Source organism: Adelges cooleyi, unplaced genomic scaffold (assembly GCF_023614345.1).
Source record: "Adelges cooleyi isolate 19-005CV unplaced genomic scaffold, UGA_ACOO_1.1 ACOO_flye_CR_arks_rails_tigmint_CR_PRNA_9, whole genome shotgun sequence".
NCBI classification, from domain to species: domain Eukaryota; kingdom Metazoa; phylum Arthropoda; class Insecta; order Hemiptera; family Adelgidae; genus Adelges; species Adelges cooleyi.
In genome coordinates, this window is record NW_026096579.1 from 1,410,227 (window position 1) to 1,696,875 (window position 286,649).

Here is a 286,649-nt window from a genome sequence, read left to right on the forward strand (position 1 = left end):
TATGATAATAATCGGATTTGCTCTTAGCCCGTTTATATTTTTAACCCTAAGCTTGGCAGAAATAAAAAATTCAAATGAAATTCCAAACCATGTTTTTTTTTTTACAAATTAAGACCCGTAGAATTCATTTTTGATGTTTTTTTAACGAACAGTTTTTTAACTATAGCGTGTATTTTTAAAGATACACGACCTCATAGACCTATTATGATAAAAAAACAAAAAAATAATTATAAATAGTATTTTATGATTTACGTAGATTAGGTATAATTCTTTGGACTATGTATATAAGTATGTTTATTTGTATTAATTGAAAAAAAACTATTTTTAGGAAATTTCTTAAAAAGAAAATAAGTCAAAAATGCACCTGCAATTAAAAAATAGGTATTTTATTTACCGTGATGTATCTTTTTGGATACAAACAATAATTTTGGTGTACGAAGCACAGTATCTTTTAGGATACATGAGATTTCATGCCTAAATAACTAAATAAGTGATTGGCTTTATTTGGATTTTTTTAAGGAGATCGGTCTCAGGTCCACAGGAATTATTAAAACTAAAAGTGATGAGATCACTATCAAACAAACGCCGCTTCGATGCAGATCAATCAAAAGTCTCTACGTCTATATTCTAGGGAAAAGCGTTTTTCTTACTCTACTAGTTTATTATTGTAATAATTTTTTACAATATTATTTTACCATCCAATTCGTTGTTGTCGCAATGTTTTCCTCTCGCCGTGCGTCGTCGATAGCTGCAGGGGCCTGGACTCGTGCCCTTTATAGGGTAAAGATTATCTAGAAAAGATGGGGAATCGGCTGCGCTTTTTCGTTGTAAGAGTTAGGTAATGCAAAAAAAAAAAAATCAAATTAAAACGAAATATCATCCTGCGCGTTAAAACATAATATAATAGCAATCCGGGGCACTTTTAAGTAGCCGATAATAATTGCTGAGCGATCGGCGCCGGCGCCCAATCTCCTCCGGCTCCACGACCACAACGACGACGACGACGACGACGCTATCCTCGGCGGCCTCCACCCTCAGCAGCTCGCCGGCGTCCGTTCCGAGTTGCCGTCGTGTGCCGTCCCCGCCGTACGGTCACTGTTGTTGTTTGAAATTTTCGAAAATCGAATACTAAAAAAAAAAAAAAAAAATTTTTAAAAAATACACCCAGGGAGAAAATTAAATCTCAAACATCGTAAGCCGCCGTATCGCCACAAAACCGCAATACCGTTGCGCGCGCGTGCGTGTGTATTGGATTAATTGGACACATAATTTATACATAATATTATATTGTACATTAGAATCTGTGAAACAATCGTTTTACCGCGGCAAACGTGCGAGTGGTGCGCGCAAAAATGTCGGTGAAAAAAATCCGTTTTAAATCCCGCCGTCGTCGTTGAGTAGAGTTCGCCGGTGTTTATTTTTTCTTTTTCTTTTTGTCGCTTTCGATAAATTAAAAAAACAAAAAAAAAACTAAATAGTAATAAGCAAACCGTGCGCTCTGTCGTCGTTGTGTACCGCCGCCGGAAAACGGCCGGAACCGAGGATACCTAATTGGACCGCACAACCTTATACTGGTATGTAAAACAAATATATTATCATACACGGTCAGCGTTCGATAGTTTCCGATAAAAAAAGAAGGGGTCTTTATTTATTTTTTTTTTTTAATTTCACCGCCAATCTATTGGGGGATTTTCTGCTAAGCGACTGTCTCGGCAAACGATTACGGCTTACGGATCATACTACACTATGGCGTGCCCTTGGAAAAGTTATATTGTTGTTAAATATGAAAAGAATGTTTGTGACTAGACCGAGTCTCGGTTTTCAAGAAAAAATAATGTTTAAATGTCGACAAAGGATCTACAAAAGTATAGTTTTACGTACAAATTAACTGTACACGTTATAGAGACTGAGAAATTAAAGTCCAAACCGACGATTTCAACGGGTACAACAAATTTAAAATGAAATAAATTGTTCTTGCGTCACTAACACAATGTAGTATCGCGCTACTTAAGCGTAATGTGATTTAGTTAAGTAGGGCAACATTCAGTAGTTCTATTGGTCTAGATTTCCTGAAATTATTAAGTTTTAGAAGTCTTTAATGAGTTTCACAAACTCCCTAGCCCGCATAAACTCTACTTTCAGGTCGCATTTGGTTTTCATTGAAATTAGTTATATCTTACATTTAGCTTGACGTTTTCTATTCCCTTTCTAAAAGGAGCTAAAAGTTTATGCATCCGAAACTACATTATTTCTTTTAAATAAAGTTTATAAATAATAAAAGTTTCCGACAACATTATGATTACTTTTGTTTTTTTTTTTTTTTTTTTACAGAGTTTTCAATTTTGCATTTTGCACAACTTTTTATTATTGTCAATTCACACTTTAAGAAGGTTTTTTTAGTATAATTTGTTTAAAGTAATGTCGCATTGTGTCTAATTTATATGGACAATTTAAAAAACTCTAACGTATTATTTTAAAGTATATTTTTCTCTATCATTAAATGAAACACCCGGTGGGTGTAAAAAATTATTTTTTTTTGTTAACTTTGCTTACTTAAAAACTTATTAACAATAATTACTACCTAATATATGTATACATTGTAAGAAGTTACCAAAAAATCATTTATTCAACACAAAACAACCCTGAGGTCACGAGGCTCTGATATAAAATTAAGCTGTATATTTTGTACGTACACTCCAAGAGTTACCCTAATAATTTCATAGGCCGTTGCATTAATAGTGCGCAAATTAAGTAAGGTAAAATGCTTAACGCCGTCTTCCCAACGATACAACTACTCAATTCTCATACCATGTAACCATATTTCATTGTGCTTTCTAGAAAACGACACGATATGAAATTAAACATTATTTTTCGAAGGTCAAAACAAAAACAATACATAAACACACTCATGCAAATACATGCATCAAGTTTTACTACAAAAATAACTTTTTATTGATATTACTTTATTAGATTACTTATTGCATTAATTTCATGTTTTTGTAAATTTATACTCGCTCGAGATTTTTTTAATGGAAACATAAAATATGAATTGGAAACAATGAAATGCATTATGCATATCATATGCATAATACATAAACACTTTATTAAAACTATAGTTTCTGTGGGAAATTACTGTGGATCTACATAAATTCTCATGTAGAATGTATAATAAGACAAACTCAAAATTTACATGTTTTTGACGTGAAAACGGAATTTATTCGTTTAGCAAATACAGGTATATACGAATGAATAAACAGCAAGCAGACTTTATGGTATGAAATTATTTTTTTTTTTTACCATTAAATTATTTTTATTAAATTTATGTTTAATAAAAATCAATATGTATTCGCAGAGTTCAAATAGAAACGTACGGTTGCAAGCTAAGGACTAAACATGTAAACCCAAAATTGAAATCGGACCACCCTAAATATGCGTAATTGACAATTGTGTCAGGTTCTCAGATGTGAATTGGTTTCTTGTACCAACAAAATGACTTAAATTGTATACGTTAAAACTTAAATATTCTGAAGCTTATACAAACTAACGTGAAAATAAATTGATAGGGTCAAAATTGATTAAAACTACCGTTTTCTTAAATATTGCCTATATTATAAAACTCATTAAACTCCGCCCGGTTTCAATCCCTTTAAGAAGGGTGTAGTTTTTACCCGTTGAATCTACAATATTATATGTTATGCTACTGGAAAAAACTAGTCGGTTAATAAATTATGCACGGAAGGTTTACAATGTTCGGTCTTTAGTTAGCGACCGTACGTTTCTATTTGAACTGCGTTTAGTAAATAATTCAACGAATTCTATGGGATATCATTTATATATATATACACAGAGTGAATATTTAAATATTTTAATACGGTCAGCGCTTAGGTTTAACTCTACTAAAACTTTTCGTTCGTATACCCTGCGCAATGACACTACGGCGCCAACTATACGCGGAACCGTGTGTACGCTTTTTCGATTGTCTTCTGGTTCTTTTTGTTCTTTATGTTATTATTATGGCACTCTATACGGGCTACGGCGGTGCAGGCGACGCCATAGGGTGGCGATCGTTATTTTATTCGGCTTCGATCATTTAAACTGCGATTTCTGGACGGACGTCACGCAGTTATCTCTCGTTCGGTCGGCCGTGTACCGCCCCCGGGTCTCGTGCCCGGTATTTTTTTTTGCCCCGTGCCTTCCCCCCGGGGGTAATCGCTGATATCGAAGTCGGTTGCGTGAAAACGTTCTTTGAACACCCTTCTTCTTAATGATGATCGATTAACGGTTTAGCAACCGTTGACAGTTCGACGACGACCACGGTGGCGGTGGCCGTGCCCGTGACAGTGCTCGTTGTCTTTTTAGTCAACAACCGGCATTGATGTGACGGTAAACGGCGCCGGACGTGCCGGGGTAGGCACCGGAAGTATGCAAATTGTAAAACGCAACTTTCACGATTCAATAACTGCGGCTCCAAACGGACCTTTTCCATATTTCCCATTCGCCCCCGATCAGCCCCCTAAAGTACTCACTACGCGACGCGCGACCCTCGGAGCGAATTTTTAATTTAAAGCCCACCACCACCTCACATGGTGCCCGTCGTCACAAGACCCACTTCGAGTATTTTGTAACAAAAAAAAAAAATAGGTCGCACGCCTCTAAGTTCTACCTACCGAATTTCCGAATGGCCGATTTAACGATATTTAAACAACCGAATAAACAACTGTGCTTGGAATTCAAGTATAGCACAGACTTCATGGAAACAGATGGCTCACTCGACATGTAAACAAAAACTATGACGTCGCATTGTTCAAAATGAATCACAGCGTGAGCATAAAATGTCATAATAATATCACAGATTAGATAAAAAAAAAAAAAAATGATCTAATCTGTGATAATATTATAGCCAGTTATCGTTTAAATCGTGTGATTGATAAGGAGTTTGTACGATAATATTACAAAATATCTGCACAATAATTAATAGTAATTCGCAATGCGCCTACACTCATTTCTTCTCAAGTCCCTAATTAGTTATTTTAAAAATGTCCAAAAATTAAGTGCTAATAAAAACAATTTTGGGATGTGAATGGAAACCCCCTTATTTCCATAAAAACATGTTTACATCCCCTTATGTAGACATGTTTTTATTTCATTTTAAAATAATTGTATTCAGAATATTCTAATTTCTTCGGTTGAATTAAACGAGAACATTTTTCAAAGTCGATTTGACTTTTATTTTGAATAAATGTTAAAGTGTCATGACCTCGACTGGTACATTGAACTCAGAAATACATGACTTAATGTGAATAATCTGCGGTCTGTTTGCTTCTGGCGTTTGTTATTCTTTTCGCAACTACGCTAAAAAGGGATATAATGAGAAAAATTATATCATGAGATACTTAATACTAAGTCCATTGACTTTTCACACTATCAAATTCATCAGTTATACTATTTATATTGCAAGAAACTCTACTTTGATCGGTACATTTTATATACCTATATGTAACAAATGTTATTTATAACTATCAAAATTAATTATAATATTTATGGTAAAATATCGTTTAAGGGATAAGTTTAAAGAAAGACTTGTAAAATAAAATAGTCAACCGCAGAAAAAGTGATGAATCGGTAGAAAACCATTAGATAATTACTTCTCGAGCTACTAGCATTTAAGGTATTGGTGCGAGGACCCAAGTTATGTTGTTTTTTTTTATAAATTAATCTAGTAAGTAAGTAAGTATGTATACTTCCTAGATGCTAAAACTACCCTTGGACCTTACATGCGCACAATCACCGGATCGCTCTTTCTGATTTCTAACATAAACCATTCAGCACAGTCGACTTTTTCGGCAGAACGCTCCATGTCTAAACACTGTTTTCCAATCGATATTTTATTATCCCATAACGTCATCAATAGATCAGCGAAATGACAATTCATGAATTGGTAGGCATGTTGAACTTTTAGGTTTTCGAAATTAAAATACACACTGTCTTTCCGTGTAGAAATATCAAAATTAATAATCCAAAACTATCGGAATTAATGTACTTTGAATGACTTCCACTGTACAAGTCTGACTGTTGAACCGCCCAACTGTTTAACTGATCAAGTTATGACCAATTTACATACACGTCAAGTCACGAATACGAAAACTTTCCAAAAATAAACTAACAAATGTTTTCTACAACACCGTGTTATTTAACGATAAAGTGGGAAAATGGATAGCACACATTGGCCTCGACGCTTTTGTCCAATATTGTATTTGTTTAGGTTTGTTTAAAACGGAATACATACAGAAACGCCTCATAGTAAACTGTACGTACCTTTACTGTAACAAGTAAATACCATAGAACGATGTTAGTAGAATTTATAAATGATAGGTATGATATTCCTATTTATTATATGCTAGACAGTAAAAAAAATTGTAGATAAAACTAAAAGTTAAAATATTAAATTAAGTTTGGGTTTTAAGTATTAGTCAATAGGTCTAAAGTTGTCATTAAACGTACTATCGATTTAATAATAAAAAAAGGATGCCCGGTAAACTAGATTTATACCTTAACATTTTGCAAGACTGTAGATGATAAAAAGTATTAAATATAAATCAGTTTATCGACAACAAATGTGTTTATAATTGGATTGTTGTATATTATGGATAATAACAATTAGGTAAAGAACAATTAACCGAACATTTAAACTAGAAGGTTGAGAAGTTCATAATACACATTTAAAAATCTATTCAACATCATGAAAATTTTGTATTCATAGTCATAGGGTAGAAATTATTCGGGTTGACTGTAGTGGAAATATTTTTCAAATACCTGTGGTGTGTTAATTTAAACATGTGTAGCAACCTGGAAAAGAATACGGCGCATGTAGTTTTTCATTTTCATTTTATTTTTATTTTTTATTAATATAAAAAAAGTTGCCTAACCATCATTGAGGAAATTGTATATGTTATTAGTCTAATTTTCAGACTTTCAGCACTAAAACTACACCTAAAAACGAGAAACAAAAGTAAAGTTGTTTCAACCTCTTTGGTGGAGATACGGGTTATAATATTTTATTTGGTTTATCAATGTTTATACATAGTACTATGTATAAAAACAAAAATCCCGGAGAAGTTAAGAAGTAATTCGACCACTTTTAAAAAAGTTATAGCTTGGTGTATTTTTTAAGGGATTGCATGCGGTCTGTTTTTAAGGAGTTTTGAACAGGCAATATTTAATTTTAAAAAAGAGGTTTTAATAAATGTCGATAATGTTAATATTTATTAATTTACTATTATTATGTAAATTGTAATTTTGTATAAGCTTCAATGTATGAATTTTAATTTAAATAATTTTTTCTACGAGTAAAAGGCTTTTCGGTTTATTTTTGACCAAATTTCGACCACATAGGATGGTCCAATTTCAATTCTGCAAAGAGATTTTAGTTATTTGACAACTTTAGGAAGCCGTTTTTTATTTAAAGATTTCAGTTTTTTGTAATAAATAAATGAAATTTGCAATTTTTTCAATATTAAAGCCTAATTTTTGTCTAAAAAAAGCAAAAAATCAAAAATCTGTTTTTACATAACCTAGAAAAAGATACTAAAGAACTCGTATATCTTTACAGAATTAAAATCCTACCATCCTAAGTAGTCTGGTTTTTTGGTGTAAAATATCAAAAAAAACAGATCGTATGCACCAATTGAGTAAGTTTCGGATATATCCACGTCACATGTTTTAGGCCGACTTTTCAGACTCTTTGCAGAGTCCATCTTCAGGGCAATAGTGGTCTTGACTGTTCAAATGCCGTAGGCCAAGTCACATTTGAAAATTTTGCAGGTTGTACGACACTTCTTACACAGAAAAAATATTCAGTAACAATAATAGTCACGATAAATAAATATGAACAAGTTGCCAAATCTCCCCTTCCATTACCTTTCGTCCTTGGTTCCATAATTTAAATATTCCCAGAAATGTGATATACTCTTGATTTATTAAACATTCGTTCCGTTCCTGTCGTTTTTGCAATTCTTTCCGTTATAAAGAGCTCTCACTTTCTTAATTAATTTAAGTTGATATTAATTTCATTTAGTTTTACGCGCTCTCTGGTATTTTTTTTTGTGTCTCTTGTTTTCCATCATTTTATATTTATCGATTAAAATTATGTTATTACTTTTTAATTGTTGAGCCAAATATTTTTTATTAATATATTTAAAAAAAAAAAAAAAAGTTGCCAAACCCTTGGTTTTTATGGTTTCACGACATCAAGTCGTGTTTTGATTTACCCTGAACTGATCGTATAAAATAAAATTGTTGATAGTTAAATTGAAAATCAGTAAATATTTCAGAGCTACATAATATATTATACTACACTAAGTAGTTTTTATCAATAAATTTATATTATTTAATATTCTATAAGTTATTTCCTATAAAATGGAAAAATATTACTTTTATATGTAATATAAAATTGCAATGAATTATCTCGTTCAGTGCTCTTTTAAACCTTTTTTTATTTTGTGTAGTGTGTAAGCTGTATATATTTTATTGAAAAACTGATCCATCAATAAAGTATCTATTTTTTTTCAAATCTAAAAATGCCCTCATAATTTTAAAGATATTTACAGCCTATGACTTTTTCCAGACGTTTTTATTCCACCTATATAATATAATATTATATATTAATATACTAGCTGATCTGTTTGTTTAAATTAAAATTCAATAACATTTTTACTATGCTATCAATTTTTCAAATATAGCGTTATCTATTGACTTTATCATAAATCTGAGCCCACCAGTCGATTAGGATTACAAATGAAATATTAGGTGTTGCACCTTAGACGTCGATATGTTGGACTTTTTGTTTTAAGGCCTGTGGTAAAAACAATCTTGTAAATTATTGCTGTTAAAATATATCAGTTTTTACATTAGCGGGGTTACATTTAAGTATAATTATAGTTGATATCGTTCTAGCTGTCAGCCCGAAGTTGTACAACCTTTACAAAATTATGTATGTAATAATTGCATAATGGACGTACATTTAAGGGTTGTAAATAAAATTACATAATAATAAAAATGTCTCATTTATTTTAATAGCTCTATTGTGTCTATTTGTGTCTTAAATCGTATTAAGTTAACTTCTCTCTTAAAGTTAATAATTTAAAAATATGTTTAAAATTAATTTTAGAAAAGTCTACATTACTGAAATGTAAAGATCTAAACACACAATTGGTTACAAATTACAATTGTTTACAGAAAAAATGTATTTAATAAAATAAGTATTAACGATTAGGTTATATTTTACTTATGCAGTTTTTAGAACATAGCATATGCGGTGTATATAATTTCTATTTACCTAATCACTGTAAGCAAAACATGTATTTTATAAGTAAAAAAAAAAACAAACACAAGGTTTGTCTAAACTACCTTAGGAAAAACATTTACCAATAACAATTAACATATTGTCTTCGTAAACATCAGTCGGGCACTGTGCTAATGCCACATTTAGCTAATTTAGATGTTACCATCGCTACTGCCACATCATGGCCACCTACAATATGCGGGTCCTACTTTGTTTAGGGTGGATCACGTCTGTTGTTTTTAATCCTGACACGGCGGCGTGGCACATCCCCACCGAACACGGTGTTTTGTTAACTAAAACGCACTCACCGTTCTAGGTACCTTGTCTGCTAAAGCTTTACTTTTATAGTTTGTACCAAAGTAGCTCACAATTCAAGTAAAATGCCCCTCCCCCCCCCCATTATTGTTTTTAGAAATAAATGCATTCACTCACAAGTGGTGCTTGCATTCGCGAGCTTTTTATTGTTGAATATTTTCAGTAAAATCTTATGAAAAAAAATGATAGAGAATTTTAGACTGGTTTTACAAATAGGAAGATATACAATCGGCCATAACTACATAAATATTCCTGGGACAGACAACGGAGTAAAACAAGTTGGATAAGGATCTTTACACGACATTTGTTAATTACAAACCAGCTTATAACAGTGTAAATAGACAGTAAAAGTAATAGTATGCATAGAGAAATAAACGAATGATTATCTAATGGAAACAAGACAAAATGAAGAATCGTATCACTTGTATGGAAAACTCGACATCTCTAACTTTTATAAAATGCAAAAACGACTGGTAATGGTTGTGTAGGGTGCAAACGGGCATGCATTAAAGCATGTTATGACAAAACAAATAAATAAGAGTCGACCACTTAGTAGACTAAGGATTAGATGGAAAGACATTGTGTGAACAAATATATGCGACTCGTGGACGGAAACACAACAATCGACTGGACATTGGATAGAGACATATATGGAGAGGCTTACTACTGGCGGCACAAGTCCTTAATGGACCGCTAAGTCGTTGAAGATAAAATAGTTTGACAATATAAAAAAATTACGTATAAACATTAGCATTACTAATAATTATTCCATTGTTAGCGCTGATTTTTCTGCGCCGTTCAATAGAGTATTATGTTTTTGCTACAGTTGTTGCAATTTTGATGAAACCTTATTTTATCATTTCTTCTTCATTAGGCCTTATTCTACATTCTTGGTAATTCTAATTGCCGCATTCGACGTTGGTTTTTCTGTACGTTCCACTATTTTATAAACAAGGACAAAAATAAAAAACAATTTTATAGAAAAATATTTTATGATTGCAATTTTGTCAACGGTCTTTGAGGAAAACGGGTTTATTTGCCACCCGCCGACTTCTTTGTAATGTCTTTCAGGTACGACGGAAGATTCATTTTTTGTGTCGCACAAAATGTATTTCCTCCATTCCGCGCTCGCCCATCAAAATGACATGTGCTCAGACATAGTGTGTGTATTGAAGAAATAAAAAATTATAACATCAAAAAAAATATTTGCAAGGTAAACATATTATTTACCTGTCGTCCTACAAGAGCTGCGTGCGCCATCGTGTAAAAAAAAAATATATAATATAAATGGTACAAGTGTCGAATGAGGTAAACATCAAAGGACGAGACATTGTTAAAACGTACTTTGGTTACTTGCTATACATGCCTGCTTTTGATATTTTAGAAATAACCTAAGGTTTACCGCTGGTGTGTACACATACCCACTACAGGGCACGCCATTAATTTTACAACGTCCGTGTAGTTAACAAGCATTTTATTCTCAGGAAATATCAGTATAAATAAAAAAAAAAATACTTACCGTCACTTTTTGAGTCTTCTTGCATATAAAAAAATAAATGATTAACAATCATGTGGAAGCTACTTCAGCTATAGTCTTACTAATTGTTTTTAAATAAATAATATCGACAATTTAAAATTTGCAAGCCTATTGTCGACATTTGTTTTATGTTACAATACTTCTTAACTCTTAAGTATGATTTTGTGGCTTTACAAAATATCAATTCGTCAGTCTGAACAAAAAATATTTATTTATAAAGATCTTAAACTAAGATATAGTACTTTTAAAATATGTATACAGTTAGGATTTTATATGAAAATAAAAGTAATTCGGTTTGTCGAAATACTTGTATTATGAATTATGATAAAAAATTAATTAACTAAAAACTATTGACTAGACAATAAATAAAACGATGATGAATTCTCATTCCCTCTACACGATTTCGTTCGCTGAAGAAATCATAGAAAGTTGCCATTTCAAAAATTATGTCTCAACGAAAATTAAAATATTACATTAGACTTAAAGTTGAACTTTGCTAATTTTGCAACAACAATAACAATTTTGTTCAAAGATATTTTACATATACTTAGTTATTATCGAATCGTAATGATATTGGTATGCTAATGACATGATAAAATGGGTAGAAAGATAATAAATGTTGTTGATTTTATTATAACAGACACAGTACAGGAGAGTAAATAATCAGATAGAAAAATACAGCGTAAATATTTTAACTTGTTTTTGGTAGAACATTTGGCTGCGCTAACACATAAATATTAAAACACAGTAGATATTGAAACTTAGTATATACAAAAAAAAGTCATATATTAGAAAATATATTTTACCACCTCGTTGGTATCGAAACCTTCAAGCGAGAGTCTCTAATAGCCTGCTATAAATTTGAACCATGTGTATATAATAGACCCTATAAATATTAGTATTTCTTTCGAATAGTTTTTTTTGTGAGTAATATTATTTTAAATTTCAGTTAAATATTTGAATCTAAAATTGTTTTTTTTTTTTGCTGGTCAATACCACAGTAGTGAACGAGCATTTAATACAAAATACAAATAATGATGTACAATTTACCTTTTAAAGTAATTACTTTCTTTTTCATTTTTGTAAATGTAAATACTTTTTGAAGTGAAAAGTAAAAAAATTATCATTTCAAGTTAACTTAAAAAAATGCAAAACAACATTTTATTTTCGGTGAAAATAAATATATTTTTTTAAATTATTGAATTGGTTATCCAAGGGAAACATAATTTATCAGAATAAGGTTATATTTTATTATAATTCAGCTACATTAAAAATATTACACCACTTGTTGCATATCATTTATTTAACAGTCTTTATAATTAAATGCAATTAGTTTAAAAACTGTACTAAAGTTGAACACATTTTATAAAAAAAAATTAATATAAACAAATACTGGCATGATACAAATGAAAAAATATTGTAACATTTTTTATAAAATATGAAAAAGTAATTGAAAAATAATAAAATAAAATAAAATTATCCTTTAAATATATTTTTTAGAAACCCAAATAATCTTAAGTGCACTTGAGATTAAGTAAACAAGTGCCTACAACAATTGAGATTATATATCGGTTTGAAATTTGAAAGAGTAAAATCCTTACATTAAAGTTTGAAGAAGTTTATCATTAGTAGAATCAATTGTTTGGGACTAATTTATGTAAACACAAAAGAAAATTCATTCTATATTTTTATCGTTGTTGGATTTATTGCTTCATGGGATTTTTAAAAAAAATGTGTTCATTATTATTTCATAAAATTTACTTCAATTAAAAATTAAAGTAATAAAATAAATAAAAAAAAGTTTGAAGTGCAAATGAAAAATTCTTTAACTAAAATATAGCAATCAAATAATTTGTAAATGTAAGTGTTATGGTTTCCTTCGTTAAAAAACACTACACATTTTTTATTTCTTTTATGTATTGTATGAAAACGTTTTAAAGTTATTTTTAACTATCAAGTATTTGCTAAATTTTGTTCAAAACAAAAAACACGAGAAGAAACTAACTTTTAGTGAAAAAAATTGAAGAAATTTTTTTCATGTGTTTGTCATCAGATTGGAAAATACTTTAAAGTGATTTGCAAATTATTTTTTGTACTGATAAATAAATATTTATCCTCGATTCAAAAACAATTGGCTATGGCTAAAAATCAGTAAAAATACTTACTTTTTAGTTTGTTAAACAATACAAAATTAATGATCGCATACAAATAACTCTATTTATATAAATACATATTTTTAGTTAATTTGTTGGCCGGATTTATTTTTCAAATCTCTTTAACAGTTAGTTCTAATGCATTATTATTTTATAACAATATTATGTTTGTTTTGAAAAAATACATTTGAAGATTTCTCTATTAATGAACATTTTTATTTTATATTTCACTCTTTTTTGACGTTTTCATTTATTGAAAACATTTTTGTAGATTTGACTTAAGATACTTTTTATTATACTTTCGCCTTTTTTAAGACAATACTGTCGGCTTACGTTGGATGTTCGAATGTGAAAAACTAGTATCTAGTAATTAAGTACCTTTTTAGCTGCATCATAGCATTTTTTTTACCCGTATCCACAATATTAGTTGATTTATTTTTTAAAACCAAACGGCTGTTCGTCATACTACATGTATAATATAATGATAATTATTATTTTGTATGTATATTATTAAGAATATACACACGTGTATACAATAACATTTTATGTCGGCGAGTTGAGTTGTAAACATTGGTATTTTCTGAGCACGTAACAATGCCCTCGAGTTTGGTGGGTAGACGTGCGGGGACGTTATATTTCGCGGCCCTAAAAACTGTATTGGAGCCTATTTAGGATATGCTTTTGTTTATGTGGAAATAATGTCACTAGGTACCTGGTTTTATTTTCCACCGGGGTTGATGCTGAAAACGGAAATCGTGTACACTACAACACCGCCCACCGGGCTAGTGTGGGCACTCGGCAAAATTTTCTACCTACCCATTGTATTATTCGAGTGGGTATTACTTTGTTTCGCGTGCCTTTGCCGAATAGAAAATGATCATAATATTATACCGGCCATTATTAACATAGTAATAAAACACTCATTATGTCGTACGACGTATTATCTATTTATCACTTATGGTTTTGGACTTTAATTATTGAAGACTAACGTTACTGGCGCAACGTTTTCTATCGATTCGTTGTGTATGTGATTTTAGTAATTGTCAAAATATTAGGCTATGTTAAGCTGTTTGGCGTATACTTGTAAATTCATATAATAAAATGTATTTTAGACAACACAAATATTAAGAGGTTAGCCATTTAAGACGATTAAAAACGTCTATAGCGTTATTACACCAATAAGTAATAACGTTGCGGCCTTGTATTAAATCTGAGTTAATTAAAACTTTGATTAAAGAATACGATCTCGTCAAAATTAATGAGAACGGTTAGGATAGAACGCTAAAGAAACCACTAAATAGGTTTTACAAACTACCTACTACCGCTGTGCGACAAGAGGCGAATTCGAAATAACTTTAGATTGAACAAAATAAATTCAACATCGGTACAATAATCCAACAATAAAATATATTGTGCGTTAGTCTTTAAACATACACATAATATTTAAATGTATTTCAATATTAGTTTTTGTTTATTCGCGTCCATTCCACTATAATTATACCATATTCAGTTTTTTTTTTTTAATGAAGCGCATTAATACTATTTCGTCTAAATTGTTCAGGAAAATACTAGAAAACATCTAACATTTGAACACGCCCCATAATCCATTATAACTTTTCTAAAACGAAATAAATGAATTTATTAGATAGTTTGTATTGTTCTTAATTATTTTCGCTTAGCATCGCTTGTACAACAGAATTAACTCGACATAATAATAATAATATTTTTGTAGAAAAAAAAATGTGTAAAAAAACTTTCAACCAGTTATCATGTTATCGTCGTGCTAATCAGCTTTGAATTTTCAAAAGTGGGTGCGCTTAACGCAGTAAACACACTTAAGCCTCCCCAGCTCTCAATTTGCCGCCGTGGTCTTGGTGTGTATTAATCACGAAAGGCATTCGTGAGTTGCGCAAAATAACCCCGAAGCATTTTATTTAGGCTGCACACGATAAAAATCACTGTTTAGAGATCTCAATCGTGCCTGTACAACGTAATTCAGGGTGTACCTACGCCCTTTTTGCACTGCCCACGTGCTAACGTTCGTGTTTAATATTATTTATTTATATATTATTATTATTATTATATATATATATATACGTGTACAGGTAAACGTTGTTAACGTGAAAGCCAAAATCACCGAGAATTTATCGGTATATATACACTGCCGGTTTTATCCCGGTCAAATATTTTGGACGGTTACCAAAAAAAAAAAAAAAAAATAGAAGATAATAATAAATAAATAATAACGCGGCATTCGGTTTTATTTTTCCAATATATTTTTTTGTTCGGCTTTCAACCGGAAGCGCTGCGCCATGGCAAAAGCACGAAAACATAAATTTAAGCAAAAAAAAAAAATTGTTTCCCGCACACTCTTTCAAAAGTCACCGTTTCCGACTCGTTCCTTTCTGATTTTGTGCACATGATCGCGAATAAGCAGCAGCCGGGGGGGGGAGGGGGATGAAAATGAAGTTTTTTATTTTGTTGCAGCCAACTAAAAAAAAAAATAACCAGAATTAATAACTGGGTAACGAACGCGGTTTCGAATATCCAGACATTTTTATGTCCTCGCTTTTTACACGGTTGCATGATTAATCATTTTTAATTTCACACAGTGCATAAGCCAAACACAAAACGGTATTTATAGCTTGAAATTTGTATTTGTGAAGTCCGTGTTTTTATTTCTTTAAAAAAAAACTCCACGCCAATACACAACCAAAACGGAAAAGGAATAATATTCACACGTGCTTACATCTGAATTGCAACAGTACCCTTTAAGAATATAATTTTGCAACCACTACAAACGTAGGCGCCATTAGACAGCGTCTTTTCAATTTTTCTGTACTTATACTTTTGAATCGGTATTTCTCATTAACAAAATTATCGTTTCGTTTGAATAATCGCAATTTCAATTTATCGAGCAGTATAAAATGGCCGGATTTATTTATTCCAATCTCTTTGAACAGTTAGTTCTAATGCGTTATTATTTTTATAACAATATATTATGTTTGTTTTGTAAAAATACATTTGATGATTTCTCTATCAATGAACGTTTTTATTTTATGTTTTACTCTTTTTTGTTTTTCGAAAAGCACTGTCACCATTTTTTATAACTTATTTAATCAATTTTGCTAAATTTCGTTACAAAAAGTGAAATGAAAAAGTGTACATAAATACATTTACGATTAGTTTTATTTTGTAGCTATAATATAACGGTTGTACATTGACAAAGGATAACATGTACATGCGGGTATATACAGCCAGGGTTAAACATTGTTAAAATAAAAAAAGGATAATCACAAAAGACCTTGCCGATATCCTTAACATAATGATGCACTCCACAGAATAAACTGAGTTTTCTTGAAGGAAATATATTTTTTTTTTATATTTTACGACAATATCATTTTCTGTTCCGGTTTCACTTGAAATAAAATTTAAAAATATATTTAACTATGTCGGTTTTTATTCTCGAACAGTAGATTTTATCATCATAGTCTTCTCTCGAGGATTACTTTAGTTTTGGTCGATAGTACAGTGAAATGGCGAAAAACTGAAGTTTAAGAGGAACAAAAATAAAAACTTTTTTTTCAAATTTATATATAATTATATTTCTGGCGTTATTGGAAAATAGACATTTAATATTCTAATACAAGACAATTTCTGGTATTTTGAATCACACGATTTTGGCATAATATTTCATTTATTGTTGGTGTACTAAAGTGTACTGCGTGTGGAATTTAATTTTGTTTTACATTAGATACAAAGATTTTGGATTAGGGTTTCTTTTTATATTTATTTGTGAATTATATCATATAAGGTGGGCTCAGACCTGTCATATTGTGGTTAATATGTTTAGTTTAATAAGGAAAAATGTATGCATTTCATAAAAAAAAAATTTATTTATTGACATTTTCCTTATTGATTGAATGTGGCCTAATTCACTTAGTAGGTGTATATACACTGTACACAAAACAGTTAGGAGAACAGTTCATACTAGATTCTTCAAATTGTATACTTATATATAAAGCCTACGTTTATAAAGAAATGTCGTGATCGAATCAGAGTTAAGCAAATACTGTTCACAAAAGTAGATTACTCGCAGTTGAATAATTTATAAAATATATACTTTTAGAATGTCTTTACTTATGAGTTTATGGATACTCATTAATTTAACAAGTAAGTCATAAAAAATAAAAATGCTCATAAATGTGTCACAACGAAAAATAATGTTTATAAGAAAAAACATAATTTACTTAATGTAAACATTACGTTTGCATTTCTGAGCACTAATAAACCGATAACAAAATTATAAAAAAACTATTTTTTAATTACTGCGTGGATGTTTATTAATTTTCAGTAATGTTAAACAATTGATCTCAAGGCAAGTCGTATACAAATGAACATATATACAGGGTGTTCCAGCATGAAAGGTAAGTAATAGGTGATTCGACATCTGGGAACCCCCAAATAAGCCCCCCGTTTTCATTTTTTCGATAAGTAAAAAATGGAAGGTTTCGACAGTTAAGTAAAAAAAATAATGATCTAAAAAAACAAAAAAATGATTCCATGTTATTCAGTGCAAAATGCTTACTTTAAAAGAGGGGTCACATTATTTTCAGTCCATTTCGGCCCCTAACTCTTCTTTTATCACTTCTCTTATCATTTATTTCTTACCTCTAGTCTCTAATCATTTATCTCTTATCATTAATATCTTATCATTTATTTATTATCTCTTTTTTCTAATTTTTTACCATTAATCTCTTATCATTTATCACCTGTCGGCTGTCACCTATCTCTTATCATTTATCTCTAAACTCTCAACGTTTATCTCCTATCAATTATTTTTAATAATTTATCCCTTATCGTATATCTTTTATCAATTATCTCTTAGCATTCATCTTTTACCACTTATCATTTACTTCTTATTTCTTTTCTTTAATCATTTTTCTCTTATCGTTTTTTAAGTTAGAGGCCGAAAGGGACTGCAAAATGATGTGACCCTTTTTTAAGGTGAGCTTTTGCACTGAACAACAGGGAATACATTTTTTTTATGTCATTATTTTTTTACTTAACTGTTGAAACCTTCAATTTTTGACTTATCGAAAAAATGAAAACGGGGGCTTATTTGGGGGTCCCCCAGATGTCGAATCACCTTTCGTGCTGGAACATCCTGTATATTATATATATGTAATATACTTTTATAGCTGAATAATTTAAATATAATTTTTTGTGTTACGGTCGTTCGCTGAATAAATATTCATAACTTTTAAGATTTTAGATTTGTTTTTAACTTAACTAACACGCATTATCAATGCGGGATTTTAACAACCGAAAATCATGGTAACGGTTTTTGATTTACATTATTCGAGAAAGAAATGTGATAAATTATGTAATTTACAATTTAAACTAGTTGGTATTTCGCTTGCTCAATGACACCGCATTTCAAAAAACAAAAGAGAATTTTAAATTACACTGGCAATTATGAAAATAACAACGTCTCATCATTCGAATTAATTTATTATTTTTTAGCTTTTGGATTTATAATAAAGTGGTTTTTTTTTTGTCAAAATTTGGGTTTTTTCTATGTGTAATTTTTTCGATAAAACTTTTCATATTAAAAATGCTAAGATTATAATAAATCGAAAATATTTTCGAAATCCGTACAATTTCGACACTTGTGTACATAAAATGTTTTAGTACATATTGTTTTAACCGACATCGATACAAATATTCGTGAATCAAATATCAAGTGCTATCCAGAAAAATACGTCGATCTAACGATAAAATAATGTATAAAATTGTCACTGTTCGAATTTTTTTGTGCACTTCTTAGTAAAACTTTTTAAATAAAAACCATGTGCGAACGAATGACTACGTGTATTAAGTATGGCATCGACGGATATTCATAAAGCAATAAGACAGTGTAATGGGGTTGGATCGATCTGACTGAATTTGATAAAATCACTTTCAAATAAGCGTTCCAATGCGAATGTGTAGAAATACATTTCTATCGACCCAAGTTCACATTTTATCCGATTTGAATTCAGAAAAAAGTTTTTGAATTCCTCCTCATCTGTGCTTTGTCGTATCGGCTTTAAGCTACTATGATTTTTTTCAACATTTTAGATTAGTTTGAAAAATATGATTACAAAAACTATTTTAGAATGAAAATATATAATAAAAAAAAGTAGTTGCAAACAATGGCTGAGTGATCAAATTATTTTATATAAATACTTTGATGAAACTGTTGATTGCAATAAAAATATAAATAGGTATAGACAAAAGCATTATTAATGTGCTAAAAATTTTATTTTAGTTGGATGGCCTGTAATTATTATTATTATTTTGTAATATATGGTATGCAATAATATATTTTTGAAATAAACCGCAAAAACGCTATTTTTGTTCATTTAATTTATAAAATATCTCGTTAGAAACTTTTGTAGCCTAAATAATAATATCATAGAAACGAGTAAAACGAGTATTACCCTGATATAATTAATGTTCATTGCATAAATGTACATTATCATTATCAAAAAAATCGATTTCTTTAAAATGTTTCCGAATTTTATTTGTCTACCAATGTTAGTGTACTTGTGTATTGATTAATTTGTAAGCTGCGTTGACTAGCAAACTTAAACTGTAAGGCAGCTCATCAATGATAATAATTATTTTGTCAAATGGAATTTCAAATTTCCGCTTGGGGTACTTGAATGTTGCCAACGCGCATCATCAATGCGAATTTTTTACAGTTTGTTTATTTACATTATTTGAGAAAGAAATTTGAAAAATGGTGTATATTACAATTTAATCCAGTTGCAAAACAAGAGTGAATTTTAAATTACACTGGCAATTATAAAAATAACAAGGTCTCGATATTTGAGATAAATATTTTTATTTCACGTTGTATTTTCCCCACGTTTACTACACACTTGTTTTTTCACATAGTTCTATTGACTTTGGGGTAGGAAGTACACGTTGTGGTTAGGCAAACCAAGGATCATTTGTAGTCGCTTGTTTATTTCCATTCTCAAAATGAACATCAGCGTACGTTCAATGTGATAGATGTGCGTCGTTAGTTTTGGCTGTTGGGAAAAAAAACATTTTCTTATAGGCAGTTGTATATTAACAGTGGTGGTGTTATCCTATTACTTTTGTTGTCAACGTAATAAATAAGATAATATAAGTTATTTTCGAAAAAAAAATCCCAAGAACGAAAGGGCTAAAGTATGTTAATAACTATACACATTCAAACTTTGTATGTAGTAAGTACAGTAAAAGTTAACATTCTAAAAATAATTTACAAAAATAAATGTACTTTAATCCAAAGACGATAATATGTAAAACAATATGATACAACGCTGTATACAATTCATACAAAGGGCTTTTAGATGTTGAAAATATTAAAATAAATTAAAAAATGTCCATGCAATGAGATTGCAACAATATTCTTGTTTTAAGTGTTGTTTTTATGCAAAAATAATGTTTGTATTGTTATTTTTTCCGTTATAAAATCCAGTATTCTTACTATCATTATTTCAAATATTGTGAACATATTTAAATGTATTCGACATTGTCGGCAATTGTTAATATTTATTTACAGTGCGAATTTTGAGTGTTAGTCACAGGTATAACTTTCAATTTTTTTGTTCTCAGATGTTAATTTAACTTCCCCAGTACAATCGTGGGAAACAGATTTTAAATACCCATATATAGTGTGGGACACATACTACTAATACAATAAAATTTAACTTTTAAAATGATTTTGTAACTATTTTAAAATATAATAATCTACTAATATACCTATGCAGCAATTTTTCTTTCCAAAATGTATGGTAGTTTTTTCAATAACTTTAGTTTTAAATTTTTACTTAGTAGCTTAGTTTTTTATGCAACTTTTGTCGACATAATCTTATATAATCTTATTATCTTATATTCCTATAAAGCGTATCACTAGCTTTGTTTTATTATGACACACAAGTTTTTATTTAAACTTATGAAATTATAATTCAAGTCGTATTTCACAGTAGTTTTTAATCAAAGTCTTAACTAATTTCAAATATTTATAATAAATTATTGGTGAAAAGGTATTTAAGCTTTTAAAAGGTTCGAACCACAGAGAGAAAACTTTTATTATTATTTTTTTTTTGTGATAATAATTTTTCCAAATCCTTAAGACCACTTTTTTACGATTATTATCACTCTGACATTAGGATAAAATGCTTTTAAAAGCAAAGCTTAAACAAGGAAATAGAATTGTCTCATATTTTGTATAAATAATTCCATTGGGAAATAATACTGAGGACCCTGGGACAAAAGTCGTGTTATGATATGTGTGTGACAATGAAAAATTGTCATGAAAAAAGATTTTTATTTTTAATAAATAATGTACCTAGTCCATGTTCATTAGTCATTGGAAATCTCTGTACAAAACGCAAGAAATTCTTTATAAACACTACCTATACACAATACTAGTAAATATTAAGCTAATGTTTGGTGATGAATTTTTATTTTACATTATAATAAATTAGTGAGGTGTATTCAGTAAACTATAAGGGGGGAGAGTATCATAAATAAGTATAGGTAGGCCTGTTAAAATAAGTATTTAGATATTTTCAAAAACAGTTATTTTATTAGATCAAATTGTTGAAATTTTAGTTAAATTCGTGTTAGCCACAATTTCAGCTTCCTTTTACTTTCAAACAAAATTATTCTAACTATTAAAACAAAACAATATTATTCTTGGCTGTAACGTAGGACACATGTTTTTTGTTGAAGCTGGATAGGATTAAAGACTAACATTGTTTAATTCAAAAGATTTAAATTACTGACAGAAAGCATGTACATCATTTTTCATCAGCGTCCCTAGAAAACAATTAGTCATTTTAGGTAACAGGTGAAACGCACAGCAGGGCATAATCCTTAACAATTTCTGTTTTCATATATTATTGTTACATTTCCCATACCAGTTGTTATATTTTGAATTTTATCAGTTTTAATAATTTTATCAACAATATAATAGTTTATTACAGACAAATATAAAATACATTTAATGTTTAAATCAATCAATTATTCGCTAATGCAATGCGTTAAGTAACTTTGAATGTAAGTAACTTTATATACTCATTATTTTAAACTTCCTTTTTGAATCAAAACGAGTCTAGATAATGTTAAATCCATACGCAGAGTTATGGAAAATAAAAATCGACAGTTTTATACAACACAAAACTAGTTAGGGAACTAGTAAAATAAGAAACATTTGAGATCATTGATAATGATCTCATTAAAACGTTTAATAGTAAAAAAACCGATAGGAATCCACCGTCAAGACACACAGCAGCGAATATATTATACAATGCCATTTACACGCGCAAATAATTTATGTTTTCCAATTTAAAAAAAAAAAAAGCAATAACGTATTCAAATGCGAATCACTTATATGAGATATAAAACCTCTGAATGTGTTTTCACCTTTGAGGTCGTTGGAATCTTGCCAATATGCGATTCGCCGAATTATTTTGTTAACAGCTATTTGAAATGTATTAAATACAAAAAGTACTTAACATTTTCTTTGCTTATTCCGCCCCCATCAAAAAAACCTAAAATAATAAATTGAGAATATCTTTAGAATTTCATGTTTACATGTGCTGTATGGTTGTTTAAAAAAAAATCGAATAATAATATATTGTAAGAACGTTTTATTTTGGGGGAAAAAAAACAACATTTTCTCAACATTTTAAATGCAAACAACCAGATTACCAAATAACTTGAAAGCACAGCAAAAAGAAAAAAACATTTCCGGTCGGAAATGTTTTACATTTCTTGTTAAAAAGTAATGTGTTTTATAATGTGAAATAACAAATAAGATATTTTATAAGCCAGTATTTTTTTTCCGGTTTCATTTATTTTTAAGTATTATAAGAAGATAATATGTGTTTTTCAAACTTAATTTAATTAAAACAATTAAATGCATAGGACAAGTGTCGAGTTATAATGGTTTTCGATAGAGTTATCGCACCTAAGACATATTTTATGTAGGATAAATGTGCAATAGGTGGTAGTTTGTGAATGGTCTAAAATCTAAATAACAGACAGCACTCCATGTACAATATGATCTCAAATGAAATAACAGACTATTTTCCAGCGATACGAAAATTGGAAAGTTGAGTGCTGGCTTTTAGTTTAAAAAAAATAATAAACAAATTTAGGGCGGCTAATAGTAGAAATTGACATTGTCGCTATTTTCACTAAATTCGACCAATTGTGTGTACATTTTGTGTATGCTTAAAATATAAAACGCTTTGAAAAACTAATAAAAAAAAAAAAAAAAAGGTTTACAAGTCTCGCACGAAAGCGCAATGTAATGATTTGAATTTGATGGAGATCGTTAAGAAAACGCGGTCAAGTAAAGCTGTTGGTTAAAAGCGGCTTTTAAATTTTAGCCGTGATCGTAAATGATATATATTACATCGTCTTACGGAGAAAAAGACGTTTTATAGTGTCTCTCTATGGTACTTTCGCACAGCTGTTATCTTGCTTGGTCAACACTGGGTTTTGTAATTTCCTCTTTTATACGAACCTTCGTTGGCTGCTTTTAATGTCATAATTGCGTGAAATCGAAGCGAATGTCGAAGGATAGGTATGAATAAAATAATTGGTTATGAACAAAACTGATAGTTTCAATATAGCTGTGGTTGGGTGCGTTTCAGACGTGTACAAAATAGGGTTAACTTACCCTATTATGTATATTATCGATTGTTTTAAAAATACATGTTTTATATTATGAACAAATATTTTTTTTTTAAAACTATTTAAATAGGTAACCGACGTTGGTTGGGATAACGATAGCCTTTTACATTGTTTAATTAAAAATAAGAATCCGTTTTCTTAAGCTTCAGAAGACAAAATCAATGGCCGTACTTTTAGAAGTATTATTTTATTGGTTTTTAATGATAATATTTATTTAATAAAAAAAAAAACTATAATAATATTAGTAATAAAGGAATTGAAATTTTAATGCCTGATTCCCATGAACAATAAACGCGGTTGCGGAAACAATGGATCACACGTACCGCCTTTTCGGAAAAACCACTGAAGTATTTCTTTATTATTGATTTTTTTAAAATTCTTTATACATCTCTAGCAACCCTCGGTACATTTATTGTTTTCGTTACTTTAGGGTTTTTAAATTTTAGTGGTTCTTTGGTACAATATTTAAAATAAGATGAAACGAAGTCGCATGTAATATTCACTCATGCCTGGTTCAGAAGTATAAATACCATTTTTAAGGCAATCAGACAACTAGCGGTCGTTAACTACCATAAGAATAGATTTCCTAACAAGTCTGTCAGTTGAGTATAAAAGTATAACAGTGGACCCGCCATCGTCAAAATGAGGTGGATCAGCTTAAATGTTCCTTGACTTTTTATCTCATTACTCCATAAACTATGAAAAGTACTATTATGCAAAAACCACACACCTAACGTTTTTCTTCATTTGAATAATACAATACAAAAGGCTATCAAGTAATAATATAGCAATCAGTAAAAATATCTCGTAGCCTCTCCTAACAAAACAATTACATTAAAACCTTGTAAGATATAATTTACAGTATGTATAACGGGTTAAAACAAAAAAAAAACCCTCGTAGATTTTTTTTAGTAAATTCGAAATTGCATAATAATTGCACAGTACTATTGTTAGAATAGGGAATGTTGAATAAAATACTTACTCTATCTATTTAAACTCGGTGAAATCTGTACAATTCTAAGGTTGTGCTTATGGACAAGAATAATAACGTACCGTCGCCCTTTCATTCCGGTAAAGTACTTAAACTAGCATCTAGCTCAACACGAAATGGGTTCGGAGATCTGCAGAAAACGTTTATAGAAGAGCTTGCTACTTTTATTTTGTAAGATATTCAAACGAAACAAATCTCCTTATTTATGATACAATTTCACAGAGAGGACAACACCCTCTCGAAAACCTTTTTCGCTCTGGTTTTGTTTAGAGGTGACAATTTTTCGCGGTTTGTGTATGCATACACGTGCTAGGGTGAAAACGTTTATACGAGCAATGTTTTGGGTCAACCAACGTAACCTAATTTTTATTTTTTGTTTGTTTCAGAATGTTCATCGCAACCGTCAAATTGAAGCAAATGCAAAGAAAAACGCACCCTTTCTAGATTGTCTTAGCTCTACACTGTTTGTTTTATGAATTTTCTCCCTATTCTCATTGATCTGTGTCTCGATGTTGACGTCAACAGGACGGAATCAAGATTTCATGTCTTAGTGAAAATCAGAACGAAAAGAAATATATATATATTTTTTAACGCAATATAAAATAAACAATAAACAGAGAAAAGATAGAAACGCTCACGGTGAGGTGGAATCAAAGAAATTCATAAGGATATAAACAATACTGTATAAGTAACGGGTATTAAGTTGGAAAATTATACACGAGGGGTGCGTTTTTTTATTGCACTTATAGAGGATGTACTCAGCTAGTGTGACTGCAATAACATTTATGGTGGCCGCATTCGCCGTCAGTCCACTCCAGTCTTCCGAAGGTAAGAGTTTATAATAATAATAATAATATTTTGCAAGGTCTAGTCTAATAAATAACAGGATTTAGTGGTCTATTCTGTACTTAAACATTGTGCATAAATTACCGTGCTCATTCATTTTACTTAAACTAGATTATACTTATACTTAATTTTTCGAAACTAATCTGGATTGCATTCCACCAAGCCGAACGTTACAGCCAACTGTGAAGTACAAGCTAAATCCTATTGTGATTACATTTGAATTATCATTAGCCAATATATCACTGTTCGTATTCATTATGTCTTCAACGGCGTGGAAAACTTCACTTTTATTTTAACACGCCTCATTAACAAGTTTTGACAAAGCCTTATGCTATTATAGCGCCGAAAAGACCGGAGTAATTTTCTTTAAAAAGAAAAACTTTTCACCGGTTTTTTAGACTGAATTAAATTTCACATTCTGCTTACCAACTACTCGTTACTGTCCTGCCGTTTTGAAGTTAACAAATGCGCGCCGTCGTTTCTCACAACATTTATATAGGTCGTCTAATAAGTTTTATCATTGACTGAAAAGTAGGTACAGTTAGGTTAGAGCATCACAAAACAGACGCGTGATTTTAACAATGGTTTTAGAGCAAAACACGCTTATCATTATCTCGAAAGACGGTGACATTTTAGAGTCGATGGCATGTCCTGTTTTCAATTTATTCGTTATTTTGTCTTGATGTTTAAAAAAAACCATCAGTTAGAAAACACCTTGTCAGAGATAATAACGTTAGTCGGTGTTACCTGTAAATATCACGCGGAAAGCTACATGATGACGTTATGAACCTTCGTGGCTCACAATAGAATATAATATGTATACAACATATTTACACGGTAATATGTTTTCGGCTAAGAAAATTGCCGCTCACTTTTCATAATAACTCGCAGAGACCGTTCGCGGACACGATAATACGTTCTTGTCATTGTTCGGTTTTCCCCAGGCGACCATACTCGGGTTTCTGTCTATGTGTCCCTCCTGACGTCTATCTGAATCACTCGACCGAGGAGAAACATTTGTCCGGACACGGTATTAACTAACCGACGCTACCCGTGCCATCCGCGTGGGCGTTGCCGGCTTCTCCGGCTAGGTTTGCCGGTTAATTTGCACAAACACACATTGTCTACATCGTCTCCGCCGTGTGGTTTTTTAAGACCGCCGCAGCCACAAACAACAGCCGGAGACAAGCGGGGAGGGGGCCCGGCAGCGGATCGCCACGGAAGGACATTTTCGGGTCCGCTCGACAACATATTATGGCCTCGAGGAGGATATTATATTCGCCATGCAACTGCTCACGACGAGGTCGTCGGGCGCTGCTGCCAGGCGGATTTGCCGGCAAATTTATTGCCGATAAGTTTGGCCCTGGACCGGCAACGTTCTTGGCACAAAACAAGATTCGGCTGCCAACAAAAGTACAAAAGTTTCATTAAAGATAAAGAACCACCACCACCACCACCACCCCTCTCAAACTTTACACTTCACAGTAATTACCATCGAACGCTGGAATTTATATACAATATATATATATATATACTCGTGTTGAAATAATAAATGGGCCTGCGAAACGTATACCGCGAGAGTGAGAGAGCGGCGGACGGGATCATTACCGTCCACTTCTTCCCCGCAAATGCATCTTACGCGTATAGCATTTGATCCAGGGTCGCGGCGGTCCTAGAAAATTGCATCACGGCAAACGCCTCTGAACTAACGTAAAACGTGATTGTCCCTTTTGGTTCCGACTTAGTAGGCACCGTCCGTGTACACCAAGAACACCTTGTAAGTTTATGTTTTAAGCTAAAAACGAAATTTTCTACTCAAACCCGACTTGAGGCGTAGTGTAATTTTTCGATTTGCTCTGTTCTCACGGAGCGTTATCATTCTCCTGTACGATGTAATTTGTATACGTTTTGAAAACTAATAAATCGTGCCTCGTTTTCGTTTGAAAATTGTTCATATTTATGCCGGGCCGCACGAAACTTAATTTGTTCCATAAACCGAGTTAGGATCAATCACAATGTGCTACCGAGGGCATATTATGGAACCAATAAAGCTTGCGTGCAACTCTGCATTACAATATGTACACATCATACAAACGATTGTAGTTAGTGGTTCGGTACTTTGATTTGTTTATATGTTGAGGCCCATTCTAATTGTAGTATTTCTTTATCAAGCAGTCGTGTGCATTTCACATTTGTAAACAACGAACACGGTTTGAGAAACAGCCATATGAAAATCGCACCAGACCTAACCCAACCGTAATACGGTTTTGCGTTTTGACCGCGTATCATCTGGTTCATTGTTCAAAACTCTGGCCGTATATACGATCTGACTGATCATTGCTGATAAAACTTATGTAGTTCTGTGCGACCTTCGCCGGGGGTACATCCTGTACCCGTGTGAACTGTGAAACAAAACATATTATTGTGTCGGCGGTAATGCCGGTATTATGGCGTTGATCATTCATTGTGCGACCAGAACACGGAGGGATGGTGATTTCATAGAGAACATTTTCATCGTGTACACGCATTGAACGGGGTGCCGCATAATAATAATAATAATAGTTTTAGTTAACTAAATCCCGGAGTCACGTAAATTATTTCTCCAGGGGTGTTGCCCGGACGACAATGAAACTATGATAGCGCGAACTGTCGAATTTACAGTATATTATATTGCATTCGCGTCAAAACTTTCTTAAGATTTCCCGAGTATGAATAATTTATGAAGTGTAACAACACCATGTGCATTGTTGTATCGGTTCAGTAAAGATGTTTCCGTTAAACGCGCACCAGACATTATCGACGAGTAGTGGTGGTTCAATCGCAAGTCGGTATAATAATACAATACCCAAGCTTGTATTTGTACTCCAGCTGAAAGAAAAGAAAACAAACCTTCGTTAGGATGTTTCGTAAAAATGCGTTTTAATGATAATTTAAAAAACAATTAGTACGTGAATTAGTTGTGAATTGCCATAACAATAAACAGCATGGCCTAATACTAGTATGATATGAACAAAACAATCCAATGCGCATCTACATCTACTCTTCGCAATAAAGCTGGAATAACGTTTTAAAAATTGGTTTTTAAATTTTTATTCAGCATAAAGGTGGCCTCGAATAATACCGTAATAGTTGAGGTATTGATAATATCATTCTAAACATTATAATTCACATACCTTTATTTTACAATACATTTATTACTGTTCAAATAATCTGGCTATACTAGGTAAATTAATTATGTACATATAAATAAACGTTTTGTAAAGTTTTATAAATAAATATACTATTAATTATTTTTGCTATAGTAAAACAATGTTATTGTTATTCAATCATGTAAGCGCACTGCGCAACATGTAGACAATATTTGGCGAAAAATTATTTTTAATCATTTTCGATCATGTCACTTTATTTTCACGTTAATTTAATATGTTAGTTCCAAGGTATAATACTTGACTTTTACAATTTTTTAACAAGTTATAGTAATTTTGGTAGTTAAGCAATGATTTAATAGGAAAAATAAAACGATTCCTTGAATCGATGTTAATTCATTTTTGTTTTTAAAATACCTCCCGAGTATTTTTTTTTAGTTATCAAAAATGACAAAAATTAAAGTTTAAAGAAATAAAAAAAAGTTGTAATATTGAAAGTCTAATAACGGCAATTAAAATGCAGTTTTAAAAAGCGAAAATCTACGCCAAATGTAAAAAGTTACATTAAAAAAAAATTTCAAAACATAGTCTACAAATCATCATTGTATTTTCCGCAAAATATTCCTCTATTTCTGAACTGAAACGTTGGTAGAAAGTCTGTTATGTTTTTCGTTAAGTCAAAAATTTGACTTATTATAATATTATGAAACAATTTAATATTGTGAGCTCAAAGATCAAATATACACTGGAAACCTATTGTTTTTTATAATAGTTATCAACGTTATCTTCACAGAATTCATTACCATTACTATAACCTAGTTAAGTTAATTTATGCTGCTCGACAATAAAAAGAACTTTAATCAAATTTTACCTTTGTACTTTATTATGGCCGACTAAACGTTTATTTACTTATTGTATTATTGTTGACCCGAATTTAGACTATTATCAAACGGTCAAAGGGTTAAATTGTTCTACGGTTTCGTTTAATTATAAATCGTATTCAGTTATTGTTGATTCTAAGACGGTTTGTGTAAGAACACAATAAGTATCAAAAAATACGCCAGTTGGACTTAAATCAATTATTTGGTAACACAAATTTTAGTAATAACGCGTGTGATCTATTTTAACATAAACCACTGTTAATATTTTTGTGATAACACAGTTACGGTAATAAATTCATAAAATATCTGCAACGTTAATAAAGACTTTAAAATTTATGTTTTTTTTAAAATAATTACTGCATTTGAACTTTATTTGTGCGAGAATGAAGAATACGACAAGTAAAGAGAAGACAATTTTACATAATTTTTGTGTATTATGTCAAAATATTTTCTTTAAAATGCCATTACTAAATTGTAGGATCACATCAATTATTTATGTAAATATGAATGAGAGCTCTCGTGATGTACTGTACCTATTTTTTTATTGTTATTTGTAGTCCGTTTACATAAAAAAAAAAACAGTTTTTATTACATAGGCGTGCCCAAATTGAGTTTGAAAAATGTAATATTATGTAATTACCTTGACTTCGATATTGAAGACTTATAGTTTTAATTAGGGATAGTGCTTGCAAAAATTAATATAATATAGTTCAATTGGAATGAATGTAGCAAATTATGAGTAAAAATACGAAAGTTTTACTATATGTATAGTTTTAGGTTATAAAAAAAAAATGATCATATTTTTTGCCATCATAATAATAATTGTCTACTTGTTTACTTTTCTTTATATTCCCCGGAGACATCAGACACGTTATTGGTCACAAAATGTGGGCGAACTGGCAATAAGACGTTTTTCGTGTTGCCGTCCTAACAGTTATAAATCCTTATAACGAGAGTAAAAAAAAAATTAATAATAAATAACGCTTTTTTGCTTTTATACCAATGTAATTTTATGTAGTGTTTCCCTGGTGGGCAAGTCACATTTTATTTATACAGTTCAGACATTGTAGACTTCTAATGTAATAATATATTAGTATTCTATATATATATATATATATATATTTAATCTACGAACTGCTACCATTTACACTAAGTTATATAAATGTAGGTATTATAGTAAAATATATTAATAATACAAAGGTAAGAAGCAATTATTTTAAGTTGAGTCAATGGATTTTTTTATAAAAACAAATAGGTGCGATAATGTAAAACATTTTCGATGCCGCAGTAATTTATTAAAATTATACATTATCACTTAATCTTATAAAGTACTATTAATGAGAGTCCAGTCAAAGAAATTGTATTCATTGCAAACCGAAAAGGGTAAATGCATTTGTATTTCGTAGGAATTTCTAGTCAACATCAACTTACAAGCTAAAAATTGTAAAAATAAATTAATATAAACTTAGCCCATTTGCACGACTCACATGAAGCAATAATAATTGTTTGGGGGGTATAGGAGGACTGAAGGCTTAAGTGTATTGAAAAAAAAACTGCTAGTACTGGACTTGCATATTACAAACAATTAAACAGCGAGGTCGGTCATAGTGGGGACGGAGCATGTGGGGGCGGGGGAGGTCTAAGGTCTACAGGCATTTTTTATTTAAGAATTATAACAGAAAGTGATTAAATAATATTTATTTTAAAATAAACTCTTCGATGAAGATCTGTAGAGGGTAGAAATGCAAATATCGATAAAAGCATTATTATAATATGCTTAAAATTGTACTTTAAATATTATGGTGACTACGATTGTATAGTTGATCGTCAGCCTATACGATTTTGTTGCCGTTGTTACCCATACATAGTAATCGACAATATAATGAGATTATTTTCATCAGTTACCGCTGTTGATACACTCAAACGCGTAGCAACTTGGAAATTTACAACAGTAAAAGTGTAATTTTCCCATGTTTTTGTTGACATTTCCTTAATATAATCTGGATTTTAAACGTTTGACCGAATTAAGCGTTGACCTCCCAAGTACGATTTCTAATGTGTTATCTGACTTTCCGCAGAAATCGATTGCCGAGCGGCACCAAAGTCATCGCGGGTTCAGCCGTAAAAAACGCATTGAAAAAGGTTTCTGTACAAGTCAGTTTGAAAATAAAACACAACAGTAATAACGAATTCGGAGTGGTAATTTACGGTTGATGCCGCTGGTCGTTAACGATTTGATTTCTCTAACGAGTCTCCGTCCGACCACCCTCGCTTGCCGGTGAATATGCCAAAGGGGTGCAAAACGATAGATGTATATGTAGTGTGCGCGAGTCAATGGAGTTTTCATCGTTTCCGAGAGAGATAAAACAATTAAACCGATAAAAATTGAAATAGTTGGCACACGGTTATACAGGTTTTATACCTCTATACGGCCCGCCTATCCCATCCATTTGCAGCGGTTGCAGGCTACTATACCGTGCTACCCGGTATTGTATAAATCAGCCAGTCCGCATAATCCACCGCGACCGGAGAAGCCAAACTTTCAGCAGCGGTGGCCCAAGTAAAACTTGAATACACCGCCACAAGTCCGCTTTAATTCGCCACGTTGCCGTTCAGCTAACATTTTCGACGACAAAATATCATATTTAATATTCAAGCAACTCCGCGCCCAAGTCAAAATTACATTTTTTCATTAAGACCGTGTATACGCCGTTATTATTATTATTATCATCATCATCATTTTGTTAGCAAAACAGATCGGCATTGGCACCATAAAAAAAAAATATACATACAACATTCACGGTGTACGCCACAAAATATTATATAGTTTAGCACAACTACAAGTGACGGTAAACTAAATTTATCCAATATCGCTTGCCGTTTAATTGTAAATCAACGTGCAAAGTGGCAAAACATATTCATAACGTTTGTTTGGCCTCTATTTGTGACCTTGTTACTGTTATTCGACTTTACTATTGTACTCACGGCATGGCACCCGGAGCCTGTGTGTGTTTTTTGTGCCAAACAACATTAATATGATTAAATGTAAAATCATCTCGAAACGTAAAGCGTTTGGATTCAGATAAATTTTTTTTTTGTGAGAATATGCTGTAATGACTTGTTGTCACGTGAGTGTATTGGAACATCTTGTTGAGTTAACTTGTATTATTAAAAATCTAAATATTTAATGAAATCAAAGGAACATAGGAACATCTTAAACATAAAATAAAATCTGGGCAAGTTTTTCGAAAATTGTAATTATTAAAAATAAAAATGTATTTAAATAATTAACTAATTTTTTTTTTTATTGAGGCGAATATGAAAACGATAATTTCAAACAAATTTTTTTTTGAATTTAAATAACAAATAAAAAATGATTCAATAAATTTTAAATCTTAACTTTAATACAATAAATAATGTTAATAAATTTAAAAATACAACATTTTTTAATTTAAAATAGATGACAGGTTTTGCGCATCAGTCAAATAAACATTTATTTCAATTACAATGTTAATTGATACAATAAATAACAATTTATTTAAAATAAAAAATTAGTACTATCATAATAATATAATCGATGTTCATCCTATACGAAGAAATAATAGTTTTAACCAACTTTACATAAAAAATTTGATAAAAGCTAAGAGGGTAAGAAAAATAAGTTAATTAATTATTCTACAGTTTTTGCATTACCATTAATGGAATTTCGAGAACTATTTTATCAATGTTAGTTTTGAGTGATCAATAAAGTGAATAATTGTATTATTTGGTAAACAATTAAGTTACTAACGCAAGTTGTAAATTACATTCATTAGAAGCTTTGGTAACGATTTGAGAATTTGGTTTTTTTTTTTTGTATAAATGTACACATTATAAAAATAATTTTTACTTTCCTTTCCCCCATAATTATTATTAGTGCAAGCTAAAAGTTATATTGAAAAAGGTTTATTAAAAGTTATTTAATTTTTTAAATGCTAAACTAATTTTGTTGATTGATTATAATAATTATAGGAAGTGACATTTTTTGTGAAAAAATATTAGTTTACTCTCTATTTGATCAATAAAGTACAAGAGTTTTTAATTATTAATAACAAATATTGCATATATATAAATGTTGAATATTTTGTTTAAATAAATCCATAACAATATATAATTTTTCATTAGTGTACTTAAGTTATACGAGAGAAAAACTGAGGTACGGCGAATCATTCTTTTAACTTTTTAATCCCATATACTTATACTTAGATATTGATTACTATTTTATGAAAAGCACACTAAAAGCCCAAAGACAATTCATTGTTATAAATAATGGAAGCTAGTAAAGATTCTATAGATGACATGCTTTGCTATTAAATAAATTGGAAAGTATTATTTACCAAATATGTAACTGCGTAATAGTTCAAAACTTTTGACACACAATCTCTACACAAACAAAAGTCGACTTGGATTAAACATGACTTCGAGCCTACTTCGGGGAAATCCTTCAGATTGCATAAAAATACTATTTTCTGGAACCTTTAGTACAATTAAAGAAAAAATGTCTGGCGACTTATGGAAACTGGCCGGGCAACTCTTTCTACTGTAAATGCATGATACAATTTTGATTGATTAAGTTTTATGATATTGTTATTTTATTCGATTACAATTTTGTGTCATACTCATTAATACATAATGTTAGGTTTCAAGTAACACATTAAAATCAGTCTTATATATAGATTTTGAAATAATATAGAATCACGTGTCCATAATTTTGTAAATACTCTAAAGTCTCTCAACTGTTAACACATTTTAAAAGTGTCAGGACAATTAGTTGATTAAAAATTGTAGGGCCTTCATTCCTACGATGAACGAATACCACATTCGAGCATATTTTTATATCATGGAAATGGTTTATGTTTTAAGCGTAATATCATTTCATAGACGTTCCCTCATTACAGTGGTTAGCATAACTTAACATTTTTAATTGACATTAAAGTCTTCAAAATTCAAATAAACCAGAAAAGGGACGAGCATTAATATTTCATACTATTTTAATTCGAAGTACGTTGTCTGTTCAAAAAATAATCGTATTAATTTGTATTACATTATGTATGTATATTACTATTGTCTATTCTCGCCAGTGTAGCTTTTAAATTCTATGTAAAGTTTATCTTTTATTTTTAGTGTCGTTAAATTTAAGCTAAACACGTGAAGACAGTATTAAAAAAAAAAAAAAAAATGTATGGGTTATACACTTTTGGGTAAACTATCTAAGACATAAAAATATTTAACTTTTAATGCCGTTCGCGATTACATTTTTCCATCGTGTTTGTAAAAAATAGATTTATTCGTATTATTATTACTGCGTTATTATAATTACAATTTTTTTTTATTTGGTAAAATGTATATTTGAAATACAATGTAAACCCGTTAGTAATAGAGCATTAGTATAGAGTGTGCACCCCACCCGCTGAATGATTGTAATAGTAATACTAACTTAAACGAAAATTACAAGCAAATAATTGCGTTAGGAACGTTAAAACGATACAAAAGTACTTCACAACAATGATGGACAAAAAAATAAATACCAAAGATATTATAATTGTTTTATTGGCATTTTCAAAAGAGACCGGGGTTTCACGTTATAAAAGCGGTTTGTTGAATTCCATTACACTCCTCTATTCGTGTAAACTCGATACCATTTATCTCTCGGGTTGTTTTAGCGGTAATTTAGACAGCTGGTACACATGTTCAGTTTTTTGTTCAGATTTTTATCATTACATATATCGGAGCTTTTATGTAAACCGAACCGAATCATTTAAATGCAGATTTTTTGTGTTTGTTCGTTAGTTTTTATTCTACTTGCCGGTCGGTATTGTGTGATTTACAACATTGGCAAATGGTTTTTGCGTTAAATCGGGCAATGCACCGTGCACACAACAATATGTACAATCGTTTTGTTTATCGAATGCAAAATCATACAACTGTCCGAAAATATAAGCCCGAGTTTTTTAATTTTTAAAATTTTTTTTAACGGTTTTTCCGATTTCTGCGCTCAACGACGGCGCCGGTGTGTATATATATATATATATATATATATAACTACGTGTGTTTTGCCAAACGGTTACGAGGTCGAGATTGCATAATTACACACGATGAGTGTGCTTAGGAATGCCGGAGGCGGGGGGGGGGCGGCCGAAGGGTTTCAAAATTGGATGCGCCGCCAGAGCAATATAACCGAATCGGCCGGCGGCGGTGTAATGAATGCAAATTGCTTCCGTGTACACACAGCCGAGGCCGCCGGTGAGTGCTGGTCGAAATCCGGGGGGGGGGGGGAGGGGTTGGGGTGGGTTTTTCCAATGGGAATATCGGGCTCGGGGGAAAAAAAAACCGTAGCACGAAACGCGCACCCTAAGAGTAAACGCGTTAGAGCCGCGATAACGTCAAACGTGACTGTAAAAAGGCCAACAATTTCTGCATTAAAAAAAAAATAAAAATCTCCGCCATACACACAATAGCCGTGCACCGTCGCACAGTGGTCTAGAATCCGAAAGAGCCGATCGAAACTGGATTTTTCGTATAACGGTCGTAGAGACCTAATTTTTTTTTAGTAGTTGTTAACTAAGTACTCTGTCTATATATAAAAATACCCAGTTTTAATTTATTAAACATTTTTTTGTCGAAAGGCCAACTACTGATATTTTTACGTTTAAAAAAAATTCTATATTCAATGACATTTTTAAGGTATAAAAAAAAAATATTTAAGAAAAGTCATGTACGTTTCATTAGAGCATATGTTTAATTATAATATATTGTTACACCCCTTCCCCCTTTTTTTTCTGGTAAAAAAAAAACCTTTTTTAAGACAATCGTTATTAATTATGGTTTTTTTTCATGAAATTCAACTCTACAAAAAAAAAAAGAGTATTAAATAGTATTCGCAAAACCGACATAAAAATATACTATAAGGTATACTAGAACAAGAAAAAAAAATTCAGCTGCAACTACCTGCATTTAAAGTGATGGTGTTAGTTTAAAAATAAAAATTTGTTATAATTGAAGCGCACAATAGTTGCTTATAACTAACCAACAAATAAAAATATGAATTTAAAGTTGATTAATTACAAATCTTTTTGTTATCTAAATAATTGATTATAAAACTAATACAATATTTGATTTCACTGACGCCAAAAACATATGAATATATAATATGCAACATGAAGTTTTTTTTTAACATAAAATCCTCTCGACCTAAGTCTCTGTAACTTCTAAAATACGGTTTTTATTTAAAAACGTATTTTATATTTGAATTCGGCGTCTCCAAAAACATATAATTTGGTATGCAACTTGACAAATTTTTTAAATTAAAAAAAAAATCCTCTCTCACCCCCTAAGTAGGGGGAAGAATTAAAATATTATTTCAAATCTAGATCTATCGACCCCAAAAACATACAATTTGATATGTTGTTTTTGGTTTTTAATCAAAATTTTAGGAGATATTAGTTTCGATCGTCTTTTTTGGATTCTAGACCACTGTGCATCGTCCAGGACTATATTATATTATATTGTGCATCAACCTATGTGTGTATATAATAACGGCTTTAACGAATAACATAGTTCATCATGTATCATACGTACGGATGTGGTTTAGAGTATTACCGCGGTGTTCATATTTAACGCAAGCCACTTATTTTGTCTTAAAATAATCGACATTAAAAAAAAAAAAAAATCAGAGCGTTATAAACCAGTTTTGGACAAATTCTTTTTATAGTTACTTAAGTTTAAAATTTAGAACGAGGAGGGGTGCAGTGGCGGTTAAGTAATGCGTGCATATATGATAGATATATTATATAGAACTCTCTTAACGGTAAACATTTAGTAATTTTATATTAGCTCAGGAAAATACTGAAAAAGGTAAATGTTAAATCGTTTTACGGTATTTTAAAATAACATAAATAAAAATGTTTTCATGAAGAAAAACTACAAGATGTACACTATGTTTACATATTATGTATTATCTTGCGGTTACTCCCACTTGAATAGATTGACTGGGTTGCCAGGAATACTTGCACATTTCATCTTCGCGGGGTCTCGGTTCGGTGTTGCTCGTACCGTGGTTTCTCGTAGACTAGACTACAAACTGCGAGTATTCTTCCCCCCCCCCCCAAAAACGAGCGTCTCACGTTAAATAGATCACCCTGTCCAATATATGTATATTGTATAATATGGTGTGCACACCGCTGCTAGACGGGGGACCGATCCTAACGCGTTATTACGGCTGGCGATAGCGTTATCCCGAAAAATATCCGGCCCACGCGAAGAAGAAGAAGGAGAAGAAGGGAAAAAAAAGGAAGGTAATTTATCATTTATAAAGTCTGTGCTGCTAAAAGTTGTGTGACCGAACTTCTGTTGTAGCGCACACGTCAACGGCGAGTACAGATACGGAGCCGCGAAAAACTCTTATCGAATATGTATATATATATATATATATTTTCTTCTATCCCGAAAGTTTGTTGATGCAAAGAAGAAAGAAAAAAAACTCTTTTGCAACACGTTTTTAATCCTCTCGCGCGGCTCGGTCATAGACCAGGGTTAGAATAAAAAATTTTTAAAAAAAATCGTCTCGACGACAGAAAAACAGTATAGGCAATAAACGACAATAATTATCCTCATCGGAGATAAAGTTTTTGCTTTTTCGGAGGGAAAGCAAAAAAAAAGGTCATATTGATTTGGACACAAACGCCTTTGCGTATTCAACGGTGCCGACGCGACTTATACAACTTAATTATTGTTCTTACTATATTAAACGCATTTTATCTAATTATTATAAATGTCTTACGTCAATATTCGTCAACGTCCATTGATAAACACAAAAATGTGTTTACCGTAGAACGGTGTTTATCGCCTTGAAAAACGTTCGCATTAAAAAGTGACTTTTTGACGTTTGATGCCATTTCGGAATCAGTGAAACCAACCATAAGAGTGTTATTGATGCGATATAAAAACGTTTCCTTTATATTTTTGATTCACTGTATTTCTAACAATAACAGCTGGATAACGCGTAGGCTGTGTGTAGCAAGTTTCGTTCGGAAATACATCTAGCTTGTACCTATGGTATATTGAGTATCTAATAATTTAATCTATACTGTTTGAACTGTACCCACGGTGTTGCATTATCTCACATTAGTCATGTAATTCACCTTTAAATAATATTACAAACTCGTTTTAAATATCGGTTATAACACAATTTTATTATGTTTTAATAAAAAAACATGTCGGTTAATAAATTATCCAATTCATTCAACCAACTATTACAGGCCCATTTTCAGGGAGTAAATCTAAAGTAATAAAGCTAAATATAAAATGTATAGCGTGTGAATATGTATGAACGAGTATAACATGTCCATATGAGTGCCAAATAGTAATGCGATATTTAAGTTCTTATTCGATAAGTTTTAAGGTGCGGTGGACATACCTACAGCTCAAAAGTAGGCTAATAAACTATCATTATAATTACCTAATAAAATATATATTATGATAAAATGTTATGAATTATGTACCCTTAACACAACATATTGAATAAACGAGAAAAAGTATTAAAAACATTTAAAACACTTTAATGGAAAAAAAAAGCAGTTGCAAGGTTTAATATTTCTATTTTATTAGGTATGTAATTTATATCACAGTCATCATTAGTTAAATAATACAAGTTCTTTTTATATTTTCGTATATTTTGTTTTTTTAGAACTATCGTGGTTCTTTAAAATAACGCAATACTCGTGTTTCGTGAATTTGTAGGTACATCAGCTAATGATCTCAATTAGAGACAACAAACATCTTCTAAAGGAGAACGTTTTGTTTTCAGTATTTCTCTTTGTTTGTTTTTTTCTGTAAGAAAGTGTCTAAATGGAAATAATTTATCACACTTGCGTGCTTACATCACTTTGTTTTAGATGAAGTGTAAACTGCTGTCTATAGAAAGACAAAGTATTAACCTAACAGGTGCATACGCAATTTGTTGCAATAGCCAAAAACCATTTGGTCTCACATCGACTTGAAAAGTATTATTTCATACGATAGTTCGGATTGATTTAGTTTTTACAATATTAGGTATATTATATTATACTAAAAACTATTATTACATGTTATATATTACTGTCACACAAAATTAATAGTTCTGTACAGAAAAAAATAAAGAACGTACGAGCAAAAACCATAATATTATAATGGTGCTGTATTATGCAAATAAAAGAACATAACGTACCTTTTTAATATTAAGAACACTGACATCTAAAAGACATTTATAAATATTTGTATTTATAAAATACGACCTTTTAAAATTATACAATAAGCGTTCGTTTTAAAGGTCGACGGTTGCTACTATGATTAAAAGAGATATTTTACTAAATCAATATTTTCAAAGCTATAGTACAATATGGGGTCGTCAATTCTTATGCCAATACTAAAGAACACGTTTTTTAATTTCCAAACATAATGTATTTATGTAGAAAGATAGTAAACTATTTCATTAAAATGCCTAATAAATTTACACATATACAAAAATGTGATACAATGTTATTAGAAAGTTATGTTCATTATATTAATAAATATAAATTGGTATTATGTGGACATTTGTGGGGGTTAAACTACGTGATAAGGTGTTCAATGATATTTCAATCTACATTATATAGTGAAAGATCTTAATATAATATTCACAAAACGACTTAACACGTATGAACATATTTGTACTTCTTTGTTGATAAAACCATTATTTATTATTTAAGTCGTTCAATGAATATTAAATAAATTACTTCATTTACTTTAGCACTTTGACAGCTATTTTGTAACTATTTCAAAGCATATTACTATTTCTGCATAAATAGACTGCTAATATGTTCTCGGCGATTCATTTAATTTGAGTGTTGCAACTGCATGAAAATCAATGTTATTCATGTTATGTTTAGTTGGGTTTACACATTGTATTACTGAAAATAGGGTTTCGGTAAACTGTTAATTAAGTAATGCATACTCTCAACACATGCATATAGTACACCGTATAACAAATCAAATAGAGCAATTTGTAATACGTTACGTTGAAACATTATTGTAATTAAATACATTATTTGTCATTGTCTCAAAAGATAAATATAATTGTTTAATTTGTGATTAACACTTAAAAATTGTCAATCAAATTTATTATGTTCAATTATTGCGGTCGGTATACTATGAAATGTAATTAAAACTAGTTACTTGATATTTACATTCTAGTGTTTGGCGAGGAAAAACAAAAAATTAATAAATCCGTACATCTTAAGTTCACAATAACTATTCTAATTTAAAAATAGCTAGACTTGATCTTATTTGTAAAACATTGTTGGCTTTTTTTTGGCTTCTACTTGCATGGGATCTTTGTATATAGAAGAAAAAAAACTTATATCACTGTTTTCAACACTTAAACAATAAATACCGAATTTTTTTCCGTGAAGGATATTGTTTTGTGAAAAATTAGTAAATAAAATGTAAAATCGAGACAAAAAGGGTATGGATGAGTTAACTAGAGTTAACTAGTTTACTGACTGAGTTGTAAAATGAAATATGATTGCGTAGTGGCATCGACTTTGACAACTTCATTGCAAAATGTAATGACATACTGTGTCTGATATTAAATTCTTTGATGGTAAATTTTGCATGTTATTAAAAAAGTTTTCAGAAGGCTTTGATGTTCGGCGTATACCAGGCAGCGGTATTCCACCGGGATAATAGTTCTGTTTAAAAAAAATTGAAACATTTTCTATATTAAAGTTTTAACGGTTATTTAACGGTAGTAAATTTGTAAACCGAGAAACGGCGAAGCAATATTATATATTATTATGTCTGTAATGTAATAATATTAGAGTGACTCGAATAGTAAATAATAAAATCGTTTTGAGTTTTGTCTCGTAACTTTTCAATATTTTGTTGATTGGGTAGATGACAAAAATACGTTTGTATTTTATTGTTGAAAGAAACTGATCATATCTCATACCTATATAGGTATGACATATCACCATTGTAACGGTCCATAGCTCGTTATAAAGTTATTTATCGTTTATAAAAATAAGATATTAAATAATAACAATACTACACTATTGCAATACCTACAATACCTTCTTGTACGGTTCGCATCAAAGTATAGGAATTATTAAGGGACCTATATGGAAGGATATTAACTGGTATTAGTTGTTTGTGTATACGCCACAATAGATGTACATAAGTACCTAAACAAACGGTGATCAAAACTACGGTAAAGTACGCACTTGAAAGCTTATAGCCGGAACAGCTAATTTGAACACGAATACCAAAGAAACATAATTTAATTTATGTATTATAATGGTTATTTTTTTTTTAGAAATAATTTGCGACAACACAACACTGGAGTCTTTGTGAATTATCTGATCGTATTTCAAGGAAGTACAAAAATGCAGTCAATTATGAGAATATTATTATACGTATACGCGCTTTGATATACCAATTATTATTATATAACTGAAGATGTATTAGATACACTTTACAGTAATGAATTTTTCTTCCGGTTTCGTTTTATCGGTATCGCTTATTATACGGCTTTATTGATATTAAGACCGTCTTGGCAATTTAACGAGGGAATCACTGCACCACGTAGGTATTCATACTTGGAAATTATTAATGCAACACAAAGACGTTAAATGCACATTACCGAAACCCTACTGAGCACAGTACAATATTCTCATTGCGAATAATCGACAACTCTAGATATGAAACGTTGGTAAATGATATTATTATAATCACATTCAGAGTCGTCTAGAGATGCGCATTGTCACTTATTTATTTTCAAACAGATACAACATGTCCGCTTCTGGACCGACGTTATTAGTTATATCGTATTTTGTAATGATGCGTTATCTAGTTGTACTTTTAATTTGTAAATTACCAAATCTTTAAAAATAGTTTTTTTTTTTTAAATTTAGACCCGACGGTTTTATGACGGTAACAACACAGTAATACAAGTCTGAAAAACAAAACCGAATGCCTCTAATCTTAGAATAAAATATATTACTCAATCCGTGATATAAGACTGATGGTTTGCCAACGAGCGGGGGCGTCTGTACGGAGTTGGGCATTACCCATAATATTATATTTCTGTGTAACGGATAAACATTTGTCATTATACCGGAGTGATTTTTTACCGTTTCCCCGGGTAATAAATACATGGGACGACACTGCAATTATAGCATATATTGGATTGAACCATAAAAGATGGTATAAATCTCTACCGAATTCACGAGACTCTCATACGTTTTTGACATTGTAACCAAAGTAGTGTGGCATAAACAAAACCGCCGTTATAAATAAAAAAGCTGTCTGCGTTTCAGACATTTTTTTTTTAAATCAAAATCGATAACAAAGTATTTTAATTAATATAAATAAAAATAAAAAAATGTAATATTTCGTTAACGCTTTGGTGAGTACTTTGGTGTGACACAATTTTTATTCTGCGTCGAAGCTCTTGTAAAACATTTTTATTTATTTGCTTTTTTATTATTGTTATTATTATTATTGTAAAAAATAACGCTAATACGTCCTATAACGTTCAAGTTATTTACAAAAAAAAAAAAACCGGGTTTTTACAAGAGGTATACAAGTAATAGCTAAGAATATATTATCAGTAAGTGTATGCTTATCTGTATGTTGATACAATAATAATATCTACCTGTTTAACAAACGCTATATTTCTTACTGAAATAGCATAACGTGTTCGAGTTACACATTGAGTATAACGGCACTATAACTAGGCAATTTCACTACATTTGTGCGTGTTGCCTAATCTATTATGTTAGTACAACATTATTAATAGTGAAACGAAGACATAATAATATATTATAATATATACCTAATTGTCGGAAGTAAATGTAGTTATTATAAAAGACTCGTTTTCTTCTTTTACAATCTACCTAGTTTGTTATTTAGTAAAAGTATACATAGCGTTTAAATTAATTAGTTATAATATGTAGATATGACTTGAAGTTAACTTTAAATACTTCATTATTTTTTTATTGTAAGTACCCTTCCTTTTGACGTCAATAGATAAAAACCATTTTAATTTAATTTCAAAAACTTAAAATTATAGTGTAACTTATTTTTGTAATCATGAAATTTAAAATCGGTGTAATATTTATTTGTAAGTTGTAATATGTAATTAATGTGCTCAGTGATATCTAGTTTACTATATTTTAGCTTCGATGCGAAGCTTTGTGCTTGGTTTGGACTTTACTGGTTTGAAAATAGTAACTGATTCGCATCGAAGCGTTTATTTAAAAGTGATTTTATCACTTTCAGTTGTAATAATTCCTGTCAACCTGTGACCAACCGTCCCCACTATGCCCGGACTCCACTGTACTGGCTTTTTTTAAATCCAATTCACACTCATTCGATCAATATTGGTTCTATGTTTTTTTTTATTCTAAACGATCAAGGTAAACTAAAAAAAAAAATTTCAAAAAAATATTTACATCACATCAGCTCATAAATATTTTGTACTAAAATATACCTCATATTTGTATTTTTACCTTAATGGTTTTTGAAATTAAGTTGGATTTTGCATAATGTCTTATAATACAACTTAAGGCATTATACTACCGATGATGGTTAATTTAGCGGTTGTTTGTATTACCTACCGCAAGAAAAAACAAATATTATGCTAATTCTGAATAATATTTGTACAGTAAGGAACACGCTCGTCATAACTCATTATTTTTGCAACAGACTCTGTGTTCAAAACTCGGTGTACTTACAAACCTCGTAGTCTTCTATTAGAACCCGAGTAGCATCTCAAGCCTGTATTAAGTATGCATAACTCTCTCTCTCTCTCTCTCTCTCCTGCTATTAGCATTCGATATTAAAGAACACGTGGCAGAGGAACTAATACTTGGAAGTACTAAAGTTGTGTACAGAAAAATGTAGTTGTGTACACCGGAATCTACCGGTTTTAAAAGTTTAACAATATCGTATTTAATTTGAAATTTAAAACAAATAATTGTTTAACCGCCCGAAATAATAAATGCCCGTTGTGTAAACAGCTTGTTTACTTTATATGATCAAAATGCCGTTGTCAATATCGCCGCGTGGCAAAAGTATATAATTTATCGCCATCAGGTAAGTTAAAGCCCCGGGGTTATCGATTAATTGTCTTTGTGCAAGTACTGTGCCATCCGAGGCAATCATTTTTCTACACGAAGACGGCAATCCGTCGCGTTTGCTACCGTTTTAATCGAAAACCGCATTGGCGTTTTTCCCGGGAAGATCTCACCGTTTGGCCTGGATTTTGTTAAAAGGCAACACCGTCAAAATCGTTGACTGATTCCGGTCATCGTGGCGGTCGTCGGCGTTGAAACGGTTTTAATATAATCTAATTTAATACGACTCGTCAGCTCTATCAGTGTCGTGCCGGTGGGGAAATAAACTGGATTATTATCGCAGCCGACGTCCCTTCTCTTTTAAAAGAAACGTGCCTCGCAAACACAACTAGGTCCGTTTAATTTGGCAGCTACAATGGGGAGGCGCGCCGCCCCGTAGGATCCGTTTAAGAATTTCCGCTGATATCACCTACACTGTTGTCGTGGACGTCGATGCCACTTCCGAACCCGCACCGCTCGCTATCCTTATGGATGTGCGTCATTATATACTCTGCCGTAATTGTGTTTACCCTGTCTCTATAAACGTGTTATATCACTTTATGTTGTCGTTGCACGACGTCTCCGCCCATGCTTACACGTTGTTTGCGTTTTCTTAAACCAACACCGCTATCCGTTTCGCCGCGGTAAAACTAATAGATGATATGGCGTCATCCGGTATGAAAAATAAACTGTCGAGACTGCAGTAGTAGTCTACCGATTACTGCGACGGCTAATTATTTGAATAAATTCGCGGATGCGTACTATATATTATAAATACATTAATTATTGTTTCTAAATTTTCATATACCTACTCTAGTTCCAATACAGCTGTAAAGAAAAATTAACAACTCTGATTTGTTCAGTTGCATGTATTACATTAAAACATTATTGTAAATGATTAAACACAGAAAATGTATACTATAAATGTAAACTATAAACTTACCGTACATTTTACATATTTCAATTATTTTTAGAAAGTACGTTAATTTTTATTCAAGACAAAAATCGTTAACATTTTGAAATATATACTTAAAATGCACACTTATCGACAAATGTGAACATATATAGTAGCTTGTTAGAGTCATGGCAACATAATATCATTAGAGCGCACTACTCTTCTTACAAACGTCAGCTCGAGTTAATCCAATCGTTCTACAAGACCGACGCTGTGCATTTTTATATGCAGGTCAACTTACATTTAGAAAATCAATGCAGTCTAAGTGTAACGCGAAATTGGAAAGAAAAACATTTGTCTACGTGATGTATACATGTTTTTTATATTATTTAAAAATCGATGGATGTTTATCGGTATAACAACTTTTGAATTTTTTTTTACTGATGTAATACATCAACGTTTCATTTAAAAAAACCGTATGTACAGTTTCTCCATTGTTTATAATTCTCCCACTTGATTATACGAAGTAAATATACAGCGTCGGTAGTTTTTATTGCTCTTTTTTTTTTTTTTTTGAAGTGCCTCTTTTCTTAATACCCCGTTATTATTCTGACCGAAACTGAGATTACAAAATTGCTAACTTTAGTAAATTTATTCGGGTGCCAACGAATCATTTCGAGACGCTCTAAAAGTAATTCGTTGTAAGACCACGAGGAAGTCAAGATTTCGACACGACACGACACTGGGACGCTTGTAAGAACAGGTGTGCTCTTACTTATACGCTTAGGATATAATCTCACGGTTCTCTCTAGATCTATCTTTCGGTTTGCAACTACAACGACCCGGTGGACGACTGGGTTTGTAGGTTTAATTGGATATTTTAGAATTCTTTTAGAAGTGCTCTCAGTATTGCCCACGGGCCACAGGACAACAAACAACACGGTTACCAGCGACGGCATTAAAAACGATATCGCAGTTGTACAGTGTAAACAAGCCCACAGAATAGTGTATAGAATATGGTGGACTAGGTGGTAGGTATCGGATGGTGTAGATACGTGGCAAGAGGATGTAACAAACGAAACAAAGCCCGTCGAGAACCGATCGCAACAGACCATAAATAATTACTAGGCACACTAGACTGTAGAGCTTTCGCCCCGAGTATTAAAACCTATATTTTACCTCTTATTCGAGTTTTTTACTATAACATTTTTCTCAAGTCGTCTGAATAATCATAAAGGGCGTTAATACTTACCATAACGCAGCAGACGTATACATTTATGTATAATTACTTAATATTTATACTCTATGAACAATACAGGACGGCATTGATTTTTTCCATCAATTTTCGCCCTTTATTTATAATAATGAGAACTCGTATTCTCCGAAAATACAGATAAAAACGATTATATTTATTATTTTAGATATTGTTGTCTAAATTATTTGTTGTTTTTTTATTTTTTGCTTAAATGTCGTTGAAATATTTTGTACACAAATTTATGACTGGCCGATAACCAATTTTAAATATTTTCTTTTGGTGTCGGTATCATGTTAAAGTTTGAAAGTGTAAGTTCGATTCCACGTAGCAACATCGTTTTATTATTATCTATAGTCGTTAAATAAATATTCAACCGTAATTCCGAGTAAGCCACTTTACTTAAACACCGTTGAATTGTATTCGCTAATAGCTAGTCGTGACGGTACATAAAAATGTCTATGGATAATTTATAACTTTATTATTTACTTAAAAGCAATAGTAAATATAGTAGATAAATGAGTATGAACCAGTAAAATAATGATTAATGGCTATAGATATTTAATTAAAAAAATATATTAACGTTCTTTCTGGTATAAAACCTAAAAAAATGTGATCAATTGTTTACAAACACTATTATTGTATTAGAATAGTTTTATACTTTGTTTTATATTTTATTTTGATAAATTCTACTTTATATATCCTTTGTCAAAATAAAATATTTCGGCTGGCGTATTCTGTAAACTTTTTGTATAAATTGTAACTCTGATTTGGAATGTATTATTTCAACCTTAAATCTTTCAAAGTTTGATCGAATTTTACAATCCCAAGTGAATTTGTGTTACAAAACGTGGACGGCCTATAAGTGTAGTACGAAATATCTATTCTAATATTATACCCGACAGTTTCCAAATATCAGTGATGCTTTATATTTATAAAATTAGGCAACACTTGTGTTTGTATAATATGGTAAAGAATAAAATAATAAAATATTTAAAAAAACCTTAACCTCAAAAATTAATTAACACTTAAGCATACACGTGTATTTTGGTAGCAAGCTATCATGCGCATTACTTTTTTGTGCTTAAGTATTTTCTTTGAATATTTTTAATTTATCTTTATAACTTGTATTGCATTTGTTCGATATACTTAATAGTATTATAAAATTAAACGCCATTTTCATCAACCAACTATTGATATTAAACAATTTATTTCGGCTTTGTACTTAATTGTACTATTTGTATTTTATTTCTAGTTTTGATTATTGTAATCAAAGAAATTGTTGCCGTCGGTGCCAACGATAGGCTTATAGAGGAATATTTGTTTGTTTCATTTTGATACTAACGTCCTAAAAGGTGCAAAAAACATGGTGACGGGGTAATGGAGGGGAAGTAGCTAAAAGAAAATCAATTGCATTTCATTCTACAAAAAAAAAAAACCTTCAACTTAGGTTTTTATACAACTTATTATACTTCAATAACATAAGCTAATAGCTATTAGCTTAAAAAATAAATGAGTATATCTTCCGACTATATTGTTAAAAAAATGTATTATTTACATCAATGTTTTTGTACAATTACCATATCATTTTATAGTCGGGGTCTACAGTTTCTTATATGGTCGGTCGGATTATGATACATAAACAAACTCCAAAGTCGGTTACTGACTTGGATCGAGGCCACACGCTATATCGATCGCGTGACGCGGTTAGTTTATTATTGTTTTATAACATGAAAAAAGTTAGGGTTATTATAATTTTTTCCCCAATGCTTTCTAATAATCGCTAATGCAAAAGACAGTATGCATAACAGGTTTCCCGCCCCCTTTTCCTTTCATTATTACCCATTTACTATCAAAGAATCCTGTGTTTTAGGGCAATTTTTGAAAATATTGATCTGTTATAAATATAAAAAAGTCTTAAATAAATAAAAATCACGAATTCTTTATTATTTTCAGAGATAACGAGTGTGGTTATCCTTAATATAAAACTTAAGAGGCTGGGTTTGTTGTGTTACTGTAGAAAATTGACCCTATAGACGTTCAAAAAATGTTTTTTTTTGTTTTTTCAAGGAAACCTATATACAGGGTGATTCATTAAGGATAAGATAAGACACTCATTTTTTCGGAATATATTAATATTTTGAACAAAATTTTTTTCCAACATTTTTTGGTACACATTGTACTATATTTTTCAATATTATGAAAATTTTTATCACCAAACCTTAAAGGCCAAAAGGGGGATTTTAGTTTTTTTTAAATGATAACATATGTTTTTAATTACATAAATTTGTAGACAAAAAATAAAAAGATATTTTAGCGTTTCAATTTTGATTTATTTGTTCATTAGCTATGACTTTGTTAAGATACTACATTTTCTCTTAATAACTATCATGTTTCTCCGGTTTACCAAAACCGGTAGCACATAAAGTTCATATTAATGTTCGCATTGTCCATTTGGCGATAACACTGTAACAAAAAAAGTCACTGGTATAAAAGACTTTGAAATAATGATAGACAAACGGTTCTTATCTACGGATTACCTATTCCAACACAGGTACACAGGTTGGTTTTACAAACCCACTTTATCAAATTATTTTTATGCGTGTAATAAAACTACTCGTCTTTGCAGTAGCGATTGAAAATATTAAGAACCACAGTTAAAAAATCAAATGTTTATAAAGTCATAACAAATGAACAAATAAATGAAAATTCAAACGTTAAAATATTTTTTTATTTTTTGTCTACAAATGTATGTAATTGAAAACATATGTCGCCATTTAGAAAAAAACTAAAATCCCCCTTTCTTTTTGGTGATAAAAATGAGTGTCATATCCTCAATGAATCACCCTGTATTAGCAGCGATATAATATCAACGATAATGATTGTTATAGGAAGCTGATGAGAATATTTTGTGAGAATTTTCGCACGATCCTTTCACCGATTGTGGGGGGACTTTTATGATTAATTAAATAACAGGTATGAACCGACCGCGCATTATTTGCCCCGCTAACCGTCGTCATCGTTCCATTTTGCCGCCAAAGGCTGTGCTTCCATTGTTGTCGTTGTTTTGCTGAAGATGACGACGACGACGACGACGACGCTTTTGCCAAGCAACACACAGACCATTTGTCTCTATCTATTCACAATTTCAAACAAAGTGTCTCCGGTTCATATTTCACGTCCCCGGCACGCATACCGTCGTCTACGACGCGGTGCCGCGCGTTGCTCGCCGCTCTACACGTTCAATACGCCAAACGCCGCCGTTGTAACGCCATTGTTGTGCTCGTGGATGGAACAGCAGCACAGGCACTGTGTGTCGTATTTCGGATAATAATTAACCAGACAATAACGGATTACTATTGTTGTCTATCGACGGGATGTGTACGGTGTGTACGGGGCCAACCTCTTCCGGCGATGTGCGGGAAAAAAATCCCCATTGGCGGAGATCGACTTTAAAAAAATGTTTAGCGCTTTTCCAAATACCTACATTTGTTTTTTAGCCACAGATTTCTGGAAACAAAAAGAAATGTAGTACTATGTATTTAAGGTTTTCAGAATCATTAAAATGAAACCAACGGCCACAGTCGTAAGTCAAACTGGATCGCTCGCTTCGGGGTTCCGGATGTCGTCACGACAGATCAGGGACGGCACTTCGAGTCCGAGCTACCACCCGCAAGTCAACGGCTTGGTGGAACGTCTACACCGGACGCTCAAGGCGGCACTCACCGCATTGGACACGACACCTGCCGATCGTTCTCCTCGCGCTGCGGAACACCGTCGAGCAGGACATCGGTGCGGCTCTAAGAGACTCAATGGCCCGACTTCGACCTATACAGGGAACAGATCATAACTCGGGCAAGCGCATCTTCGTGCCCACTCAGCTCGAAAACGTCAGCCACGTTTTCGTCCGGGTCGGCGCACACCGCGCGCCACTTCAACCCCGTTACGAAGGGCCGTACGCCGTGCTCGAACGTCGTCCCAAGGATTTCAAGCTGCAGCTCGGCAACCGGACGTCCTGGATCTCCGTGGACCGACCTAAGCCGGCTTTCATCTTACGCGACGATCCACTCACCGACCACTCTTATGCGATGCGATCGATCAATCGCACCTTCCGACATCAAAAACAAACGGGTATGTTTTTTCTTCTTTGCCGGGGGGGGAGTAATGTGGCGGTAGACCACCACATAATTTCTCCCCGGTGTCGGCAGGCCCCGTGAAGACGTTTGGTCAGGCGCGACATGTCGCTTTCCTGTCTCAGTTTATCCACGACATCGAACACGTCAGCGGCGAGAGTAACGTGGTGCCCGACGCCCTTTCACGCCTCGAGTTGGCAACTCTCGAAGACGGCCTGCCGGATCTCAATCAGTGGGCAGTCGACCAAGCGAACGACAGGGAACTCAGGGACATCATTTCCGGCGTCACAAAAACCTCACTAGACCTCGAAGCGCGCCAGACAGCGAACGGCCCCGTCTACTTCGACGTAGCGTATAACCGGACGAGACTGCTCGTCCCGCAATGCCACCGACGCGCAGTTTTCACAACGCTCCACGGGCAGGTGCTGTACCGTGTCTGCGCGCCGGTGAGTTTGCGCGAGAAAAACCCGAGTGGTTGCCAGTCGTCTCCGGAGCGCTGTTCGAGTGTTGCACCCACAGCGATGTTCGACGCGTCGGTACACAGGCGCAACGGTGCTTCGTGATGTGGATGCACGAGTCGTGCTGTAGCGGCGAGAGCTTCCTTGCAAGCTTGAAACGCTTCGCGCGCTGTGTTTGTCCACGAGAGTGGACCAGAGTTTCGGTACCAGAGCGGCGATGTCATAGAGCGGTGCTTGAAGTCTAGCCGCGTTCGGGATGAACCGATGGTAAAAATTCAGCGACCCGAGAAAACGCTGCAGCTCCTTTTTGGTGTTCGGCTGCGGTCAATGACGGATGGCACTGACGCTATCCGGGTTCGGGCGTAAGCCCTGCGCATCGACGACGTGTCCGAGAAACGTGAGCGTACGGGCGGCGAAAACGCACTTGGCCGGATTAACTGCAATGCCGAACTTCTCGAACCGACCGAGGATAGTGCGAACGTGTTCGACGTGCTGCTCCGCACTTGCAGACGCGATGAGGACGTCGTCGACATAGGCGAAAACGTAATCGAGCCCGGCGAGAATTGAATTCGCTAACCTCTGAAACGTTTGTGCGGCGTTGCGGAGTCCAAAACACATTACCGGAAACTCGAAGAGGCCAAACGGTGTTGTGACGGCGGTCTTGTGGACGTCGCTGGCAGCGATGGGCACCTGGTGGTGGGCACGGACCAGGTCGAGTTTGGGAAAAACTGTTTTGTCTGCCAAGTTCGCCGTGAAATCGTGGAGGTACGGCAGCGGGTACCGGTCCGGAACGGTGACGTGGTTAAGCCGACGGTAGTCTCCACAGGGTCGGTATGATCCGTCTTTCTTTGGAACCAAGAGAAGCGGGCTCGCCCAGGAACTGGCCGAAGGGCGGCAGATACCCTGCTTCTGCACGAGTTCAAAATCGTGTCGCGCGATGATGAGTCGGTCCGGCGGTAATCGTCGCGGGCGGGCGCAAAGCGGTGGACCTGTCGTCTGGAGCACGTGCTCGACTCCGTGGAGAAATGTTTCCGGGACGGGCGACTCGCGTGTCACGCTCGTGGAACCCGCGGAAGTCACTGCACAGGTGACTGTTCGTTTGTCGGTCAACGTTTGTCGGTTATTTCGGCCTCCTTGTCGCACGTCGACAAGGAGGCCGAAATAACGAAGAAAATCGGCCCCGATGATGGCGCGCGAAACGTCGGCCATCTCGAACGTCCAGGTGAACGAGAGGCTGAGGTCGAGGTTGAGCGTCTTGGGCCCAAAGGTTTTCGTATGCGTTCCGTTGGCAGCTGTGAGGCGGACGTCGGATGGTTGTCGTGAGCTGCGGTCGTGGGGCATGACCGAAATCTCGGCGCCCGTGTCGATAAGAAACAGCCTGCCGGAGCGGAGGCCGTTCACGTGTACCCGCGTATTTTTACTCACGGCATGCAGGGCGGGAGGCCTGTCCGCGACGCCTAGTTTTCCGCCGGCGCGGAGGTACTGTGGTCCCGCCTGAACCCACACGGCGCTCGGCAGTTCACCGCCTCCGAACCAAACCGTCGATGGAATATGCAGGGTGGTACAGGTTCCCCTGTGCCGTACTCTTGCACCACGACTGGAAATCCACACGGCTGCAAGCAGTACACCGCGGCCGCGCCGAATCGCCTGTGGTACACACACGGTGGCTCCGGCTGTCCTGCCTCAACTGGCCTATAGCCGCACGGAGGACGACATCTTTGCGCCGCCGACCCGTACCTGTCGTGGTAGAAACACGCTCGCAAGCCGGTTCGCGCCCGACGGTTGTTCGGCAACGGTCCGTCTGCCTCAACTGGCCTAAAGCCGCACGGAAGACGACATCTTTGCGCCGCCGACCCGTACCTGTCGTGGTAGAAACACGCTCGCAAGCCGGTTCGCGCCCGACGGTTGTGCGGCAACGGTCTGTGTGCGTCGCCAGGGTGGAGTACCGGAGCACGTTCTACCGGTGTCGTGTCCCACCATTTTTGCTTCGCCTTGAACACGATAACGATTTTTATTTAAACTAATAATTGTTGTGCTGACACGGACAAAACAGCGAGCCCTGGTCGGTGGAAAGCGATGGACACCGGTGTTGGTGCCCGCGGATCCGAGCCGAAGGTGTGTCATTGAACGTGTCATCAAACAATATGTATGTTCATACGTACCTTGTAGAGCAGATAACCGCCGCCAGCTGCCGTTAGAACGGCGCCGCCGGCCCACAGAATCTTTTCCATAGAACGCATAATACCTACACGAATATTTCGAACGCAAAAACTATATTTCCAACGGAGTGGACAAAAATGTTGTTTACTCGTGAAAAGCTAAAAAACAACTGAACTCTAAGACGGTTGTTATCGCCGCCGTTTCAATATAGTAGCACAAATTTCAGCCAGCAACCAATGTACTCACGCGGTAAGCACAGTAGTGGTCGTATATTCAATTCAATTGAATTCTAGTTAAATTAAGAACAAAAAACATTAAAAATCAGTGTATATTTTCATTCAGTTGTACAAAGATGCGTTTTACAAATTATATTCGTATAATATTGTTTTGTTAGATAGATAATTTGGTAAATTAAACGATCACAATGTATACAATATTATATTTTTGCATTTTTCTCTTAGTAAGTTGATTTTTGTTTGCAAGAAAAAATTAGAATTTTACGGATAAATTAATTATATAAGTAGGTACATAAAAAACGGGAAATACCCTATCACATATGTAAAAAAAAAAACAAGTAGAAGTTAGTATGCGGTCTAACCGTAACATGTGCGAAATGTTTAAAGAAGTGTGCAAATAAAGGCGAAGATGTTGTGTGTTGCATACCTTATTTTTGTAAGGATAATAACATATTAACTTTGACGAGGAGCTGATATGGTATTGTAATTATTACAATGATTTTTTTATTTTTCTGCCTAAACCCACGACGTCTCTTAAATAGCTGAACCGTTGGAAAAACCCCCAAAAAGGGGAAACCCTATAACTTTGAGCGTTATCAATTTCCTGGCTGCCACACGTGAGCGAATCAACAGTCGACAGGTAATGGAAATATTTTCTTGTTTTTGTTTTTTATGATAATATTATATAGGTAACTATGTCAATACATTAGTTTACACCCTAGTACTAAATATGTATTTTTAAGCACACAAGTGTCATTAGATTCAATGCTTTTATGGATATTTGTGCACAGGAAACAGGCGACAAGAGTGAATGTGAAAATATTACCTAACCTTAGTGCATTGGTTTTGAAGTGTACAAGTTTTCCAATTTTTATTAAACAATACTGAACGCACAACATGCGCGAATAATAATCGTGCGTTTTATAAAAATATATTGTATAAGTTGGTACCACTGTTCCTTTCGAACGGCTCTGTGAGATGTAACTTTTTTTACATTCAAACGCGTTTCAAATTTTCCATAATAGTTTATAATGTTGTTCATATTTTTTCCCCGCTGGCAACAGTTTGTTTATCGTTTAAACGGACAAAATGTATTTTGTTTTCATTATTGGTTGTGTCGGCGATAAAAAAAAAGCAAGTTTTTTTTACTTAATATTATAACAAAATATTTCGTTTGTGACCTTTCGTCCAAAAATGTCTACGTAAACCGGAGTTTTCCTATTAACAAATAGAATATCAAACATATATTGACAAAAGCTTATTTATCAACCCCCTTGTAATAGCCCCCACCGTATTAGCATAATGAAAATGTATATAAGTAGTACATCTACCTATATCTACAATTGCATATTATATATTACATTAGCTTCTGTTTTTTGTCGGTTTTCGAACGTACGAAAGTAAAACATACTCAGTAAATAGTAATAATTAGCGCAATAATTGTTTTAAAAACACTATCGATGTGCATTTGAGTTCTTCAAGTGACCCTGAGTGACACTAACACATACCTACCCCGGTTGGCTGGTATACAAAGCCTGAATAGTAAATACAAAAAGTTTTTGAAGAGCCTCCTCAGTTCTCTCGAGTTACTTTACATTCTCAAATTGCCTTTTAAACAATATCAAGTGTTTAATAATAGAATTTTAATTGATACAGCGTTGAAATATATTTCTGGCACTTTTACACACTTTTTTTTACTGTGTTATTTTTCACATAAAATTAACGGTTAGATTTTTCTTATTCGTGTAAAGAATTTCAATACAAACTAATTCGATACAATTAACAAAAACACGATGAAATTATCAATCTTTCTTATTACCGTCATGCACGCACATTACAATATTTCTCTTTTCACTTAATTTATTCAATTGCGCTAACGTTGTTCCGCCTGAGTTGTTGATAATTTGCTGGGCTAAGGGTCGTGAAGGTTAATATATAAATTGGTGTACCCTATAATTTCTTATAAAATTGTGTTTTTTTTTTTTGATAATCGGTCACTGCAGGTGTTATGGCAGTACTAGTTAGTTTGTTGAAAAAGAATAAAAAAAAAAATAGAAATCGAAAAACTAAAAAAGTCGCGGTCCACGGCATAATTAAAAGAAGACACATAATTTGTTTTAAATTTAATCTAGTTGAAAGTTATGTTTTCTGTTTATCTAGAAAACTATACATTTACAAAAACATTTTGGATTATAAATAATCGAGATGACAACGTTGTAAATTAAAAATGTAATTTTACAATTCGTTTACTGTTCATATAAAAATATAAATAAAATCGCAATAATGGTAATTATTTTTCCAAGATTTGTAAAACATACATTTGAACACGATTGCACCATAGTAGAAAGGTAAAAGTTTACTTTTAAAATTAAATAAAAAATAATAGGTAGTTTGTCTTCCATATCAAACTTTATTTCATGATTTCAGAAATTCCACTTTAGTTGCAACCTATAATGTTCTTTAACGAAACAGTATTAAACTTTAGAAATTAGAGCAATAAGTTTGTTGAAAAAAAAATGTTTAATGAAAGTTTTTAAAATTAAAATGGATAATCGATTTACTTAGTTCTTTATACTTTAAGACATAATATATACTTATGTTTGAAACGATGTTAAAAGATTCTTTATTGGTATTTTCGTGGCATTTTTTTTCTTTAGAACAATTTCGTTTCTTGTTAAATAATCGATTTAGCACGAGATAATATTACAAGTTCTCGTTTGTTCTAGAAAAAAAACAAAACAATTGTTGTAGATTAGATTGGAATCCAATTGCAAAATCAAATAGTCCATGTATTTCCCTCTCTCAAACATAAAAGTTGGTTAAATTTAATGGTTTTTTTTCTTATCTTTATTTATCTATTTGGAAAATACCTATAATAATACATTAAATGCATTTTTAATAATTATTTTTGAACTTCTACACCTAGTAACGTTAAAATATTTGTAAATGAAGGATGAACGAATTATTTCTTAAGCTTTTTTTTAAACTTATAGCTGATTTTTTTCTTATTTTCAAAGTAGAAATACACTTTAATTTATTTATATATAACCTTTTAAAGGGTTACCTATTATTATTATTATTTTATAATTGCAGATATAAGCCACATATAATATATGTAATTGTATTTATTTCATTATTTTCTCAAGCAAATTATTAGTACATCAATATATAAATCATCATCATTATAAATTTTTTTTTTTTTTACTTCTCCGACTGGTACCCAGATGAACACGGTATATCTTTATGTCTCTGAAAGGAGTTGCAAAACACTCGAAGAGGGAAAATTGCATTTAACCCTTCATGCGGTTTCCTAGCCGTCATTACACTTGAGAAAGCGTTATCAGGCACACAGCTGCTATATCTTACAGAAGTCACGATTCACGGAACCGTTGTAGAGGTTTGCGTTTATTTGTCAAAATCAATCTGTTGGCCAATCCTTCTCAGCATTGAACAACAACACAACGGTATAATCATCCCAACTGAAACCAGAGCCAACGATATGCTGTTTTGTGGTTAAGCCATTAATTTAAATGGATCTTTAGCATATAGTCACGTACAGCTTTCGCGCATCATATAACTGTGCTAATACGAAGGATAGCGTTTCCTTTTTATGTAAATTTCTATTATTTTACTTAAACCATTTCTCGAAAACACAATCAAATTTTTTTTTGAAAGATTCAAAGTATTGTACAACAAGAGTTGCGGCAAAGAGACAATTACATTATTATTGTGTATTAATATAATTTTGCCGTGTCAAATAAATTACTATAGTTTATTGCTGTAATTACAAACAGCATTATACATCAAAAAAGGTTAATAATTTCGGTTCTATACATTTATTTCAATATCTTCTACTGAGTATAACAACGTAAATAATTAGTAAATAAGTTTAAATTAGAACAACGTAAATTGATTAGAATGTACCTCTGAAACTTTATTACAGGTTCATATAAATACAAGTACAACGAAATAAGTGCATACTAATGTTTTGAAATATTACAATTTTTTTTAATTAACATAGTTTTCTTTATTGTTGTTATGGTTATTTTAAAAATGAGAAATAATTAAAATATAATTACATTTGGAATAGTCATTGCTTGTGAGTTGTACAGTATTTTTTGATAAAACCCTATTACAAAATATACAAATGCAAGAAGGGCTAAAATTGCATACAACATTAAAATATTCAAACGATTTATGAAGATTAAACTTATGTTTTAAGTTATAATTTAAATTATTTTATAAATATAATTTATTATGATACTCATATGTTTTATCTCTGTTTTATACTTTTTTTCATTTTACAGGTAAATAATGTTTGTACCTTTAATTTTTAGCGTACAACCCAAATATTTTAAGTAAATAAAAATCTGGTTCATCGAATTTTTAGTGGCTAAATGCCTACAAAATTAATAATTACCGAAAGATCAAAATACTAAGAACGAGTTCACGAAAAAAAATGTTGAGCGGTCATGACATCCACTCGACTTAAGAGGTAAAGATTTTATGAACCGCTAAATGGTGTCAGAACCTTTAGATGTTTTTTCATGTCAATAAAATAAAATGTCTGTATCGCAGATTATGTACTTTTACAATTTAAGTAATTTACAAGGCAAGACAAATCTTATTCGATACACTTTGTGGCCGCCGGAAACGAGTTTTTTTTAAATGACACGAATAATAGTTTTGGAAAATTTCACAACTCGTTTCAGACCGGATAAATGATATATCATTTGTATTAAAAAAAAAAAAAAAAAAATGTTTTCCTCCGTCTAAGGACATGTTTACAAGACAGTTTTGAATAAGTCGTCAGCTAATCGATTCTGTCCGGGTTTCTCAGTATAATACATATCTCGAAGACGAGGGTAACGGCTGGCTTGTCATCCCTTGCCGAATGTTTAAAAATGCATTTTGATAACATAATCAATTCGATATTTGACAAAAAAAAAATATTATAACGGACGTCCTGTATTTTTATCACCAGTCGAATATATATATTATGTAGTTGTAAGACGTTCGGTATTTTTTTGTAATAACATTCTGTGCGGGTGACAGCATTTTTTTAGATTATGATGTTTATTTAAAAAAAAATAAAACACTATTTTATAGAACCGTTAGTCTAAATTGTATATTGATTTTTCATTCGCATCTTTACTTTGTGTTGGTAAGATTTGTAATTGTGTCGAGTTGATCAAAACAGCAACGGTAATATTATAATTTTCAAGCGGTGTGGTGTGTGTAGAAAATAATAATACTGTCAACTGTAATTTTTTAATTACTCTGATGTCTTATTATTTTTCTATGACCGATGCCGATGGCGGTTGTGAACAATCATGTTTTACATGTTGACGTAGTTGATGTATTTTATACACGTATCTCTCGTGTCTGGTCGTCGCCTTTATTGTTGGCTATAGGCAATGTGTTGTCGTCCCTCGTGGGGTTTTTCCGTCTCGGGGAGTGTGGGGGGAGGGGGGGTACCGGGTGAAAAAATAAGTACAAGAAAGCAGAGCCCGGTGCTTTCAAGCAACGGGCGAAACACAACCTACGCAGAAGAGTGAGCCATCTTTTTTTCTCTTTCCCTTCGTTTTATCCCTACTCGGCTTGCAGTTTAAACTGGCCGGCCACAAAATATTATGTAGGTCATCCCGGCGATTGCATTATTACACCATATTTTTACTTTAGAGTCACGTGCATGCACCCACTGAAACACTCTGTTGGTTGTACAACAGCTATACCTGTGTCGTTTTTATGATATTTGTATTATGAATTCTCAGTCTGATCTCTTTATTTCTTAATTGTGCAACGTATTTAATAATAACTAACAAAATACAAAACTTTTTATATTGTTAATAAAAATGAAAAAAAAAAATATTATTTTATACTCACTCTCAAAACACACAACTCTACACGGTTCATCGTGTATGTATATGTATTTTATTTTTATAAGTACAATTATTTTATTTGATGTTATCAATTAAACGGTGTAATTAGTTTATAATAACAGTATTTATGTGCTAACCTTTTGAGTCATAGTGGTATTATATTGAAACCACTTTTTAAATATTTTTTCTGCGATTTTTAATTGCGGTATCTTATTGAAACCACCGTCAAAATAATTTGAAAAAAAAATAATTGATGTGTGTGACTATCGACGTTTAAAAATCTAAAGGGTTTTTTTTATTTTGTTTCAGGTAAATATATCTTGTTACAATATTGTAGAACCAAATTGTGATCTGTATTTAACTGCGACTGAGTGAGTATCCCGAAATCCTAGATTTAATAGAACATTAATTTTATAATATTATTATTTTAATAAGTAACTAAAAAAAATATTCACTGTTATAAAATTTTTTTTTAAAAAACAGGGATTATAGCATACGATTTTTTATTTATTTCAAAATACATTTGTGTATCTACAGTTGGAGGTATTTAGCTAATATTAGTAAATAAACGAATAATATTGATTTAAAATATGAAATGCATTACAATCAGGCGAATCAAATGAATAAATGACATTTACGAGAGTTCTTGGTCTATCCATAATATTATTTTGTTATGTACAACTAATAATTGTAATTGTTTATTCCTGGTATTATAATATGTCGAATGCAAATGTGCAAATTCGCAAAATAAATAATCGGTTAATTTAGCATTTTACAAAAAAAAAAAAACCATTACTAATCCATCAAAGTAGGATACTGCATATTAAGTCAAACATCTGTACTTCCTAATAGCGCTTAAGTCGTTCCAATACTTTTTGAGTCATAGTTCGCGATAGCAACTAACAAACTGTGTTTTTATTTTTTTAATATACATTGTAATAGTTGTCAATACCATTTATTATAGTTAAAAAAAAACCTAAGACCCGGTTATAATTCGGTTGAAGCGCATTTACCCGAAATTACACTACGCTCTATGCGAGGAGTGTTATAATATTATCACATGTAATATACCAATAAAGATAAAACGTTAACAAAATTTGCTGTCCATAGTGATCGTACTCGGATGGTTTTGTTTATATAGAAAACAATTTGATTTTCCGATGGCGGTGATAACAATAATAATAATAACAACACAACAACGAGGAAACCGATTACTTACCAAAATTACTGCCGAACTTTATATAAGGACGGCAAAGACGAAACTAGGTTATAAAAATGATTGCGTACACACACTCTGACACGTTTATAGCATTAGCCTTAATGAAGCGTGCCAATAAAATTTTACGAGAAACAAAATAACTTTATTTGTCAAAACAAAACAATTTTCCAAAAGGAAGGGGAAAAAAATCGTTCCCTGTCGCGTTTTGCTAACGCCGATTTGTGTTTCCCAAACAAAACGCACTTAACCAATCTATATGTTGTTCTATTCGTACGTCACCGTGTATTTACAACAGATGTACTTAACGTTTCGATGAAAACGTCACAACCGAGCAGAAACACGCTATTATAGCATATATCTAATATAATACAATATACATATGTATAATTACAAGTACGGCCTCTCCCGGAAACGGTCGTTGCTGCGGTCGATATTGGATAATAATAGTAATATGACATTATATTAAATATATTATGCTAATGCGGTTTTAGATTTTTCGAGCTGCCCAATGCGGGTCACGAGGTTACCCAAATTTCAAGTAGAGTGACGGTATAATAGCAGTGGTAAGAAAACAAGCAAATGTGAATGTGACGTCCAGACTATCATCCCTTTTAGTAGTTGTTAACTAAGTACTATAGTATATAAAAGTACCCAGTTGTAATTTATAACATTTTTTTTGCTACTCTAACTGATGGGTTAAAGTCGAAAGGCCAACTACTGTTATTTTTACCTTTAAAAATACTCTATATTCAATCAAATTTTTAAGGTATAAAAAAATATTTAAGAAAAGTCATGTACGTTTCATTATAGCATATGTTTAATTATAATATATTGTTACCCCTTTCCCCCTTTTTTTTCTGGTAAAAAAAAAACATTTTAAGACAATCGTTATTAATTATGGTTTTTTTCATGAAATTCAACTCTACAAAAAAAGAGTATTAAATAGTATTCGCAAAACCGACATAAAAATATACTATAAGGTATACTAGAACAAGAAAAAAAAATTCAGCTGCAACTACCTGCAATTAAAGTGATGGTGTTAGTTTAAAACTAAATAATTGTTATAATTGAGACGCACGGCACGGTACAATAGATGCTAATACTAACTAACAAATAAAAATATGAATTTTAAGTTGATTAATTACAAATCTTTTTGTTATCTAAATAATTGATTACAAAACTAATACAATATTTGATTTCGCTGACGCCAAAAACATATGAATATATATTATGCAAAATGAAGTTTTTTTAAAACACAAAATCCTCTCGCCTAAGTCACTTTAACTTCTAAAATACGGTATTTGTTTAAAATCGTATTTTATATTTGAATTCGGTGACTCCAAAAACGTATAATTTGATATGCAACTTGACAAATTTTTTAAATTGAAAAAAAATCCTCTCTCACCCCCCTAAGTAGGGGGAAGATTCAAATAATTATTTCAAATCCAAATCTATCGACCCCAAAAACGTATAATTTGATATGTTGTTTTGTGTTTTTAATCAAAATTTTAGGAGATGTTAGTTTCGATCGTCTATTTTGGATTCTAGACCACTGTGCGCCGCCGTCTTGTTATGCAACAAGATTTTGGTTTTTGTAATGTTTTTTTTTTACCATTTACACTCGCCACGACATGAATAATTTACCCGGACGCGCACAATCGACCCCGGCGGTAGCGTTAATAGAATCGTCGAAAAATTAATTATGCATTTCCGAGACAAACAACGCTGCACTCGGGTCGTTTAAAGTCGATTATTCTATGTCGGACCACCGCAAACTCCGACTGCTGATACAGACACAACGCGACAACTGGAAAACGATTATAATAATAATAATAATAATAATAATACAGCCGTCCCCCGTGCTCTGTTGTTGATTACACGGATATTAATTATGCGAAAAACACAAAATACGATTTTGCTTCGGGCGGGTGTGATTTAAATATTATTTTCGTCGCCAAAAGTCTCGTTTACACGTCTCGTTCCGGTCGAATGATAATTGTAGATTCCATCTCGCTGCTAAATGCATGTACACACATACACGTTGTACATACGGTGTACATTGTATATGATAAGTATACACATGACGTATACTAGATGTTTGCTCGGGGTCTTGCCGTCACCGCGTTATCGTCGTTTCCGATTTATTCATGACGGTCATTCGGCGGCAGTATAACGGAAATAGAATGAAAGCGACTGCAGCAACCGAATCGGTCAATCGGTTTTTACATTGGATTTTTATTCTAGCATTATCGGGCGGCGTAGGAGATTATCGACTGGCACAATATATAATATGATGCCTTTTCTCGGTTTAAGTCCATAAACGAACGGAGGGCACGCGATACAATGTATACAAAGCCGAACGCAAAGCACCGTGAGATAAGATCAAAAATCTGATATGTATTTGTGCCTTTTGTTTTTTGCCCTACTCAAGCGAAAGAGAAATCAATTTTTTTATCTAAACCCAAAAGAAGGCGCCGCGGTAATTATTATTGTGGGCCAAAGGTTCGCATATTTTATTAGTATATTGTACCCGTGTTAGAATGTAATGTAATTTTGTTGTTGGCGCTGGCACGAGATGAAAGGTTCCTATACAAATATGTAAGTACAAAAATGATAAAACCGTAAAATGGGAATTACCATGCCAAATCACCTAATGTGTGTGCGAGTGGATTTTTGAAATGCCTCAAACTTACATGTCCTATGCAAATAGGTCCATAAAACCAAAAAAGTAAAGAAATACATTTTTTAAAACATTTTTTGGACTTAGGCGATGCTATATTTCGGAAATTTGTTGTGAAAAAACACCTAAGTTCACGATCACGTTACTTAATGACTAATTATAGTATCAAGATGGAACTTTCACTAAACAATTCTAATGTTCTTTTTCGTAATATACTTAAAACATTTTTTTTCTTCAAAGTTTTGAGTACTTAAAAATTGAAAAACAAATTCAACATTTTATGAATTTCATTCAATTTTTTAACTGACAAGGTCAAAATTTCAAAACTTTCTTTTATTCTGATACATCATATTATACTTAATTGATTCATAACTTTTTTTTAACAATTTTTTTAGTTTTTATTTATTTATAGGTAACCTTAAAGTTTGGCATTTTACTAAAAAGTGATATATTTAAGAGCCTATAACTTTTTGTCACATGAACCAAAAATTCTGAAATTTTCACAGCACTTACTAATATGTATGTAGAACATTTGGTAAAATGTTTGTAATGGAGACTTTCTTTTACTAGGAGCTGTGAGACTTTGAATTTCTCAATTTTTGTATTGTAGGACTATAATGCAAGGTTGTTACACATGTTTTGTGTATCAACTATAAAGTGATGGGATTAAATCATTTTTTTTTTTTTAAAGTCAACGACTCATACGTTAAAATTATTTAACTTTTAATTAACTTTTAATTATTGCACTTTAAATTATTATAAGTTGCTTACTCACAATAAACAACCGAACTGGTTATTCTTGGCTTTTAAATCTGTTACCGTGCGTTTGCGACTCGCTTAGGAGTTTTTGTAAAATGTATTTTAAGTTAGCTGACTGAAAACTTTTTTAGGTGAATGTCTGATTGGTCTGCTGACCCTTTTTCTCGGAATTTATTAACTTTGTAGAACCAATCTAATTATTTTATATAACAAAAAAAGGTTTTTTTATTTAAATACATTTTTCGATTCTTATCAAAAAAAAAATGTACCTCTTCTTTTCAAGCGATAAAAGCAAGGGTTAACTTTTTTATTTTAGTCTTTGCACCCGCTCGAATCTTTTATTCAATGTAATATCCAGGTACTGAGTTGATGTTGAAACTTATATACGTATAAGTTATAATATATATATATATATATTAGAATCGATTAGGTAGGTAAATAATGTATGATGGAATAAGATAACAAATAAACATGGCAAAACTAATGCTAAACAAAACTACATGTGAAATGACATATTGGAAATTTTCTATCGTTGTTCACTCACGTCTAAACGCCAGTAGTTTTTGTATGAATTATAATATTATGAATCGTATTAAACATTAAGTTTTTTCAATTTCATTCTGTAACAAGCCAGATTTGTTTGTTCTTAGTCTTCAAGTAAATATTTAATATTACATATTATTTTTTACTCGAAACTTTGCTAACTTGAATTATGTTTTTTCATTAAACAGCTTCAAGGAGCCAGTTCGTAAGGTAAACCTAAAACAATTTTAAACTTTCGGTTACTTTGAGACATTTTATGAGTACACTATATTAACGTGAAAGTATACTGTATATTTGATAAAAGCCATATTGTATTATTTGCGGTTATTAAATCTGCATATTTAACATAAAAGTCCATGAAAATCTCATGTTTTAAAAATTTCCGGTCATCAACGATATTGACTATTGAGTAATGTTGGAATCGCATATTACTCTTGTGAGATAATTAAATTGCACATTATGAACAGTATCGAGATAAAGCGGGGGTCTGGGGCAATTGTAAGCAAATGGCGAATATGTAAATGCAATTTTTTAATTAAAACACAACCCTCAGTTTTTAAAACTTTTCATATAAAAATTGAAAAATGAAAAAATCGAATAAAACCTACAAGTCTTAGAACAAAATATACTTTATTAACATTTACCTCATTTGTTTACAACTATAACTCTACTTGCCCTTAAAACGTATTATGGAACTATATGCAAACTAAGTAGTCCCCTCGTGAGAACATTTCGTTTGTGTTTGTTTTTTTAAATTTTCTTTCTTTAATTTATAATATTTTCAAGGAATAGTTTCAAACACAACTGTACTAGTCGGCAGTACTTGATACAATTAAGGTTAATTAGTGCAATGCCGTCCGTATTATTGTATTGTTGTGCCTTGTGTAAATTACAATACAGTTTCATTGTACTGAACAAGCATTATATATATATATTGTGCAGTTTGTTGTTTGTCGAGTACCTACCAGTAAAAATATGATGCAAACTAACGCAATGAAATAATTATACTTAGGTAGTTACTAGTATTGTTAATAAAACGAAATGTAAGTCGACAATCCAACAGTTTTGCGTTAAACATTACAATTTGTTATGTGTAAGCAAAACTATAAATATATCATCTGTATATATCTGTACATATCATAATATATTTGTACATGACAATATTGATCTTTGTCAGTCAACTGAGACATTTTGCACAAAATTCAGAAGTCGTTTCGCTACTCTTGTAATACCATTCTTAGATTACATTCCCTCGTGCCACCCACCTATTAATCAAACTTTTAATCTTTCTTGTAATTTTTTTTTTCGTCTGAAATTTTAGTAGATCTGATTACCATCGTATGTTTTTTTACATGTCTCTCTCTGTTTGTTTCATCCAATTTTTTTAATTTTTTATCTCTTTAAATTCAGTGAAAATGTTGTAGAATTTAAATAAACATCATGACGTAGCTCAATGTCTGGCTAACAGTTAACATATGTAATTTTGCTATTTACAATTAGTCTATATGATTTTTTCAAAAGACTTTAAATTATTCAGACTAATAGTTTTGAGTACGCGGAGGATTTCAACACGGGATTGGATTTTTATTGTAAAAAACTTTCCGCTTTTTACCCTTAGGGTACAATCAATATTCTAACAGATTTTTTTTTTATTATTTTTTATGTAGTATTTAGTATGGAAAATTGTATAACCGTACTATAAGTTTTTATTCGTTCACTACGAGATAAAATACATTTTTTAACAATGTTAAATGTTTTAAACAACTTTTACTAATAAAATAATAAACTTAGTAAATACATATAAACGTTAACTAATATTTATTACTGCTACGTTTTATTGGTTTTTTTTTTTTTGTTTTAGACTTAAACCACTTTAACACATCTGATTTTGATTCTCAGGTTTACACTCGTGAAGTGGACATTATATGTTACACAGGAACTCTTTCATTACTAAACAATGTATACACTTTGTATACACTTTTCTGACTAATATAATAATGGGCTGACACTACTTGTTTTTGTAGCTCTTAGTTATGTTAACGTTAAATACCAAGCTGTATATTTTTATTACACATTCTTAATATTATTTTCTAATACATTACTATTATATTATAAAATTAATTGGAATACATGTGTATGTTTATTAGAGAGTATATTGCTTAAAACCAGAATGTTAGGATTCGCGGTTGGTTAGGCAGAGGGATATTATTAGAAACATATACTTAATATAATAATATGTTCGCAGAGAGTAAAGTGGTCATGCTGTAATAATAATAACGATTGCTATTGCATTTATTACTGGAAGGGAGAAAAGGCGTATAGTACGTTAGGGTTGACAGAAAAAGGGTTTCTCTTAAATGTCATTGAAAGAACGGCAGTGAATATTACAAGAATTTGGGTCAGACTGTATAAGCATAAAATATTGAACGATAAACGTAGAAGTCATCTTTCAATAAAGTGTTAACAAGAAACTAGCTGAAACAAAAGTCAAAATTGTTATCAATGGTCTTCAATGAATATCAATAGTATAGTATATTTTATTACTTGTCCATTTGTGACAACTCAAATGAATATAAATTATTATTTTTCAGAATTTTCTTAGGAAACTTAAACGAAAAATTCTCTTCCCTGAAAATGACTTTGAATGTGGTGTAAAAAATCGGTGTACAGCTTAAAATAATATCTAAATATAAAATTGACCATTTAGACTATTTACCAAAATTTGCATAAATATATAAAATATTAACTCTTTAAACTTTACACTTTTCAATTTCTAAGTACATTTTAGGGTTTATATTATTGATTTATAAACAATAAAGAATGTTGTTCTGTATGTATTACTATGACTTAAAAACATTAATAATATACGACTAGATGCTTTCGGAACCGAATGCGAAAATTTCCATAAAATAACATGAAAATAATTTATAAGGAAATATTGTTGTTTTTACAAGAAGTCGGTATTATTCACATAAACTGAGATAACTTAAACGTACAATACAGTAGTATAAATAATTCATCAAAATCAATTTACAGTGTGTTGTTTTAACAATTTTTAACGGGTGTAATCAAATACAAGTGGCTTGGATAGATAAATAAATTGCGGCTACGCCAAATTTTTAATGAGTATAACCCATAACTGTTTAGACTTGCAGTTAAATAAATCTTATTTGAATAAACCCAATAATGTTGGCAAAGACAAAATAAGTACTCCTTAACGCAATTTGTGTAAACCTTTCAAAACGGTTACTATTAAAGGAAAACTCGATGTCACATTCTTGGTAGTATGTTTGTGGATCACTCCGAATGAATATAAACTAGTTGCATATAAATTAGTTATTATACCAATCGCTGAATCAATTTTTTTTGTTATTCGCGTGGTCGCTTATTGTTATTACTTTGTGGGAGTTATTGCGAAGGTCATGCTTTTCATTGTTACCACTACTTGTGCTAATAACCCATAACCGGGGGTTTATTTTTTTTATCTCTATTTATTTAGGTTCGACGCAAAGCCGAATGAGGTGTTTTTTTTTTTGTAATTTCCATCCCGGTGCTACAAAAAAAAATATGTATATATACATATACCCCCCAGTTCAACCTTCCTTCGTTCTATCGCAGAGATTACACGCATCGCGGTAGCAAAAAAATTATCATAAATGTCAGCAAAAAATAACAAAAAAAACGGAAAAGTATTTGCCGAAGTTATTTACACACTCTGGTCACGTGCCACATAAAAGTTATTAGGCGATATTTCTGTGTTGATAGAACTCTGAGCAATTTTCGAAATTCAATTATACAATGTAAATAGCCGATTGAAAACGTTTGAAGGACCCCGTGTGGCTACGGTTAAAATGTATCGAATATTTGAAAATGGCCAAAAATAAATATACTCGACGTTATGTCTTATACCTTGTACGCCATATTGCGCGATTCGTTATTGTAACGTACACTTAAAACTTTTCTTGTTAATATTCCATGTTTTGTTTATTTGGCTCATCATCATCGTCGACGGATTAATTTCGCGCCATAACGTTATGCCGGCGAATCCGCGAAGCGTTTAGGATGTACAAAAGTTTAAAAGTAACTTTCTTTTGTGTACTTTAGGGATGCGTACGGTCTACTTGATTTTGACGCGACACCATAAGTCTACCATTCAGTCTACCCAAAAAATACAAATTGGTTTTCCCGTGTAACGAGATTTGTTTTCGCGAGTTGTCCCAGCTCGACAGAAAGTAGACCACGGATTAGGTCTATTGGGGATTCCACAAAAAAAAAAAAGAAAAAAAGACTACGCATTTCAACCGTAGTCGTGTACGGTGATGAGCCCACAAATGTCATTTTAAACTTTTGCATGAAAAATGTTGTCGCCCGAATATTTTTTTAACCTAAAGTATTTCAGTGAGTTATTCACAAACAGTGGAAACCGCTCGAGTTGATGAATACATTTCCAATAAAATCTGCTGTGTAGTATTACATAGTTAAGTAGGGTTGCACATAATAGAGTGTGTGATATTTTAGAAATGTCAACATTATATTTATCTTTATGGGTTCATTATAGTGGTAAATAAGTTTACGCTTGGATGACGTTATCATCAATGAGTTAAGAAAATATTTTCAACGAAATGTACCATGTAATAATATGAGATTATATGAGATTGGATGAGATATCAGATTTGTGACAAAATTTGTGACGCTGAAAACTAGATAGGACGTGTTGACTTTTCGAAGGCTGCTGTTTTTTTACTTAACTTTTTTTGCGTAGAACTCGTTATAGTATCCAAACAAACTTTATTTTCGTTAGAATATTTTGTTATAAAAAAAACCCCTTAGTATACTTGCTTATTCAAATTCTGTAGTTGCTGTAAAAAAAATAAAAAAAAATATGCAAATATATTGCTTCTTTTTTGTTCTTCAAAGTACTGTTGCTTAATATCGTATATTCAAAATTAAATTATGGTAAATATATATATTTTTTAAAAAAGGTGTAAAATCTGGGTTTATTTAAGAGCGCGTCACGATTAAATTTAATTCAATGCGATCAAAGTGAAATGTTGTAAAAATAATTAAATTTGCGAATTCTTATTTTATTTTTGTATAACCTTATTTGTAGGCTATTTTAAATTGTTTAATTTTAGTAATAGAAAACGAGTATATTTTAACAACAAACGACTGGTTGTGATTTTGGTAATCATTTTGTATTATACATACGTTAGAACTTAGTGTGTATCTTAATCTCGAACAAATTGTTATCGTTCTATTTCTAGTACTATAAATACTTGTATTATATTATTAAAATACACTAGTTACATTGAGTTGTTCGACGTCAGAAAACGTATACTTTAGGTCGCCGTTAATGTTCACCGCCACGAAGAAGTCCTATCTCGGAAGCACTAGTGTGTGAGATCATCTTGAAGGTTTATGTATGCGAGAAATGAAGTAAATGACACGGTATGAAAAGGCCATAATATCCGGATGGAAATAAGGCGGCAGATAATGGCGGAAGTAAAGATGCAAATGTGAAAAACATAGTCAGGAAACGGAGGTAAATGCAAAAAAAGGCCGCACAACGCTATTAATGTAAACGTGTATCTACCTCGGAAAATGTTACATAGCCTCCGACAATTATTACTATGTACTGTGCCATAGCGGTTGTGACTTTTTTTTTTTTCCAATAAATATTAGAAGAAGCCTAACAGAATTACAGCGATATAGAATTGTACCGCTGTTATTGACACCGTATCACGACTATTTATTCGAAAAGAGCGAAATAATTGAATAAAATACAACACATGATTTTAGATAGACATCTATCACGAATATGGAATACCACAATAGGTTGCCTCAGAAGCTATAACTACTGCTCGACAGCCAAATCCATACCATCTTCAATAGTGTACATAGCTGCACATGTATGAGTTAAGTTTCCGAGCAAATTAATTAGGATTAGAAGTAGCAGATTTAATTGTTACATAAGTAGAATATCCTCTTCTCGTCATCTCATAATATTGTGCTACGCTAAAATAATACCGTCTATTTAACCGTTTTGCGTACCTATATCGCATTGTATGAACTAACCAAATTACAGTAGTGCAAATATTTGTTTTGTAAGCAATATTAATTATGTGATGAACAATAGTTAAATATAAGTAATAAAACGTATAACGTACAAATATAAAGACAAGCTGAGAATAATCGGAGACAAGAATATTGATATAATAAATTATTAACATTTTTTTACTACCATTATATTTTAAACAACTGAATTTTGTCTGATGTTGTGATTGAAATACAAAACAGATAGCTCAGTTATGTGGAATGTCTAAGAAATTGAAAACTATTAACATATCAACATAATATTATGTTGTATACATGAAATATGTTTAATACTTACCTACCGAAATCATGGAAGTAGTCCAATGGACCTAGCACGCGTTTTATTTAGTATATATTTAGTTAATAAAAATCAATCTAAAATCAATGGTTATATCAACGTGCATGTTTGATGGAAATTGTCATGAGAATATTAGTTGTATTCCCCTAATAGACTTGTGTAGTCAAAATGTTTTATACACAGCCATTGATAAATATTAACCGTATCTATCTACTTGGTATTTTAGTGGTCAACAATAATTAAAACTCTCATCTCTTTAACCCGGAAAACCTACAAAGGCGTACGTTATGTTCCTATTTTAAACGCTGTAAACATATGTTTACTGTTTTTTTTTTCAAGTATGAAGTATTATTATTTGTTTGTGCATTGTATACATTACAACTAGTCAGTTGCAAAAACAGTTAGATTGCTGCTACGTTTTAATAAATGCAAAAATAAATCGAAAACAAAATCGCACATAATAAATACAATTATAATAAAAAATACTACATCCGACGACGCGTCGTAGAACGATTGAACTTTGAAAATGTTTTACTTTTTTTTTGAAAGGCGATAACCAAAACTGGTTAAAAGCTTTAGTGTATTAATGTATTATGTATTTTTCAATTTTGTACTTTAAAAAACATGATATACTTTCTTCAGTACACTTACATCTCAGATTTTCCGTTTTCGATTAAATTACCAACAGTGACAAACATGTAAGATATCAAAAAAAAAACTGTAATATTAAAAATATAATTATTGCACAAAGAAACTTGATTTTTAAAATCTAAGGTCGATATGGATTGTAAAAAGTTTTTATGCAAAGCATATTTGTAGCAAAAAATAGGGCACGACCATTCGTTGGCTATACATGTACCTGCTATATAAAGTGAAATAGTTCAACCATGTTTTAACAGAATAGTATTTGTTTTTTAATAAACAATTCATTAGTCATATAGTATAAGATTTACCATTGTGAGCTATTGGATTTTCTCCCGGCTAAGTTTTTGAGTATATCTCAACATTCATATTATAATACTATTTAGCATTAAAACTAAATAAATAATAATATTAATTATAACTAGTAAATATTATTTTTCTAAACATCCACCGATATGCAAGAGCTAACAATGATCATAATATACACCAATATATGACCATGTTTTACTCTTACAGATAAATAAACTCTACAACGTTGTTGTTAACAACGGACCTGATAAAGCTTTTGTTTCTTCTTATCTAATGCAATAACATCTTGAGGTTGTTCTTTGGAATAATTAGAGCGCCTTGAAAAATATTTACCTGTTTTTAGTCATTTAATTATATGCTGAATAATTTAATTCGTTATCCGTCGTCTGGTTTGTTTACTGAACTGAAAATGTTGATTAGGTCAGAAAACAATATAATAATTGTAATTTCATTCAATAGTTAAGAATAGATAAGTTGATACTTACAATGTAAGTATCCGTCCGCTCTATTCTTTTTTTTTTCTGCGTCATATAAACAATTTTTATAACGCTTTTATAGGCAGTTCTCTCCAAATTGTTAATTAATTGTTTCGGTTAACGATAATTACAGTGCTCCACATATTTAATTCAATGAATGTCTTTATTTATGAATCATTTTAACTAAATGTATTTTTATTTATTTGTTTTACATTTTACTACCCTCAAAAAAATAATGCACATTTCGTTAAAATGATTTCAGAGAAGTAACTTTTATGAGCAGTCACAATTAAGAAAGATTAGTTTTTTGTCCATTATAAAAATGTTCGAGATGACAGTACATTCTTATTTTACATAAATAAGGCGCAATTGTTTCGTATCATTTAAAAAAAAAAGTAATATAAATATCAAGTATAATTATATTTATTCTACACAAAGTAACTTCAAACAGGGTACAGTTCAAAATGTAAAATTATTTTTTAAGTATAATTGTTTTAATAATATTTTAGACATTTTTTTTTGTATTTTACAAGCCATACTAACTGACAACGTAAAGTAATTAGTGTTCGTCTGAAAATACAATTACTATAAAATACACAAAAGAAATTTAGTTGTATTTCAGGAAAATATTTTTCCGTATGAACGAATCATAAAACAACTATTTTGAAGTTGGCGTACAAATTAAGATAATTAATATTTAATTAAACATCATATTTTAAAGTAGAATAAAACATTAATTTGTCTATACATAAATGTCATGCAGACAATTAAGTTGTATGGTACGTCCATAAAGTAATTGGTTAAAATTGTACATAATTATAGCGTATGTATTATATAATATAAGCATATTAAATATGAGTGAAAAATAATAATACTGACAAAAGTTGTAAAAATATAGTTTCTATTAAAGTAACGTTAGTTACAATAATATATGTTTTATGATTTAAACAATAATTACTATAATAAAAAATCCATTTCTAGTATATGCTTGTATTGAGCTTTTCCGCACGCTATATGGTGATTGTCATAGTGTCAATTAAGATGCAAACTTGACGTGATAATTAACTTATCAGAATATCATAAAACTCAATTAGGCTAAAATTTCTGTGTAAACGGCAAAACATGTGAACCGTCAATATTCGTGATGGTCATTTTGGACGTATTTTCCCCAGCGGCATATACGGCGAAATAAAATTAATCAATCTAAATGAAACACTAGTAACCGTTTGACTGTCATTTATAAGTTATGCGCCACACCTATATTTTAGTGATTTGAGCGCGATGCTAATGTGATTTCTGTATGTATGTTAAAATCTACTACATGAAATAGTAATTAAAAATTGACACCGACAGTGACTCATGTTAGTGTGAAAATTGATTTTTGCTTATTATAAATTTAAATTTTGTTTTTTTTAAATTTATATAATATGTTCGGTATGTTAAATTATGCGTTATATTAAAACTAAAGAGATTTGTTTTACCGCTCTCAAGTTCTATTCTATTTATGTTAAGTGACACTTTAAGAGAATTGTTAATTCTTTCTCAATTCTGTTACGAATCATTTCTCATTTTTTGTATATGGTCAACAGCGATTTAAATTTTTGTATAAAGACGCTTAAAATAGGCTAGTATAGTTATTATTTTGTAATTCGGATAATTCGATGGAATTGTTTATTTGATTTGAATGTTTAAGTATCTAATATCATATTTTACTGTTTACAAACGAGGAAATATAGTTTTAAAAAATAGGAAACTTATGTCTAAGAGGGGTAACGAGCTCAATGCTCATAACGCAAAAAAAAACAGGTCGTCCATAAAAAACCATTGCATTTATTTATTGAAAAAGTTTCGGGATAACTTGGAGACAAAATATTAAACTCTACGTTTGTTTTCCATAATATTATATTATATAGTACCTTTACAAAAGTACTTTGATGCGTTATATTGTATTAATAAAAATATATTGTTTCCGTTGTTTTTTTTTTTTGCTATGTCACGGAAGTGAAATCCATCTAACAAATTGGACGTGTGATTGACAACCAATGAGAGATGCGAAAAGTAAATTTTCCCCATAATTTTAATAAGATATTCGTCAACCTGGATGTAACTTAGCGGTAACTTAACGCGACAACGCATAAACAAGAAGAAAGGTATTGAATAAAGATGTTTATTTACCGTTCATTTTTATTTTTCTGGTAAATATACAGGTTTTTTTTGTAAAAAATTATAAAACTGGTAAATTTATATTACCTACACTTGTTTTCCAGTAATATCCTAACACAAAAATGACTATTAATAATATAATATGATTTATAAACGAAACTGCTGATAAGGTTCATTCGAGATTCTTGAATTTCAGGTCTAATGAAAAATTGTCTAATTTCTTTAAAAATTCCATTTTCATTTTCGGTCGAACGTGTCCCGGAAAACGTACAAATGCAGCGTTTTTTAATTTACCCGACTAGTCAGTAATAAAAGAAAAGTATAATAACGTTGAACTTACAGTTTTGTATTCAAAGTGTACACACAGAAAAATTAGCAAAGGGAAAACCGTGGCGGCGCAGATATTGCGCTAAAAAATAAATAAACTGTAATATAAAATATATGTTACGTCGTAATGTAGTAATAAATAAAAACAATTTGTATGTTTGTATAACTCAATATTATGACGGGTAGTGATGACTCTGAATTTTCGTACACAAAATACCTTGTCTAGGTGACAAGGGGCGTATAGGTCGGTGACGGTAATGTGACGGATGACGTGTGAAGCCCACTTGCTGTTATTATTTAAGGGACGCACTGCCGATGTGCCGGACTCGCCGGGAAAGGGGCCGTAGCGGGTGTAGGAGGGCGGCTGCGGGCAAGGAAACCGAGGTCGTGTATAGGAGGTGTCGGGTTAATGGATTTTATACCGGTTGGTCTCGGAGACGGTGCAAAAGTCACGCGAACGTTTTGTTGGACGTATCACGTGATTGCACTGTAAACCGACACTTTCGTTGATTAATAGCGGACCCGTGTGGCCCGGAATCAAGTTTGATTAACTTCCGTGACCGAACACTTTGGTAACTTCGGAATCCGTGTTACTTGCGACGGCAGCGAATGCGCAAAATTAATGTAATAAATAATTTCCACGCCGAGTCGAATTGATTCGTGCGATACCCTGTTGTACAAGACGGTCTCTATTATCGCCGGAAATAATAATAAAAAAAAAAAAACACTGTAACCCTTTTGCCGGCGGTTCGTCTGAATATCTTCAGACAGTTTATTTCTGTTTTCTATTTTGTACAACAACGGCGCGGCTGACGTTAGCGCGAAAACGAAAATAAATTGAAAAACTACTTTAATTAATAATTACATATACACGCGACTCGTTTCCCTGGTTATGCAGAACAAACCCCGCACATATTGACGATAGTATTTTACCCACAGTAAAGTTGTTCAGCGCAAGTTCCTATCGAATACAATTTTTTGTCGCATGTTCTCTATTTTATTATAATTGTTTTTTTTCTATCTAGGCTTTGAAAAAGTATGTGTATTTTTTTTTTAGGTAGATATTCATTATTTACCGAGCCGTATAAAATACACAACAAAATTCTCACGCGTTAAATTAATTTTTTAAGAACAAAACAATGTTACTCTTATATAGGTGTTACCGCTTATCATTGAAATAAGATAAAAACGATATACTAAATATTGTATTGAGCCAATATATTAAATAATTAATAGTTCAATCAAACATTTGAACAATATAATAAATAAATAATCATTTAAATGAGCATTGAAATAGTATAAAAAATATGATAATCATGCGAGTATTACAACAGAAACCGTAATAACTAGTATTAAATTTAAATAAAAATAAATTAATGATTTATCTAAGGATATGGATACATGGATGGTTTCACCCACGCGACGAACCTTTGGGGTCTGTAAATAATTAGCTAATTTACAATAAAAAGAACAGTTGTGACCGACCCCACAAGGGCACGACCATACAACCGATATCCTCTCGGTGTCAATATAATGACGAACAGCAATACGGGTTCAATGTAAATACAGCAGCAATACGTTAAACACACCAACAAGCAACGAATAAAACACCAACACTGCACAACCGTGGTGCTGACCCTAAAACAAATCAAACAAGATGAATATTGGTTATTTATAAAACCAATGGAACGATGGTCGCCAAGACAGCACGGATGAAAACGCCAACTGACGGATGTTCTGGGTAATACTAATGTCGACTTTTCGGCATTAACGACGAATGCAAAAAAAAAAAAAGAGCGATACGATTGCCGACCTTTCGGCGTTGATAAACAAGTGCAAAAAAAAAAAAAAAATCCCAAAAAAATGCTCACACGAAGAAGAGAGAAGAAAAAAGTAACGAACAACAATATTTTTAGGTTAGGCGCGACAGTGGCCAAAGACGCTGGAGAAAAATAAATTGCTAATAGTAAATGAAATATTTTTAATATATATATATATATGTGTAATTTATTTAGTGTTTACATATTTTACAGTCTAGTGTCTTATATACTCATGGGCGTTTTTTTTTTTTACTAAGCTCTCATTTTTAGTAAACAAACAAACACATTTATGTACACTGAAAAATCAGAATTAAGCAAATGTTTGAACATTTTTCCTGGTTTTAAATGTTGTGTTCGTGGACTCATATGTTTTTAATCATAACATTGTCAACTCCAATTTACATTTTCAAATCTATATTTGCTATAAAATGCATACAATACATAATAATATGATCTAGCTAATAATACTCTGTTGTTTGTTTTGTTACAAGCCATTTGGTTTATTGAATATTACACATTACGTGGTTTTATTTGATGTCTTTGATTTAAACCTTCACTATATTTGTTTGCCTGCAATACACCTACAAATTTCGGTACAAACACCGAAGAGTTTCTAGATATTAACAAGAAAACTGCTGCTCTACCAGGTTTAGTATCCCAAGTTAATAGAATAAAACAGTTGTGACACAATACAAAAAATCAAATCTGTTAAAAAACATTTTTATTAACTACCGAATATTTCGTTCTGCAAAGGAAACACTGGTTAATAATAAATACTATTGTACTCATATGATATGAGTAGGCAAAATTGACTAAATATCGTTGATTAAATACTCTAAAATATATTTAACCAAAGCTAATGATAAAAAATGCAACAGAATTGTTAAACCATTAAAGATGTTTAAACCGTTTGCTGTTTTGGTTTTCATATTCTTCTAAACAAATAAAGTATTTAAGTGCAGCTATGCGAATGTTGATGTTATAATATTATTTTTCGTGGAATATTGGTCAATGTTAAATTTCATAGTTACATACATCCATCAATCAAGATGCTGTTTATTATTCAATATTTAATTATTGTATGGTTGAAAACAAACAAAAAAGAATATAATATTAGATAAAATTCACGTTTATAACAGATTCTTGCTTTGATGATTTACCTATATTCTCTGGTATTACAATAAACCGCATTTCTATTAAGATAATGTAACAGATAACGTGGGGTTGGCAAAGATGAAGGACAATGCGGTAACGATTGTAGATTATTGAGAAGGAAAGGGTGTACGAAGCCGATACACAAAGAAGAAAAGTACTTTGTAACAAACGAATTTAATCTCTTTGCAAAATCTCTCTACTTGGCATTTTTTTCTTTGTTAAAGCCACTTTTATGAAACAAAAAAGGGTGGTAATATTTTATTCTATACCATAAGTACATATTTTTTTTTTAAAAAGTAATGAGAAACACTCATGCATTACGCAAATTTTGCAAGTTCTTAACTAATAGTAGTATTTGATAATGTATTATTGTATACCTATGTGTATATACCTATTGTAGTATGTCTATACCTGACATATTATAAATATAAAATACAAATCTTATAATAAACACAATTTTACATGCAGTAAATATGTCAATAATACTTAAGTTGTTTCAAATACGCCAAACTATTTTGTTATGTTCAAAATTTAGATTAGACACCATTACTACTTTATAATTGTATCGTTGTTGTATTTGTATAATTAAAAACACACGCTAATATGTTATATTAGAACCTAAGAAGTCAATCAGTTATAAATCCTATATTTTAAACTTAATAATGAGTTCCTCCGTGAAAACTAATTGCGTTTTATAAGCACCGATCCCGAGGGTTCCCAGTACACAAAAACAGTTTATAAATTTACGTTCTTTTTTTCAATTAAAAAAATAATATATATACCTTTTTTACTTGCACTTTCTATCTGAAATTAAAATAAAACATTTCAACTTTAGAAAATAATTCCTTTAACCTGTTTAGAAATTTGTCGTCCGCTGACATTTTGGCATGTTATTTGTAAACATAACGTTTATTGCTGTGTTTACCGCGTTTTCTTGCAATATAGTGCGGTTTTATTATAATATATACACTATACCAACGTTTATTTTGTAAGAAATCATTTTTATTGATCATGGGGAGAACACGTCAATGGCTGTGACAGCAATACTGTCACCTTGTTATACTTGTGCAGTTGCACAGGTTTTTGCGTTGCTGTCCTATGTGCGTTGTTGACGACGGGAAACGTAATCCCAAGACATTCCATCCGGCGGATCCAATTACAATCATTCACTCAAAATCGCTTTGAGGACTACGGTGAACGTTTTTTTTTTTTTTTTAAAGACGACACGCGAAATTCGAATAAAAATATCAAAACGTTTTAATTGTGTTGGGATTCCCGCGCTGGGAATGAAGAATCAAATGATATTTGCCGGCGCTTGGCAATGTCAGAGTCGGTCAAACGGTTTTAATCAGCTCGTGCTTAAGCCCCGAGGGAACACGATCCGTCTTGTGCACACCCGTGTCTTTGGCGACCGTAATTAATAAGGGTCCGAGATGGCGGTGTATACACACAGAGTAAAGTCCGTTATATTATTCGCCGCTGTTCTCGATTCCCGAAAACCGCACAACACCGGACGCGTTTCCTGTTGCTCTGAATTAGCGCGCAATGTATACATAATAATAATACAGAAACTACTGCCACGAGAAACAGAGAGGAGAGAACTTTCGCCGCCGCCACCCTCGGTCTTGTGCTCGCCCCGTGATACAAGTTTGCCGTACAAAAAACACGAGGGGTCGATCTATTCAATTTTCCAAATTATGTAACCGAGTAATGTTTACCCGAAACAAGTCCCACAGCTCTGTGTTCGCCACTATTATTGTAATTACCGTGTACAACGTTTACACGTGTCGCGAACCGATATTAACAGCGGCTGCGATTGATGAAGTAATCATTGAACCAAGTGGACGGTGGACCTGAAAGTACAACTTTTGGGGGAGGGTGACAATTATTTAACAATGACAACGCTCTCCGTGTACACCTGTGTGTTGTGCAGTCGGGGTTTATTGTAAAACGACATATTGACTAAAAAAAAATATACAAAGGCAAGGATAAAAAAACCGTCGTGCGACGTTTACGTGGAAATCATTTTAAGTACATTTTTAATCGTCCTGTGTAGTGTGCAATGGGATAGACCGTCAACCATTGCCCGGTCGACGGGTGTACTCGTTGAGATTCCGGCCGCCTGCTATGTCAGAGTTGTTAAAAAATTCAAAAGTAAAATGTAACATACAATTTCTCCATTTTTAGATTCCTTAAGTGTATAAGTGTTCTTGTATGCGTCTCAATTTTTTTTTTAATTTATTATAACTATAATATACATTTTTTGTACTTACTTTAAAATAGAAAAAAACTCAAGCGAGACTTGCGGTTAAGGGTTTATTTAAATATTATATTATTTTTACTTTACATTTTTTTTTAACATTTTTCTTTTTAACTTATAGTAATCAGATCTAATATTAAATTATATTTGAATAAATACAAACGCTTAAACTGCACTTTTTAAAGTTAATTTTTATAAATATGACACAATAATGTTTTAGTTAGACGTTAGTAGTAATAACAATTGTATTAATGTAGGTATATTTTATGAAAATATTTGCAGTAGAGTATATTTATTATGATTGGCAAACATTATTGTTTGATTGTGCGTTAGAATAGTATCTGTATTTGACACACAATGAAATAGATAAGAGCACCATTTTGCGGGAGAATAGAACAATAATAATATTATAATACGGTCAAAGACAATTGTTTGTGCTGTCAAAAACAAAAGGCCTAAGGGTTTTGTAGTCGGCATTATGTATAAAGTAACCAAATTAAATTTTATCGTAAGTTGATTTCTCGGTATTTATGTATTTTAAGATATTCAATTCAAACAATAATAATTGTTTATAACACAATTAATATGTTTATGCGGTACATAAAAAAGTGTATTTATTTGTAAAAGACAATAATTAAAAAACACAGACTATTGGAGTTTAAAACTTGTGTGAAAAGAATATCATTTGAATATATTAAATAAGGCTAAAAACAGTCGAACCTTTATAAGAAACACTAACAATATTGCGATACTATATTTTTGATTAACTTTGGCATTATTCATCATATTCCGAGTACTCAATGTTTTATTTTTCTTAAGTTTAAAGTAAACCAATGCAAAAGTCATTATGAAACATACGAAATAATACTATGGGCTGTAACTGTGTTTTTTTTTGCCATGTAATTAACAGTTACAAAGTTGTATAATAGTTTTTATTGCTATATACACCTCAGCCTTTAATATTGAATCCAACGGAAAAATCGCATGTTAATCGCAAATAAACGCGTCTTTTGTGACTTAAAAATGAAATAATTTATACCATTAAGTATGATAGATTATAAAAAGTTATTATATATTTAAAAAAAAAAAAATGACTGAAACTATATTTTAACATTCATTATTCTGGCCGTCAAAAAACCAATTGATCATTACGATAAATCACCTTATAAAAAGTATTTTGATTTGTGGTTTTATATGTTGCCTGCCTAATATAGTAGGTACACATCATATTATTGTAAAAATATGTAGGATTTTTTTTTTTTTTTGAATATACTCTTTATTATTGGGTTTTTTAATTTCGTTACGGAGTTTTGTTTTTATTTAATATAAGTCTAGTGAATCATGTAAACCGTTTTAATCGTAATAAGTTTCAAAATAACTTTCAAAAGGCTCATTACTGCAATTAATTATACTTCCCTTACATTGGAAAAACTGACAACCGAAATATAACCCGGTTAAGAGGTATAGCACATACCATCTTATTATCAAGGAGTAAAGTATTGTAACAAGAATTCTTTATTGTTTTTTCAAGTTATACATTAGTAATTTCCATTATTTTGGTACATTATAAAATTGCATTATATAATTGGTCGTATTTTAAGTAATATGGATTCTGAGTAGATCTTTAATAACAATATTTAATGTAAATAACATTTTGAAACAAAAAAAACTCTTGACGTAAATATACATTTATTTTTAAGAAACTTTTATGGTTGTTAACTATATGCCATTTTGTATTATATTTAGTTTAACAATATGTGGGGTTCGATATTGGTGGATACTTAAAAAAATATTACCAAAAATAAATTAAAAATAATGCTTTGTCATCTTAAAATGTATGGTAAAAAATATATTTTAAAATGCGATCCCTTCAGTTGTCATCATATTTATTTCAAAAATTGATATTGTTTTATTTTTATAAAAACCTGATAGTAAAAAAATACAAAGAAATTGTCTAAGACAACTAATTTTCTTCGGAACTAGAAAGAATGACATAACTTTTTTTCAGCGTAAGTATATCAAAATCAATATTGCAGTATTTGGATGTCTTCTTTATTCCTTGTTTACTTTTTTAATTTCTTTACAGTAGGTTTTTTTTTACCAAAATTATTTAATGATTTTGCTCAGTTTATAAATAACAAACAAACAAATACAATATTGTGGTTTTTATTTAAAAACAATTAGTTGAATGGTTTGGGTTGAACTCGTTAATAACAAAATTCAAGAAGTTTATTCAAGTCCTGAGGGGTTTGAATTGTTTTAGCCATTCGCGTTGAACACAATGGAATTGCGGTAGACGCCCAAATACGACGATTCCGGTAATTTTTTAAGTAGTTCCTTAAGTTCGGAGATAGGATTTACTTAATCTCGCGGTACTCGAACCCAGCTAAGGACCCCGCCTACCGGGAATTAACCGGGAGTTTTTCCATTTTTTTAATTTCGGCTAAATCGGTTTAGGGGTTAAAAATTGAAAACGGGAACAAACAAACATGCATACGCTCATCACCCTCAAAACAGCCCCGTATATTTTACAACAGGACAGTGCTGTTGTGTCATTATTAGCGCATTCTCGAAAAATAAATCATCAATAAATTTATCCCGGATCACCTACACGGCGTTGTGGCGCAACTGTCAAGTGCAAAATTGAGCGGTGATGACAGGTTTGAACGACAATCTCTATAAAATATAAATTCATTTTATTACCTTTACGCGCTCTCTCAAACAAACAAATAAACACGAGAAGAAAAAAAAAACACAAATAAATAACTAAAAGTTGCCTCGGCTAAAGCTCGCGAGACTGGCCGCGCTGGGAAATTTACTGCAATTACCATCCGGTAATATTTATTTTTTTTAATTTCCTGTATCTCCAGATGAAATACGGACCGGCCGTTTTAACCGTAATCCGCCGGCGGCGCCTTAATTATTGCGCCACCGGGTCTCGCGTTGCCCTTTATCTTCATTTGTTGTTCGCTAAACAGACTTGGCAATCGCCTCGGTGCATTTCCCCGCGGTGACCTTTATCACATGATCCGGACGTGTATAGTTATTAGTACCAGAGCGGTGTGTGACGCCGAAAGAGCAAAATATTCAACTGCTGTACCGCGAGGGGAAAATGAAAATGATATTTTTTAAAAAAAAAAAACACTTTTTGGCGGGGCCAATGTAACTATACCAGTGCACCTGCCCCAATCGGCGGCCGACATCAGCTGGGTGGAGGATATAAAATAACCGTGACGAGTAAACGTGTACTCCAGTGGTATATTGATGGTGCATAAACCTACCTGACAATCCATCTAGAATTGTCAAACAAAAGTGATTTTCCCCGACCAAGTCCTGTGGGAAATGCGTTTCTTTGTTTTCATTCCATCGGAATAATTTATGTACAACCGATATGATCTAACGCGTTATTTCACCGATCGTGTAAACCACTTGGCCCCGAGTTCAAAACATTTTGGTTTCGTTACACCTAGTTAAATAGTTTCAACCTAGTTTTCACTTGTCACGCTACAGCGTACAACAATTTGAAATTGATGAACTTATTTTATCTTTTTTATACAATTTTTAATAAACGGTCATCGGAGAAAACCTGTCCCCAATTAAAGTGTAGTAGAATTATAATAAAATCAATGGACATTGTAAATGCAATTAGACAAGATGCAATAATAATAATAATTAAGTTAAGAACATATCATAGCGTACAATTGCCTCGCCACAAAGAAAAGGGAAAATCGTTTAACCCGCAGTTGTAGTTGAACATATTTGAACGGAATACTTGAAATTCCAAGCACTCGCAGTGAAATACCGACCATCTTTTAGGATCCACGTGGTCAGGATAGAAAATTAATATTACCACTAACCTAATACACATTATTAGAGAAACTGAAATTTACAAAGCATTCGAATTTGAATCAAACGAATACTACAAAACGATGCTTACCAAAAATATACTTACGAATACCACCTATTATTGTAAAAATAGTAACCGCAAGTAATGGAATATTTACCCCAACAGTCAAGTAATATAAAAACCGAAAATATTTATAGTGTGCAAGAATTGCAACTGGACGGGTCCTTATGGAAACTGGTGGTTTTCTATAAAATTTGAATTAGCTTTGTAATTGTAGTGTGTGACCCTTGATTTTAAAACGAAAAAACAATTCTTGGCATAAAATAATATAAATACTTTATTTAACTTACACATGTTGAATTCATTTTATTTATTAAAAATTGTAAATTTTTTTTTTCAGGTGAGCATTTTTAACTTTTAACAAACATACTACGGAAACACTCAATCAGTAACCGAATGGTAAGTTGGATACCAGAGCTTCTGTAATTATTTAAAAAAATCAGCATGACGTACACATACATATAATGCTATCAAATGACTAAAACGTGGTTTAAAAAAAAAAGGCTATATAATTACAATACCACCTACCTTTCACTCAAAACTATCGCGTTACCATCTTTTCTTCTCATTTTTTGTGGTATGTAGTTTATAGAGATACAGTAATAGTGTACTAGTATAGGATTAGTGTATTAATAGAGGCGGTGAGCGCAACACTGGACTAACCCAAAAAGAGAATAATATATCAATTGAAAGTTTTCTATTTACATTGTACTAGAGGTGCAATAAACATATTTCAGTGCTTTCTGGTGAAAAATAAGCCAGCGTTGCTTCGCACTATACTTAATTCTAAATAAAACGGTCTCATATAATATCATCGTCGTTTTTCTGTTTTGCTGATTGGTCCACTGTTGCGCTCACTGCCTAGACTATTTAATTGAAAATTGTTTTTTTTTTTTTTTATAAGCCATACTGCAGCATACAGCATATTTTATCGATTTTTAATTAAAAATAAACGGAACTCGTTTTTGGAGGTAGATAAAAACTGCGACGCCACTGTAATGGCGTTGTGTATATCTTGACTTCCACAGACAAACAACTATAGAACCGGCAACATTACCGAACGGTGTTCGTGTCGTAAATATTCAGCAGTAAACCATCGACCGAATGCAAAATGGCAGTGGACAGGAAACAACGGTCCTTTTTGGAAATAAATTAAAACTCGAATTGAAACCGAGAATAGATTTTTTTTTCCGTCTCGATTTTGCGGTGTGTGTTTTTGTAACGTTTTTAAGGTTTGGGTATTTTTTTTCTTTTTGTGTACACCGAACAACACCCAATGAACTACTATCGATCAATTTTTTTTTTATATTTTACTCTTCTCGTCCGGCCTCTCCGAATCTTTTATACGGCCTTTGCGCGTCAATGATGCGACGACTCCTCTGGGGAAAATATGTGAGGAGAATGATTATGGCATCAAAGAACATTACACCGAAGTCGGCCATTTGACCTTCTGTTCGATGGGCGTTTTGCCGGACGTCGTACAACCCGGAATGTCCGCTAAACCGGCCATTGAAGTTCATAAAAATCAATTTACCAACTCTCTATATGGATATGACATTGTTCCAGTGAATATGAGACTGAAAGCTCAAGCGGTGCCTACTTCTACGACCTAGGATTAAAATATGTAAAACGATAATTATTAGCCAAACAACAAGTATGTATATAAAAAAAAAAGAACACCTGTAACGATGAGAGATCCTCGAGGGCGGTAAAACATTTTAAAGTTAATGCGCATAATTACACAGTTAATGTATACTTCCCTCGGGGCCTATATAAGGTACTTTGACCGGGTAATTTAGTTGAATTTATCATGTTTAGAATGACTCAAGCAGCGTCCGTTGTTATCTGAAGTCGATTCAAAAAAGTATCCCGGTCCAGGCTCTGTTACGGCAGTTAAAAAAAAAAAAGTGTACATTTTTTTTCTTTACGAGTAAAATTAATTAAAAAAGGAAAATCCGAGTAAACTTCGCTTAAAAAATTACTTTTAAAGATTTAAATCTGTATACTTTTAGAATAACGATTAAGGAAAATTTAAAACTGAACAAAAACACCACGCAGGTATACGAGACGAGATTTTTTAGAAGAAAATTAAAACGCGATTTTTTTTAAACGACAAACAATAAAATGGCTGAAACAAAAGGTTGAATAATGCATTTAATACGTCTTAGGTATGCTGTTTAACGAAAATATTGTATTCCAATCGTAAGTTATTGTAGGATAGTGATCATACCATGTATAAGTAAGCAATTAAATGATTTTTTACTAACTAGCTTCGCACGGTTGGACGTTTACTATGCTAAATAACAATCGTTTGACTTGAGATGAACATAAGGTAATGCACGGTAGGATGTGACCGTGAAATAGGCTTCTCAAAGTTATCTTAGCTAGTCAAATACATATTATAGTACTCTTACACAACACAATGTGACTACCTAAGAGTTGTAGCCGCGGTGTAGGTTGTACAAGTAACGTGGTCATCATTTAATTTCCCACGATTTACTACAGGAACGTAGGGACTTTTTTTTTTGCGGTTATCAAAGTTTTACCGGTTTCGAGCGTGCGGTGTAATACAATAGTCGGGGATAGATGGAACCGCCGGATAATGCATTACGTTTGATTTATTGGATATTAGTTTTACACGAAACGCATACCAGTGCATGATTAATTGCGAAACCTTTCCGACATAGCTTTGGATGTCGGTTGGAATTGGAATATTCCGCTAATTGCGTTAGTCGATTTGTAATGCCGTTCGGCGGTGGCAAATAATAACGATATTTTTGCCACCGGCTCTACAACTTGCCACCGCGTACCCGGCAACAATATTATTATACATCGTTGAAACCCTTCTCACAAAACGACGGTGGCTTTTATATAAATACGTACCGCCGTTTTCCTCTTTTATAACCGACCAAGACAATAAAATATCATATTGGGGATGCCAAATTGCCGCCGTCAGGTCCGGTGGGCGTTGCCCGGGAGATTTTGACAAACGGCCAGAGTCCTCATTACACGGCGGCATTGTACTGTATTTTTTTTTTACCCCGTCCTCTTTTGCACACACACACACACACACACGCGCCGTCTGCATGTGTACTTCGTATGTTATGTACCTATATACGGACAATTTATAAATACACAAATAGGACAGGGCGAATAGAGAGGCATAAGTCCCCGGACCCCGGACCCGGCTTATGCGAGTAAAACGAGACACGGTACACGCTGCTGGCAGGAAGCGGAAACCGCCGCGTAATTACAGGTGGATTTAGCTTTGAAAACTCGACCGTCACGTCCGCACGACGAGTTCCGTGATTTCCACAAAGACTGATTTCTCCGTGCCCGTCCGTTTGCCCCCCCCCCCTTATTCTACACCTCCAGGTCGTCCGTGTCTCATCCCGCCGTCTTGGGCGTTGTCTTTGTACAGGGTCTGGAACGTGGTGTTCGTAGGAAGCCAAAAACCCACCCATAGTCGGTGAAACGTTTTGAAATGAAAAAAAAAGTTGATGAAATTTATGTTATGTTGTATACATGGCATTGTGTAATTATTGCGATATTTCCGAAAAACTTTTTAACACAAATAATTATATTATATATATATTTTATTATATTACATTAAATACATTATATATATATATATTTTAGTTGTTGGCTGACGATGATCGATGATTTTGGTGTCTGAAAAATGATTTAGTTGAAGTCAAAAACCGAAATTACCTAAACAAAAAACATACTAGCAACGACTAACGCGAGTAGATTTAAAAACTAAAAGTAAACTGCATTGTAAATAATAATAATATGCGATAACTGTACGTTTATGAATTTTACATTTACAACTATTATTATGTAGTGCGTTCGACTGATATTTTTTTTTATGAATATTAAATTTTGCTTATACATGATATTGTGCATGTATCGTCATTCGATATAATAATACAGTTATGTACTGTAATGTATATTTGTATTGCATTCAGAGATACCTTTGAATTTTATATGCATACTACACTTTTATATTATCGCCACAATGGTTCTTTTTAAAATTGGTCGATTCGGGCTTCAGTGCACACACCGCAAGTAATATTATTTTGTATGATGAATTCGGTATGAATTTGTGATTTATTATGTTCCGACTTACGGGGAAAATATAATACTTCTCATGTCGAGAACACATTTTAATTTAAATGTGATCCACAATCATCTGATTTGATATAACTGTAAATTCGTTAAATTTTCCTCGTGACAAACAACCCCAAAGGTGAACCAATTTGACTTTGTCAAAGCTACGATAATTATAAAAATCTCACACAAATGTAATATTGCATATTAGAAAAGTCTATACTTTGTAATTCGAATCAGTCAGATTTCGGTGGCAAGCCTAATTTGTTGTAAAAATATATATTTTTCTAAATAGTTGTAAATTTGACGTGCAAGTCTGTGAAATCAAAATCCATTGAAATAATCAGGGAAAATACTTTCTCGCCATTTTGAGCCGATCGATATGAAATAACTCCAGTAAGTATCCATCTGGACCACCTGTATGTGTGTGTGTGTATATATATACTTTTAATGGCCGTTTTCGTCCTTATATTGTGTGCGAATAAGATTTTTAATAACTCGTGTTACGGTGGTGGTTAAACGGCTTTTTAACGTTTTCCAGTAGATGTACTTACCGACTTTGCACCACCTGTCCCACGTGGACGCGTCGTTGGCGTTGTCATTTTCGGTAAAATGCGAAAAGCGGCGTTAAAAGTCGTCGGTACACACAGCGTCGAAGAGCACCCCTCGTACGCTCTTTTATCGTTACCCGTGTACTACATATCGATCGACGGTCGGCGGGGCAGGGTTGCCGGCGAGGAAAGACAGGGAAGATGTAGCGGAGAAGGTCTCCATTGTTTCACAGCGGCAAAGGCTGACATCAGACCCCCGTGTGTGCGGTCCCACAGTTGTCTCGGCCGCAGCCGCACTCATCGTGAATACTTTTTTTTAACACAGAAACCACATTTATAGATATCCACCGTTGTCGTTACACTGGAAATAATTTAACCTCGAACGAATTTTTTAAGCAAGCGTGCCAACGGGAAGACACTCTATCTTTTTGACCAACGATTATGTAGGGATTTCAATAATTGGCCTAATGTATAATGCGACGTTTTTGGTTCAAAACGCAGTAGGTACACTAATAAACACCTACTGAAATAAATACAAAATTCATAAATAAATAAAGGCTAAATATACAAAAAAAAAAAAAAAAACGTGTACTTCTTTATATCAACCGGATTAGCCGAATCACACGTTCTGTTTGTCATTTATTTGGAAAAAATATGTTTTTATTTCATATAATAGTTGAAAATGGTCACTCTTTTGCTTTAAAATGATCTAATATATATAATAAAATATAAAAAAAAAATATATATTTATATATATATATGTACTAATATATACTAATGACTACAACTTTCATTTATAAATTATTTATTTTTAAATACAACTAGTAAAAATATTGTCTCCCTAAAGCAAGTCTTGTCATTTAACCAAAATTACTTTTATACAAAGTGTAAATAAACAAATATATTATGGTTATACTATATTAATAATTAATATAATTATTGTAAAGTAAAAAAAGTTTTTAAAAAATACACCATTTGTCTATTTTCCAACCAACATTAGGTATTTCATAAATACTATTACTATTACTATTACTTGAAATTCTATATTTATTTTAAACAATGCATTATTAAAAAATGTGTTACCAAATCACAAACAAATTTCAATATTTTCAAAATGATTTTAAAGAAATATTCATTATTTTTTAAACATGCAAAAACTCATATTAATGCTTCAACTAAATGTTGTTTACAAAATGTAGTATGAACGTTTTTTTTACACAATATGTCTAATATTTAAATAATATTTTGTAAATAAAATCTACAAAATTTTGTTGAGTAAAAGTACCATTATGAAAACATGTTTAATAACATTTTGAAAATATTTAAAAAATGGTTGCCGTGTCGTCTTTATTATAATATGTAAAAAACAAATTTTTATTAAGTTTGAGATTGTTTGACGTCATCAAAAACTGAAAAAAAAAATACAATACATTATAATTTACAACATAATTAGTTTTGAGCTTCCCTTTGTCCGTCTGTTGTTGTAAGTTGTAACAGCCAGTTTAATTTATTGTTCTGCAACAAAGAATAAATAATGTGGGAAATAACATGTTTGTTTTTTAATTTGATGTAAAGACGAGAGGTTATTCATCTAACAACAAACACTGATAAAGTTATTTATTTTTACAACACACAACGCTTTGTTTTTATAAGCTAAACAGTACATAGGTAATTGATTTTATTAATTGTATTTGTATATATATATATATGTATGTATGTATGTATTTAAGAGAAATACATTTTGAAAAAGAAAAAACGCAAATTATGTTTAAACTTTTTATTTAGTTCAAAATTCGGTGTAATTTTCGACACGTCCTTTTTTTAAATTTATGCTTAAGCTATACATTTAACCAAAAATCAATTTTTTTTTTAAAGTGAGCGAAATTAAGTTTTAAATACTCGGGATATCGTGGAGCAATTAAAAGTTTAACAAAAATACACCATACATGATATGAACTTATGATGGGGTACTGGTTAATAAGAAAATAGTGAGTGAGCTAAGAACAAAATAGGGGGATTATATTTTAAAAGAAAACATGAAGGTGTGTACTGTGTAGCAAGTGGATAGATGGATAGATGGGTGGTAGTTATAACATATAGCAAAGTTGTGAGAAAGATTAGGCTGTCTCATATCGCTTGTGCGAGTTTAGACAAAGTCGGAGTAGAGAACAGACTCATTACAAGACGTTCAATGGGAGAACACTATGCCTAAGGGCAGTATGTAACACGCTGTGATTCCTTACACGAACAACGGTGAATAATACTAACTATAATAAAAGTTCACACGTTTTACATCGCAGCACAGAGATGTAAGATATTTTATGATGTTGATTAATGTATGTAAAGTTACTTTTACAATGTTTTTGCAAGTTTAATTTTTTATATTTGCAAAAAAAAAAAAACTATAAAAATATCCAATTTTTATCAAATTACTTATATTCAAATAAATTATGATCGTCGTATACATTCTTGTACCTAATAATTGTTTTTGTGTTAATACTGTATTTTTGTATTAATGTTATATTTTTGACAAACAAATTTTAACATCACAACAATATTCGAGGTTAGATTATTTATTGTATAGTACTACAAACTTATTATACAAGTTGATATAAAAGACGCATTTGGTAAAATACCAAGAAAAACAACAAAACTACGTTTCCCAGAAAACGGACACGTCACACAACAAGAATGGTCATCTTTTATGCTCAATGTTTATAATACTCTTTTCATGTTATTCCGTTTTATATTCACGTTTTGTTAAGGTTAAAAAGAATATATTCGGTCTTTCATTAATAATGTAGGTGAAGGATTGAGTTTTGACGTTTTATTATGAATCGCATGTGAATTGTGGTTACAATTGAAAGAGCATCTCAAAAATAATACGTTTCGCTTCGGCTTCCGTATATTCTCTTGACTTGTCTGAAGACGATTCACCCTTATAGTATTCTAAGCAGTAGTAAGTATCCTTTGGCCAACCGTATTCGTAAAATATTTTACTGCAAAGAGATGTGCTGGATTTCATTTGATGATTTGGTAAAATATGTACAAAGAGAGATACGACCTTTATTAATGAAATAACATTAATGGCGTGCTGCCCAATTTATGGGTTGCCACGAGGACACAGCCTACTAATCAGTACAAAGTATATATAATTATTAAATAGATATAATTGTAAAAATCATAATAATTACAATAATAGAACGCAGACAACAAATAACATGAGTTGTTAATCCAAAAAAAAAAGTATATATATATATAATTACTATAAAATTCAATAAAACAGGTAGATAGGTATAAAATAGAAATTAAAAAAAAAATTATATTAGTGAAATAAATATCATAGTGTTAACGATTTCCCTTTAAATTGATTTCTACACTTATCAACGTACAATTTTTTAGTTTTAACTAATCTCAAGTTTTTGATAAATCGAACTTGAGCAAGATTACTAATCCTTAATCACCTAGGTTAAGGTGATTCGCAGACAAGTAGTTGTGGATTTATTTTGATACATTCGAAGCGCATCGACAGTCCCTGAATTGTTATGTTAAAAAATATACTCTATAAGTTTGATACTGTAAGATCTAAAAAAAAAAAAGAAAAGACCGGTGCCGTTGGCCGTCAAAGAATGTAGACATTTTTTTTTGTTAAACGAAAATTGCAGTACTGCAAATGACATGTGACGTGCAGTGTAAAAGTATTTTTTTATTTTTCTAGCCATATTTTGACAAATTGCGTTTTTATTAACGTTTTGAAGCTTTGACACACAATATACAATTTGGACGGTTAGGTATTCAATTGTAAAATACGTTTAACATTAATTCGAGTAGTAAATAATACCGACAAATTTCTATCTCAAAATAAATAAAGCCGGAAATGTAAATTGTAAGTTAAAAAAAATAGAGAAAAAAGTTTTTTTTTTTTAAATTACATAACGTTTTATAAGTTTTACATATGATTTGTTCGATAAGTAAAATGGCTATAGTTTGACATATACTATTAATATTCGACAACGTTTTTTTTTTTGGTTTTATTCGATTTTTTTAACGTTATAAAACAACCGGTTATTCAGAATAAGTAAATTACGCTTAACGGGGATCACACGGAACGGCGGGGAATAATGAATTTTCATTTAACATTGTCTTCTCATGCCTACGTCGTTGTACTTACAGTTGAATGTGTTGATCCGATCTTTGATGAATTATGTATATCATATATCAATCCGATGACATCTACTAAAGCGGAAGCGCAATTTTGTGCCAACAGTGTGTAGTGTAATTTAGATTGGTGCCGCCGGAATGTGTTTCAGACATAAATCCTAAAGATGAGCCATGGCAATTCTCTCCCAGGAGTATTGAACACTTCCGGTGCCGGCAAATAATTACGTCGTAGAAAATTAATTTGTATTATGACAGTGAAAAGCACACACCGCGCATAGCTTTACACGGAGATTATTAATCATAGTCAGTTAATTAAAAGTGTACGGTTATTTTTCGGTTACAGATTTACACGGCTAATACAATTATCTAATTATCTAGACGAAATTTCACCCGATACAAATATCGCGTGGGAACAATGTAAAAACCTTTATATTAATTTGAATATTATTTATTCGACTAGCGTGTCGGATACTTGTAATATAATGGAGACTACTTGAAGTGCATCACATAATATACCTACATTTTGTTTGGCATTATATTATATAGTACAAGAGTTTAACTGTCACACCAGAGAGTGTCGTACATATTTATAGGAAAAATAAAAATACTTCACAATAATTGTAAGAAAAATTCAGTATTTTGTGTACGTAACGGTTGTTATTAGGAGCCATACGAGGGAAATACCTTTTCATATTTTAATATGTTTTCCATCGAAACATAAAAAAGTAGTACATACAGGGTGATTCTTTTATCATAGGCCATTCAATATCTAAACTTGAAACTTCAATAACTTTAAAAAATAGTTATCCGAAACTGGTAATCGACCAGTCCACGTATTTAGTACATTATTCTCAATTAAAAAATTTAACGAAATGTATGTGTTACCATTTAGAATTCAAAAGTTGCTATCAAAACAACTAAGTTGGGAGAAGGGTAGGTAAAAGAACCTTGATAAAAGAATCACGCTGTATATGCAAACTCGACTACCTACTATTTTTTTTTTAAATTATTGTAAATATACAGCAGTAACAAACACAATTCAATGCATCATATTGAAAATATAACTAATTATACGGTGTAAGTGTGTGAAAATGAATAGAATGTCGTTGAAAAGTTGTTTTTGCACGAATAGAGCGTTTGCCGGAAATACGTTTTTACTGTGTGAATAAAAAACAGTTTTCAATAATAAGGAATTGGATTTTTTTGTTGTGTATATATATATTCAGTATACTGACACGTGAAACTATTGCGTTTTGGGTAATATTATGTAATAATGCGACCGAGTTCTAAGCGAGTCAGTCGACTAGTGTGCAGAGTCGTGTACGTTTTCAGAAAGAGTGAAGAAACCGACATTTTCCTTTACTTTTTAAGAAAATACATTATTTAATATCTCGGTTGTTGAATAATTGTCCATACTTGTGATATCTTGTGGCAGCAGCTGTGATTCGGCTGTCGGACCACGATGACAGTTCGTTTGGTGACCACGGGAACACGGTGTATAATGAGAAAATGTAATCCACGTTCCTTGGTCAGGTTATCAATCCGAATCTATCAAATCAAACCGTCATAGACTTTCTGATAGAAAATCGCTGACTTTGACTGTAATAAGAAGACGTTGGAACGCGCGGGAGACATTGATAGTGATAATAATTGTCTTTTGCCCACTGCGCTAGACGTTACGTGGAAATCAAACGATCCATTTCGAGCTCAAAGACAGTGCAATTTTCAATTTTCGGTGGCTCGCAAATAAAACCGACCCGTTCTAAAGCCACAGATTGTTGTCACCACTTGTGTGCGTCTAGAATTTCATTGTGCAACATATAACGCTGTCGTGTGTGACGTGTAGCGCTATAAAAGCGTACCGCCGTATGGGGGGGGGGGGGTGGTGAGGGTCAAAAACTAAATACCACTCCATGTGACAAACTATTATTATCATCAACTCTAGTGACTTCCGCGTAAATGGCTCTGGTGTTTTCAAAGGGCTCGCAAAGGAACATTTCATACAAGTTTAAATGAACTTGCATCGTGTACATAACGTTGCACTACAAACGAATAACGACGTTAACACGTTATATAGAGCGGTTATAAGTCTTAAGATACTCCTATAGCTGATTTTCAATCATTTAAATACACTTTTTTTCATCCTCACAACTTCAAGACAATATTGTCACCGTTTTAATAATAATATAACACAAATTTTCTGTACTAATGTTATATTGTTTGCATTATTACTAGATCACCCGCAATGATTTTTTTAATTAACATTTACATAGCTCTGATGATTAATAATTATTAACTTTAAGGAATATTATATTCTATTTTCTTACTAATGAATAATCACATTTTTTTCCACAGCTGTGTCATTTTTCTCGCGAGTTTTGCATTATTATTATTGTAGTAAAATAGTTTAAATGAACGCATCAAAAGAAATGTGTACACTTTAATACACACTGTACAATTATATGGGAAAACGTTATAAAAACTTACATGCAGTTTTTGGAAATACTTAATTTCATATTTTCTCCTATCCGTAACAGGTGTCAAAAACAGCCAGTAGGTATCATATTTAATGAAAATTAAAAGACTCTTTATAGAATATTATGTAACAAAATGGACACATTAAAAAATTTATGAAGGGTTCTGAAAACATGAAGACATTACACACAATTTTTCTGGCAAATGTAAACTTTTAAGGTCGTTTTCCAAAAGTTATTAAAATAAGATTGGTTCTATTTAAACCAAGCGATATATGAACGCATACAGTTCATCTTTACTAATTACTTGTACCGACTCCACATTAGATAACATATGTATTATAACTCTATGGAATCGAATCCGGTCACTGTAATGTGACACTAACCTTTGACACTATTGTCTAACTGAAACGATTATTTTTGAATTTCGATAAGATTATTATCACCAAACGACCATTATACCATCGAATGACATGATACTTTTTGTACAAACATTACTAACAAAATATAAAGTTCAAGTTCTAAACATTATTCGTTTAATCGCGTTTCTACAACTTGTCCTAGGATTTTTAGCAATTTTAGCATTTTTAGTATTTACAGCAATAAACACATTTTTACACTATTCTTCTATCGCGCATTATCGAGTTGTGAAATATAAATATTAATATTTGCACTTGAATGTTAACTAAACAACGTTCATAATCTGGCATTAGGCACAACAGTAATAACGCGCAGTGGTACTTTATTCAACAGTAAGTACTTTGTGCCGTCCAATTTCATCCGGTCCATTTAACAGACCAAACTTGTATTTATGGTTGGTCTGGTCGCGTCCACGTACAGAGGTACCCATTTCGGTAAACACTTTAACCGGCACGGGAAACAACAGATTTGAATGTTAAATTACAATTTTCGGAGTAAAAAGTTGCTCGAGGATAATATAACGGCAAACCCTCATCATTATTATCAAACAATATATATATACGTATAACGCTTACTAATAAAACGCATTAATCACGGATATTAAGAAAACTTTTTGTGTTAAAACTACAATTCCGAGTTAACAAAAAAAAAAAAGAGAAAGAAAAAACGAATAACAATAAGAACAACAATGATATTACCATTTTTATTGTCGAACTTCTTGAACGAGCCCTGGCGGCGTTACCTATTGGATGTTTATAGAAGAACGCGATAAATGTGAACGTTAAAAACGGAGAAAACAAAATAGTCATAAAGGGGCGGAAACTTACACTTTCCACAAGTCACAACACAGCCGGGATATGGTTTTCTTTTTTTTCTTTTGCTTGGCATCAACTGCAAAAACGCCCATTGCCTTTAAACGATGCCTTCGATCGGGCGGGGACGGAAACGATGAAATTGACTTTGTAATAATTTCTAACAATCTCAATGTAAATTATGACCTTATAAAATCGACAGTTTATCAGACTTGGATGATTTAATATCATTCGGTTATAACTCGAAACATATTAAATAGTATACCATCTTTGGAACTCTTTAATTTTAACTCGAAATAGTAGAACATTAACACGTGTAATGTATAATTATATTATTTTGGAGTTTAAACCACAAAAGTTCTTCAGCTAAATAAAACAGCAGCGCTTGGCCGTGTATAATTTATATATATATATAATTTACAAAGTTTCACGAAATTGTATTACACACAAGTTATTTTAGACACCGAGGATTTTCTAGCAAAATTTTCCTTGAAAAATTTTTTTTAGTCGCATCAACGCGAAATTGAACAAAGTTTTTTTTAATTAAATAGAATTTTAAAATCCCAAGACACGTTTATCAAACTAAAACGAATTCGAGATATTCAAGCCAATAACGTTAGATATTTTTATGAAAAATGTAACAAATTTTAAAAGTTGACGGGTATTAAAATTTTTGGATTTTTTCAATAATATTTCTTCCAAATTTCTATAATTCGTGTAGCAATGTCCAACACCGTTCATAAAGTATTTTTTTTATAGTTTTAAATAATTATTTAGGATTTGTAGACCGACTAACCTGAATAACGCTGTTAATTAGAAAAATTTAATTATTTTAATTGTTGACAACAAAAAAGTAAAAGCCAGCACAGAAAAACCATAAACAAATTGTCTACATTTTCAGCATATTATTCTGAATCCAAACAATTAACTAAACATATTAACCCGTTTAAAAATTCGAAGAGTCCTGGAAAATGCAAGAGTCGTGTATTTGTTAGTTTTATGATATTTTAAAATAACAAACAAAACATGTTTTCAAAATCGGTCACTAACTGTTAATTAAATCGAAGGTCGAAAAGCACCGTACTTGCACGTTTAGACGGAGCTATTTAGATTAAACATTTTCTCAAACTATTTGGCATTCTCTTACTGGAGTAACTTTCATTACAGGTATGTGCTTTTATTTAATTTTTTTTCCCCGTTGTTGAGGCACCGTTCGTGTGTGGAATTTCGTCAGGTCAGTTTATATCGGAGCCGGTGGAGACCAACCATACATAAATAAATTGCCAGCGGTTCGAATGCCGTTTGTTTAATTTCGCCCGAGGTAAACGTTTTAGATTCGTGCCGCTTATTCCTTATATATATAAATGCTCAAAAGAAAAGCGGGCGACCAAAAAAAAAAAAAAAAATAGAAAATGATTAGCGCGGAAAAAAGTTTAAACGCGTGACCGCAAAGTTTAATGTCGCCAGTAATTAATCACGTGTGGGCGAACGAAACTAATTTCCGTGTGCTGAACCCCCCCCCCAAGCCCCTTAAGAAATGGGGAAAAAAACAAAATTCGCCGACGCCGCAAGTTGTTTTCCTATATATTATATTAGAAAACATTTGCGCTAACGGTTGACGGCAAAACGTTTTACCGACTGCCAAATTCGCTCGCTATAATGATATGTGTGAGAGATGCCACGAGGAACATAATAACTTATTATCATTATAAATATTTAAAGTTTGGAGTATTTTTTTAATCCCCGTTTGGGGCGCCAAGCGTTCGCGGCAAGTTAATTAATACAATTATTAAAAGGATTGCCGTTTCGTCGAAGCACCGTTGAAATTTACAAGATACTCGGAATTCCTATCGCGAACGCTGCTATAGTCCTTTAAGACAGTATAATATTAGGTACAAATATTGTACCTATATACAGTGTTCGGTACAATATAGTAATAAGTAAAATGTACGGTGATTGAGAGAAAACAGTTTTGACGAAAATGTCAAAATGAATTCCAAGCAAATTAGTGTTTTTTGTACGACGTACAGCCAAAATTCGTTTAATTTTCAACAATCAATACTTTCAAAAAATTTAAATTATAATGATAACGTGTCTGGATTTAATTGAATACATACACTTAAACCCAGACGTGTGGTAAAATGTCTCCAATGATGTCACGAACGAGGCCATTTATGGTTGTTCAAAACATGGCGACTTGTTTTAAAGGTTTTGAGAAAAAATTGCACTTACATGACCTCAAAATAAAACATAGAGGATTCGGTATTACTCGGCCTGCTATGAATAGCAGTTTCCCTATCGAACACTCCACTCCAAAAGTCTAAGTCATCATTTATATTTTCTTACTTGTTATTTTTTTAGTATTATATCGAATTCCGGCTGCATTCTCTAAAGTACCCGTTCGTTCGCGTTTTCCGTCTGTACACTTTATATTATCCTTACTAGACGGGCTCAGACGGGCTTTTGATTTGCCGAGTTGGGATTACAGCTGGATCCCGACCTAATAATGCTGAGCAAACAAGTTGGGGACTCGGAGAAAATTTTTTACTAGAAATAAGTGGATTTACAACGAGCATTGGACTATACATAATAATATATATGTATACTTCTACTGTACGCCAACACTTTGCCGTCTATTTTCCTGTACAATTCAAATCAACTGTTACAGATATTTATATAATCAAATCAATACCGATTAATCGGTATTGGTGAGACTGATTTGAAAAGTTTTTCCGTTTTGTTTTATTTACCGTTGTTTTACTCACTCGGTCTTATGGTGCTAAAACGTGTCTATCACTCCTAATCTGGGTAGTAGTACGATCACGGTTATCGGAGTATGTGCCCCGTGTAGATGTATCCCCAACACAAGGACAAGCACCCTCGCAGGCAGGTAATTGACCTATCCATCAAGAAATGTCGACTGATAACAGATAGACCCACCGAATTTTCAAGAGCCGATTCAAGACGTCCTAAAGACTCGCCGACGCTGTTATTCGGATCGTTACGACAGACACCGTGCAAGATTGTCATAGACCACTTTTTTTTTAGATAATTTATTATAGTTACCCAACGGCCCACAACAACACTGTCATTTCACGGTCCCGAAGTTCATCCAAAAAGCATATTCTGTTTCAATTAACTACTAGCGCTCCTATCCGTGACTCGAGAGTTTGTAATTTGTATAGGCTTAACTTCGCGGGTCACTTTATCACAAGCGGTTGGGCAACGATATCATCTAAAATCGTGTCACAGACTACTCCTGTATTGCGGTCTTTAATAATACCCATTGTTTATCTTACAGTCATTAGTATTCTCGGTGCGATTGATATTTACCTGGCTAGAAATAGTCCTCGTGCCCTTCGCCTATAACAAATTCACTAATTGTTTAATTAGCCAGTTTCGTTCTCGTATCTATAGTGCCTATAGTAGATCACACGCCGGCGCAGTAAGTTATTTTTTCACGGGGTTCGAATCGAGATAGGTAGCACCGTAATCAATTAGAACGCGCAATCTGTATTTATACAGATTTATTTATTCATTATGTACATCAGTCGGTACACTGCCCGGTCACGTAGATTAGGACATAGCCGTACTAATAATTTATGCACCTATCAAAATATGTGAAAGAGGTGTGCAAATCGCGCGTTAGTCCCATTTTTAATTCATACCATAAACTGACAGCATAGCTGTTTTTCGTACTAAATTATTGAAAAACTCGTGCAGGATATATATGTATATACACATATTACCGTGTGGGGGCAAATGAATCGCATTTCGCGTGCTCGCCCCTTACACACGTCATGTCACGATTAACTAAACGGATGTGTTTTTGTATCGGTATCAAATTACCGTTATCTCCGTTGCACCATGTCAATAATGGAATGAAACGGCGGTAACGTTGAATTATTATTATTATTACAGCCGCCTCTCCGCATCGGTGGTATAATCTACTATATCTAATTCGACGACACGCGACAATAAAAAATATATATTATAACCAACTCTCGACGGTATAGCAGTATTCATTTATGTTAAGTAATTATCGTTATTGGCATACCTAACCCTAGTTAGTTCCCCAATTACTACTGTGCGTTAAAACTCTTTTTCCCGTCTATATTCCTGTCAGCTGTACGTCTTGTGAAATGCATACACGACGTTTTTCAATCATACCAACAAGTTTGTACACAAAAGAGCACTTAAAAATGGATTTAGTTGCTGGAATTTTTTTTTCATCGCCTCGATAATTTTTTTTAAACCCTATAAAAAAGCAATACGTCATACATCTCTTGTGTGTGTTGAATTAGCAATGAAAAAAAAAGACGGCCATGAACGCAACAAAATATACTTTGTCGCTTTTAACTACATTAACCCCGACAGTATGTTGTGCTCTTTGTACACATATTAAAGCTTTTTATATATTAAAACCGGCCAATCTGAATTATGCTCAGTTCATTTACTGTGTATTTTAATTACTATTTTGGTCATCATAGCCTCGAACGCGGTAATTAAAAAAAAATAAATACATAAGGGAATTATTTTTTTTTTTTTTTACAAAGGCCAATCACATTACACAGTTTGTGCATTTTATTCAATTTTATTAATTAGACATTTTATTTAAGCATTTGACTATAGAAGTAATTTTTGTTTAAAAATATAAGGTAGATATAGCAAGAACAATTAAATAATGTAGATATACATATTATATAAACCAGGTTCAGTAGGCTTAAATAAAATATTGAATAATAAGTCGGAGAAGAGTTTATTCATTATTCAATCATTTCTATAGTTGCTTAAGGATAATTATATTTTTAATTTTTAAATAAAAATAATTAATTCTTTATTTGTTATAAATTCAACAATTATAAAATACTCAAAGTAATTTTATCATTATTCAAACAACATGACATTTAAATAAATAGTTCTATTTGAATATATTGATAGACGAATAAGTGAATAACCAATTATTTTTTTTATTTGTTCATTATACAATGAATTTCCTTTCTTTTATTCGTCAGTTTTTCCCAACAAAATTTACCCACTTCTGCATGGTATCTACAAACATCTAGTAAATACAATTTAGTACTAATACGTCATAACACTGTACTGTCATTATTAAAACATTTTTGACGATAACGATTTTCAAATTTTATTTTAACACAATTTTTTATATGTATAATAATAGTATACCTAATGTGTAGGTCATTTTTGTATTTTTACCATTAACTAAAGAAAAACAATTATATCTGTTTTCTAGCTATTCTACAATGACCGAGGGAAGGGATCTATCCTCCATAAACCCCCCCCCCTCTCTAAATACGCCACTGGTTGAAAGGAGAATAATTTATGTTCAAAATAATCACTTAGAATTAATAAACTAAGGAGACAATACGGCAAGGAGTAAATAGGATAGGTGAAAGTGATTGAGATTTGTAAATAATATCTTGATGGCTGTATGATAGAAGATAACGGTTTGAATATAAGTTAGAGCGCATAACACTAAACAATACTATTATATAGACACCTGTTGTTTAATAAATAATGTCGGTAAATGTCGGACAATTATTTTGTTGTGTTACGAATCGGACGGGTTTACCGTGGAGACAGCGGGTGTATTAAACATAATACAAATATTAGCATAGCCATGTTTTCATAAATGGTTGATTTTAAAAAGGTCAATCTTGTTTCAGTGTTGAAAAAACGCCGCGAACAACAAGGGAAATATTATTATATGTGTATAAAATGCCTACGTTTTGGCGCGGTTTTAAAGTCCCAGGATTTACCCTCATCAGCTTCAAACAGCAGCGGGGCATTAACATTTCGTGTCATTAAAAGCGACGAGGATAACTTTAAGCTTGTTTCTGAAGCTTATCTCATCTAAACACATGCGTGGAATTTATATATTAACCGGACGAGAGATAGCGCACATTGCCTTAATTATTATGTATGTGTAGCGATCGGATCAGATATATCTGTAAACGGATTTGAACTCGATAGAAATTCAAAACCGTACACTTTTAGTTTTATTCGTATAATAGCAATATGTACCACCACACGCATAATATGTGTAACGGATGGAATATCATAATCGTAGAATAATGTTTAAGCAATTCGGGTTAAAAGTTGTTTTTGCTTTTCATTATTCGCAACAATGTGGGCTTTCCGTATAAACGGTTTTGGATGCTCAGATTTATGGCTCGCATTATTGGAATGATAAGTTTTGTTGAAAACAGCTCAAGTTGATTGATTGCAATTTCCTACGATATTTAACACCGTAGGTCCGCACCTTTTACCAGCTATAAATCCAGTTAAACATTCTCTTTGTTTATATATTATACCGTTATTCGGAGGAGAAAACCTAAAGAGTAAAATAAAGGCAGGCCACAGCTACAATATGTTATTGCCGGCTATTTAGAAATCATAAAACTTTCTTTTGTTCTGTACTTATAAAATATATTTATATATTTATGAATTAAAAAAAATATAGCTAGTGTTACAATATGTATTAACCAGAAAACTCGAAATTTGATGTTTTTAATAGTTGTGTTTCGTGCAAACACTTAAGCCGAATATGTAATGTAGACAGGGTACACATAAATTATAACAGTATTATGATACCACTCGCCAAAAATAGCACTTTACTAATAATCAATTAATTCAAAGTTAACCGCAACAGTGTTGTTTTGGTTAATGTTATAATGATGTTACTTTTTATTGCGCGTAACTAAAGAAGCCCTTAGTCTCAACGCCAACGAAATTCCAACAACTTCGCAGTGTACTAAACAAACCTAGTGATTAAGTGTACAACACAAGGGGTGTGGTACACTCGGTTAAATATTTTGCCCGATCGTTGTTTCGAGAGTTCTTCACATTTTGTTCATTAATCGGCGCAACTGACAGTTGATTTAGAGCCGAGTCAATGTTTATTTTGGCTGACGTTTTTTAATGCGCACTCTTTTAGTCTGTTGGGGATGCGACCGTTTAAACGTGTCAGGTGATAAGTATCAACAACAGAATAATAATATAATGGTTTGTCAATATGTTTAATAAATATAGCAGGTATAAGTTCTGTACTCAATCGTCTACCGAAACTGATGGGATGGGTGACCAAAAAAAAAAAAAATGCATATGAATAACAAGAGGCGATATCGTACGTCAATAATGATAATAAAATAAAAAAATATTATTTAAGTAGTGGTAAGAAAAAGGAGAGGAGTGTTGGTGCAGCCGTGCAGTAGACGAGGTTTTCTTTGTAGTATACGTGAAATATACATCTATACAATATATATATATATATATATATATAAATATATATTTATGAACGGACACCCCTCGTATTTCCGATATTCATAAGTTGGCCTGAAGCCAAATCGCTGTGTCCTAGACTTTGCTCTCCCGGATCGTCCCCCTTGTTATGGCCCGGCCACGCTCTCCAATATAGGTCGGTACATAAACTCGGATGGTACAGATGGGACGATCATAAAATTCAAAAGCCAAAATCCCGTACAACAATCTTAACCGCCAACCCTAACGTCTTGGTTGTACATATAGTTATGCTCACTGTCGTTATAACCCTCTTAAAAGTCTCGGTCCACAAGCAAACGTATGTCGCCGGCGGACTTTGGGACCTCCAAACGGATATTATGTACTATTCTTAACGGGATATTATTAATGACTTTATTGCACCGATTTCCATGTGCATTCCACTCCACCGTGTTGCTGTTATTACTATGACAGCATTATAACGCATATGCCACGTTACACATATGGCCATCGCATAATATAATAATATACATCATTATTGTGGGTACTAATACTATACAGATTATAGAACAGCGCAAATAATGTATTCCATCTATATGAACTATGTACGCGTTTTATGTGTCCTCTTATAGTATACAAAACATACTGTACAAGTCCCATTTTTACTCGTACAAAGGACAAAGGTAGAAAGTATATTTTATGAAATAAAAAAAATAATGTTATCGCAGTATAGTAACCGACTGCTATACCTAAGCGCTCTCGTTTTCGACCTCAATCTAAAACTTTATTATTATTCCCAAAGTTTTCGAAGTTTGATACAGTAAACAGCGTTATGCGCGTTTATATATGTATAATATACGATGAAAACGTGAATTCCGCGTACGCTCTTGCGAATTGAAACTCCCAGTTAAGTATACACACTACCGCTGCGCCGTCTGTTTATTAGCATTAAGAGTTACTCGGACCCTTAAACATTGATAACTTGTATTGCACAAGGAAACAAACCACATAGTCAAGACAGAACAAACTGCGCGTGCGATTCTCTGAACTCGCTTAAGAGGGCGTCGCATCGCCCATTTTTAAGGGCTGAAAATAACTCGCTTAATTTTGGATTTAGAATAAAAGCACCCATTATAAAATTAAAAGAAAACAATATTTCGGAGGGCAATTATTCTAAGTATAACGCTCAATACATAGTTTAGAAATAACGACTATTTTAACATTTTTAAATGACTGTAACTTTCCAAAAAATTAATTTAAAAAAAAAAAACGCACCGTCTTGCCCTCCGGAATATTGTTTTCTTTTAATTTTATAATGAATGCACTTACTCTAAAACCAAAATTAAGCGAGTTATTTTCAGTCTGTTTAAACATGTTTTTACTACTGAAAATCACTGGTGCGACGCGCTCTTAATACAAATTGAATTTTTTGCGTTCCTTCTGATTCATATTGTCTTGTGTGTATGCGCCGAAGACTTAATCACCTTTTCCAGAAAACAACATCCGTTAAATTGAATTATATAGCCAATAACCAAACCAAATATTATTATTGCCTTACACATTAGTCCCAATCAAAATACTAAAATTACAGGTAGTTAATATAACGATTCGACAAAAACTTAGATGAGTTGGTCATAAATTATTAATTGTAATCAACTAGCAATGAATAATTACTACGTGACAAACTCGACGAAAGGTATACTTTAATGTAAGATTGTTTAAATAACAATATGTAGTATTTAGTGAATATTTTGTGTCGTTTATTCATCAGGGCGATGACATAACAATACATTATGTCATCACCCCGTATGTTTACATGTTTTTCTAACCAATGCAACAGTTTGTGGAATTGATATGGAAACCAGACAACTACTTGATTGTGTTCGGCCGAGGTCGACCTATGAATAATAATTAATTAATAACAATTATTGGCAAGAGTGCAGCGGTAAAATACTATCCGGCCACCGTCAATTAATGGACATAACCGTGCCGACAATTTGTTACCATCTCGCTGCCCGTCCGGCCATTACCACTCCCGTGACCCAAACCCTCCCGCCGGATATCCGGCCGGCCAAAGGACTGGCAATTAAACCAGATTAAAGCATTCGAATACAAGTGCAGACGATTAAAAATCAAATGAAACTCCAGCCGCGTGCCGTACTGTTATTCAAGAAATATCGATTTCCAGCGCAAACATATTGTTCTCGTCAAACATGATTTGACTTCAAACAGCAACCAAATAAGCGATTAGACTCCCTTTGTCTGTTGTCGTTTACCTAGTATGCTTAGTTAAACGATATTTTGTACTTGGAGCACTCGAATTCCCATCCATAATAATCATGATTAAGCCGTATACCGTTTACACGGTCAATTTGACAAGAGCCAAGTATATTTTATGGTCCATAAAATAAATACAAATAGTATCGTTCATCGAGATTGTTTGTATGTGCTTGACGCTCGTCAGGAAAACCTAAGCGTATATCATTTGGCCGTAGGACTTTATTTGTAACAAACCCTCAAGCCGGATTTTAAGCAATTATAAATAATGTGTTTTGTATGGTTTGTAATTTTTGACCATACTAGTATAGTAGTGTTACTATATTGGGTTCATAAGTCGCTCCACTCAAAGATTTAATTTCCTTCTACCTTTCGAAATCCTCTATTGCTCCCTCTGCTAATGCTAGTGCCATAATTGAATGAGTTCAGAGAAAATGTTTATTTTAAATGGTCATAAAAGAGTAGTATACAGAAATGTACAATACAACATTGAACAAATGATAAATACACAACAAATAATAACATATAATACAATTAATATAAATCAATAAAAAAGGATACACACAAAAATCAATTACATAGAAATATAAATCAAGAGAAAATTATACACACAAAATATAAAAGCAAGAATGAAATGGAGTAAGTGCGTAAAAAAAAAAATGTTAGTTAATTTATTTTTACTAGCTTACATTTAAGGTTTATGATTTTGCTAAGAATATCAATTGTTTTACTTAGTTTTTAAGCTATTCATATTTTACAAAAGAAAAAATTGTTGAAAATTTAATTTTTATATATTATAATAAAATGCAAGCCAATATAGGTATAATCTCTCTCCAACAAAAACCTAATAGTGAAAAAGGGCCAAGTTCTAGACCCCCCTTCCAAAAAATTCAGCCTATCAGAGTAGTTATATCTACATTGTGGCCAAGTCTGCTATTTCTTTAGTTCATAACCTCGCTTGACTCCTACTTTCTCATGAGCAACACTGCTCTTTTATTTGTGTATTGCTTAACACTTGGCCAGTTTCTGAACGAAACATGACCTTTCTGAATGAGACATAAAACAGACTTGGCCGCAATGTAGATACCACTACTTTGATTGGCTGACTTTTTTGGGAGAGGATCTGAACCTTTTTTCTGAGTTATCTCCTTCCTACCACCCACGTAACTCCTATGTGAGTACATTTGATAATGATGTTTTATGCTTAGTGGGTTAATGTGTAAAATTGACAATACTGATTATTCAGTACTTCAGTAGTTAGGAGGTTACTGTATTGAGGGGCGATTTTCTGTTTGTTTATTGATGCAGCATGCTAATTACGCTGTACATGTGTGTTATTTAACAGGTTATTTACACACTCAAGGATAATATTTGAGTAAGTTTTTCATTAAATACCATACTTCAGTGCAGCTTACTTTGCAAACATAAAATACACATTGGCAAACCAGTCAGCGACTCTGAATTCTGAAATTGTACGAATTCGTTTGTTACAGTAATTATCACAATACTGTCCATGTTTTTTTTTATATAGAAGTTCATTAAAACGCATTAAATAAAAACCACCGAATTGAAAGTTAAAATACATAAATTATCGTATAACTTGGACGGATTACAATGTAGAATATATTTGCTGATGTCTTACCCAATTATAAAACTAGATCATAATACGTCACACACTTGAGCCAGCATTATTTTACATAAAAATAAGAACATCATATTTACATTAAATACCTAGTGATGATAATACAAATGTGTGCAAATATTATTTACATTAAATATAATATATTATTCTTGGAGTAAAATATCGCTTCCGATTCTAATGTTATTGCGTTATTAACTGCTTTGCTGTAGGCATTTTGCTTTTTGATCCAATATTTAAGCAAAAATACCAAGGCGCCACTGTGTTAATGGGTGTAACCGGGTATAGTGCGCACAAACTTATTTTCCCCGGGGGATCAGTTGACACCATATTATGATGAAACGTAATAAACAGCTTCTACTTTATGTCTACCCCCTACGTAGTAAGTTGTATATTATTTGAAGTTGTTTAAGAATTTAAAAAAAAAACCTAAACATTGACAGAAACAATTTTTTTTTTTTTAAATTTTAAAATATTTATTAATGCAAATTTATGATTAATATAGTGCTATTATCTCGCTATAAAAATCACAACTTTAGAAATAACGAACCTAGATTAACCCAAAACTATATATTATATATATATATTGTAGATTTTCATTATAAAAAACATTATTAGCACAAGAAGTGAAGTAAGGCGCGCAAATAAAAATAATACCCCACTCCGCCCTTTTTTCCGTTCTAAATGTTTAACTTTAAAAGTAATTACTTCAAATTAATAGTTAATTAAATATTGAACGTTAGTGTATAAGTTTCAAAAGTTGATAGATCTACTGAAAATTCTAAAAAAGTTAAATATGTTGTTCAAAAAGAAAACCTACAAAATTGCAATCATTTTCCGGGTAAACGAGTGTCTCGCGTTAAATCGGTCACCCTGATTCTGAGACTATTTTCTATTTAAGAAAATAAATATACCAAATTGTACAATTTTCGCTAGTGATTAAAATTATTGTTAACGTAACAGTGACGGTTACTGTCGAGTTTAATGCGGTAAGTTAATATGCATCGACCTAACCAACGTTGATGTATTTATAGAGTAAAGACGGGAAACTCATACATTATTATAGTAACTAAGTTAACCACGTCGTCGTGGGACATCCACATTGTACAAAGCGCAAAAACGCAGACTAAAATCTAAAGTCGAGTAATGTTATGTTGCACTCCATCGCACACATGTCTGATGTGTTGCTTAGTAAATATAATTTATAGAATTCCGATGCACCGGGAAAGTTTGCCGGCTCGAGACTTCCACCGTGTACTTGCCGACACCGTCGTGTAAAGCGTACCGAGTTTGTTATGCAAATTTATTGCAACTTTACAGCGATTTCCGCGATTAAATTCCACTTCCTTGTAACGACAGTGACATTGATCAAAAACAAGTCTAAACGTTTCTATTAATTAGATAGCACCGCGTGAAATCCAAAGTCACCACCCGCCGTCACCTGCGTGACGAATAATTATAACTTTGACGCTATGCTATATTGTGTGACATTGATCTTGAACTTTGACGGGGCTAGTAGCTGGTAGTAGTATAACAATACGAACGTCGCACAGTGGTCTAGAATCCAAAACAGACGATCGAAACTAATATCTCCTAAAATTTTGATTAAAAAACAAAACAACATATCAAATTACATTTTTTTTTGGGGTCGTTGAATTCAGATTTGAAATAATGTTTTGAATCTTCTCCCTACTTAGGGGGGATTTTTTTTAAAAATTTTAAAAATATGTTAAAGTGACTTAGGTGAGAGGATTATGTGTTTTAAAAAATCTTAATGTTGCATGTTCATATGTTTTTGGCGTCACTGAAAACAAATATTGTATTAGTCTCATAATCAGTTATTTAGGTAACAAAAAAATTTGTAATAAATCAACTTTAAATCCATATTTTTATTTGTTGGTTTGTATAAGCATCTATTGTACCCAACAATTATTTAGTTTTAAACTAACACCATCACTTTAATTGCAGGTAGTTGCAGCTGAATACTATTTAATACTCTTTTTTTGTAGAGTTGAATTTCATAAAAAAAAAAACCATAATTAATAATGATTGTTTTAAAAACATTTTTTACCAGAAAAAAGGATGGAAGGGGGGTAACAATATATTATAAATAAACATTGGATAATATGCTATAATGAAACGTACATGACTTTTTTTAAATATTTTTTTTAATATCTTAAAAATTTCATTGAATATAGAGTATTTTTAAAGGTAAAAATAACAGTAGTTGGCCTTTCAACTTTAACCCAGCAGTTAGAGTAGCAACAAAAAAATGTTATAAATTAAAACTGGGTTTCTTTATATATAGATAGTACTTAGCTAACAACTACTAAAAAAAATTCAGTCTCGATCGGCTTTTTCGGATTCCAGACCACTGTGCGTCGTTTTTGCGTTTGTTTTTCAAGCAAAACAAAAAAAAATTGTTATCATTAAAATAAATCAACTATAAATTCAGGGACCGATACTGATTTTGATGGCGGTTGAAATTTCGTAATTGTTTTTTTTTTTTTTTAATTTGAAACCATCAATAACGCGCGTACTTTAGTCATCACAAAAGGCAACATTTGTTAGGATCAATTTTCAAAATAAAACCCTGACCTGAATCACTCATATATACGTTCAATACGAGAGCGGGTACGCCGCTGCTATACATAAGGCCCGACGATCGCCAAGAAATCTGTATACAAGTGTTTTGCGGGATGATGAAGGATTCTACTGACGGTTTCATCAATCAAACGTCCCCTTACCCGTCTGTGGTCCGCACATCACATAACGCCGCTCTAATGTCAGCATCTCTCAAAATGGATATCGGATGATCATCTGTAATTCAGATTCCCTTTCTGCGATACGTTACCGGTGGCCCGGACTTCCAGCACAAAGTCGATAATGCCTCGCTATGTGCTTACACAAACATACACGGGATTCGTCAAAACTTCTTGTTAACTTATGCTATACTTTTTTTTTTTTTGCCTCTCTCTACCCTTTTCCGTTGTGAATGTCGTTCGACGTGAATGTACGTAAAGAATTACAGTGAAAAATCGACGAACCATTTACACAAAAACCTGTAATATATATATATATATATATATATGTGTATACTTTTATGTGTATCATGATTATTATATAATTCTTGTAACTTGATCGAGAGGTACTTGATTTCACCGTCATTTTCTTTAAAACTTGTACACATTTGACTAATTTTATTATTTTCACAAAACTATTAAAATATTTATGTATCCTGTAGATAATGCATCGTGATCTTATGAAAAAAAAATAGTATACAACATTTTCACATATTATACTTAGGTTGTGTAAAAGATCAGACGACAATAAAGTTTGATTAGTATTTTACGTTCACAAATCATTTGTTATAATTATTAAGAGGACATCATCCGCGTAAAACTTATATGTAACACGTTTAAATGGGAATATTACAGCATATAGAAATAAAACAGATATTCTATATAAAAAAATCATATTAAAGAGTATCGTTTTACAAGTTCGATATACAAGACTAATTATAAGATTACTCAACACCTGACCATAAACCATAAGTACCTACTTAACTTAAGAGCCCGAAAATGTAGTTAAAAAAATCAACTTCCCTCGTCTCCCTTCTCCGCCTGAAAAAAATGAATATAATATTTTCAACGTTTTTTTTATGTTTATAATGTGTATATTGATAATTGTTATGTTATGTTTTTTTCAGGTAAATGGCTTTTTTATGGTAATCGTGTTACGAGATAGAAATTAACATACAGTCTGCGATGTCCAAGCGAAAATAGTCTACTAAGATTAATGTCCGTGTAAACAAGTAAAATTATGTAATATATCTTGTTGTATACTTAAACATTTTATTTGATTAAGACGATTTGGCTTTTAAACGTATACTTTACAATTGATTTAGCAAAAGTACATTGGAAATTATTATCATCGTTACTTTACTAATTTGAATCGTTTCAAAACTTATGAAATATAGAAAATACATTTTCAAACATACTCCGTTTACTCCAGTACTCTTTGGATGGTTGCACGTTTTCAAAACTCTTCTAATTTATCCATTATATAATATGTTCTATAATCGGATGGCTACCTAACCCTTGGAGAGTATAAGTCTAATCTCCAGCTGATATCGTTCTACTCATCCTATTTTCGCAACGTTGACCACAAAACTTGGAAAGCGCAAGTGATTCAACAAATCCGTCCGAACAAACTTTTCAATTCGTATTCCTAATCTAACTTATATATATATGTATATATATATATATATGTTACCCGTAGCCAAAATGTGTTCTCTCCAAACTTATGCAATACTATAAACAACTTATGATACAATAACGCACTACGCATGCCAGACTTTTAGGCACATGAGTGATGAGTAATAATAGATTGCAAACAATATAATTGCCTTTAGTTTATAGATTCCGTACATGTATACACTGTGATACACAATTATCTAAATAACCATTCATTAACTTCAATGCTAGTTAATTTGGTACGTGTATTGATTATTTAACGTTGTCTACTAAATTTGTATTACATGTTTTCTATTTTCGACGATAAAATATAATTAAAACAATTGTATTTTTAATATTATAAAATTATTTTTTAAGTTGTTAAGTAAATCTGAAGAAAAAAAACATTAAGCTGTGGTTCCGTTTCGCTTATATATAGTATATAATATGCTAAGTGAGTGTGTGTGTGTATAATATATGTATGTGTGACCACTTGAAGGAACGTTGAAATAGTGCTGAGGTTAATGGCCCGATGGTAATGTCACATAAATCTTGTCTTTTATAATAACAAACCAAAATCCTTCCACCGCTTCTACCAATAATAGGGGTGGATTCAGGATAAACACCATATGGTAGCATTACATTGAATTTACGGCACCTATAATAGGGTGAGATGGTTAATGACTTAAGAACGAACCCTCCCTAGGTTACACCTAACACTCTTATTTTTCGCATTTAACATCCTTATAAATATGTGTGCCCTTATCAGGCAAAGTAAAAAGCGTTTAGTGCGTCATTAGATGTTTTAAGTACCTATGTAATTTAATATTTCAATAAGACTTAAGAAATAAGAATACTTACAATTATTATCTTTACATTTGGTCGGGGCTTAAAACAAATACATAATGTTAGTACACATATTTTTTTTTTTTAATTAAATATTACTTAGTGACTACATTAAATCTGAACTGAAGTCACCGGTTTCAATAATTTTGGGCCTATGAAATAGTAGTCAACTATACAAAATGTATTGGTTCTTACTAAACTCGGTGTTGTGTACATAGTAAGTGAAGGTGGTAACTACATTTTACATTTTAAGTCGTTAAAGTTAATATAATTTGCACACAATACTTATGGAAAAGCTGAGTTTACTAATAATAATTGTTTGCTTATTCAAGCCATACACTATATTTTATTATACAGTTCATTAAGGTGGTGAAATAAACAATTAAGAAATTACCACTCTCTCTCCTCGACTCTCGTTCTTCCGAAACTTTAGGAGTTATTTATGTTTTTATTGCAATTCAGTAGTTTACGTAGCTGCACAGTGTTCGTTCAATTACATTGGCCTTGCCCATGCCATAATTCATCCAAAGCGCGTTAAACTTATCTCATATTTTCTGGTCGCATATGTTGGAGAATGCAAAATGTATAGTTTGCCTGAATTCTAGTAAAAAAAAAAAACACTCGGCCTACATAATTACTTTGGTACATAATATTTCAAGATAGACATCAGATAGACTTTATTTATTTGTGCTTACAGTTTTCGTGTTTTTACAAAAAAAAAGGTTACTGTGTTTAAAAAAAAAAACAATGTTGTAAAGGTACACCGGCAATTTAATTAAAATCTGTAAAAATATATTTATAATATAAGATTACCAGATAATAGAAATTAATGTATAATTTTTATACATTGCGCTGTTAACGTCCAATTGAATATACATTTTCGTCGAGGCAATAAGAGTTTCACATACAAATTGAAAAATTAATATTAACATTATCAGTTGGCAAGATACATTGCAAAAGGGGGGTTATACACGTACGGCGAAGTATTATTTATTGCTTGCGATATTTCCGCAATAATTCTTGTAAAACTTAAGTTATGCTAGGGTTTAGCTTAGTTTTTCTGCTACCTCTCTACCATGTTTTTTTTTTCCATCTACTTTTACGCGAAAGATTGGATATGAGGGGAAATCGTTGTGGGAGGGGCGGGACTTTGTGATTTATATAATCCATAATTCATTGAAATGCGCAAAAGGTGAATCTCTCACGCACACCGTCGTGCAAAAGAGATAGGAGATATCCAGTTTGTCGTGACGAAAAATACCACTAAGAGCAGATTAACCGGACTTTTTCCAAGTATTAACGACACCGGTGAATTTTCATTAAAATGTTTGAAAATAGCATTTCAAAAATAATTCCGAATATCTTTTCAATAACAAATAACAAGCAAGAACGATACACGCGAAGCAAACCTAAAAATTACAAAAGAGTACTTTGCAACGAATTTTACAAATTATCGTTTATCAAAAAAATTTACTAGTAAAAAGTAATATCATGTGGAATTAAAACACAGACATTGTTACATAATACATAATATTGCGGTAAAATAAGAATAGCTGTACAATGTGTGTATAGTGCATTAAAAAACATAGTAGGCAACCGAGGAACGTTATGAAAATTGAAAGCACCTTTGAAGGTTATTTAAAAATATTTTGAAGAAACAAAACATACTAGAACGAAAAGCTTTTTCTTGTTAATGATTAAATAAAAAAACAATGTTATATATAAGGAATGCAAAATTGATAAAGGAGTCTTTTATAATCGTCACGATGAAGTTAGTACAAGAGACACTACATCAGGGGAATAAAGTGATATATATTGGAAATCAGACGCCAGTTTGGTTTTCTAAGGCCGATGGTCAAAAATACTAAATAAACAAATATTTAAATATTTAAATGTTAGTGAATTATATGCAATATTTATATACTTTTTGTGTATTCTAAGTGTCTAAGAACAAAATATAACGTTATACATGTTTTAACTTAAGAATTTCATCGTGGTTGCGGCGTGTAGGTGGAATAGCGTTCTTAATACCAGATGTGGTATAAGATCTATTATTTTAACAAAGTAGAATATAATATGCTGCGGTGAGTTAAGAGAATTGGGTTCATAGTGTGCGCGGGTTTTCAGAATTTAGCTTTTACCCTTATTCGTTTTAGCGATGTTAAAGATAAAAGGACCAGAGAAAAAGGACAAAAAGATGGCAGAGATAATTGAAGAGGGTATAAACCAGTAAAAGGAGTGAATATAACGTATTAATAAGAGATCATGTTTCATGAATATTGAGGATTAGCTACCATTGGAGATATCCATTATGCGTACATGTAAATCAGAGAATAATGTAGGAAAATAATTATTATGGTAGAAGTAGTAAATAATAATGTAACACCGGAGTATAATAATAATGTTGAACAACCAACTATACTTATGTGATAAATATCACATAGTATCACAAGTAGGTATTATGTGATAAATATATGACATATACTTAATAATGTTGATAAAAATAATAATAATATTTACATGTAGTATATAATATATATATATATATATATATGATAAGAGAGTAAATTTTTTTTATACGGCATTTGAAGTTGGACGGAAACGTTTTGTCATTCGATATTGGAAGGGTAAAAAAACTCATTGAATATTCAGCGCAACCGAAATCGTAGTGTCACATCTGGTTAGGTTATGTTTGTTGCTGTTTTTTTTTTAAGATTAAATGAAATATATTTACAATAGATTTTTGTTGTTATGAAAAACAACCGCGTTGCGTTAGTGTGAAGATATTTTTAAAAAAAAACAATGCCAAATTTCGACTTCTGAAAATATGTACATGCGTTAATTGAATTTCGATTTTGTACTCTCATAGTTTGATGTTGTATAATATTTGGTTATTCAGCTGAATTTTAAATTTATATAGTCTATTTAAAACATTTTCAAATGGTTTTGCCGTATGAAAACATAAATAACTAATTTCTAATTAGTGTTACGTTAATGTTTATTGAAAATGTAAAAGTCAACTTGTTGGATGTTATGAAAATTATTCATGTGTGATGACAATTTGGAAAAACATTGATCGTTTCATAGGCATTTGACTTACTGCAAAAAACAAAAATTTTATTATCTTTTAAATATGATATTATATTCTAAAACTATACTTTTTGAAGAATATTGGGTGATGTTAATGGTCGACGGATGTTCATCAACTCATTCATTTACTGTTCATGTTATACTGTCAAAATACACACTTAGATATATTTTAAGTATATTATATTTTTATCATTGTACGCGCTGGTGTTCAATTGGGTTTATAATGGCATTTTTGTTTATGTTGATCATATGTACAATATAATATGTAATATATATACATTTTTATAACATTAATACGTATCATTACTAAAACGTAACGACTAACCTAATGTATCTATAAGCATACACATTTCCCGGCTGCCTTCAATAATCTCATTACAATTACGGTCGTAATCGATTTCAACCAATATAATATATTATGTTGCACCAGACAGACGCAGATACACATTTTTCATCCAACGATATCAACGTATAAAATATATATAATATATTGGCATTTCAAAAATGTATATCTTGTAATTTATTGAACGTTGAGTGTGTAGCGCGGTGGAATATAGTTTTTTTTTTTTTTGTAAATTGATTTCATAATTCAGAATTTATACATTTTTAAAATATAACAAATTGCGTGACTTTTTGCTATAATTAAATTATCTGCGGTTGGCATACTATTATGTAGTATTTTTTTAAATTAAAATCAAATAAAATAGTTTAGTGTAACATTATGTGGAAATAGCAATAATAGTTAATTGGAAATAAAATAGGTTATCAAAAATATTCAAGTAAAAAAAAAAAACTTGTGTAATGAAACGATAACAAAGCTATGTTAAGAGGGCGTCGCAATGCCTATTTTTAAGGAGTAAAGTATAGGCAATTTTTCACAAATTTAATTTAAAGGTTAAACTGTGATGTGTAACTATTAGTTCAATAACTAGGACTCTATTTTGGCAGTTAATTTATTTTTCGGACTATCACAGCATCCTTGAAAGCGATTTGAAAATGTTTTTTCATTTCTACATGTTTAAGCAGACTGAAAATAACTCGCTTAATTTTGGTTTTAGAGTAAAAGCACCCATTATAAAATTAAAAGAAAACAATATTCTGGAGGGCAAAACGGTGCGCTTTTTTCATTATTCCAAGTATAACGCTCAATACAAAGCTTAGAAATATTGACTATTTTAAAATGACTGTAACTTTTCTGGAATATTGTTCTCTTTTAATTTTATAATGGATGGTATTACTCTAAAATCAATATTAAGCGAGTTATTTTCAGTCTGCTTAAACATGTTTTTACCATTGAAAATCACCGGTGCGACGGCCTTTTAATAAATAACCATTTTTTGACGTTCACGTTGATTATCAAATGCGGCGCTGATGACGGACAACCATGATGTCTTGACCACGGTTATCATGCGTATAGGGGTTTTTCATACAAGTGTGTGTATTAAACGGTTTACCTTTAATACTTGTCGATGGATTTTCAATGAAATCTACGAGGAAAATAAAAATGTCCTTCAGACGGTTTTGGAACGCCGCGACGGTTTTGCTCCACAACAATACCGGGGAATTGTCTGCAGTAAAACGTTTGGGGAGGGGGGGGGGGCGATTAAGTAGTTCATTAATACAACGGAAGCGAATATTAAAATAATAATCGCGTTTGCTTTGGCCGCGGAAGATGAAGTATCATAAAAAAACACAAACAAACAGAACAAAAAAAGTTCAAATAAATAAACGCCTCACCGCAGCTGTATCTCTCGGTAGGCGTTCCGCGAATAAAACTGTAGCGATTATAATAAAATATATATGGCGCTATCGTCGAACGGATGCACAGATGCGCCAAAGCACCGCTCATTACTGGCCTCAACAATGGGCTCGGATTATTTTCTTAGACAATAATACAATAATGAAAACCGTACAGGAAGGTGGTGTGGTGTGGTGTGGTGTGGCGTGGCGGCGGCGCAGGTTTGCCCTTTTGTGGCGGTCTCGTCCCTTTTCTTCGAAACCCGTTTCAAATACAATAATTACTATTTGCCCGCGATATTCATTTGCCCGCACAAAAGATCTACATATACAATGTACAAGCAGACGATGAACAACAAAATAATAATTATTATACACCACACGAATGTACTACCTTTTGATTAGTCGCCGCCGCGCTGCGTAGATAGTACACAGAATAAGTGGTTTATATTATAGTAAACAATCCAATAAGAACGATACAACGCTATATGACGGGCTTGTCAAAAGCACACACGACCGAGACGCACACCGCCTCACACAAAGCTTAACGCGCGAATAATTCGTTTTATCACTTGTTGTATTATTATAATAATAATAAAAAACAATTATTTCCCGTCGTGTGCGAAATTGAATCATCTCGCGTAAGACGGTTTGCTTAATTTTTCAACGGAATATAATTTTTGTACACTATTGAAAAGTTCACCACCACGGCGGATTTTTGCATTCGCTGCTGTTCCGGGCAGGTAACCAAATGTTGTATTTTTACCGCTCCGTCAAACATTCAGCGGCAAAACTTTTCCTTAAACTTTTTCAGCTATTTAACGTGCCATGTACTATTTGCTCTGTGAGGGAAAAACTTGGATCGGAATTAAAGTCAAACCGAAATTTCATATTAAAATTACCAACAAGTTAAATACTTAGTATTTATATGTATATATTTGTAGTATATTTTGCTCAGTCTGTCGTCAGCGCTGAATATGTTAACACTGTTAAGCCAAAATACGTGCAAACAGTGTATTATTTTATGGTTAAGGGTTTTAAATAGTAATTTCTTTATTATATATATATATATATATGTATATATATGTTATTATGAAAAAAACAATAGAGCGATTTTAAAGGAGTCATATTTCAGCCTATTTTTAAATTGCAAAAATGTTGGAAAATTTTAGAGATTACTCGTTTGAATAGAACAATATCGGTTATAAGGGGGGGGGGGAGAATAAAAAAATATTTTATTAGACACAGTAACAAAAGTTGTGTTTTAAATTAAAGTATATAACATGTACACATGCAGGAGACGGTTAACATTTATAAAATCGTTATACTTTGTACTTTAGAGCTATATATATATATATATATATATATATATACTAGAATTAGACGTTTGCCGTACAATCCATTATTATAAGCAATTAGTGTTTTTGATTACCGGCTGAGAATTTGTTTTAATCACGCCCGGGTGGCTGCTACATTTACATGTTACTTTAACCTAATTTTAAAACACCCTTTGGGTTTAATTGGTGTAATTTTCGGTCTTGTTTTGTAGTATTACCCAAGCTATTGTGGGATAATAAGCGAAGAACAAATGTGCAAAGTCAACGCATTAATTTTATTCGTTGGCCGAGTGTAATAAATAAGTGTCTTTGCCCCTAACGCTTCGTCCAATCTATATTATTACTATTTAATACAATATAAGTTCCATGTAAATATAATTGTTTTTTTTTTATAATTAACAACAATATTTTTCATATAACTTGATCATTTTTATTGTATTCTTAAATATTATGACATTATTAAGTTTCAGTGTTCGTTTGATTAAATTATTAAGAATGAACTACAATCATTTTTACATAATATGTAATAGTGATAAAAGTATTGTTTATTTTGTGTACTTAAAATTGCAGAACTCATTATTTGCATAATTATGCGAAAAACCCTTGACCTTGGAAAATATAATTAAAGAAGAAATAATTTATTATTAAACCAAACGAAAAATAAATGTAAAACCAACATCTATTTTTTGAAGTATAAATTTATATTTTTATTTAATTTGATCGTAAGGCACAAAACAATTGTAATAAGATACGTTTTGTTACTATTGTAATGTAATAAATAAAATAAAAAATAGTGTTGTAAAATTATAGGAAAATGATGTTCAATCAATCTAAATCAGCACAACTATGGAACTTATAAAATAACAATAATTTATCAAGTATCTAAAAGTTTTGAATGAAAACCGGGATTTTGAGTTTAAAAAAAAAAAAAAAAATTAATTGTTATTAAGTCGCTATTGTTGAACGAACTGGATTTCATTAAATTCAAAAAAATGCTGACGTTAAAAATCTGCGCCATAATGTTTGCCCAACGGCTACGACGATGGAATTTTTCTTAAATGTTTACTTGGGAAATAATGCGTTTGCTCGTGTCGAACAAAAAAAAAAACGCAATGAACTATGCAAATGAATGTTTGCCATAAACACTGTATTTTGGAGACGACGGCAATAATATGTTTCCAAGCCCCCAATTGCTTAAAATATTAAAAGCCGGTGGCAGCTCTCGTTAGGTTTCCACTGTAGTGTTGGCGGTTTTTTTTGTCGTCTATTTTTTTAACCTAGTTTCCGAATTCGATTGCCCCGTCGTCGTCTTAAGGGTGGTGCGGCTAAATCCTCGGCGCTGTTCTTTATTTGTCATTACGACGAGTGGTGGTGGTGCTGCTGGCGGCGGTGGACATAAAACAAATAAAACGTCAAGCATATATTGAATCACTGGGCTTTGGACACAGGACAGGGACGGGGAGGAAAAGTGACGGTCTAGTACACGGGACGGGGGCGGTGGTGGTCGGTAGCTGTAGTGTAGGTGGGGAACTTTAAAAGCGTACGCCGAAGAAAGGACCATGTGGTGGGGGGGGGGGGGAATTCAAATTACACAACGTAATCGGCAATTTATTACAGTGCCTGAGTGTACGGGTAGGACGACGTTATAAGCAGAAAAAAAAGTGAGCGAGAGACATTGCTCTCGGCGAGAAGAGCCGGGGAAAGATGGAGAAAAATGACCGTGTATTTTAATATTATTCTTACCGCGAATCCCCCGGCACATACCTACACTCAGTATGCACAGTGCAATACGCGCGAGTCATCAAAACTAGAACTCATATATCCAGCGCCAATTTTCACACAACTCTAAGTGAATGAATATAACGTCTCCGTTTTTTTTTTTTTAGCTTCGATGCGGAGCTGAGAAGGTATTGTTTTTGCAATGATGTGTTTTTTTTTTTTTGTGTGTCTGGACACAAATCCGTTTGAATTTTTTATAATAATTTACAACCAATTAATATAGTACGCAAAATGAAGATTATATTGAAAATAAATGTAGTACGAGGAGTAGTATAAAAGGATACACACAAAAATTAATTACACATTTAACACAGCGGTCCAAAAACCCGAACGTGGTTAGCTATGTTGTTTAGAGTGATATTATACATAGCTAGTGACATCTCATCATCGTTGCCATAGTGTCAGTGCTACTATTCATCCCATAAAAGCTTTGCACTTCCTCTCTCTTTTTTTGGCTTCCGGTCTGACGACGGCCGCGGCGTCCAGCTGCTGACTTTTTCGCTGTGGGATTGGCGGCACGGCGTTCCGATTGGCGGCCGGCTTGGCTGGATTGGCCCGCGGCCATACCGGGTCTCTGAGCGGGCACGCTCTTAGCTGCCCGTTGTAGATAGCCTCTGTCCAGCGCTACCTGCACCGCCGGATGCAGGAACAGTTCGTCGGCCGTGGCCTTCACGGCCCACGATGCCACGTCCCGTTGGCCAGTCCCGACGTCCACTCCGTTTCCCGGTTCCGTCTGGGTGTCCATCGCGGTTGTTGGCAACGTCTCTGTTTGGACGCCGACCGACGATGGCGGCACGTCAAATCCTAACCACCATGACAGCGAAAAGTACTTAAGGTATGACGCCATTTTGTGTTTATGATACCAATCGACTTTCGAACAAAGTAATACCGTTTTTAATTATACAAACGTATACAAAACGATTTAACTGTAAAACTGTTAAACTATACAACTATTGGCCGGTAACCATGTTAATTGTTCACATATACATATTATCGAAATAATACACTACTTGAATAACAGCTGAAAAATTAATAATTTTATAACAAAATCGATTTTTAGCTTCGATGCGGATCTGAGAAGGTACTGTTTTTACAATGATGTGTTTTAATTTTTGTGTCTGGACCCACGATATCTCGTAAATCGCTGAACCGATTTCTTCGTGTAGCAACTCTATAGATCAGAAATCATACCTAGAAGGTACTTTATAGGGCCAAAAATTAAAAAAAGTCACTCCTTCCTCATCAAAATCGAGATAATACCTAAACAATTTACAAATTTTTCAACTTAAAATTACGATGCTCTATAACTTTTTTAAAAATAGTCGAAAATGTTCCAAATTTATACGAATTGTTCTTCAAACATAGTACAATCGATAAACATTAACAAACCAAAAAAGTATCATAAACCCTTTCCCTTATAAAGTAAATCTTCTGTGAATCAACAGTCAACAGGTAATGATATTTTTTCATTATATTGTTAATTACGATAAATGGGTAACTATGACAGTACATTTTTATAGACAGACGATCAACCCTTATCGTATCCACCCTGCACAAGACTAAATATTAAAATTTAAGTACATTATTGCTGGTCCCACGATATCTTCTAAACCGCTATAACTGGTTTGAACATACTATCCACAGACTCGCATCGAAGCGTTTATTTAAAAGTGATTTTATCACTTTTAGTGATAATAAAATCTGTAGATCTGTGACCTCTCCATCCCCACTATGCCCCGACCCCACTGTATTGGCTTTTTTTAATATTAATTTTCCACGCGCTCCCCGTACGCAATTTGTGTATGTATTCTAAAAAAATCCGAGTCTTGTTACTTCAGACTAAACCCAGAAAAGTCAATATTAAATCTGTGGTTTTTTTAACATAATTTAAGTACATGAATAAATTCGAGGAGTTCGCATAATAATAATAATATGCGTAATCATTCATTCAATACGCGTACGGTCTTTATAATAATAATATTCGTTGTGATCGCAAAAAAAAAAAGTATATTCAACTTGAAAACGACTATGCACATCACGTCAGTTCTAGTTGTTTATTAATAAAAGTTTTTCAAAATATTATAATATCACTCAGTAGACGATGGCCGTCTCTACTCAAATACATTATGCGCTAAAAGAAACCGCACGGTCCAACGTGTAGTTAAAACGTTCTTTTGTTATAGTCTATTTGGATTCATCTAATAGTCCAAGTTGAATCATCGATATTGTAGTAAACTCACTATTACCATACCACATAAATATTTAATAAATTAAAGCTCGACAAAGCTGTATGTTAAAATGTTTTCTCCGAATCACGATTATTACTATTTATTGTAATATTCGTTGTAATATATTAATTAAGTACAATATCATCTTTCTTGGAATAGCAGGTGTATTAATTTTTGTTTGAAATAATTTCCGTCATGTTAAAATTAAATTCAGAGAATCGTTTATGAAGCTTTTTTTTATTAAATTGTTTAGAGAGAGAGAGCTAACAAATTAAAATCCAATATTGCATATTTCGTTCTCGACTAATTTTATTTAAAACATTTACAACTATAAAATATATGTTTACATTTTCAGTAAGAGTAACTATTTTTTGGGGATTTTTTTTTTTTGTCTCATTTTTTCTATATTGTACAAAATATTATTGTTGCGGTTTATAAAATAAATGTAATACGCTTAGACTTTACCATTGGTTTGTTTCTAAATAAGAAGTCGACCGATTAGAGAACACAATATGTTGAAGAAAACCCCGGGGGAAGGGAGGGGGTAACAATTATTATACTTTAAAATTAATCTTACGCGAAACTAAAAGCTTCTGAATTCATAGTAGAAGTCCTCTGCTGCGCTAACGACAGTACAATTAAGATTTATTACGAAAAAGATCTCTCGCAGTAAAAACAAACCGTCCTTTAGAAGCGTGCAAGTTGATTTTGGGATGAGAGAACGATAGAAGACAGGGTGATTCGCAAAGACCGCGTTCGATAAAACGTTTGTAACAGAGAAAAAGACACATTAGCCGTTTAAAAAGGCTATTGTTCTGTTATTTTTTACTTTTTTTTTAGATACATTTTATCTTTTACGACTAAACATTTTCAATTTCGATTTGAAAACGGCTTTTGATGCGACATTTTACAGGATAATAATATTCAAACTAAACGACACACAAGTAAAACTAAAGTATAACTATTTTCCAGAGCGGAAAGATATTCGTGCTTTGTTAGCCGAATAAAAAAAAAATAAAAAAAATACTAACATAAAAACGTCGTTTGATTGTGTCATCCGATATGTATATCGTTTTCACGACATTAAGAGCGTTTAAGTAAGTAATTTGAATAAATAGCCAGACATCATCGCCTTTACTGCGGGTTCTTGTATTGTGAAAAACACCTAAGTTGAATTTCACAAAACTATCATATTATTATGATTATATAAATAAATATAATATCGCATGTACTCAGCAAAGATGTATTTTAAACTTTTACTTTGAGTGAAAATAAAACATAGCGGTATTTTGTTGTTCCATTAGGTGTCATGCACAGCTTTTAAAGATGTGAAAACACTGTGAAGAACTTATAAAACATTATTTTTTTCTATAAATATATAATTAAATTTTTACCACGTTCATTGTGCTATCGTTAGTGCGAATCAAGTTAGCTTTTGGGTTTTTAAATGCAATTTTTAATCCCGGAGTAACATTGAATTCAATCGAAAGGATCTAATTAAATATTTTATTTACATTAAGGTAATGTGCATTATGATAATTATAGGTTTATACGCACCTCTTTGGTAACTGGGAATTTATTTAAATCGAGATTTTTGTGCATATATATATATATATATATATATATTATATATATATATATATATCGTTTACCCTTTTTTAATCCCAATTGAGTAAAATATGCTAATTAAATTAATGGGAGAATTGGTCGCGTTTAAAACCAATTTTAATGCGCCGAATTTCTCCAATCGAACTTAACCCAAATACTTTTTAACAGTTAAAAAATTGCATAAAAACCCAAATGCTAACCACGTTGGTTACGTCTGTAGAACACTACGTGGTAATAATTAATTAATTCATGCACATTTTGTAACTATATGCGTGTAATATATAATATGACAGTATATTTAATGGCGTAAAAAAAAAAAATGCAGATACTAATAGATTCGTTTCAGCCGGTTCTAGTCAACGAAACTGAAAAATTACAAAATTTAAGTAATTCAAGTAAATGAAAATAATATACAGCGTTATTGTTTACAAGACGGTGGAAGTTATACGAATACTACTAACTGCATGTAGTGCAGGACGGAAGGATTTTCTTGTTCATAGAACTTATTTGAAAAGTTTATTCAAAAACATACATGTCGTTCTAGAAAAGTCCTGGTTATCTAGAAAAGTTGACATTTTACACTAGCGCAAGACTCGCACGAGCAGAGATTAAGAGTTTCAACAGGAAATTTCGACCAAGATAAGAACAATAGAGAGGAATGAAAGGTACCCGGCTCGGTGTTGCTGCTGCGTGTGGCGTGATAAATAAAATGCGGAAGTGGAGGGAAGTCAATAAACTTACTGAAAGGTATATAACACGGTTTGAGACGCACACACGCCGGATAAACTGCAATCATTTTACCCGGGGGAACAGCTTGCGCTGATGGATAACGGCAGTGGCCGGGCCCTAATGTGCCGGCGACTTTGGCCGACAGTAGTGAGTTCTGTGTGTAAGTACTAAATATTATGGACATCCGGATAAGACATGTGTGTACAGCACAATAACGGTACATAAAGACAAGTGTTCCCATTCTCCAGCCGTCAAAGGCGAAAACGGTTCGTGAAGATTAAATTTTACCAGACGTGGCAGAGGGAAATCGTGATAATATGATAACGTTATAACGTTGTCGTCGTTGAAAATGTATTTTTCGACAAATTTTGCATTGGACGAGTCTTAACGAAATAATAAATAATCACAAACACGACGAGGGATAACTTACACCCTGTGTATCACAACGATATGGCAAAACTGCCAAGGAAAAAATGTCGGATGAATAATGAAAAAAAAAAAAAAAAAACAGGTGCCAGATAGTTGTTGGCTTTTTCGCCGCTTTTTGTGTGGCGGTTGTTGGTAATAAATTAATAAAGAAAAAAGGAGAAATATACTGAAATTCACTTTTGCTCATTAAAAAGTTTAAAACACCGACAAATTAATAAAGTTTTAACCCGTTATCGTGTACAGTTGCTGCGTTGCGTGTGGCATGTACAGAAATAAATTGCACATTCTATATTTTTGTTTTTTTTTTTAAAGATAACTCTAGAACCGTCTACTCCGTCGAAATTGAACACGGAAAAGACAGAGCGATTGTATTACATTATAATAATAGAGGTCTTTACTTATTTTATACTGTTCACGTTACAGTACGTTTAGTTGTTAAAATCGTAATAAAAAAGCACTCCTACTAATTAAGCTGATATTATAATATTTTTATGAATTAACGGAATCAAAAAAAAAACGTCTTACGGTCTACTGTAAAATATAAGTATATGTTGTTAATAATATACTGTACATCTAGTATAGGCGTCGTATGAACATCAACTGAATTTTCAATGATTTTTTTTTTAACGAGTACACTGCCGTTAAAGTATAAACAAACCTAATTTCATCCAAAGTATTGTCATTTGGCAAACAATTTTATGTTCCAAAGTATTCGCTTTCTGTTATACGAGCAGTTGTATCGTAGCTTTCTTTTGAAATTACTTTTAGAACTTGGCTAGCTTATTTATTTTTATTCCATAATTGGTTCAAAACTATGCCTTTTTAAGTTGTTATTATACACTAAAAAACTATTCAAGGACACCGGGTACATTATTTTGGAAAATAAGGCAGTCGGGGTTTCGAAGGTTTAAACGTGGGTCGTTATTAAAAAAGTTGGACCTGGATCAACAAGAAAAACACGGAACATTTCTGTAGGTTTTACGGGTTTAAATTTAAGATAAAAAAAGGTAAAAAGTCAAGAGCCATCTAGTGTCAACGAATTGGACCGAAATTGAATTTCAGTTCCATAAATAGTGAATAGGTAGAATTTTATTTGAGCTTCCTTTGTACTCGGTAATTAAAAAAAAAAAATCTTGAAACGGGGTTATTAGATGTATACGTCCAAATGGCACGTAAAATACTTCAGTCTGAAGTACTAGCATATATTTTTTAAATTCTGGATCAAGCGCGAGTAGCAAAATATTTGATTTGATTTATACCTTAGGCTTATATGTAACATTGATGATGATATAAAATCTAACAATGAACAATAAAATTAACGATACTCACGAATTCGTTCATGAACACGAATCTGCAGATTTTGCGTTCACTTGAATGTAAATTTTCATAATTCAATTTTAATACTGTCAACATCAATATATTACATATTTGCATTCCTTGTGTGCGTACGTCGAATTGTATAATATATATTTCAAGGTTCAGACGAGATAATGATTTTGTTATGTCAGGTTGATCGTGGATTTGTTTTGCACATATATTATGTAAATAAAATGGGGATGTTTGCGATGCATTTTATCTTTATAGACTTTTGATGCAAAGTATATATATATATATATAGTATCATACATATTCGGTAGTTTTGACTCGAACAATCATCATATTCCCTTTGGATCAGAAAAATATAAAAACTGCCATCATCATGTGTGCAGTCGCTAAGTGGACGGAACAGAAATTTAATAAAGCGAATATTTGATGTTCGACAAGACCGTGAGTAAACGACGTGTTCTTGAGAATGAGTTTCAAAAGTGTAGAAAAAAAAAATATATATATACAAACCCGGCGAAAATTCATCATCTCTTTTATTCGTTCCGGGCAATACGTGACTTTCACCGGGCCCTTTTTTCACCTGTAAATTTATTACCGACAAGATGGGTTCTTTTTTTTTCTCTTTGCTGTAATAATATTCTATGCCGCTCTTATTATTTTTATTTTTTTTGATAGTAGACTTCATAAAACGACGAGGGTCTACTTTCGACTTGACGTCTGACTAAGGGGTTACGTACAATATATGTATATACAGTATCATTATATTACGAGCTCTCCAAATCTAATCATTATGCAATACAAATTTGGTTTCATCAAACATCAAGCGTTCCACTGTCTAGTCGAAAAACAATTATTTTTCTACCGTATAAATAAATGGTTTCATTTTTTTTTAGCAATATTATATTCATATATATGTGCGTTTTTCATATTATTTATAATACACACGAAACTAGAAATAATATTGCATTGAAAAAAATGACAATAACATATTGTATAAATCCAAAATCGACTAACGCTTAGTAACTACACTTGCAATTGGACTAACTATAATTATGGTACATTTAGGGCCACGATAAATTTATAGTTAGATCAACTAAGGAAATAGGCCGACTAAATGTTTGGTAATTCCATCTGTACATTTTATTTTGTCCCTACTTGAATAACTTATACTTACACTTTTTACCACGCGCCCATCAAAATTAGTTATGTTACTTGTTGTCGTTATTTTTTTTAGTCTAGAATAAAGGTGTATACTTAGTCTTTCCTTTTTTATGCAAGAAATGTACTACAATTCATCGAATAATAGACTAGTCAAGAATTTCAAAACGTTTGAGTACCTTTATGTTGAGTTACCCATCTACATTATAGTAATACTGAATGATCAATATTAATGTTATTTTAGTATCCAAAATATGTTCGTTCGTCGATAAATAAAAAAATATCTAAAATGTCAATATCATCAACGATAATAGGAAAGTTGGTTTATTTTAATTAATATTCCACTGTCGAAATATATCAAAGTGCGCGGGGTAATAATTAGTTGTCTAAGGGAAAACTTTACTGGGGAAAATGCGTTTGTTCTGGTGAAACATTCAAAGGCGATTCGCTGTAGTGGAAAAAAATGTTGTCCGTGTTCGGATTACAGTGTGGCGTCACTTAAAATACATCCGCACCGATGATGATGGGGTATATTACTATATGTTTTGAGATTTTACAGGGTTTTTTTTTTTTTTTTTTTTAATGCGGATTTTGAGATTTTTACGTACAATTGCGAATCCAACCGGTAGATGAAAATAATGTCGAACCGAGTGGAAATAATGTCGCAAATACGTTCACGGCCTTTAGTCCACCACCTCTGGTCGTTTATCGCTTCAAAGGAATCGGCCGACTTGCCTGCACCGCTATCCCGCCAGAAAGTAATTTAATCCGAAAAATGTTGGTCACATGAAGCACATGCAAGAATTCGGTAGCCCGGTGGCGTTTAACTGCTTACAACATTACATGCAAAAAAATCCCATTCCGTCCGCTGAATTCTCATATGCACGTACCACCCCTAAACGTCAATTGCCTCCATTGGCTTTGAAACCCGTTTTATTGTTTCCTTTTTTATGTATGTATATATATATATATATGTATATTAATATAATATGTACGCACACACGGCCAAAGTAATCGATTATTTCGGGTCTTTCGCTTTTTTTTTGCTCGTATCGTTGAGATCGGAAAGGACCCAACCGTAATGGCACCGTAAGTACACCGCACCGGTCTAATACTGTTGGGCGGTTCAAAAATAACGATATTATCATAACTCAATAAAATATAGGTAATGTACAGTATTTTTTGATCGAATAGATTTTTGAAGCATTTACAATTGGCTTTAATTTATATATTACACGCGTGCAGGAATAATTATTCTACATGTAAATTATTATATTACCGTGTTGACTTAAACCACATACGGCAGTTGTGTTTCGACACTAGTGCGCCGGAGTATATTAGTTTTTAAATGTACATTTCGCCGAGCTAGTTCCAAAAAGTCTGGCCGATAACATATAGAAAGAAGTAAAAAAAAGAGATAAACGGCAAACACAAAAAGCGTCGATTTTGAAGTTTTCCTACAGACCCCCCAAAAGGCAGTTTGGCTTAACAATAACGTAAAAAAAAAAAAAAAAAAACGGCGCAGAAGTTTTTTCGCGCAAACTTTTCCAAAAGTGCTATTCTTTGAAATATTATTGTCGGTTACTTTAACCTTGAATGCTGTTTTCTTATAATCACGAGCTTGAAGTCAAACTTTTGTCCGATAAAAAGAAAAACCATTAGCGCTCATCTTGTAAAGCCAGTTTGAGAATATTGAATAAGCTCTGAAATATGTAATTAATACAAAAAAAACGGTATATATATATATATGTACTCGTTAAATAAACAGTTTACTAACAGACATGGCAGTGTACTATGGCTACTCCAATCAGCCATTTTATTATGATTTTTTCAGCATCATTCACACAAACGGTGAAAAACATATTTTTCTTTTTAGAACAGTGTAGCATTTTTTAAAAAAGCGTGCTCAGCAAAGGCTCCCGTCTATTAATAAGTAGTTTTGGGCTATTTTTGTATATTTTCTCGGTAACAAAAACTTTGTCTATCCGCTTAGAGTGACTTTTACATAATACCGTCGGGGAGCTTGGTGGTTTGTCTCGATATGCTTTTGTAGTTTGTACCTAATCTATTCGTCGAAGAGAAGCATAGCCGATATTCTTCACAACTATCGTTGGTTCAAACTTTTACCTCTCATACTATATATATACTTTGTCAACAAAACCACCGAGTATTATCCTTAAATTTTAGCACAAGCATGCCGTGTATCCAATTGTTTTCAAATTTGAGCACACCAACACTATTTCCGTCCAACGCTTGTGTGTGTGTGTGCGTGCACGTGTTTAATGTTTACTTTTCCTCTTGTCGGTAATTCGGCTTGCTGATGAATTATGCAACAGGACGACTTTTAGCAGCGAGGTCTGCTAGCCAGAGAACTAACCGAAGATAAAACTAAAAATGTATTATGCAATATTGCACTCGACTGTCTCTGCCACATTCCCTTAGCTTTAATTTTTCTGTCGCCCTCGAAAGCTGAAATTATGTACCCATTTGGCTCACTGCGTTATTATGGCCACGCGGTTATTACTACTGTATAACTACTTCTACTTTTCTTATCTATATGTTACACACAAACTGCGCTGGCCGACATTCGGATTTGTACGCTAGTTGCGCATAACGACCGTCATCGTGATAACCCAATGAAAGACGGCATGTACGGCATTATATGTAAACCTTCTTGCTGTGCTGGCAAGAAGTGCAATTCATTAGCTAAATTAAATTTAAATACTACACGGAGCAGATAGTTTTTAATTATTCTTATATAATGTTCATTACGCTATACTAACAAATATCTCTGCTCGCGAATGTCACTATTAAACAAAGTCCAATAATTATTATAACATTAAAATCTATAATATAAGAAATAGTTTTAGTTGTTACTTAAACGTTTACCGTCAAACAAAACAAAAATTATAAGTACCCTATGAAAAATAATAAAAGTAGGTATAATTCGAATTCAATCGAATTTCTCGGCCAATTCGAATTAATCGCTAAAATATTATTACAAATATTTAGAAACCAATGATAGCAATGATAACATTTATAATTTATAGTATATTGTAATAATAATTCCATGTGAATATTCTATATCCCACAACTTTGGGTAATATACTAAACTTTTGTTAAATTAATAAAGCAATAATGATATTATGTAGTATCGTAATATTATGTATTTGATTAAACCAAATAAGAAATGGTCTTTTATTGGTCAACATTAACGGTGAGCATTTACTGAGTTGCAATAAAAGAACACAATAATTGGATACACGGTCTACCAAGCTTGTGTAGCTTACTTTACCCGTGTGTCGCCTCTCGCCTCTCGATTGCACTGATTTAGTTGATGTTCAATGTCAATACCTAAAAAAATTGAATTTGTCTAACATGAATCCCTTCAAACGAATGATTGGCCGTGAGAGAATCATACCTCGGACAGTACTCCGGTCCAGATGGTATTCTAAGACCACTTTGTACTTTTTTTATTGCCCAAAGTAATAGCAGCTTATCGCAAGGCTGTCGACGCCACGGTTGTAAAATAAATAGAGGTTGTCGACGAGAAGACGTCTGCGTTTACTTGTACTTAATGATTATGTTTAAAAAGGAAAACTATTAAGCGTTGAATAAAAAATTATAACATAAAGTATTCACGTGGAATCGTGATTTACGAATAAAATTATATAATTCTTAGTTTTCAAGTATTTTATTTCTAGTTAAGTATTTAAGTATTGAACTGACCGAAATTGAGAATCGGCTGTTATCAGTTTCGACCGAATAAATACAAATCTAGGTATTTGTCCGAATAGATTTCCGTCCATATTCGTTATCTAGGTTTGACACTCCATTATAGACAAAAATAAATATTTATTACCAATAATATTAGAAAAAGTAACTAAGAGTTTTTGTTATTTGTACTTATTTCTTCGATCTGCACACAAGTATAAAGAATCTATTATACAACAGCTTACCCAGCTCTCCCCTGTATGATGTATATTTTCTTTGTTAGTATTTTGTACAAATAGACCCAAGGTAAAATACGATTTTGTTTTTGTCATCATAATCAAAATCATCATTCTCATAGTCTTAGCGTATCTACGATGGCTCTTGACACATTTGCTAAGATTTAATGCCGAGTAGCTATTTGCTGAGACAAAAAGTAATTTTTTTTTTCAATTTAAAATGTATTACTCCGTGTTTTTCCGCCAAATCAATAACCATTACCTATTAGGCAATACTCACTCTGAAGTCTACGTGGTAACCATACTTTTGAAGACACATTCCATAAACCCGCAGTAGATGAGTGTATGTATATAATAATGCATAACGCATTCTAATGTATATTACACAAGTGTAGTAGCTACGGGATAATCATGTTAAAGTTTTTTAAACTCACAATGCTTTTAAGATGTCATTCGAAATTACGTTCAAGGTCTATTTAAACTTGATGAAAAAAAAAAATATATTTTCCAAGACATGTCTGATAAATATAAACAAACTGCTAGAATTAAGCCATTAGGAGGAAAAAAATGAACGTTTATTTTCTTGAGGTACAGTACATTTTCATATTTAAATATATGTAAATTTTTGTCGGCATTCGAACGCTAGTAGTAATACAATTTGTTCATAAATTGCAATTACTGTGGTTTTCTGGAATACGAAATTATTACGTTCATAACTTTACTCGACGAAGTTTTCGATGTAAATAACTTGGCGTGAGACAGTCATAAAAAAAAATAAATAGCAGTTAGACAAATTGGATTATTATTTATATTTAAAAAAAAAAACAGTTGATTAGGTACTAAAAGTAAGAACCTACATGATAAATTATGTTTAACAACAATATTATTGTCAAAAAACTTAAACATTTCAAAAAAACGTATAAAGATAAAATCCGATATTTTTAAAAAGTTCACCGTATGTAAGTATGGAGCATAGTATTTTCATTTGCACGATTACTTGATCATAATGACCGTTTAATTAAACTGTTAACATAACTTTCGGAGACATATTGTCTTGAGATATTAGTCACAAGCGAGTATGACTCGAGTCCTCCTCGAGCACTTGAAATGTATGAAATTAAATAACATTCAATGTACACGCTGTACACATAATATACGTTCGATGTAAACTAATAAGCACTATAATAAACCTACTACAAAACAAGATAAATACAACCAAAAGTTTGTGCGTTTACTCTTTGTGCGAATACAATAACTATTTACAAAGTGTGTTCATTGAAAATTATACATAATTTGTTAACTAAGACTTTTTAGAATTATCAGTTTAGCGAATGACTTGTGTTGCTATTAATCTAAAAAAAAAAGTCAAAGATCGTGTGGGTACTGCAACTGTTGCAGTATAATAACTTCCTTTTAATATAATGTTTAATGTGACTTCAACGTGGCCAACGCCTTAATTGTTTCAAACAATAAAAATCAATATCATCATATACACATGATGCATTATTCATTAGGCGAAAAAATATAAAACTCAACAGCGAAAATGCCTGTCAAAAAATGTGATGTTAACGACTTGGGTCGTGCTATCCAAAACATTAACAAGCATATAAAACATTGCGAGGCTTAAAAAGAAGAACTATGTATTATTATCTCCCACGTTTTTTTTTTTTTTAAATTTAAATTTAGTGTGCAGTCGTCGTATTAGGACTTTATCAAAAACAAATCCCGGTTAATAAATTTAGGGGCGAAAAAAAACCGCACACGCCATGTATTTTTCTTAACTACTCTTGTACTACTAAACTCGTATAATAAACAACTTTCTTGTCGTGGTGGCCGACTGTGGTACTTAAAAGTCTATTAATCCGGTTGCACGGAAAATAACAACTAAAACGCGCGCACGATAGGATAATAAGACACAATTTTACCAATACACGGTTTTCTTTACTGCAGCCAGCCAACCGACCAACTCGGATTTATTTTTTTTGCCCCTCTACATTGTGTACGCTGGCTTAAGTTTTATAAGAACCTAAAGAGGATTTATATTTCTCTACTAGTTACTGCAGGCTTTGTCAGATATACGCACAGACGTATCCTTTCTAAGATAAAGTTGGTGTATTTTATTTACTTTTTTTTTCCCCTCCTTTTCTTCCGCCTCCCTTTGACCAGTGCGTGCGGCCTCTGTCCCGCGCGGATGTTCTTCTCACGCTTACTTTAACGGCACTCTGCTGGCTAACTTCATTCGTCTTTGGTGAATACTGATGACCCGCATCGATGAGTGTGTGTAGTTTTAAAAACCCAGAAACCCCCTTAAGCGTGACATTTTGTATGCTACACGCAAACGGTTTAATTTCCCAATGGACTGAATTTATGTTAAAGGTATAATGCGGATTTTTGCAAAAGATAACTGAAATCTTATTATTGTTATTGTTTTTTATTCGAGAAAAGGGTCATAGTATTTTTATCTTGAAATATCCTTTACAGCGTTTTAAATTATAGAATTATATACAAGATCGTGCACTTCGTCATTATCAAAATGCATATTAATAATTGGTTAAATCTTTTTAGTTTTAACAGATCTTGCGAATGCACTGGCCGTGGATCGATATTTGATATTTAAAATATATCCTTGTTAAATGTTTATTGTTATTTAGGAATCGCATAACTCTTAATAACCTTTATGTTGTTGCGTATTATTGCTTATCAAATATCAAATGTATTGTGGCTAATCATAAATGAATATAGTATGTAATAATACATTATTTGCAACTTATAGTTTTGAGTTTATTTATGATTGTGTTATATGCTATTGTAACCAAACCTAACCAGATATTGAATCTATAAAATTTGTACAGTTTATAGATTATGTGCATGATATAGTTATTGTAATTTTAATGAAAACGATGGAACAAAAATAATCAAGGAGTTGTAATGCATAAGTTGAAAATGATAAAACTGATATATAAACTGGCATAGCGAATAACTTGGTAACAGGGAAATAAATTTTACATATTGACACATTTTTTTATGGTGCTTTTTTTGTCATGATCATTAGTTTAGCTAATATACAGGATGATACAGGGGGAAGGGTAAAGTGTAGTAATATTTTTGTCCGAGTACATTAGTCAATCGCACTCCACCTGCCGTCCAAAGAGAACGAGTGTCTAACGTTAAATGCATATCACTCTGTATAGTCGTCGGTTGTAATTGTTCAGATTGCTTATATTTTTCGGGTACTAACGTTTTCTGTCTGAAATCTGAATACATTAAATACTTTCGTCAAAATAATTGTTATGGCGACATTCATAGGAATATGATGATGTCCCATCAAAATGCAAAACGTGAACAACTCGGATGTTAATTACTTTAAACGCGGCTATCCGCTTCATTGGCTTAATAATTGTTTAATAAATGTATGAACGCTATTCTCGCATAAGTTTTACGCTCATCGTTTAACTTCGTTTACGCACTTGACAAATTTACATTATAGCGTTACTAATTCATGTACATTAAAATATCTCCTAAGTTTTAATTAGAAATTAACGTCAATTGCCGTCATAGTTAAAATATTATAACTGTTGAGGACGAGCTATTGACTAATGTTTTCGAAAATTATCAAGCAAACTTTTCTTACAAAAAAAAAAAATAAATAATAGAGGAGTAAGATGTCTTCTGCGCCACCGTACTTGTTTCCTGTTCAACTCTTTTGTTCCGTCAGATTCGAGCGTTAAGGCGACATTTTACGGGTCGAAAGACACCATCAAACTTATGACAAGTCTTTGTGGAATTTCTCTTTTGGACCGTTGAAAATTACTTATTGTTAAGAGCACATCCCTACAGAGCTGGCGATGTCAAACATCTAGGGCATTTAAATTCAATTTAAAAAAGAAACTTTTCCATTAACATTTTTTTTTTTTATCTGTCGACTTGAACAAAATACACACAACAATTCTATCCCTACTCAAAACGTATTTATAATTATTTAAGTTACTACTTTTCTTTTGACATGTCCATCTTATGGAAATTTACGTATATATATATTATATTGTATTTATATACGGTTTTTATGTATCAATCAAAATTTGAAACACAAAATATAACTGGGAATGGTATAATCCTTGTCGTTAAGGGTTTTTTAATTTTATTATAGCCATAAATTGCTCAAGTTTTTTTCTAGATTTTTTCCAGAAATGTAATATCACGATGGCAACTCGTGTGTGATACATAAAAGTGGCTACTCGCAGTATAGTTTATGATTTTTTATTCGCCGATATACGAATGCAATCCAAATTATTTATGATACAACAGATTTGCATAAATGATTTACTATTATTCGAATTAAATAGCGGTTGCACAGTTCAAAAATAGAGAATTCCAAAGATATAATCCTCATAGAAATAGTACCGTGCGGAAATGGGCTGTGCTAAACTTAAATTTATTGTACCCCAAGACCAATACACGGATACAGCTGATCTGCTACTGAAAGTGTGCGAACATGCGTGTACACATATTTGATTATAATAAATACCAATACCAGTTTAAATATTGAAAAGTATGATGCATATTGTATTTATTATTATATTTTTTTTTTTTACTGTTAACCTAGCAGTGTTAAGTAAAAACGTAGATATCCGTATAGAATATTGTTAAAATATTAAAACATTTTTTTTTTTTTTAACTTCAATTTATAGTAATATTTGCATTAGTTATAATATTGACTAGAACCCAGTTTTTAAAATATTTACTGTTTATTAAGTTTAAAATATCCTTGTCGAATGAATTAAGCAACAAAAACGTAAACAAATTTTATAAGTTCACTTTTATAATTATATTTGTTTTCTAATAAACGAATGAAGTAGATAATTAATATAGAGTTAATGCAAAACTAAGTGGTCGAGGTTATATGATTTAGCTAATTTATACGAAAAGAACAACTAAATCAGTCAAACGCCTAAAAATAAGAAAAATGTTTAACCAAATTCAAGCTTATCAATGCGTTAATGTCCAGCTTTGTACTTGGTATTTGTTAAAATATTCAAAAGGTGTATAATAAATCGAATACTTACTGTTTGATGGGTCGCACATTATAAATTAGGTTAAGCATAATGTTTATGCATACCAAATTGTAATTTTTAATAATAAAATAATATTTATACGAACATTATATACGTATAATTGCATTGAAATAATAAAACCTATTATGTTTCCTATATTTTAATATCGAGGCGAATCTAATAGTTAATTGATTTTATGCGACGTTCTCTACAACAATGCTCACTTAGAAATTATTTTTAATTTTTAGCGATTTGTCATTTTTGTTTTCATAAACTATAACTATTATTGAATTAAAAAAAAATTAAATTATGTCGTGCGTTTAAATTTGAGATTAATTTTAACTGCACGCAATATTGGTTACTCTTGACGTTTAAAACAATAATGTTTATAACAGCAGCTTGTTTGATTTGATGTGTCGAATTAAGCTGTCACGCGACTAACATTTTGTGCTGTAAAACGAAACAAATGGCCGTGAAATAAACCGACTGACATAATAAAAAACGTGGGTAGACTTCTCTTCAAGCCATTTTTAATACTTTTGTATAAATTATTTTATTGGTGTCGGTGGACCGAATTTTTCAACAGCATTAACCGTGATCGTGGTTAGGTAAATTCCCCAAAGAGATTGGATATCGAGAGGCGTAACTTTAAGTTGAAAGGTATGTAAATTTGTTGGTTGTTTTCTCAATTTTGAAGCGGTGTAGAGTGAACTTTTTTAATTTTTCGCCCAATACAGTACGCCTGATCTGTTTACTTGTAGAAATCGATTCAGCGGTTTAGAAAATAACGCACAAAAAATAAAAACATTATTGCAAGAACTATACCATGTCATCGAAGATAAGGCCAAAAAATAAAAAGGGAAAACTACACTCTGACCGTAGTACGTTTCTAGGTCACTATGTATGAGCGAATCAACAGTCAACAGGTATCTGGAAATATTTTCATTTTTATTGTTGTTTACAATGTATGTATACAGACTATTGCACCTTTTTTCTTTGTAAACTTTAATGTTGTTATTCAGAAAACATTTTAATATATAACTATATGCTTACAAATTGCTGCGCAAAAAATTATTATAGCTTCTGCAACCACTGTATTTGTATCGACGTTTAGTAAACGATTTAAAGAAAATAATGTTCTCGTGAGAGAGACGGATTTCGAAGTCGTGAAATCTATTGTAAACAGCTATGCTTGTACGTTTAAACTTGATTTACCTGTAGACCGATGTACCGGAATTTAAATTTTTTTGCGACTACAACATCTATGGAAGTTAGTTAAGGTTTTTTTTTTTCGGATGGTTATACCATGACAACCATGGCGGAACCGACCTTCGCCCTTCGGTTTTGGAGGGTCGGTCTACTCGTGTACCAGGAAATAACCGGTATAAATCTCCGTGGCACTGCCGCCGCACCCCGGACGAATTGTTTTATACGTCCGGAATCCAAAACGAGGTTCTTTTCTTCACATGCCAACTCGATAACAACAACAACACAACTCTGCTGCTGCGTTGGCGACGAGGCGAGGTGGTGAAACGAGAGAAGCTCAATGTAGGACCAGAAGATATATCGCCCGGTATCCGAATGGCCGCCGCTCGGTTCGCAAAGATATTGCCTTTCCCGCGGATAATAAAAAACTAGAACTTTTTTTTTCTTTCTTTTCCGTCCAATTGCCGATGTTTTATCCGGCCCTGGCAGATAGGACGTCGCCAAAATCGTTCCAGGCCACCACTGCGAATCACGCGTGTACAGAAAACAACGGTATTAACCCGCTGCTTTTAATATTTTACAAATCGATACTAAATTTTTATTAAAAATAATAATAATCCACACCTTGTATGACGTTCTGTTGATAAACCTCAGAAAAGTAGAACTCACCCGTACAGTAGAGTTGCAATAAAAAAAAAATTAGTTTAAGTACAATTGAATAGCAATTTCGACCAGAGCTCAAAAACCATCGTCCAATGTACTGTCTATCGTCGTAGAGGGCGTGGTTGATACACGTTTAAATATTCACGTTTTAATAAAAATCGGATGTCTTAAACAGTTTTATGAATTAACCGCAAAAAAAAAGAAATAGTAAAACTTCCCAAAATACTAAAACCCAGGGCGGTTTTTTATCCTGGCCGAATGGATCATCACGCAATCCTATGTCTCGGGGGAAGTCGATAACAGGCTTACATAGTCATTATAATATGACAGAACTACGTCACGGTGTTTTGGAATACATAATAATCTAAATTATTTTTGCACTAACGAACAACAATACAACTATAATAAAGAACATTACAAATTGTACTACGTGGTTTTTTTAAAATAAAATACATAATTCGACAAAAAAAAAAACCTACTGCGTATAAATACAATATTATATTGTACAGTGCCAGTTATAATTGAAATGATTTCCACAAATACCTAAAGGGGAATTATTTAAAATCAGCGCGCTGTAAAAAAATGAAAGAATCCGCTTAACTTAATAATAACTAACTTGACGTGACGTGGAAAGATACACTTGTGTAACGTAATTATTTAAAAATACACGTTTATGAATTCTCTGTTGTTTGTTGGTTTAAATTGCTTTTAAAACTCAAATAAAAACATACAATGTATTTTTATGTATGTTAAAGAAAGACGGAGTTGGCATGAAACAAGAAACCACCATTATTTATTTTTTCCCGAAAAAAGTCCAACCCCCCCCCCCAGTATAATAATATCATATTCCGCTTATGTGACCCAATAATGTAGTATTGTTAAGAAATTACTTTAAATAACAAATAGCGTCGTTTCGCGTCATGACTAGGACATATATTCTATACAGAAATTTAAATTTAAAAACACCTTCTCGGTAACAAAATAATATTGTATTTGTTTTTTTTTTTTAGTACTTTTAAACATTGTTTTGTAAGACTACAGTTTAATAAATTTGTAAGTATGTTGTTAAATTAACGTTTTTTTTTATTAAATCATTTTAAAGAATTAGTTTTCCATTGCCTCAGTGTAATAATACATTTACAACAGAGTGTATTTAAAGCATTCGCCGTGGTGACTGTTGTATTAAGCTTTAAGTTTTCAACATTTGGTGTAGACATACATTGAATACGGTACATAATCGATGGCGTTTTTTTTTTTGAAAAAAATTATATATGGATATTAAATAATATGAAAAACCACTGACATGTGCATGGTTTGTCATAACGTTACATACATGCGATGAGCTGTCATATTTTATCGTTCAAGATAACGTACAGACGGAAAATCATTATTCTTTAAAAAACAAAAAACATAATATAATTTGACTAAAATATTACCAACTCAAAATTGTGCTCGCATAAAACTATAATATCCCGTATCCAGGATTGCTATCAATTTTCAGTATTTCAAGTAGGTACTCTTTAACTTATTCTAAATTCATTAATAATATTAATTGTATGCATAAAGATAAAAACCAATATAATATGTTACCTAATTTTATGTAATTAACATTGTTGTTGTCATTGTTAAATGTTTTATTAGTTCACTGTTATTAATGTAATTATGTAGTTATATTGAGTACTACGATAGTTTATAATAAAAGTGCAAATATTAGTTTAATACTTATTACAGTATTTTTTTTTAATAGTGGCTTTTGTTTGTTTTCCCGTATACACGTGAACTAGCTATTATGTAGTATGTAATGAAGGATACTATTTCATTTCCTTTTTTTTATACAACGGTCGTCAATTTAATACAAAAATAGACTCGTGTATAACAATATGTGTTAAGTAATACAACTTGTATTTCACCTAGTTACGTAGGTTTACCTACGAGTGGAACCGACAAAATTGCTTTGTAATAATATGCTTCAGGTGTTTTTTTAAAAACGGAATAACTTAATTTACAATCGGCTTGATTCTGAGAAAGCCATAATACCTACTTGAACCTTATAAAAAACTTGTTAAATTCTGTCTTTGGAAAGTTATTTTAGAATAAATTATCGTTACCCCATATTATAGGCTACAGCTAGAATATTTTATTATTAAAGAAGATTTTTTTGGTTTTACTATCATATTTAACCTTTTTCATAAACATATAAATGACATGTAAATTTAAGGGGCCTCCCAAGGATTCGATTCTGGTTAAGTCAGATTATATATAATTTCAATTGTTTATCAACTAAATCAATAAGCACATCACTAAACCACTTAAACAAAATTTAAAAATGATTACACGTGGGGATATATAATAATTATGTATATAGTTAGAGCTTTACGCGGTATCAAATAGTATTATACGGATGTCCAAACAGTAAATATACTCAGCTAATAACATTTGCTAGACCCGTCCGTCGTCTTAATAACTAGTTATGACATATCACCGACGTACCTCGTATTAAAGCGCATATTTTGCTTTTGCCTACACGAGGTTGCATTAAACTAATACAACGTGCCGGATTGCAATAAAAACAGAACGCAGAAAGGCATACCCGGTGGTTTCAACTCGCATCAATTAATAAAACCATTAGGGGGGATTCAATATAACCCATTGTACCAGTGCAGTGTCAAAAGTAATAGTCTTAAATTCAATTTTTTTTTTTGGGGGGAACAGCCGAGGAGCTTTGGTTTTTTTACACCAGCGAGAACGAAATGCTCAATCCAGTTTGGCGCACAGTTAATAACGTTAAATTATAACGTTTTATGTGTTTGTTTTTCTCGTTCGCATTTCTCTCTCTTTCGGTGTAAATAAATTCTGCGAGGCGGTTTATACGAGGGAAAAAAATGCCCGGAACCCATTTTATTACCGTTCACGTACTTAACCGCTGCCGCCGTCATTGCAACCGGTAGGTAACCCCTGACCGTCGAAAACTTCACTGTCGCTGTGTACGTGACCGTCGTAAAGTTTGAAGTCACCGACCACGTAAAGCACACGCCCACACATAAGGCCCTGGGACGGAGTTGAACAAAGAAAATGTATTTTTGTTAATTTTCAACCCCGTCAACTGAGCGGGAATGACTTCTTGAATCAAGATGATTAAATGGTCGCTATTAGAGTTTTCTCATAAAACGAAAATTTAACTTATCCGTGACAAATGATTGCCATTCGACTACACGAGTGTTTCTACACGGGTTTAACTATTTTTGCTACAAACTATGAGTATTATATTCGAGAATAATACTGATTGTCAAGTATCGAAATAAATAGTGATCCCTATCCGAGAATCACATAAGCCGTCTATAATACTGCAAAAGCTATTAACTTTGTACCGACGTTAAGACATTCGGCTTCAGAGCACAAAGTACGTGAGCACATACATTACGCATACACGACTGCCTAAGCATAATTTACATTTGCGTTCAGGCATAATATTTAGTAACATTGTACTTAGTGAGAGTGAAGGAGTAACAACAGTATAATTTTACTTTTGTTATATAATTGTTTTGACACAAACCCATCTGGAAACAGTAATAATTGTCTTAGGGTTGTCAAAGCTGTCTGTGACGTACTCTGTAACATAACGAGCACAATGAGTTAACACAAATTAAGCGACAACATAACATAATGTAAAAAAAAAAATCTTGTTCGGATATTGTTTTTATTGATAAGTGATGTAGTTAAGTAGAATATTGTTATTAATACGGCCGTATATTTGTATCCAAAAGTGTAGTTGTATTTTCACTTAACACAACAAAACCAATAACATAATAGTTTTATTGTTATTATTTTGAAATGCCGCCAAAACCGATTAAATAAAAATCACGATTTATAAAAATAAAAAATTAATGTATTACTTCGTTAAAAAAAGTTTGTAATTGTATATTTCTATAGTGTTCGGAACAATTGGGAAAATGGCCAAATTAGTGGATACGAATTGAAAATACAAGTCAGTTGCTTTAGCACAACGCTACTTTTTATTTCACCGCCCAAGTACAATAATTAAAGCGCATAAAATACTACAGCGGTGAACGTTTGTTTTGGGTTGATTGTTTCATAACATCATTACTGCATGTAAATAATTCATTAGTTGTGTTCAAGTGGTTTGCATATCTTCACTCGTTTGTCATATCCGAACAACTATTCTTGTACAACGTGATGAACGTTTTTAAATTTAAATACCGTTGTCGTTTAATTCGATTGCTTTATTCGCGGTCTATCGTAAAACGATTTAATACTCAACAACTATTAGTATTGACTTTTCGTTTAATTACCATTTCGATTTAAGGTAATTAAATTCTTTAAAGAGTTCCCTCTCAACAACAAAAAATAATTTCAAATAATGTTTTGTATTTCAAAACAAATACAAGTATTAATCATAGCGCTAACACTTAAATTATTTACATAAACAGTTCTCTTATATACTCTCTATACAAATAGTATATTTAGGCATAGATATTAAAAAATGATATTATAATTTACAAATCGAAGTGTACATATTTTGGTAACAAATATTTTAAGACATTTCAAATGATAACTTGACAAAAATATACTTATTATTAGTTTGTGTGTAAGACTGAGTGGATATAATTTTTATAAAATTAATTTTGATTGAAAAATATAAATATAAATTAGTTTGTTGTTCATCATCAAACCAACCGTTGAAAAATGATGAGTTTTCCGAATAATAGTGGTTGAGATAAATATTATAATTAGGGTTTATTGAAAGTGCTTGTCTACTTTTAAATAGGAAACTGAAGAATGTTTTTTAAATGTGTCATTGTTAAAAATTAAAAAAAAAAACTAAAACCATATAATTAAAACTCCTTAATTGAACATTATATTAAGTAAAATCACAGTGGCTTGTAATGGTATGAATGTATAGGTTTGAAGCAACTGCTGTTTTTATTTTTATTTCGATGCACTTGAACTAGGTAATAAATATTACATTGCCATACGTACATCGATACATAAGGAGAGTACAAAGCTGTGTATAAGATATAGATTGCACCTGTCTATTCCAGTATCTTTTTGTAATACCTTAAGCATATAGATGGAAACTTTTCAATAAAATATTCAAAATACAATCTTAACATGTATGGTGTGCAAAAATAAGAACAAATCATAAAAAAAAAATCGACATACCACGATGTTTTAAACAAATATGTTATTGTGATGTAAGAACAGTCAAGTGTAAGGAAGACTGAATACAAATAGGCAACATGGAGCATTTACTGTAACCAATTTAGTAATTCAAACAATTTTTATATACACAAATCGCGGACAAATCTCTCCAGAAATATAACCGTAATCAACTCTGTAAGATCATGTTGCTAGCCCATTTTAAACATTTGTACGAATAACTAATAGACGTATGTCACCTTGAGTTGTATATTCATTGTATGATTTAATATAATATATTATAATTTATAATTATGTCAGTGTCTTTATGACTGTTTTATTGCTAGGAATTTTGCGATTGCCTAGATTATTAGAGAGACCGATCACGTTCTATAGAACCTTTATCAGTTGTGTCTGTGAGCATCGCCTTAGTATATGATAATAATCATAAGTAAAATAGATTTTTGGTTTGTTTTGGAAATTCTAAAAAAATAAATTGCCAAAGGGTTTTTTTTAGGTAATAAAAACGTCCTAACCTAAGTTTCTTCATCCTTTTTTTAGGGTACCCAACATTATTTTATTAAGTTAAAGTACAAAACACGTGTATATATTCCCTGTTGGTTACCCCACTCAAGAACTAGCAAAGTTACTTTCAAACTAAACGTGTCTGCCTTGTTCAGGTCACTAAACCATAAGGTTAATATTTATACAACACCAATTTTGGAATATCGTAGACCAAAACTAGATTTGTAAAAAAAATTACAAACTTCACTAAATATTTTGATTTTTACTTAAATTACCTGTACAACTGTTGCTATGTATACATTACACACTATATATTGTATTTTACATTAGGTAATTTGTTTTGTTGCTCGAGTACAGTGAAATGATTTTACTGTCTCCGGTTTAATCTAATATAGAGACAAATTCTAATATCAATACCGTGAGAATTTATGTGGTTAGAGTACCATAATTACTACTATATTATAATAATAATAATAACGATTTGTACTAACAACAATTAGATTTAATGGTTCATTAAAATGTAGTACGCCAATGACGGGCCATTATGGTATGTTTAAGTAAACCGCTAAACGTTAATTAATGCGCCATGAATCTATTAATAGAAATCCAGCACGGTCGTTAACATAATGTAAAATCGATACTCCTATTGTAAAAAAAAAAAATTCTATATACATTTTGTGTTTATTATTTGAATGCCAAAAACCACGGTTCGGGAATAAAATGGTTTTCTCGAAGAATATCCAACATTAAACTACGTTTCGGAGATAATTTGAAATGTATTAAATTGCACACGTTTTCAAAGAACTTGAAGGGGGTTTTTTTTATGTCGTAACGTACAAGTCTACTACGTGACGGTTCGTGAAATAGCTCTTACCCTGCACAGTCATAATGAGAAAATAGCGCCCGTTGTCATCATTGACTTTTATTAGCAAACGGACAAATTACCAAGGATTTACCCATCTCGATGGTTCCACAGTATTGACGACGTTCAGTCTGTGTGTGTATAGGTTTCTCGTTCGTAGCCTGAAATTTCACTAAAGTTACATGAAAAAGTTTTGTCTCGCCGTATTTGTTTTCAAGTAAAACCACGCGTTTTTTAGTTGCCGCCTCTAATGAACTGTCAAAATATACCTACAAGACGTGAGTGTTTTTTTTTTTGAAAGCATTGCCGAAACACTTGAAATTATCAAAGGCGTTTGAACCGTACGGCAAAAATGAACATGCGAAGAAAATATTATACACCCTGAACGCCTGGTACTTAATTTGCCGTTTGGACGTTATGCAAGTAACAGTTGAAAGTACATTTTGTTTTAGTTTAACAATACAAATATTTCCGTGTTCTATTGTAATATCCGGAACTGTATAGTTTATTACTTCTTTTGTTTGGCTATTTTAGTTATTCGAATAGGTTCGTTTACATTTTAAATATCAAATTCTATTACACTTTGTTCATCCAGTAAAGACAATAAAAACTATTTGTTTCTCGTTTAACATTCATCGCGCGAATATTTCAAAAGCAAAATAATGTTAAAATTTACCTTTATTGGACATCCGTATTAACGTTGGCACAATCCGGATCCTTCCGGTAAATTTCTGAGGTATGTCATTTCAATTAATTAGCAAGACATAAATCTCTTCGTTAAATTGGTACAACTTTACGAGGTCATAAACACGAGTTTAATTCAAACTTACTACGTTGATTTAAAGTGCCACCCGGGGAAGAATAACAATCTTCGCTGATATGAACATTGGTAGGTCAATAAGAATATGTTTATATTCACTAAATGAGCGTGAAAAGAAAGCAATGTTGATAAAACTATCTTATACATTTCGTGAAAAAACATAGAAAATTAGGTAATATATTAATATTTGTAAGCTGTGAATTCATTTATCAAGCACAAAATCTTAATCTGAATTTACAAAGAATACTTTTCGGACAACCTATAAATCATTTCGAGGAACATTTTCAATTAACTTGTAAAGATTAAAAATAATTAGTAAAAATGGGCAAATTTAAATTAAATATTATTATTATTATAACTAGACTGCGCGCCAACCGACAAAATGATTTACTTCGTGTTATGTATTCTTCGTAAGTAAAATTAATTTATTAATAACGAATATTTTTTATGTATATTTTAATAACCGCATGTGTTCTTCAGACCTACACTGTTGCACACAAACCAAACCAAAAAAACCAACAAGCTCGAAGAGCCATTGCGAAGTCGATGCTTGAAAAATAAAAAATAAATAAATAATTAGATCCTACAATTTTTTAATTACCCAAGACAAAAGAATAAATAAAAAAATATTGTTATTTATTTAGTTTTAAATAACACACACCTATTATTTATAGTTTATTAAATGTATTGTGAATAAATTTGAAATTAACTAAGCCACATTTTTTTTTTTAATAGTACTAAGGCTTTGCAAAGCATAATTTCGTTTTATCACATGGTCAGCAAAACGTTACTAGCCGTGTGTTTGTCAAGTGGTGTGTCGTTCTAAGGTCTATGTACCTCATGTAGTGATATTTTTTATATAGGATAAGTTAAATTTATATTCTCGTTTATAAACGTGTTTCCTTGAAGACGACGAGAAATTCTTCGCAAGTACTACTGGCGGTGGCGTATATAGGGGAGGGTTTTAGGGGTTCAACCCCCAGCCTCGAAATTTGTGGTTGGAACGGCAAACGTGCGAATTCATTTAACCAAAGTTAATTTATAATATTAATTTAATCTATTCATATTTTATAACCCTTAAAAGGATTTATGATAAAAAAAAAATATTAAAAATACAATCCTATTTTCTGGATGAATTAAAAATCAAACGTAATGGGCGACTGATCCAAATATACCTATGCCTAAAAAATTAACTTTACACGTGAGTAACGCCTACGCCTGTTATCACATTGTTGCGTTCCGGAAAAAAGTCCGAGTAAAAGACAAAATATCGGCGAATAAAAATTATTTTCGTTATTATCGTGTACATTTTTTTGTTTTGTCCGTGTGATAAAAAAATTAACTAAAATTCCAAAAAAAAAAAAACATAATAGCTAATTTTATTATTATTGTTATGTATGCACTCGCTGCGGCGCTTTACCGGCGATAATTGATTTCGATCAATCCGACCGGACGGAAAGCTTAACGGTTGAAACTTTAGATTTGCAAGTACACTGTACGGCCATCCGTGGGCGGGGGGGGGGCGGGGGAGAGGCGCGACGGGGATGGAAACCCGGGGAGGTTGAAAATAAAAAAAAAAATAAAAAAAACACAGGCCTTCCCCCGGTAGCGCCTGCCGACCGAGACGACGGCGGTAAACCCGAAAAATTAAGGACAAAAGAAACAAAATTGATGAGTTTTCGAGGCGAGGCGAGCGGCAACGGGCACGCGCGCGCGCGCGGTGGTTGATTGATGAGCCGGCAGTTGTGCCGCGGCACACGGGGCGGTGGACGGATGTAGCACGGCCGGTGTGTGCCGGCAGGGGATGACGCGGAGGCGGCGGGAAAGGACGTCTAACCGACGTCTGAGATATCGCCTCCCATCCGATTGATAGCCAGATAGACGTCTTCGGGTACCGGCAATTTTTACGGACAGACACGAGAGTTTTCTCTCGCACTCGCCGCCCACTTCTCCGTCTCTGCTCGTCGTACAAATTGCACGCAATTTCTTATTGCCCGCCCCTACTTGCTTTGCCCCCGTCCAGTTGCACCGTTCGCCGCCGATAACAAGGTGATAGGAACAGCCGTAAACGGTAAAGACTTCACAAAGGTGTTTTCAAATCTGCCAGCCGGTTAATGGGTCGGCCTCGTTCTGAAACGCCTACGGTCGAAAAACGTCCGAACGCCGATGTGTTTCGTTAAATTTCACGATCAAAGTTTAAACGAATCCAATTAAACACAAAACGTCCCGCCGAGAAACCGACCGTTTTTCGAAAATAACAGCATCGCGCGTCCGTGTGTTTACAAACGTTTACAGACACAAGTCGTGTTGTCGGTGCGGCGAAGTCAATAATGTTCGAAATGTCAGTATCTCACCGATTGACAACTCATACTTACAAACCGATACCACTCCCCGCCCTGTGTTGGTTTGTAAGTACAAAAAATGAGCGTCAATGAGTTTATTAATACAACAGTGTTTTTTTAGTTGTATATAGTATTTTTAACTACTATAGTGATTACAAAAATATTTTAATCCCCCAGTTCATCAAAAATAACACTCCCCTTTCTCTTAATACAACTGCAATTTTTTAGTTTTTTCAAGTTAAAAATATTTGTGCAATTACTATTGTAGTTAAAACTTAAAAATATTATGTACAACTAAAAAACACTGTTGTATTAAAACACTCATTGACATACGTATAAAATAAAAAGTAGTTTACAATATTAAAAAACGATTGTTTATTTCACGATAAAACATTATTGGTTTTTTTTTTTAAAAATCTTCAAATGAACGTGTTATCTATTTATTTAGATTTTGTAACCGATATAAATTATGATGTAGAAAACATAATTTATTCTACATTAAAAAAATGTTTGTTTAGTACTTACCCAAATGCAGTATTATGTAAAAAAGAGAGTACACTTTACAAAACGGCTTTAATAAACACGGTAATATAGTTAATAAGACTAAAAATGGCTTCAACCCTAAAATAGTGATGTTTATGAAGATAAAGTCACATGTCCAAGGAAGAAAATCCTTAAGATGTTAACCGAATATTTCATTTTATTGCAATCCATTTACCCAGCTTAAATTTTCTATCTTTTTACAAAATCGTTGGTATTTTTGGTGCAGGACGACCATTTCGGGAAATCTTTTTTCCGCTCTAAGCTCATGCTTACATTTTTGTAGTATATTAAATTTATATATATATATAGTAGTAATACGGAAAAATCGAGATCTTTGCAACTATTTGTTCCATTTTAACACTTAACATTAAGTACAAACGCTATCAGCTAAATTCGAAACTCGATTACATTAATTTCTAGTAACTGTAACCCAATGCCATAAATTATATTATGTTTCTGCTGGACATACTAGAATGAGGTTAATATTTTGAGAATCAAGTTTAGAGCTGACTGCGATATAACGCCGACTAAACAGTAAGCAAGTTGGAAACTGGAGAGAAGAGTGACTACATAGTTGCACTATTCTCAAACAAAGAAACTACCGTAAAACCAATAGTGAAATCTAACAACAGTGCATTATACTGTGATCTAATCTCACTTGACCACGTCATCCTCAAAAGCAACGAAAATAATTACCATACAACTGATTCGTGACTTACATTGCGACCTTACCCTATTTTAAATAAAATGTAAATTAAACTAGTGTTGTTCCTCTCTTTCTCTCCGAGCATGCGACTGTCGGGTTTCCCGGCCTTCCTTTTCGGATCCCAACCTTGTTTGAACAGAGTTATGCCGGTGGCCAGCTGTAAACACAACCCGAAAAATCAAATCCTTTCTGTTACAAGTTGGTTAAATCCTTACAGGATTTGGTATTTACATTATTTATACTCTTCGGGGTTACTCATATATAAATAAAACATGTATAAACGTCATAAAATAAAATACAAGTTCAATAAAATAATTTCCCAAACATAAAATATGTTACCTACGCAATATGGTAATTTTTGGTTGTAAAATATTTAATATAATACTATGGTAGATAATTATTGTACATTACTCCAGTAGAAGTGTGTACATTAACTTACAGTTCTCCACATCATAGTCGTTACTATTACATAATAATATATAGTGGTATATTTACCAACTGAAATAGGATGTAATAAACAGAAATGAACTTTACAGGCAACTTTACTTTTGTATAAAACTTTAATTGCTTGTAATTAAAAGCAAAATAACTAATATGTACTGTTCTTGTTTTGTTTCAGGTAAAAACAAGAATCAAAGTTTAAATAAACACGATTCATTTTCGAAGATTTAATAACAAATATTGACAATACGAGAATCTGTAAGTCGAAGACCAGTTATTTATAACACACTGTAACGTTTATTTTTCTAATATGTATTTTGTTTAGTTTCATAAAAAGTTGCCTTAATAATTTTACAAATACATATTATTGTTGTTTGGATAAAATACTACACCGTTATTTACTTTTACTTTTATACACCAAAGAAACATGTTATTCTTTGAAATTAAAATGACAACCAATAAATTCTATACATTAACCACCAGATTTGAATAATTATGAACATCATGTACCGTATTATGTATTTTCACATACAAGTGATTGTGTAGATGTAGAGGGACATTATTTTCATATACATATACTCTAGTTAATCGTTATTGACTTCTCACAAACAAATTTTACAACGTGAAAGGTAATTTTTTTTTTGTTTACCGCGTAAACTATTCAAAATTGGTTTCCATTCAGTAGTTTCTTTTTAGCAAGTCTTTTTCGTTTTAAATAATAAAATCAAGTATGGTTATTTTCATTTTTATTTGTGTTAAATCAGAGCACAACGACAATCGATGAACATAGTTTCTCTGATACATGTTAAATTGGAGATTTTTAATGCCCGGGTGGAGTTAGGCCCGGAAAACTTAACTACGTTTAATATTTTTCACAGTACTACAATGTTCGAAGAAGACTCCTACCCACTAAATTATTTGCCATAGAATTCGTTTACAATATCTTAGTTTTAAGCTAAATCCAGCGAGTGTATAATATTTTTATTAGTACAGCGATGAGGATTCTTTGTTGGTAATTCGTTTTTTTTTTTTGTCAAATTATTATTGTAACAGCGGTCGTAATATTGGTTTTAAATGATGTTTTTAAGGCTAGTGTAATTTTAAATATGAATGGAGTGTGTGTTGTGTCAGTATCGAAATAATAGCGTAGCGTTGCCCACGCGAGTAAAGTTTGCATTAAACCTCATTCGCGCGGCGAGTACATAAAATAGAGGAGAATATTATTATTTAAGGCCCCTTTAGACGGAATGCGTGCGATACCCATTATACACAAACATAAACGGAACGGAACTCATAAATAATATTATTTTAATAAATATTTACCGTATAAAGATATGTTATGTAGTATTGGCTGGTACGTGTACGCACGGTATAAGCGGCATAGGAAAAAATATATATACAATAATAATACTATAGCGTCCGGCTCACAGTGTGTGGAGACAGTGAAACCCAGTCGAAAGGGTGCGAATGATCGAGTACCCTTGTCGAGAGCTGTTCCCGTCTGACCCCTTGGGGTCCCTCAGCTGCTGCTGCTGCTGCTGCCGCTGTGCACCGTTACTTTTCGAATATATTAGCGTTCACCCGTTGCCGTCCGACTAACCAAACTTTTCGGCGAGGGAGGACAAAAGTACGGGGAAGGCGTATAGACACACACACACACACACACACGTGAAAAAAGAAGAAGAAGATATTACGCGTGACACAAATCCTGACACATGCGTTTTCTTACGGGTTTTTGTCAACAGTTATTTATGCCCAGAGCGACACCGCGCGTCATCGCGCGTATAGTACTCGGCGGCCAAAAAGAGAGAGAGAGAGAGACCCGGGGCCGGGGCCGGTAGGGGAGGGTTTTGGCAAAAGAATTTCACTTACATGTGAAATCGGACGGGCGGCGGTCGTAAATAACAGACGGATTTCGGCGGACGTCCGAGAGCAAAAAAAAAAACAAATAATAATCACTACGAAAAGCCGAAAACCAGCATATCATTATTTATTATTACCACTTTACAGGTAGTAGACGGTAGCTGCGGTCGAAATGCGTTTTTGACATTTTGATGTATTTGCTTTGGCACATAAACGGAAAAATCGACACCGGCTATCATGACGAAAAATAACAGCTGATTTATCTGTTTAGATAAGAGAGATAAGAAACATAAGAGATATGGTTTTTACTTTGAAACACAACCGGAAATATCGACACCGACACCGGTTATCATAGCAAAAAAATCAGCTGATTTATCTGATAAGAGAGATAAGAGATAGGGGGTGAGAGATATGGGGTAAGAGATGAGGGTTGCGGTTGGGGGTGGGAATGGGGGTGGGGCATATATGTTGTATTCACAACGTTCAAAAGAGAAATGAATAATAAATTCAATACTTTAAGGGGCCAAATTCTCTATGAATTGTTTTGGGCCAGATATTATGAAAACACTAAAATATTAGCCAGAATCTTGATATGTTTACTAGCCACCTTAGATACATAAAAATGTATCCTGTGGTGTTGCGGACTAGTATGCAAGCTGTTTGTAGGGGAAAAACCCAAAATTAACTGAGAAAATGTTACAAAAAACATTGGACAATTTTTGGGGGTTTTGATTTTGTCTTGAACATCAAAACAAATCTAACGTGTGTGTATATACAAGCGATTTGATTGGTGAAAACTAAAAATTGGGGCTTTTGTTTGTATTTTGACGAACCGGTCGAAAGTGGCATTGAAGAGATAAGCGGAGGAAAGAAAACGTGTGTGATGCAACAATTACTTGTAACGACCGGAGATGTAAAAAAAAGAAAATTGTGATTTTAAATATTTAAAAAAAAAATGGTTATATAAGTTGTATGTTTGAAAACAATATTAATACCGTCTTAGGAATAATAACGGCGACAATACAATTTTTACGCTAACAAAAAAAAAACAGATATTATATATATTTTACAAAATATATTTTTTTTAAACAGAACCCATGCGAAACAACAATCATTCGCAGAAATTCCTCTGACCCTAAACTACCACGTCGGGTAAAACTGCTTTCTATTTTTTCTATAGGGTTGACAAATCAAAATGTATTCTATAGAAATTGGGTCCGAAATCTGTCGAATACAATTATTTATGTTCTCCCAAAATGCTTAGTAGGGTTTTTTTAATCAGCGAAATTTGACATACGAATACGTACATAAAGTCATACAATTACAACTTAGCTTCGAAATCACACATAATATAGCACATTGTTGAATGTTTAATTTTTTTTTTTTTACCAACAACTAACAAATTACATGACCTACAAAAATCGTTACCAGTAAAATATATGTTCAACTTAATTATGAAGTAAGGACGAAGAAACTAGAAATGGTGGAGGGGATTTATTGTCAAGGTAAATGAACTGGCTGGCCAAACCCGTTTGTATGTTATTAATGTGACGATAAAAAAAAATCGTTTAGTTTACGGATCACCAACGGCTATTTATTATAAGGTACGAAATATAACCCAAACTAGAATTCATTTCTAACCGCACCTGTAATAGAATACAATAATATTATGGCCCTAAAATATGTAGCACAGTGAAAAATGTTATGCAGAAAAGTGGCTCACTATTCTAAATCATGTCTATGTGACGTCGAGTAAGTATTGCGGACCTAGAAAAGAAACGGTAAAGGAGGTGTTTTATGTAATATTTTTTTTCTTGTCGGGTGACATTTTCCGTGTATAGCTTGGTCGGCCATGTGAACCATTGCACCCAGACTACAAAAAAGTGCTCTCACAAGGGTTGTTTAACTCTGTGAATTGAAAGGGAAAACATTGGAACGGACTCAAGGGTAACGTTAAATATGAATATCAAATGGCGTTTTTTAACTCGGGATACCCAAGGTATAAAAGCCCGAAAAATATGTAGCGTACCGATATTACTTTATACTATGAGAAAGACAAAGAAAATACCCTTTGCTTCAATCCATAAAGATGGAGCGGTATGGTATAATATATTGACTAGTTGTGCTTTGGTCGCTTACTGGCACAATCTAGAGTACAATAATATAAAATATAATCAAGTTAAAAGCTGCTATTAATTTTACCGGAGGACAACTAATTCCAATTTAATACAGTTATGTCACAAAGTTATCTCAATTTTCTATTAATTTATGAACTATGATAAATCATAAGCAACTAAGCTTCTTGTTTACATTTGGCAATTTATCATGTAAACAATAATATAATTAAAATTGTTCTCGTCCATTTTTCTTTAGGCTATATCTACTTTTTACCAATTACAACATTATTTTTAATAAAACCACATTTTACAATATCCATAAAAACGTACAAAATATATTTTAGTTTTAACCCTACAGTGTAGCATACTTGGTATAGTATTTAACAATATAGTACATCTAAGACTATTTACAGCTTGGTTATAAAAAGAAAGCTAATTAAAATTGACAACGGTATCTATTTATTTTTTTATTAAACTTTGTAATGTACAGACATATAATGGTACTTCGTAATAAAAGGGAAAAAAATACGATATTGTCTTTTCTTTTTTTTTTTTTTAATAAAAAGTTGATGTCAATTCAATAAAACTTTAATATTAAGTCCTGAAGCAAGTGAAGTATCAAAAATACATTTTATTAAAAACCGAAATGAAACATAAAATATATATATATATTTTAACTCTACGACGGAAACAATAAAAATCAGGATAGCTAAGCAAATTTTTTAAAAATAAAAACATAAAGATATATCATTAATGTGTTAACATAATGTGTATTCGATTTCCAATTTCCGATACCATAATGATATTTTATAATACAAACGTTGCGTAGGCAACAACGAGTTAGGTTTTGTAAAACAAACGCCTCTGTGGATTCGCTCACTCAAATATAAGCGTTAAATTAATTAAAATTGTATATATTCGCCGGATGTTTGTGTAAGGCAAATTAATTTCAGTTGAGACCAATCAATTTGCAAAAGTACATTCGGCAACCGAGATAATCGATTTAAGCTTCGAGTGACAACAAGGAAATACAACTGAACTACCAGCTATTATGCTAAGGCATTGTTGGCATAATGATAGAATATATGTACTTTATCCAATAATTTAACAAACGTACTTTTGCTAACCACTATGTTAGTTATACTATAACAACTTTACTAACTTCGACGAACTATATTATGCTTATTATCAAAATTAGGATCATGCAAAATAATTGATAGAGTTTTGTGTTGTGAACTCGGCATTCGCATTATTCTACCTGGAATTTACCTTTGAAGTTTATTATAAATTTATAACCATATTCAAAAAATAAAATGAGTTCAACATATATTATTTGCAAACAATAATAAAAAAAAGTTATAATAAATTGAAAACATGTGTATTAAACACACGGGTTTAGATAAATGTTCTAAACACAAAAGGATATAATTTAATTTTACTGGAAACATTGTTGAAAATTCATAATTCACAGTTAGGTAGAATTAGTTTACCTTTGACCATATTTCAATAATAAATCGTTATAAAACATAATTGACTTGTGTTGTTTTTGCAAAGAATACAAATGTATTTTATGAAAATAAGCTAAAAAAAAATATAAAATTTGTATAGGTAACACGAGTTTTTTAATTTAATTATTAATAATGCAAATAATCAGAAGACCAGCGGCTGATCTAAAGGATTTGGACGGTCATAACAAAAAAAAAATGTAGTTTTTGCCCATAAAATACTAAACTATATGTGTATAAGTTAAATACGTTAAACGTCTTTTTTTTTTTTTTTTAATACTCGTGTTGGTTTTGAAATGACATTTTATTGATGTTCGTTGTTATGCAAAACAAATGACTTTATTGTTATTGTAACGGATTAGCATAATAGCTACAAAGTTTTTAGGACGAAATATGTTAATCAACTGTGTTTGTATGTTTATTAAACCTTGCTTGATATACAGGGTGTTCCAGCATGAAAGGTAAGTAATAGGTGATTCGACATCTGGGAGACCCCCAAATAAGTAAAAATTTGAAGATTTCGACAGTTGAGTAAAAAAATAATGACCTAAAAAAACAAAAAATATTCCATGTGCAATATTCAGTGCAAAAAGCTAACCTTAAAAGAGGTGTCACGTCATTTTCAGTCTTTTTCAGTCTCTAACTCTTCTCTTATCATTTACTTCTTACCTCTCGTCTCTAATCATTTATCTCTTATCACTAACATCTAATAATTTATTTCTTATCTCTTGTTTCTAATTATTTATCTCTAATCTCTTATCATTTAGCCCTTGTCTCTTATCATTTATCTCTAATCTCTGATAATTTATCTCTTACCAATTATCACTTTTCTTTTATCTCTTATCAATTATGTCTTAGCATTTATCTTATATCACTTATCATTTATTTCTGGTCTCTAATCATTTTTCTCTTATCATTTTTTGAGTTAGGGGCCGAAAGGGACTGCAAAATGATGTGACCCCTCTTTTAGGGTGAGCTTTTTGCACTGAATAACATGGAATAATTTTTAGTTTTTTTAAGTCATTATTCTTTTACTTAATTGTCGAACAAATGAAAACTGGGGGCTTATTTGGGGGTCCCCCAGATGTCCAATCACCTATTACTTACCTTTCATGCTGGAACACCCTTTATATAGGTACAATAATAATTATCTATCGAAAATAGAGAATAAACGAAGATTATTATTGCTGCCATAGTCGTTAGTGGCGATTTATTGCTTAACGATACTCAATGCCGTTTGTATGTGTGTTATTTATCAACGGGTTTCCAGGTAAGGTGGGGGAGGCTAATAAATAAATGCCCAAGTACACACGACGGCAGGGAGCACGCCTAGTTTTTTTTTTTTTTGTTTTATTTATGACGCGATAAAAAAAAATTGTGCACCACCGGGTGTGCCATCATAAAGTGACGACACGCACAGAAAGCACCGGGGGGGGGTGGGGGGCGGGTCGTGGTGGAAAACGGAGTGGCCACTAGGGGACGTTTACACCGGAAACAGAAACTCGTTATTAGCCATCAAACGGAGCAAAAAAAAAAAAATACCACCACCACCACCACCGTCGTCACCGCCTTGTCGCGGTGGTAATGTGGGGCCCATTTAAAACGGCTACGGAGGATATCTCGGCGGGCATCTTACGAACGTCGGTTAGCGGTAGATGACGGTGTGTAACGGTGGCCCCGGAGAAAAGGCGAATGTTTGAAAATTCTTAAAGAAAAAAAAAACTATATATATATATATATAAACGCCTTCCGCCTCCCCACCTGCATAAGAACAATGGTAAACGCTTTCGGGCCATTTGGCACACGCTCATCATCATTTGTCTCGGCCACCCCGAATTTCCTTGCACAGCCGCTTCGTCGTACGCGCACCTACCTATACGGCTTTATTATTATTATTTTTTCTTCTTCTTCTGTCCATATGTTTTCCCGTGGAATTCTCACACAACAACAATACAGTGTACACCACGCGTCCCAGTATTTGGCCAAGTAATTTAGTATTGAAAATAATAACGGTACATTTGGGTCCTGCAAAACGTGTGCCATCTGCGTCGCGAATCTTCTAAATTATTATGTTTTTATCACAATATATTAAATCTTACAACTTCCGACCTCACTATATGTACTGGCATGTCGAATACCATAATATACTGAATAACAATATTCAATGGAATGTTTTTTTAAAATTTTTTTTTATACAGTGCTTAGTCGGTCAATATGAATGTGTATTTGGTGCGCTTTTCTCTGTAGTTCACGATTAATCATAAAAATAATTTCGTCCACGCTTTTTGATTTTGACCGCGAACTTGATTGCGTGTAAAAATGAGCTTTTGAAAATATTCAAGTATAAAACAATTGTTAGTCAACTCCATAAATAGCTATTTTTTGAACCACGATATTTTTTTTATGAATATTGAGATTATAGTTAGAGAGAGGGGAGGAAAATGAACATAAACACGTCATATTTAAAGTGATTAGGTCCGGTTTATCTGTTATACCATGTATTAAAATACCTAAAGAGTAAAGGCATATATTATTCATGATTCAATGTTTGTATTTCAAAGAAAAACTAATTATTTTTTTTTATTAAACAAATATTTTATGAATATATAATAATAAATAGAAATAATAAATTAATTATTCGTATATTTTTGTGTATGTCGATTTTCTTTGTGTAATGCATTGTAGTTAAAATTAATTTGTTATGTTTGATGAACATTTTTTCTACTTAATAATTAATATGCATGATATATAGATATTATGACATTATATTATCTGGTAATATAGGTTCATTAAATATAAATGTATATCTTTATTAAACTGTTCAATTGTGCTTATATATTATTTTTCAGTGCAATGGCATTTTTTTTACTATTTAAGTACTCATTATAAAACAAAACTAAACTACAATTGGGTAAATAGTCTGTACAATTATTACTAAAATGTCCCAGATGAAATAGCACTAATTACGGGATTTAATATATCCATCCTCCTTATTAGTGGTTCTTTAATATGAAGAACGATCACTATAAAATAAAAAATTAGAACACCAAATGAGTAAAAAGCAATGGTATGAATAATTAAGGTTAAAAGGTTCAAAGACCGAAACGGCGTTTAGAATAATTTAATAATATAATATTATATAATAGCTTTGCCACCCTATAAAAATGATTATAATGTAAAACTCAAGGGTGGAGTCGTAGGTATACAATACCTTTTCGTTATACCAATTACCATTATAGTTTTTTCGTACTCTTCAATAAATTCTTGTGTTTTTATTTTTCTAAATATTTTTTTATTGAACTTATGTTTGCAGTTTCTTAATGTGGTTTTTTTATGTTATTTCAAATATAATATGAAAATATGTATACTTAGAATGGTTGATATATTTATAGAGGCTATAGAGTAAATCATTTTTAGTTATCTAAAATGAAAAAGTTTCTTGATTTATTTTTGTTGGACGATAAATCGACGACTCCGTTTCAACAGTTAAACAAAACTTGAAGATCTTTAATTGCTAGTGATTGATTGGATCGAACAAAATAAAATAACACATCATGACTGCAGATAGGCGCCTTTTTTTTTTCATTGTATATCACATTGGTTCATGACACTTATTTCGTTCGATCAATACTATGATGGCGTCATATAAAATACTCGTAAAAATATATACACCACACTGAACGCAACTTTTTTAATATTTAATGTAACTCTCACGGACCCCGGATTTGAATGATTGATCCCTAAGTATACTTGCATAATAAAATGTTTTTAATTTTTGGATTACGCATCTGTAAACTAAGAAGCATTTTTTGGTTTCAAAATTATAAATACACATCAATTACATAATATTTATTTACTTTTAAATAATAACTTAATATACATTTTCCTTTATTTATATAATTTCTGATAATAGTGCCTAGGACGAATGACTTCAAAACTTAGGCATAGCATTAAAGTTTTAAAATTATAGTTGGTGTTCACCTGACATCATTATTATCTATTATACAACACATTATACTTATAATTTGTTAGCATCGTTAATTACTTGTCCTCCTAAGAGTACAAATAATTTGAACAAAATTCGTTTGTGGTGAATTTATAATTTAATATATTTATAATATCCATAGTATAGTAACTATTATAATAATTTTTAATATCATTTAAAAATTCAGAATAAAATACAATACCATTGTACGATCCAAGCAAACGTTTTACATAGTTTCCCTGAATTTTTTCCTAATTTTTTTTTTCTACACAATTTACACAGGTCTGTTTTTTAGACGATTCCATAGAAATAAAGATTTTTATTACTGTGCTCATATTTTGCTTGTGTATTGGTTATTTTGATTAAGTATTATTATATTAGCTAACACGAACAGTGAGCGCGTCACAAGCGAGGGCAGATTTTCTGAGCGTGTAGTGCCTATCCAAAAAAAAAGGTCCAAAGGGACCCATGACTGAGAGGCGCTGTCAACGGTAATTGACAAAAGTATACTTTTATAACGTTTTCACATTTTATCATCAGTAAATTAATCAATTCGTGGGGTTGTATTAAATGTGGCTTAAAAAAAACAAAAACGAGATGAGTAGACGAGCGAACAAAAGTCTAATAATTGTAAATGAGACAAGTTATTATACCTACTTGGATTTTGCAGGCTAGCTCATTAAATATGCCATTTTACTGATATAAGTTTTACATAAAAAAAATCCATCAACCATAGTGTTATAAAACATTTTCTTTTCAAATAAATATTATAGATATTGACAGATTTTTCGTTTTACTTAGTAGTCAAAATACAGCCGTTGTCAACTTAGTCAAAACAAACGGCAACTATTGTACAAACAAATACCAGTTACTGTGTAAAAAGAAAAGCATATTTTAAAATACCTATTAAATTATAAATTAGTTTTTATGGTAAATATAAGTAGTTTTTATAAAATATAATAAACATTAACTTCTTCCTAAAATAAATAATAGTAGTAATTAAGTTAAGTTGATTAATTTTGAAGGCAAACAAGTACAAAACTGAATGTCATTAAAATTGTTGTTTCAACCATAAAATAATCGAAAACTTATTTCAAAGGTAACTTCAGTTAGAGTTAAAAAATTTGAAATAAATAATTAAATAATGTGATCAAAAAACGTAAAGCTAATTGAATGTTTCGTTACAGCATATACTATTTACTTTTTTTTTTTTAGATGTTTGCAATTTTTATTTCATTTCATATAACCTTAAATGTTTAATGATCAGTTTATATATAATATAAATTCAAACTTATTATACAATGCATTTTGTAAACTATTAAAATGTATGTTAATTACAAACTTTTACGTTTAACCTAACAGAATATAAAAAAACAAGTGTTGCCAAACTAACATCGCTTATAAAATCTCCATGAATTATACATATTTTTATTGAAATTTGTTTTGATTATACAAGAATTTTTACTGTATTTTAAATAATGTTTTATAGTACAAACTTCTGCTATAAAACGTTTGTTATGATAAAAGTTATGAAATCATTTTAAGTTGTTAAGTCAAAAATATTATATTCAAATGTAGTTTTACAGGATAACTTGAAAGTCAAATAAAATCATGTTGTAATTTTATCGGTGGATATTGGAAAAAATCGGAACTGATATATTTTTAATTCCCTCAAACTATATTAGACCTAATATAATAGCCTATATAAATTCATATATAATAAGTTTAATATCAATCCAGAAACAACCAGGAACATCCGGAATTTAATCGGTGGTTGTATGGCCGATTAAATATCGGTAATTTTTTATTTCAAATTAAACTATTATTTTATAAAATGGATTTTTTAATAGAGATCAATATCTATCACAGTTGTGTTACAATTTAAAAATGATATTCATTATTTATAATTTATACACCATGGTTTGCTTAATATAATTTTTAATATTTTTCGGCTCACCAACAAAGAATATTTGAAGTTGTTTATTTCCATTTTCCAATAACTAATAAAATCCAAATGGAATGTATACCAATTACTTTAAGCTTCGATGCGGAGCTGTGGCTGTTATTTAGTTAGAAGTATTTGAAGAGTGTTAATTATAAGTCGAAAATTAAAGATTGATTAACTAAAAATATAAAGAGTATCATATTTCAATTCATAATAATAATAATTTATTTAATAATACATTTCACGTCAATGAGGTAATTAGTGCAGCGAGTTTTACAGTAGCCAATAGGTAATACTTTTAAATATGTACAACGATGTATTGAAATTAACAAATGATTTACCGATTACAATACATTGTTCATTAAAAATAAAGCTAATAAAAAACAAAACATGTAGAGTAATTAAAGGACTACGAATAGAGTTTTTTTAGATTGGTTACATTACGGATAAATCTTTGATTGAATAATTCATCTAATAAAATGGTATAACCTTATATACTTTATTATTACATTATAATTCATATATAAATTATAAAAGTATAATTTACTGCTGGTTTTGATCTAATCAATTTCGGGTTTAAATTTTATTAACAAATAAGTCAATTACCTACACATAAAAATATTTATTTCATTTTTTGAGTTTCGCTTAATTTTTACAACTACAACGATTAATCGTACACCATCGATTTGTGTTTATTTTGTTTTTATGACTGTTTTACTTTCTGTCATTTAATATATAGTTTTTAGTACTTAATGTATTTTGTATATTCAATGTAGAGTTTGTTACAACATATATTTTATGCATACGAATTTATTATAAACGTATAAAAAGCATGAAAATGTGAGCAGAAAATTGAAAACAAATTTGTGTTACAAAGATGCCAACAAATATATTTATTTTTTCCGAACATAATTATTTATTTATACGTTTGTAAGATAACTTGGATTTAATATATTTTGCGAATATTTTAGCTTGTTATTTTTAATATAATTATTTTTAATATATATATATATTTTTAAATTGTAAGAACATGGTAATTTGTTTTTGAATCCCATCTTTTTCTCGGTCGGCTATGCAATGGTGGCTGGTGTAGTACAACGTTTCATGTGATGAATTATGTCCCCCCGTTATTATGTACCGACAATATCGTTGACAAGTCTTATATCAAAATTGATGACACCTCACAGTCCTAATGCTGATGCTTTCCGCCGTACAAAGATTAAATACTAAAATCGTTAGAGCAAACCGCAGTGTAACCAGAAAATGAACGAGCCTCTGTAAAAACCCGGCTGGTTTGATATAACGGCAAAACTTAACTAAAAAAAAAAATTAATTTTTATTTTGTCCAACAAAAAAAAAAAAAGCCAGTACAGTGGTGTCGGGGCATAATGGGGACGGAGAGGTCACAGGTCTACAGATTTTATTATAACTGAAAGTGATAAAATCACTTTTAAATAAACGCTTCGATGCGAATCTGTGGATAGTGTGTTCAAACCAGTTATAGCGGTTTAGAAGATATCGTGGGACCAGCAACAATGTACTTAAATTTTAATATTTAGTCTTGTGCAGGGTGGATACGATAAGGGTTGATCAGTCTGTCTATAAAAATGAACTGCCATAGTTACCCATAAATCGTAATTAACAATATAATGAAAAATATTTCATAACCTGTTGACTGTTGATTCACTCGCACATTACAACCTAGAAACTGACTACGGCCAGTGTAAATTTACCTTATATTGTATATGTTATAGTTCCATTTTAGATCTACCTTTGGTCTAATTTTCAGATCTAAATCTCTAAAACTTTGCTTGAAAAAGTGAAATAAAGAAAAAAATTCTATCCCTTCTAAGGGAAAGGGTTTATGATATTTTTTTGGTTTGTTAATGTTTATCGATAGTACTAGGTTTGAAGAACAATTCATATAAACTGGAACATTTTCGACTATTTTTAAAAAAAGTTATAGAGCATCGTAATTTTAAGTTGAAAAATTTGTAAATTTTTTAGGTATTTTCTCGATTTTGATGGGGAAGGGGTGACTTTTTTTTGATTTTCGGCCCTAAAAAGTACCTTTCAGGTATGATTTCTGGTCTATAGAGTTGCTACACGGAGAAATGGGTTCAGCGGTTTACGGAGATATCGTAGGTCCAGACAAAAAAATAAAAAATAAAAACACATCGTTGTAAAAACAATACCTTCTCAGATCCACATGATGCTAAAAATCGATTTTGATATAAAATTATTCATGTTTCAGCTGTTATTCAAATAGGGTATTATTTCGATAATATGTATATATTAACAATTAACATGGTTACCGGCCAATAGTTGTACAGTTTAACAGTTTAACAGTTTAATAGTTAAATAGTTTTGTATACGTTTGTATAATTAAAAACGGTATTACTTTGTTCTAAAGTCAATATTATCATAAACACAAAATGGCAGCTTACCTCAAGTACTTTTCACTGTCTTGGTGGTTAGGATTTGACGTGCCGCCATCGTCGGTCGGCGTCCAAACAGAGACGTTGCCAACAACCGCGATGGACACCCAGACGGAACCGGGAAACGGAGTGGACGTCGGGACTGGCCAACGGGACGTGGCATCGTGGGCCGTGAAGGCCACGGCCGACGAACTGTTCCTGCATCCGGCGGTGCAGGTAGCGCTGGACAGAGGCTATCTACAACGGGCAGCTAAGAGCGTGCCCGCTCAGAGACCCGGTATGGCCGCGGGCCAATCCAGCCAAGCCGGCCGCCAATCGGAACGCCGTGCCGCCAATCCCACAGCGAAAAAGTCAGCAGCTGGACGCCGCGGCCGTCGTCAGACCGGAAGCCAAAAAAAGAGAGAAGAGAGTGCAAAGCTCTTATGGGATGATTAGTAGCACTGACACTATGGTCGGTGGTTTTCATAAAAACAAATATGTAATTAATTTTTGTGTGTACCTATCCTTTTCTATTGATTTATATTTATATTATAAATGATTATTTGTTGTGTACTTATCATTTTTTTTTTATATTGTATTGTACATTGCTGTATACTACTTTTATGACCAATTTTATGACCAAAAATCTTACACTTACCACCGTTAGTCTGCCGTTAGCGTTGAAGATGGCAAAATTGTTACCGAAATACGTGTACGCAAAGATTATATTGTTTTATTTTATTGTTATTGTAATATTTTATATGGTTAAGGGTTTTAAATATTAATTTCTTTACATTATACATCAATGTATTGTAGACCTACTTTGTGTCTAGATGAAGAAATCGGTTCAGCGGCTTACGAGATATCGTGGGTCCAGACACAAAAATAAAAAATAAAATATAAAAACACATCATTGTAAAAACAATACCTTCTCAGTTCCGCATCGAAGCTAAAAGATAATAACAATAGTTCATCGTTTAGTATGTGATTTTGTTAATACTTATATCGGGCTTACTGTAAATAAAATATAATGATAAATAAAATATATAATAATATATTGTTGAATAATTTTTTTTTCTACTGAATTGTATTATCATCAATCATGTGTATTTTCAAGTACATTTTGTACCAGCAATGGTATCTACAGTGCCTACTATAAGCACATTAATTTATTTGTATCTTAATTCTGTATAGAAGACGATTTAGGTGAAACTTTTAAATAAATAACAGAGAATAGAGATGGAGTGCCTATTTACGAAACTTGATTGTTAAAATTTTAAATTTCTATTTACATTTATACAGCAAATACATGTTTTCTGGGGGTTTTCACTATTTAAGAAAATATTAGAAAAGTGAAAGAATTTCGTGAATTGGTATTTCTTTTTATTTATAAAAAAAAAAAGTAGTACTCGGAGTCTAAAAGACAAGCCACAAAAATAAAAACAGAAGTTTTTTAATTCTCACAAAACAACTTGTTAATAGGATTTGGAAACTACAAAGAAGTATCGATCCAACAACAAGGATTAGGTATAGAAAAAATAGTAGTGCTAAAAAGTTTTACCGTAAGACAGATAAATTGTACTTAGATGTTTTCTTAAGGGTTAAGAATAAAGTATAATACAGTACTGTCGACAGTTTCTCACAGCAAAAAGTTTTCACGTAAGTATGTTATGTTGACAAGAAAAGAATGATTAGTATTTATTCTTCTTGTAAACACCGTTAAATTAATTATAAGCAACGATCTTAACGTCCTATTACGATTTCTTTGTTTTTAACGTGGCGTGCTAAGCTTACAAAATAATAAATCATACCAATTGACCGACGACCACAAAGGTTGAGAGCACCTGAAGTCATTACACGTTTATTAAACGTCAAGTGCAACACGTGCGCTTTGTATGGGTTGTTATCCAACAAACCATGTCTTGTACAACACAAATTTGTGTCAACACGAATTACAACTACATAACGTCTAACGTTATTATATTTTTTGGTTGAACCAACATGTCCTAAGTGTTACATATTATTATTTTAAAGATAATTTAATTGTCACGCTTGTTCGGACAAGGAAACTTAAATAATAACACACTTTTACAGGAACTAGTTGAAATATGAATTTTGGACAAACGTCAGAATAGTATTGTGCTTAGTGTGAAAACGTTGCTTTTACGTTGCTGAATTGCTTAATTCCATAAAAATATGTTAATACGTTTCGGTAGGTACTAAATAATTTGAGTACTCGACATTGTAATAAAATTGTGCATAATTCATTTTTATTTATTATGTTTATATTCGTCTGTTCTGGGCGGTCAAATTTTTATGCAAAATATAAATTCGTTTAGCGCTCAGTTATTTTTATTTGCTTTCAATAACAATCGTTTCGAATGCCGATAAGTTTAAGTTTGAAGTTGTACCATACATAATTTACTATATTCAAATCAAATTAATTAAAATTGTTTAAAAATGTTTTTTGTCGTCACCTTATCTGTACTATAGATGTATGCATCACGTGCGGTCACTGGTAAAATGCACTTTTGCGTTTCATCGAGTACGGTTTTTTTTTTTTTTTTTAAATACACGATACCGAGAGAAAGATGATAGAACTATTTGGATGGTGTCGGATAGTTTGTCTAAATGCCTCGGCATTATGATTAAAACGCCTTTGAATTATAAATTATGAGCACTTGTCAATGTCATTTCTGCTCGAGTTGGCCACGAGAGCTGTTTTTCCGGTCTTATAATTCCATTTTGACGGTGAATAGTGAACATCGAGGCGAATCCAAAAAGCTTTTAAGCCGTTAATGACGCATGAACATGCATACAGGGTGACCGAGGAGTTTTTAACGTTATCAACAGTCAAAATACCTAAGTACACGTGCATTATGTTTGCGAAAATATTCATTTAAACGTCAAAAACTGTTTGCGTTTACCGAAAAGTAAAAAGCTTTTACTCGCATCCAGTAAAAATATTTTTAAAAACTATGCAATAGCATTGCAATAGGTACGCCGCTTAGTCAATACAATTTACGTTCATATCGATTACTATAAACCCTAAAGATAATAATATTAATATCACTACCGCCGATAATGGAAGTATAAATTATGTCATCTATTTGTTTATACTTACTCAATCACCAAGAATATATTATAATACGACTATATAGCAAGTAAGTAAATTTTATTTGCACATGGGAACACGAGGGATATTATACTCACTACAGATGCCTCGGAGCTAACCTCATATTAAACTACATACTTTACAAGCTTTTACATCTTCTTTCTCAAAGCTTTGTGGTTTTAATTACCGTTTATTAATTTTAGTTTATTCCATACGCTTTTCTGTGTCTTTCTTCACTTGAGTATTCCTATTTAACGTTTTACTATTTCATTTATCTTTTTGCAATAAGCCCAAATTTGAATTTATTTTTCTTACTATTACAGTAGCATATTATAAAATATTCGATTCTAGCTTTATTTAACTGGATGTCTTTCCTTGCATAAAACATCCTTATTTGCAATTTGCCATTCTTTACTTTTATCTTTTGTTCATTTCTACTTAAGTAAGAGAACACAGCAAAATGATTAAAAACATAATTATAATTTAAAATTTATTTTAAATGTTTTTATTCCACAACTTGACGGCGCATTTTGTATATACCTAATCTAGACATTAATACAAAAACCTGAACAATTTGGCAAAAAAAAGTCCAGTATTTTTCTTGCATTTTTGTATTGGACGCATAATACTTTATTTAGAATAAATACTATTTTAACACAGTTAGAAGTGAATAATTTATTACTACACTTGGAACACAGTACCGGAATATAAGAAGAGATAAAAATGTATTTAATAACATATGCAAATATTTGCATTGATATAATAAAACGCTCGATGATATTAAAAATGATTTTACCGTATTGTAAAATATTTAAACCACAGGCGTGATATGACATGTTTGTTTTGTTCATGTCAATTACGGCCAAAGCTAATGTATACCATTACTTTTGTAGTTAAAACTTTGACTGGACGTTATTATAGGTAAAATATATTTTTCTTGTAGAGAATTTCCGACCGTCTCTCGGGGTATCTAATCGACGACCGCCGAGAATGTCCTTGCATTCGGCCGATCATTTGTTATGATTATTTTTAGCAGGTACCAGAATTGATATTACTTTTACGGTATTTTTTCATTTTTTTTTTTTTTTTTTAACTTGTTAGCCGCCGGTCACAAATCACCCCCCGGCGAGCGAGTTATCATTCCGCCGGTCGATATCCATCGGTTTATTTAATTATAACTTACCAGGCCATTGGGCGCTGTTTCCAACAATCGAGTAAATCAAACCCCATTGCAGCTTTGCCGCCGCTCCTGCCTTCCCGCCGCTACCATATCCCCCGTTTTCTGGCTCGGTGTCCGTACGACTGCAATGGCTATAATATAGCAGTAATAATAATAATAATATCTTGAATATCAAATTATGTAATAAATTCCCGAGAGGAATAATTGTATTTTATGCGAGCGAGACAAAGTGGGGGGAGCCGGGCACGAGCTTTTAAGCTCGCTGCTAACTTCTCGTTTTCCATTGCTTTCCAGCACCTATACTGCCACCGAAAACTTTTTCCAATAACTCCAGCCGCATTAAAAAAACATCTCTACCACTGGCTGAGGACCGCCAATATTAAGAGGGCGTCGCACCGCCCATTTTTAAGGAGTAAAGTATAGGCGATTTTTTACAAAATCTTAATTTTAAGGTTAAACTGCGATGGGTAATTATTATTAGTTCAACAACTAAGACTCTATTTTGGTGGTTAATTTATTTTTTGGACTATCACAGCATCCTCGAAAGCGATTTAAAAATGTTTTTTCATCTCTACTTGTTTAAGCAGACTGAAAATAACTCGCTTAATTTTGGATTTAGAGTAAAATCGCACGTTACAAAATTAAAAGAGAACAATATTTCGGAGGGCAAAACGGTGCGTTTTTTTTCATTATTCTAAGTATAGCGCTCAATACATACATAGTTTAGAAATAACGACTATTTTAACATTTTTAAATGACTATCGCTTTTCAAAAAATAAATTTTTTTTTAAAAAAACGCACACCGGAATATTGTTTTCTTTTAACTTTAAAACCAAAATTAAGCGAGTTATTTTCAGTCTGCTTAAACATGTTTTTACCACTGAAAATCACCGGTGCGACGCCCTCTTAAGGATGTCCCGAGAAATTGGCTAAAAAAGATAACGCTTTTATCCTTTTTTTTTTCCATAGCGATTATTACTATTCTTTGTAAATCACAGTCGAAGCACTAGGCGTGGAAAATAAAGTTTTTCTCTCTTTCCGACATGACCATAGTGTCCGTGACCGTGTCCACAGTGTCGCTGAACCCCACTTACTATGTTACCGCTGTACGCATATTAATTTTTTGTGAGTTTCATTATTTTACAATATATAACGGGTAACACGATTTAGTTTTTCTTTTTGTTTATTTTGTGTCAGCCTACGCGAAAAGTTGAATATTATTCGACCGAAAACCCATTTATTACTTGTTTACAATTGAAAATTAAATTCGAATACAATTTTCCATTACAGTTAATATAACTTAAGTTGAATTTTCTATATACGTCTCACGGTGCAATTCTGTTTTAACATTTGTATAGCAAAAATAAATGTCCTTATCCTAATAAAAATCATAACTGATTTTATTTTAAAATCGGTTAAAACCATTTTATTTGTACAACTATATGAGCAAAACATCATAGTTATAAAATATCATACTCGAAGGATTATTATGATTCTTCTTTATGAGAAAGTAAAATAACTAAATCATTTTTAACTGTTTCATAACCGTTCTTACTAATTTTGCCCAACGTTTAAGTATAATTACTAACTTCATAGCTTTAGTATACATATAAACCATACAGGAATTTTAAGTTAAACTGTTGAGATAGATCTTATAAACAATGATGATTAAGATAATATATAATATCACGTTTAAAATATTATATATTACAAGTTGAATTTCAATGCAACCACGATTTTTATGGTTCAACACAATAATAGCCATTAAAGTCAATCGAAAACATTTGTATAACATCTATATTTGTATAGGCTTGTACACATAGCTCATACTTACATAATATTATTTAATGGCATAAGATCCTGTATGAAATACACAATAATTTACAATATCGCCATTGATATCATATAAATCATTTTTAGGTACCCAAGTGTATCATCATTATCAAATGCAATGGCGGTGAAATATTACTATAATTTTTCAAAGCATAATGACATAGTGATTACATTTTATTTTCATTTTGTATTTGTACCATAACTAATACAGAATTCTGAGAATGAAACTCTAATAAAAACTTTTTATTTAATTGTGTTTTCAAATAATACGGGGAGGAGGCCGGGCCTAATGTTGACAGATTCAATTTAATGGTCGTCTGTCGTAATAACCGTTTCTCGAAATAAGCCGCTCCTCAAAACGAAGTAAAAGTTTTACATTTTTTAACAACATACAATTTAACGAGACACAAATCACCTGTGGTGTTATGTACACATTATATTAAAAATCTGTAATACAGTAAAATGTGTCAAACACAAAGTACGCACACGGTACAACCTTTAAAACGTTAGAAAAAACTTATTTAAAACTACACTCATATAATTGGCTAATTTACGTGCAATTTGCATATATATATTGACATATGCGGGTTTAATTGCCATAATAGACAATGCAGATGGCCATGGTTAACATATCGATAACATTGACGTCGTGTAGTCTATGTCACATGTATTTATCATCATCCAATCTTTAATTTAGCCAGATATGCCCTTTAGCGTTTGGTGTCAACGCAGGAAATTAATAATAGTATTCCCCTGTTCAATTATCTCTTTGAATATGCATGTTATATATATATATATATATATATATACGGTCATTCTGTTGGACGCTATAACCATTTTATATAAATATATATATTACATTTTGTTTGATCTACGAACATTGTATTATAAATCGTGCGATGACTTTAAAGTACAGCTATATTATGTTTGTCCTGGTAGACATTATGATGAGATTTTTAGAAATTGAATTTACATACAACAAAGACTAATAATATCTATTTACGATAGTCGACATATGTATAGATAATTTTAAAGCTGGCGTGTAATTTGCTATACTATATTATCACGAAGCTTTTGTGAGTTTAGTCAAGTGTATAGTTTTTATTCAATGTAAAAAATTTACATCCTACAATCTGCCAGCGTATTATTCTGATAATATTCCACGGCTAAGCGCCACAGGAAGTCTCATACTAAAATACAGCCCCGTGGGTGAGTATCTCAGACATATTCACAAGCTAACATACCGACATGTTTCTAAATTCGTAGAATAATGATTATGTTAAACTATATTACCATGATGGAGCAAATCATGTACATTGTTAGTGTAGTGTTAAACTATTTATGGGTTTCTCAACAGTGCTGAATCAAATATGCCCAAACATAAAATATTATCAAGTATGAAATATATTTTGAATACTGGATCATATTATGCAGTCGTATAAGGCCAACAAGTATTGTATTCCGCTTTGATCTTCAAAAGGCATCAGGAATTTTAACGAAATATGATGTGTAACACTTGTGATAACTTGTGTGTTATGTTTTGAGTGAAAAATCGATTTAGCTAGGTCGCTCAACATTGGGGCAATGTTACAGTTCGGTACGAAGCTCGGTTTTAAGTACTATACTTATTTTTAAACAAAATTACTGAATAAACGATTTACAAACGTAGAACAGAAAAATAATTTTGAAAAGAGACATAAAAGGGAATCGTGGACAGGATTTTACGATAGAATAATAACTTGGAATGGAAAAGTTTAAGAAAAGACAAATAGCTCGTCTCTTGACTCTTTTCCTATTATGATGGCAAAAATATGATATTATTTTCTTTACATAGATGTTTGTTCCCTAAATCTAACTTTCTCTAATACACTAATGTGTGAATGTGTATTTTCTTTACCTTTAAATAACTCATAAATTTTTAAGAGTAAATTAAAAAAAAAAAATCATCAACGTTCATATAGGTATTTTAAATTATTGACTTGAAAGTATTATTACACTTCAATAAAACACATAAGACCAGAGGGGAAAATCGTTTTATTAATGTTTTGCGTGGACTAAGTGTATTAAATTTAACGTATTAAATTTGTCTGCGTAATATTCAAGTTAAAGTTTAATAGTGAAAAATCTTCACAAAAGAACAGTGACTATTGTAGAACAGTATAAGACTGCCACCGCGTACCTTTCAGAACACATAAACAGTTTTTAACATGTATATATATATAAGACTTCAAAAACTGTAATCTCTTTGTCGGATTCCAGTGATACGACGCCTTTCTTTGAGAATAACATCTATTCATTTCATCTCGTTTTTAGTCCATCGCGAGAAATGATATTCAAGTAAATTGGTAAGGTCTATTTGTAACGAAAACGACAACGTGACTACATCTTTGTTTAACATATTATTATGATCGGTACCGTACTGGTGTATTTGGTATTGGAGCTTACGAACGGGTTGCTTGGGATTATCGAAACATAATTATAATGACAATAATGAGTATTCTTAATAATATACAGCTGTTAATAATAGTACTAACTGGCCCCCAAAACCCATGACTCATGCGATGCAGGTGTATCCTGATGATTCTCACGAGTGTGCTTTAAAGTGTCATCTCCATTACAGTATATTAACCTATTGGCGAATAATAATAATAACATGTGTTAATGAAATTTATCACCTCGAAATCGAGCGTTTACCCATTATTATTAATTCCCCCTCGTCTATACATAACTACAGTATTATCGCTCCTTTAGAGAAATTAAATTATACGATACACGTGTGGCACGCTTGTATAAATAATAATTACTATATTGTATAATAGCGGTCAAAAGCAATGAATAAATAAAATATGAGAATACGCAGTTACACTAATTAAAAAATTCATCATACATATAAATAACTAAAAAATAAAAACAGTCACACGTTTTATAATAGCATGGTATAAGTGATAAACGTTTCACTTTAGTTTAATAATTATTATTGCTACGACTAAGTTTATATTATTATAAACTAACGCTATTAAAGTTTTAAACTAATTTTTAATCGAATTGATATTAATTATGAATAACTCAGTAAAAGCGCTTGAATTCTAAAGTGGTAGTTATTTGATTAAATACATATTATGTTACTTTGCAATTATGACTATATAATCTGTTAGTGGTATTTATTTGGGTGATGTGTTACTTATGTCTGTTCTGTACATATATCAACAATTGCTATGAGCTACTTAACAAAAAAAAAAATCTATAAATTATGTAATCGGTACACCAATGTAGGTTAAACCGACAAAAGTTAAACCAACGATTATTAATGTTTAAGCTCACAATATATATAAATAACGTTTAGCACTACAGCGTCTTAAAAACTGTACGCCAGCTAACTCTGTAGTTTGTGGTAAAATGCATATTTTAAAATCGTGAAAATAAAATTCATTACTCAAAGTTTTAACATAAAAACCAACTGCGAGTCTCGTGATTTTCATTACTGGCACCAAGAAAACGGCTGCGAACACCAGCTTTAACTTCTTAATTAAAATTTCTGTCTCGCCAAAGGTTCTAAACAATAATAATTATTATTATAAAGACAACCGGCGGTGTTTAAGCGGTTAAGCGAGATCATGTACCGGCAAAGGCTCACTTTTATCGAATAATATCAATAGCTGCTCTAAAATTTGTTAATTTATGTCATCGTTTATTTGATTTTTTTGTTGAAAATATTGCAACGGCGGTGTTTTTAAAAGTTGTTTACGACGACACTCGGTTTACTTACCAGCGTTACGGCGGTTCTCGTTAAAAACTTTTAATGATAAAACCCGTCGCAGAAGTCATTAAGCGCTCGACCTCAATTAGTGAAGCATATGCGCTGTGCACCTTACCGCAGGGGCGGGGAGGGAAGGGGAGGTAGAAACTTTCAACTCGATGGTAATTTTATACCTTTTTTTTTCTTTTTCTTTGCAGATAAATTCAATCCACAACAGCAGAAGAAACAGGTTTCAGATTTTTTAGTCAGGCCGTTTTTCGACACGTCCGTGTCGTCCAACATCACCACACAGCTAGGCGGCCATGCGTACATGCCTTGCAGAGTCAAACAGCTTGGCAACAAATCGGTTTGTACATTAATTACAAGAGTAAATAATATTTTTAAAAAACCCTCGACCTTTCGGAAAATATCAACAGATAGGTGTGTATACGGCGGTATTTGATTCGACACGTCTCTTGATAGTTTAACATCTGTTTATTTTTTTTTCAATTATACCGTAACTAGTAGACCGTAAACATATTGCTATCATCTATATTTTTTGTTTGATTTTATGTTGCCGATAAATCAGACAAATTTTGTATTGTAACAGTAAATACGCCACTTGAATATTATTTAAAATGTTTTTTTTTTTTTTAATTATCTTATTTTGAAATTAGATACACAGATAAAATGTTATTAAATGTATAAATTGAATAACATAAAAACCAATAGAAGGAATTTTAAAAATACATTTATTTCATTGTTGTCAAGAAGTAACCTCAAAATTAACAGCGTACATGATAATATATTTCGTATGAAAAACTTCTTATTAATACTGCTTGTATAAAAGTTGTGTTTTCAGTGTAACTGATTGCATAGTTTGTAGTACTTTATTATTTGCTGTTGCTCGTTATCTGCTTTGTTCAATTTTATTATTTTTTAACCTTTAAAGCTAAGTTTCATCGTCTTTATAATTAATTTAAAAAAAAAAATTGTTTAAAAAAATGTTTATACCATGTTATTTTATTACGACAATTAAATTATTTACAGTGTATTGGTTATTTTACAACGCTTCGCAGTTTATAGTTTTAATTAAAATACTTTTGAGAGTTAAAGCTATTTTACAACTCATAAAACCTTCGACTATAATATAAACGTAAGACACGGCCTTTTAGTGTAAAATGGCTTTATATCTTTTTGATCTAATGACTTTTCCCTAATCCTTATGATTATTACTTTCTATAGATGTATTTAAAAAAAAATAAACTGTTGTATTACAACTCGATTGTAAACAATAATACATTTCAAATATAAATTATACTTAAATAGTGGGCTATAATAATGTGAATTTAAAAATAATAGTTATTTAACCAATGGCATTACACTTGAAGAGTGAAAGTGTCAAACGTTCCAAGTGCCAAAGTATAAAAATTGAACTTTATAATTTGATTTGTATTTTATTCATTACCGGAAACACTTTAACATATTTTTGAGTTTTAAGTATGATTGTTTTTTTTTTATAAATAACTATTCTTTACTTGCAAAATTTACAAAATTGTTTCCGGTAATGAATAAAATACAAATCAAATTATAAAGTACAATTTTTATACTTTGGCACTTGAAACGTTTGACACTTTCACTCTTCACTTAGTGTCTTAATACAATTCGATAGCAAATAGTTATAATATTTATAGTAGGTACCTACTGTAGAACTTTGATTTTTTAATGATTATATTTTCTATTCATTTTTTATAAACACCATATCAAATGACGAATAGTATATGTACTGTGGCCTTGGTCGTAGTGTGGTTTAGCATATTAATTCAATTTTTTTCGTTAAAAAAACAATTGTTAACCATCGCCGCCATTTTAGCGTTGGAAATATCTATTATAAAGGTTATAGTTTTTTTTACTCGCGTAAGAGACTCTTGTATGGCACATAAAGAGAAAATACGTTTACGAATGTTTTATTTCGTTGAATATTCACACTTGAATTGGCAATTCAAATGTAGAAAAGGTCCATTTGTGGTCGCATAGCTGCGATGAGATTTCTGCACACGCGTCGATGACCATGGCCGTTTTTTATGCGTTCCGAATCAGTATTTAACCGGATTTAAGGATTTTTCCCAAAGAACCACGTGGGCAGCGGACAGTTCAAATAATAAAAGCTTTCCCGATTGACCCGCCGCTACGCTGCGCTGGTCGGTGGGCATTTTTATGCATACATATTATGAGAACTTTACGGTTATCCGTCGACAATGAAAATCGGCCAGAGCCGGCCCGGGAAATTTTCTCAAATTTATGATCTAATCACGGCGGCGGCGGCCGTGGCAAATCGTAAAAACTATGCCGGCGGTGCATACGCAGTTCGGCCCATAAACACGATATTGCACTACAAGTCGCCACCGAGTGAGAACCGAGTGATTTAGGTAATATGGAGAAAAATAAGAGCGCAACAAAAACGAGCGAAAAGTTTTTGCCAGCCATCACATCATAAATACCGCTATAGCGTGCGGCCGCCCGGGCCATTGTTTGCCGCGGCGCGGTCCACGGCCGGGGCAAAAGTAGTTTTTACACGGTAGTTATTTAATCAACATCCACCGGCTCCGGGGTACTAAATAAAATTACAGAACCTCTCCCCGAATCGATGGTTCGAAATGGTCGGTGTGTGTGTGTGTGTGCGCCTTACCTTTTCCGCAGTCTTGTGTTTGGCCGGTCGCGGGGATGGACCGAACAGATAAACGTAAGAGGAGAAGGCGCCATAAAAACGAATCCGGGGGGACCGTTAAGTTTTTGAAACTGCGTAACGCGCCATTTAAACTTGTACATTATTGTCGCGAAAAGCGCACGGGTAAAAAACGACCAGCCTGTTTTTTTTTTTTCTACCTGTGTGTTCGGCCTTCGTCGGGAATCCATTAACTTCTAGTTACTTTCGCAGCACTAGACTTTCGGAAAATGTAGCAGTGGATTTCCCCCCCCCCCCAGTACACCCAACTTGTGTAATAGAATAATTCCGTTTACGCGTCCTACCGTTACACGCGGCTTAGCTGCATTTAATAAATTTATTGTTCTAATCGCACCGCGTTATGTCATTATATAATAGCCGTTGTCGCCTATATATATATATATATATATATATATATAGATATCATCAGGGTATTATCACTGAGCCGCCGCAAAAGTACCTAACATAGGCTGCACGATTATATGAGATAATTAAAACTAATAGCACTTCCGATATCGTCTCGGGTCGGGTTTTATAGTAAGCGTCATTCCGTTTATAAAATATATATTATTATTTATTACAATACAATGGATGGCACACCACCTACTTATTTAGGAGCATAGTATAGGCAATTAATTGTGAAATCCTAAAATCTATAGTGCGTTACTCATACAAAAAAATATACCATGAAGATTATATTTTATTGGTGGTTAGGTTTTATTGTCAGCCTTATAAGTCATCATCACCAAATGTTTTACCATAAAAACCATTTGGTGGTACTTCAAGTTTGTTTACATTGCAGAGTAGATCTACAGCGATAATATGATTAACGTAAAAGCCCATGTTAGTTTTACTGTATTCTGTTGTAAACCAATAATTGTGAAAACAATAATTAGGTAGTAAAACAAATAATGACGACTAAATAAAAAAAATTGCTTAATTGATTGAATTTGTGCACTTGTTTGATCCAATTACAGTAAGACATTTTACTTAGCACCTATTAAACGCTGTATTACTTATGTCTTTACTATTATTGTCGACTTCGTAGTAATTAAAATAGAAAATTACTGTTTTGCTTCAAAAATGAATTAGTGAGTCGTTCTCTTAAGTAAAATTTTTACTATACTGTAATTAGTAATTACAGTATTATAGAGTGTAGTTACTAATTACACTCATTGATTGTATCGGTATAACCAATCGACCATTAAACGTTTTTTTTGTCTCTCGTTTTTTTAGTAATAAAATTTCCCTTATTTGTTTTATTATTCTTTTTTTCAATCATTACACATTTAGCAATACTACAAATTGTTTTATACGAGTGATTTCATTTTGATTACTTTAACACTTCTGCAGATCAGCTTATTTGAAGATTTCATTTTCTTTCTTAAAAAAATATTTCATGACATCCAAAAAAAAATGCTTTATTAAATTCGCATCTAAATGATGATATGACAACAAAAATGATATGTCTGTTTACATTTCATTACCTAATTGTTAATATTATAGATTAGAGTTATGGGAATATTGCGACAAATGAGTTATTAATATTATAATATTATACTGGTACTTTTAATAAAATAATACAATTTGTAATAAAGTACAATCATTTCAATATTGACTGAGATTGTCCGTCAAATAAATACTAAATACCTACTAATCTGGTATTATATCGTTTTTAATATAAACTGTTTTTTTATTTATATATTTTTTTATTTAGTTGTTATTACATTTTTAAAAAAACAATGTATACAGTGAAATTATGTTAGCTTTTTCAATTAACTAAATTAAATTTCAATTATGGTTCTCAGAGAGCACTTTTTTCTTTACAAAATAAAAACGAATAATCTTATAAATATATTTTATGTTTAAAAAAAAAAAGTATACTGTTATTTCAAACCTAAAACTCTCAAACTTAATTAAAACACACTTTTGTTTTTTACATTACTATTTTCTTCTTATTTTTTTTTTTTTTTTATTCGCTGTTTTGAACTATGGAACGACGCCAATGTCTCTCGCCTAAACCAAGTTTTAATTAAACGTTTTGGTGGTTACTATACCGTACACCGCCTACTCCCTCGCCCGGCGACCATCTCTAACAACGCCAAATTTATTTCGATAAACCGGTGTTTTATTAATTAAAAATAAGTGACACACTTAATACTATAATATTGGTAGTACAAAATATTACGGTACAAAACATTGTCACTATTTTATTTGAAACCAATAACTATTTGTAGTATCTGTGGTGCTTTACAAATTTTTCGACTTATTATTATTCAGGTGTCGTGGATACGTAGACGAGATTCGCACATCCTCACCATCGATTGGCTGCTGTTTATCGCCGACGATAGGTTCAGAATATTTCTAGTGGAACCCACGTGCACGTGGACGCTTCAGATAAAGTACGTCCAGCCCAGAGACGCGGGTATCTACGAATGCCAAATAAACACATCGCCCAAAATGAGCCATCTGGTTCAGCTCAACGTTGTGGGTAAGTAACCGAACAAAAGTAAAACAAAAATTATAGAATTTTATCCGCATAAAAATGTCCAAGACTTTTTTTTCTCACTATCCTGGCTTCATCGAACAATATTACGGCTCGATGTAGTCTACTTAAAATGGCAAAAAATAAACAATTATTTAGTTATTATTAAATATTCTTAATCAAATACAAAAACCAGCGCCTAAAATAAATCCCACGATGGAGCCCCGGCATCGGTGGCAACCGAAAGGGAGTTAAGAGGATATTGGATGGGTCGGGGTTGCTAATACCCATGATTAGGGTGGTGCCAAAAAAATCGATCTTCGAAACGTTAATGGGCTAACATTTAAATTTGTTCCATACATAAAAAAAGAGACTTGGTGAAAGTTTGAGATAAAAAACATTTTTTTGCCGGTCGCTCAACGCGTTTTAAGTAAATTGACCAAAAATTCTCAAAAAACCAAAAAATGACTTAAATTATAACATATTTGGTCAAAAATCATCATTAGTACATCTAAATTTTTTGAATGACGATCCCAGTACTTGGTCTAAAAATAAAAATTATATGTCAGCATATAATAAAGTGCAATCATTATTTGTTGTGAATGATCCATTCGAAAGAGGAATTGCTTTAATGACACAATTTAACAATTCTTTAACGACAGATGAGAAACAAAAACAATATATTTTACAAGTAGTAGAAAAACATAGAAATGAGTTTCCCGATTGTAACAAATCAGTTTTAATAAACAATTACGTAATTAATTTTTAACTTAGGATTTTGAAACTCAAACAGTTGTACTCGACGCGAAAAATACTACAATTTAGATGTACTAATGGTGATTTTTGACCAAAAAGTCATTTTTTTGAGAATTTTCGGTCAATTAACTTAAAACGCGTTGAGCGACCGGTAAAAAATGTTCTCTTATCTAAAATTTTCACCAAGTCTCTTTTTTTATGCATAGAACAAATTTAAATGTTAGCCCATTAACGTTTCGAAGATCGATTTTTTCGCGGCACCCGAATACGGCTGTTTCTGTTGAAAGAGGGAGGGGTGGGTAAACCTCGTATGGTAGTTACATATCGTGTAAAGTGCAGTACGGACAGACATTGAAGGTGGTAGTAGTAAGGGGGAGATGATGGACCGATAATTGAAAATCAAAATAATTATCATAAAAAAACAATATCATCGTGTTAGGCTTTTGCACCCCGCGAAGGCCCGAGGCTGCCATCTCAAAGATTTGGATACTTGGACGGATTTTCTGTAGAAAATAATAATGTGACTGGACTTTCAACAGTGCCAAAAATCGAAATCATGGGCGAGTCAGACATACACGTGATGGAGGGTAGTTCGGTGAGCCTTAAGTGCGTGATCCGACAGAGCGTCCGAGATCCGGATTACATATTCTGGTACCAGAACGGCAAGAGAGTGCTTGATTACGGTGGCAAGGGCGTCAAAGTAATCAACAGCGAGCGGCTAGACGTTAGCACAATGGTGGCCACGCTCACAATCAATAACGCCGTGCTGCTGGACTCGGGCAACTACACGTGTCAGCCGTCCAACTTGGACTCGGCTAGTGCTTTCTTGCATGTCCTAAACGGTGAGTTCTTGTTCGTAGAATACTGTTTGTTATTTATTTTTTCGCATATAAATTAATGTCACGATGACACTAGTAGAGCGCCGCTATGTGTCCCGTGAGAGGTTTTCCTCGATTTCTCATTTTCAATAATAAACGATAATAACTGTGCCTGCGCGCTACAATACGGTGGTAATTTCCATAAAGTATCATTACAATATCGTTCTTTACTCAATGCTAGAAATTGAAATGAATAAAGTCATATCGATATGACTACTAGATTTTTACAAAATATATTTTAAGTGGTACACATAGTATATACATATGAATGTCAATACTCTCCATCGACCACTTTTAAACAATGATGTATTGAATTTTGCTAAAAAAATATAGTGAACAAATTTGATTTAATACATAGTTCTTGTTAGCCATCATTGCAATATTAGGTGGATATGCTTTAGATATGATTTAAACAATTTTTTTGACAATAACCCAGAGATGATAACGCAAAATATAAAACTAATATTTCAAATGTACCCGGAAAAGTAGTGAACAATTTTTAAAATATTTACCATATTTAAATTGTATCAATATAATTTTTTTATGATGTATGGGGCAGTTTTTTTTATATATTGAACTATAATTTAAAACAATGGAATCATAACCCTCGTATCGGTCTTGTCAAAAATAGTATAAGCACGTTGAGTTATTACAAATAAAATCATACAGAATAAAATTTTAAATAAAATGAAAAACATAATTATTTGTTTGTTTAAAGTAATATAATATTTTATACAATTTCATATTTGAAATTATACAAGAATTTTTCAGTTGACAATAAATACAAAGTTATGTGTCTACCTGCCTCTACGTTTAACTTATGCTGAAAAAATAACATTTTTAAAATAACTAATTATATGCTTAACTAAGCTAAAATATGATATCTTGTTGTACCTTTTAATAAACTAAAAAAAAACCACTGCGTGTTCAGTGGCTAACGATTTCCTATAATCGTTTTTTACTACAAAAATATTGCAACTGGATTATTTACATAAAATATGATGATAAACCCCAGTTATAAAGAAAATGGCCATATTATTTTGGAAATTGTATCGCTTATATAATATTAATTTAGAGCATAAGTCATAAAAATATCAGCAGTTTCCAACGTTACGAAAAGCTTTTAAAGTCGGTTCTTGGAGAAACATTGAAATGTTAGCCCATTAAAATATACTAGCATAAAACTTTTTACCATGCTTTTTGCTTTATTTATTGCTTTTTTAACTTTTAAAAGCGATACTTGTGTCACAAAAGACTAACTTTACTTTTAAAAAATTCGAATTAATACTGTTATCAGATTACACTATTAAAATCATTGGTGTTGGCAATTGCATTGGAAAATTTATTACAATTTTTTCTTTTTGTTTTATGTTGTTTGAATACAATAATAATAATAACGTTAGTATATTTAGTAAGCGTTAACAAAGCGAAATGGAAGTGGATTGTTAGCTTATACACGTCAGTCGCATAAAACGAGCACGCATAAATGTATTTGACATTCTACAATTTCCATTTTGTTCAAATACTTACTATGTACATTTTCAACGGCAATCGAGTATGTCAAACTCATGTACTTTCTATTTTACAGACTGATATTTATAATAGTTGGTTAAACGTCGTATAATTGATAAAGTTTGAATTATTTGCGGTGAACGTGAAAATCGAATATAATATACGAGTGGAGGTTTTAAAATGAGTGACTTTTTTAATTATAAATAAAAAAAAAAAAAAAAACCTTTACAAATATATAACGTACGCTATTCGAGCACACAGTCACTATACTCGGGTAGAAAAAAATAATATGTTCTTACACGCCGTGTTTAAAAGCTACACGACGTTTTCAACAATTAAATTAAAGTATATTGTTTGGTTTTTTTTTTTTTTACCGAAAGTGAACCCGTCCACGCGTATCGCAAAGACACCACTTGATGATTTACATTCTAACGGAGCCACGCTGTAATAGCCGGCGCGTTTCGATCGGATAATAACGTTGTTATGATGGCCGTGGTTAATTTACGGTAACTAGATCGGTTTCGTTCAGGACAGATTTGCGCCCATTTCGAAGACATGACTCGAGCATGACCGCAAAGACGTTCAACACTTATTGCCGCTGCGGGAATAATAGGTACTCACAACAACAATATTTACCCGAGACGTTTGTTAAAACGTTATTAACGTCGGCTATCGACCGTCTGCGACCCGGGCGATTTCAATTAAGTATTTCCGTCTTTAGCTCCCAGAGCTTTGGCCTGTGTACTAACCGAACCCGAGCAATCTAACGTCATACTGTGACGGCGTTGGCTATAGGCAATTTCGGTACACGGACGCGTTGGTTTTTTTATTCGACTGTTTTAAACGACCTTCGGGCAGTACGGCGCGTGTGCTGTAACCGTAACGGGAACGCCGGGCATCGTTATTAGGTATTATAGCAACGTTGATGATGATTTTGATAACAATAACCATAGTGATTATAGCAGTAGCGGTAATAATAATAGTAATAATGACGTAACAATTGTAAAAGGCATAACGACCGTCGTACAGCGACACGTTTTATTATAACCTCCTTAACCGTCGCCGCCAAGAGAGGGTATTTTTTTTTTTATATACATGCACACAACAACAATATAATATACTACTCGTACACGCGACGGTGGTGAATATCGAGAACGACGCCCCCTCGGGGGGGGGGGAGGGCTTAACCGGCACGCCAACTCGAGACGTCGCACGGGACTTGTCACTTTTGAAATTCCGAAGCCACTTTAATTAGGCCGATCTCCTTCGCCAGAAATCATCAGAGCTGTCACAATGCCGTGCACCGTACACGTTCGCGGGGTAGCAGGTGCCTTTGATCTCGGGCAATCAACTCATATTATACACACAGCAAAAGCAATCGTTTGTCGAGGCTTCTGCAAACACACCGTACGGTCATAAATAAATAACATCACATACTGTAAACGGTTTACAAACGAGCAGCACGTTACCATTAACGAACCGAGGGCCGCGCTTTTTTCGTTTTCGTTTACCGTGTAGCGTCCGGACCGAGTCGGCTACAGTAAAGTCTTAAGGGCACGTCGTACTGCTATTTGTTAACGAGTTAGGTATAGGCAATTTTTCTGGAAAATCTCAATTTGAAGCTTAAATTTGTAATTGTTAGATTAGTAATAGGAATTCTTTTTAGGCAGTTAATTTATTTTTCTGACTATCGCAGCGTCTTTGTCGTTGATTTTAAATATTTTTTTCATCTAAACATAGTTTTCTAATTACAAAAACACGGCTTATTGGGTGGTTTTACAGTAAAAAACCCAATTGTAAATGTTTTAAGGGAGAACTTTTTCTATGTTTTGTTGCAAACCGATTTTCGATAGTTAGTTTGGATATAGAACAATATGGTATAAAGAAAGAGCATATTTTTAATTATTCAAATGTATATATTATCTTAAAATTAAAATCTAATTCCAACAAAGCATAGTTAAAGTTCTCATCTTTCAAACAATTTATCATTAATATCCCTGCGTGCATTGTAGGCTTCATACCATTGGAAATACAAAAGTACTATTTCGAGGTGCTACCTACTGCTTTACCTACGCTATTGATAGTGTTATACGCCAACGCTTCAACAACAAGATATAACGGGTTTTTTTTTGTATCGTTTTTGTATTTCTCACACAATACCTATTACAACGACGTACCTATAATATTATAATATGTAGAAAATACAATTACTATTTTTAACGAGAAGTGTTCAAACACTTATAATGCGCATGTCAATTTAATGTAAGCCAAGCAATTTAAATTATTAAATTATTTCACAAACTCGACAAAAAATTTGTAAAAAACAAATTTCTCTATTGAATATGCGTGGGCTGTTAAATGGTAAAAACATTACCTATATTGCTGTTTATAAATCAACTAGATCCAGAACAAATAAATTAAGTTTAATTTTGATTCAACACAGCACAACAGTTACATAGTTCTCATTTGTTTAAATATTAGTAGTTAATAGTTTTTTGATATTTTGTTTTTTTTTCTATCGTTAACCAAGCCGAATTGTTGAATACTTATATCTGTAATAACTGTGAATAAGTGTGTAAATCGATTTCAGCGATATCAAACTAACCAGCTGCCATATATCAGCATATGTAAGAATCAGGAACTCACATCTCTCTCAAGATTTTCCTGTTGGTCCAACGACGAGTTAGACATTTCTTCAAGGTGTGCTGGGCGCTTCGGACTACATCCCAGCGTACTTAGTCATTGTTGTCCAAAATTCGACTTACACAATTATTATTCACAGTTGTTACAGATATAGCATTTATTTTAATAACTGATTCCGCAAAAATTATAATAAAACTCTATCAAATGGGCCCCTCCCTTTTAGTTTTATACACGATCGTCGGAATTACTCTGTAATCACTTTCCTGTGTAGTAAAAAAAAAAAAAGCCAGTACAGTGTAAATTTACCCTATTTTTGGGGTTTTTCCTTAATAAAAAAAAAAATTTGACTACAGATTTTTGAGAAAATTGTATACGTTATTAGTTCCATTTTAGATCTACCTTTGGTCTAATTTTCAGATCTAAATCTCTAAAACTTTGCTTGAAAAAGTGAAATGTTAATGTTTATCGATAGTACTATATTTTAAAAACAATTCGTATAAATTTGGAATATTTTCGACTATTTTTAAAAAAGTTATAGAGCATAGTAGTTTTAAGTTGAAATATTTGTAAATTTTTTAGGTGTTTTTCTCGATTTTGATGTGGAAGGGGTGGCTTTTTTTAATTTTTGGCCCCATAATGTACCTTTTAGGTATGATTTCTGATCTATAGAGTTGCTACACGAAGAAATCGGTTCAGCGGCTTACAAGGTATCGTGGGTCCAGACACAAAAAAAAAAAATAAATAAAAACACATCATTGTAAAAACAATACCTTCTCAGCTCCGCACCGAAGCTAAAATGTAACTTAAAAGGTCAAGATTCGCTCACTGACCACTCACAAGTGTCCGGTGCAAACATTAAGCCCTACGTTTTCTGGCCACGAGTATTCGATATGACAATATGAAAACTTTAACGATTTCTAGTGTTTTTTTTTATTTAATGTTTTAGCTTCGATGCGAAGCTGAGAAGGTTTTGTTTTTACAATGATGTGTTTTTATTTTATTTCTTAATCGATTTCTTCGTGTAACAACTCTATAGATCAGAAATCATATCTGGAAGGTACTTCGCCAGGCCAAAAATTTAAAAAAGTCACCCCTTGCCCATCGAAATCGAGAAAAACTCATAAAAAATTGACAAACTTTTCAACTTAAAATTACAATGCTCTATAACTTTTTTAAAAACAGTCAAAAATATTCCAAATGTTTATGAACTGTTCTTCAAACATAGTACTATCGATAAACATTAACAAACCAACAAAATATCATAAATCCTTTCCCTTAGAAGGGACAGCATTTTTTTCTTTATTTCACTTTTTTTTTTTACTCGTTTGAGCTGGCTCGACAAAACTTTGATTTTTTTTTTTTTTTATTTAATCGATAGTTATTTTAAACATCATGTTTTTTTTTTTTTTGTTTTTTTCAAAGGAGAACATCCGGCGGCCATACAGCGGGGTCATAGTTCGGGCACGCAAATTCCTATCCGGCTGTTGGGCCCTTTATCGACCGTGCTGGGTTTGAGTTCCAGCCACTCGGCGAGGGCAGCTCTTCTGACGACCGCGTTTGCCGTCGACCTGGTCATCCGCGTCCTCTACTCGTTTGTCGTCTAAGCCTACTTTGCACGTCACGCAAACAGTCAGCACAACCGGTTGTATACGGTTTTTTGTTTTAAAAACGATACAAGTCAAATGTTTTTTTTTTTTTTTTTTTTTTTAACATTATTCGTAAATTGCCAACCGCGTTTTGTTACCAAAACCAAATATACGTTTCCGTTACCATTAGACTACACAGCAAGTTCGGTTAGCGAGAATTATATACATCAATTTATATGTGTATACAATAATTGCAGCAGTGCACCTAAACGAGAAGAAGATTCGTGATCGGAGTAGAGTCGAACAACGGTCTAATGTATAAAATCATATATTATTATTGTGTAAATAAATAATTTCCCCGGAGTACCGCGCGTTGGGTCTATAGCTAATGCACAATTTGTTTAACGTACAGGTTTTTATACATATAATTACTATAATAATATACATACCGATATTATTAAATTGTATGTACGTACTAATAACAACCTACTGATAATTAGCTTTAAACTGAATACGGTCAACTTTTGTGTATCAACGGCTTTTTTAATATTCATTTACTGTCTCTTTCGGCGGATGACCCGCTGATTATTATTGCATCTAATATAAATGTAATGACATTTAACAGAAATAATGTTTCCTACAACTGAAAACATCAATGATAATTCTTATTCTCGCATACTCTATACAATTATCGCGGCGAGACGCCTAATTACAAGTAATTTTTTCTGTTAACTGTATCCAACAATAATCTTTCATAGGCTATCGTACTAACTTTACTTTGATTGTTATTGTTTTTCTTGTATTATATTACGCTATTAACTATTATTATCTTCGATTGGATTATAATGTACAGCACGTGTAAATTTATGTTTAAATGTTATTCTTAGATATAATACTAATAATAATAACTAAAATTTATAATTATTTATGGTGCGCTACGTATATGTAAATTAACGCTATGGAATAAAATATCTATGTTCGATCTTATGTATTTAAATTATGTTTATATTTTGAATTCGGAACGGTAATTCATTATTTTGAATCCAATATATCAATTAAATGTTATTATTTATTGTTCTGATAAATGCCATTACTCGACCGTTGTATTTTTTTATAATTATACCTATTGTCATCATCAAACATATTGTACATAATAACAATTACAGTTTAATTGAAACTATTTTCCAGAATTTATTCAATATTATAATATTGTATAATTACTCAACATAAATATATATATATATTATACGTTTTATTTGAAGGTATTGTTAAAATAAAAATCTAAGCAATTAAATGCATTTAAAAAAAAATTGTTTAAATTAAAACATAGTTTTCTTGGTTTAATCATTGGGTTTTGTTTTTGTTATACGAATTAGTTAAAAACATAAATTACTACATCAATATTGTATATACCTTTGAGGGAATATTATAATATGTACCGTTAACGATAAACTAACCTTTAATTTATTGAAATAAATGTTATAAAAAATATCAAACATACCTGAAACATTTTATTTATATGTTATATCCTGTAACGCATATTTTCCTTGACACATAACTTACTAAATAATATTTTGTTTAGGGTAAAAAAATAACAAATTTCGTATAAAATCGATTGCCAATTATTATAGTATCTTCTGCGGTTGTATAGTGTCAGATGTTAGAAACAATTTATTGTTCAGCGTTTCATTAAATATTGCTAATTTGTGTACTCATTAATGTATACAATCAAGCCATGGACTAGTTGTGACTTGTGGTTACCAAAGTTTTAGATTTCAATTTATTAACACTATACAAGTGGTTTAGCACAGCTGGTAAGTTTGATCATACTGCAAATTCCGCTGCAATGAAATATAATAATTATTTCGGTTTTGATGTTACTTACCATTACAGATGTATTTAAGTATGGCGTTCATTTTGAGTAAATATTATTTCTCTTTGTCGTTTTAAAAATAAATCCTCGAGACAATAACATATTATAGCTCCTTTTTTACTGCAGCAAATCCGTTTCGTTAGTCATTATTTATTACAAAAGTTTTCATTGAAATCCCTCAAAAATGAGCCAACGGGAATTTCGAATGGAGACCGGGTGCTACAATGTGTTATGCATTTATATATTATTTCGTCGTTGGCGCATTTTCTGAATCTACGAGGAGCAATTTAGCATAGTATACAGTATACATATATATAATTTAATATATTACACTGCAATAAAGGAAGACTTGTTATAAAGTTTTCAGTTGCTATGTGATTGTTGATTTTTTTTTTTTATTATTCACATATTTCAGTTTGAGCAAATTTGTTTTTTTTTTGTATTATCTGCCTTGAAATGCCCACCATCGATGAAAATGGAGTCATCAAACCGAAGTCAAACGTCGCTGATCAAGCACCCAGTACGGATATTGAATGCATTTTTTTTTTTTTACTAAATGTGATTTATGACAATTCAATACCAATAGTTTACAGCTGCTTACACTAATCCAACATTAGATATATTTTAAACAAATTGACTGAACAAGGAGGAGTTTTTATTATTAATTGACAGTTATGTAAAAAAAAAAACATCTTACGAGGGGTCTGTAGGTACTGGGAATAATAATAGGGTACCGATAATTATAGAAATATGTTATGAGATCAAGCACTCAAAAGAGACACTTTGTTTTTTTTAACACTACTAGAAATTTAAATAACCTAATTAGTTATTCTAACAAACCAATCATTTGGCATATTTAGTGGCTTATGATTTTGATATTTTTAATTTTGGTATATGCTTTTATAAATTCTAAGATATCAACATTATTACAATTTATTTGGAAACAAATATTAAAACAATTCTATAAAAGAAAACAAAATAAAAACATTCTTAACCTAAATAAAAATGAATAGCTCATAATTGTTATAATAAATATTTAATCTAGAAGCTACCGAACCGGTCAGGTTTATTAAATATCCAGAAGATTTCTATGAAACACCTCTGTTTGATTCAATCCAAGAAAAAAATGCAAGAAATGATTTAATCATGGAATTATATGGGTCAATGTTTGGTTACATTCTAAATCGGTAAGCCTAAAACCAAAAATAATGAACAACTTGCTGTTGTACGTCTCATCACTTAACAATGCTCTAGTTGGACGGGAAAACCCTGTCTTCGACCTCTAGTTGCTACTATGGACCTTTCTAAATACGTGCACCAATTTGAAGTATTTGAACCTAAAATTGAAACAACAAAAAAAAAGTCACAAAGCATAGCTAAGTTGACCAGCATGGCTGTTAAAAAATCTATCATTAGACCATCAAAATCAGCAGTTATGGGAGCTAAGAAGTAAGTTCATATAAAACACTACTACTATAATAAGAAAAGTTTGTTTAAATTAAATGTTGCATTTTAGTAAATGTCATTTTCTAAACGATAACATCGTGCAAAAATAATTATAAATCATAAAGTCAATAAGGTTTCATTAATAAAATTGGTAATAATAAATTGAAAATTATAAAAATTTTGTTAAAACAGAAACTATGTGTGAATTAACTAATTATAATTTGCTTAACTGTATATTTATAGAAAATCTATGATGAAAAAGCCATCTTCGGTAGAACAACCAGAGTTAACAAAAACTATTGTTAAAAAACCCGAAACAGTTTCATTATTTTTGGAACGAGATCAAAACGTTCAATTGGAATTCAAATCTGGTTGTTCGTATGAAGGTCGGCTTTCAAAGTCTGTAATACATGGCAAAGGGAAAATGCACATGAACAATGGGATCGTTTTTGAAGTAAATTAATTATCTTCTTTCCGGATTATATATATACATAATCCGATTTATGAGTGCCTAACATAAAAAAATACTATTATATATATTTTAAAATAAATATAGTAGCATAAAGGATTATACATCCTATTTAAACAAATTGAACTTTTTAGTAATCCGAATTAACTCGGAAGTTGCTGTTTTTTTTTTTTATAATCTGCACTATACTATCATAGTCCAGTGATGGAAATCTTATAGTTTATAATATTAACAATTAAATTATTAAAATGTATATTTTGTTAGATTTGTTACCTATGCTTATATTTCTTCTACAATTGACAAAACAAATGTGTAGGTAAATTACCCCATTCGTTGCAGAATCTCGAGCCTGTCTTTAATTAGAACACCAAAATATACTTTACTTCTTGAAAAACTTAATGTTTACTATGTTATTTTCCTTTTATCACAAGTGTAAATAATTGTAGTTTTATTCCACTCGAGCTATAGCGATTAAAATTCCCATCAATAGCATATTATGATAGTCTGTAACATACATGGCCAAAACCGGTTTTTTTTTTTTTTTAAATTAAAAATGATCAATAGTTATTCGGTAATCCCGTTGAATTAATTATAAAATATCTTGAGAAGGCTTGAAGATTTATAGCAGCCCCTCTGCCCTCACTCCAGAAACGCTACCGCACGGGATATAATGGTCTTATTTCGTAATATAATATATTTTGTGGATTATTCCTTAATCGAATACGGTTGGGTATTTTTTTTTTTTTTTTTGGTACTCGGTTTGATTGTGTAGGGCTCATTTTACAACGGTTCGCCTCGAGGTAGCGGTAAGATAACTTGGCCAAACGGTAGCTGGTTCGAAGGTGATTTCCTGAACGGCATGAGACATGGCCGGGGGTTGCACGTGTCCACCCGGGAAGGTCGCAGGACGTACGGGGGCGAATGGGTGGACGGCAAAAGGCAAGGGTTCGGGTGGATGGAGAGAGGTGACGACGGCGACGCCACCGGAATTAATTACATCGGAAGCTGGTTAAACGACCGGATGAACGGTTGGGGCTCGGCACAATGGCCAGACGGCACCCAATACGGCGGGCAATGGATTAATGACAAGCCTTGTGGTCACGGCACTGCTGTGTGGCCGAACAAAGATGTGAGTTAAAAAAATATATAAATATATTATATTAAAAATATAAGAATCGCGATGACCAGTTGTTTGGAAATACATAATACGTTTGAAAGTGATAAAAAATATCAACCAAGTCCATATCAGTCTATATCAACCAAACCTAACCTAACTACTGAAAGGTCAGTCTGGTATTTGAAACATGGCATTTGTTACTATTTTAAACAACCGGTTTATCGTAGGCGTTGGCGTTCAATAGCGTTCTACGCGTAAAATAAATATATTCTTAACCATCGGCACCTACTGCGAATATTTTTTTCTGCAAACGTTTACTTAATTGCAAAGTGTGTACAGAACATATTGCAAATAACCATGAGACGTGAAGTGTTTGACAATGACGTCTCGTTAGTAAAAAAAAAAAAAAAAAATTGAAGAAAATATTGAACTGCTCAATGAATTTGCATATCAATACCTTTACAATATGCGCACTGCGAATATCCGCCTAGTAAAACATGTAACAGCTTTAAGCACGGTGGCCTATGTACGTGCAAAGATTTTTGAAAATCATTTATCCACTCATAGTTAATAAAAATATATCAACGACATATTTCGGCGTTCGAAACATGAGTACTCTCAGCCATAATATCATTATGTGTACAAAAACGCACAAAAAGGTATGAAATAATAATAACAACAACTACCTAATGAAAAATATTGAAGTTTATTTACAATTTCAAAGTTGTAAATGGACTTTCTTTATAATGTTTTCTTTGCGAACGAGCCAAAACTTTAGGCCCGTGTTAAATTTCAAGTTTTACCATAGCACGAACGATAATGTTACTTTAGAAAGTTTTTACGGTTTTTATTATTACTTTCAATAAATTATATTAAGCTAATATTAATATTTCCCGTGCCCTGATACATCATTATTATGGTTCGGTTATTGCGCGCAATCTAATATAATTTTATACTGGCGCTAAATAACTAGCCGAATGTATTTTATGTACCTATTGATCAAAGTATGCTGTGTAAGGGGGCAACCCGGGATTAAAGGCAGCAAAAAAAAAATATATATATATACATTTATTTTGTTATCGACCGCCACAGGTTTACGAAGGAGATTGGTTGGACGGGTACATGGAAGGTACAGGAAGGTACGAATGGAACACGGTCTCGGTCGATAACAGACTTGCATTGAGCTTATGCGACAGATACACGGGACAGTGGTCGAAGTCCAAAAAAAACGGTAAAAAACTATCAACGTCAATAGTTTTCACAGTGAAACGAATTTTGTCTGAAAGCACCGTACCATTGGTACGGTAAATCTCATTACTCATTATGCCATTCTAAAGAGAGGTTATGATTTTTTTAAACTTTTTATGTCATAGTCTATAACTATAATATATGGGTATCGTTTTAATTCGTGTTTGTAACTGAAGTAAAGAAACAAAAAAACCTAGTTATTGGGTGATTTTTAACAGTGTCGTTGAAATCCGCATCGAGTACCAAATTATAATGCTAAATGTCTTTTCGCTGAACTTACCCGTTAAAGGTCAATACCGTTGCTTTTGTAGTTTAGAATTGCACGTCGGCCCATTTAACGACTCTAGTCGTTCTGTCCCTTAGAAGGTATTATGCCCGGTTCACCGATTTGTTTAATTAAGGCGGGTTCGCATAAACCAAAGCTGTACTGCCGGTGGTCCTTGTAGGAATAATAATTAGATAATGTTTTAACTAGTTGTTGTTGTTGGAGACTAATCAACCCGTATGTACACCGCCAAAGTACAAGATTAAAGTTATTAATACACGAGTGGGTAAATTTTGACGTTTTTGACTTTGGCGTTAAATAAGAGTAAAAACGACAACATACAGGGTGTTCCAGCATGAAAGGTTGGACATCTGGGACACCCCCAAATAAGCCCCCCGTTTTCATTTTTTCGGTATGTCAAAAAATTGAATGTTAAGTAAAAAAATAATGACCTAAAAAAACAAAAAATTATTCCATGTTATTCAGTGCAAAAAGCTAACCTTAAAAGAGGGGTCACATCATTTTCAGTCTCTTTCGGCCCCTAACTCTTCTCTTATCACTTATCTTATCGTTTATTTCTTACCTCTAGTCTCTAATCATTTATCTCTTATCATTAATATCTTATTATTTATTTCTTATCTCTTGTTTGTAATTATTTATCTCTAATCTCTTATAATTTAGCACCTATCTCTTATCATTTATTTCTAATCTCTCATAATTTATCTCTTACCAATTATGTCTTAGTATTTATCTGATATCACTTATCATTTATTTCTAGTCTCTAATCATTTATCTCTCATCACTAATATCTTATCATTTATTTCTTAGCTCTTGTTTCTAATTATTTATCTCTAATGTCTCATCATTTATCTCTTACCAACTATCAATTTTTTTTTATCTCTTATCAATTATGTTTTGGCATTTATCTTATATCACTTATCATTTATTTCTGGTCTCTAATCATTTTTTTCTTATCATTTTTTGAGTTGGGGCCGAAAGGGACTGCAAAATGATGTGACCCCTCTTTTAAGGTAAGCTTTTTGCACTGAATAACATGGAATAATTTTTAGTTTTTTTAGGTCATTATTTTTTTACTTGACCGTCGAAATCTTCAATTTTTGGTCTTATCGAAAAAATGAAAACGGGGGGCTTATTTGGGGGGTCCCTCAGATGTCCAATCACCTATTGCTTGCCTTTCATGCTGGAACACCCTGTATACGTTGCAATTAGATGTGTTTTTAATGCGACGTTATTCGTGCGGGGTAGGATTTGGCGTGTATCAGTCGAACACCGGGATAATCATTCGCGGCCATTGGGCGGAGGACGCGTTGAACGGACCGGCGGAAATCGTGTTGAAAAACGGCAAAGTCCGGAATAATTTGTATTTCCGGCGCGGTTTCCTGTACGAAACGCCAGCGAGTGCCGGCCCGGTATCGCCGCCGCCGCCGTCGTCGTCGTCGTCGTCGGCTTCTCCGCCAGATTCGCCTTTGGCCTCGCAAAAGACAGCTGCTTCGCAGTTCACCGTGTCTTGTAAGCCCAAAACGACCCGGACTCCGGAAGTGGACCGGAACTCGGCCGATTCGGACAAGATCAAAGCCGCCGGATCTCTGGTACTGATCGCGGCCGATGTGAACATGTACGACGAATCGCACGACCTCGCCGAGCACGTCCGGAAGGCTTGGGACAAGTGCTTGGACACGGTGGTGGCCGATTGCCCGTTAGTGATCAGCAGCCCCGACGGTAACGTTGAACTGGAATCCGTGGGATGCGCGGTGGACTTGCACATGGCCAAAATCAAAAGCCTCTATCATACTTACGCCGTATGCCCCAGGGGATACGATCCGTCGGACGAGCACAACCCGCTGATGATGCGTATCGGCCTGTGGCAAATGCTCAAAGACTACTGTTTCCATACCCGAGTGTCGCTGGCTGAATTCGACGACGTTCTCTGTAAGTAAACGCGTCAGCGCCGGACCGGTCGGCCCTTGGAATATTTTCTTAATTTACAATTATTTTTTTTTTTTATGTACAATAAATATTATCAGGAATTCGAAAAAAATAAGTAAACGAATATAGGTAAAAAAAAAAAAAAATACGTTTATAACATCCGGTAGATGGCCATTTAATTAATAACTGTAGGGCACCGCCCAAATAAAATGCATTTTTTCTAACAAAATAAAATTATCTAATAAATTTGTTGCATTCCTGTTACAATGGGCACTGAAAGTTTAACGCGAGACCGAGTAGTAAACTGCACATAACTGCACAGCAGAAAGTTCCAAGTCCACGAAATTCGTGTATTATCACACTGAAAACTTATTATATGCAGTGTAACTTCCCCCGTTCATAGGGATTTTTTAAAAATAAAAAACAAATTTAAAAAAACTATACACACGGCATAGCAGCCTCGGATGACTTCTAGATTTGAAGGTTAATGATAAATTGTGCATATATTATAGTGAGAAACAAAATAGATTTATTAAATAGGACATTTTTACAATATCATAATTATTGAGGTTAAGTTCTGTGCAAAATTAAAATTTATTTTTTAAAGAGATTATTGTGTCAAACTGACATTTTTGCTGTATAGCCCCTTTCTGCATAAATTAATTATTTTTCTCAAAAAAATGTTTGAAAGGTAAATGAAAATTGAGTTTTTCTAGTTGCATAACATTTAAAGTTTTATTTGTATAATAAGTAATTGCAAAAATTCGATGAAAAAATTCAGAAGTCTTTCTGATGTATTTTATTGAACGGATATTCATTTTTTTTTTTTTTTTTTTGAAGGAACGAATTTTTTTGCTTCATTTCAAGAGCTAAATTTTGTATTTAGTAAATGAGAAAATGAGTTAAATTTGATAGAAAAAACTCCAAACATATTACGCGCTGTAAAAGTATAATTTAAATTCAGTGTCGCCAGAATAGGACAGCTACCCCCCCCCCCCCACAGTAAAATTTAAGGGGACTAACATGTAAGTCGATGTTGAGTACAATGTGTTTTGAACAATAAACAACCCTATTTTATTATTTGTATCAATAAAAATAATAAAACATTTGAAAAATACAAACATGCTATACATTCAACGGCCAACACGTCATGTATGTTAATATTGTTTATATTCCAACGAATACAGATGAAAACAAAAAATATCTATACAAATCGGCACACGACCCCTTCGAGCCGATTTACTTCTGGCAGTTTTTACACGCCATTTGTGAACTGGCCAACATGGTTCACCGGACAAGAGACCGCGAAGAAGAATCGTGTATTGGAATAATGGCATCAGCATTGCACAAGCTTCTCGCGGTAGATATGAAAAACGATTTTGCTCCACGATATGGTAAGAATAATTCCCAAAATAGAAATTAGTTTAAAGTCAATGATTTTCGGGCACATGAGACGTTATTAACATTATAACTTACCTCAAGTTACAGTAGTGTATGTAACAAGATAAGGCTGCGTGAATCAAGTTACAAGATTTAAAACACTAATTGTATTATATTACTTAGTTTAATATATTTTTTTCTAGAAGGCGTTTTATTATTTTTCAACTTAACTGACTGACATTTATTTTTAAATACAAATTTGAGGAAGTGACACATTTGTGTAGAGTTTAGATTTCAGCAAAAAAAAAGTCTCAAGCTTTATCATTAATAAACACAAAATATAGTACGCTGAAATGAAAAAGTTTTAAACGACTAACTATTTGATTTCAGTATTTTTGCAAAAAAAATTGTGTAAAATCTAAAAATAAAAGTTTAAATTTTTTCGATTTTGCGTAAAACGTGACTTATGCCACTTAGTGGCGTACTCTGCTTACCTAAAGGCTGATATAATTGTCTCGTTGTTAGGCGGCACTTGGATAAACAACCGGAACACCTTGGTCGTCATGTACAACGTGTTCAAAGCCATGTTTGGCGAAAGCTTACCCACGGGACACGAGCTGATGCTGTTGTTCTGTCCGAAACGCAGAGACGACGGCCAACCGGACACTGTGCTCGCAAGCGTGCTGAACGTCATGGAAAAACTTAGGGAACGGGCGGAAGGCCCGCCGGCGACCGCTTCTGCTGTGACGGGTTCGGTCAAAGCGTTGAAGTGCACTTCGCTGGGTGTGATCGAACACTTGCTGTCGGCGTGTCCGAAAATGTTCAACGCCGAACACATGGTCATCGTCAATGCCGGCCTGCGGATGACGTTCGGCGAATGGTACGATTTCGTAACGTTGTGCGTGCAAGACTTCCGGGAAGTAACGATACCGATCCCTATTGTCAAGCAATGCGGCGGCGGCGGCGGCGGCGGCTCGTCGATTGCAGCGGCTACGGAACCTTCGGAACACGCGACCACCGGTCGCCTGTCCATAGTGACCGCCATCAGGGCAACCGCGGTTGAAAAATACAGGGAATCTAATGTTGATGTTGCACACAGCCAGTGGGGTTCGTTGCACACCAACATATTGCATATAAGTGGCAACACGATGAGTCAACGGACCGTCACTAAACAGTCAACGCTTAATATTTAACCACTTTTAGTAATGGGAAAAAAGTTAATATTGTCATAATATAATGTAGCTATCGAAATAAGATAGAAAAACACTCCAATGTGTGATTTTTCCATGTCGTGGATATCTGTGGGTCCAGATCAGAGTTGGGCAATAACTATTATTTATTCGTATACCTAATCTCTTATTCGATACTATTTAAGATGATTTATTAAAATAAAAAATGTATATTCGAAAAAAAATATATATATATTTATATAACAATTATCTAAATAATGCCCAACTCTGCCCACGATATATTTTCAACCACATCGCCGTTTTATTTATATAGGTTATGCAATGCCAAAATGAAAGTTTTCCTCTCCTTTTTCCAAATTGAGAAAATCACTCTAACAGTTGTGTACATGTGTAACGACGACTTGAACAAATTATGGAATTAAATTATAGATTTTTAAAAATAGTTGAATTACTATTAAAACTCGTGTGGGACACTATTTAGACAAAGTATTACCAATATACAACATATATAAATAAGAGTACGTGTATATATTCTTTATAGGCACTTATTTCAAACAAAGTGGGCACATATTAAATTATATAAATCCTGGAAAGAAATCCCCTCATGGATGGAGGTGAGAACATGTAAGAATACTACCAAGAAAGTGTTAGTTGTCGAACCTACATTTGTTGTGGTCAATAAACTGATTAGCGATAAACCTGATGACACTTAAACCTATAGGGCGGAGATGGGAAGTTGGTGCCATGTAAAAATAATCGAAAACTACCAATACTAATTTCGTATCGAGTTCTATGTCCGAGGTAATCCCTGAAACTACTGGCTCAATTTCTAGGTAGATGGGATAAGAATGAGGATGGGATACTATTTTTATTGAAAGCCGAAGGAAGCCAGGTATAGTTCTCTTATTTTTACTTTCAGTTATAAGAATTCCAGAAGACCCGCGACTTCCCTGACCTCACTATGCCTCAACACCTAGTTTTTTTCCAACAGATATTTAGGATTTTAAAAAAATCTCCAATTAACTTTTTCAGTTAAAATAGTGAAACTATTTTTATTGCTATAAGTCAACAGGTAGTACACTTCAAAAAACAACGTGATTATTATGTAAAAGAGTAACATGTCATTTAAGAATCCAACATTTGCAGTGCTAATTCTTCATCTTCCATTAAACTCAAACCAGTGTCAACGGGTTCATCGACATCTTGTATTCTTCTTCGTTTTTTATCTGAATTAGAGGTCAATAGTTTTCGTTTACTAGGCCTGAAATAAATGAAAAATATTATTTTTTTAATTTTCAAAGGTTTTATTGGAAACATATTGATATTATTATTATGTCCGTTACAAACATGTACGGCACGTCAGCCAGTTCGTATGTGTGTATGGAAAAATTTGCTACCGCACATGTTAAGTGTGAAATGATCATTTACATACCTGTGTAATTGGGATACTTCTTCATCGTCAGACTCTTCAACGCTAACGTCAGAACCTGACTGAGAATCGTGCTCGGATTCATTTTCATCAGATTCAGCACTATCCCGTTTTCCGTAAACTTTATCAGGATCGGGTAACCAAGATAGATCGACGGATGCCTCGTCACTTGAACTCGCGTCTTCCATCTCAGCTCTTTTGGCTTCTTCTTTGGCCTTTCGCTTCTCTTCTCTATGTTTGGCTTTCACCTTTTCTCTAAACAATTGCTTATCAAATACGTCTTCCTCTCGCAACATTTGTTTTGCTTCTTCTATATTAATACCGCCGAAATTGTTACTGTTCTCATACTCCCTGGCTAATTGTGATACTTTAGTTTTAGCTCCATCTAACACAGCCTGTAAACATTAATTTTAATCAACCCACACATAGCAGTACTTAAGGTGGAATCTTAGTTTACCTCTCCTGTTTCGTCAAAGACCGTTTTTTGATTCGGCTTTATTAGTTTTTTGATCATCTTTTTTGCAACTGCTGCTTTTGTTAATGGCTTTTTTTTCTTTTTATTAGTGTCATTTAACAATTCCAAATCAATGTTTTCTTCTAGACTGTCAGCTTCGGGAATATTGTGATCTTTACGTTTAATAGTAAGGAGTTCATCGTTTTCTTCTTCACTGTTATCATCTAATGAAAAATATTGATTAGTTTTTTTTTTTATTATTATTATTATTTAATTTTAAAAACTTTTACCCTCATGAAATTTATAAGAATCTTTGCGATAAGAGTGATCTGACTCGGGCTCTTCTTCTGAATAATCTGAATTATTCAACTGTTCGTTTAGACTTGTTGCTAATGTATGATCTTCCAACTCTTTAGCTTTAACTTTAGCTTCTCTAGATTTTTTCCATTTTTGTAAAAACCGCACACGTGGTGGAATCGCCAAACCTAATGACCTTTATTGCAAACATAACTGTTTAGTTTTGATTTTAACCGATTTTTGTGAAAATTATAAAAATATGTAACTCACCTTGCAAACGCATCGGTGTCCAAAGCTTCTACATTAAATACACTTTTATCTTTCATCAAAAAAACCGATTTTATATAAGCTACAAAGGCTCGCTGGGCTGACTCTTTGAGAATATGATCTTTCGCTAAAGTTGCTTCTAGTGTCCGTTGAATTGATATTAATTTGTTTGGGTTAGCTCTAAAAAAATATATCTATAGTAATAATAAATAAATTCATACTTTTTTTTTAATTAAATTTACTTGATTTCTTTTATTGGAATCTTTTTATTTTCTAACTGGTCTAAAATAGCAATTTCGGATGGCAAAAGAACTAGTAAAGCTTCGCCAGACTTTTGGAATCTAGCTGTTCTGCCAGCTCGATGAATATACTCGTTAGCGTTTTCCGGACAATCTAACTGAACAACCCAATTCACAGCGGGAAAGTCTAGAAAAAATACATAGATGTTATGTAAAAAAATGTTTTAAATGTTAAGATTAATAATATAGGTGTTATATCTTTTTACCAAGCCCTCGAGCCGCAATATCTGTAGCAAAGAGTACTGCACGTGATTTCCTGCAAAAAGACTCATAAACAGCCATTCTTTTTGTTTGGTGCATTGTGCCATACAACGCCAAGAGACTAGTTCCTGGTCGAAGTTTACAAAGGATTTCATAGAAATATTTTATCTAAATAAATTGATAAGAGTTATAATTAGACTAATATCCCCAACTGATTAATTCGGCATGAGTAAATTACTTGTTTACAGCTCGACATAAACACGAGGACTTTGTGGTGTAAATGATTTTTGATGAATGACCACAACAAACTCATTTTGTCGTGTAGTTCGCAAACCATATAGCTTTGTACTAAACCGGCTGGTGTACTATGCTCGGACGTTTCATGTACATTAATGAAATGAGGATTGCTCAAACTGAGTCTTGCTAAATCACGTACAGATCTAAAAAATTGTATCGATTAAAATAATAAATTAGCATTTTATAATTATTCAATAAATTTACTTGGTTTGAGTAGCGGAAAACAGAATAGTCTGTCTTTCGGGCGGCAAGTTTTCAATAATGCCGTTCATAGTACTTTCAAAACCCATATCTAAACAACGATCGGCTTCGTCCAACACCAACACCAACATGTTAGAACAATCAAACAAAGGATTCTCATCCATGTGTTGTAGTAGACGGCCCGGAGTGCAAATCATTATATTACACTGATCGAGACGTTTACGCTCAAACTTCAGGTCTTTACCGCCTGTATTTAAATATTTAATTGTTAAAACAATTTACTAAATTATATAATAATTAGTAACATAGTAGATATAACTTGCCAATTATCAAACCAGCTGAAAAATCATGATGGATACCAATTTTACGGAGAGTTTCGAAGATTTGATATGCCAACTCTCTTGTTGGTGTTATTATAATTGCCGCTAGACCTTCCGCACGTGTCCATTTATTACAGTATAACAACTCCAAAACCTTTTTAAAAAAAAATCAACAGTTATCCATTAAAGATTGATTGAAGATTAATAATTATTTTGTTTAATAAACACTAATTAACTTACCGGTATTAAAAATGCTAGCGTTTTCCCACTACCCGTCTTTGCCGCTCCTAAAATATCTTCACCTCGTAAACTGTAGCCAATACTCTCACGTTGTATTTCAGTAGGTACGTAATACTTGTTTTCTTTTAAACCTTTCAATGTAGGAGCGGACAAAGGGAAATCTTCAAATTTTTCTATCGCACTTGGATCAATCTATAGAGAAACAAATGTTATTCATTCGTTTTTTTTTTTGTTTTTAATACAATATAATAAAACGCCGTTTAAACGAAGTGTACGAATTAACATTAATTTTAACCTTTTCGTAGTCCTTTTTGAGATTTTCAATAACCACGTCGATGGATTCCTTTTTCTTTCTTGCTCTGAACACCTTGATTTTACGTTTCTTATAGACCATTTTAAGTTCACCGAATCACGCCACTTGCGCTGTTAGATATTATAATATTATGTTCCGCAATAATATTCTTATAAAAGAAAGTTCAAATTTTTATTTTATGTATATAATATATTTTCAATTGGAATTGGAATTATTAGAACACGTGATGAATAGAGATAGTATATTATAATATGTTCATGATAGAGATTACAAAGTGATAGTAATATTATGTTTTTATTGATTAAAAAGATTCGTTATTCAGGTTTTCCTCCTAATCGAGAATCGGGATTGCACAACTGCAAACGTACAAACTGAATGTTTTGAAAACTTACTGATAAATACTTCTCAAGGTTTGATTTGTATTTTGTATCAATGCACGTCTGTAGATACAGGTTTTCATGATTACATTCATATGCCTAATAACTTGGCGGGGGAACGTGGAAAGGGTATTTACTATTTTATTAACTCTAATGTTTTCCTATTCTCAACTAAAATCTAGATAAGAAAAAAAAATTTAAAAATGTTTTACAAATGTTTAGAAAATAATTTGACAAGAGTATTTATAACTCGATAATTTTATTGAACACTTGTTTTTCATCATAATATAATTTTCATTAGTGCATTTTGTTGTTGCGATTTTACTAACAATAAGTAATAACAACAAACATGAATACCGAAGACACAATAATACATACAAATTCAATGGCATCCACAACAATACCAATATCATCACCAACGTCAACAGGAATAATCAACACAGAGTCAGCTGAATCAATAGCTTCGAATAACATCATTGCGTCTACGACCGAAAACAACATAAATGTCACGCCAATGGAGACAAATGATGGAATACGATTAGTGGTAACTAACATTTAGGCTACCCATTCATCTTCAAAAAATAACAATAAATTTAATGGAATTTTATTTAGCCTCAACTACAACCACAGACTCGACCCCAGTCTCAGCCTCAACCATTGTCTGAACTTCAATCTCAGCCTATGGAAACTGAACCTACAGCTATGCCTACTCCTTCTGTACCAACTGTAACTCCCCTGTCTACGATTACACCAACAACATCTCCTATGCCGAATAAGCCCACATTTTCCCAAACGACTAGCCAACAACAAAATGATACCAAACAACCAACAGTTGTTAAAAATGTGAACAGTTTAGATACTGCTGCAGTAAGTATTATCATTGTTTAAGTATGTTATTTCTTAAAAGTTATATTAATAATGTACCTACTATTATTCAATCACGACGCAGGCGTGACTAATGTATCGCAGCTTGAGCAGTATTATTTACTATGTATCAGATTTCTACTTATACAAATTGTTTCTTATAAGAATATTTATTATTATTAGATAAGACTATGAATACTATGTTCATTAGCTGATGAATTATTTGCAAATGCTTTTATATCATATTAAAATGTCACAGTGAATAAAATTTTACTAAATATAGTGTTTGTTTATAAAACCCATAATTACATGTTTGCCAAATATATTAGAAATTATTGTAACATGATTTATTATATTATTCTAGCTATTAACGAAAACTAGATTACGTGAACTTGTAAAAGAAGTTGACCCTAATGAACAATTAGAAGAAGACGTAGAAGATCTATTATTGCAACTGTCCGATGACTTTGTCGATGAATTAGTCAAAGCCGCTTGTGCTTTTGCCAAACATAGAAAATCAAATATGATTGAAGTAAAAGACGTTCAATTATATTTAGGTATGAACTATTAAAATATAGCAAATTAAGTGTGGTAATTGTAAACGAATAGGGCAAACTTACATGCATTTGTTTTAACAAACAATTATTGATGTTTTGTTTTAATCGTACAATACATTAACTTAATATGCAAAGCTTAGAATAATAATTTTCAAGTCGATTACTTTATTTAAATATTCACAGCTTCTATTTGTTTACAGTTGACCCGCTTGACCCTTTATATGATCCTATCATATTTAAATAATTAGTCAATAATAATTTTTTAATATTTTTTTTCTAATATTCAGAGCGGTATTTAAATATGTGGATACCTGGTTTTGGTACAGACGAATTAAGAGCTTACAAGAAAGCACCAATCACCGAAGCACACAAACAACGAACTGCGCTCATTAAAAAAGTAGCAAATAAAAAATACTAAAATTAATATAGAAAAATTATTTCATAATAAAAAATTTTAAAATTAAAGACTTTGTTATTTATGTTATAAATGATCAAAATCAATATATTTAAATTAATAAATTAATTTAAAAAACATCAAAAACGATTGTACCTTATAATTATTAAGAATATCTATATTTTTTTACTAAAATTTAATGTGAATAAATTAGAAATTGGCCGTGTAGCTCAAAAAAAATTGTTTAAAACAGTATTTGGTGCTGAAATTGATTGCAAGTTCTAAAAATAAATATATTTTCATAAAAACTATTCAGCTACTTTTTTAGTATTGCTCTTTATAAATAAAATAAAAAATATTTAACATTATGACTCGTTAACAAACTTATTTATTTGAATTGACTTACAACTTTATTGAGAGTCAGGTACTGATAAAATGAAACTATTAAAATTGGCTAACATTAAAAACTAAAGGTTTTTAAAGTCGCACTATCTTAAATGTTTTTATTTGCTTTAAATTTTGAATAATAAAGTATATTGACAAAATTGTTTGAAAGTAGAGGTATGATAGACAAATTTTACTCTCAAAATGTACTATCTTTAAAGGTGATAAGTACTAAATAGTTATTTAGTTATTTAAGTATAAAATATCATGTATCCTAATAGGTACTACACTTTGTACACCAGAATTATTGGATGTCAAAAAGATACATTACCCATTTCCTTTATTTTCATAGTTATATCAAAAAAGATACAATTCCCTAATAGTAAAATACTCTAAATTTTATAAAAAATAATAAATGATTAGATATATTTTTATTAGTTTTATTAAAGTAAGTACTTATTATTTTATTACGGTAAATAAAATGCCTATTTTTTTAAATACTAGTGCATTTTTAACTTATTTTCTTTTTAAGAAATTTCCTATCAAACAATTTTTCTTAATAAATATAAATAAACATATTATATACATAGTTAATAGAATATTATACTCATATTATTTTGTTTTTTATCTTAATAGGTCGATGAGGTAGTATATTATAAGATAAAAACGGCAAATTAGCTATAGTGGTGCAGTGTATCTTTAAAGATACAGCTATTAAATTAGTCATTGGAGTGTTGTATGTTAAAAGATACACACTATAGTTGAAAAACTGTTTATTAAAAATAAAAAAATGAATTATACAGTTCTTAGTTAGTAAAAATAATGGTTTAGAATTTTCGTGTGAATTTTTATTTCTGCCAAGTTTAGGGTTATCGCAAAAAGATTAAAATCATACTCATGTACAAATTTATTGGTTTGAAAAAAAAACAATGGATATTATATTGCTTACACATTTTATAAAAGCCATACCACACTATCTGATTTGAATATTATAAGAGTACCTATAAAAATGCATAACATTCAAAAGTCAAAATTTATAAAAATAAATAGCAGCTATTGCACTGAACAAAATATGTATTTTTATTTTCAATTCTAGCTGTATGTGTATTTAAATGTTATTTAGCTTCAATGCAATAGCTGAGAAGATATTGTCAAGATGTGTTACGATATATTTTTCCTGTGGACTGATTTACTCAAGTAGCGTCTCTATAGATCCGAATCATTAACATGTAGACATGAAAAAACATTTTTAAATTGCTTTCAAGGATGCTGTAATAGTCCAAAAAATAAATTAAATACCAAAATAGAGTCTTAGTTATTGAACTAATACTTACACATCACAGTTTAACCTTTAAATTAAGATTTTGTAAAAAATTGCCTATACTTTACTCCTTAAAAATGGGCGGTGAGACGCCCTCTTAAAACATCAAGTTTCTGGCTAATATTGTAGTTTTTAAAATCTGACTTAAAACAGTTCATAGAGAATTTGGGCCCTTAAACTATTTTGAATTTATCATTTAGTAGTTAGTACTAATTTGAACGATGAACGTACAACATATCTTTTATCTCTTATCAGATAACAGCGTAACGCTTTTTTGATAACACTTTTTCCGATTATGTGCCAGAGCTAATTTCAACCCCATTCTTACCCCCACGTCCAATCCCATTCCCAACCCTTATCCCATTCTTTGGTAACGAGTTTTTGCGTGTATGTGCCAGAGAAAATGTCAAAATGTTGAAAAATGTCAAAACACGAATTTACAATAATTGTATATAATTAGCTATTTTACTATAAACTGTTTAATTTTTATAAATCAATACACCTACTATCAGAGATGGGCAAAATAGTTAACAAAATGCATTTCAAATGCAAAATGGCATTTAAAATCAGGGAGTAAAAACGTGTAAAGAAAATGTATAGAAACGTTTTTACTGTTTAAAATAGTCAAAATAAACACAAAATTTATTTATTTTTTTTTTTTAGTTATAAATCCGTAGATTTGTTTGTTGCAGCTCTCCATGCTTCCCTATCGTAGCACAATTCTTTCAGGTCTTTGTAATTTCCTTTATTCGTACACTGCATTATCTGTGTCATGTATTCTGCCCTTGGTCTTCCTCTTGCAATGTGTCCTTCAACATGTCCTTCAATTATTTTCTTTAGTCAACTTTCATGCCTTAATATGTGTCCTTCAACATCTCCTTCAATTATTTTCTTTAGTCAACTTTCATGCCTTAATATGTGTCCTATCATCTGTATACATAAAATTATTTTCTGATAACTTTTTGTTCTGGCTAAAGACAAATAATTATAGCTTACTAATAGTATCTTTGGTAATTAATTGCTTTTGTATTGTGATATTTAAAAATTTTATTACATTAAATTTATAATAATGTTGTTATTGTAACATTCATATTTTTGTTAAAAGTACACGTATGTATCTGGTGTCTGTCTGCGATAATCTACAATATATTATACAATTTCAAGGTATAATAAATGTTTTAAAAAAGAATAATATAACATATTATCTAAAAAGTAAAAACTACAATTGACATCTTAAACCAGACACTTTTTACATAGTTAACAAATACATGGCGTTAGTTGGTCTGTTATAAAATACAAAAATACCAATAAAACATATTAAGATTTTAACATTTTGAAATTTTGAAATCAGTTATCAGTTTTTTTTTTATTTTTCCATTATTTTGGAATTTTTTACATATCCCTTTCTCAATTCATGTAGTACTATTTAGGCTCGTTTATTTATTTATTTTTCATCTATTGAATTTCAATAAATATTATTTTAAAATGATTTACTGTTACAATTTTTACATACAAAAATGTAGGTATTAAATTTCACAATGTGCACAGTAAATATATTTTGTAGCGTCAACCTAGCAAGACATATTTTTTTATTTGTGCATCATCAGTCGTCGCAGCTGTATCGCAAAAAAAAAAAGTTTAACGTCTAGTAACAGTTTAGTTTACAGTAAAAATACAGTTTATTTTATACATACAGGGTACTCAATATCTCACTGGGTTTAATAAGAAATTGTATTTTTTCTTTACTTATTGTTTTTATGCAATGTGATCTCAATTTTTCACCACTTGTTTTGTTGCTTATTATGCCTTGTAACATAGATTGTAAATACTCTTTAAATAAATAAAAAAAAGTAATAAATATCAAAAAAAGATTCAAATATAAATTGTTTGTAACTGCATTAAATTTTCGGCAAATAATTCTTTAGTTAAATTGTTAATCAAATATACATGTTACCATTTAAGTTTCAAAAATTGATAGGGCTCAAATGCAGATGTCAAATGACTGTAGGAATCGTTTTAACTAAAAATGATAAAATCAAATTCATATAATACATAGCTTTATATGTATATATAAAAGCATTACTAACAATGTACTTAAAATTGAATTTTTAGTATTATGGTGGAAACGATTAGGGTTGGTCGTCTATCTATATAATAATTTGCCGACGTTGTAAGTAACCCATATATGGTAATAAACAATACAATTATAATTTTCAGCTCTGAAACCCCAAAATTGCGTTTAAAAATAAAACAATTTCGACTCGATCTGACCATTTTTTTGCCACGTTCTAGCAAGTCTAAGTTGATAAATGTTTTTTCGGTTTTTCGCAGTTTTGGGGGGCTGGAGGAGTTGACTTTTTCTACTATTGATCCATTTCAAGTACCGATTTTATACGGATGCGGATCGATAGAGTTGCTACTCGAGTAAATCTTTATTTTCGTGCGTTCTATAGCGAATAAGTCATATCAGTGCATCGTTATTTTATTTTATGCAAATATGTACCTTTCACGATATCAAACGTTTAGATACGTGTATAGTTTAAATTCGAGTACACGACAAACGCCTGACTGAATTCAACTGTACATAGTTCGACTTTAGTAAAGGTTTTTTGTGTTACACGTAAGCTGATTCCGGATAGATATTAAACAAAAAATATGCATTTTAAAATTGTTGTTCTTTTCTGTGCGTTAAACTTCTTAACGACAACACGGGTAAGAAAAACTGCACACTTAATATTAAACAAAGCCATTTACGGGTACTTTTTTTATTACCTAAATTGTGTATAAAATATTTTACAGAGCTTTGGATTACACCAAAGCCATATAAAGGGATTAGTTAATCTGTTTGTAACCACGAATGATGTTAATAATGAAAATTATTACGATATGATCGATGAGTATTTTATATTTTGGGCGGGCATTACAGATGATGTTCAAGTACACGCACTGAAAAAAAGTAATTTTCTAATTATATACCTCATACTAATAATTGGCGAGCCTCAAATACTAAAATTTGAGCTTCTTATATTGAGATTAGTAAGAGATAAATGATGATGATTTTATAAAAGTGATTTAACAAATAGCATTGAACTCCTAACAAGGCTCTCGATGAGAATAATTATTCTGTTTCGCCATATTTTACAACTTCGGTGTTATACTCTTATTAAAAACATTATAATATTATTAATTTGTTTGTAAAAAATGTATCACTAATTTGCTTAAATTACCAATATATATTTTGTATAGCATTGGACGATGATATAACCATGACGGAGTTTTTGATATTGCTGGCCTATAATAAAAAAGAATTATTCACCTGGATGGTATTACCGAAATAATAAATCTTTCGCTTTCTGGACATACCTGAATGTATTTAAAAATACAAAATTTATAAATTTATAATACCGTTTTGTTCTCTTGTATTTGTTATACATAGGAAATAAGTTTATCGACTTATGAAGTAGAGCTTTTCGTAAGAATGTTCAATGCACAAGACACATTAGGTGAAAGTGACGCACTCCTCACCCAAGATGAATTCAATGACCTAATTGACAACGGTTTTAATCTAAAAGCAGACGTTAAGGAGCTAATAAAAAATGAATATAAAGGTAGTTATAATATGTTTAAGAGGTGGTTAGTTTAATAAACTTAAGAATTTCAATTCATGTTTAGGTGAAAATACAATTCACGTTTTACAATTCTTGGCGGCAATGTTAAAATATAAAAAAATGGTAAGAAAACCCTTTAGTTAACATTTTTGAAGTAATTCTTATTAATTTATCAATTTACCGAGACGTAAAAACTTATTAATACCACAATAATATGATAAATATAATATATTATTATGATAATGAATATATATAATTAATATTAACATTTAGGGCAAAGGTTTGAACAATGCACAATTAAACAAATGCTACGCTTTATATACCAACAGTTCTAACGGCTTCTTGGATTCTCACAAACGACGAAAGTTATTAGAAACGTTAAACATTGTTTCCGATGAGTACGTTGAGCTGCTGGATTTCAAGAACGTGTGTAAGCATAAAATAATAATAATATTGCGTAATTAATTCAATATAATAATTATAAGTGTAATTTGATGAAAACATTACATTCGATAATTTGTTAATTAAGACCCCGCCGCTCAAGAGTTAAAAGTGCTCTTAGTCCTTTGGTCGGAATATAATGAAGACGTCGATGTTACTTCTGATAGTGTAAGTACCGTTGTTGCGATATTATGTTGTGTTTTTATTGAATTTTTCGGATTTTACAAGCCGTATACGTTACCAATGGAAGTTTATATACTAAAGATAGTGGCACTGCTGTGCAGGTATCCTTTTTAACTACGGAGGAAGTTTGGCTTGGCATATGTGACTTCACTCAATATGACGATAACGGAGATGGATTACTCAGCTCTTTGGAATTTTATTACTTCGCAACTGATTTCTTCTCCGAGTCAGAAGCCTATATACTGAAAACTATAATTGAGACATTTAATCCCTATGGTAATTTACTAAATAACTGCAACGATAATTGTTACCTTTTGACTAAAAACTAATATTCTTCTAATTTTAGAGCATCCTATGTGCGCTGCAAGGTTCTTGAGCATGAAATTGTTGAAGAAACACATGCAAACCCAAAAACATTAAAAATTATTTGTCTAACTACGATTAATATTTATTTCATCCTACTGTACTTGATTGTAGTTATGTTATGATATATAATAGTCTTTATTATATTAATAAATATATTATATAAGATGTCAAATAAAATGTCAAATTTAACATAAATACAATTTAATAGTTATTAGTTATTAGTTATTACTTATTACAGATACCTTCTCAGCTCCGCATCGAAGCTATAAATTATAAATTTTATAATTATAATAATATAATATAATTATTATAAATATTATTTGTGTGCAGTCATGCTCTTGGACAGTACGATATAGTTAATTACAAACTTATTTTAATTTATTTTATTTTATCTAGGTATTTAGCTAGAAAAATAAATAAATATCAAATTATTGTAAATTCGTATGTTTAATATCAGAATAGGTATGCGTATGAGCATTTAATAGTTGACAAAAGTTTACTGTAAACTATTTAAGAAGATGTACACATAACTGATAACACAATAATAACAAGTGTGATTATTAATTTTTATTAATTAATATATTATCAGAGATGGGCAAAATAGTTACCAAAATGCATTTCAAAATGCAAAATTGCATTTAAAAACAGGGAGTAAAAACGTGTAAAGAAATTTCCGAAATTTTATTCGTGTAAAGAAACGTTTTTTCAAACCGTTTTCAAAAACGTTTTTACTCCCAGCTTATAATAGTCAAAATAAACACAAATTGTATAAGTAAAAATAAAAATTGTTTTTTCAAAGTATTTAATTTGGTTACATTATCTAACCGTTCCTGTTGACTCCGGACCACACGTACACAGACACTTATTAACCCGTTTAGGGGGGGGGGGGAGCAGTGTTGACACACAGAGATGACGGCTAGCGCGTCATCCCATTGTTACACGAGTTGATAACTACCATCCGTGCTAACACATTTCGCAACGACCTTGTGTTCTAATTCGCGCACCCGCCTACTGCCGTACGCAGACCCGGACTCGGGTCAGAGTGTAAATATTTGTATATGTATTTTATGCACGTACTATAACCTTATTTTATTTAGTAACTTTAATAAACACCTTGTAGCTTGCACTCGAGAGTCGACAACCTTATTGGCGTGACCGCCCGTTTAAGCCCTTCGGGCGATATATTAAGTTTTAAAAGGGGCTTTAAGGTTATTACGTGTAGCACACGGCTTAGCCAACCGTTTCCCGTGCCAGGGATCCACGTCCTTAGCCTTATCGACGACCACTGCCCCTTAACCAGACAGTAGGTACGTTACAAAAGATAAAAATATAAAATGCAATTTTGTACTTTTAAATTAGGGGATGGTGGTGGAATGGCGGACATCTAAGCAAGAGTTAAAATATCTTCGGAACTATATAAGTCCAGAAGTTTCGTTTATTCTTAAAATCGAACTATTGAGTTTTTTTTTGGACAAATATTCCAACAAATCACTTAACTGGTTGGAAAAAAAATGTTTATCATTTTGAACATCTGGTTAAGTAGTATTATTTTAATACAAATATTATTACATATCAAATATAATATATTTCATTAATGTTTCATTCTATATTGTATATTCGGTAGGTATTCATTACATTTAAACAATTTTTAAATTACTTTTAAATTAACAACATATTTTGTTTTAAAATCTAAACTTATTTTAAAATGAATGATGGGAAACATATTTTTTTTATTTTGAATATTTATTCATTATTTTTTTTATTATTATATTGGTATTAGTTATTACCAAATTTTTGGTAGCTAAATATGTTCCTTTGAAGTTTTCTAAATAAAAACAAAAATGTTTGTCTATATTTTTGTTTGTTAAATTTTAAATAATATCTTAAACTAAGATATTATTTAAAATTATAGTATAACTAAGATTCTTAGTTATACTATTTACATAGTTATTGTCCCATGATGAATTTAAAATAAATGACCATACATGGGGTATATGCTGTGTCTCTACAATAAGGCGGCTATCACAAAAGAGCAGTATAGGCAATGAGCAACTAGCAATCGGTAAGTAATAGTAAGTAATTAACTGGCAATATTATCACTTATTGCCGACTGCTAGTTGCTCATTGTCTATTGCTCTGGTGCGAGAGCCGTGGAAGAGACAATTGGGCAAATAGGACACTATTTTTGGAATTTGGTACAGGCTTAAACCAGCGGTTGTTAGATTTTATTTATGTTCCTTTTGTATTAAGCAAGTGATAAGGAGTAGGACCATTCCACGGCCAGTGACTGCTCGATGGTCTGACTGAACAGGTTTTTGAATGAGGCATACGACAGAATTTGCCACAATGTAGATATTACTACTTTGATAGGCTGACTTTTAGGCATTGAACTTGGCCTTTTTTTCACGGTTAGCTTTTTGTTGGGCACTTGCTATTTTTTGTTTATACTCAGGTCGTGCCACAACAGTGGTGGTAGATTATTTATATTTTACTGACGAAAATTAACACTAGTATAGAGTATAGACAGAGTTAAATGATATTATTAGGATTATTAAATTATTCTGTATTCGATGATCGATAAAATATGATGTATTATAAATACCATCTCTCTCAAACGGCACTAATTTTGATAACATTGCAATTTTAAGATTTTTTCCTTTACTTACACTATAAGAACTACCTTTTTCCCAAATATCATATTTTTATCTATAGAAAAGTGCCTTACAATTTTTATGATCAGTGAGCCAGTAACGAAAATGCAAACTTTAAAGTTCTCCCTTTTTGAAATGGCATAATATTAAGGGGTTAATTTTGTACAGCGTTCTAAGTCCCTTAAGCTTAAACTACGTTTCAAATTTCAAACGCTCATCATAAGAGGAAGCAGAGATATAAGAGTTAGAAAAACCTCACTCGACAGGCCAACGCGCATAAATTATTATATTTTTGGCAATCGGTGGATAATATTTCGCTTGTATTATTTCTTTGTTGCTTGCCTGTCGACGAGCACCAGATACAAAGATGTACATTGTACATACATCTTATCTTATGTTGAAGACCCGTGTGTACAAGATTTTTGACTAGGATGGACGTACAGTGTGATGTACTAATAAAATCGTGTGTGTTTAGGTTTGGCTTAAGCTGTGTAATTGAGCCTTTTCGCGATAGAAATGTAAATAGCGGCCGTATTGTTTAGCAAACGTGACTAAAATAGTATCCAAGCAAAAATAAAAAATGTTAAAAATTAAAACTGGGCTTAGAAATTAGGGAAAATGCCGCTTGAATCCACACTAAATATTACCTATCGTGTTCACCCTTAGCTAAGCATACAAAACCCACCTACTTTTCCCTTCTGTATCTGTCACCGCCTCCCTCTCTCCACTCTTTCCCATCCTTTCAGCCCCTCCCTCTCATCGAACAGATGATTTACTTGAAGTGTTTCTACAAGAACGACCATATTATATTATGTTCATTGACATTTTGCTAATTATAATTATGATTTTCCATTTGGATTGGATTCAATTTTAACGAAGCAATACATTTTTCAAATTTTTATGGGGGCCTGTTGGTAACAGGATTACCCTTCCTAATTAATTTTATGTATATTTTTTTTGTTACAGTATATATTATACATATATATATATATATATATATATATTTTTTACACACAAACCAATTAACTATTGATCTTGTAAATTATTTCTACAATGGATTGGTAAAATTCGAACACATGTGTTTGTTTTTATTTAGAAAACCCCCACAAAACAAGGGGGAAATTACCCTTGTAAATGTCTAGCTTGATCCACGTAAGTGCCAATCAACAGTCAATAGGTATTTGAAAATAGTTTTATTTGAGAAATTTGGGTAAAAACGCCAATAAATAATAATATTGACGGACCCTAACCGTATCCACACTAATGCAAACAATTAAATTTTAGTTCCTTTTTGGCTTTTACAATGTCGTTATCGATTGGTTAAGTAGGATTTTTGGATTGTATGTACAAACAAAAAATAAAATTAAAACTTTTAACTTTACCGGGTAGTCGGAGGGGGGTATAACATTTTGGGGTTTGATACAGTATCATATTATAAGGACATGTCCATACATTTTTCCGGGGTAAACTCTATAGGAATAATTATAAGTAATTGAAAATGATAAAATCACTGGCTCTATAATATTTCACAAACCGGGACGGTCGCTAGTCAACGCTATACAACTAACACTTTATAGCACTTTCAGTATTTCTTATAAAAAGTGGAAATCTTTTTTTGTTTTCTTTAGTAAAAACTTTATTTTACACGCACAATGTTCAACAAAGTTGTAAGTTCATGCCTGTTGGTAGCGGTACCCGTGCTGTGCGCGGTTGGGTATTGTATATACTTCGACCATACTAGAAGAAATCACCCAGATTTCAAGAAAAACCTAAGAGAAAAACGTCAAAAGGCGAAGAATCAATCGATCCGGACGAGCTTTTTAGCTGAGCAAAGACAATTGTTGGATACGGCTAAGTTAAAAATACAAATCACCGGCCGAACCTATTTCTTTACCACAAAATCAAGCTTGCGTTTTGTGTGGTAAAAAAAAAATAACAGAACGTCGACAACCTGCTGCCAATGTGGTAATTACGTTTGTAAAAAACACTCATCCAAAACTGCGGTCTAACTCGTGTGTGCAACCAAAAAGTGACCAAGATAGCTTTGAGGGCGTATAACTTATTTACTTTTTCCCCACTCGTATATAAGTCATTTACTTGTAACAAGAGTCTCTTATTTTAATTATTCACAAGAAAGTGATATTTATATATTTCCTATAACTTAAGAATGCGCGCATGCTCGAAAGTTAAGTATTTCGTTTTTTGATCATTTACTTGTAGTCCAATCTCTTTCCCCTTACATATTAACTTTTCGGCCGTCCGTATTACACCTTCTTCAGTTTCTCCTATAAATATTATGTCATCTGCGTATGCTGCTCATGTTATTTGATGAACTTCTCCTATGGTTAGACAGTTGATTAAATACATACTATTTGATCAACTGTCGATTTCCCTGGCATGAATCCTGACTGATATTTTCCTACTTTTTCCTTTGAGTATGGTTTGATTCGGTTCAACATTATGTTTGATACTATTTTGTAAGATGTGTTTAGTAGGGATATAGGGTCTCCTTTTTTGTGAGTCGGGCATAACACGGACACGCGCAATGTGGTCGGTATTTCTTCTTATCTTCATATAATATCTACTAGCCGTTTTAGCTGTCATGATGGTGATGTTTGTTTGTGTATATCTGCAAAATTAACTAATCTTGTACCATTATCGTTTGAGACTTTATGTAGACTCTCTTTCCCAATTGTTGGTCTGTATATTAACTCTTGTCCTATTTTCGCATAAAAACCCCCCAGTAAGATTTTCACTTAAGAACCTAAGAAAAAATCATGTAACATATGAATTCAATACAAATTTTCTCCTGATTTCAAATCTGAAATTTTTTTTCGTTAAATAAACAATTAATTAATTTAATACGAGTTCTATTTTAAAAAAATGTCAATTTAATGTACTTTCATTTTTTGTAAAATTTTAATGTACTGTAATTTTTTGTATTCTTAAAATATCCTGAATGTCTTAGTGTAATGTAAAGTAGAACTTTACATTTAGTACGTTACTACCTGAGCTTCGAGTATAGCGTAAAGGTCTTTATGATCCTTCATAAGCTTTATTCTTTTGTTATTCACTATACCTCCGAAGACTTCTGTAATAGAAGAAAAGCACGGGGAAGCGGCGGTGAATGGATATTTTAAATAAGTATGAAAACGACTCTTAATCGGGGTGTGCATGTGTGTATGTTTACTACAAGGGCTCACTTCCTGCCTCTAGACTTACTATTACACAGTGTTATAATATTGTATACAGTACATACCTTGTCGTGGAGTTACTCGAAGCTCTATGACCTTGTCGATATTCCTTGAGTATGTGATCTTGATATGTCGAAATGAACGTTGTTTTAACACGAATGTTTTCATTCATAAAATATTTCAGACACTGGTGTTTTAACGTTATCTTACGACCATCTGTTTCTCGTTAAAGTGTAATTCAGTACACGGTCTACCAATGGTATTATAATAATCAGTGCGCTTGTCAGAAATAACCACGTCTACTGAGTTATTATAAGCCGACTACATTCCTTGCTGACCAAAAATAGTCACATGGGTGTAATAGGATTGTTCGACCGCTAGAATTAATGTCCTTTAACGATACCTTTAAGAGGAAAGTAATTAGGTATAGGTATATGTATATAATGAACGAAAGAACAACAGTGTTTTTGTTGGTTAATAATGACACGTGTGTGATAAGAAACTCGTACGGTTTAAAGTATTTAAGTAATTGAACTGTAATGAATATAGTATTTTTATATATCGCTACGGACTCGGCGTATGTATGTGTAAGGATAATAAGGAAGGATTATATTATTGGTGGCCGCGGCGGACTGATAACAGCTACCCGACTTTGGCGTCCACACAATAAGGAAAGGAAGGACATTGGTGGCCGCGGCGGACTGATAACAGCTACCCGACTTTGGCGTCCACACAATAAGGAAAGGAAGGACATTGGTGGCCGCGGCGGACTGATAACAGCTACCCGACTTTGGCGTCCACACAATAAGGAAAGAAAGGATATTGGTGGCCGCGGCGGACTGATAACAGCTACCCGACTTTGGCGTCCACACAATAAGGAGAGGAAGGTTGTAAGAGAGATGTGAGAGAGCAACTGCGCTTCGCTGCGCTGTGGGCTGGGTTAAATAGTGCGTTTCTGTGTTGGTTAAGTTCGTCTCGGATAAGTTCGTGTCGAGTCGTGTGTTTAACTCCTTCTTTAATGAACCTATTGTTATGTAAATGTTACGCCTAAAATGAGTATGTACGCTATCTATTAGAGTATTTTAAGTTTATTGAAATTATTCAAAGAGGTTCTATATCACACTACGCGCGTTGTATATTGAATAATAATAACATGATAGTTATATAAAAATGTCACATATAGTATAAATTTGAATATATAATATGTTATTACAAAATGATAGTTTAATAAATATAGTTAAAACTTAGACATATGCTTTATGTTACTACACTTCCATGGCGTCTGCGTGCTTCTCCAGTATAGGCCCAAACATTTTTATGGCCTCATCTTGTATCTCATTACTAGGGTATGCAAATATTGTCGACAAAGCGTCCGCGAATTTAATATTTACCGCCATGTCTTTTGTATGAAGTTGTTGGGCTAGTAACTTAGCCGTATCCAACAATTGTCTTTGCTCAGCTAAAAAGCTCGTCCGGATCGATTGATTCTTCGCCTTTTGACGTTTTTCTCTTAGGTTTTTCTTGAAATCTGGGTGATTTCTTCTAGTATGGTCGAAGTATATGGTTTTTACAGATATCAAAAATAAGGCCCCGAAAAATGCATGTATTTCTTTTTGATCTGTAAATCTAAAATCGCGGTCTCTACAATTAGGGTTCGTGTTTTTCGCCCATGGAATGTAAATATTTGTGTGCAAAACAATTTTATCGACTATATCCGGATAGCACACGCAGATGACATAATAATTATAGGAGAATCCGAAGAAGGTGTAATACGGACGGCCGAAAAGCTAATATGTAAGGGGAAAGAGATTGGACTACAAGTAAATGATCAAAAAACGAAATCCTTAATAATATCTCGAAGAGAACACATACAATATTCGCTAGTAGTTGGAGACTTAACCTTCGAAAGGGCATCAAGCTTTAAATATCTAGGAGTAGATATTAACCAACAAGCAAGTAGCCACGAAGAAATTAACAGGACGATAACGGCAGGAAATAAGTGCTGTTTTGCGCTTGTACCATTATTTAAGTCAAGATTGCTGTCCAAAAACAGGAAACTAAGACTTTATAAAGTGCTTATTAGACCTATAGTCCTGTACGCTTGTGGAGGAGCGTGAGCGTCAACGAAATCGTCATTCAAAATGCCAAACCGATTCAAGTGCGCTTGAAAGGCGCCCGTGTTCAGTCAGAAACTGGGTAGCAAAGTGTCGCGGGGGCTTCCACTCTGGACACAGAGTGCGACCGACCTCCGGCATGTACGTGTAGGTAACGCGGCCCTCCTGGACGGTGTTCCATCGGTCTTGCTATACCGTGTCGAGACTCAGTAAAATGTCACGGCGGCTTCGGTTTGGCTGGTTTTCAGCCCGTTTCCTGCAGTAGGAATATTCCTCAGACTTGTTGGGTAATATCATCTACTCATAGGTATTTAAATTTCGATACCTTTTTTGAAGGTTAAATGTAACATATCAATTCAACAATTATTTATTATTTTCGTTAAATAAACAATTTTTTAATGAGATACGAGTTCAATTTTAAAAAATTCTAAATTAAAAAAAAATTGAATAACTTTTTTTTGTACTCTTAAAACATCCTGAATGTCTCATACACTCACTCTATATATATTATGCAAAATATTCCTTACAGTTATGTTTAATCGACTTTGAAAGATTTTCAGTTTTTCTCAGGTTTTTCTTAGTAACACTCGGCGTAGAAGATTATTAGGTGTTACTGTTAATAGCCGGACACGTTCGTTATCGCATATGGTAATTAAATTAGCTTGAAACCCTATCGAAGAATCGATGATATAATACGCTTTGGTTACATTTGTTGTAGCTCACTTCTTTGCTCGGCGGTACCACTTGGCGACCGACAGCTTCAGGCGGATCTACTCCATCCTTGTGGCAATCTTCTCAAGGGCTGGATTGAGAGATGGTCTCCAAGGTTTCAGTGGTCTCTCCAAGTCCAAGAACTGTCACGTCGTCGATGTCAAGAAACCCACCGGTTGTTTGTTTCCACGGCCTCATGAAGACCCCGCTTCCTAAACAGCAGAAGGACCATGGGCTTCTTCCGGACCACCGTAATTAGTTTTTTTCAATTTCTCAGGTTTTTTACCACCACCTCGAGCACTTCATTCATAATGAAATCAGGGCCAAGGACTTTACCGTAAGGCAGCCTCGTTCCTGCTACGGTGAGCTGACTTCATATCGGGCTCGAGTTGAAGGCAAGCATCGGCGTTGGATCTTCTGCTGGCCCCCTGGAATCGCCTACGAGCCGATAGAGAAGACTTCCTCAACTCGGCGACCAATGTGTTACTTTCTTCCTTCCTCGTACGAAGAACCATTCACATGTGTTGTTTTGCTTCAAAATTTAATCAACACGGATTTATCGATTCGAATCACACGTGTAAACTTAATGATGATGAGCTAACGTAGTAAAAGTTACGGGATAATTATTGTTCGGGCTAGTAATGTTTGCAAATTGAAGACTTTCTTAATAAAAAAAAAAGGAATACAAATTATTATTCGTTGTTTTTGGTGTGCATTTTTTTATTTCCGACACTTTCCGATCGAGAAAGCCATACTCATATTTCCCGGAAGACAATACATTATATTGTATCGTACGATAATTGAGTCAAGTACGAACACGCTTATATATTATGTACATATTATACTGATCATTTATCGGATTGTGATAAATTTGTATTATTTTACAATAATGTAATATTGTCTCCATAATTGGGGATATGAACCGCATCGCAACATCATTAAATACGATAAAATTGCACTTTTCATTCAATCATACACGTGCACTTTGTTGTCATCGATGATGGAAGTTAATATTGTTATTATTTTTTGTACTCTTTCTTATAGTATTTAGTACGCAAACTTCCAATCGTCCAAGTAAACCGAGTATAACTCTGTGGTTGCGGGTAGTTCGAAATTTGTATTTTGATTCAACAACCAACAGCCCATGCCAAACTATTTACTCGTAGAAAATCAATAATATTCATATGCGATTGGTTTATCTAATATCAGATATGCATCTTAAATAGGAATTTTTCTAAGAAAAGTCAATCGCACATTAAATATTTACAAGATATATTTTTATATGTGAAATTCTTTCAGAAAGAGGAATTTTTCAACTTTGACTAGACGCATAGAACTTTTTACCTACAGGAAAAACAAATAATATTTATTTTTGTGAAATACTTCATTGAGAAATTTCAAACCTTGGTCATGTATATTGTATACGTTATATAATAATCGTACATATTTGGACTAACGTTGGTACCTACACTGACTTTAATCAGCCTTTAAGCTTCAACAATTTGAAATTCGTATAATTAAACAGCAATCGATGTTTATACTAGCTAGTCGGATGGTTCATTATATCTTTTTTTAAATTTTCAATATCAACAACTAAGCTTAAGCGGGAACCGGGTTATCATAAAGTCAATTAAATCAAAAGAGATCAGACGGAGTGAAGAGAAGTGCTATATGCAAATGTCGGGCTACAAAACTGTGATTTTTGTTTTAATTTATTAAAACAGTCATTAGCGTGTAGCTAAACCAACAATCTGAAAGGCATTGCATAAATAAGCTTACATCGAATCAATAAATTTTACTGCAACTACGGTAGTGTAATATATTCAACGACAATGCCAGGAGATGAGAAAGCCGCACTTTCTTTACACCACGATATATTATGTTAAACTTAATTTACAATATTTTACACGAAGACGACGCCAAAATTTTCTGGTTGTAAAGATTTTCATCGGAAAGTAACAATTTATAACAAAACATATACATTTCGACGGTACATATTATGTATCAAAACGCATTATGTTTGATGATTGTTTGGTAATAATTATGCAGCATAATTTATGCTACAATGTCCAATGAATGCATTTGCAAAATATTGTTGACATATTATTATGGAAATATACCCGACTACTAACTGTAATGTTTTATGAGTTGTATTAGAAATGTAGGTATTGTTTTGATAAAAACAGAGTATAATAGTTATTAGCTGGCATAGAATTTTACTAGTCGTATCTAATGTTATTATTACTCTCTGTCAGACGGTTTAGATTTTTTCGCCAACTGACTGCGACGGTGGAGATTATTATTCCAACACGAAAACGCAAATGCAAACGTGTTTTGTCACACATCAGAGTAAAACCATTACCTTCTCGCTTTGCATCGAAGCTAAAATTAAGGTATATTTTTGATTATGAACTTTTTTGTTTGTCTTTGTAAAAACCTCTTATCTAAAAAAGAAGGTTTTTTTTAGTTCATCGAAAAAAAAGTTAAATACGCTTTATAGGATAATAAAAATGTTAACAAATTTAACAATTTACACGTTTTCAAAAAAAATAATTTTAACTTGTATTTTCCGCTCGGATCAATTGGTAGAAGTAATCTGAGATGAATTGAAGGTACTGGTGCGGTCACCATATTATATTATGTCCACAATTTTTCCAAAATTATGTTTTTAAATAGGAATATTAAAAAAAAAAAAACCAGTACAGTGGGGTCGGGGCATAGTGGGGACGGAGAATAGTTGGGTCGGGGCATAGTGGTGACGGGGAGGTCACAGGTTTAGAGGAATTTTTAAATCTGAAAGTGATAAAATCACTTTCGAAAAAACGCTTCGATGCAAATCGGTAGTTAGTATTTTCAAGTCAGTACAGTCCAAACCAAGCACAGTATAAACCAGCTAAGTTAGAAAGTTTTAAATGAAGGTTCTGTATTTACAAATGAGCATCAAAGCGTTAATTTGAAAGTGATTTTATCCGAGAGGACTAGTACAGTAGAGTATTGGCATAATGTAATCAAAGCAATGAGGAAACGGAGAGGTCACAGGTCTACAAGAATTATTATAAATAAAAGTGACAAAATTGAATAAAAAATGGAATTTATGTAAACTTAAAGTCAAAAGTGGTAATTGAGCACAAAACTTAATAGTATCATTCTGCATAGATATACATAAAATTGTTTTAATGATTTGATCAATTTTTTTTAAAGATTTTAGGTGTTTTTGTTAAAATATACGCAATCTGCGAAAACACAGTTTTCCGGCAATTAAAAAAAACTGTAGTGCCGAATTTGTCACCCGTTTAATATGTTATGGATACATATGAGTTCCAAATACTGGCAAATTTTCAACCCAAAAGTTTTAAAATTACGGCTAAAAACGCCGAAAAACAAAAAAAACTTGTACCCCTAGGGGGGTGGGAAATGGGTATAAGTTAAATTTGACACAACTGACGTGCGCGGGCATACCAGATAAATATTTCTTAAACATTTCAACTCGATCCGACTCTTTTTCTCGAAACTATAGCCAGTAAAAGTTCTAACTTAAAAACTCGTACGGTTTTTTTTTTGTTTTTTTTTAACTTTCGTCTGTGAAGAGTTAAACTTTTTCAACTTTTACCCCCCCCCCCCCCCAAAGTACCAACTAGATGAAATTTGCGAATTATAGAGTTGCTACTCGAAGGAATTGGTCCAGTATTAAAAAAGTTACAGTGTATACAGCGAAAAAAAAAGCCCACATCAGAGTAAAACCAATACCTTCTCGCTTTGCATCGAAGCTAAAAACAAATATGCACGATATATTACAGTGTCTTCTTAATGTGAAATATTTATTTTTATTCAACCTCTAAAAACTAATTAACAATTTTATACCAAAAAAAATCATGGCCGTTAATAGTATTAATAGTTGTAAAAAAAAAGTTAATAACAAGTTTTTTTTTAATAAAAATAAAATAACAAGTAAGGAAAGTGAACTGTGGTTAATTTGTATAGTCATATTATCGCTATAAACTTCCTATAACACACATTTTGTATTAGTACTAACGAAATATATTAATTTTAGACATATTAATTATTCCTGTTAAACCGTGAGAACTATTAACACATTTTGGTAAATCAAAACCTCGTAGATACATAGATAAATCTAATAATTGTTAAACTATTTTTTACACAATTTAGGAACAACTAATTTTTATCTCTCACTATATATTGTAAGTTTAATCATAGTGATAAGCAATAAATATAATAAGTAAAAAAAAAAAACAATAAAAACAGCAACAGTTACAAGGAAAAACTATAACATTTTTGATCATACTGAAATCATTAAAGTGCGTCTTCTAAAGACATAATGATCAAATTCAGTAACTCGGTGTGCTCAATAATATCCAACGGCATATGGTAATAACTTAAGCTATCGGCATGTTGAGTTAAACCTACAAATAAAGCGAGTTTGGCAGCTAATGGGTTTTTGGTTTCCAACACGGTGTTATCGTCTGGTTGCATCTATAATTTTACAAAATAAATACATTAACATACTTAATACGTAAACGAAAATGCATAAATATGTAGATTGCTTTACTTTGTCTACGGTGAGCTTATGAACCAATCCATCGCCGCCCAGGTAAAATACTGAAAATCCATCATGCCATCTAAAATCATGTATTATAATATTTAAGGTACAAAAATAAATGTACATGTTTATGAATAATATTATACACATATAAATTTGTTCAAGAAAAAAATATACAACTAACTCAATTTATTAGATAGTATAACCGACAAACAAAATATCAGTTACCATGAAATACGGTATTTTTTATTTTTTTTATCTTTACGTGCATTATGATGTTTTAGGTAATGGAAAACCGTGTCTGAAGTAATTCTGACACAAGTCAGATCATGGTAAATTTGATGTTTACAAATTAACAAATAATAACTAAACCGTGAAATGAATGAATGTAAAAAAATGAAAACAAAACAAACATTTACTAAATGTGATTTGTAATATGTTTACACATAACCATTGTGAGTGCTATCTGCAACTCTCTCAGTATTTTGTTTAGCTTTAGCTATTTTTAAAAAAAATAATAGCTTACGTTTCAATATTTTGTTTGATGGCATTCTCAAAGTCCCAAAACTTGAACTTCCAAAATTTCATGAAAACTTTGAACCCTGATATGCCTTTTATCCTCCACCGAATTTTAACCGTACCATCTTCAGGGTGCTTTGTTGCTTTTAACACATCTAATTTTACAAACGCATATTTTAAATGTCCCATAATACGTAATAAACTGATTGAAGTCATAAAATAATGAAGTCCTCTAAAAATACAACAAGATTGTAAAATATACAATGTAAAGAAGTGAGTAAGATGATGATTACTAAATAATTACTTACACACTTTTTGTTCCTCTGATATTATTTTCAAAAACCAATTTGGGGTGATAAAGGGAATAATTTATGTTTTCTTTAAACAGTTTGGGTAGCTAAAAACAAATTATTATTAAACATAATGCTTGGATTGAACGTTTGATGTTTTTCGGTCATAAAACTTACATCTTCGACTAGGTTATTTTGCATGAATTCTAATTGCTCAGCAGTTGGTTGATCTCTTGGGTTTGATTCTTCTCTTTTATCAGGGGATATTGGATTACTTGAAAGTTGAACCATCGCTTTTTTTAAATCGCCTAAAGGTAACACAGATGTTCGAGTACAATTATTTCGTTTGTACCATATCACCGAATTCTTTAAGCTGTGTTTGTTTGCCATTTGTTGTCCGACACTGCCAAGTGGATGCAGTAAATTACAAGGTAATATTTTGGCATGCTGAAAATAATATTTTAGTTGTAAAGCCTATTTATAGAAAAAATCAAACAATTGTAATTTATGACAGGTACAACTACCAATTACAACCGATTACTACCAGGTACAAGTACCAATTTAGTATTAATGAAATATTGAAATATTACCTGAGAAGCTGACAGAGGCTGAATGATGTCAGTCATCCACTGTCCGTACGTTAACGCTTTGTTACTTCCGCTTAAATACTGATGTCCGTTTCCGATTTTCGTGCAAATTTTGCGCACAGCGTTTGCCATGTTCGAACCTCGTTGTGAATTAAAGTAATTGATGGTTGAATGCACTAAGTTTATAGCAGACCTAATTTATTATCGAATCAAAGTAAAATGTGTACTTAAAAAAAGCAAGTTGCGCTAGTTGGGTTTAGTGTTGCACAATAACAAGAAATTCGGCGTAAAAATTGTAAAGTGCCGAAATGCAGGTTCTCCAAAGTTACTGAACAGACCAGATACTGACCGACCGCAAGGATATGATAACCCGTATCACGCAATTGAAATGCCGATAAAATCAAGATGACGGTGTAGCCGTCATGACTTTACCAAATACCAGGCAAAAATCAACACTGGAATACGGTTGGTAGCAGTTCTTCCATATTCGATAAATGATAAGAGTACTTCCGAATGGATAACACATTAAATCGGTGTGGCCCATCCTCAACAAATTAAAACATACATATAATATTTAAAACAACTATTAAATTCAAATAAAATGACATGAAAGCGAGCTGCCCCCTTATAGAATCGTATACCTACAAATGAGAGTTTATAATATGTTAATTGCTGTTAAGGACCATTATAATTTAAGTCTACAATTAGTTTAAAACCTTACATTGCACTCCATAAGAGTGCATTTATCTCATAGAACCACAAACTATAATATTTTATAGAACTGCTTTACTCTAAATTAATTCATTGACCTATTAAGTGTTTATTAACTCAAGGTATAAAACAAAATACATTAATGCGGTGAAAAAATCTTTCCATATTGCACAGACAAACAAAATGAAAACATATTTCTGTGGTTAACAAACCACAATACTAATCCTAATATTACCCCTACGGCATTACTTCACACAATTACTACCTGTAATGATTATGGCAGACAGCAGTAATTTTAAGGTTGCCTTTTGTGTATTTTTTATTTGTAAGGAGTATCGACAAGTGGATGTTTTATAAATAAAAACTAAGTATTTTTAGAACATTATTTAGTTTAATATTAAAATAAAATAATTTTAGTATATAGTAACTAATATTGTGACTAGTTCAAAAATACTTGTAAGGCTTTGGTATTTGTACAATATACTGACTAATAGTTGTATCATTAAACCGTATTTAATTACTTAACAAATTGCTAAAATCCACAGCCATAATATAACGTAAAGAGTATTTTCTACTTATGTAAGTAAATTACATACAAAAATATGTCTTATTAATAATTTAAAAATTGCACAATAATAGAAATTAAAATATTAAATAAATATAAAATACAAATATTTAAAAACAAATCTTTGGATTAGTTAATAATAAAATAAAATACCAATCTAATATTTTAGAAATGATCTTTATAATATAAAGTCATTATAGAAAAGTAAAAAAGTATTTTGCAAATGCAAAATAAACAATTGTGCAAAAAAAAGTCATCTATGTTCAACTAGTTATGTAAAATGGAGTTTGGTAATCGCTTAATTCTGTAATTTTACTAATACAATCAAATTCAGTGTTCATTTTGTTGAGGAGTTCTAGGCTTTGTCCAGGTAAATTATTTGTCGAAAAACTGTTTGTTTCAATCAAAGGCATAACCGATATTATAATACGACCTGTTAAATATTATATCGTACATTTTATTAAACACAATTTCCACTTATTATTGAAATGAAAATGTATACCAGCTTCAAATAAATGTTTCTCTTTATTTAGGAAGTAATGTTTGGAAAACACAATTGGTTGAATGGGCAATTTCTTCTTAACGGCAATCCTGATGGTGTCTTCACATGTCATCGAGGCAGGCACCAAAAATACATTATGCTATAAACACATAAAATAAATTTGTAATAAATATATTATGTACACATTAAGTGATCAAATTGAAAGTAAACCGTAAAATATAATTTAAAAAAATATATATTACCTCATTTTTGGAGTTGGTTGTAGCTCTGGATAAGACTGTTGTTCCGAAATTTTCGTTGATAAAATTAATGGGACAAAGTAATCTTGACAAAAGCCAAGGGACAAGTGAAAAGGGCCATAAGTTAGAATAATGATTTTCTAGATCAATGTCCATTTCGATTTGTCGACAATACAACAAATGTAAAATACCTACAAAATAAATACTTATTATTCATTTTTAATAGTTAATACACCAACTGACCTATAATTATATAGAACTAATTGATTTTTAATAGAACAATATAAAGTGAATTAGTCGTATGCCAGATTTTAAATTTACATTTGGAAAATTAATTATTTTTGAGGTGCATAAACCTTCATAAAGGTTAAATGAATAAACGGGCATTAGTTCCTTAAACGACAATTAGTTAACTACTCATGATTAGTCTATTAAACGTAAATGAAATATTAAATTGAGTTCAGCGTTGTAAAGTATTTGAATAGAAATTGAATTACATTAAACCTCTATTTTCGAGAGCTATAAACTGCTCAAATTTCAAAAGTATTTTTTAATGTTTATACTTGTAAGCGAATGATATTTGAAATTGGATATTTTAGTAGTTATTCTTGAGTATGTAAACTACAGAATTCAAGTACATTATACAATATAGAAGATTATCAATATTTTGTGCAGTCTGACATAAATTAATAAGTAATTTACTAATATAATATTCACCTAGTGCATCAATAAAATCCTGGTGATTAATAAGAACTACTCTTCTTCGTTTATTGATCAGGTTCTGTTTTCCATAAACTCGCCATTCGACAGATAGTAAATCAGATATTTGTTGACCAAAATATGCAATTAATCTGCAAACAAAAAATGTATCTTAATAATGTTATTTTTATGTCGCAGTTATGTGTATATTTAGGGTCCGAAACTAACATTTAAGAGCAACTAAAGCTACTATACAATTATATGGTATTTTTAATAAGGAGTTAAAAAAAAAAACCCAAAGCAAAATTCATCATTTTTAGCTGTGTTCTTTGTATTTATGTGGGATGAAAATTTTAACTCTGCGTAGTATTTAAATAACGTACGACAATTAACTTACATAGTTGAACAGTCTATCTTATATTATAGGTGGAAGTATAATAACCAAATGCCTGCAACCAACCAAGAGACGTACTACAGTGGTCCGTGAATGCATGCGAGGTTTGTAATAATAGTTGTTCGAGATCGGCTTTTTTACTGAACGTTTGCACTTCGTCGTTATAGGAGTATTAAATAATAATGATAACAATATACAAACAGTAATACTCATTACCTCATTCGCTGTTTGTACTGGAAGACGGCTAGTAGCGACGTGAATGTAGCGAGTATGAAAAACGTAGCCAGTCGTAAGTGATACCGAAATATTCGGCAAGTGTCGTACATGAATGGAAGAGAAATAAAAAAAGAAACCAACAATATTTCCGTCCACACGGCCATCGTGTGTATGTAATAACTTTTTTTCACGTTTAAGCTACATTCTTAATAATAACAATAATAATTATTCTTTGCACGACACGCACATTATCACGGTATTGTAATTTGAATGATGAATAATATTGATCGGCTCCTTTTTGCGCACACAATATACACTATATAGCTGATAAGGTCATAGAACTGATAAATCGGAATGGACACTGATAAGAAATAACGTATCCAGCATGGGCAGGCTGCGAAATTACTCCGCCATCTTATTGAAGGAAAAATCAGTTTGACCATTTAGACAAAACAAATTTTCTTGGAAATTTATACAAAATAGTTATAAACGTTTGACCATAAAATACCTAACGGCAAAGTAAAAAGGTCGACCTACTCAGTTTACCTTTAATTATGCATACATACTGTTTTGGTTTATCGAAAGTTCTAACGGGTTTCCGTTTCCACGTAATTAATTAGTATTTAATTGAATGTCACCTGAACTGAAGTACAATGTAGTGTATAATATTGTGTATTATCTATGTAATACGTGCAAGTAGCGAAAAGTTGGTCCAGGTAATAATAAATAGTTATAACAATAACAATTAAAAAAATTCCAAATAAATTTGTCATAAATAATAAATGTTTAAATAAAAAATAATTTTTTCATATATTATCGTGTCGCCTAGATAAAACAATTATAACAGTATAGTGACCAACTCAGTGCCTTATACAGATTTCTTTAATTATCAGTGACTCAACTGAATAGTCAATATTAGTGTATTTCCAAAAAAAAAAAAAAAGCGCTTATAGCGCAACAAGTGTTCATCTAAACGAATCTACCTTTTTTTTTATACCTCGCAGGTGTTTATGAACATAATTAAAAAATTAATACAACGATAATGATCGTACTACGTTTTAAATTATTAAGTTTAATTTAAAATACGTTATGATGTGGATAATTTATTCGAATTTTAGATTTCTAATTAAAAATAGCTTTTCCAACTTTTATGACATTGGTTGCTGCAGAGTGTTGTGTCCTAAGAAACAATAAGCTCGAATTTTAATTTAAAAAATTAACGTTTTGTCACGGACTGCACAGCGAAATAATGTTATTACTTCCTTGAAACGTTATCTCGACGTTAGCGGCACTAATATAAATACTAAATAAGCAGCTAGGCGCTTGAATAAAGTACATCCCAAAGGATGTTTCTTGCAATTTTGACAAAATGAGAATTCAATCACCGGTCAAGGGCTCTGAGCGGCGGCAATTTTTTTATTTTGCTAGTTGAACTGTCGGCATTAATGTCATCATTAATATTATTTTAAATATAATACACAGATGTGCAAAACATGCCCCTCTTTTTGATTTACAAGCAAACCTTATTATCTCCAAAAGTTGTCTCTGTAATGTAAGTATAAGATTAACAAATAAGAATATTATGTTTTAGACTATCCATACAAATACATATATACACGTATAATCTTATCGTAGGGTTTTACAAAAACAGAAGTAAAGATTCATGTATAACATAAAATATGTGTATGATAAAGTAGACGTATGTATATTTTCAATTTATCGTAGAACATAATAAAAATTTCATTGTGTATTCTCCTAAAATAGACTAAAACGTATAGCCATACGTTTATGATGTTATTTTTTCAAAGAAATTCATCGCATTTATAGTCTGAAACCAGTCCAGGATACTGTTGGTGTGTAAAAAAATACTATATTTTATTTACTAATAAAATATGAGAAACTGACGTCATATTGTATAATAAAAAAATGTATAATGGCGTTTAAAATTCTATTTCGTTGTTTTATTGTATTATTAAATTTAACTACTCAAAGAATGGCACTGTACGAGAATCCTATATATGAGTGACTTTAAGAATCGGAAAGTGTGAAAAAAAACAATTGTTCTCAAACAAATCGTTCCCCGAGGAGCAATAATACTCTCTTAAAATGACTCTTTTTATTCTACTATACTGTCTAGGAGTACAATAAGAAAAATTATATTTTCTACGCTAAAACGTCTTCAATATAATATTTTGTATTCGTCTAAATACCTATTTTTTAATATTGCAGTTGGAAATGATTTATCTATTCACTATTGTTACGAGGAAGAATAAATCCTACCTTAATCATATTTTGTTTTATTTAAGAAAGTGCCACACTGGCTAATACATTTTGATGGGCAATGTGGTGAAACTTGTGGTCTGTATCGTAATTGAAAGCGGTCGGTTTTTTGGACGTTTTAGATTTATAAGCCTGACAAAACTACGCCTAATTACCTGGTTAGGTTAGGTATCTGTAATACTAATAGCTTTAAGTAAGTGTATTCTAGTTTATGGTGGTTGTAATAGATACGATCTCATAGGGCCCCGCACGAGCTTGATTAATGGGGCTCATTATGCATTATATACTTTATAATTTATATGTTGTAAAGAAATAATAATAAAAATAAAAAACATTTTATTTGGAGTACAGCTATGGGTCTTATCCCACATGTACAATTACCATTTAAAAATTACACTACATAGGTTGTGTGGTCAGGTTTTTTTCGATATATTTATTTGTTTTGTTTTTATACCTAAATCTGAGCGCACGGCAGTGCCAAGTGAGCCAAGTTCTAGCAATGTCAGTGTATCTTTGCACGAACCAACTCACCCGGTATTTGTAATTTTCATATCTTTGCTACTTCTTAAGATTCTTCGACACTAGCTTTCAAAATGACAAACTGTAAGTATCTAAATGTATTCCATCTCCAACGTTTCGCAGACGAAAACGACAATTTAAGCTTAATTATTAAATTAACTGAGTATGGAATACTTCCATCCCCTTTAGTTTGTGTTCGTGGGCATTTTAATGAGTTTGGAAAGGGACAGTTCAGTGAAAGATAATTACAAGTGGAATGCCGAGAAAAATACAGGTTAAAATATCTAATTATGGGGGCTCCATACAGACCATTTTTTCAGTCAAAACACATCATTTTCATTCCATCGCACAGGCCTAGCCAGTGATCCGATAAGCAATCTAAAAACAGATTTGAATTCGTCATGAAGTTTACTCAGGATCGGTCGAGGTACTTTTTTCAATTTTTAATTTTAACCCTATCTAAATTTTATTTTAAAATGTTGAAATTTTATAAAATGTTCAAACGTGTTTTATACATAGTAGGAATAAGATATCAAAAAAGTACGTCGGCCGATCTCAAGTAAATTTCATGACAAATTCAAATCTGTTTTTATATTACTTATCGGATCACTGGTTGAGCCTGTGCAATGAAACAAAAAATGTATGTTATATTAACTAAAATGACTTTTACTCATAGGCAAAATGATTTAAATTAAAAATAATACCTTGAAGCTTATACAAATTAACCGATAAATTTATTGACATGGTCGAAATTTATTTAAACCAATTTTTTCTTAAATATTGCCAATACAAAACTCCTTAAAAATGGTCTGTATGGAGCCCCCTTAACTTGGAATACAATTTTTATATTTTTGTGATTGTACCCACAATATCTTTTAAGCCACTGAACCGATTTCTTCCTGTTTGAAATCGCACCAGTAAGGTTATATTATTAGACTAAAAATTAAAAAAAAACACCTGAAAAGTTTACATTTTATTCAAATTAAAAATTACGGCGCCGCTCCATATATTTTTTCAAAATAGTCCAATTAGTTCCAAAAAAAAAAAAATCAAAAATTAAATATTTACAATACCAGAGCTATTGACAAAAGTCCCTTGAGTAATTTTGGTCCATTACTTTCATATATTGAAATATTGTCCATTCATGATAGCAGCCGGTCTGGTAGGCGGAGGTGCCTGCCGTGACACTGTTGATCTCGGTCGCCAGACGAGCGCTTAGATGGTGGCGCGGGGACGTACGTATTAAATATTAATTACATCTACTAATCGTTAATTTGATTAAGTTAAGTTAATCGTTAAGTTAATAATTTGACATAACTACGTCAAGTTAAAACGTATATTTGTTTTTAAGTAACAAAAAATTAACTGAATGTTAGACATTGGGAACAAATCTACTTTACCGGGCGCCCTTTTTTTTTCTTGAAACCTAAGTATTTCAACGTTTTAAAAAACCGATGGTGCAAAAAAAAAGTTGCGGAAATCATTAGTTTTTTGGGTTATACGACTTAAAAGTTTATCAATTTTAATGGTTGTACGTTAAATACCTAAGAATTGCCATCCACACGTCTTAATAGAAGTCCTAAAGGCGAATGATTTTTTTTGGCGGCGAATTTTATAACTATATTGTTACTAATAAAATCATTCCAAGTAATGTTGGCAAGTAATTACTTGCCAACATACGTATTAAATATTAATTACATCTACTAATCGTTTAGCTGGTAAAAGCATCTTGGCTTTAGTGGTTCCCTCCGAAACAAGCTGGCCGCCCGCGCCCGATTAACCCTCGCACATGACGGGTCGTTTCTATTTTGACCAGCCCTTCGTAATTTAACTCTCGGCAGAGTGGTTTCTGTAGTTGCCCCGTACCTCGGCTGCCCTGAGGCTGAGCCGGCAAGCTCCAATAAACAGTCCTGTTCGGTTGAAATTTTGAGACGGCGCGTGTACCTAATACGGTTATCAATCAGCATAATGCTATTTCTATACACCAGTTGTGACTTGTGTATGGATACAATTTTAGGATAAACGATGAAAAGATGGCGGCCTCCAACCGAAAATCATTGTTTGCCCTTTCTGTTTTAACCACACACACACACGTCAAACCGTGTAATACACGTTATGAGTACAGGGTGGGCTAGGGAAACGGGAAAACAATATTTATCGTGGAAAACGTAGAGTACATAATATATGCCATTAAAGGTTCAAAACTCTAAAATCTCAAGTTCGGAAAATAATGTCAGTGAGATGGTGTACACTTTGCTTTTAAGATGGCCCTACAAGAAAAAATCAAACGCCGACAAATTAGGTGACCGAATGTTTGAATTACCGCAAAGAGCCGTCGAACGGCTGCCATTATGACATTATGGCAGTAATATATTAACTGTGTAGATCCATCTTGCTGAAACCACGGATTGGCAAGACCAGGTAGGGTGTTAAGTGTTTAGAACCTTGAATGGCATACTATGTACTCTACTTTTTTTAACACGATAAATATTGAAAATGGCTTACTACCAATTAAAATATTAAATAAATAAAAATATTATTTTGAAAATCATTTATAATGTATTAATCTTGAATGATCAAGTTTCTTTTTTCCTTTGATTTAAAGTGTAAGCAGTGCTTACATGCACGCTACGCCCCTGAACGGCAACAAATAGTTAAAACTAAATTATATTGAGTGTCTTAAATGGATCATCTGCTGTATGCGATCCAACGATTTCGAAAACTGTGTTCTTTATGCGACGAGTACATTATATAATATTATAGTGTTTAACAATGGTTTTATATTTAAAAATTATACTATTGATTAGTATATTTTTAATTAGTATATTAGTTTGCTGGGCGAGCAATCGTCCGGCGAAAAGGAACTGCCACCCCCCTCTCCGGCGATGATGGCAGCGTTGGGCCTCCATGGCTCGTTTAGCTACATGATGATGATAATGATGATGACTATTGATTAGTATAAAAACAGACGTTTTTTTATTTTCCAATAAATCCATTTCGACTTTTTCACAGCGGATTTTTTCATCTAGACAAGTACGAGTACTACTCTAAGTGATACGTTAAAAATAATATGTTTAAATCGACTGCTTAGCTTTTAGGTTTATAACTATAACAAAGGTCAGCTTTAATTTGAAAATTCAATAATTTTAGCACATGAATGAATGTATGTAACAAATAAATGCGCAATACATATAAACTAGCTTCTGTAATTACTTGAATGGTTCCCAACCAAATTACGACTTCACTTAAACTAGCTTCAAACTCCAAATGGTCGTTTGCATATATTGTTGCCATTTTCCGATTAATTCCTACAAAGGTAACGTATGGATATTATATTTTCAAAATAAACACTGGTCGTGGCGTTCATAAACTAATAAAAACTTACTTTCATTTTCGAAGAAAGTTGATGGTGTTTTTGCACGATTTCAGTAGTGATTTGAAAGTTCTTATTCGTCATAGCATAGGTACCTATATGTTTTGAGATTTTTCAGTGATAGCATAGATTTTAAATTCTTTAGCTCGAATCACTCCTTGAAACTCCTGATAATTACACAATAATATTAATCGTTAAATACAACATATTATCTAAATGAATCTTTCTGACGAATAATTTTGTATTAAGTCTTGGGATTTTTTTTATGAAAAAAGTTTTTGACTGTTAAAATAATTTGTCTTACAATTAGTATCGATTAGTAGTAGTAACAAGTAATACTATAATAATACATATGTTAAAAAGGGGAATGACAAAATGATGTAAGTAACTTTACCACATTAAAAAGTACCTCAAGTTCTTCAAATTGATTATTTTTCTCTTCTAGTGACTAACAAATTCTGAAGCCAAAAAAAAATAAGATGACGGTCAATACAATGGCGTCGTTGTTTTCGGCCATTTGCAAATGGTTAGCGTATTCTTTAGTCTAGGTATTTTTTTACAACATAATATTTGTAAAACTGTTTAAGTATGTACACAAATTTTGTACAACAATATTTTGTATTTAATTTGCAATGTACACTGTTCAGTAACGTTTCAACTTACTTGGATTTTATTATACCGTTGAGATTTACATGATCTCTTGTCGTGGTTTCCACAGCCTTCTGAGGAATATTTTGCTTAGATCTTTCAACAAAATTAAGCGTATTTCCAATAAAATTGATTCATTGTTATCAAACGATTTTTGTATAACATCGATTTTTTCCATACGGATCTCTAAAATCTGTTTGTGGCGCAAGTAGTCTCAGTGGCGTAGAAAGGAATTTTTTATGGGGAGGGGGGTTCATGGTTGGAAAAAAGAACTCATTAAATTTATTTCACTTATAACAAAATTTGTATTTTTCTTGGCTTTTTGGCAAATTCATCTCGATAATAGCTTAGAAGAACTAAGCCATTTCGACGATCCTGTTTAAAATAAGTTAGATGATTAAAATACAGTTAAAAATTGTATATGATTACAATTTACCTCTTTCGTAGTATTTCTAAGGTATGTTTTTACTCTTTTTGAACAATTGTAATTTTTATATTGATAACTGATATGTGATAACAATTAAAACAACTAACGGTATTATAAAATTTAAGTATTAAGCTAAATAAAGTGTAAGGGGGGGAGGTTGAACCTAGGATTCTAGGTAATTTTCTAGTTGTAATATTGTGTCGTTGATATTTCGTCTTTGTGAAACCAGCCTTTGAATCATAATTCTCACTTATTTTTACGTCTATAGTGTTTAACCAATATTCAAGTACAGTCGTAGCTTCGTCGTTTTATTCCCATATGGTAAGCTATCTTGTCTGTAGAGATTTTATGTGTGCTATAAACTTTTTTCATTTTCGTAATTGGACGTACATGGGATTATATTTAATTTGAAAAACTAGTTAAATGTATACGGTTCTTTTTTAGTTTCATAAGATATCCTCTTTAATTTTGACTTCTGACTGAAAAAACTTGTATGATGTTACTGTGGCATCAAATTGTCGTTAAGGTAAATATTGATTATGTATTAATCATTTAGTGTGATTTTGATTATTATCTAATATTTGACGTCAGTATAATTCTATAATTTTTCAGTACAATGTTAAAATATGTGAACTGGGAGATGTTGGCTGGAGGAGCGGCGGCGTTTGGAGCCGGCGCAATAAGCGGGTGGTATTACCACCGATGGTATTCGGTAAGTACAAATTAAACAGCATCTGACACCGGCTTTATACAATTTTGATCTATTAAAAAGTTGTCCCTGTCTCTGAAAGTTGCGATTTTCTCAAAACGAATGCCGCTTAAAAATTCGAAATTAATGGAGGGTGGCAAATTATGCAAGCTGTCCCGACCCGGCGTTTCCCGGGTATATATGTATTAGACATGGTCATGTATTAGAAAAACAATCAGCTGTTTATTTTTATAAATTTTTCTAATACTTTGGATAAAGTATAAGTCCGAGATATCGGACGATAATTAGTACAGATATTTTTATTCTCCGGTTTATGAACTGGGATTATAGTAGTTTCCTTAAGCACGTGTAGGAAAATTCCAGAAGTAATTGATAAGTTAAATATATGTTCCAAAGAGTTATTATGTGATCAATAATTTGTTTTAAAATATAATTTGTTAGGCCATTATCATAAAATGAAATGCTTCCCTTACGATTCGCGAACGAATATGTTTGTTTATTAAAAATGTATCACGTGGTGTTGCGGAAAAGTACGCAAGCTATTAACATAAAATATGTAATACCTATGTGTTTTTGTAACAGTTTTTTTCGATTAATTTGCCAAAGTAGTATACTACCCCCACTCCCATTCCAACCCCTACCCCTAACCCCAAATCCATTCACACCCCCACCCCAACCCCATCCCTCATAATTTATCTCTAATCTCTTATCGGTTATGTGCCAGAAATAAGACATAAAAATGTAAGTATAATAATGTTTTTTTTTCCAAAACAGTCGGCAGTGACATCGCCCTCCGCACCTGCCCCTCAACCGGCTAAGAGTACGGCCACGCATGCCGGGACTTCTCAACCGGATAAGACTACGGCAACGGATTGTAGGACCGCCCCTCAACCATCTAAGAGTACGGCCACGTGTTCCGGGACTTCTCAACCGGATAAGACTATGGCAACGGATTGTGGGACTGCCCCTCAACCATCTAAGAGTACGGCCACGTGTTCCGGGACTTCTCAACCGGATAAGACTACGGCAACGGATTGTGGGACTGCCCCTCAAACGGCTAAGAGTACGGCCACGTGTTCCGGGACTTCTCAACCGGATAAGACTACGGCAACGGATTGTAGGACCGCCCCTCAAACGGCTAAGAGTACGGCCACGTGTTCCGGGACTTCTCAACCGGATAAGACTACGGCAACGGATTGTAGGACCGCCCCTCAACCATCTAAGAGTACGGCCATGTGTTCCGGCACTTCTCAACCGGATAAGACTACGGCAACGGATTGTGGGACTGCCCCTCAACCTGCCTCCTCAACGGCGAGAAATCGGCGAAGAAAGCTCCAAAGGCGCCGTCAGAAGGAGTCCGGTAAGTCATTATATACGGGGTGTTCCAGCATGTAAGGTATTTAGTGCAAAAAGCTCACCTTAAAAGAGGGGTCATATCATTTTCAGTCTTTTTCGGCCCCCAGATATTCTCTTATCACTTATCTTATTATTTATTTCATACCTCTAATCTCTAATCATTTATCTCTTATCACTAATATCTTATAATGTATTTATTATCTCTTGTTTCTAATTATTTACTTTTAATTTCTTATCATTTATCACCTATCTCTTATCATTAATCTCCTATCAATTATTTTTAATCTTTTATCACTTATCATTTACTTCTTATTGCTAGTCTTTAATCATTTTTCTCTCATCATTTTTTGAGTTGGGGGCCAAAAAAAACTGAAAATGACGTGACTCCTCTTTTAAGGTGAGCTTTTTGCACTGAATAACAGGGAATACATTTTTTTTTCAGTCATTATTTTTTTACTTAACTGTCGAAACTTGAAATTTTTTAATTATCGAAAAAGTGAAAACGGGGGGGCTTATTTGGAGGTTCCCCAGATGACGAATCACCTATTACTTACTTTTTATGCTGGAACATTCTGTATATACATAATACATATACTAGAAATTGACTACGGCCAAAGATTTTTCTTCTTTATTTATAAACCAAAAAATTTTCATAAACTATTTTCCTTAAAAGGGGAGGGGGAGACTTTTTCTTTGTTTTGTATTTTTAAGTGAAGATTTTGGGGTTTAAAGTCTGAAAATTAGACCATAGGTAAATCTAAAATATACAATTATATCAACTTTTTCTTTATTTTGTTTTTTCAGCAAGAATTAATGAAAAGGATAGTGGAAAGAGAGGTAAGTACCAAAAATAAAATTTTTTCGTTTGATGAGATACTATGGGAATACGACCCTAGAATGTATAAACTATTATTCGACTATACTGATAGATTCGTTAGGGACAAGACAATATAATCATTTTCTATTAAAATATTTGAAATTTTGTAGTTTTTCATTTGGATACATACTTTAGTTTACGTTATTTTACAATATGAGGTCGTATTCAAATATGTATCTTTCTGATTTTCTTTCAGAGCTCCATCAACTTTTAAAACTTAAATGGTAACATCTATATTTAATTATCTTTTTTAATTCGTGAAGTGCGGTAAAGTTGTAAAATATTTCTCCTTCTGTCCGTCATATTTATTGATATTCAACAATTTTTAAGCAAAATTTTATAAAATATTTTTTTGTTACCACATGAGTTTTAATAGTTGATTACACCTTGGAAAGTTGTTGAGAAAAAAAATGTTTTTTAATTATCAGAGGAGACAGCATGCGTGTAGAAGGTGTCATCAACTTGGACACAACGAGACACAGTGTGCACCAAATAATTCTGCAGTATAAGAAAGAAAACTTTGTCATTAACTTTGTAACCTGTACTTAATACATAATTATTTTTTTTCTTATAACCTGTATAATCATATAAACATATATTTATTGTATAGTTTTAATAAATTGTGTTAAAATAATTTTTTTTTGTATTTATTTTTATACAAGGTGTCCCGACCCGGCGTTGCCCGAGATTTAGTTTGCCTGGGCTGAGTAAAATAATTACAATTAAGATTAAAAAATAATAGTTTTCTAGGCTGTATATTGTAAAGCTTTAGCATACCCCGTCATAACTCCTGAAACTCGTAATGCACTGTTCTTTCGTGCTTGCGATGTAGTTCGACTAATCGATTGACGTTAATTGATTGGCATAACATAAAATTAATCATCACTCGCTCGAGTACCATCGCAATACGTCTTAAAGTGATGTCGTTATAATTCATGGTACCTATAGGCTGTAATCTAGTGATCAGAATTCATACCTAGTTTTGGACAAATATTTTGCAAGCTAAGTACAGATACGTAGTACCTATAAGTAAGTACCTATATTATATGTCTAGATATTGGTCGAATGTAATGTCTAGAGGTCAGTAGACTAAAATATCACGTCAACAGTGTGTTAGCCTTAGCACAACCGAATCAGAGTACATAGCTTTAAGTATGCAGTAAACAAGAATTCACTTGGTTAAAATTACTTTTAGGTGAATTACTCAACCAGCCAGAAATGAAACCAACGATGTATGGAGACAATCAGAGCGCTATCAGACTTGTGAAAAATCGTAAAAATGCCAAATAATACCAAAGTTGACACTCCTTTGAAAAGGACTACAACTTCCTGTTCGTCCTCTCGTTCCAACAGTGAGTTCACTGTCACAGATGTGATGAAAAATTGTTATCTATAAATGATATCAATCTTTCCAGAAACGAGTAAAATGCTTGGTTCTTAATAATACTTTATAGAGTATGTTGATCTCAATAAATAGCTTAAAAAATTTAAATGACAACCTTAAATCTGAAGTAAATAGTGTTCATGATAAAGTTTCAATTTTAGAATCTAACTAACAAGTCAGTTATACAGATTTCATTAGACGGGTTGATTTTAGAAGCTAAACATAAGTTTATGAAAAGTAAAAGTGCTAATATATTAGTAAAGTAGAATCGCCTAATGAGGAGGTTAACCACGATACACTGAAAATTGCTAAAGAGTTGATAACTGATCTAAATGGAATGTAATAATCTAAATAAATATGTAAATGGTGCTCCAAAAAACTAAAATTTGCTTGTGATATTAATAAGATTGAATCTTTACAACATCGATTTTTAACTTAATTATCCTACAAGATTATTATTTCATTACTAAGTTATTTTTACTATTCACTACTATAATCATAATTTATATTTACATACCTATTCTGTATGTTATTTGCAATTTTCTGTACTGTACCTAACCTCCTAACCTAACCTTATGATAAATAAATAACCTAACCAAAAGTTTGAAACCATAAATTAAATTTTTTGATTGCCGGTGAGGTAGAGTTTGTCGATTGTTATACAACAAAACAAATAAGCAATGTAAATAAATTATAATATGACGCTCACTCGAATCGTAACTATATCTTACGGTGAATGTAAAAACTAAAAAAATACACTTTAAATTTGTAATGAAACAAAATTAACCTATTTTTTATACAGGAAAACTATCTGTATTATGTAAAATTAAGCTTACAAAGTATAAATTCGAAACAAGTTGTTATTGGTATACTCTAAAGTTAGTAGTATTATATTGGGTAAGAATAAATAATTGGCAGGCGATTTTAATGAATTTGAGCACGCACCGGTGACAGATGGCATTTACCAAATGCGATTTTTCCTTAAGTCATTGTGTTGCATACAAATTTCAACAAGTTACTTTATCACCAGGCTGAGATTAACGTGACTTTACCACAATTTTCTCGGATCGTGTCTGTAATGGATTTCGGAAACATAATCAGTCCCATACCTGCCGGCTACATAATGGACTGGTTCGGACGCAAGTGGACCATATAAGTAACATATGGTCGCTATGCATATCCAGATTCATGGGCGGCCTGGGAAAAGGAATCGCCTTCACTGTGGTACCAGTTTTTCTTGGAGAAATAGCTGGAGTAAAAGTCCGAGGAGCATTAAGTACCGCGATTGCTATTCAGTTGGCCGGAGGTGTTTTGTTAGAAGTCATTATAGGACCTCACGTCACGTACCGAATTAAGCATGAAACATCGCTGTCAAATGTACTCACTTAGCAGTTATGTGGGTGATGGGAAGGAGATAACTCAGAAAAATAGAAAAAGGTTCAGATCCCCTCTCGAAAAAATCAACCAATCAAAGTAGTGGTATCTACATTGCGACCAAGTCTGTTTTGTGCCTCATTCAGAAAGGTCATATTTCATTCAGAAACACTGGCCAAGTGTTAAGCAATACAAATAAAAGAGCAGTGTTGCTTATGAAAGTAGGAGTGAAGTGTGGTTATGAACTAAAGAAATAGCAGACTTGGCCACAATGTAGATAACACTACTTTGATAGGCTGGCATTTTCGGAAGGGGGTTGGAACTTGGCCTTTTTTCACTGTTAGGTTTTTGTCGGGGTTACATAACAAAAGCGTTTAACGTGTCATTCTTTTCAAAAACTTGGTTATAGATACCATTCTAATGTAATATTGAAAATAATAGAACACTGTTCAAATTCAGTTAATCGAAAAAAACCATTTACCACAATTTATAGTATAAAACAGTATAATAATTTATCTTGAATTCAGCGAAAATATTTTCTAACATAACAATTTATACTACCTATTGGAATGTACTCCATGTGAAGTATACATAGTACATTGGTATTCGATTATAATAAATGCATTATAATATTATCCTTGTTAAAAAAATAAGACATTTTGATATATGTAAGACAGTTATGGTGGTTATACGTTAAATTAAATACTATAAAACAAAATGCGTCTCGCCGTTTCACAATTTTGTTTTGTATTTTAGGGCTATAAAAATGTAGTTATAATAATGTAGTCAAGTTGTTTATTTGATAAATTATGTTTTATAAATGCATAAACACTTCAATAAATGTAAAGATGAGTTATGGAATTCGACATAACCGCTATGTTGTAATAAGGTAGAAAAGAGTAGAAAAGAGATAGAAATAGTCAATAGCTGCCAACAGATTTGTTATTACAATATGAAACTTAATGATTAGCCACTGCTGAAGCTAATTCACATATCAATAAGAACAAATTTATTTTAATTATATTAAAATTTAATCATCATTATAAAGAAAGTTTAATGTTAATAAAAAATCATCAAAGGTTTTTTTTATATTTAAATAATTTAGAATCTTTTACAGTATAATATTATGTCATGATTATATATGTACCCACTTTGAAACTGTTGGCTTCTCGTGAATATTAAATCCTATTAACACAAATGCTGTCGATATTGGGTATTCATTAAAATGTACATTTTAAAAGGTAGTTTTTTTTTGTATATAACGTGCAAATCACCATTATTAGAATGCATGTTATTATACTCAAATTATTATTCTGTTGCAATAATATATTGGAGACTCATTATTCTAAATGACATGAAGGTCCTTGTAATCACGTATATGTAAATCTACATTAGCCAATTGTTCAAGGTTGCAATTATATTTTATAGCGCTGATTGATCACTATAATATTATTGGTACATTTTACAGCTCATAATAATTATAGGCGAAAATTATAGCACAATAATGTACAATTATACGGATATTATAATATTAAATATCGACCTTGGCATTAATACTATAAAATTACGCATTTACAAAGAATACCAATATTTTACTTAACTCCACTAAAAAAACTAGGTACTTGACATTGTTTGGCTGGTATAGAGAGACTACACAATTTTCTTAAATACAAAATTTGTCTCATACATTAAATAATAATTTAGTAAACTGCTAAGTGAAATATAAGTCTCTTGTCATATAATATATTCGTTTATTAAGTGCCAACGATTAATATTATTCCAAAGATATAATGAGAAAATCTATCCCAATATCTCAACATTTTTACTTTATCGCTGTTCTTAATATAACTACACTATCAAGCCTGAGATTATGCTGATGAGTAGTTCATAGTCATCAAACAAGTATTTGTATAATTTAAATATGTTACAAACTGATTTAAATGTTTTAAGTTGTTCATAATCAAAGGATACTTGAACATTTTGGGAAATATTATTTTTGTACTTAGCTGTATTTAAGGGACCAAGCAGATGGTGAGAATTATATGTTATATTACACTGAATCATAAATTATCAACATTTCCTCGATAGGTACATTATTTTTGAATAATGTATATTTAGTGAACATATACATGAAATCCACAATAAGTAAATTAGTTCTACACATTTTAAGTTCAAAGAAAAACATCAATTATAGGTGTGTTCATTGTTTGAAAATGTTGTTTCGAGCATAATAATAATATATGAATTGGCTTCAAGATGTTCATTTGACGGAATGATATATTTTCAAAAGATCCAGCACTTGATATAGTTTTCATGACTTGAAAAATGCTCTAATGATGGTAAAACGTTGTTAAAAAATACCCTCGTACGCGCGTTATCGATAGCAATAATAATAAGAGCGTGTATTATATTGTATTATATGTGTATCACACTGTGCATAAAATACTCGACGAGCATTGCAAAATATAACTTATGGAAATTCGCAAATAACTAACCGTAACGAACATTATACCCGTAAGTATACTTACGGGTATACGGGTACTTACGTATACGCCGTAAAACGATGATACGATTTATTTTCATTTTTTTTTTATACACATGAGCGTATTTTATATGTTACAATCACATAAAAAAACAAATGAAACGTGAGTCGGTACTTGGTAGATATCTATAAGAGAATGATATATATATATATATGGAGAACTCTAATAAATTAATACCCGAGTATAAAAATATATTGCACTATCTAATATTAAGATATGAGAATATGATGCATGTGTCTTCAAATGTAAATTAATTACTATCGAGCACGTTGCCAGAGGGGAGGTCCATGGGGTCTAGACCCCTTCCCCCTCGACATTTTTGGAATTTTTTTTAGATAGTTTTATTAGAAATTGACTGGTCCACTAGGCAGCACTGCTATCAGCTTGTTATGAAGTACCAGCTGTTTCTTCAGAAAACGTATTGGACGTATTAAAAACATTCGTTCTGTGTAGGTATATATAAAAAAAAAAAATTTACCTTTAGTTAAATATTATAATTTAAAAAAAAAATGTATAATTTTTTTCATACGAATATTGTGTTATAGCTTTATAAGCTTATTAATATTACATTATCAAAGAAATTGAGAAGTGGTAACAAATGTTATGTTTGGACCCCCCTCCCAAAAAAAAATATAATCCTGAATATGATCCATATTCCTATATAGTATATATCACGCACATAAAATTAATAATATTTATTATGATTTTAAAGCGTAGAGCTCCGAGGTATTAATGCCTTTAAGTAATTTAGTTGTTGCATATTGTTATCGTTATCCAAATATTTTGATTATGTCGAGACGTAGGTATTAAGTTGAGTATTTTTAAGATTAAATAAAACAAAAACAAAATGGGATCCCTGTGGTTTGCGAGAGAACAAGTTTGGAACAATACGTCAAGACCGAACACACGGGAGAGATATATTACATTTAATTTTGTTCATTTATAAATATGTTTAGTTGACAACTTTGACAATTTTCTTCTGAATCAAGTTTCGAAAAGTTTTATTTGTAGAGATTAAAGACATCGTATTACATCTTATAGCAAATGTAATGCCACCAAGTTTAAATGACTAGTGCAATATAAGTATAATTTATGCCCACCAAAGTAAACAAAACGACAGTTGTTCTTGTATTTGTATCGTATAGTAATTAAAAATATTGAGAACATAATATGCAAGTACCTAAGGTGTAATAATAATAATACGCATTGGACTAAGCTAACTGCTTATTATAAGCCTGGCAACTAAATATATTTTAAATTGTATCTGTGTTGTATTTTATACATTATCTTACAATATGCCAATTATAACATACATTCATGTGTAATCTATGATTAACAATTAGTATGTATTTTATTTAAAGTAGCGAAAAACGGGCTTAAAAGCCGCAGAGAAAGTAAAAACACAGTCCTAGTGAAACATATTCTTAGGTTAATGTAACATGGATAACTTTTGAAGAATTAATATTTTTTGCGAAAATTAATTCGAAACTTAATATTGTATAAAGTTTTATTTAAATGTAATCTTGTGCAAACAACAAACTTTTGCATTTTAGTTTCAAACTACTGTTTGGTCCTAGCAGGCGCAACGAATTTGGCTACCCTTTAAAGACTCTTCGCAAAGCACTACTGTATGATCTCCCTATCTGGATAAAAATACCAAATTCTGAAGAGAAAATTATGCTTAAAAAGACATAAAACAATACACTACATGCGTATTTATTAGTAACAATAATTAAAGATACTACTTGGATTTGAAACGTTAAACGCATTTTATCAACACAGTGTTGTGTATACACAACTGGCTAACACAATTCGATAATGTCGGAACGAATAATTCTGTAATTCTTATTTCATTACTTTTTCGACCAAACGTACGAAAGTTCACAACTGATAATTATAAATTAGTTTTTATCGTCAGTTAAAAGTTGTAATTATATGTTTGATTTCTACTTTTTATGTTTGTTTTATACAATTTTGCGTTACCAATCGTGTTTTACAATTTGTTTTCATTGATAACTTATTATATATTTTTATATAAATGAAAAAATAAAAATATCGATATAGCATGCTTATTGCATATTTTGTATGATAGCTGATAAAAAATATTTTTTTTCTTCATAAAAATTATTTTATGGCAGTTGAATTCGCATAATTATACTACAATACGTCCATAGTACTCTTTTTGTAAAGGGTTTTGTCATTTGATTTTTTTTTTTTTAGAAAAGCGTTACATTTTTTTTTTGTGTGTAGTTTGTGTTTACCAAAGGATTTATTCATCGAGTGTCAAATAAAAAACGTAACCTTTTATAAGTCTGTGTACAATAAATATAGGGTTCATAAATGCAATAGGGTACTATAAAACTCCATGCCAATAATTGAAGTAATACCGTTTAAATTGAGACACTCGCTTTCTATTCGTCACACTGAGCTGTTTCTCTCTGTATTTCTCGTTTACCTTTTCCAACCGTACTCAAATGCCGGTGGTTTTTACTGTCACTAAAACGAAACGCCAATTGTTTTCCCTCGAAATTGGGTTTTTAATAGTTATACTACTCTTGGCGTTTCGCCGAGCACTACTGTCGTTTACTTCCTTCGACGTCAGTTAGAACAAAAGTAAATTTAAAAATTAATTTTCTTCGAAATCATAATGGCCTTTAGTAAACGAGTTTGTTGTATTAAATCGGCGTCGTTGGAACAACCATAACCACAATACAAGGCGCAGTAGTGCAGATGGGTTTTAATATTAGAGTTCGAGATTTTGTAAGCCCAAACGGTACCTATATACCTTTCTCGAATCTTGACCGTTTTTGACATCGTTTATTGTTCACTTATTCGCAAGTAATAATTTCAGTGACGGCGGTAAGAAGTGTACTGAATGTTCAACGCTGTTGTTGGAAAGTAGTTTAACAAGAGTGGTGTTTACACAGCCGAGTGCGACAGTTTAATTCGCGTTACTCCTGCCGATTGTCACGGTTTAAAAAATGTATACATTTCGCGCGGACATTCCAGGGTTTGTAGTAAACCCAAAGCTCGAGAACAATAACTTCCGGCGGGCGACTCGGGCGACTTTAAGCCGGGAATTGCCGGCGAAAAAATCTAAACCGAGTAAAGCATTCGGAGTCGTGGAGAACTGATCGCCGAAGATACAAGCAGAAAGCGCGGGCTTATGTCCTGGAGGAGGTTTATGTGTTAACCGCGCGCGGTATACGTTTTTTGGGCACCCACGAACCGGAGAGGGGTGACAATACCCTTTGGAATTTATGTGCTACCGACAACTAAACACACATAAATCTGCTGTGCGATAAAAACACAACCGTACGGCAAGAGTACAAGCGGAGAATACACGGTAAACTGTAATTAAATGCATTTTTCGAGACGATATTTATTTCTTTGCTACTGTTATCACCCGCACTGGCTGCAGAATAAACAACCGTCTTTATTTTCCACACAAATGAACTTTGCCAAAACAAATGTTGGTTTCGAGTAGTTGCCGATTCGATAACCTATATACTTATGCGATACAAACGGATCCATAAATAACGTTCATTTAAATTAAGCCGTCCGCAAAGCAGATTTTCGTTATAATACATTAAATAAGTCACTTAAAGTCACGTTGATAGGACACCACCATAATCGCTATAGTCATTTTATTTGAAATACACATATAGGTTGTGATCAAGACTTCTTCGAAGGGCATGTAGTGTCCACCAAAGGTATTTAAAATAATGACACTTCCTTATTAAAATATCTCCTTAAATATATTATTATTCTAAACACTAAATACATTAAAAAAAAAAAAACAATCTTAATTTAAAACCACATCTAGAAAATAATAATCATTACTTTAAAATTTAAAATTGCTAATAATGTTTTTACCATTAAAACAAAACTATATTAATAACATGATCTAAGGAAATTATATTTATTGACTATATTATGTTGAGTTGACCTCAGCTCATCTTTAAGGAAAATATGTTAACAATAGTTTGTTTTCTAATTAATATTAGAATATAATATTAAGATTTGTAAGTATTGAACATTTTCCCAAGACACCCTAGGCTGATTTGTAATGTACGTATTTCACACTCAATAAGTTCTAAAATTTTACAAATTAATACTATTTTAACGTTTTGACGTCTTGTACTTTAGTTCAGGATTTCAGTAAGCGTGTTCACAACTTCTCGAGACAAAATATTACTACAATGTTTTAGTTTTATGTGTTTGCAAAATGGTACATATATTAGACGTACCCTGCAGGTCTGAGTACGGTTTTATGTCACACTACAAACTGTTAAACTTGAATTTTGTTTATGTAGGTGTATAAAAAGTAAATGTATCTGAAACAATCTACCTGCAACTTTTGAGTGAAAAGTCGTTATCAAAGAGTTTTAAAGGGCTTACGAAACTTTGTCACCAAATTACACAAAATTATGACCCAAGAACCCTTTAAACTTTAGTTTAATAATGCCTATGTTTATTCGGTTGCTATGTTATTATAGCAACTGTGTTTTGTTTTACTTTAGCTATACAACAATACACGACGTATGAAAAAACAAAATAATGCTAACATAAATTATTTATTAGAAAAATAAAAAAAATGAACATACCTCAATGAATGGTGTTTAAGTAATTATACATATGTGTTCATTAAGTTGTCAAAAACCGAAAATAATGAAAAAAATTGTACACTATATCATGCGTGCTAATATTTATTATTTATATTTTATTTTCTAATTAAAAAAAAGCCTAAAATACGTTGTACATTAAATAACACAATAATTTAATACATAGACACTATTAAGTTGATAAGTGACAACGAACGCATTAAGGAAAATCAGGTAAAAAAGTGTTGACACATTTTTCAACTCAAAGTATAAAAGTTCGAATATTAGATAAGCTTTAAAACAATTTGTTTTTTGTTACTTTATTTATCAAAAAACGTGATGTGTGATTCAAACCTGTGGAGAGTTAACTTCTTATACTATGTTGGATTATATACTATCTTGAAAGTTTATAGATCCTTTGATTGATTTGATCACTTTTAAATTAATATCTGCATTGACCTCACTTTAATAAATTCTTATACTTACTAGTATATACTGTACAAGTTATTACTCTAAGCTTGGTTTAAAAAAAATATATTATAGCTGAAACCCTTTTTATAAATGTATTTTTTGTGTTTCACGCAGTTACATGGTTTGAGATACATTTTAATTGTTACAGCAAATTTTTCTATAAAATAATTGTTTTTCCCAAAAAAGTTTCAAATTAAATTTTTATTACCCATATAAAATAATCAAAAATAGTTTTTTTATTTTGAGAAAATTACGAAAAGAGTAGTTTGTTTCTGAAAAGGTTTTTCATTTTGAAAATAGGTTTTCGATGTACGATGTAATGGTAAATATAATAATTAAGAAATAGAACTTAAAAAGTAATGGCAGCAAGATTTTTTGAATGCAAGTTATACAAAAACGTTGTTTTGAAGTCATAATATTATGTGTAAATTGTAACGAAGAATCGTCGAGTAATAGAACACTACATTTATCAGACTATAATAAAATACATGATAGTCAGTGTTGGAGATGATGTAACGATGAGTATTTGATCTCTCTTTAGAAATAGTTTCATTAAAGTAAACAGGAATTAAATCAAATATTGTAGGTACGTAGTAATTATTTTTATGAAATCTCTAAGTAGTAGTATAGATATTATATCAATATTGAGAAATAACAGTAAAGTTTAAATTAAAGATAATTAAGATTATCTTAAGGCATTTGAGCTATAAAAGCATGTTATGCGTTAAACATATGATTCTATGTAAATTTAATCTATTAAAAAAACCTTTTTTAGTTTTATCTAAACTCAAGGAGATGGGGGGGGGGGAGAGAGGAGTGAACTTGATCAATTTTTGACCATTTTAAATATTTTTTTAGATATGATTTTTAAATAGGTCCGGTCGCTCGTGACATACCGTGTAAACTGTAACAGACAAAAAACCATTGCGACATCGATACCTTCTTATGATTTGTATCGAAGCTACATATATATTTTACAATTAATTTTAATTGTTGTTTTCAAATTATTCGATAAAAAAAAAGTATATCATTATATAGTTTTGATTACACCAATACCGGCACGCACAAATTGTTTTGCATGGTTGTAAACAGAATTTTAATAAATTAACCTTAAAAGTTTTCAAAAATACGTTTATAAGATTTTAATAATTTATTGGTATTCTAAAATAGCCAGTCGCCTCTGTACGTGTAATGGGAGACAAGTACGGACATGTTTGTGGTTATTTATCGTCAAACTAAAGTTTTGATAAATGTTTAGCTTTAAATACTTTAATATACTTATATTAAATTAATGTTTATAATGTATTTACGTTTGACGAATAGTAACAGTTTTGTAATACGTACATCTGAGCGCACGGCAGTGCGCCGGCCAAGTTCCAGCAATGCCAGTGTATCTTTACGCGAACCAATTCACCCGGTATTTCTAACTCTCATATCTCTGCTACTTCTTGAGATGGGCTTTTGAAACCTAAATTGAGCTTAAATAGTTTAGGACACTGTCTAAAATTGAGGCCTTAATATTTAGCCGTTTTAAAATGAAGAGAACTCAGAAAAAAAAGGTTCAGATCCCCTCTCGAAAAAGTCAACCAATCAAAGTAGTGGTATCTACATTGCGGCCAAGTCTGTTTTATGCCTCGTTCAGAAAGGTCATATTTCATTCAGAAACACTGGCCAAGTGTTAAGCAATACAAATAAAAGAGCAGTGTTGCGCATGAAAGTAGGAGTGAAGTGTGGTTATGAACTAAAGAAATAGCAGACTTGGCCACAATGTAGATAACACTAAATATAATAGGCTGGCATTTTTGGAAGGGGGTCTGGAACTTGGCCTTTTTTCACTGTTAGGTTTTTGTTGGGGATAATAAACTAAACAAATTGGTCTACAAAAATCCATTAAAATTGTTCTAAACTACATTTTTTAAGGCGCCAAAACAGCTTTACTCCAAATTTCGATATTTCAAGAAATATCAATTAAGATTTGAAGATTATTCTACTTTTTAACAATTATATTCTAATGAAATAGTAGTATGTAACAATAATATCATCAAAATATGATCATATTTATATCTACTGACACCAGGTCGGCGTACACTAGTTCTCAAATAAATAACTAGCCAAACTAATAAAACAAAAGAAAGACCGTGTAGCCGGTAATTTTTTTTTACGGTTTGGCGAGTTTGGTTTTAAAGTATTAAGCTGTCGAAAATTGGTAATGAAATAAAATGAAGTGCATTTGTTTGTGGGCTAAACTTTCTGGCGCTATGCGCCTCAGTTATTTATTATTATATTTGAGATTATCATATGCTATGTGAACTATTTCGAAGTGACCTGATAATGAAATAATACTGCGACATTGTTGTTGTGTCAATACACAATGTGAAATTTGAAACGGGGACCGTACTTAATGTAGTTCTGTTTACAATGAATGTTTTTTTTTATGGTTTCCAAAAAATACTCTCGTTGCTACACATTATTGATCATGCACGTCCGTGAAAATAACATCGGCAAATCGATCCATAAAAATAATCGATATGATATTAATATTATAACAAAACACCGAGATTACAATTTAAAATGCACGCGAAAATGTAACAAGTTAATTAAAAACAAAACACGAGTAATCAAAGCTTTTAACTATTATTAAACCATCAAAAAAGTAGACGAGTTATTATGTGAAACTTCGCGTCGAAGTTTATATCTCATTCAGAACTTTAGATTGCTTAATTTATACGATTTCTCTTGCAGCCAAAAGTTCAATACCAAAATCAAACGAAGTAATTTTACAGACGGATTATTTGCACTAAGACACCATATAAAGTTCTCTACGGATCGGCTTGTTTATAGTATATAAATATTGTATATTATACTATACTGTACGGAGCTGTCCGTTCTTCATTTAGAAGAAAGTATCTTAACATATCGTTATAATTATTGTTTTGTAATATTGTGTTGCTACTTCAGATTGTTTAAGAATAAAACACCGTTTTATATATTTTGAATTTATACTATATTTTATAAAAATTTTATAGCATAATTAAAAAAACAATTGCATCGCATTGCTGATTTAAGTCACAACATGTCACTAAAATCGACTCGAAGTGATTGGAATCAAAGATTATATTATGAGATAACAACCAACTACTTATAAAGTATATAAATTCAGTTGATGATGCCATTTTGGTGGCTGTCACGTTTCGTTACAATTAAAACTGTTTGAATTTTTAAATAAAATAAACAATAAGTTGTTGTTTCAATTTTCTTGTTTTTGTAATTAAATGAAAAATTATCAAAACAATTTTTATCTACGATTCCTGATAATAAATTCCTAGTGCTCTTATTACTTATTTTAATACATTTTGAATTAACCTGTGACACATACATTTTGGTTCAGGTATATTTTATAAAAAATTAAAATTTACAAAGATCTTGTCTATGCCTGATATTAAATATATAATAACAATAATTAAAATTAAATTTAAATAATGATTTCTGCGATTTGCAAGAGTTAATTGTAACATGTTTGCACTAAATAATTGATAATATTAATCTCGAATTCAAGATTTGTGAACAGTTTTCTGTTACTTTACATCTTAAAAAATAGATGGATGGTGTTTTCTTAATTGTCCTAACCATGTATGTATATAATTTTCAAAGTACCTAATTTAATTTTTAATACCCTCCGAAAAAGCAGAGCTTGTGTGATCAATTTTAGCATTATACAGCAAACGGGAGACAACAGTTTTTATGTAAAACGTGGTGAGGTTTTATTTTTTTATAACAATGCTCTTTATTTTCGTTAACGGCAACGGTGAGTGATTTACAATGGAATTGAACAAACCATCTCGTAAATCGACCGGCGGGATTTAAATATTTAAGCAATGCTCAAGAAAATTTACTGTGCTATTCAAAAGAAAATAGCAGCGTGGAAACCTCTAATAACGACCTTCCGTAATAAATAATTATTCAATTATTTTAGCTTTTTAAATGGTGAATAGCGGTATACGGCCGTATAAGCCATTCAGCGTTATTTTCGACTCTCCCCGCAGTAAAATGCTAAAATATAAATAAAATAAACAAATACAAATATCCATGTATATGCATATATAAATTCAGGAGAGTCATAAATTAGCCAGATAAAGTAGAAAGAGAACAACGCCGTCCAAAAAAAACTTACGAGAGCCACAAAGCCACCGGTTAAAAGGACTTCAAAACCTTTAAATAACAAGCAGCAAACCCTTAATTCTGCTTACTAGCGACGACATTTATGCGTTTTCGAGGTTTGAGAACAAAATATGGCTTCTTATCACTAGAAAGAAACTTTGTAAAAATATATTATATCTCTTAAATATTGTACACAGATACGGTACAGCATATGCGTGATCACGATCGATGTGAATAATTGTAATTAAAAAAAAAAAATCAAAACATGTGTTTGAAATGTAGATTACGATTGTATGATTGTATGTTTACAATTTTTTATTTAAAGAACTTGGTAAATATTATTCATTATAATAATCACTCTATACTAAACAGTAATTACACGATGCTCTATTGGCTTCGAGGAAAACAGTCGAGCCAATTAAAATGTTTGGAATTAATTTTTCAAAAAAATGTTACCGTTTTGTATAGTTTATCGCGACATGCATGATGTGCAAACGTCAAACGTTTGTGTGTAATTAATTTATTCAATGCCAATTTCAACATGAGATATGACTGTAAAATAATAAAGTAATTAAAAATATAAATAAAAAAAATGTCATAAATTATAACGCGTAAAATCAAACGTGAGCCAATCATGTTTCTGCATTAGCTGTACGAATCACAAGCAGAGAGTCAATAAATGTTGTCGGCTCTTTGCCAAAATCACCCTGTTTGCCGAGCTTAATGAGTTTAGTATGCTGTATTTACACATATTTCACCGCCAAGTTTGCGGACTTCACACGTGTGTATACAAAGCCCCGTACACTCTATATTAGATTATTTGTTTTCGGCACTCTTCTGCGACGTCGTCTGCTCGCCTTGTTACTGCAGCAGAACTTAATGAAATCAGTCTGAAAAACAATTATGACGTCTTTGTCATTGGCACATTTTCTCGAACAATATACGACTGACATAAACCTAAGTAAAACCTCTTTCACTGTGAATTCAGCAAATGTGTTATTGACGAGGTGAGTTTTAAACACACGATGGATAATTTATTGTTTAGACAGAGTCTAATGATTTTCGGCTATAAATCAATAACGGTACAAGAGCACATCTCTCTACCTATCTCGACGAATGCAACTTTACTCGTGTTAAATTCATTTTAACAATATGCTATCCCGGATTCTGGTTTCCATGCGGGTATAATACCCGCTCGAAACAATGTAAATGAACACACAAATTAAACGTTTAACGAAAATCAGTAGACGATGGAAACTGCTTACTCGCGAAATAGAATAACACGACTCGTTTCCAAATAAAAGCGTTATCGTGTAGAATAATGGAAGTTTGTAGCTATGTGACCCCAGGCTTGTTGGGGAAAGGGGGGGGGGGAGCTGTGCTGTTCCCCCCCCCACTGCAGCCGTTCCGTGATGTTTTTCTCTCTACACGTTCGCAAAAAGCCGACCGGGTAATTAAATTACCACCGAAAAGCCCGCAGTCATTATCTTTAATTTTGTCTGATACGCGACCAAAGAGAAAACGGTTTCATCCGAAAACCCCTCTGGCGCGTGCACATTCATTTATGTATGTATGTATGTATGTACGAGCACACTTATATACGTTGGGCTCGTAAAAAGATAAAAAAAATTATGACGGGAAAAAATAAAACGGAAACTTTGTGTGTAATCCAGCTGCTCGGAACACCGTGGATAATGCGTTGGGGAATTTATCTAGATAATCAGCGCTTATTTAAATACAAACGGTAATGATTTCTGCATGTTTTGAACAATAGATGTAATCCGTCCAATTTAAATTGTTGCCGAGCGCCAAACGTTTTAAGTGGTTAATTGCAACTAACGAACCCCATTTCGCGAGACTTAATTGTTAAAGCACTGAAACGACACACCGTATACATCATACACACCCGTCCAACTGAATATCCCTAGAAGATAGGATATTGCCCCACAAATCTGACCAAACTGATCAAACTGGTTATTATTGGTATTAAAAAAAAAAACAAATTAACTTAATGTATAGTTATTAGGAGGACGTCATACCCGCATTTATTAAGGAGTTTGGTTAAATGCAATTCAGACCTACGGTTAGATCAATATTTTAAAAGTAGTATAAATATCAAATTTAACCAACTTAGTATTATGCTTGGTTTATTTATCGGTCAAAGTAATATTTTTATAAAATATTTCACGTCTCTTTATGGTTTAGCTTTAATAAAAAAAAGACCAACAATATTGGAAATTTTATTTTTTTTAATGTTGTCGCTGCTGCTGTATTGCTGTAAATAATATATTCAGTATACAATATATATATATTACTTTTTCTTCATTTGTTTTTGTTATTCTTATGGCTTACCCTTTCAATCGATAAACGACTATTCAAATAAGAAATCACTAAGATTTCAGATCCCTAGCTCAACTCTAAATACTTCCTCGTTGTTTTTTTTATTTTATTTATATTGTAACGTGAGCTACTGGAGGCTAACATAACAACATGGAACATTCAAATTTTTTATTAAAATAATTTTAATTTGAAAACTAATATAAATTGGTTCATTTTGAAAAATTAATTATTTTAAAGTGTCATATTTATGCTTTAACTTCACGCGTTATTTTTTTTCAATAATTACACGCGTGTTGTATTTAATACACCAATGTAGTTTAAACAAAAAGCAATATGGAATCGTACACATTTAACTTTTGATTATTCACTTATAAAAGAACTTGAATTTTGTTTTTATATTTAATAGTAACAATTTGTTCAATAAAAAAAATAAGTTACATAAAAAGTTTGGTAAAAGTCAAATAGAAGTTTAGTATACAGAAACTATTTTTTGAAGTATAAACATTTCGATCAGATTTTAAGTAAGAATTTTTTTGAATAAATAAATTAAAATTTCCCATGTTAGTCAAATGCAAAAAAAGTCCTTTTAAGGATTTCTTATTTGAACAGGCTACTATCGATTGGGAGACCAAGTAAACATTTGTTTAGAGACATTCCAGTATAGTTTATTATTATGAAGTATAAATATTCATATTTAGTTGGATGGCACTACTGAGTGTTGTCCCAAATCTGTCATCTTGTCAGTGTTTTTTTTTTCTCTTGTAGCTTCCATAAAAATTACTTATAGTAATTATTGATCGGTAGAGTTTGTAATTAAATGTTGTTGTTATTATAATTAAAATGAATAAAAATATTCATATTTTGTTCTCGAACTTTGTTTTCTTTCTGTCCATATTGGTTTTCGCTACATCGACAACATGTATTTGGTGTTTCTCGGCTATAATAAAATTCCTCTACGTTTCCATAACTAACTAGCTGTCGGTCCGGTGAATGATTAGCGGTTTACTCTATATTATACATGTTTCATCTGTTAATACGATTCTAATGCGTTTTTCACAGTTATTTTTTCCCCCGTAAAGGTCTATCTCTCCGTCGGTGTTGATTTATTTTGGCGAAACAAAAACGATGTGCGCCTTGTCTTAGGGTTGAAAATGTTATTTTAATCGGGCATACGCGGGAAATAATGGGTCGCACACACAGCGGGACGCAGATTGGGATCCAATGCGCAGAAAGGATGCGACGGGGAAAAAACGACACCCTGTCAATGGTAGAGCGGGGAAGATTGATTACACGAAAATTGCCACAAAGGGGATTCTTGTTGTTACTTGGCTTATGTTTACATTGTACAACAGAGATCCTAGTAAGGCTTTCACTAACTCAAACGTAATTTGGTTATGTGCTGGAAACCATTGAATTTCCGTCATAAAATGTGAACCGTTATAAAGTATACTATACATGTATAACATAACTAGCGAATAGAATAATGCTATGTGTATACTATAACCAGTGAATAAGAATAATAATGCTACATGTATAATATATATATATAACTATTTAATACATATTATAGTATACAAGACCGGGATACAATTTTTAAGCATTTGACATTTTCAATTTGAGTGCGGTGTAGAGTTGGCTTACTTAGTTTGTTCAAAGTTATACTTTAGTACCTCGCTTCCCCACTGAGAGTTTTTTCAAATTACGATGTACATGTCACATTGATATCAGAGTATTTGTTACAATATACAGTCTTCATTTTTTTTGTTTTAAATATTAGTTTCTGGTTTACTGGTTTATCGTATGACATTACATTATACTTAGTAATTTCACAATTAGAGCTACACAATTATTGGGTTTGACACGTTAAACGTATGTTCTCACCTTATGGTGAAGTTGGTACTGACTACCATCGCACCTCTTTCTTATTAAAACAATGATTTTATTCTGGCCGTTATCTTTAAAACATATGTTTATCAATTACAACAAACTTGAAGATATATTCAAGTATATCATTTATAAAATCAAACGCGTTATTGTGTTAATCGTGTTTATTATTTTGCAATATGAAATCATATTTTTCCGGATTGCATATTATTTCAGCTTGCGTTGTAACTTATATTAATTGTCTTTACTTTCAGCATTCAGTTGTTGTCTACACACGATTTACAACTGGGTGATTCACGTGGCGGGCATACCGCATCCTTCGAGCATGACTGAGCAACCTGTCAAATGAAATTAAAGTTTTAATCAGAATTTTTACACCTATATGTATACATCATCGTACCTCTACACCAGAGGAGTTGACTAAAAAAAAAAAGGAAGGATTATCTTTTGAGTGTTATTTTATAATAGCATTATAGCTATGTAAGTATATAATGATATTATTAAATTACGAGCAATATATTAATTTTGTATATTAGAAAACAAAAGATTATTATCAAATTAAATAGTACGAAGCAGTCAAACAAAATACTTGTTGTACTTAATACTCGTTATATTTAATTTTTTTCTACAAAAATCTACCAGAGAGACATCAATGTTTATTATTTATATTTATTTTTATAAAATAGATTATAGAAGTTTGTATGTTATATTTGGTAGACTTAATTGTAAACTTAATTGCGTTTTAAAGTAAGAAGTTGTTGTGCGGTGAAGTGAAAACAACTTTTATACTTCACAGAGTGCGTTACCACCGGACAAGTTAGAGTTAGGTACTAGGGACTTGGGCGTCGTGACCACTACGGCTACTATAAAAGTTTTTCTATTGTTCGATAATAGAAAATGTTTTTGGCCGTGGCTTGCTCGTACTTACCGAAATCAATCTGACTCTCTTGGACTGTAACAATACAGAAATAGCATCGACCAGGTTCCGTGTGTTTTTTTTGCTCATTAGGAAGGTACGTGTGCCGTAACGCCGTGCAATTTTTCCGATCAAATCGGCGTACACAATACCCTTTGGGCACTTGGTAATGTATTGAAGTATATCGCATCTCAGTTTATAATAGCCGACTCTGCGAGGACATCCGGCACGTGGCGCCATCACAAATAATAATTACAATGTAACGTTTGAACAAAAATACGGCTAACGTCCGAATACTCGTGTGACTTGTTAACCACACAATAGCTATTTTACAGTACGCTTGCACCTTGGTTGTTTGTAAACAAACGGTATGAATTATTTTTTAGCCAGCAGCTGTTGTCAGTCGTTCTATTTGGAATTTAGTCGTCAATATGGTTAAACCTGACATTATAATTACTATGTCAGATAGAATGCCCTAAGTCTTTTAAAAAGCGAAGAAGAAAATAGTAACGAATTGAATGCGTATAATACATTTAATGTCTCAACGAGGTCAATTATTTGTAATTTATTTGCAAGTTTAAGGTCTACCTGAAAATATGCGCAAACGACTATAGTTACGGCAACAAATTATTGCAGACAGGCGATCAACCCCGATCGTATCCTCCCTTACATTAAAAATACAAATGTAAGCATGTTATTGTCTTTAAAAGTGATTTCACAAGTTATCACAATTATTGGAGACCTGTGGCGACCGACTCTACCACAACGTGCGCTCCGTCCTGAGCAACTATAGCTGTTGTCAAGTACAACATTCACGACTAACGGTGCGATAAGGTTGCCTAAGTGTGAAAACCAAACACAATGAGTGTCCAAAATATGCAAAACGTTTTTTTTTTACGAGTGTCTCGGAATCAGACACAAAATGATTGCACGATAAATAAGTACCCCTATCCAATCGTTTGGCGGTTTGATGGCGATTGTGTGTGTGTGCCTGCGGTAGGGGGGGGAGGGTAGGGGCGGGGGAGATCACAAATATTGTCATCGTAATATTGGGCGTGGTCGTGTGCGCAATATAAAAGCCATCCATTCCGGTTTATTAACCGCCCGGAGAATCCAGCGATCCGGCACAACCGGAACACGCAGATTCCCGCTGGCAATTTGCCACGTTGCCCACACCATTACGATCACCAGACATTTCCTAGTCGGCAATAGACGCCTTCGCCAACATAATACTATATCCCGTATTATGCCGTCTTACGGCCTAACCGGGTTAGGGTCTCGGCACTTTGGCCGCCGGACTTAGCTGGACCTCTAGCCCGTTTCGCAGGAACGTTATTGTTCAACGCGCGTAAACCGATCAAAGTGCCCGCGTGATTGCATAATAGGCATCTACACACCCCGTCGTACGATATAATAATTTATCTAATGATAAATACCAGGTGCAGTGGGAAGTTTAAAATGTGCAGTCGACTAAACGAATGGGTCTTCTTCTTCTTTTGGGTCTCGGCCATCAAGACCAGACCTCTCGGAACAAATTTGCCGCCAGCTCTCCCTATTCTACACTAGGTTCCATTGCTTTGATATTTCTTTTTTTTGACACGGTCGCCCCATCCTAAGTTTGGTTTACCGAACGGTATTTTCCCAATTAGGTCTTCCTTAATATGTGAGGCCTCTTTCCTCCAAGCATGACCAGCCCACATTATAATCTTCTTCTCGTAATTTTTGCAATAACGTCTGGTCTTTGAAACAAGTTCTTCAATTCCTCATTGTGACTCATTCTCCATTCAAGTACAAGTTAACATCTCTAGTAGAACATTATATTATGTATATGGTATATACAATTAGGATCAAAACGAAAAATTAATTTTATCTATATGTTGCATCGGACCTTATTTTTAAGGGAATGGTTAGGTTAGGTTTACAACACATTTTGTCTTCCAATGAAAAAAAATCTTAGAGTTTATACACAATATTTATAGGAAAATATGAAACCCCCACTTAATGGTTTGTAAAGTGTGCCAACATTTTAAGCTAATTTCAATAATATAATCTACAATAATGTTAACAATATATAATATTCTATGATTTTCCTGACTTAAGTTCATTTATGACGACTAAACTGTGACTTTTTTTTAATCTAACTATGGAAATTTTTGTTAATATTCCAACAATTATTTTCCCTGTTGTAAACAGAGCTGATTAGCATGTACACCCGATGGCTATTTGTATAGCACATAGAACATCTCTGAGTTGTTTACTTCAAAATAACCGGTAATAATAATATACTAGGACAATATTATGTTTTGAATACCTCCATGTAGCTATTTTGCCTATGTTAAACGCCTTAAAACAAAATATAATTTGCTAAAATAATATTTGTTTTAACGTTATTGTATCCATTATAATATTATAGTAGAAACATTAATACTACTACTAATCAAGATATGTTAAAATATAATTTAGAAAATTTAGTAAGCAACTAATAATTAAGTAAAATAATGATTTAAATGCACAAAAAACAAATACAGCTTTGAAATGTCATTATAAATATATATATTTAAAAAAAAAACATTCTATATATTATAATATTTATTACTATGTATGCTATTTTAAATTTTAAAATAATATTTTTAATATCCGATTTTTATTTGTTATTTTAGGAGCTCGTTGTTAAACCAAATTTGGCCGTACCGGCTATTTTTATGGGATCTCATAAGTGGATAAATAACAGCGGGAAATTTCGAGAGAGAAATGAGTTTAATTAATAATGCCCCTGTGTGTAATGATAAAAGAAATAATTTATGTCTCCGTTATTATACGTGTGGCAGTGGGATTTGTCCGGGTGTAAGGGGTCGTCATGATTTCATCCTCCTGCGGCAGTATAGCTGGGCCACGGTGCAAAAGCTCTAGGATGGAGAAAGGTGATGATGAAAAAGAGCTGGGATTAATAAGCCTAGCCGAGGAGAAGTTTTGATTTATTATTTTGTCAGACGACCATGGAGATCGGGGGTGGTAGTTCGGACCTGTTCGGGCGGTATAAAGTTTAGAGTGTTTAGATTTTTATTTATTTTGTATTTACATTGTCATATACGCTTAAGCATGAAATACGAGTGTAAAGAACGCGTAAAAAATAAGTTCAAGTAGTGAATTATGAAAAAATTGTATTTAATTCATGCTTTTAGAAAAAAAATTTGTTCCTAGATCTCTGAAGCACTAGTGAACCTGTATTACAATAACTGTATTGAGTACGTTAATTTTTTTTTACATTTTTTAGTTAAATGACTAATATAGCTTTGTAACAGGTAAACTACATTGACATTTTTTGACGCAATCTTTAAGTTGAAATCTTACATAATGATTTTCTTTAATCTATAAAACATTTAAAACCCTAAAACTGCAGTTCCGACTATAGACCATTTATTAAGATTAAATATAAAAAAAAACAAATTGTAAACTTATTATACTCAATTAATTGCTTGTTTGTATGCTAATGTTTTGTACGCTGTACACGGCGGATGTCCCCATATAAATACTAATAAAGCTATTCGCCTACCCTTGTTATAATGTGTAGAACATGTGAATAAGCATATGTACGGTGACAAATCTATTAAATGACCAAACAATTAATATGAGACAAAACCAATCAATGAACCTTTTTTTTTTATTGATAAATAAATTTAAAACAAAACAAATATTTATACGTAGCTCAAGAAATCACATTATATGTTTAGCTTAAATATTAGGCCCAATATTAGTATTAAACCAAAAAATCAAATGGGTATATTATGCTGGTAGGAAATAGCTATTCGAACAAATTGTTAAACATACAAATCTGATGATTAGATATTTATTAAACTTTTAATAGTAAGAGAATAACAGTATCAAGAAAAATACAAATTCAGCAATATGAAATTATTATTATGATTTGTAATTCGTAAAAGTTCTATTCGGTCGAATGTTTGGTGTATTTTAAAGTACACGACACGTACTGTTTGTCGTATTAGGTGATATATATATATATATATATATATATATATATATATATATATATATATATATATATATTTATACGGGTAGGCCTAAACTCGTCAGCTATTAACAAGCTATTGAAGTTCTAGTTTAAAATTGACTTTCAAAATGAGAACTATTCACGGTTTCTTAAATCACGGCACTTGTGTGTAGTACGTGTGACGTTAGTTTGTGCATTTTTGAATCCCTCATGAGAAAATATTCCGGGAAACCGTGTGTGTGCGTGTGCGTGTGTGTGTGCCCTCGACGGCGACGATAGGGACACAGGCTTAAGCTTGGGGATAAAATGGGGGTTAAATATGATTTCTGATTTGCCGGCCGAAAAGCCTGCAGACGGAGATTAAAAATCAAAAATCCTATCTGGCGACGAACAAATTCGTTTTGACGTGCGATCCCCCCTAGACGGCGAGGCCCGTATATTACATTCCTGCGATTTATTTGACTTGGTCGGACAGTAGTCGACTCTTGTGAGGTTTTATCCATGTGCTCCGTGTACTTTCCGGTCATTAGACATATGGACTATATTATACTTCAACTAGGAGGTCCGCCGATACGAAAACGCTGCTCGGTCGGGTTGCGTTTCCACGGGGATTCAATAAAATATAGAGTCTTACTGAACTAGTAAATAAAAGAATTAAAAAACAAACAAGTCGGTTAGGTAAACAGGAATTTTCATTCATTGGTAGTTTTTTTATTATTATTACTATAGTCGGTTGGGTCTTACAGTTAATCCTCGGTCGAACGAACTCGGCCAACACAAGCCAGGTTTTACCCCCGGCTATCACGTCTTCCCTTCTCGCGTTCCCTTCTCTCTCACAGGAAAAGAAGCCCGTGTATGCACATTTTTTTACACGGGATCGGTTAGATCAGGATTTTATGGCGGCCGGGTTTTTCCGTTGCGCTTAATTTGCGTATGCAAAACGGCTGGTAAAAGATGTTCAACCGGATATACTGCGGGAGAGATTACATTTCGATTTTGAATTTTAAACGAATCCCTTTTTACGGACGACCGCGTAATAGCAAGTAATTAAATTTACCGGCTTCTACGGATCATTACATTTTACTACCGTTACGCGTACAACAATACAGTAGTAACACAATGTAAATGGAGGTAAAAAAAAAAAAAAAAAAATGTGGCGTTAAAACGATCAGAAATTTCTATATACCGACAATTTTTTTTTTTTTTTGCGTCCAAATCATCCAAGCGATAAATATGCACAAAAGGGTAAAAATCTCAAACGCATTATTGCTCACATTTACAACAGTTAACAAATGCACATATTGTCGTTACACGTAGTGAAAATAAAAAATGCAAACGACAAAGCGGTGATTCCCGCGGAAGGGGAAATTTTAACATTGATAATCAATATTTTTAAAAACTGCAATATTCGTATAGTTTTTTGTTTGTAATTACCAACCGAGGTAATTTAAAACTTCCATAACAAACCCGTGGCTTTTATGAAAATTACAATTATTGTCTATAAAATAATCGTGTCCTAGTTTGTCTCTCTTAATTCCCGGTCTATATGGTGAGAAGACGTTTTTTATATCATTATTCATCGACATTTTAAAATTAAACTAAAATTTCTTTAGCAAATGTGTACATACGCGAACACGTACTTCAATAACTAACGGAATTGAAAGAAAAGTATTTATTTGAAAGGATTCCGAGCTGATGAACCATTCAAGATCTGCAAAAGTCAAACGTGGTGAAACTTTAGCCGAGACCTTTGATTAGTAGCTAAATTTTAATTTACTGAACAGAAGAACAGTTTTCTACATCATGTTTTTAAAGGAAACAAAATGTCTGGTTAAAACTTAATCGATGGCGTAATCGAAGATACAATGAAAATGTATTATACAATAAACTAAAAATATCTTACAATAATAATATCGCAAAAAACCTAGTCTATTAGTAAAATTGAAAGTCATTGGACATAGTTAATTGATACTTTACGTTGAACAACGCATATGTCAAAATTCGGTTATGGACATTTGTATTATACATATATTTTTAATTTAAAAATCGTTGAGAACTATAAACAATTAATTCTAAAACCAATAAAAAACTGCTAATTTAAGGCATTGATGCTTTTTATTAGTCTCGCAAGGTAGAAATATTTTTAATTCATTTATGTAATAGTTTTTTACTAACAAATTTAGTATCGGTTGGTCGGCGTTTAACTGATCACTAATTAAACGTAAAATTGTAATATTATTTTAATTTTTATATGATTGTACGTAATGAATTATTTAATGAATAATTTTCACAAAATAATTGGAAAATATAATCTTTTTAGGGCGTATAACAAAAAAAAAACTAATGAAATTAAAAACACAACTAACTGATTAAAATATAACTTCTTGATGTAGAAAAATGTGTTTCAAAAATTATTATTATTATTATTTTTTTAGGTTATGTTTTTGACAAGGTAAAGTAATTAAAAGTTTAGTCTTTATTAAATCTAATAAAAAACTTAGGGTTTCTGTAAACTAAAAGAATTATAACAATTTATATATTTCGGTTGAAAAGCGACGTTATTTGAATAGTCTATACAAAGAGTAAAGTAAATAAGTATAAAATGTATAATAAGACTTACATTGCCCGTTTAAGTTGAACAATTTGCTTATGAAATATAATATTAGCTTATTCAATAGGTAAACTTTTTGATAAATCCTTGTCATTCAATGAACATTATATTATAAATATGCAAAACAAACAATATGCCTCCTCTATGATGGAATTTATAAGTCGTAGCTGCAAGGTCTTTTCGGTGTATATTTCAATGATTTTTTTTATTATACAAATTGTACAATAATTGCGCTGTAATTTATAATCTTACATAATTATATAAATAAAAATAATACATTATAAATATTAACATATAAAACAACGTATAATTATTGATATGCGGTTTGCACAATTGTTATCCATCCGGTTTAGTTCCCACGCTAGTTGCAGTGATTGGGATCTATTTTGTTGTGCAATTGGCACGTTCATTGCGTTCATTTGTACATTATACCTTGAGCATAATGAAATTCAACGAAAATCTTTTCCGTTTTACTATGTCGATTTTCGAATGGTGGGGGAGGGGGGGGGGTAAATAGAGAAAACGCGTTTTCGACGACACGAATGTAAGTTGTAGAATTCGCGAGTTCAACACGTCAACCGCAATACATCCGCGTTGTTATTGTCACCTCGGGACATCCGTTCGGGCCACTACCGTTGCATGTATACAGTATTACAGTTTTACCAGTGTATCTAGATGGTATCTTGGACACGGACGGCGGGTTAGGAGTAAGTCGATGGAAACGTCAAAACGGTGAATTATTTCGCGAAAGAGGGTCCGTCGGTAAAAAGGGGTTTCATTTATCAAGACATTTTCATCACACTGTGCCCGGCGAGTTTTGGTTTAAATAGAGCACTAGATCATATCCAACAACGAGTCTTGAACATTACCAGAAATAGCGTAACAGCGAGAAAGAAAGAGACGGCTGTGGGACGTGCGGGGAAAGAGTACGGTAACGTCCATTACTCGCTGTCAACTTTGCCCGACTAGAATTGCTTCGTTCGCGACCCCGTGTATCCGCGCAATACGTACACCCGTACATTGTGTGGGACCAAATAAAAAAAAACATATACACTTTTATACACGGGCGACCTATCAACGTTCTCTGTTTTTGATTGGCCGCAGACGAAAACGAGTTTATCGCGGTGAGCAGCAGAGAAAAAACCCGGTAATAGTACCGTATTTCTTTCTTTAATCACTCCCCGACGACGACCATTGCTCCGGTGTAAAGTCTTTTTCGATACTAAAAAGTGCCGTTTCTTTTGTACAAACCGCGACCGTCAGCCATCATCCCCTTGGCTATATCGTGTGGCTGTCTCGCACGGAGATAGAGGATTGTTCACCCGGGCCGGTGTGGTGCTCGTTATTAAAGCAATAACGCGGTTAGCGAATTAATACGGTTCACGCGACCTCGAAAGTTTATTCATAATATTTTACCCGGCGAGATGGGCTAGGGGCCGCGTTTCGAAGACAGTGAGTGCAGGGGGATGTTACAGAAGCGTTCAAAATACGACGGGGGGGGGGGGTGGGGGGAGGGTGGCTCGTGTTACCGACGGCGGAGCGCAATTGTTAACCATTTTGCGGTAACACGAGACGACGACGATGCGACACGGCGACGGCCACCCTTTGATTATAATAAAAGGCTTTCTCCTTCATCCTCTTGTACGCGTTGCCTTCTCAATCGTTATTAAGTGAGCGTTTCAACGCTACCTACGCGTTTATTGATGTTGTTTCACATTCGACAGAATGTTGTAATTTTTCATCCGTACTACGACACACTGTGGGTCTTTTATTGCAAACTTCTCAAGTGGTTTTTTTTTTTTTTGTTGACGTTGTACGGTCTGTCGCGTCACTTTCTCGTTTCAATACCGATATTTTTTACCTATTCGGTTTCAAGTGAAATGAATCGTCGGCAGTGATTTAATACGTATTTAATATATGTACCGATCTCTCTATTTGTTAAGTATAAAGAGCTAAAACGTTCGATGAATGGTGGCAAAGTCTGAATGTATAAAGTTATAATCGGTTTATACAACCTATAGGGTAAAAAAGTAACCATAAGAGCCACAATGAAACTCGGTTTTTGATAGAAATTAAAAAAAAATGCTCACTAACTGCTATCGCAATTTTTGCATATTAATTTATCAATTTGTACGAGAACGCTTGATGATGGTTGTTTAAAAAGTTTAAATGTTGTTAGTTCTGCACAATTTGTGACGATAACAATGTCTGAAAACGCTACTATAATAATAAACATTGTTGCGAGCTTAAATAATGGTTATAGTCATTGCGATTTGTTTGAGTTTAGTGTTCGGGTCCTCCTCTTTTCTGTTTTTATTTTTTTTACTACCGTAGTGCCGTGCAGTAGCAAACCGTGTAATCATAATGTCTCCACGGGCGTCCCCACTACATTCGTTTTAATTAAGACTACCATCTAAAGAGCACAGCTGCAACCATAGTTACTAAGCAGGCAGAATAGTGTACCCAGTCATTGTAATTAAGAACTATGGAAATTGTGTGTCTCCACGAGCTATTACTGTAAATATAATTACTGCGAAAGGGCCAAGAGGAAATTTAGCCTCGTGATTTATTTCCGGTACTTTTTTTTTTTTTTTTAGAGTTTTCCTGTGAACTAAATCATTTTTTGGTTAAAAAGTTTAGTTAGAATTTAATATAAAAAGTTAGTAACATCATAAAAAATATTTGTCAAAAACTGCACGGTAAATATTATATTAACACGAAATGTAGTAGTAATTAAGCTCGACGACCAACTTGTTAAATGACTTCTTCGAAAGCACGGTAGTTTGGTTGTTAAAGTTTACATCCTGGTTTTCATTTAATTTATTCAACACGTATGATGTATTTTATTGCACAATATTAAATGTTTGTTTAAAGTCACGCACAGTTTTTTTTTTAAACTGCTGTGTATTAAATTCTTAACGGAAGAAAATTACTCATTTTAAGTAATCTAAACAGTCGTTTCTGTATTTCCTTTTTTCGTCTTGAATGCTTCTTATAATTTAAAAGTAAATTAATGAGTTAGACTTAAATACAAATTCATATTTATGTTTTTAAGGTATTAAATAAGCTTTGTAAACTATTATATTTTCGGTGTCTTCAATGAAGATAATACAGCTTTGAACCAAGTCTGATACGGCGTTCTTCGAGATATGAAGTTTACGAAAACCTAAATCATTTTAAGCCGTTGTCACACATCTCAACGACTAACTTCCAATGTTTTCATGACATTCGTCAATGAATGACAGAGTTTTATACACCGAAACTCGTACTTCGACAACACTTTTGAAAACAGATATAGATTTTTCATTACTCTTTCGCTATATCGGTCTAAGTATATTTTTAATTTTTAACACTATTGCGAAAACGATTAAAGAACGTTTAAAGTTGTAATTTTTTACATAGATGTTATTAGTATAATTTTAAATTGTGCGGCGATCGGTATGTGTTATGAATAATTCAAGTGGCTTTTTCAAAATTTAAACTGGAGGGTTTACAGTGTTAATACTGTAAACTAGTTAAGGTCGGTTTAGGCTCAGTGCACACTGCCAATAAAACATATAGGAAAACCGACCAGAGTATCAGACGTAATCTCATTGATAAACGAAACGGCTCACTACAACTGAAAAGGTTAAACAAGAAATACACGGCTTAGAATTTCGCACAACAAGAAAAGTAACATAACGGTTGGTAAGGTCAACTGCAAAATATTGATTGTTTGGTTGTCACATATAGTCAACCAACCAAAATGTAACTAATATTTTTTTTTCGCAAACGACAAAACTAGTGCAAACATTTTTAAAGCCTAAAATATTGAATAATTATTTATGAAACAGATTAGTAACCAAAATGTAATAAACTCAACAGTTCATTAATGCATCTTATTAAATTTGGTTTACACAAGTTAGAACATAGTGTAGAAATGACAACCACTGACGATTAATCTAAATCATCACTAAGATAATAGAGAATGATGAATAGGCTTGTGATAGTGAGCAAATTACATAAATACTAACACTTTCTAAAATTAAACGTCAGTCTCAATCACAAGAAGTTTTGCTGCCTTTAAACCATTAAACTGATAAAAATATGTATTTATATCGTGACGGCAAACGCTATTGTTAGGTGACTTTAATGATACTAACACTGCTTTTGAGTAGAATTATCAATACTAAAAAATCAGCTTACCTGGTTGCGCCTTAGTTGTTCTTCCAGCCATTGGAGCACATACCATGTGCTTCTTGTACTAATTTTTTAACTGTACAAATTGTATATTTTTCTAATAAAAAAAAATTGTCTGAGTTTTAACATATTTAAACATAAAAATAAACACATAGTTATAGTATAGTAAATTACACAGTAATTAGTGTATAAGCTATATACAAATAAAAATAATAATTAATGCTTAAGTAAAAAAAATGGGATTAATTAATATTATTGTTTACATTTTTTTTTTTAGGAAAATTACCGAAAATAAAATTATAACTGGTATCATACATGATAAGAATATAAGATTACAAAGCATATATCAAAGTTATAGTTTGGTACCTAACTAATTGATGAGCAATTAATAGATAATCTATTTTATTACTATTTTATACGGTGCAATATATTTCCATAAGACTTTTCAGTAAATATAACACAATACCAGGGCAATGCTAACGCTACTTTACATGTAACTTACTATATTTAAATTGCATTCACGGGAAAAACGAAAACTACATTTTTATGGTGGCATATATAATATTATATATAGTATATATATATATACAAATAGAGGACTACCCTGCTACTGCATCCATTTATCTTTATTATGTTTTTCTAGTATATTATATTGCAGAAAAATATATTCTGCAGTGTCCAAGAATAGACTATTCATATGTAGATATATCACCGAAAAGGTTGTTGAATAGTTCGTTATATGATAACCCTCCGTAGTTTTATGAAGTATCCATACCGTATTTTTATTAGGTAGTATTATATTTTCCTCTTGGAAAATTCGCATTATACGCTATTAATAAGGTTGTGTCTATGAGAATAAAAGTACACGAATTAAATGTAAACGCAGTGTAATTTTATCTGTTATTCCGGTTTTAAATTACAGTAGAGTAAAAATTAAAGTAAAACTAGTAGCGACACAAATGCACATTTATGTGTGTATATGTGTAGCTTTATAACCGTGTAAGTCATTTAAAAAAAAAATCATATTTCACTCGAAATGTAAAAAAATTAAATTGGAAAGAAAGGTGCAAGAACGCCCATAACTGAAATTATTTCCATAACTTCCGGAAAAAAAAAAAAAAAATTGTTTTGCCGTTACTTGTATGGAATATGAAAGTACAGTTTTACAGAATGTTTTGCATAATGTACAATATCAGAGACTGATATTATTCACTGACAGTGATAATTTTCATATATTTTTTTTTATTATCAAAATTAGCATAAAACACGATTTACACCAGATTTAAAAGTGGGAAACTAAAATTAATAATTTAACAAATTGTATTTTAATAATATTTTTCAATTAAAAATAAATATATCAGTGATCAAAAAGTAAACTACAATTTTACATTTCATTATTAATAACACTCTTTGTTAATCGTTCCTATAATATATTTCCTCGGAAACAAAAAAAAAAAAAAATAACAAGAACTATTGCACAAAGTCATTATGTACATTGACTCAAAAGCCTTTGTGATTCCACACATTAAAGCACATCCACCGGACAGTTTGTGATGGCTTTGAGCTTTGATGTTGTATAATGTATTGTCTCTAACTGCTATCCACTATATAGTTATTAAATAATTGCAATTGCTTATTCTAATGTTAAATCGTTATAAAATCCACAGCAAAAAACTAATTAGCTATTTAACTTAAATGAGATCAACTTGTAGGAGAATGATAGGTATTGCATAAAGGGAATTGTATTTTATTATGGAATTGTAGTTAATTTTCAACATTACTACTTATCAAGTTATATTACAGGTACACTCTTGACTTCACAGTATTTTTATGTAATGGTTTTAAGTAAAAAGAGAACCCTGGTATCTATTCGAAATAGTTTTAAAATTCAATACAATAATACGAACAATAAATAATTAATTATTAACAAAATAATAATGGATGACTAAATTATTATTATTTGTGTGTTTGACTATTGAAAAAAATAGTTTCCACGTTAATCATGTGGACAATTAACGTACAGCATCCTAACGACCGTAATTCAACCCCACCATTGGTTAGGTTAAGTAGAATAAACCATTTGTTTCCACTTGCTTCTCATTTAAATCAATTTACTTACAAACAAAACAGATTCGAAAATAATACGAATGGGTATAATTGTCGATTGGTTAAAATACACTATTATTAAACGTCAAATTATATTTTTCTATTTTTCTTTAAAATTTGTTGAAAGAGGTGAAGCTAATGTAATTTTTTACACGATAAAACCCTGTTGGATCAGCGAGAATTATAAATAAGGTAGAATAATAATGAAATAGTATTCGTTATTATGTTTGTTTATGTATAATTTAAAGTAAAAATGTAGTTTTGTAAATGTCCCTTGATTTAACTCGAAGAAAATAATATAAATGTAAGGTTTGACTGGTTTTAAATGTTTTTTTTTATTATTATACTTGCTATCCATTTATATCAAAACGTTTTTCATGGGAAAAATAGGATGTATAATCCGTACCCTGATGAATACCAATGCACTGGTTAAATATCAGGAAAAACCATTATCGTGGCACAATTCGCTAGATAAATATTTACTTTGTATCCATTTCAGTAGAATACATTAAACTACTTCAAACCATCTCTGGTCCACCGATTGAAAGTTATCCAAAACTGAAGTGACATTTTAAATTTCAGAGCATTAATCCTCAATTTATAAATTGTATTTAGTTTATTATACAATTCGTTAAACATCACATAATGTATTATAATAAAATGAATGGTGATTGTTTATAAACAGAAACATTAAAATAAAATTACAGCTTTCACAAGTATGATTAATCCAAAATTCTCCATCGACGTGCTTGAGAATTAAAAACAATTGCATTTAATAAACTATTTACGTCGCACTAGCCTAAATATACTAAAAGCTAATTGCTAATATTGTTAAATCACTGTGAATAGAAAATATAGCTTGAACAATATTGGTTTAAGAACATAAATTTTTAAACATTTTGTCGAGATAAAATACTCAAAACATTCATAGTTATCTATTATTATTATTTGTGTTAGATTTTTATTCCTGCACGCTGTGTTTAATGTTTTTTTTCCCCTATTAAAACACTAAACCACACATAAAATACACCCGGGTGTGCGTGCTCTAATCATAATTATTACAAGGTAAACGAATGCCGCTAGGTTTAGAGGTGGCTGATGGGCAATTTTTCAATCAGCGTATAATATTATGGAATAATTGATTCGGTCGGATGGCGGTGTCGTTTAGCAGTGAAATTATATTTAGTTATTAAAAATATATTATTATAACGACGGGAAAAACAGCAAAATAATCGCCGGCACAGCAGCAGCGGCGGACCGGGGACACAAAAGACCGCGGCCGTTGGAAAATCGTGAATATTCATGGCGTCATTATCGCCGTGTTACACAATCCGTATAGGGGTAGTGGTAGTGTGTTGTTGGCACTTAATGACACCAGACATTTTAACGGTTCGCCGTGAATAAATTTACGAGTTTTCGATGGGTGACACAATAATGTTTTCGTTACTAGAAAAGCCTTTCACGAGTTGTACGACCCCGAACGCTGTATCGAGAATACGACGCCACGCGACGGCGAGGGTGAATATAATTCTCATCTCATAATAATATAATATAAAAGCGCACACAAACTAATGAAATATGTACATTTCGTGTAACACTCCAAAGGGCAATTTACGAGATGCGACTTTTCAATACAGTATAATAGGTATTTCGGTTGAACGTCAAATCCAATATCGTGTATTCATCGACAGTTTTTTTTGTTTTGTGTAATATCAATCCCCAACAAACACCTGACAGTGAAAAAAGGCCAAGTTCCAGACCCCCTCCCAAAAATGTCAGCCTATCAAAGTAGTGATGTCTACATTGTGGCCAAGTCTGCTGTTTCTTTAGTTCATAACCACACTTCACTCCTACTTTCATGCGCAACACTGCTCTTTTATTTGTATTGCTTAACACTTGGCCAGTGTTTCTGAATGACATATGACCTCTCTGAATGAGGCATAAAACAGACTTGGCCGCAATGTAGATACCACTACTTTGATTGGTTGACTTTTTCGAGAGGGCATCTGAACCTTTTTCTTTTTTTCTGAGTTCTCTTCTTCCTATCACCCCCATAAGTGAGTACATTTGATAATGATGTTTCATGCTTAATTCAGAATTCATATATATATATATATATATATATATATATATCCCCACCGAACGCATTCATTTTGAGAAAATTGCAATTTTCAGATTTGCTGCCTTTAAACCATTAAACTGATAAAAGTATGTATTTATATCGTGACGGCAAACGCTATTGTTAGGTGACTTTAATGATGCTAACACTGCTTTTGAGTAGAATTATCAATACTAAAAAATCAGATTACCTGGTTGCGCCTTAGTTGTTCTTCCAGCCATTGGAGCACATACCATGTGCTTCTTGTACTAATTTTTTAACTGTACAAATTGTATATTTTTCTAATAAAAAAAAATTGTCTGAGTTTTAACATATTTAAACATAAAAATAAACACGTAGTTATAGTATAGTGAATAACACAGTAATTAGTGTATAAACTATATACAAATAAAAATAATAATTAATGCTTAAGTAAAAAAAATGGGATTAATTAATATTATTGTTTACATTTTTTTTTTAGGAAATTTACCGAAAATAAAATTATAACTGGTATCACACATGATACATAAAATTGCAATTTTCAGATTTTTCCCTTTATTTACACTATAAGACCCACCTTTGTGCCAAATTTCACGTTTCTACCTATACGGGAAGTGTCTTATAATTTTGATGGTGAGTGAGTGAGTCAGTAACAAAAATGCAAATTTTGAAATCCTCCCATTTTAAAACGGCTAAATATTAAGGCCTCAATTTTAGACAGTGTCCTAAACTATTTAAGCTTTATTTAGGTTTCAAATTTTAAAAGCCCACTTTAAGAAGTAGCAGAGATATGAGAGTTAGAAATACCGGGTGAACTGGTTCGTGTAATGATACACTGGCATTGCTGGAACTTGGCCGGCGCACTGCCGTGGCTCAGATGTATCGCTGCTTTAGTAAGTAATTTGAAAAATCAAATAATTCATAAAAAACCAAAAAACGGTTCGGATCAATTATTTTCGATCGGGTCCTCCTTTTAAACACGGATATGTAATTGAGCTGGACAAAAGACATTTCATGTCGCCGTTTTTATCTAGAGACAAGAGATTAGTGGTTACAGAGATTAAAGATAAATGATAAGATATAAGTCATACGAGAAGTGATCAGAGAAATCCGATTTTAATTCAGTAAGATAATCATAGGCGTATTTTGCCCCAACTTTTAAAACTAGCATCCCAAAACTATGCTAACGATTTTTTTATATTAAATTACATTCGATGGGGGCTTATAATACATTCGATGTTTAAGCTTAGTTCTAACAACCGACTTTATTAATTTAACTAAACGACGAGAAACTTCATACGTAGAAGCAGAAAAAATACAATAAAAGTATGATCAAGATATTTTTTCAGATTTCCATCCATATCAATTCGATTATGTTTCAAGGGTATAATATCGCCCGAATTCAAAACAACAAAAAAAAATTACAGAAATGTTATTAATTCAATATTATCCTTTAACAACAACATATCCTGATGTATGTACTGATTTTATTTTATACTTGACCCATCATATCCATCATAGTTGCCGCAGCAGAGCTATTGTTCTCAAAACTAAAAATAATAAAAAATGATTTACGAAGTACGATGGAAGAGTGAGTACGTCTGAGTGGTTGAACAATTATTATTTCCATTGAAAATAAGAGAGCACGGCAAATTGAATTTGGAGGAAATTCGCTCGAATGAAAGAAATTAAAAAAGTTATTTTTTAAGTATATAATATACGATGTTATTGTTTTTAATTGGTAGATACTGAAACGTAATTTTTTGTTTATCATTATAATTTAATTTATGTGTTTTGAAGGGTCCTCCGCCTGTTTGTGTACATTTACTGTATACATTTGATAAATCTGAAACGAAGTCGTGCAAACCGCATAATTTCAAGAATAAGTTTGTTGCTTTGACGTATAATCGGAATTCGTTGAATGTACAAACACTACTGGCTATGACATGTCAGTGGAGGAAAATTGAACACCTAGTAAGTTAATTAATTACACATGCAACGTTTCAGGATTTTTTTTTACTGTATTAAAATCGTACGCGAGTTATAGTTCAATATAATTGTTGAAAATCATTAATCAATCTGCACACTATAAAAGTATTAAATGTGTATTAAATGTCTGCGTGGAAAAAAAAAACTATACTAAACGTATGATAACGTGTTTTTTTTATTTTTATTTTGGACCGAATTTTGTCCAACGTTGTAAAGAGAAAAAAAATATAGTACTTTTGAGAAATTCCGAATAACACGAATGGTCAACTTGCAGGTACACGCGATAAAGAAATCGTATTGGATCGTGTCCAATAGACGTGCCGGTAAGTTCCGAAAACTTGCTAAACGATTTCTGTCATCCTTTTTTTTTTTTTATTTATACCATCGGTTAAACTTTACTAGCGAAGTCAAAAGCGGACAACAAATAGCTACACCGAGTGTTCCGTACTATTTTATAAAGAAGATATTCAATAACAAACCATATAAACAAATAGTTTAACGGTTAAACTACGTTCAGTGAAATATTAATATTTCAATCAATTGTAATATGTCAATTAATATGACAATCATTACTTGTTTTTTGTTTTAAGTATTTTGAGTGGAAGTAGTTTTAAATGTCTCGAATGTTAAATAAAAATTTTAAAAATTGTAGCATACGTTGAACGAATTGATAGCTTAGCAGTGATCAAAAATTATTATAAAATTTGATTATATCAATTTATAACTGGTTTTAAATTATTTTTATGTACATTTTAAAAATAATTTTTAGAGTTAAACATGTATTTGTTTAAGGCTTAACCATATTAATTAACTTAAATTTGTCATAACTGATACATACTAATATAAATACTTATAGTATATCATCTTAAAAACAGTTAAAAAGGGAAAGCACTTCGCTATATCTAAGTACTTATTTATTGAAGATTTTCACAGAAAAAATAACATAAAATATCCGTGTTTGAAGTACGGCTGTTTTTGTTAGGTGTTGGTAAAAAGGGTACATTTTTAAGTATCTACTCAAAATATTTATAATTTAAGCAAATGGTCCTACTGAAACACATAATATTATATTTTTACTTAATGTTTTTAAGCATTTCGGAATAAAAGTAATTTATTTACTAAAACGAGTGTCTTAAGACTTAATCGCTCTATTAAAAGATGCTAATCCATTTTTTAGAACTATTACAGTAATTGTTCACATTAATTAGAAGTGCGATGGTAATCGGTACCCACTTCACCATAAGGTGAGGACATACGTTTACGTGTCATACCAAATTGTGAAATCACTCTACTAAGTATAATGTAATATCATACGATAAACCAGTAAAACCAGTAAGTTTGTAAATAGTAACTATAATGTACATAATAATAACGCATTTTATAATAAATGTTATATATATTTAATATTGTTTCATTATTAATCTTCCGGTAATACCAAATAATTACAAGGTTTTATTTAATATCTCTAAGGGTGATAATTTATTTCTCGATCCCCATTTAATTATGTGTGACATTATACAGCCTGAAGGTACTTTGACAAAACACATAATGGAACATTATACACGTCTAAAAATCTATTGTGTTATAACCGCGCGTTGTCCTCCCTCTTGAAAACGAGTCAACATTAGTCATTAAATATATTATTTATGGCGCTTTAAGTTAATAATTATGAGTAGTAACAACTCTGTTAAATAACTTTAAAAAGTTGTTGTTACACAAAATACTGATAGTTTACAGAAGAGTTAACGTCATGTTTAAAAAATGCCCACTAAACTTATTTTTCTCAGATATTGCCATACTTTTACTCTTCATCGTTAATATTCTTCGTTTCTTTAAATCCCATAAATAGACATTGTCTTTTTGTTGTTAACCAATTAAATGCAAATATCATCTATTTGTAGAAATACTGTCGTTCGATAAACATAAATTGAAATCGTTTATAAGCAATCCGCATACAAAAATTGAGACTTTCATTGGCCACTGGACATAATATTATATAAACGGTGAGTTGGCTCTTTGCAATGGCTCAGAGTCTTACTCAGAAATTATTTATTATAATACATGTAACAATAACTTAATTCCCGTTATACGTTTTTATATTTCTCTTGTATAAATTTCGTAGAACATTCTTTAAATACATTACATCAAGTTTAACTTAAAAGATTCGAAAAAATACTTATACAGATTCTTAATCAAGTCATTGATAAGCTTTTGAAAATGACCATAGTAAAAATTAAGTGGTTTTCGTGGTTTCCCTGAATACTGGTAATGTGAATTAATTGTTAATGTGTTTTTTAGGTCAAATTAAAAAAAAATGTATACAGTAATCAATCAAGTGTAGTAGCGCAGTATAAATTAATACAATGAAATGTTTTTACTACAGATTTTAGGATAGTGTAAGATATATTTGAATGGCTTTTGTACTACGGTTCTCTAAAAAATGTTGTCTATGTTGGACCTCTTAATAAATAAAGGGTGTAATCCTTAAGCTCTGAACTCTTTAAAGTTAATTAACAAAATACTATTTGTGTATTAATTTATCTCAAAAGCGTATATGCGTTATATTTACTAATTTTATTTCTACTCAACGGGGACTCTTAGAGAGTATAAAGAATGAAGGACTATTGCGAACATTTCATTAAATTCAGCCAACCAAAGCAAACTAAATTACATACACAATATCATATGTAAGCACTAAGTGCTTTGCAAACCTCTGTTTATGATTGGCCACAATGTTAAGAGTTTCCGTATGTATAAACTATAATATAATATTAGTGTTGGAAAGTTTAGGGAGAAGGACTGATATATAATTGAACGTTAAACGAATTATAAACTTATATGTCATGTTACATACACTAGAAAATAATTAGGAAGTACATTACAATTTTAGATAAGATTATAATCGGATAATAAACCGTATCAAAACGTATAATACACGCGGTCTTTCATGATTTTTATCCATTACTTAGTTATATTGTTATACAATATTTACTCTAGATGAACATCTGTAGACGTCAAAATTTTCTTCATTTCGCATTCAATTTTTACCATATATTGACATGCGGATAATAGTGTTTCTTGCAATCGAATAAGTGTGGTTGATTGTATGTGGTGTTGTATTTTGTATAGATTCCATTTAAAGATGTAAATTATAATTGGCTACATTAGGTAGGTACACATAAAAATGGCATACACAACGATTGTGTAGTCGTGTAATGAATTTAATATACTTTATTGTACAAAAAATTAGGTACCGATTCAGTTGATTCAAAAAAAGAATAATTGTTTATTCTAACGATAGAATGTAAATTTATAAACAAATCATAAGATTTGTCATAAAAAAAGTTAAATGTTTACAGATTACCTTTTATTTCTGTACACGTGTATTTAACAACTACTGAGTGCATTTCTAATAATGTTAAAATATATTATTATTATTTAATTTATAGATCTGAATAAATTATATATGTTTTGCTTTTGTATTGGCATTATTATTATCAATCAATTATGTTTATACTTTCAATAATGATCACAGGTTGATCGATCAGGCTAGTCTAGATCAAATTTTCTTCTCTTTTTGCGGTCATGTTAACGACCATGGCGATGTCCCACGGGCAATGTTAACAGTTTCTAAAAGACACCCGAAACCACCACACGTGTGTACGACTACGCATCAGATTAATTTACCGTAAACTGGCGATGATGAATGAGTGAAGGTCTAATACAAGGACGACGTGTCACCCCTTCCGACACATGTTACTAGTTGAAGAGGGTATCCTGAGAGATTTGATTTATGAAGGGAATCTTTCCCTTGAACTTGTGCCCAGAATCAGTCATTTTCGTTTGATAACACCATCGTCTAAGATGATGTCCTATTGAAGTGCGGTTAATAAGAAATTACATTATATCGTTTACGTCCCGCGAGGGTAAAAAATTAGGATGTAAATGTTTTAAAATTTTATTAAAAGTAATGAGTCAACTTGTGTACATGACGTGTAACAAGTTTGTACAAGTACTGCTACTTTTAGGCTCGTTGTGGATTGTAAAAGATCCAAAAATAAGCTTTTTCCTTTAGAAAAAAATGAAACAAGTTGGTAAAATAAAATATAAGAAAAAGTATTATTGGGCAATTTTAAATAAATAAGTTTTATGGGTTATCCAGTTACAATTGTAGGATTTATTCTTAATAAACAAAACAAAGCGTTTAGTTAGCAATACAACATTTCTGGTTTTATTTGTATTAACATTTAAGAGAAAAATTGCGCAGCTTTATCCACAACCGTAGAAAATGTTAATGCCAGAAGGCCAGGTCAGAAAAAAAAACAGTCTTAAAAATATATTTTATCTTTTCTATTGATTGTACTTTGTTTTTTTTAATTTATTAATTCATATCAATTACCACATATACTGTTAGAGTTATTTGTTAAAACAGCTGATAATGATGATAAAGAAAAAATAATTATAAATAAGTAACTATAAAATAGTTTCACAAACGTAAGGGTGGTCAAGTGGGATAAGGATACAGTATCACAATGCACCCATTCAATTCTAAGCAACTAGCATAATATGGCGGTTTTTTGTGTAGTCAGGCGATATCTCGTTACCTTTATATTTGTTTGTATTCTTGTTATTTCATTATTCACTTGATATGTACATAATCCTATTTAATAATAAAACATATTATAAAAAGTGAAATGTACAACTACCTAACGAAGATTCAAAATACACGTATTATACGATATTATTGTTTGTATAAACATAATTTAGTAAATTATAATTAATTTCAACTTCTTATTGGTAACAAGTAGTGCAATTTTGTAAATAAAAACCAAAACGTGAAGTCACTTCTAGGTGTTCACCGAACCGATTTCACATTTTTTAGCTTCGATGCGGAACTGAGAAGGTATTGTTTTTACAATGATGTGTTTTTATTATTATTATTATTTTTTTTTTGTGTCTGGACCCACGATATCTCGTAAACCGCTGAACCGATTTCTTCGTGTAGCAACTCTATAGATCAGAAATCATACCTGGGAGGTACTTTATCAGGCCAAAAATTTAAAAAAGTCACCCCTTCCCCATCAATATCGAGAAAAACACCCAAAAAAATAAACACATTTTTCAACTTAAAATTATGATGCTCTATACTGGTCCCACGATATCTTCTAAACCACTATAACTAGTTTGAACATACTATCCACAGATTCGCATCGAAGCGTTTATTTAAAAGTGAATTTATCACTTTCAGTTATAATAAAATCTGGAGACCTGTGACCTCTCCGTCCCCACTGTACTGGCTTTTTTTTTCTTTTTACATTTATTATCTCTTAAAAGGCTAGGTTTTTATTTTTTGTTCTTAAAATTGTGTTATAAGCGTTATATATTTTATAGTTTTTTTTTAATAGATCTTAAATAATTTTCTGATAACTAAAACAAAAATTAGCAACTAGTTAAAATAAAGAAAGCAGTAAGCTTTCAAAAAAAAACAAAAAATGGAATTAGTCAAAGAAATACGCCAGAGAGTCATTTTTTTTTTATCAAGCTTTCGCCGTAACTCAAGAGAAAAGTATAGTTTATCTATAAATTAGTTCACATATTTCAAACTGCTCCTAGCTCGTCATTTTTGTTAAAAATATTGCATAATTAACCTTCAATTTCTTTTGCCCCTAAATAAATAGTCTTTAATTGAAAATAAATACAGGCGTTGAGGTATTAATTAAAGTATAAAAAAAAAATATTAAAATAAAACAGTCCCGGTTTTCAATGCGGAAAGTTGATTATTTAAGAATGATTAATTTGTCTTTACGTCGAGCTTTGTTTTTTTTTTTGTCTTAAAGTTTTGAAAAAATCAATAAAACGTTATTAAAATGTTTTAAAACGTACGTTAAAAATACAATTATTGTCATTCAAATGTAAAGAACTAAGTATTCTTAAAGACCTATCACTAGATAGAGCGTGCCCATCAAAAACATGCAATTAATACGTTTAACGTTCAGTGTTGTTACAAATGGCCTTAGTCATAACTTTCTACATCAGCCTAACCCACGCAACGCCGCAATCGATAAGCTCTATAGTTTTTAGACCCAAAGGTATAAATTACAATTTTCTCGCCACCGGCTTAATGTAATTTTGTTTTAATTTCAGCTCTCCGTTGTTGATTTATGAATATTGGTTTCTGTCTCGATCACGTAAAAACCATTGTGTTGTTACACTCACCCCCCCGTAACGCCGTAACAGAAACTTTTATTCGAATTTCACCCCCCCGATGTCATAAATAAAATTATTTGAGAACTTGCAACATCCGCCCTCTACAAGATGCCTTCATTTTCTCCAAAAGAGACACTGATACCCTTCGCCGGTTTGGCCCACAAGGTTTTGTTCGGGGGTTCATTCGCATCCATCACGTGCGTCGCCGTGATGGACACGTACACGCTACTTCTTTATTAAATAAGGTATCCTTTTTTTTTTTTTTTTTGTTTAGTATACTTTTTTTTTGTAAAACTATATTAATAAAAGTATTTCAGTTTTAATCGGCCGAAGCACGTCCAAGCTGTTTACAAGCCCGCAGAAACGTTACGGACACGTATAAAACATTTTTCGATGACGTTTTGACACATACCCACCCGTATTCAGGTCAGATGAAAATAAAAATCCCTGATAAAATATAACAACATCTCACCTTCGTGTTTATGTTTAATATAAGATAATATTATATTGAAAAAAAAAAAACAATGGCACAATATAATTTACCTCGCCTCGAAGTCGCTTATCGATCATTTATCATGTTATTATACATACTTTGTGTTTTTTATAAGATTTAAGGAAATCGCATGCAGCGTTATAGTTAACAAATAAATTACAATGACTATAGTTTGGTCTTTAGGGTATAATTGTATACCATAAACTATTTTTTTCATTAACTATGACTATTCCGGTGAAATTCACTGTATTGTGAATAAAGGAGCGATGCTTCGTGAAATGTTCAATTTTTATTTTCGTTTTTTTCGTTCAAGAGAAGAATACTTTTTACATTGCGCATTGTCCAGAGATATTTTTTTTGTTCGGTTCTTAAAAATGACAACAAATTAACTCTAAACATTTGTAATAATCAAACTTACATTTAAGAGTAGAGATATTGATTTTGGAAAATCGGGGGTCGATGTGCCTGTAGGAATTCTTCATTCAAACAAAAAATAAAACTATTAATATCCGATCATCATGCAAGGTGTAGGTAACTCTTTTGAAAAAAATATAAGCACAGCGTGTAAGCTCCTTAATCAATTTAATAGTATATAGTAGACAACGTTTATTCAAGAATGACTAATCTAGAAAACCAAGTTTATTGATGTTGACAGAATAAACAATTTAGGATTTTTAATTTTTGAAAAATACTACAACGCAGTTATGTGTTGATAATATATGGAAAAAAATAAATTTAAAACTGCACACACCGGTTTCTTGCTTCAGCAAGATAGTAGATACTGAAACATTTATAACGTCGCGTCATCTCTATTTTTTTTCTCTAAATATATTGAAAATTATAATTGTTTTTGTACCGCGGAACATCGTAAACGCTATGTGCCTAAAGGAAAGTTGCTATTTTATTCATACAATTGAGGAGTCGGAGATAAAAAATTATTGCATCTACGTGACAACGTGAACTGTGAAAAAATGCCTTTTGGTCACGTTTAAAACACTGTGGAAATATTAAACAGGACTTAGCTGGGCAAACTTCCGGGGTCGACAGGGATTTAATAATAATATAATATCAAATCTCATTTTACAGAACTAATAAATGGTTAGAATGCCGCAGCTTCCGTTGGTCTGGCCGTGGACTAGCGGGATCCGGGATTACTTTTAATTTCTTTACTTGGTTTTTTTCCCTCGAGTTTGATCACGTACAAAAACGTCCGTCTGGGTTTCTCATTACCACCTACACGCTGCAAATGGCCCTAACAAATCACTGAACGTTTGTCTCGTTTTATTTGACTGGATCTCTCCTTCACGTAGGCTATTTTTGTTTAACTGCACATGCGATAATTAAATACCATAGGAACCCTTGTAAAATCACAACAAAAAGGGAAGATAAAAATCAGCTAACAGGAAGGATACCTCTTTGATTTTCAACGCCGACAAAAAAATTACGTTGTCCTCTAATTCGACTGATTAGGTTCGTACATAATGTTCAAAACTAATTGCGATAATGTGTGTAGAACTAAAACTTTGTGTTAAATAGAATGTTTTTTTTTTTTTTAAAGAGGGTGAGGAAGTTTCATTTCAGTAGTAGTCCCTACTAACCGGGTTGCATCAAATATTTACACAGAGATAACTGGAGTTAAAATTAAATTCTGTTGCATAAACTACAATACTGTTGTAATGTACTTTATCACGAGTTAATTACAGGGTTCACACGAGTGAAATGTATCATTGATTAGACCTGTATGATAATAATAATAACTCCTACACTGCTGATACCATTTATTTGATAACCAGTATGCTGGTCATAACCTGAATACAAAACAACGAATGAGCAACACTTGTAAATTAACACATGTTAATTTAACAAAAGACAAAGTTTAACAAAAGTTTGTTCATTACGGTGATAAAAAATTAACCAATAGTTAACGACAAGTTTGGTGCAACCTGGCATTAGTTTTTAAAAATTCTAGGTAGGCATTAAGTTAAAGCTGAGATATAATTGGGTAGTTACCCAGTTGCCATGTCATGTTAATCTGAATTTATAACGTTATAATTCACGTCAGTAATAATTTCTAAAAAAAAACTCTAGAAAGAATATTATAAGTACTTATTAAATATTTAAAAATTTTCTGACATTTTGCAAATGTGGTGGTTATGATATGGTTGAAACTAATTTAAACATTTTCCCGTCTGCGGGTCATAAATATTGTTTTATGTACATATTATTCTTTTTTTTTTTTTGTAAAAATAGGTTATAGTTAACCATCTAATTTGTATTTTTTTTTTTTAATTAAAGTTATTTTGCCAAGATTTTTAACTCAATAGGTAGTTTGTAATTCAACGAGTATCTATGTTTCTAAATTTGTTTTTAACCATTGGAATAAAACAGCACCAATATATAATTAATTCATTCTGGAACTGACCACCTTCACGATCTAACTATACATGAGGTGCATCTGTATTCATTATACAATATTATTGTTGTAGTTTCGTTATTGACATGACTGGGATTTAGAATGTTATCTTTTTCCAAATATTTTATAGATTTACGTGTCCTAAAATGCCAAGATGCGAGCTTATCCTTATAGCCTCAAAGAGCATAATATTATTATACAACTATACACAATGTGTACATCGATATTTTTTCCAGAAATATCATATAACAAGGTAGTATAACAAGGTTGCATAATAATAATGATAATAATAATACATATATAATATAATATTACACAGAGTGATTGGTTAACTATTGGTTACCCAGTCAGCAGCTCAGAACAAATTAGACTTCTTAAAATGACTTTGTTTATACTTAATAGTGAATAGTTACTGTATATATATATCACATTAATTTATAAAATAAAAAATACTTTTCTGAACGTTTTAGCTGGTCGACAATTATTAATAATAATTACTTATAAAATTATGAAAGTTTAAAAGTAATTATTCAAAACTGGTCATCGACCGTTAAAATGTTCAGCAAATCTTTCTTAATTTAAAAAGTTAAGGTTATATTTACGTTATGATTTAAAAATATTAAGTTTATAGGGCTTCAACACATAAGAGATTGGGTTATATTGTTGAACAATGTATCGAATTTAGGCTAACTAGTAACTATAAAAGTATGAAAAAGAATCATTGGAAAAAATTCCAATTTTTTTTTATGCTATTGAATGGTTCCTAGTTAACCAATCTATATAAGCGTTATACAGGTATAATATAATAAGGATGTGTTTGAAAAAAAAATCATATTATATTGATACAACTTTGGTGGATATTTGAATAAAGTTCTGATATATTTGGTGAATGTATTTCTCACGGCATCTTGCTTTCCTCAATCAACCCGTTATCATATACATTTCCCAGTAGGCTAGCGAAATTTAGGCTAACTAAATCATGATTGTACACATACACACGCATCGCAGCAGCCACTGTTGGTTTGCCAACTAACGAGCACAAACCGTCATGATAATATTCTTAACCCCTCTTGCCGACGATGCCAATTTAAAGGGGTTGCTGACGGCTCAACAGTGGTGATGAAGAGAAGTCGGGGTGTGTGAGTTAAACGATCCGTGCGCACCCGGATTGACTTAGCCCGCCGAATTTAAATTTAACCTCAAACACACAGTTGTGTGCTCAGAATAATTTTCCGAGTAAAATAATCAAAGATGACACGTTTGGTTGTAGTAGTTAGAAAATTTTAAAAACACGTCTTAACGACGTTAATGTGAATAATTATAATAATACAAAAATTAGCAAAATATATATGATATAAACAAGTTACAGTTATAAATGATAAATAAAAACTTAAAATTCAACATTTGTTGAAAACATTAACATCACTTGGTCTCCTCT

General features: G+C 32.0%; 6 protein-coding genes across 6 annotated transcripts; 3 read left to right on the forward strand and 3 right to left on the reverse strand.

Moving 5' to 3' along the window:
• Positions 1–1,056: 1,056 nt before the first annotated feature.
• Positions 1,057–188,640, forward strand: LOC126847049 (hemicentin-2-like). Its single transcript, XM_050587026.1, has 6 exons — positions 1,057–1,574; positions 25,469–25,910; positions 175,179–175,327; positions 179,966–180,176; positions 181,466–181,768; positions 187,382–188,640. The coding sequence occupies exons 2-6, from the start codon at positions 25,835–25,837 to the stop codon at positions 187,561–187,563; spliced, it is 921 nt and encodes a 306-aa protein (XP_050442983.1). The 5' UTR covers positions 1,057–1,574; positions 25,469–25,834; the 3' UTR covers positions 187,564–188,640.
• Positions 188,641–199,504: 10,864 nt separating this feature from the next.
• LOC126846271 (probable ATP-dependent RNA helicase DDX10) lies at positions 199,505–203,043 on the reverse strand. Its single transcript, XM_050585559.1, has 12 exons — positions 202,781–203,043; positions 202,486–202,677; positions 202,249–202,399; positions 201,929–202,172; positions 201,666–201,867; positions 201,433–201,595; positions 201,170–201,353; positions 200,931–201,107; positions 200,654–200,856; positions 200,367–200,587; positions 199,913–200,304; positions 199,505–199,741 (listed from the first exon to the last, which is right to left on the reverse strand). Exons 1-12 carry the CDS (start codon positions 202,877–202,879, stop codon positions 199,606–199,608), a joined length of 2,364 nt encoding a protein of 787 aa, XP_050441516.1. The 5' UTR covers positions 202,880–203,043; the 3' UTR covers positions 199,505–199,605.
• Positions 203,044–203,271: 228 nt separating this feature from the next.
• Positions 203,272–205,218, forward strand: LOC126846614 (transcription initiation factor TFIID subunit 12). The gene is made up of 4 exons (XM_050586258.1): positions 203,272–203,719; positions 203,788–204,042; positions 204,404–204,596; positions 204,884–205,218. Exons 1-4 carry the CDS (start codon positions 203,525–203,527, stop codon positions 205,012–205,014), a joined length of 774 nt encoding a protein of 257 aa, XP_050442215.1. The 5' UTR covers positions 203,272–203,524; the 3' UTR covers positions 205,015–205,218.
• Positions 205,219–209,180: 3,962 nt separating this feature from the next.
• Positions 209,181–211,443, forward strand: LOC126846826 (uncharacterized). The gene is made up of 9 exons (XM_050586631.1): positions 209,181–209,407; positions 209,495–209,651; positions 209,942–210,018; positions 210,132–210,303; positions 210,368–210,426; positions 210,577–210,733; positions 210,833–210,912; positions 211,029–211,203; positions 211,274–211,443. Exons 1-9 carry the CDS (start codon positions 209,351–209,353, stop codon positions 211,345–211,347), a joined length of 1,008 nt encoding a protein of 335 aa, XP_050442588.1. The 5' UTR covers positions 209,181–209,350; the 3' UTR covers positions 211,348–211,443.
• Positions 211,444–223,898: 12,455 nt separating this feature from the next.
• Positions 223,899–226,261, reverse strand: LOC126846586 (uncharacterized protein C6orf136 homolog). The gene is made up of 6 exons (XM_050586190.1): positions 225,921–226,261; positions 225,508–225,777; positions 225,349–225,437; positions 225,048–225,272; positions 224,531–224,600; positions 223,899–224,454 (listed from the first exon to the last, which is right to left on the reverse strand). Exons 1-6 carry the CDS (start codon positions 226,047–226,049, stop codon positions 224,275–224,277), a joined length of 963 nt encoding a protein of 320 aa, XP_050442147.1. The 5' UTR covers positions 226,050–226,261; the 3' UTR covers positions 223,899–224,274.
• Positions 226,262–226,999: 738 nt separating this feature from the next.
• Positions 227,000–229,550, reverse strand: LOC126846683 (uncharacterized). The gene is made up of 5 exons (XM_050586405.1): positions 229,244–229,550; positions 228,652–228,785; positions 227,938–228,125; positions 227,696–227,834; positions 227,000–227,626 (listed from the first exon to the last, which is right to left on the reverse strand). The coding sequence occupies exons 1-5, from the start codon at positions 229,405–229,407 to the stop codon at positions 227,457–227,459; spliced, it is 795 nt and encodes a 264-aa protein (XP_050442362.1). The 5' UTR covers positions 229,408–229,550; the 3' UTR covers positions 227,000–227,456.
• Positions 229,551–286,649: the final 57,099 nt, after the last annotated feature.

What these genes read in the sequence shown, in the direction of transcription:
- LOC126847049 (XM_050587026.1), top strand. Translation starts at nt 25,835, where the DNA reads ATGTACTCAGCTAGTGTGACTGCAATAACATTTATGGTGGCCGCATTC. An exon ending in GGTTCAGCTCAACGTTGTGG is followed by an intron (nt 180,177 to 181,465) that starts GTAAGTAACCGA and finishes GACTTTCAACAG; the next exon opens with TGCCAAAAATCGAAATCATG. An exon ending in TTTCTTGCATGTCCTAAACG is followed by an intron (nt 181,769 to 187,381) that starts GTGAGTTCTTGT and finishes TTTTTTTCAAAG; the next exon opens with GAGAACATCCGGCGGCCATA.
- LOC126846271 (XM_050585559.1), bottom strand. Translation starts at nt 202,879, where the DNA reads ATGGTCTATAAGAAACGTAAAATCAAGGTGTTCAGAGCAAGAAAGAAA. An exon ending in TATTGCGGCTCGAGGGCTTG is followed by an intron (nt 201,354 to 201,432) that starts GTAAAAAGATAT and finishes TATTTTTTCTAG; the next exon opens with ACTTTCCCGCTGTGAATTGG. An exon ending in ATTCCAATAAAAGAAATCAA is followed by an intron (nt 201,108 to 201,169) that starts GTAAATTTAATT and finishes ATATTTTTTTAG; the next exon opens with AGCTAACCCAAACAAATTAA.
- LOC126846614 (XM_050586258.1), top strand. Translation starts at nt 203,525, where the DNA reads ATGAATACCGAAGACACAATAATACATACAAATTCAATGGCATCCACA. An exon ending in ATGATGGAATACGATTAGTG is followed by an intron (nt 203,720 to 203,787) that starts GTAACTAACATT and finishes AATTTTATTTAG; the next exon opens with CCTCAACTACAACCACAGAC. An exon ending in ACAGTTTAGATACTGCTGCA is followed by an intron (nt 204,043 to 204,403) that starts GTAAGTATTATC and finishes ATATTATTCTAG; the next exon opens with CTATTAACGAAAACTAGATT.
- LOC126846826 (XM_050586631.1), top strand. Translation starts at nt 209,351, where the DNA reads ATGCATTTTAAAATTGTTGTTCTTTTCTGTGCGTTAAACTTCTTAACG. An exon ending in AAGAATTATTCACCTGGATG is followed by an intron (nt 210,019 to 210,131) that starts GTATTACCGAAA and finishes TGTTATACATAG; the next exon opens with GAAATAAGTTTATCGACTTA. An exon ending in GCTGGATTTCAAGAACGTGT is followed by an intron (nt 210,734 to 210,832) that starts GTAAGCATAAAA and finishes TTGTTAATTAAG; the next exon opens with ACCCCGCCGCTCAAGAGTTA.
- LOC126846586 (XM_050586190.1), bottom strand. Translation starts at nt 226,049, where the DNA reads ATGGCAAACGCTGTGCGCAAAATTTGCACGAAAATCGGAAACGGACAT. An exon ending in AAAATAACCTAGTCGAAGAT is followed by an intron (nt 225,438 to 225,507) that starts GTAAGTTTTATG and finishes ATTTGTTTTTAG; the next exon opens with CTACCCAAACTGTTTAAAGA. An exon ending in ATCAAACAAAATATTGAAAC is followed by an intron (nt 224,601 to 225,047) that starts GTAAGCTATTAT and finishes ACATGATTTTAG; the next exon opens with ATGGCATGATGGATTTTCAG.
- LOC126846683 (XM_050586405.1), bottom strand. Translation starts at nt 229,407, where the DNA reads ATGGCCGTGTGGACGGAAATATTGTTGGTTTCTTTTTTTATTTCTCTT. An exon ending in CAGTACAAACAGCGAATGAG is followed by an intron (nt 228,786 to 229,243) that starts GTAATGAGTATT and finishes TTTTGTTTGCAG; the next exon opens with ATTAATTGCATATTTTGGTC. An exon ending in GAAACATTTATTTGAAGCTG is followed by an intron (nt 227,627 to 227,695) that starts GTATACATTTTC and finishes AATATTTAACAG; the next exon opens with GTCGTATTATAATATCGGTT.